This window comes from Chiloscyllium plagiosum, unplaced genomic scaffold, assembly GCF_037043375.1.
Source record: "Chiloscyllium plagiosum isolate Xiang-an unplaced genomic scaffold, Cpla_swu_hap1 HiC_scaffold_17, whole genome shotgun sequence".
NCBI classification, from domain to species: Eukaryota; Metazoa; Chordata; class Chondrichthyes; order Orectolobiformes; family Hemiscylliidae; genus Chiloscyllium; species Chiloscyllium plagiosum.
In genome coordinates, this window is record NW_028270155.1 from 21,154,497 (window position 1) to 21,442,854 (window position 288,358).

Below are 288,358 nucleotides of genomic sequence, written 5' to 3' on the forward strand. Positions count from 1 at the left end.
TTGATCTTGATGGTTCTTTTTTTTAAGGGGGAGGTGTCACAAAGCTGGTCCCTTTTTCTAAAAGTTATTCCTTATCTAAAGGATACTGTGTCCTTGGTGTTTTTTAGAGGGGTCATAAATCCCTCCTGGCTCTGAAGTGACTAGTTTGGTATAGAGATGAAAAGGATTTTGAGAGGCCTCTTGTTTATATATAAACAAATGAGACTTCAGGCCAAAGTGGTCAAGATTTAGAAGTGACCTGTATAATGAAAGGGGAGAGGTCACCTCTCTAGCTGAGCAGTTCAGTCCAGAACTAGTGAGCAGTTCAACTGTGTGGAAGCAACCTCTCTCTCTCTCTCTCGCTCTCTTTCTTTCTGCACTTCTCACTTCAACCATTTGTTCCATTTTTTATATTTTTAAGGAGATTTGTTTATTGAGGCTGTTGTGTACATTCAGAACAACATAATTAAATCTAGTTTGGATAAATTGAGTTCTGTAGGGGTTCTTTATTCTATTCTTTGTGTTTCATTGTGTAATTTTGTGAATAATTTTTTGTCTATTTTAAAACCTGGTAATCAACTGAGCTAACTTACTCTGGGTAATTTTCATTGTACACTTGCCAAACAAGTTGCAAAGTTAGGTCTAGGGCTGCTTGCTTAAGAATGTTTTGAGTAGTCTGGCCTAGTCCATAACACTACCATCTCTGGAAGATTTTTTTTTTAACCTCCTCTAGCAGAATAATCTCTCTTTAAAGTCTCAAAGTTCCTAACTATTTTTAAAGCATGTGTCCATCGATAAAAATGACTATGTTTAATTATTTCAAGCTCAACATAAGTCTAACCTGATTCCTTCTTTGTGTTTCTGAACCACTGTCTATATGCTTCTGGTACCAATTCATAAGCACTTAAAATAGCCTGTTTAACCTCTTCATAATCTCTTGACCCTTCATCTGACAGTGCAGCAAAGACCTCATTTGTTCTGCCTACCAGTGTAGTCTGAACTAGCATCAACCATAAATCCTCAGACCACTCAATCTGCCTAGTCAATTTTTTGAATGAAATAAAGAAGGCCTCAACATCTTTCTCATCAAAATATGACAGAATTTTGACATATTTGTACATGTTAACAATCTGTTAACTTGAATTGCTGACTAAGTCGCAACTTCTGAACTTCAAATTCTCTCTCTTTTTGCTCAGTTAAGAACCTTCTCTCTCTTCCTTTTTCCTCTCTCTCTCTTTCTCTCTCTTGTCTCTTCATTTCCCTTTCCTTTTCTTCTCTCTCTCTTTGCTCAACCAAGAACCTCCTCTCTCTCTTTATTTATCTTCTAACTCCATTTTCCTCAATTGTAACTGAAGTATTTCTACCTTTACTGCACTTGTCTGTTTCACTGACACACCTGAGTGTTTGAGTAACTCCCTTACAATTTCAGCTTCACTTTTGACCTTGGTTAAACCCAAATCCATCTCATTTGCTAATTCTAAAAGTATGGCCTTTTTCTTTCCTTCTAAACTTTCTTGGCAAATTTGAGAATCATCTTCAAATTCCAGAATCTCTTTAGCAATTTTAAGAGCCATTTCTCTCAGTTTTAGTTTAAACAAACACAAGTGACCAAAAGTCAATAAATTACATCACCTATGTTTCATTTAAAGATCTTGGACACTAACCTGGAAGTGTTTATATCTGCTGGGATGTTTTACCCCTAAATCTACTCAAATCTGTCTAAACTAATCCAAAAGCCCAAACAGTTCAAATCACAGACGAAAGCCCCATAAACAGTTCAAATCCCAGCAATGAGCCCCCAGACTGTTATGACACGGGTAAACCCTGCTGCTTAATTTAAACCAGCAACATAGAAAAGATTTATCCCATGAATTAATCTGTGAAAATTTGAGAGGCCAAGAACTAGTTAAAATAAAAATTAACAACTTTTAACACACTAACTTTTAATTTGGCATAAACCTGAAACATCAACTCTCCTGTTACTCAGATACTGCCTGACCTACTGTGCTTTTCCAGCACCACCCTTTTCATCATTACACTGACATGTCTTGCCACAGATTGGCTTGCAGGGTCTGGGGCTATAGCCTCAAACGGTGGTTATGAGGAAAGCTAATGGCCCTCCTCTCCATCTATGGAGGAGGGCTCTAGGTCCCTCTCAGCAAATTGGTGTACCAACCTGGAGCAATTCTTCCCACAATGCAACTGTAAAAGCCAGTTCCTGGCATGTAGCAATTGAACTGGTGTACAGCTGGGCTTTAAACATTTAAATAGCAGCAGAAATCCAAAAAGAATGAATACTTACACCGCTCATTAGGCACAAGACCACATGAGACCAGCATCATCACACTTGTCATGAGATACGCAATGGAGAATTGTATGAGTTAACTCGCAGATTTCTCACAGTGAGAAACTCTCCATGAAACAGACATATAGCTGACTTTTGGGAAAATTCAAGTGAGACAACGACTGGCTGTGCTGGATTTGTTTTCCTTGGAGCAGAGGAGGCTGAGGGGGGATCTGATTGAGGTATCCAAAATTATGAGAGGCACAGACAGGGTAGATTGTGAGAAACTCTTTCTCATGGAATACGTGTCCACAATCACAGGGCATAATTTTGAGGTGACGAGCAAGTGGTTTAGAGATTTAGATTTAGATTTTATTGTCATGTGTACTCAAGTACAAAAGTACAGTGAAAAGTGTATGATGTTGACATACATGACACCATCTCAGGTCAAAGGTACCTAGGTATAACAAACTTAGGTACAGAGTAGTATGAGAAACAGAGTTAAGAATTTAAGCACTACCTTCAGAGAACAAGTAGAAAAATAAAGAAATATGGTAACAGGAGATTTGAGAAAAGAAATTGCCCAGAGGGTGATAGAAATATGGAATGTTTGGCTTCAGAGGTTGGGGGAGGCAGGAACTCTCACAACATTTAAGTAGCATCTGGATGAGCAATTAAGATGCCAGGGCACAGTCGGCTATAGACCACGTACCGGCTCATAGAATCATAGAGTCATACAGCACAGAAACAGCGTCTCTCGTCCCACTTGTCCATGCCAACCAGATATCCAAAACTGATCTAGTCTCATTTGCCCGTGTTTAGGGATAATCCAACAAAGTTATATGGCCAGTCTAGCAAGGTTCCTCATGGTAGTTAGCAAGGTTAAATCACACTGAATACAGGGAAAACTAGCAATTTGGATATAGATATCGAACTAGCTCAAAGGTAGAAGACAGAGGATGGTGGTGGAGGGTTGATTTTTAGACTGGAGGCGTGTGACCAGCGATGTACCATAAAGGTTGGTGCTTCATCCATTGCTTTTCATCATTTATATAAATGATTTGGATGTGAACATGGAGGTATGATTAGTAATTTTGGAGATTACATTAAAATTGGAGGTGTAGGGGGCGGTGAATGAGGTTACCTCAGAGTACAACAAGATCTTGACCAAATGGACCATGAAGCCTGGGAGTGGCAGATGGAGTTTAATTTAGATAAATGCGAGGTACTGCATTTTAGAAAGGCAAATCAGGGCAGGACTTATACACCTAATGGTAAGGTCCTGGGGAGTGTTGCAGAACAAAGAGACCTTGGGGTGCAGGTTCATAGTTCCTTGAAAGTGGAGTCACATGTAGATAGGATAGTGAAGAAGGTGGTTGGTAGGCTTGCCTCTATTGGTCAGTGCATTGAGTATAGTAATTAGGAAGTCATGTTGCAACTGTACAGGACATTGTTAGTCCAGTATTGGAATATTATGCGCAGTTCTGGTCTCCCTGCAATAGAACAGATATTGTGAAACTTGAAAGGGTTCAGAAAAGATTTACGAGGGTGTTGCCAGGGTTGGAAGGTTTGAGCTATAGGGAGAGGTTGAATAGATTTGGGCTATTTTCCTTGGAACATCAGAGGCTGAGGGGTGACCTTATAGAAGTTTATAAAATCATGAGGGGCATGGATAATTGAAAGGTCTTTTCCCCAGGGACGGGGAGTCTAGAACTAGAGGTCATAGGTTTAAGGTGAGAGGGGAAGCTATTAAAGGGATCCCAGGGGCAACTTTTTCACGCAGAGGGTGGTGTGCAAATGGAATGAGTTGGCAGAGGAGTGGTGGAGATTGGTACAATTACAACATTTAAAAGGCATCCGGATGGGTATATGGATAGGAAAGGGTTAGAGTAATGTGGGATAAATGCTGGCAAATGGGACTATATTTATTTAGTATATCTGGTTGGCATGGATGAGTTAGACTGCAGGGTCTGTTTCCATGCCGTATATCTCTCTGTCTCTATGATTCTAACTGAGAAATATGAAGGGTATGCCCACCTTAATGAGGTTGTACAATTACCCCCTCTTCCCTCCCTCCTTCCCCCCGCCCACCACACACACACACACACACACACACCGTGGTCAGCAGGAAATTGGGGAGCAAATGTGTAAGGAGCTCTCAGCTATCTGTAGGAATAATAGGGGTTGTACTGGTAGCGGATCTTAACTTTCCAAACATAGACTTGGACTGCCTTGGTGCAAAGGGCTTAATAGACAGGAACTTGTTGAGTGCTTACAAGAAAATGTTCTTATTTAATGTGTGCACGTACCAAGTGCTGGTAAATGGGATTAGTGTATTTCAGTGTTTAATGATTAGAAAGACATGGTGGGCTGAAGGACCTGTTCCTGTGCAATATGACTCTCTGACTATATAAGCTCTATTAAAATGAAATCTGTGAATAAAAGTGACCATTAAAGCTGTTGGAATATTGTAACATCAAGAACAGAAGCACAAATGTCCTTCCAGGAAGAAATGTGTTTCTCTTGTCCACTGATCACTGCAATTTCTGGGAAGATATTTTATTCATTCCAGTGCACTGATAGAATTGATTATGATACATGGAATGGATAGAATATTACTTTAGATGAGTCATGCAAGTGAGATAAGAGGAGCATAAATTGCACATTGCAAAAACTAAACTGAAAACAGATTTTATTTGAAAAAGTCATATTTTCTTTTCAGTTCACCGAATCAAGAGCTTTCTTGGTGAAACAGTTGGTGACAAATTCTTGGAAAAGACATTCACCATTTGTTGTCAATTAAAATTGTTGGTCTGTGACTTCCAGCCTCAGATAGTCAATCTCTCAGTGATACTGCCAAGTTGACTAATTACCCAGGAGGTTTAAATTTCTGACAGACAATTACGCATGCCTGGAATCCTTTGGAAATGCCCTCAATGCTGAATTAGACTCAGGAACTTTGGAGGGTTCCAACTTTATTTCATTTGCTCCTGAGAGGACTGACTGGACCAGCATTTATTGTGCATCTCTACTTGCCCTTGAGAAGATGGTGGTGAGCTGCCTTCCTGAACCATAGCCATTCATTATGCTGTAGGTAAAGTCACTATGCCATTAGGGAGATCCAAGATTTTGACAACAAGGTTTAAGTCAGGAAGGTGAAAAACTTATCTACTTACCCAAAAACAGAGGAACTAAAATCTGCTACAACTTCTGGCTAACCAGAAGCTGAAGACCGAAATGCTAACATCCCTTCCACCTCCAACCTCCCATACACACACTAAACACCTGATCCCACATCCCCCATCCTGCTGCTCCACAGTGAACTGACCCCCCCATGACTCTCGAGCACACAACTCCTCAATGCTCTTAACCCTGGACTCCTGAAGTATCCCATCCCCAACAAGCTTCAAATTGGACACAAGAGGAGGAATTTCAGTCATTCAGATAAAGAACAATAGCTAAAGTAAGATTTCCTCCAAGCATTAACTGTGCAACTCCACAGGTCAGGTGGAATACAATTTAGAATCAAAGGCCAAATGACAACTGCACTTCAACACAAAGGAAGAGAAACCTTGCATATGATCCAAAACCAAGATATTTCATTGTTAAGTCAAAGAGCTATTACAACTTACCTGTAAAGTGGGAGAATTGGGAATGGTAAAAAACTGAGTGAACTGAAGAGAGAATTTCCAAAAATAATTTAGAGCTTTTGGGAATTTAACTCTGCTAAATGTGAGCTGATGCATTTTGGAAGAAGTGACAAGATATGGGTTGAACTCTTTAGAAGGGTCATTGAACTTAACATATATGAATACTGTTCCTCTCTCTTCACAAATACTGTCAGACCTGCCGAGTTTGTCTAGCAATTTCTGTTTTTGCTTGTTTCAGATCTCCAGTATTCGCAGTTCTTTCATTTCCCAAAGCTAAATGTGTCTCTATGAATCTGTACAGACCTCACATAGTCAATCAAAGGTACTGAAAGGGATACTTATTCAGTGGTACCTGTGGATGAACATCCAAACTGCAGCCAATATTCTTCACACAATTGGTTGATACAGTAATAATCAAATTTTTAAAACATACCTATAAAATTTTACAGCAAAACAGCAAATGCTCATTTAATGAAATGAAAAACCATTGTTGAAATAGTTATTTCGAGTCTATGGTGAAAGTGGTAGAGACAAATGGTAATAAGGTAGATAAACATAGTTCTGAGGGCTAAAGAGATCAAAGTGTGTGAGGCAAAAGCAGGAGCATGATGGGCTGATCAGCCATTATCATATTAAATGGTGGAGCAGAGTCAAAGGGCCGAATGGCCTACTCCTACTCCTATTTGTGATGTTTCTAAAATAGCAGAATGTGACTCAGGCAAAAACACCTGAAAATTTATTTTGACAAATTTTGTGCAATCTATCTCAAAACAACCCTCCTTCCATCAGTTTACATTGATATGAAGCTAAGACTATTGCTTTGCTATAAAATATGATCATAGATGGTTGTGTGAACTTAATATGGTGTTACTTAAGTAACAGATGTTGGTAAATTGTGCAGTTGCATTTAACAAGAGGATGGACTAAAGAGGGATTGATGAGATGGAATACTGCTAGATGTGGGGAAGGTAAAATCAGGAAGGGATGTTGGAACTGGGCAGCGGAAAAAATTAGCATCAGAAAATTGGAAGAAATTAGAAATGAAAGATGAGTGATGTTAGAAGATAGAGATATGCTTGCAGAAGCTATGATGAGTTCGGGAGATTGAGAATGGAGGAGGAGAGCCAAGGTTTCAGATCCCAACATGAAATGTTTCCTCTCCTGCCCCTCTGATGCTTCATGACTTGTAGTGCTTTATCCAGCTCCACACTTTATCAATTCTGACTTTACAACATTTGCAGTCCTCACAATTACCAGATTGGTAATGGAGATTTGCAAGGATGCAAAGGGGAAATTTTCTGAAAATGTTGGTCCAAAGATCTGATGTGGAGAAGGTAACTTCATAAGATAAGAGACAAGAGTACAGACAGAGCTGAGTGAACAGGAATAGAACATGGCAATTGAACACACAAAGTGGAGATAGACATATTGATGAGAAAGTTTACATTTGTACATACCATTCTTTATCTTTCTCACTGTTCATCAAACTCTTTCTTTCTAGTTCAACTTACTTTTCTTCTCTTTCCTCACATTTTATGAGTAGTATTTGGATGCTTTTAATTCCTTTTGTACCATGTGTTATGACACGGGGTAAACCCTCCTGATTAAGTTAAACCAGCAAGTCAGAAAAGATTTATCCTGAGCAGTAATCTGTGAAAATTCAAGAGGCCGAGAATGATTTAAGATGAAAATTAACAACATTATTTCTTAAAGTATAACAGAGAATAATTAACTAACAACTATTTACAACTCCTTCCTTTAACCTATCTGTTACTTTCCCCTTCTACAATACTAGTCTGATAAAAGCTCCCGATTAAGATTTACCAAAAGTTCATGTTTTGAAAACCAGCCAGCTGTTGAATCTTCTATGTGGATCTTCCTTGGTCTTCTTTCCTTCTTCTTGTGGATTTCTGTATCATAGGTCACTGATTGAGAAAGGTGCCCTTAAGAGAGCTATTTTTGGGGCAGTCTCTACATGCTGGTGGCGTGGCAGTTCTCCTCCCAATTGTTCAATTTTCCTCGGTCTTATACCCCCAAAGCATCAGATTGTGTCATTGGCTTTTAAGATTTTCAATATACTACATTCAAACTGGACTGAAGTTTTTTGTGGGTATAATTTAAACTGATTGGCCTAATTTGAATCTGTTTCTGTCCATAGGCAACCAGCTACCCTCGCTACCCCAGCTTCTGAACCACTCGTTACGTTGTATCTTATTCAGAACATTTGGTGCTGTCAGGTCTGCTTGCTTTTAACTCTCTTGAAGGTTCAGTACACTCGCAGCTTCATAACACATGCACAACCAAGACAATCAGTTTACATATGTCACTCCAGGGCTTGGCCCAAATTAGCTCTTCATGATTTTACCTCTTTTTGTTTTGATTGCCTGCCTGAGCTGAGATGCTTATTCTGAGAAAAATTGATCTGACTGGCAAAAGAAATATCACTGACATGTGTAACATTGCTTCATGTAGTGATTGGTTGGGATCTGGGATGCACTACCTGAGATAGTGGTGGGAGTAGATTCAATCAAGGCTTTCCACAGAGATGTGGATCATTACCTGAGGAGTAAACAATTGCATGGCTTCAGGGAAAAGACAGGAGGATGGCACTGGTTGAATTGCTTGTGCAGAGAAATGGCACAGCAGCAATGGTGTGTAGAAATGGCCTCTTTATATGCTATGACTATTCTGTGATTGAATCTACATCCCATAGTATAAAATGTTAGTCTATCAAACTATTATGTCTGTTACTGTAAATGGACCCTTAACCTGGAGTAGAAATTAATAGAGGCACAGAACATGCGTCATCGGTACTTACTCCTTTCATAAAATGAACAAGTTGTAGTGAGGTGTTTACTTTTGGTATCTATTTATGAGATGCCAAGAGAAGAATGAAGTGCTTCCCAAAACAGACCTTAGAGGTCAGGGTCGTGTGTTGTTTTTCCTGGACTGAGATTGACAGCCATGTTCGCATTTTAGGCTGTTTCTCACTGTCAACTCATCGGGAAGTGATGAGGATTGACGGTGTGGTCTCCCTTTAAGTGTTTACTCATTGTTAACCAAAGTCATCAATGAAGTAATTGTAACTTGGAAACTGTTTCTGTGATCTGAAAAGTATAAAAGTATCCAACTTTGGTGTCATTAAAATTGAGGCAGAAATATGTCAACCCCCTTTAGCAAAAAGACCAAGTGGGTGATCCTCAACGAGCTGTATAAATACAGTGACTACAAGAGCACCCAAGGAACTTGGAACCCTGCAGTGAATAACTCACCTCCTGACACCCACAACCTGTCCACTATCTATAAGGCAGAAGTTAGGAGTGTGATGGAATATTCTCCACTTTTTTAGATGGGTGCAGCTCCAATAACATTCAAAGAGCTCAACTTTATCCAAGACAAAGTAGCCCATTTGACTGGCATTCCATCCACCTCTGTTTAATATTCAATACCTGATGCACAGTGTATACCATCTGCAAGATGCCATGCAGTAACTTACCAAACTTGCTTCAATAGCACCTTCTAAACTCACAACCATTATCTCCTGGAAGGACAAGGTAGAAGATGGAACATCATATGTCAAAGGTTCTCCTTGGTGCCACATCCTGACTGGGGCTACATCACTGTTGCTGGGTCAAAATCCTGGACTCCCTCACTAACAGTACTGTGCATGTGCCTATGGTGCAGCGACAGCTTTCTCAAGGGCAATTCAGGATAGCCAGCTTGCATCCTACAAAAAGAATAAAAATAAAGCACCAGAATGGTCCAGTTAAATTCATTTGCAACCTGCATCATGATTTCACATGATGATGCCTGACTTTGACTTGTTGGCAGTATTTTCTCTGGTTTGTGAGATGCTAAGGTTGGGAAGAAATGGCCATTTCAAGTCTGTTGCCAGCAAGGTGGGCTCATCAGTTCTGTGTGAGGCAACTTCCAAGCTCTTGTCCAATCAATGAAAGAGAGCTCTCGATGCTGCTGCTCCAATCAGCTGGCCCACTGCTCTTGGGTCTTGTCAACTGCGCCAGGAGAGGTGGGTGCAGCCAGGGAAAGTTCAGTCCTGCTGTGGTACTTCGACTTGAGATGCCCTTATCTGGTTTGCACTGTAGTGAACAAATGACCAGAATCTATGGCAGGTAAATACTTAAGAATAAAACAAAATCCCTCCATTGAACTTTGCTGTGATTGTAGGTCTTTTGTTCTCCCTTCCTGAGGCACCCCAGCTGGCCACAAGGAACCCACCTTCAAGGAGCTGGAGTGCTGCCCACACGGAGGTAGGTGCAGCCTTAATTGTCATCATTGATGGCTTGTCTCTGTGGAAAGGATTAACCGATCCTCTTGTCCAGGTGTAGCTCAAATGGCAGATTCGTACTGGTGAGCCATCTCAAATTGACTCCCCCTTAATTTCCTGACCCACTTCTTCAAATTTACCACCATGAAGTCAGGAACATTCCACACCTTGCATATAAAATCACAAGAGATAAAATAGAAATAGTATCAATTCACCACAATACAGAGAGACAGGTAACATCTAAATGGTGTTAAGATCTAAGCTGATATTATTACCGCTCAATTCAGATCCCAGATGGAAATGCTGCTTGATAGATCATATTTTATTTTGTTTTTTTTCTTGCTTTTAACAAGGTGGCCTTGTAAACAAATGCAAACAAATGCAAATTCGGGTTTGATAATAATACAGGATTTTATTACGCACAAGAAATGAAGATGAAACAGAATAAATTGGATCATCGTTCGCCCATGTACAATATTCATGAAGATTGATTTATAACATGTTGGTACTAAACAAAACATTGTGGATGCTGGAAATCTAATATATAAACAGAAAGTTTGGAAAACACTCGACAGTCAGGCAGAATCTATGCAGAGGGAAACAAATGTAATATTTTAGGTCCATTTATCCTTACAAAAGTTTTGGGCCATCACTTGATTAACCAGTATTTATTTCCTATCTTTAGTTACCCTTGAGAAGATGATGATGAGCTGTCTTCTTGAACTATTAGACCGTAAGAAATAGGAATAGGCCATTCAGTCCCTCGAGCCTGCTCCGCCATTCAATGCTATCATAATTTGAACCTCTGCAATAACTTTGATGTAGGGACATTGATGTGCTGTCCATAAGGCAGTTTCAGGATTTTGAGCCACTGGCCATGCAGGAATGGTGATATTGGTCCAAATCAGGATTGTGTGTGTCTTGGAGGGGAGCTTGCAGGTAATGATGTTCCCATTTATCTGCTATCTTAGTCCTTTTCTGTGGCAAAGAAGATATTTAGAAGGTATTGTTGAAGGAGACTTGGTGATTTTCTGTGATGCAGCTTGTTTGATGTGGAGGAAGTGAACGAGGTGGTAGATGAGGTGCAAATGAAATGGGTAATTGGAAAAGGTTCAGAAAAAAATTACAAAGATGTTACTGGGACTGGAGGGTTTGAGTTATAAGGAGAGGCTGGATAGGCTGGGATTTCTTTTCTCCATGCAGCAGAGGAGGTTGAAGGATGACCTTAGAGAGGTCTATAAAATTATGAGGGGCATAGACAAGGTGAACAGCAAAGGTCTTTTCCCTAGGATAGGGGAATTCAAAACTAGAGGGCATAGGTTTCAGGTGAGAGGGGAAAGATTTAACAGGGACCTGAGCGGCAAGATTTTCACACAGGGGGTGGTGTGTATATGTAATGTATTGCCTGAGGAAGCGACTGATGCAGGTATAGTTACAACACTTGAAAGACATTTAGATAGGTATATGAGTAGGAAAGGTTTAAAGGGATATGGGCCAAACACAGGCAAATGGGACTAGTTTAGTTTGAGAAACATGGTCAGCATGGACAAGTTGGGCTGAAGGGTCTGTTTCCATGCTATGTAATGCTATGACTCTATCGGTAGCCTTTTGCTGGATGACTAGGCAAAAGTGGGTACTGCAGATGCTGGAGATCAGAGTCAAGATTAAGAGTGGTGCTGGAAAAGCACAGCAGGTCAGGCAGCATCCGAGGAGCAGGAAAATCGACGTTTCGGGCAGGAGCTCTTCATCAGGAATGCTGGATGATGTCAAACTTCTTGAGTGTCAAGTACTCTTCACTCACACACGCTGTATTCCAGCACACTCCAAACTTGTGTCCTGCAGATGGTTGACATGCTTGGGGAAGACAGGAGCTGAGTTACTTACCTCACAGTTCTCATCCTCTGACCTGCTTTTGTAGCCACAGTATTTATATAGCTGGTCCTGTCCAGATTCTAGCAAATGGTATTACCCAGGGTGCTGAGTGGGGGGGGGGGATTCAGCAGGAGCTGTGCCATTGGTGTCAAGGGCAGATAGTTCGATTCTCTCTTTTTGGAGAAGGTCATCACCTGGGACTTGTGTGGCCTGAATTTTATTTGCCGTTTTACAGCCTAAGGCTTTCTGCATTTCGAATACGGACTGCTGCAAAATTTAACGTCTCAAGGATATTTTTAAAGATTGTGCAGCCCTCTATGATTACCCACAGGTCATTGATGAAGCAGCTTGGGCCAAGGACTCTCCCTGGAGAAACTCCTCTTTGGCATTGTACCACAGCTGAGATGGTTTCATCAACAATACAGCAATGTATTAACTTTGCTCCTCATTTTGGGGTCACCAATTCTGTCAGGCCTCTGAGCGGTACCTACAAACGTCTACCATTAGATGGAGCTCTAGCACAACTCTTTTAGCCACTTAGGTTCACTGTCTCCACAATTTGTAGGCTTAACCAAAATTCTTCATTTCTCTCTCCCTAATAAATGTTCAGGAGTCCATTTTTTATGCTATTTTCTGCTACTCTTATTTCACTTTTCTTGTGTTGAAAGCAATAATTTTATTTCTGCAACATTGTCACGTAATTTTTTCAGATTTTATTGTCCATCTGGGCAAGTCCAGTGTAGTTCTGAGGAAGGGTGGCTGGACCCAAAACGTTAACTCTAGGATTTTTCTCCACAGATTCTGCCAGACCTGCTGAGCATTTATAGCAATTTCTGTTTTTGTTGCCCCAAAGTAGTTTCTTGTTGTAAAAAAAAACCTTCTCTTTTGATACCCTGTGAAAATATTTTTTTCTGCTGGAAAACTAATCCTGATGCAAGCCTTAATCTTTATTCTGTTCCCGCTCTTCCTCCATCTTTAAGATGGGTTTCTAGGATCCCCTACACATTCTAATCACTTCCAAAAACAGTGCTGGAGCTGCCAAACCTGACAATTTCCTTTCAGGTTGTGCTGGTCTGTTACCAGTGTAAATCTGTTTAAGTTTAGCAAAAACTCCTTCCAAGTGGTAGCTTGGAGGGAATCATCAGCTCTGTCTGTCCAGCATGGTTGGCTGCAGTCAAAGGAAATATTATCTTTCACCCATGAAGCACTGGTTTAGGTTTTGCAGTACTACGATCTGTTAGTATTCATCACCGCTACTCGTCTAAAACTACCAGCTGCTTCTGAAGTCGGGACTTGTACATTACATGAGGAAATCCAAAGGTCACTGTCAGTAATCCTCCACAGTGAATGTTCACTCCCTCCAGACTGTAGTCAATTGCAAATCATCGAACGGGTGTTAGCTTTAGTCATGCTGTTAGTTGTGCTGCAAAAGCATTGAAAACTTTATTCTTTGTTGAATAACATGTAGCTGGGTTTTTAAGAGTACACTGAGTTCACAATACTGCTGATCAGTCTCACTGGCCCTGGAAGTGCAATGTTATATTTTTTGAAAGCCAAATGCTTCCACTATGATAAGAAATTCTACATTTCTTTAAAACAGTAATGTTTTTTGTTTGTAGAAATGGTATGTTAGCCTCTATTTTAATTCCATGTACATTGCTCAACCATCTACTTCATCTTGTGTAAAATGCAAAAATGAAAGTTGAGAACTTCAGTGGTTTTTACTTCTTGGCTTTCTATTTGTAATAGTATGGCAATGGGTTTGGCTGCTAAATCATTGCTGGTGCTGGATGCCTGGGGATCCTCTTGAGTTCACCCCATCAGAATCAAATTAACCTCAGGAATAAAGAACTGTCTGTCACAGATCCATCCAGTTTGCAATCTAATGGGAAGAGCAGGTCAGATGCTAGGAATCCAGCAGTGAGTAACTAACCTCCTGACTCCCCACAGCCTATCCACTATCTACAAGGTACAAGTCAGGAGTATGATGGAATATTCCCCACTTACTGAATGACACCACATTCACAAACATCCACTCGCTCCACCACCAACACTCAGTAACAGCAGTGTGTTCTCCTCATATTCCGTGAGATCTAACCTGACTAATCAGTCTCCCATGAGAACCTTGTCGAACGCCTTACTGAAGTCCATATAGATCGCATCTACCGCTCTGCCCTTATCAATCCTCTTTGTTACTTCTTCCAAAAACTCAATCAAGTTTGTGACACATGATTTCCCATGCACAAAGCCATGTTGACTATCCCTAATCAATCCTTGCCTTTCTAAGTACATGTACATCCTGTCCCTCAGGATTCCCTCCAACAACTTGCCCACTACTGATATCAGGCTCACTGGTCTATAGTTCCCTGGCTTGTCCTTACCACCCTTCTTAAACAGTGGCACCACGTTAGCCAACCTCCAGTCTTCTGGCACCTCACCTGTGACTATCGATGATACAAATATCTCAGCAAGAGACCCAGCAATCACTTCTCTAGCTTCCCATGGAGTTCTAGGGTACACCTGAACAGGTCCTGGGATTTATCCACCTTTATGCATTTCAAGACATCCAGCACTTTCTCCTCTGTAATCTGGACATTTTGCAAGATGTCACCATCTATTTCCTACCATCTATATCTTCCATATCCTTTTCCACAGTAAACACTGATGCAAAGTACTTATTTAGTATCTCCCACGTTTTCTACGGCTCCACACAAAGGCCACCTTGCTGATGTTTGAGGGGTGAAAATGTGTTGCTGGAAAAGCGCAGCAGGTCAGGCAGCATCCAAGGAGCAGGAGAATCGACGTTTCGGGCATGAGCCCTTCTTCAGGAATGAGGAAAGTGTGTCCAGCAGGCTAAGATAAAAGGTAGGGAGGAGGGACTTCGGGGAGGGGCGTTGGAAATGCGATAGGTGGAAGAAGGTCAAGGTGAGGGTGATAAGCCGGAGTGGGGTGGGGGCGGACAGGTCAGGAAGAAGATTGCAGGTTAGGAAAGTGGTGCTGAGTTCGAGGGATTTGACTGAGACAAGGTGGGGGGAGGGGAAATGAGGAAACTGGAGAAATCTGAGTTCATCCCTTGTGGTTGGAGGGTTCCTAGGCGGAAGATGAGGCGCTCTTCCTCCAACCGTCGTGTTGCTATGGTCTGGCGATGGAGGACTCCTTGGTGGAGTGGGAGGGGGAGTTGAAGTGTTGAGCCACGGGGTGGTTGGGTTGGTTGGTCCAGGTGTCCCAGAGGTGTTCTCTGAAACGTTCCACAAGTAGACGGCCTGTCTCCCCAATATAGAGGAGGCCACATCGGGTGCAGCGGATGCAATAGATGATGTGTGTGGAGGTGCAGGTGAATTTGTGGCGGATATGGAAGTATCCCTTGGGGCCTTGGAGGGAAGTAAGGGAGGAGGTGTGGGCGCAAGTTTTGCATTTCTTGCGGTTGCAGGGGAGGTTGGGTTGGTGGGGGGTGTGGACCTGACGAGGGAGTCACGGAGGGAGTGGTCTTTTTGGAACGCTAATAGGGAAGGGGAGGGAAATATATCCCTGGTGGTGGGGTCTGTTTGGAGGTGGCGGAAATGACGGCGGATGATACGCTGTACATAGGGGCACTATTCTCTCCCGAGTTACCCTTTTGTTCTTAATGTATTTGTAAAAACTCTTTGGATTCTCCTTAATTCTATTTGCCAAAGCTATTTCATGTCCCCTTTTTGCCCTCCTGATTTCCCTCTTACGTATACTCCTACTGTCTTTATACTCTTCTAAGGATTCACTCGATCTATCCTGTCTGTACCTGACTTTTGCTTTCTTCTTTTTCTTAACCAAACCCTCAATTTCTTTAGTCATCCAGCATTCCCGATACCTACCAGCCTTCCCTTTCACCCTGACAGAAATATACTTTCCTGGATTCTCGTCATCTCATTTCTGAAGGCTTCCCATTTTCCAGCTGTCCCTTTACCTGTGAATACCTGCCCCCAATCAGCTTTCGAAAGTTCTTGCCTAATACTGTCAAAATTGGCCTTTTTCCAATTTAGAACTTCAACTTTTAGATCTGGTCTATCCTTTTCCATCATTATTTTAAATCTAATAGAATTATGGTCGCTGGCCCCAAAGTGCTCCCCCACTAACACCTCAGTTACCAGCCCTGCCTTATTTTCCAAGAGTAGGTCAAACTTTGCACCTTCTCCAGTAGGTACATCTACATACTGAATCAGAAAATTGTCTTGTACACACTTAACAAATTCCCCTCCATCTAAACCCTTAACACTATGGCAGTCCCAGTTGATGTTTGGAAAGTTAAAATCCCCTACCATTACCACCCTATTAATCTTACAGATAGCTGAGATCTCCTTACAAATTTGTTTCTCAATTTCCCTCTGTTAGGGAGTCTATAATACAATCCCAATAAGGTTATCATCCCTTTCTTATTTCTCAGTTCCATCCAAATAACTTCCCTGGATGTATTTCCAGGAATATCCTCCCTCAGCACAGCTGTTGTGCTATCCCTTATCAAAAATGCCACTCCCCCTCCTCTCTTGCCTCCCTTTCTATCCTTCCTATAGCATTTGTATCCTGGAACATTAAGCTGCCAGTCCTGCCCATCCCTGAGCCATGTTTCCGTAATTGCTATGATATCCCAGTCCCATATTCCTAACCATGCCCTGAGTTCATCCGCCTTCACTGTTAGGCCCCTTGCACTGAAATAAATGCATTTATTAGTCCTACCTTGTCCCTGCTTGCCCTGACTGTTTGACCCGCTTCTGTTCTCAGCTATACCCGTCTCAGATTGATCTCTTTCCTCACTGTCTCCCTGGGTCCCCCCCCCACCCCACCCTATCAGTTTAAATCCTCCCGAGCAGCTCCAGCAAATTTCCCTGCCAGTACATTAGTCCCCTTCCAATTTAGGTGCAATCCGTCCTTCTTGTACAGGTCACTTCTACCCCAGAAGAGATTCCAATGATCCAAAGATGTGAATCCTTCTCCCATACACCAGCTCCTCAGCCATGCATTCATCTGCTCTATCCTCCTAATCCTGCCCTCACTAGCTTGTAGCACCGGGAGCAATCCAGGTATTACTACTCTCGAGGACCTTCCTTTTAAATTACTGCCTGACTCTCTTCAGAATCTCAATCTTTTCCCTTCCTATGTTGTTGGTTCCAATGTTGACAATGACCTCTTGCTGGCCCCTCTCCCCTGTGAGAACATTCTGCACCTTCTCTGAGACATCCTTGATCATGGCACCAGGGAAGCAACCACCATTCTGCTTTTTTGGCCCATCCTCCATCTTGGATTACCCAGAATCCACTGAGTTAAATGATTTTCTTATATTCCGAGGTTTCCATGTTCCTATATTCTTAGCACATTTATGTCATATTTTGAGTATTAAGCATATGAATTGTTGCTGTCAATGTAATTAGATCCCACGATTAGGGTGCTTCTTGTACAACCATTACCTCCTAAATCAGAATATGTACAGTGAAATAGCTGAGGTTCTGTAGTTAGTTGCTGTGAAGCAAGTCAGTAAAGCCCTTCTACATTTTAGTGGTCATATTTTAACTTGATTGCTTTGACACAAATGCAGGCTCTTCATGAAACAAACAAACTAAGTTTTTTCTTACAGATATTTCATATTTACAAATATACTGTAAACAGACATACTTGTTTCATACTAACTTAGTGTTGTAATCGTTTGCAATCTCTGCAAAAGAGAAATGATTATCATCTGGGACAAGTTGCACTATGGTTTTGGAAACACCCAGTACTTTGTAAAAATAAGGGTAGTTCACAGTTAGCAGATCGCCAGTTGGAAAAGTACACAACCAAGAGTTTCAGTACTAAAAAAACAATGCCACGAGGATATCTTCGTCATATTTGTGGCAGTCTCTTCATTTTCAACAGTTAATCTTGATTATCTTGCTGTCTGTCATTCACTGCTTGCAGGTTCACCCAATTGCAAAACAAAATGCTTCCCTTTTTATAATTCACATTCATATCCTGCCTTTCCAGGTAGTTTTAAGGTCCGAATGTTTCCAGGCTCATCATCGTTCAACTGACTATGTTCACAATCTTGCATTTTACTTCGAGATGGGACGTAGAGAAAATGAATCCAAAACATAGGGTAAGATATCAGTGAAAAACCCAGTGTGTCTGGGTGTCTGTTAACAGAGTGAAACATAGCAAAGGAAATCAAGGGGGAAAGGGGGAAATAGTGCCTCATTTTAAATTTGGGGAGGACCTTCAGAGGAGGAATCAACTTAAGGGTCAGCAATATCCACAACCCCAATATTCATTGTGCTAATGTAGTTGTGGGTATGTTCACTGAGCTGGGAAGCTGACTTGCAAATGTTTCGTCCCCTGTACAGGTGGCATCTTCAGTGCATCGGAGCCTCCTGTGAAGCACTGCTCTACTGTGTCTTCTTGAATTTATGTGGTTCTGTTTCTGCTGCTTCTAGTTGCCGGCTCCACTGTTCATTGTAGTGGCCGAAATATTGTGTTTAGGTTAATGTGTTTGTTGATGGAGTCCATGGATGAGTGTCATGCTTCTAGAAATTCTCTGGCTGTCCTCTGTTTAGCTTGTCCTATGATTGTTGTGGGTACAAGTAGAATTTGTGGTCCTTGTCATGTGTGTGTGTGGCTACTACGGACAGCTGGTCATGGCATTTAATGGTGTTCAAGTTGGTGTTCATGGATTCGGATTGCCAGTTGTCTGCCTGTTTGTCCTATATAGTACAGTCTTTGCATAAAATCTTGTAAAATACATTTGTCTTGCACAACTGTGGCAGGTTGCTTATGGTAGCGTTTTGGTTTCCTTGTCTTAGCACATTGATTTGCATAAAGATTTGTAGTTTGGTGCCAGTTATCGTAGTTGTGGGTGTGTTCACTGAGCTGGGAAGTTGATTCACAGTTGTTTCGTCCCCTGTCAAGGTGAAATCTTCGGTGCTTTGGAACCTCCTGTGAAGCGCTGCTGTATTGTGCCTTGCACATGATGGGTGTAATTGTTGTCTGAACGTGGCTGTCTGTTTATGGGCTGTCATGAATCCGAGTGGTCAGAGAAGTCTGGCTGTCAGTTCCGAGACATACAAGATTCCATGCAAAGACTGCACAAAACTTTATGTAGAACAATGAGGCAGACAACTAGCAATCTGCATCCATGAACACCAACTAGCCACTAAACACCATGATTGTCTGTCCCTAGTAGCCACACATACAGATGATAAGGACCACAAATTCGACTGGGACAACATTACAATCACAGGACAAGCTACATAGGACAAGCTAAATAGAGGACAGCCAGAGAATTTCTAGACACATGGCACTCATCCACAGCCTCCACCAACAAACACATTAACCTAGACCCAATATACCGGCCACTACAACGAACAACTGGATCCAGCAACCGGAACTAGCAGGAACAGAACCAAACAAAGACACAGTACAGCAACGCTTCACAGGAGGCTCCAATGCATTGGAATTGTCACCAAGACAGGGATGAAATGTCTGCAAATCAACTTCCCAGCTCAGTGAACATACCCACAACAATGGCAACCGGCATCCGAGCTACAAACCTTTACGCAAATCAATGTGCTAAGACAAGGAAAGCAAAGCTCTACCACAAGTATACTGCCTCAGTTGTCATGCCCCAGGAAAAGGATGCGTAGACAGTCTGGAGAAAAGGTGGCACTGAAATCTGTGCTAATTCTGCCGTCCAATGAACGACTGTTCAGCGTGAGACATAATGTAATGTTCTCCGAAGATTGACAATAGTAAGTTAAGATATTTACACTTGTGGAAATGGTCAGATAATGCTGCAAGTGAGCCTCACTTCTGCAGCATTCTGCACCCCTTAGGCTAAAGGAAGAATGAAGGAATGATTCCCCCAAATGAACACCATTGTTTGCAGTATTGCAGAGGTCCAGAGATTACAACACTGTCTGTACTCAGTAAGCCCATGTCCAGATGAATATTTTCATACACTTGGGCAGACAGTTAAAGGTCTGGATGTTTTACAATCTTGCATTTGTACCTTCAGCATTGTTTGCCTGAAATCGGCCAGACCAGTGCAAAAGATGCAAGAGTTTTAAGCATAAATTCCATCCAATGCAGATTGAGTTTCTGGAGTCTTTATTTGCAATTGTTTAAAAAGCATTATACTACATGCTTGCCTCATCCACAAAACTCACTCTACCACCAGATCAAATTAATCACTGTTGTTTTCACTAATTGCATTTACACGTTGTTGAGGAGGATTTTAAAAATTAAGCTTTCTTGTTATACAGAAGGGCACTAACACCCCTCATTTGAAAATATTTAATTTGTGAAGAATTTGATTACAGTAATCAAATGCCAGTGCAAAAGATAAGAGCGAAACATTTTCAATCATTTTCACCAGACATGCCAAGTAGATTTTTCATCGCGGCCTCCACTTCAGTTCCTCATCATCACAGATTTTGTTTATTGGCCCTTCCAGTTCATTCCACATATCATTAAGAACTGGTCCAGTCATCCCCCTCATTATAGTGCTAAAGACTTGTACTACAAAGGTAGCTATGCCCCTTGCCAAGCTGTTCTGAGTTACAAGTTTGGTATCTATCCAATAACGTGGAGGTATTTCCTGATAGTTCCTGTTGGAATTAAGACAAAATTCCAATTCAGCTAATCACTGCCTCACTTCTTAATCATTGATGAAATGATGGAAGGTGTTGTTGACAGTGCTCTCAAGCAGCACTTGCTCATCAATACCTTGATCACTGATGCATATTGTAAGTAACATTAACACCTTATCACTGTTCATCAGTCATTGTTTATCAAAATAATTCTCTTGGCAGAGCTGGTTTACATAAAGCATAATTCATTGAACTGTTGATGGCTAATTTCATATTGTATAACTTTATTGACACAATTAAAATGATAGAATAATCTGTTACAGTTACATATATAGCCTCAAAAAACATTGTTTGGTTTTTAAGAATGAAACTTTAAATTAAACTCATATGTTAGACATTTTGAATGTTTATACCTATTGACTTTACATAAAATATCACACGGCTCTGAGACCGAACTTTTTATCAATACATATTCACCTTTTCTTCATAGATTGGTCAGCTATTCATTTTTATAACCTGCTCTGCTCTTTCAAAACCTACACAACAACTGCAGATTCGGCTCCAAGTCACACATTGCCCTGAACGGAACTGCCATTCTATCACTCTCACCGGCTCAAAATCCTGGAAAGACCCCTCATCTCCCATTGCCCTCCCCAATTCCACCCACTGCCTTCCCTACCACAGCAATGTGGGTGTACCGACACCACATGGACAGCAGAGTTTCAAAAAGGCATTGGACATTAGAGATCATGGATTTAATGATGATTTGTAAAAGGAGCATTGGAAACATCAGGAGAAATGTTTTTGTGCAGTGAGTGGGATCTAGAATGTGCTGCCTCTGAGTGTGGAAAGGGCAGGCTCAATTGAGTCACTCATGAATGAATTGAACTATTATCTAAAAAGGAAGATTATGCCAGAGTTTGGGAGAAAGGGACGAGGTGCACTCATTGGGCCAGCTAGCATAGATATGGCTGGCTGAATGGCCTCCTTGTGGGCTGTAACAATCTTGTGGTTCTGTGATTTGCAACAGGATTGGAGGCCAGTCAAAGCAGCATAAGAGGCACAGTTAGTAAGTTTGCAGATGACACTAAAATTGGAGGTGTAGTGGACAGCGAAGAGGATTACCTCAGATTACAACAGGATCTTGACCAGATGGGCCAATGGGCTGAGAAGTGGCAGATGGAGTTTAATTCAGATAAATGCGAGATGCTGCACTTTGGGAAAGCAAATCTTAGCAGGACATTGGTTAGGCCACTGTTGGAATATTGTGTGCAATTCCGGTCTCCTTCCTATAGGAAGGATGCTGTGAAACTTGAGAGGGGTTCAGAAAAGATTCACAAGGATTTTGCCAGGGTTGGAGGATTTGAGTTATAGGGAGAGGCTGAACAGACTGGGGCTGTTTCCCCTGGAGCTTCGGAGGCTGAGGGGTGATCTTACAGAGGTTTACAATATTATGAGGGGCATGGATAGGATAAATAGGCAAAGTCTTTTCCCTGAGGTCAGGGAGTGCAGAACTAGAGAGGGCATAGGTTTAGGGTGAGAGGGGAAAGATATAAAAGAGACCTAAGGGGCAACCTTTTCACACAGAGGGTGATATGTATGGAATGAGCTGGCAGAGGAAGTGGTAGAAGCTGGTACAATTGCAACATTTAAGAGGCATTTAGATGGGTATATGAATAGGAAGGGTTTGGAGGGATATGGGCCGGGTGCTGGCAGGTGGGACTAGACTGGATTGGGATATCTAGTCAGTATGGACGGGTGGGACCGAAGGGTCTGTTTCCATGCTGTACATCTCTATGACTCTGTGAGATGAGGGTTGTGACAACTTGGATGTTAGAGGTCATGGTCCAGAGGATGGTAGTAGTTGATGCCAGAGTGCTGGTACTCAGCCTGTGCTGGGGCAAGATCCAAATGCCAGATAGGTGTGCTCCCCTTGTCAGCAGGATTTGATAGCAGCGTTCAGTGACATAGAAATAAAAAGCAAAGTACTGCGATGTTGAAGTTTTGAAAAAAGAACCCTGCTGGAGAAACTCTGTAGGCCTGCTATCATTGGTGCACTGAGAAACAGTTAATGTTTCAAGTAGGGAAAAAGTGTCATATTGGACACAAAAGGTTAACTCCACTTCTCTTTCCACACTTTTCCGTTTCTTTGGTACTTTCTGCTCTCATTAGGAAACACAGGGCTGTACATTCAGAGGGAGAAGTTTCCAGTCAGTAGGGGAGCAGAAAGATTGAGACAGCCAATGTCAAATAAATAGGTCTTAGTATCAAGACCAAGCAAGGGTGAGAGGCTAGAGTGTGGTTGTTGAGTTAGGTTCAAAACTGATAATCACTAAGGCAGTTCAGTAAGTGTTAGCTGTTAAGGATTAATTGGACGTGGCAATAACAAATCAAAGGAAAATACATGAAAACATGCTTAATGTAAAAGTAGCCTGTTTTGGCTGGAAGGTGACAACAATAACCTTCCCCTGCAATTGGGAGCAGTCTGTTTTGCAGCAACACCTGGATTTGTTTGTGACCTTCAAGCAGAGGAATGCCTGGGAAAAGTACTCAGAGATGGCAATACAGCATAATATCATTTTTAGAACAGTATTGATATTGGGGACATTTTCCCAAGGTCTTGAGGACCTTTCCCCATCGGACTGGGGTTCACAGACTGGTCCCATGAAAACTGAGATAGATCTCCAAGAGACAGTGTCACCTAAGTCCCTGATGGCAGAAGCCAGTGAGACTCGCTTGTTGAATATATCCAAAGTAGTTTAAGCTAACAGATTTACTTTATTACAAAGAGCACATGTCTTCTTGAATTCATTTTAATCAAACCTTAAAGAACCCTAACAACCCAGATGGAAGTAGAATTCAGAAGAATGCAAATGACTGGGTTCACATGGTGGCTCAGTGGTTAGCACTGCTGCCTCACAGCACCATGGACTCTGGTTCGATTCTACTCTCGGATGACTGTCTGTGAGGACTTTGCACATTCAATCTGTTTAGGGTGTAGGTTTGATATCCAGATGTTTCATTACCTGGCTAGGTAACATCATCAGTGGCGACCTCCAAGTGAAGCGAAACTGTTGTCTCCTGCTTTCTATTTATATCTTTCTCCTGGATGAGGTCCTAGGGTTTGTGGTGATGTCATTTCCTGTTCGTTTTTTGAGGGGTTGATAAATGGCATCTAGATCTATGTGTTTGTTTATGGCATTGTGGTTGGAGTGCCAGGCCTCTAGGAATTCTCTGGCATGTCTTTGCTTAGCCTGTCCCAGGATAGATGTGTTGTCCCAGTCGAAATGGTGTTTTTTTTTCATCCATGTGTAGGACTACGAGGGAGAGAGGGTGTGTCTTTTTGTGGCTAGCTCGTGTTCGTGTATCCTTGTGGCTAACTTTCTTCCTGTTTGTCCTATATCTATGTATAAAAATAGATATATATATTTAGCACTTCACTGTGTGATTAGTTATATTTAACTTAAAACTGCAGTCTTAGAAACTTGAAAACAAAGGTGACTTTGTCTTATCAATACATTCAAATTTTCAGTTTTCTTCAACTTTTTGCACAAATCCGTGTCTCCCATTGAGAATCACTGAATCACCTGTGGAGGGGAAAAACAAATATATGTTTATTCAAATGATATATAGTCTTCATTTGTTCACATATTGCCATTTTCACAGGCAAAGCCAGTGTTTGTGTGCCTCCCAATATAAGTGAGGGAGTTGCTAGTCTATTTCAGAAGACAGTATAGAGCTAATTACATTTGATATAGGTTTTCCAGGTTAGGTGTAAATAGTAGATTGCTTCCTGCAAAGTACATCTCTAAAGGAAGAGATATACGTTGACCTGCAACACGCAGTACTGCATTTGAACTATATACATTTTGAAAATGACTTTATTTCTCAGTGTTACATGAAAATTTTTATAGATGCTAAAACTCCTGATGGATCTAAACTGCCAGTGAAATATTTGTATTCATAGTGCAAGTTCCTTGAAAGTGGAGTCACAGGTAGATAGGATCATGAAGAAGGCATTGATATGCTTGCCTATATTGGTCAGAGCATTGACTTTGGGGGTTGGGAGGTCATGTTGCAGCTGTACATGACGTTGGTTAGGCCACTTTTGGAATACTGCATACAATTCTGGTCTCCCTGCTTTTGGAAGGATGTTGTGAAATTTGAAAGGGTTCAGAAATGATTTACGAGGATGTTGCCAGGGTTGGAATGTTTGAGCTATCAGGAGAAGCTGATTAGATTGGGGCTGTTTTACCTGGAGTGTCGGAGGCTGAGAGGTGACCTTATAGAGGATTATAAAATCATGAGGGGCATGGATAGGATAAATAGACAAGGTGTTTTCCCTGAGGTGGAGGAGTCCAGAACTAAAGGGCATAGGCTTAAAGTGAGAGGGGAAAGATTTAAAAGGGACCTAAGGGGCAACTTTTTCATGCAGAGGTACATGTATGGAATGAGCTGCCAAAGGAAGTGGTACAATCACAACATTTAAAAGGCATCTGGATGGGTATATAAATCAGAAGGGTTTAGAGGGATATGGGCCAAGTGCTGGCAAATGGGACTAGATTAATTTAAAATATCTGGTCTTCATGGATGACTTGGACCAAATGGTCAGTTTCCATCCTGTGTATCTCTATGACTCTATGTCTCTGTATGGCATCATCTCACCAACACACTTCAAAATAATCCACATGGTGAGATTGACCATTGGACCATTTACATACTGACAATCACATGTGTCAGCAAAATACCTACAGAGATTTACAAAGTTTTGTGGTAAATCCACAGTTTAACACAAACACCAATTTCTGCCTTTCCCTTCTAAATACTTGCCTGTACACAAGCCAGCTCCCCCATTGGGTAGAACACTGCTCTTTTGTTCAATTATATTAAATAACAAACATTGCTCTTGAGGGAAAGTGTGACAATAACTAAAAAGCAAAAACCAAAGAAGGAAAAACAAACAGGGTCTAAATCAAAATGTTGTTTGAACAGAAGTTATGCAACTTAGGCACCACAAGGATTCAAGTGTACTGATGGGAGAACCCAGCTCTTAAAGGGACCAGCTGTCATAAAACTAACATTAGGTATAATTTTATCTTTGGCTCAGCATTCCTGCCTCTGAGTCAGAAAGTTGTGGATTCAAGGACGATTCCAGACATTTGATTGTAACATCCAGACTGACATTGCAATATTATCCTGCTGTTGGAAGTTTCATCTTTTAGATGACATCTTAAAATCTAGTTTCTCAGGTGGGCCCATACGATCCAATGGCTCTATTTGAAGAAGAGCTGAAAAATTATTCTAGTGCTTTTTTCACTACTTAGCCCAATGCTGGCCTCACTAAAACAGATGGCTGGTCATTATCTGCTGCATGGAATGGGATGGCTGTATTTCCCTGTGTAATATTAGTGAGTACTCTTAATGTCTGGTAAAAGAGTACAGAGGGAACTCTTTTACTTCAAATCTACAACATACTGATCTAATTTGACATGAAGCATGGTACTGGGAATCGTACAGTTAGAAGGACCATGGTTGGTGTTGCACATCTGTACATTTATACTTTCTCAAGTAAGTTAAACAGGTTACACCAAGACAGAAGTGGTGCAAGTCACTAACCAGTGATCTATGAAGTCAAGCGTAATAACATTAATTTACAGAATATGGGAACATGAGGTGGGTTGAGCAGTTCAAGTGCACAAATCAAAGAATCCCTACAGTGTGGAAACAGGCCATTCTACCCATCAAGCCCACATACCACCGAGACCCACCACATCCTTGTAACCCCGTATTTTCTATGGCCAATCCACCTAACCTGCACATTTCCCATGGACAATCCACCTAACCTACACATCTTTGGTCTGTGGGAGGGAAGCCATGCAGACACTGGGAGTACTTGCCAACTCCACACAGACAGTTACCCAAAGGTGCAATCAAGCCCAGGTCCCTGGTGCTGTGAGGCACCACTCAGTCAATATGTTGCCCCAATCCTTCAATGAATATTTCACAGTGAGGATTTTACAAAAGTTGATTTTTTTTCCCTTAAGCCAACTTTCCTTTGCCTTGGGCTTGGGAAATTTCCTGAGCACTAGGGTAGTGAAAAGGAATGGTGACAAAGATTGATTATCTTATAGCCTTTTAGCACTACGCTACGATTGGTAAGGTCCTCCAAGACAGTGGCTTGGAACTGAAGTGAGAAGAACAGACTTTGAAATGGCCTCTTACTGTGCTTACCTGATTTGAATAGGTTTGTCGCATTTTTGCAACTCACAATACAAGGTAACCCATGTTCACGTGCAACTACGGCACCTATTGAGAACAGAGAGCATATAAATAGTTAGAGGTGGAAATGATCTTACAAATCCTTTAGTTCCTTTTCATCATTGTAAACTAATGCATTGAGCATTCATGTTCTTTGTATTCTCATCAGTTAGAAGGGCAGGGTAAAAATGTATAAACTCACTGATCAAAAGTAGTAAACACCCAATCCAGTACTAAAAGTAACAAACTTTATCACCACATATGAGTGAGTAGAGTTTCAAGCAACAATTGGCTTTGAAACGATGAGATAATTTGTCTCTCAAGATTTCAATTACAGATGACCAATGGCCAATGCTTACATTTGAAACTAGAGATAATACGACAGATCATTAAATGTGTTCTTTAAAAGCTGTTGATATTTGTGATTTGGAGATGCTGGTGTTGGACCAGGGTGTACAAAGTTAAAAATCACACAACACCAGGTTATAGTCTAACAGGCTTAATTGGAAGCATTAGCTTTTGGAGAGCTGCTCCTTCAGCAGGTGGTTGTGGAGTATAAGATTGTAAGACACAGAATTTATAGCGAACATTTACAGTGTGATGTAACTGAAATTATATACTGAAAAAGACCTGGATTGTTTGTTAAGTCTCTCATCATTTAGAATGAACATATTGGTTTCAGTTCTTTCATATGTGAATCGCATAACTTTTTTAAAAAAAAGTTACATTCTCAAGTGAACTTTAACAATTGGTATCTGTCAGCCCAGATAATGTATTGAAGGTGTGAGTTTCCCTGTGTGAGGCTGTCTGTGCCACAATGTTTAGACTGATTCTAACCTAAACAAAAATGAATTTGCAGAATCTTACATGGATTCATGCAGTTTTTGAGTGAAGTAAAATGTAACTACAAGTACAAATTCACCACACAAACTTTTATGTAAGTGTATGTGTGTGTGTGAGAGAGTGGGTGCATGAGTGTGAGTACAAATGGGTATAAGTCTGAGAGGGGGCATGTGTATGTATGTATGTGCGTCTGTGTGTGTGTAGCAGTGTGTGTGTGTGTGTGTGTAGAGCGTTGTGTGGTTACGTGCGTGCATGTAGAAGTGTTTGTGTGTTGTTGTTTATGTTTATGTGTGTGTAGACTATCTAATACACTGCAGGCAAGGATGCCCTGAGGCATGGTACACTGGAGAGACCGAACAGAGGCTACGGCAATGGATGAATGGGCACTGCACAACAATCAACAGACAGGAGGGTTCCCTCCCTGTCGGGGAACACTTCAACAGTCCGGGACATTCAAACTCGGACCTTCGGGTGACCATCCTCCAAGGCGGACTTTGGGACAGGTAGCAACGAAAAGTGACCAAGCAGAGACTGATAGCCAAGTTGGGTACCCATAGGGAGGGCCTCAACCGAGACCTTGGTCTCATGTCACACTACAGGTAACCCCATTGCACTACACACACACACACCCTCTCACAGACTTATACCCATTTAAACTCACACTCACACACATGCACCCACTCTCTTGCAAGCACTCAACCACGCCCGCGCCCCCCCCACCCACCCCAACATGCACACTTACATTAATACACTTTTCTGTCCTTTCCCTCTATCTATTTATTCCCTACATATCAAGAATCTATCTATCTCAGCCTTAAATATACACAAGGACTCTGTGCCAAAGACTTCTAAAGTTCCAAACACTCACAAACCTCTGAGAGAACAAATTCCTCCTCATCCAAGTCTTAAATTGGCACCCCTTTATCTTGACACTCTATCCTCTGGTCCTAGACTCAGCATATACCCTGTTAAGTTCCTTAAGAATCCCATATGTTGTATGAGATCACCTCTCCTTCACCTAAATTCCGAAGAGTCAAGTCCAACCTGGTTTCTGTAATCACAAGATTACAGCTAAAGATGTGAACTGATATGAATGAGTATTATAATCATGTAGATTCATTTGAATATAATTAGAAAACATAGTTGTATGAATCATTTTGAACATGATTGAGTAATGTAGTCATGTGTATTAACCTGGAAATTAAATTGTGCAAATGCTGTTGGGTGGAGATATGGATGAGTATGTGTATAATCCTTTGATTGGAAATTATTATCAGGAGGAAATGTCTATTGGAAGTTTGTTTTCTGAGCAAAATCTGTTATTGTAATGTAGATTTGAGCTATATGTCATTTTTTTGAAGTGCATATTTCCCATGCTTGCATGAATAAACATCTTAACTCTTGGTTGGTCTTAGAAGAAATGAAGGGTTAACTCACCATAACTAAAGACACAAACAGAGTAACTGATTATAATTGAATTGCTGTTACAGAAGCATGGCTGCAAACTGACCGGGACTGGGAATATTTAAAGAGGACAAACATGCAGGAAATGAAGGTGGAGTTGTGCTGATAATATTAGATGGAAGGAAGGATCTCAGATCTGAAGAATAGAGTGTGGAATATATTTGGTTGGAACGAGAAACAATGAAGGGCAGCAAACACTGTTTGGAGTAATTTATAGGCCACTAAATAATAAGTCAAAAAATGTGCAAAGTTTGTAGCATGGACAAGGCAGTAATCTTGGTTAAGCTCAATCTGAAAATAATTGAAACAGAAGTTAACTATCTTCACTGATTGCAATCTGTGGATCAGAAAGCTGAGGATCCAGTTGCAGGAGCTGAACCAAGACCAATGGTATTTCTGAGGGTCACCAAACCTGAAACATTAACTCTGATTTCACTTCACAGATGCTGCCAGACCTGCTGCACTTTTCCAGCAACTCCTGTTTTTGTTTCTGATTTACAGTTAAACACCAAGGCCATGGAGAACTAGTTTCGAGAGTACCTCACAGAGCTATATTGGGAAAATATATTAAAAAGCATGACTTTATATAGGCATTGGACAGTCTTTAAAGGACTATTACAAAGCTTACATTTCTTCTCTGTATAAAACCTCAAAAATTGGTGATTAACCATGGCTGACAAAGGAAGTTAAGGATTGTAAAAGTTTAATAGAAAAAGCTTATGAAGTGGCCGAGAACAGTAATAAATCTGAGGAATAGAATGCTTTTAAGAATATAGCAAAGGAGGACCAAAAAACAGATCAGGAAATTTAAAATATATATGAATGTAATTGAACAAAAAAACATAACAATGGACTGTAAAGTCTTCTTCAGGTACATGAAAGGGAACTAAAACAAAGACAAAAACAAAGATGCTGCAGTTCTAAAACAAAAACATACATTGCTGGAGAACGTCAGCAGACCTGGCAGCATGTAAGGAGAAAATGGCGAGGTAACATTTTGAGTCCGGTAGCTCTGATAAAGAGTTAACTCTGCTTTCTCGTCATGTAAAAAGGAAATATTTGGCTTAAAAGAATGCAGAGGCAAAGTCAGGTGAATTTATAATGACGGGACTACAAAAATAGTGGCAATGCTAAATGATTATTATATGTCTGTTTTCACTGAGGAAGAATTAAGAAATTTCCCAAAATTAAAGATGCAAGTGCCTAGGGAGAATGGGAAGCTAAAGGAAATCAGTATTTGTATTAAGACTATATGGGAAAATTCATGAGGCTAAAAATTGATATGTCCCCAGGATCAGAGAGTTTACATCCCAAAGTGATGAAGGAGATGGATATGGAGATAGTCAACACATTGGTGATCATCTTTCAATGTTCCATAGATTCCTGAATGATTCCTGCAAATTGGAATCTTGAAAATGTCAGAAAAATGCTAAAATCTATTATAAAAGATTTAATAAATAGCCACAGAGAAAAACAATTTCAACAGGCATATTCGGCATGGATTTGTGGATGGAAAAATATGTTTAAGTTTACTAAGGAAGTTACTAACAAAATTGATAAAGGGGAGTCAATGGATGGATATATTTGGAATTTCAGAAGACTTTTGATAAGGTCCCCCACAAAAGATTGGTTAGCAAAATGAAATCACATTGTAATGTACCAACATGGATTAAAGATTGACTTAAATTAGATTCCCTACAGTGTGGAAACAGGCCCTTCGGCCCAACTAGTCCACACCGACCTGTTTCCCTCTGACTAATACTATGGGCAATTTAGCATGGCCAATTCACCTGATCTGCACATCTTTGGATTGTGGGAGGAAACCCACGCAGACACAGGGAGAATTTGCAAACTCCACACAGACCGTCGCCCAAGGATGGAATCGAACCTGGGTCCCTGGTGCTGTGAGGCAGCAGTGCTAACTACTGAGCCACCGTGCCACCCTAAAGAAAATGGCTGGAGTGAGAACAGTGAGAACTCTGACCCTGGGTGGTTTCAAACCACCAACCTTTTGGTTAACAGCCAAATGCACTGACCAATTACACCACAGAGTCAGGTAGAAATTGAGCTGCTGTGAACCTGAAGTGATTTGAACGCACCATCTTTTGATCTGGAGTCAGACATGCTTCTGTTGTGCCACAAGCCCACAGCCAGAAATGAGGGCTCATCCGGGACTTACAAGCAGAAAACAAACGTGGGAATGAATTGGTCATTCTCGCATTAGCAAGCTGTTACTAGCTTATCCATTTCAGTAGGAGGAATAGATGTTCAGAGTATTTCTTAAATGGTGAGAGGTTGCAAGTGTAGATGTGATAATGGGTGTTCCTGTCATGAGTCACTGAAAGCCATTGTAGCAAGTGCAGCAAGCTATTATGAAGCCTAAAGTCAAAATATTATTTCTACATCAACTGCCTAGCTACTGGGGAAGATGAGGAAGGATAAAGTGATTAATTCTCAAAGTTTCTTTCTTCTCCTCTTGCCATTGAGGGAGCAGCACCTGCTCTTTAATGGGCAGCTTGCATGCTACAGTAGTTGTCATGAAGCACTTAGAGCGAGAATGCTAGTCTAATGTGCTTCAATTTGTGATTTCATCACCAATAATGATATTTTATTCAAGAAATATGTTTGAACCCAAGGGCTTAATTACAACATAACATAGTTTTAGAAGGTTTCAAGTACTTAAAAGATGCATGAGCTAACCAAAACACACATTTATGTCTGCTTCCACAGATTGCATTTTCTGGAACAGGTTAGCAACTTCAAGCTAGAGGTTAGAAATAATTTGAAAGATGCCAAACCCCATAAAAGCAGATCCGTAGGTGCTAGTAATGCTGTCACAGGCATTTTGGAAGGAATTACAAGATAATAATCAATTTGTTTTATTGTATTGTGAATATACTTTGCATCATCATCAAGTCAGTAAAAAGGGCTCAAACCCAGAGCTTCTGACTCTGAGACAGGGACCTTACAAACAGTGCCATAAAATGTCAAGTGCAGTGTAACATACACCACAAAAATCATATAAGGGTTAAGTGATCAGATTAATAATATGTAACAACTGTATAGTTGCAACAAAACAATTCAGCTGCTAACAGGAAAGTAATGAATGCGATATTATAAGAAGGATAAAGTTTAATTATGATCATATTACAAGTGCAAATCAGAAGTATCTTAAACATCATTCACTTTTTTACTTTGTTTCATTAATTTAGCAAATGTTCTTCATAAATCGATGGTTTTTGGGCCTGTCACTGTGAAAACAAAATTTCTTAACACTGCTCACCATGTGAAAGCAATCCTCCGATCTCAGTGACCAGTCCTCTTAGTAGAGGGAAGTATGGGCTCCATCCAATGTCTGTACTTGTCACAATTAAAATATCCCCCTGCTGGATGCACTCAGCATCCAGAATGGCTTTCACAACACGTGCTGTTCCCTTCACAGTCCCCTGGCTTACTGTCATACCTGTAACAAAGGACACACCTGTCTTTTATATTCTTGACTTTCCTACTTAGACAGAAACAGCTACAAGATACTTCACCAAAATTAACTCTTTGGATTAGAAAAGACCTCGAGAGAGATTCCCCTGATCAATGGAAGTGTGGCAGAATGGGACTTCTGCTCATTAGTGTAGCCCGATCCCATCTCAAAGATCTCTGTCATTTACATAATGGAGGTGCTTGCCTGTACTATTTAACTTTGAAAGTTTGATAATTGGGTAGCTCGGTCTCTCTCTCTCCTACGTTGAATTGATGTTGAGATGCCGGAGTTGGACTGGTTGGACAAAGTCAAAAATCACTTAACACCATGTTATAGTATATAGTGTCATGTGATTTTTGACTTTAGTTGTATTAAGAAGGGTATAAATGGTGCAGTATTGAGCAGCTATCTGAGTAATGTGCAAACCTGATCTGACAAAGACAGTGGCAATCTAAGCTGGCGCACACAAACAGGTTCTCTCAGGAGAAATGAGCTTCAGGCCTTCAGTCAACAATCAACATTTCTCCAATGCCATTGAGGGAAGGGGAGAAGTTCAGCATCGAAGTTAAAGAAAGATCTAGGCTGGAGATCCTAGTAAGTGGCTTATGTGTATGTCAGGGAGAGATGCCTTCAAAGACCATTGTTAACAGCTAACCCAAGAATGCAACCTTTTAAAAAAAAGGTTTTGTGATTTACACATGAAAGAAGTGAAACTATCACTGTATTCTAACAGATGAAAGGCTTAACAGACAATCAATTTTTCCAATGTATAATTTCAGTTACATCACACTGTAAATTCTTGCTATAAATTCTGTGTTAGGAATTAGCCCTACATTATCACCTGATGAAGGAGTGTCGCTCCGAAAGCTAGTGTGCTTCCAATTAAACCTGTTGGACTATAACCTGGTGTTGTGTGATTTTTAGCAAAATATGTGGTAATTCAGAGGAGGATTTAAGCATGTAAGTATTATGGCAGTTAAGGATGCTCTTAAAGGCTGTGCAACCAACTGGCTATAGACTCAAAATGCTGAAAGATTGGTTGAGTTCCATTTTCTGACTGGGTTTCCAAATCTTATGTTTAATATGATTATAGAAATAAGACACTGCTCACTACAGATAATTAGTTTCCGTATACAGAGGAATCTCAATTATCCGAAGGACCTGAGTGGGGAGTATTTCACTCGGTTCATCTAATTCTGGATAATTAAATGCCAGATAACATTGCTGGAAATGTGTTGCTGGAAAAGCGCAGCAGGTCAGGCAGCATCCAGGGAACAGGAGAATCGACGTTTCGGGCATAAGCCCTTCTTCAGGAATGGGGAAAGTTTGTCCAGCAGGCTAAGATAAAAGGTAGGGAGGAGGGACTTGGGGGAGGGGCGTCGGAAATGTGATAGGTGGAAAGAGGTCAAGGTGAGGGTGATAGGTCAGACTGGGGTGGGGGCGGAGAGGTCGGGAAGAAGATCTCAGGTTCGGAAGGCGGTGCTGAATTTGATGGATTTGACTGAGACAGGGTGGGGGGAGGAGAAATGAGGAAACTGGTGAAATCCGAGTTCATCCCTTGTGGTTGGAGGGTTCCTAGCCGGAAGATGAGGCGTTCTTCCTCCAAACGTCATTTTGTTGTGGTCTGACGATGGAGGAGTCCAAAGACCTGCATATCCTTGGTGGAGTGGGAGGGGGAATTGAAATGTTGAGCTACAGGGTGGTTGGGTTGGTTGGTCCGGGTGTCCCAGAGGTGTTCTCTGAAACGCTCCGCAAGTAGCCGGCCTGTCTCCCCAATATAGAGGAGGCCACATCGGGTGCAGAGGATGCAATAGATGATATGTGTGGAGGTGCAGGTGAATCTGTGGCGGATATGGAAGTTTCCTTTGGGGCCTTGGAGGGAGGTGAGGGGGGAGGTGTGGGCGCAAGTCTTGCACCTCCTGCGGTTGCAAGGGAAGGTGCCGGGAGTGGAGGTTGGGTTGGTGGGGGGTGTGGATCTGACGAGGGAGTCACGGAGGGAGTGGTCTTTACGGAATGCTGATAGGGGAGGGGAGGGAAATATACCCTTGGTGGTGGGGTCCGTTTGGAGGTAGCGGAAATGACGGCGGATGATGCGCTGTACATGGAGATTGGTGGAGTGGTAGGTGAGGACCAGTGGGGTTCTGTCCTGGTGGCGGTTGGAGGGGCGGGGTTCAAGGGCGGAGGAGCGGGAAGTGGAAGAGATGCGGTGGAGGGCATCGTCGACCACGTCGGGGGGGAAATTGCGGTCCTTGAAGAAGGAGGCCATCTGGGTTGTGCGTTTTTGGAACTGGTCCTCCTGGGAGCAGATGCTGCGGAGTCGAAGGAATTGGGAGAATGGGATGGCGTTTTTACAGGGGGCAGGATGGGAGGAGGTGTAGTCCAGGTAGCTGTGGGAGTCGGTCGGTTTGTAGTAAATGTCCGTGTTGATTCGGTCGCCTGAGATAGAAATAGAAAGGTCGAGGAAGGGGAGGGAGAAATCTGAGACTGTCCAGGTGAATTTGAGGTCGGGGTGGAAGGTGTTGGTGAAGTGGATGAACTGTTCAACTTCCTCGTGGGAGCACGAGGCGGCGCGATACAGTCATCGATGTAGCGGAGGAAAAGGTGGGGGGTGGGGCCAGTGTAGTTGCGGAAGATGGATTGTTCCACATATCCTACGAAGAGGCAGGCATAGCTGGGGCCCATGCGGGTGCCCATGGCTACTCCTTTCGTTTGGAGGAAGTGGGAGGATTGGAAAGAGAAGTTGTTCAGGGTGAGGACCAGTTCAGTCAGTCGAAGGAGGGTGTCAGTGGAAGGGTACTGGTCGGTACGGCGGGAAAGAAAGATAACATTGCCACATCTCCTGCCAGATAACATTGTTTAGCCAAGTATTGGAACTTTGTGATCTTGCTGGATAATCTGATATTCGGATAATCGAATGCAGAATAATCAAGGTTCCTCTGTATAGCCATGTGCGTGTATTGATAACACTGATAGTATTTGCAGTGAAGACTGTGGGCTTAAGAAAATAGTGAAAACTCAAGTTAAAATAAAAGAGACTGCCTGATTATTGAAAAAAAATGCTGCTTTTGTTTCAGAAAGTAACAAACAAAAAGATCACAGTGCAATATTTATGCATTGCTATTCCAGAAACATATAAAACTATGAGGGGCATAAGTAGGGTAGACACAAATAATCTTTTCCCTTGATGGAAGGATTAATGACCAGGGGTCTTAGATTTAAGTTAAGGGGCATGAGGTTTAAGGGGATGTGAGGAAAAATATTTACACCCAGAGAATGGCAGGAATCTGGAATTCACTGTCTGTAATTGTGGTAGACGCAGAGACCTTCATAACATTTAAATATTTGGAAGTATACTTGCAATACCAAAACATTTACAATGGTTAGGTGGTTGTTTTTGACTGGCACAGAGTCAGTGGGTTGAAGGGCCTTTTTCTGTGCTGTAACTCTATGACAGATACACACAACAGGAATGCACATTAGAGACCAAAATCACCACAGGCCCCTCCACCTTCTACCCAATGCTTAAACAAATGACTAAAGAAATAAGCTATGTGACCAAAGTGTTAAATATTAATATTTAGCAACAAACATTGCACCAAAACTGATAAGCAAGACATTCAGTTTCAGGCCTTAATAATGTTGCATTCACATCAATATTAAAATATGTACCTCTCAGAGTTATTTTTCTTCCAGTTTCCTCACCCTGATATTGGTCAATTGGCACAGGTTTACCAATGTTCATTTCTTTAAATTGCAGACCCATTTGCCTTTCCAGTAACCTTCTCCGTCGCTGGGCTCTGCATCAAGGTGATAATGTCTGTATCAGTTCACTATAAATAGAGCACTGACTGGCTGTCTTTTTCAGAACTAGAACTATGTTTAAAGATGAACATCAGAACAAATACCAAATCTAGCTAAATTTATGCCGCAACATTTTAACTAACTTCCCAAATAAGGCAGCTACATACTTTGAGATGATGTTTGCTGATTTCAGCTGAAGAACTTGTCCAATTTCTGAATGAGTTAGGAAGAAGAGCAAGTCCTCATCTGGTAAGTAACCCTAAAATAATAAAAAAAAAGGTTAAATCCTCCATATTACTGTGTACGCTGGGGCAAATGAAGCTTTCTTTGATTAAATAAATCCCAACCCTTAGTTTCCTAACTGGCCTCAAAAGAAAGCATTAAGTTGCACCCGTTTAGTCTCATCGATCTTTAGGTACTGCTGATGTTTTCTAGCATTTTTTTTGTTTTTTTAAGCTTTTGTTTGAAGTTTATCTTTCCGGTAATTGATAAAACTCTTCACTAATACATTGTTGGTCACTGGTCTGTTTTCTTTCACAAGTTTCTTGTCTTACATGGGCAAATGAAGTAACATTTTTCATGAGTACAAATTGGTCGATGCTGTTGAGCAATCTTCACAGTCAAAAATATTTGTTCCTTCAGTCATACACTGGCTCACCAGTCACATTGTGCATTCTCCATTGAGTTGTATGTTATTGATGCTGGAAGTGGTGCTGATCAGGGACTTGATTCTTCTATTTGTCAAAGCACATGATTTTTACCCCACCTAACCACCATAGTTTGTGTTCCTGTTCTCTCAGCCAGATCATTTTTCAATCTCTGCACCGAGGTTGTTAAAAAAATTAAATAAGAACTTCTGTTAGAAAAACATGAGACACTGCATCTATTTAGGGACAGATGCCAGACTGCAATATCAGACAAATAATTTCCTTGGTTGTCTCCTGAGCCGTATGCAGTGTCCCTTTAAAAGAGTCTGATACTCCATGCCTGGAATGAATAGGCAGAGTGCATATGGCAACACACATCAGCCATTGGTATCTTAAAATCATATCAGGATTCTGTGCACATCAAAGATGGCACAAAGGATTTCACAACTAATTAATTGTTTTTGAAGTGCCATGAAGAGTCACTAACGAGTAGGAATCACTTTCTGTTTAGCTGTCCCTCAATGACAGGGCAGGCATGGAGTCCAGGAACCTACATCTGAAGTCTATTAACAGTGGGAAGCTGTTACGCTGCAGTTACTTCATGACTGTGACTGACCAGGAAATTCTCTCACTTTTCCTTCCTACCATAGGCCTACCAGAAGGTGATAACCAACCTGTTGGCCATGTTATCACAGGCACCTTCCATGGCCATCAAGTCTGGGGTGGGACACAAAACTGAGCACTCTGAATGTTTGACTCAGAGGTAGGGACCATAGTGCACCACAGACCTCCCTACACAATCACCGATGGTATGCTTTACCTCCCTGCTTATGTTATTCAAATTTTCACACTTACATTTCTATTGTATTCAACTGGTCAAATATAGCTGGCTTACCAAGTGTTTAACTTGGCAGTCATGGAGGATTAACAGTACAACAGTGATGGTGTTGTACTTAATGGCCCCTCCTGGTACACCACTCACCATTTTCCCTGGCATCACAACAGTACACTTGCCTGTTTCAGTTACATATTAATCAAGGCCCTACCGTGTACAGAGGATCTAATTGTAATCTTGGAGCTCCAAACAGGCAGATTATCTGTTGCACATGCTCTGCACATTGCAGTAGCCTCACCAATATGATTTAAAGGAACTTCCAGAAAAAGCACAGGTCAGTCTGTTCAAGAATTTCTCTGGAGCTCAACAGCAGCATGAGTATGTCTTCTAGTCCATCAAACAGCTTCTACTCTGTCATTGGCCAAACCACATACTCCTCACTAACTCCACCCTCCCCCATTTAAGGCACAACTTGCAGTTTGGGGAGCTACAAGAATTCCCAACAGTACATGGCCACTGTTGATATATTTCATGTGTATTTGACCATGCAAGAATATATCTTTAAGGGAGGAAAGTGATGTAAATAGTGTGATGTCATGCTATGTGATATTCCTGTATAAAGGTATCAACTCCACCTGGAATAGCCACTGTCGTACCTCATCTATCAGGACAGCCAGTCAATCAAACAGACTATTAAATGATATAGCCTAGACTGTAGCAATGTCTGTGTTAAAGCTGTAATGTATTTATTTACTCTCTAAATAAATCTTCTAATACTTGTTCTCAATAAGAGGACTGCAGATGCTGGAGATCAGAGCTGAAAATGTGTTGCTGGAAAAGTGCAGCAGGTCAGGCAGCATCCAAGGAACAGGAGAATCGACGTTTCGGGCATAAGCCCTTCTTCAGGAAGAGCCCAGTCACTAAGAGGCCAGTCTCAGTGTTCATATTACAAGAATTAACACTATAGTAAAGTCCAACTGAGGTCCTTAGATGAAAAAGGTTCAACCCTCACAGCAAGTGTTTGTGACAAACAGATCAGCCCGTTTCTTTGGCTCACTCCCAAAATCAAAATCTGCCTGATGCATTTTCACTGTAATTTCAATTGACATGAAATTCTCAATCCATCACATTTTCTGTTTTTCTGCCAGTTTTGGTTTTATTCTCTTTGTTGGCCTTTTCCATATATAGGCTTGTGTCCAATGATGGCCAAATTGCACTCTTCAAATCAGTGACAGGATGAGCAAGAAGATTAATTCATTCTCGGATTTCTGTTCCTGTGTTCAGTGGTCTGACTTTCACCTGTACCCACCCTGTGCTATAGCTGAGATAGGAATTATTGGTTTCAACCAGTGAGAGAATATTTTGTATCACTAATTGGTTGTGCTACTGTACAAATCAGGATGCAATTTCATACTTCAATTAATATATTTATTGAAGCAAGCTCTGGCATGAGATTCAGTGATTCAATTGCTATGTATTGATCTGACCAGGATTTCATGGATTCAAGTGTGACAATGTCTTCTTATCCAAAGCTCACAATCAACATGAATATGACATGGAAATCATTCTAATTTCACTGAGTGCACAGTTCTGTAGTGTCAATGAATAAATGACAATGGGTACTCACCTCCAGAACCATCAGTTTAGCTAGTTTCCAATAAGCAGTCTTAAAAACATCATTCATTCTTATTGCCTCTGCTTTAAACAATTCTCTATCAGAAATAGCTTTTCTTGCCTCAGGTAAGATCAAGCGCACGATATACCTACAATAAAGATTTGCATTTATATAGTGATTTTCATACAACATCAGAATTGTAAAATAATGATTATTCTGTACAATTACCCACCCAATTTTGAACAATTTCATTATATTTACTGTTCAGAATCATCACACACAAAGCGTACAACGGAATTTGTCAGGACTGGAAGGTTTTTGTTATGAGGTAAGATTGGATAGGCAAGAGGGTTTGTTTTCTTTGTAACACAATGTAATGGAAAATTAGCGAAATTAACATTTACTCTGAAATCCATTTACTCTGAAATCTGAAAGACAATGCTTTACTAAACTTTCTGACACTTTGTTGAAGTCTGGAGTCGAGGGACAGCTTGTCTCTGCGGAACTTTGTAAACATTCAACAAGAGAAAAATATAAGAACAGTACGTCCACAACAAGGGAATGAAACGAATAACAACTCAAATCTTCACAGCCTTTGTTCTTCAGAGCGTGATAAGAAACAGTATAAAACAAGTATATGAATTATGCTCAGGGCCCTTGCACAAGGCATTGTTTTTCAAGTGCAGGTTGCCCCTCTGCAATACAGAGGTTAAAAAAAATGAATAAAGCTCTTTTTGATTGCTCTTGCTAATAATTGAGTCAAGTCAATTTAATTTCCACAACACACAGCAAGCTGAGGGGAAATGTCATTGCACAATAACGTTATGAGGAGTCTAAATGCAGAGGATAGGAAAGATTTGTTTCCCTTAGATGAAAAGCTCAATAAGCAGACGCATAGATTTCAAGTAACTAATCAAAGGAGTGGGGAGAAGTTGTGGGAAAATGTTTTCACTGAAGGGGTCGTGGGATCTAGACTTCACTACTTCAAATGATGCTACAGGCCTCATTATATTTGAAAAAATAATTGGATTTCCACTAGAAGCAAAAACTGGGCTGTGGTTTAGACTGAATCATGCTTTTCTTAGACAGCACAGACATGATGAACTGACTGTGGACTCCTTCTGTGCTATAAATTTCTTTGGTGGTAGAAAAGTTGTGTGTAAAACCTGCCTTTAACAGAATTCACTTTTAAACCGTCCATGCTCTGGGTGTATACAATGTTACAACTCAGCCTGCAGGCTATTCTGCTGTGAGTTTGTAAACTACACATTGAAATCAGCTGGTTTGTTGGAACGTCTGCTTCATAACTTACGACTTGCTTTACTGCTTTAAATATACTAACCCCACAGTGTTAATCAATTGCCGTTGAGAAATTGATGATTAGATCATTAACATAAAAGCCAAAATCTGATTCACAGAAGAAATAACAGGGCTACTGACCAAAAGCTTGGTTTTATGGTGTACCACACCACAGAAGTTAATCATTAAGGTCTACCATCAAGAGCTATCATGTTCCAATCATATACCAATTGCACGTACTTTCTGATCCATGAGATTGATGAACTTATGGAAGCAATAGCTTCCTCCGGAGACAGTACGACTTTATCAACAATCACTTTTCCACTCTGCAAAGCTCTCTGGATTGCTGGGAGTAGCTTTACTGGATGACTCATCCATGACTTTTCATGGAATTCAGCCTGTCAAAGAAAGTCAGACTATAATCATCGATGAACATATTTCAGGCTTATCATCATGACCTTTTGAAAGATAATGAACTGAGAGCGATTACCATGTGGAACCTGCCACCACAAGGAGTGACTGAGATAATCCATGCAGATGCACTTATGAGAAGACATTAGATAAATCCATAAGTAGGAAGGGACATGGAGAGAAGGTAAGATTTTATAAAGACAGGGGGAAGCCCTGTAGGGGCTGCAGACTGGCATTGCTCTGTTCGGTTGACCAGCCTATTTCTACACTGTAATTTTCTGTGTCATTATTTTGCCAATGGAAATCCATATCTGAATCACGGATGCCAGATGAAATAATGGTTTAGATGCAACTATTACAATTCATAACTTGAATGAGTTTTTTTAAAATATTTAATCAAATCTGGGATCTGAAATTCCCACTTACATTTGGTCAGTTAAATATCAGCTGTAACTCAATTAAGACAGCATAGATTGCCACGTGTCATTAAATGATTCTGATGAAATTTTCAAAATGCAATGACATAATTTGTATAATTTGTTCTTTATTTAAAATAGTAGAGGGTTTTTTACCCAATATTGGGTGCATTCATTTCATCGAAGGGTGGCTCAGTGGTTAGCATTGCAGATTCTCAGTACCAGGGACCTGGGTTCGATTCCAGCCTTGAGAGACTCTCTGCATGGAGTTTGCACATTCTCCCTGTGTCTGTGTTGGTTTCCTCCCACAGTGCAAATATGTGCAGGTTAGGTGGATTAGCCATGGGAAATGCAGGGTTACAGAGGTGGGTTTGTGTAGAATGCTCCCCAAAGGGTTAGTGTGGGCAGAATGGCACGCTGCCATACTGTAGGGATTCTATGATTCACCTTTGGTGGGTTTTAACTATTGTGGATGGCATTTGCAGTCGATGCCATGTAACATCCAGTATTCCTCTCTGTTGGGTGAGCTGACAATGGGATTATGAATAACTCTGGCAGTTCGCCTATCCCATGTGAAGCAACCAAAATGTGTAGCACTGTATTACAGTACAAGAAGTACAAGACAGCAAGAACAAAGAATGTTCATACACACACAAGAAACTGTAGAATCGGAATTTGCCAAGTTCCAATCTTGACAGATGAAGGTTAGCAGCCTCACCTTCACAGTTGCTGTCTGTGTGATCTGCAAACTTTCATCCAGCAAGTAACCCACTGAGCCATTTAATACAGACTTATACTGAATTTACAGGACAAAACGGGATCTTACATTCCAATGAGTCAATGCAGATGTTAATGCTCTGCACAAGCTTCCTCACAGTCAGTAACATTTACATTTGTGGCAGTCTAAAGTTTGTGCTGTGGAAATCATACAGTTTTTTTAAACAAAAATGATACAATTGGACACAAGACAGAATTCTACAAAATCAAAGTGTTGCACAATGTGTGAGATAAAAACATCAAATGCTGGAAATAATCAGCAGCACGTCTGGCACCATTTTTAAAAGAAGATAAAGTCAAAGACAGAGCTGGTACAGGCGAAAAAGGTTGGAGTGGGAAGTGGGGTTCAGGAAGAAAGTCAATAGTCGATTGATAGGTGTGGATGGAGCTTATCCTTCAGCTATAATGCACTGTGGCTGGCCTAAATTTGGTTTAAAAAGGACATCTTTGCCCCCTCAGTGGGAGAGGCTCCATCTTTGGAACTGACAGTATCTTCAGCAGCCCACCAGCACCAGACTTTCATAGTGGGCACTTGGAACTGCAATGAGTCTGAGAAAAGATGACCGAGTGGAGTCCTGGTTCCAGGCAAGTTGGGAGCTGTGAGGCATTGTCCTCCTGGTGTAGGAAGTGCTGGGAATGGGGGTGGATATTAACATATGTGTGGAAAGGAAGTAAGGTACTATTCCTGAGCAAATGCCTCCAACACACAGAAGGAACATTCTGACAATAATATCCTTCCCTCCCTTCCTGTATTTATAAAAGCTTGTTTTAAAAAAAGAGCTCCTGCCCATCCAACTTTATGATGGCATGGGTAGAATAATATTGGGGTCTACTCGAGTTCTTAACAAGTTTCCATATAGTGCACCACCAATGCTCCAAATTATGGGGGTGAGCTCAGGGGTGGATGTGAAGGTGGTGGGACAGACACCCACCTTTTAATACGTATCACCCCATCAAGAACACAACCAGTGGGAGTACGTCAAATCCAGCCCAGTATTTCGGTCTGTGTCCTTTCATTAGAACATCTGAATTTGGTTCAGATGAAAGGTCACTGACTCGAAATGGTTCTCTCTCTACAGATTATGACAGACCTACAGAGTACTTTCAACATTTTCTGAAAGCTATTTGTTAACTTTCTGGTTATTTTTGTTAACATACTATTTTTGTGAACAATCTTATGTCCAGTACTTACATCAAGACATTTACACCATCTGGTCAGTACTATGGGCTTACCTCTCTGAGGCAGCGAAAGCCATGTTTCTTTAAGAAGTTTTGGAATTTCCAACCAGCATCTCCACTTTCCTGGGACAGAAGCCAAGATACTGCAGTCTAGTTAGAGAGAAGTTAAAACAATTTGACCCAGATTCTTTCAAAGTAGTTAATGTTTTAAATGATTAATTGCATTTCTGACAAGCATTCTAGTAATCGTCTCCAAATGCAGTCACATGGAACTTTGAAAGGAGCTGAGGTAAAAGAACAGAATTACATTTTGGCTAAAGTTGCTTTCTAGAAAAACTGCAGCACAACTTAACACCCTCCAGTCTCACTAAATAATCATTTAAAGTATAACGTAGGATGCCCTGCATGTTCAATTCCTAATTTATGATATCATGAATGAGAAAAGAATACATCTTTGGAGATATACTTTAATGGACAACATGAGCAGATAGGTTTATTGCTCTGATGTGCCCTTAAAACCTGACAAGTTTATTGAAGATATTATTGACTAACTGTACGCAACTATTACAAGACACGTCTTCACAATAACTGAATCTTAGAAATGAAGTTTTACACCATTCCATCTCAATGTAAGTTTTATTTTATTCTCCATGTTTAATATAAGAGTTTTTCATTACCATACATTTCCTTTAAGTGGTATCGACATAGTGGCCAGGGTCTCCTTTGTTTATCTGGACGCCTATCAATAATTAATATCATGATTCGACAGGAGATACACTTGAGTGAATTCATGCTTTTCACTCCTCTCCTGACTTGCTACTTGGAGGTGTAGAGGACAGTGAACAAGGTCACCTCAGATTACAACAGGATCTTGATCAGATGGACCAATGGGTTGAGATGTGTCAGATGGAGTTGAATTTAGATAAATGCGAGGTGATGCATTTTGGGAAAGCAAATCTTAGCAGGACTTATACACTTAATTGTAAGGTCCTAGGGAGTGTTGCTGAACAAGCTACAGGTTCATAGCTCTTTGAAAGTAGAGTCACAGGTAGATAGGATAGTGAAGAAGGCAGTTAGTATGCCTTCCTTTATTGGTTAGATGGGAGATCATGTTGTGGCTGTACAGGATGTTGATCAGGCCACTGTTGGAATATTGCATGCAATTCTGGTCTCTTTCCTATCAGAAGGATGTTGTGAAACTTAAAAGCGTTCAGAAAAGATTTACAAGGATGTTGCCAGTGTTGGAGGAATTGAGCTATATGGAAAGGCTGAATAGGCTGGGGCTGTTTTCCCTGAAGTGTTGGAGGCTGAGGGGTGACCTTATAGAGGTTTATAAAATCATGAGGGGCATGAATAGGATAAATAGACAAAGTCTTTTCCCTGGTGTGGGGGAGTTCAGAACTAGAGGGCATAGATTTAAGGTGAGAAGGAAAAGATATGGAAGAGGCCTAAGGGGCAACATTTTCACACCAAAGGTGGTATATGTATGAATGAGCTGCCAGAGGAAGTGGTGGAGGCTGGTACAATTGCAGCATTTAAAAGGCATCTGGATGGGTATATGAATAGGAAGGGTTTGGAGGGATATGGGCTGGATGCTGGCAGGGGGGACTAGATTGGTTTGGGATATCTGGTCGGCATGGATGAGTTGGACCGAAGGGTCTGTTTCTATGCTGTATATCTCTATGACTCTATGACAGATTCCTGGGCTGTAACAAGAGCCTGTACGCCCTTTCATGTGATCAATGGTACAAGGACAATGCAATTTTTAGTGGCAGGCTCAGTATATTCACAAATGGGGAGTAAGGTTGGATCTACTGGCTCCTCTGTGAAGGCAATACAGAAGCAATAGGTTCAGAAAGTGTTTGGAATGTGGGCCAGGAGGAGCTCATTGGATATGAGATCCCTGATTGGGGTTGTTAACCTGGGCCAATCACTGAGACCTGGCTGACAGATATAAACAGGAGATTCAGAGAGTCTCCTCATTCGAGGGACTGACTCTGAGCTGGATGGTCAGAGCCTATGTCCTGTTCACATGTAAACAAACAGTAATTTAGTGACAGGATGCCAGCCTCTCTGCAGTTATTTCGGGAAGATAAGAACTGACAGAGCCTGGGGAAATATGGAAACAGATTGCCTTGTAGCAGAATCTTTTGAGGGTCTGCAGACAGCATTTGTGTTCTTTCTGATCCAAAAATGAAATTGGAAAAATACAGTTATCTAATATCTCAGTCATTTACAATGGTCCCTTTAAGAGCTGTTACTTCAGCTGCTATATCCTTGGCAATAATCTTGAGAATGTCCGACTCACATTAAAAAGCCTTTTATGATTATCCTTGGGAATGGCACTCATCTCCTTTTGTGGAGGGTATTTTTTCGTGTCAGATATGGCATGTGACTGCACCAGCAAAAGCAAAATAGGTCCTTTGCACTTTTTCCACTTTTCCAGGACTAAAGTTCAGGCTCGAGCTCTATATCCCTCCTGTTATCAACACAGCCTGTGATTTCCATGTTACCTGTTATGCATCCCAACTGTTATTCTGCATCTGTTCTAAACCTCATTATGTATTTGTTCTATACCCCACCTGTCATACACATCACCTTTTTATATACATCGCCCATCACATATTCTCAATGTTATATATTATACATCTGCCCATTCTACAATAAATTTAATTTTTTCAAGCAGCCTTTATGGCTTTAAATTGAAGTATCTAAAATTCAATTCTTACTGTTATTACTTTTGTTTATTCTTTGTTGGGATGTGGCCTCACTGGCTAAGCTAGCATTTACTGCGTATCCTGTGTTGTCCTTGAAAAGGTGGTGGTGAGCTGCCTTCTTGAACCGCTGCAGTCTCTGTGTTATAGGTAGACCCACAATGCTGTTAGGGAAGGAACTGTAGGATTTTGACCCAATGATACTGATGGAACAATGATACAATTCCAAGTCAGGATGGTGAGTGGCTCGGTGGGGATCTTGTAGGTGTACCATGTATCTGCTGCTTTTGTTCTTCTGTCTAAGGAGCTCCTGCCTAAAGAGCCTTGGAGATTTTCTGCAGGTGTGTCTTGTAGATGGTATACACTGCTGATGCTGAGCATCAGTGATAAAGGGAGAGAATGCTTGTGGATATGATGCCAATCAATCAGGTTGCTTTGTCCTGACTGATGTCAAGCTTCTTGAGTGTTGGAGCTGCCCTTATCCCGACAAGTGGGAACCGTTCCATCACACTCATAACTTCTGCCTTGTAGATGGTGGACAGGCTTTGGAGAATCAGGAAGTAAGTTATTCGCTGCAGCATACCTTGCCTCTGACCTGCTCTTGGAGCCACTGTGTTTATGTGGCTGATATAGTTCAGTTACTTATCAGTGATGACCCTCAGGATTATGTGGAGGTGCCGGTATTGAACTGGGGTGGACAAGATCAGAAGTCACGTGACACTAATTTATAGTCCAACAGGTTTATTTAAAATCACAGGCTCTCAGAACACAGCTCCTTTGTCAGGTGAAGTGTTGACCATGTGGAATGCAGTGATGTTAATACCATTGAATGTCAAGGGGTGATATTTAAATTCTTCCTGGTGGACATGGTTGCTGCCTGGCACTTTTGTAGCACAAAGGTCAATTGCTGTTTGTCAACCTGAAGCTGAATATTGTTCGGGTGTTGCTACTTTGGCCATAGACTGCTTCAGTATTTGGGAGGTTGTGAATAATGCTCAATCATCAGCAAACATCTCCACCTGAAGATGGAGACAAAGTAATTGACAACACAACTGAGGATGGTTTCACCTATGACAACCTTGTAGAATGCCTGTAGATATGATTGACTGCTAACAACCACAATCATCTTCTTTTGTAATTCAAGCCAGTAGAGAGTCTTCCTTCTATTTTGTATTGACTCTATGTTTGTTCAGGCTTCTTGATGCCACGTTTGGCCTTGATGTCAAGGGCAGTCACTTTCACATTATCACTTGAAGTTAGCTCTTTTGTCCATGTTTGAACCATGGCTATAATGAGTGATATTGACAGAACCCAAACTGAGTGTCAGTGAGAAGGTTATTGCAAAGCAAGTGTGACTTGATAGCACTATTGGTGGCCCCACTTTACTAATGATCACATTCCCATGTTATCTGTTATTGCACACTGTTCTTTACCTCTGCATCCAGTTTTAGAAATTCAGAACGCTTGCCCTGAGTTTGGATTGCCTCAGCGATCGCCTAAAGTAAAAGTTAAAAGTGAGTATTATAACAAAACACAAGAAAATAAATAAAAGTGAATCTATTAAAAAACAAACAATCTGGGAGTAATTTTTACCTTTTTCCATTCTGCTGCTAACTGACAGAGCATTGCCTATGCAGTGAAAACGAAGATCATGTTGATTTTATATCGTCAAGGCTATCCATAGAGCCAGCTTATCCCCTAACAGTGAATGGGAAAGTTACCTCATTCTGGCTTCATGTTCAATGTTTGAAGCTGAGCAAATAATTTTTAAAACATGAAAGGGAAAGCAGGATATTGCATTTGGTACATTCAGTGTAATCCTGAACCTTTAATGTTTTGATATTAATACTTTAATTAAAAAAATGAATAGTTTCAAATGACAACATTGTCAGTACTACCAGGGAGGACCAGATGAAAGGAAATTAAGCTTTAAAAAAGTGGACCTCTTTCTTTCCTGTGATCTCGAGGAGGTCAGTAATAATTACACCTTCAAAAAAAAATCAGAGCGGAAATTACATGTCAAGTTCCCTGCAGTCTTTATGTTATTGTATTGTCATTAAAACGACATTGTAAGGTACAACATTGTGCAACTGAAGAATACAGAGAAGATGTGTCCCTTTTTTGAGTTGGCTCAGACTTAGTTCACATTTAAAACTATATTCTGAGAGGGAAAAGCTCCACTTCACAGAAATTAAAACAGCCATGGACAACTAGAGAGAGAAGGGGCAGCGTAAAACTAGAATGGTTTACAAAAATGCATAAAAACTGAATAGATCTTGCTGTATAAGAAAGATACAAAGACTAACAAAGGGTTACAAAGCAGAGCTATTAAAAGGGATGATAAAAGCAAACATGTCAGGAATATCAAAATCAAGAAGTAATCTTATAGTTACATAAAGGGAAAGAGTGGTCAGGAGCAATGTTGACCCACTAAAGACTGAAAGTCAGGATATTGTCAGTAACTATGGAAAAGTAGCAGACATGTTGAATGATTTCTTTGCCTCAATATTTACAGTAAAAAAGTAGGATATCTTGCAAAGTCCTCAGGAAATTAATAATGGATTGGGAATGGGAACTGAATAAAATTAACAAAGTAAAATGTCGGTCGAGAGAAGCTAATGGAATTAAAGAGTAACAAATTTCCAGGACCTGATTGTTTCCATCTGAAGTTGCTAATAGAAGTAGAGGAGCACATCATACATGCATGAAGTATAAACTTTCAGAATTCCTTAGATACAGGAGTCATGCTTTTGGATTAGAAAAATTGCACATGTCAGTCGCTTTTTAAGAAGGGCGAAAGAAAAAAACCAAGGAATTACAAACCAGTTAACCTAACATGTGTGTTGGAATCTATTGTCAAGGGTAGCGTAACTGAACACCTTGAAAGTTTTTCAGTTAATCAGGGAGAGTCAGCATGGATTCATGACAGGCCTGACAAACCTCACTGAATATTTTGAAGAGGTGACTAAGGTAGTGGATAGGGAAATGTGGTTGATATGGATTTCCTAAAAGGAATTTTATGAAGTCACACATAAGAGACTGTTAACTAAGGCAGAAGCCCATGGAATCAAGATCACGTTACTGGCATGTCTGGGAAATGGCAGGTGACAGAAAGTAGTGATAATGGACAATTACTTAAATTGGCAGGATGTGTCCAGTGGCATTCCACCAGAACCTGGGTGAGGGCTTCAGTCATTCACATTATTTATTAACGATTTGGGTAATAGCAAGTAAGTGATTTACCTAACTTTGCAGATGACACAAAGTTAGACGAGGTTGTAGTCAGTGTAGACGATAGCATAAAATTCCAAAGGGATATTGCTAAACTGTGACAGATGGGGTTCAATATAAGCAACTAGGAGGTAAGCCATCTTGGACTAAAAAAAGGCACGTCAGGGTACTTTTTAGATGGCAAGAAATTAAATATAGTTGATGCCAAAGAGAATGGGAGTTCAGGTGCACATATATTTGAAGTGCTATGGACAGTTGCAGAAATAGGGGAACAAGTGAAACAGAACTTTACTTAAACAAATATTTTTAATAAGTCCTCCGTTTTGATTACACCCCTTCCTGCTACCATCTTTTGCTCTCAACCGAGCTAATTTATTTTCTGCTGTTGATATCTACCATTAACACCTATTCTTCAGCAATATCATTCCTCTATTACCATTAGCATTCCCTTTGCCTGTTGCTGTTGGCACACTCACCATCAGTTCCACTTGCACCCTCTCCATCTTTGTAAATATTAAAAAGACCATCATTATCCTGCCCATTCAATTCTGAAGAAGAGTATTTACAATACTCTGAATTGATAGATTTTTGTTTGGGAAGAGGGTCTAGGGATATGGAACAAAGATAGGGTAAATAATATGAGTCAGCCTCATGTAATTAAAAGGCAGAATTTTCTCAAGGGGCTTAATGACCTACTCACACTCATACAATTTAAGGTTATAACTTAATTTTACAATATTTGATGCTGTTTTTTAATTAAATTTCTCAGTATAATTTGACATATGATTCATCTATCAAATCACCAAGGTTTAGAGCCCAGAATATATAGTTAGAGCTGCTCACAGTAAAACATTCCTTCATCTGCTGTTTCTACAGCAAAGTCAATTGACCAAGACAAGTTCCTAGGCTTGGGAGTGTATAGGATGGTGACCAAAAGGAGAGCAAACCTTGACAGGTCGCTGTCCACAGTACTTCATAGATCGAGAAGGGGCAAGAGGTGTCTCCTTTGACCTATAGAAAACTGGAAATAAAATATCTTTGCTTTCATTTGTCAGTAATCTTCAATTGTCCCTTTAAGGGCACCAGGTTAGGGATGCTCAGCACCTAGGTGAAGCATATACCTTCCTAATTTTTTTACCCAATCAACAATTGGGTTTAAGTTGCCTGTTAAAGACACCAACTGTCTCTTCCATGTGGAATCTCCTGTTTTTTAGGGCACTTCCTGAAACTGGTCTTCTCATCCTTAATTTTATTCTCAAACAGTAGCACAATATTATTCTGTCCTGGAGCTTCCATTGGACATTCATCAAATTCATTACATTCTCAGAGAGTTCCAATAAATTTGTGAGCTATAATCTGCTCCTTGTGAAAATATTGTGTTGGAGTATTACAGTTCACTCAGGAAGTTGATTGGTTGTGAAAATATGTATGCTGTAGCCTGGAGTAATGGAGAGTGACGTGAGAGGCTATTCTTTCTTTCCATCACACGGTTGATCAGGAATCACTCTGCCCTTATTGGCTGCATCAGTGTGGATAAGACTAATTCACTACACAACCTATTTGCTGATATTATGATGCAATCTCCTTGTCCCTGAACTGGAATTAAAGCTGTAGCTTCTGGCTTGGAGGCAAGGACAAAAAACAGTGAACCACGTGGTATAGGTTTTGCTAAATCCATATGAATTGACAACTTTACAGTGGGCTTTGGGATTTCTTCTGAGAAGAGTTTTAACTCCTATTCCCTCCACCACATCCTCCCTTTGGAAACAACAGCAATTTGCTACTTTTCAATGGTTTCTATTTCAATTTGTCACAAACTAAACCTTCCACAATTCCTACTTAGACTCAGAGTCTTAGAGATGTACAGCATGGAAACAGTGCCTTCGGTCCAACCCGTCCATGCCAACCAGATATCACAACCCAGTCTAGTCCCATCTGCCATCACCCGGCCAATATCCCTCCAAATCCTTCCTATTCATTTACCCATCCAAAAGCCTCTTAAATGTTGCACTTGTACCAGCCGCCACCACTTCCTCTGGCAGCTCATTCCATACATGTACCACCCTCTGCGTGAAAAAGCTGCTCCTTAGGTCTCTTTTATATCTTTCCCCTCTCACCCTAAACCTATGCCCTCTAGTTCTGGACTCCCCGATCCCAGGGAAAAGACTTTGTTTATTTACCCTATCCATGCCCCTCATAATTTTGTAAACCTCTGGAAGGTCACCCCTCAGCCTCTGACACCCCAGGGAAAACAGCCCAGACTATTCGGCCTCTCCATATAGCTCAAATCCTCCAACCCTGGCAACATCCTTGTCAATCTTTTCTGAACCCTTTCAAGTTTCACAACATCTCTCTGATAGGAAGGAGACCAGAATTGCATGCAGTATTCCAACAGTGGCCTAACCAATGCCCTGTACAGCTGCAACATGACCTCCCAACTCCTGTACTCAATACTCTGACCAATAAAAGAAAGCATACCAAATGCCTTCTTCACTATCTATCTACCTGCGACTCCACTTTCAAGGAGCTATGAACCTGCACTTCAAAGTCTCTTTGTTCAGCAACACTCCCTAGGACCTTACCATTAAGTATATAAGTCCTGCTAAGATTTGTTTTCCCAAAATGCAGCACCTCGCATTTATCTGAATTAAACTCCATCTGCCACTTCTCAGCCCATTGGCCCATCTGATCAAGATCCTGTTGTAATCTGAGGTAACCTTCTTCGCTGTCCACTACAACTCCAACTTTGGTGTCATCTGTAAAATTAACTGTACCTCTTATGCTCGCATCCAAATCATATATGTAAATGACAAAAAGTAGAGGACCCAGCACCGATCCTTGTGGCACTCCACTGGTCACAGGCCTCCAGTCTGAAAAACAACCCTCCACCACGTCCCTCTGTCTTCTACCTTTGAGCCAGTTCTGTATCCAAATGGAGAAAGTGAGGTCTGCAGATGCTGGAGATCAGAGCTGAAAATGTGTTGCTGGAAAAGCGCAGCAGGTCAGGCAGCATCCAGGGAACAGGAGAATCGACGTTTCGGGCATAAGCCCTTCTTCAGGACCGAAACGTCGATTCTCCTGTTCCCTGGATGCTGCCTGACCTGCTGCGCTTTTCCAGCAACACATTTTCAGCTCGGTATCCAAATGGCTAGTTCTCCCTGTATTCGTGAGATCTAACCTTGCTAACCAGTCTCCCATGGAGAACCTTGTTGAACGCTTTACTGAAGTCCGAATAGGTCACATATACCGCTCTGCCCTCATCAATCCTCTTTGTTACTTCTTCAAAAAACTCAAATCAGGTTTGTGAGACATGATTTCCCACGCACAAAGCGATGTTGACTATCCCTAATCAGTCCTTGCCTTTCTAAATACATGCCCATCCTGTCCCTCAGGATTCCTTCCAACAACTTGCCCACCAACCACATGCTCACTGGTCTATAGTTCCCTGGCTTGTCCTTACCACCCTTCTTAAACAGTGGCACCACGTTAGCCAATCTCCAGTCTTCCGGCACCTCATCTCATCTGTGACTATCAATGATGTAAATGTCTCAGCAAGAGTCCCAGCAATCACTTCTCTAGCTTCCCTCAGAGTTCTCAAGTACACCTGATCAGGTCCTGCTCTTGCCCCAACGTCCTATCATACACTTCCATCTTTGAATTTATTTTGTCTCTTTTTTTTTAGTAGGAAGAAATTAATAGAAATTTTGCTCACCTCTACAGATGCTGGAATATCAGCAGATACAACATCTGTACATGTGCTATACAACACTGCAACATCTGCCATTAGTTCAGGGGTCCATTCTGGAAAATTAATTTTATGAATGATTTAGGTGATTTCTAAGTTATTTAAGAAAAGGTATCATCATCATCACCATATCACTTTACTTTTACACGCTTAATACCACGAGACCATGAGGGGACAAGATTAGGTCCAGTACAAATCCCCTTTTCCAAATCTAAAGTGAAGCAGCCACTTTAACAGCCACATCATAACAGGTATGGCTAACAAATAAAAATCTGTGTTACTAATTGGGCACAGTGGTCACAATTTGGAACATGTCTGCCTACCAAGTTCCGGTGTAGTTATTTTAATTAACCTTTTTGGAGATCATATGACACACCTCCAGGGGGAGGTGGGATTTGAACCCAGACTTTCTGGCCTAGAGGTAGTGACACTGGGCTCATTCTATGCTGAGCAGGGGGCCCAAAGGCATTGTGCTGATAGCATGTGGTGCAGCCAGCCTTTTATTCTTAAAGTCAGTCTTTCCTTCTTAAAAGGAAGCTAAACTAAATGTTACAGTCTATGTTTGAATATTGTTACTGCAGTTGTATAGAAGCAAACAGAGCAGAGAGGGGAATCAAGGACTCTGGTTGTAAAAACGTCGAAACAGTGACAGTTCAGTTGAGGGCCATGCAGAGATCTTTCATGGAAGCTAGCAGACATTGGCCAATTCCCATTATCTGGTCCCAACTTTCAGGCAGGCAATGCCAAAAGATGTATGATAACTTCACACAGTGAACCCATCTTCATACGACATCTCTTTTTCACTACATGCTGCCGTATTCACCAAGCTCCATTGCTCACCAGGACTCAAGCCTTACATCCAGATAATGTAACTGAACGGGCCTTAGGCAGTTATAGAGATGGGATCAATACATGGTGTATCATTGGGTATGAGTAGACAGCAGCCAACTGAGGGGGAAAGATTCGTTCATGTGCAGTTCATCAGAAAGTGAGGTTGCAGACCAGTTTGCCACGGAGAAATTGGATGAGGAGTGGCAATGCCTTGTGCATTGGTAAGCTTGCCAAACAGCCTCCTGACACTGTCCAGCAGTATGAGACAGAACAGTTCCAATGTGACAAAAGGCATGATGCAGAGCTTTCTCTCTCCACAGCCTCTGCCCATAGTCAAATCCAGAATCACAGTGACCGCAGCCCCATATCTGTTGCAGCCTCTGTGTGGATAAGTCACCTGCTCCCTTGTCTGCCCTGAAAGGATGGGGCAACACACTGCAGCAAATGCAGGAACTCACCACAATACCTTCAATATCAATCCAGGGTACTTTCAGAGACTCTCCCATGATGGAAGCTGTTCAAAATCATATTGCCTGCTAGCTAAATGCATGGCCCTTTAAGCAGTGATGACGCAGTCCAATGCTACATTCACTGCACATTCCAAACCAACATGTCCGGTAGCAATTCAACCACAAGGATTAATTGCTTCCTACACACGCAGCAGGTGCTTGTCTGAGAGGCCTTTGTAAGGCCGTGCAGCCTGCTAGCTCAATATGTGTACCCAAGAACATGTAAGGATTGCATCGCGTAGCTATGGAAACCACATTTATGCCCCTGATCTCAAAACTGACAATTAAGTTCCTCTTCAAGATTCCAGACAGCATTGGGTAATACACCATCTTGTAACTCCAGGCTAATTACTATCTAAATTGCACATAAAATTATTTTATACACTTAATAACATATTTAAACAACACCTAACAATTACAGAACCATGAGATTGCATGTCAGATTTAGAAGAATGTTTTGTGACCTCGACTCAATTAAATGCAAAAGTGATATTTTCAAACACTTCAGACATACTTGCTTTTCCATTCGACAAAAGTGATACCAGAACTGCATTCCACGTTCCAGAGCTACAAGATTTTGACAGTGATATGCACCAAGCCTAAAAGAAATAAATAAAATAAAACAAAGAGTTGATACCACAGCTAGATGCACTGTATGCACTTAGGAAGGATGACAGCACAGAAATAAAAAAATTATATTTCAACCATTCTTAAATTATGTAGTCATTTTCTTTCTTAATTGTACATAGTTCAGCATCAGACAAGGTGCACTTTCAAAATATCATATCTTGTTAAAAATAGGAGAGGTTGGTGCTGCATTATAGATTAAAGAAACAATCACAGCATGAGGAGAGATTATATTCCAGAAGTGCCATCGAATTAAGTCACATGGGTTCTGCTGACGAACAAAGAAAGAGCAATCAGATTGCTGAGTGAGTAATACATTTCCCCCCAAAGTGTCAGAAGAAAGAACAGCAAAGATATTTTCAAATTTCTGAGAAATGCAGAAACAATATAGCTAGGAATTTCAACTACCTAAGTGCAACTGATAGAAAGCAAAGAGCAGTGGATGTTGGAAATCTGAAACTGCTGGAGAAACTCACCAGGTCTGGCAACATTGGGGGACAGCAAGCAGAGTTAACATTTCGAGTCGGGTGACCCTTCTTCAAAACTGGGTTAAGTTCAGTGCAGAAGGCTGGAGGGCATGGATTTCTTCAAATACATTCAGGAAAGCTTTGAGTCCAGCAAAAGCGGTTTTGGTTTGGCTTTTGGGAATGACACTCAGTCGATGAAATGTGTATGAGTGGAAGTGGTCATAATTCAGTTAGATTTAATGCCATTATGAAAAAGGATCAGAGTAATCCAAGAACAAAGTTTAAATTGGAGAAAAGCCAATGTTTTGAACTGAAATATGACATGGCACTTATGGACAAGAAACAGCTGTTGATGATAAGTCAATGTCAGAGGGTTGGAAGGCATTCAAGAAAAAGCTAAAGATGTTTCAGAACAAATATTGGAAAAATTGGGTGTGCCTCACTTGAAACCCTCTTGAAAGAGCATACTGAGAAAAACAAGACAAATGGAAGTTCAATTAAGGTACAGAAGTAGCACAGTTAAGTGGAAATCCTAGACATGTATGAAATGCACAGAGGAAATTATAAAGGAAATTAAGAAAACAAAGGGAGGGCATGAGAAAATATTATCAAATAAAATCAAGGAAAACCTAACATGTTTCATAATAAATAGAAAAGATAACTAGCAAAAAGGATATCTAAGAGTAGTTTTATTTTTATACGCTAATGGGATGCAGGGGTTGCTGGGCAGGCTAGCATTTATTGCCCATCACTGCCCAGAGACTATATTGTGTGTTTGGAGTCAATTGCAAATTAGACCAGATAGAAACAGTCGATTTGCTTCCCAAAAGGTTATTAGAGAACTAGATGAGTTTTAAGACAATTTGCAATAGTGATATGGTTGCCATTTTTGAATTGTTATTGAATCGAAATTTTAACATCAGCCATGGTGCACCTGGAATGTCTGTCCCCAGAATGTTTGCCTGGGGTTGTAGATTACCAGCATAGTTACAAAAAGGTTACTCTGTGATCCAAGGTACCAGAAAGCTCGCAATGTTTCTACATCACTGGCTTCTATGTCAAGCAGCCGTAATGAAAATGGGTCACCCACCTCAAAATACTCTGGCAATTGCCGATCTATATTGAAGTAAAATTTCAGTGCTTGGTTTGCAGGTTGAATCTGATAAGTCTTCATCTTCTCCATTAATTTTTTTATCCTTGACTCCGCAGTGAGCATATACTGGAAATGATTCAAATACAGTTAAATATGCGGTAATAAGTGATATCAAGAGCAACAAGAGCTAGTTTGTGTAAGAGGATGATAACAATCACTTGAGAAACAACATGCACAGAACCCAGACCTTCTGACTCAGAGGTTGGGACACCACACTATTACAAGAGCTCATACTATCAAAACATAGCTGATATACGATTCCATCGCCAGCACTATAAGCACTGTTTCTAAAGCGTGATTTTTCTATAATGCGGAGTTGCACAAGAACACAACCATCATGTTATAGGCAAACACTCTGTAAAGATAGGTCAAACAAATAAAATCCTTTATACACTAATTAATAAAGATGTATTACTGTCACTCCATTGTCGTTGTGCTATACTGGACAAAGAGGAGAAATGGTTAACGAAATGGACCTTGTTCTTTGTCATCAAGCAATTCCAGTGTGCCTATGCTCTTCAAATGCCTGAACAAAGATTGGCAGAATATTGCAAAAAGTCACTTTTAGTTCCAGTAAGCTTAAAAAAGATGCTGTTTGATAGTAACTCATAACACATTCACATCAAACTGCCTTGTTCTTTATCCTTAATTCATGCTAATCCATAATCTGGGACAATGAACAAACCTCTGTACTCACCTCCCAATCCAGATGCAGAACTCTGCCAAGAGGGTAATTTTGCCGAGAAACATACCAATCCATGCAATTCACAATGGAGGAATCCCAATAGCAAGTTACAGTCATAGATATGTACAGCAAAGAAACAGAGCCTTCGATCCAACTCGTCCATGCCGACCAGATAACCTAACCTAATCTAATATCATTTTACAGCACTTGGCCCATATCCCTCAAAACCCTTCCTTTTCATATACCCATCCAGATGTCTTTTAAATGCTGTAATTGTACCAGCCTCCACCACTTCCCTTGGCAGCTCATTGCACATAGGTACCATTCTTTGTGTGAAGAAGTTGCCCCTTAGGTCCCTTTTATATCTTTCACCTCTCACCCTAAACCGATGCCCTCAAGTTCTGAACTCCCTCATCTCAGGGAAAGACTTTGTTTATTTATCCTATCCATTCCCCTCATGATCTTACAAACCTCTGTGAGGTCACCCCTCAGCCTCCAATACTCCAGCCTCTCCCTATAGCTCAAATCCTCCAACCCTGGCAACATTCTTGTCAATTGTTTCTGAACCCTTTCAAGTTTCACAACATCTTTCCAATAGGAAGGAGACCAGAATTGCATGCAATATTCCAACAGTGGCCTAACCAATGTCCTGTACAGCCGCAACATGACCTCACAACTCCTGTACTCAATACTCTGACCAATAAAGGAAAGCATGCCAAACGCCTTCTTCACTACCCTATCTACCTGCGACTCCACTTTCAAGGAACTATGAACTTGCACTCCAAGGTCTCTTTGTTCAGTAATACTCCCCAGGGACATTACCATTAAGTGTATAAGGCCTGCTCAGATTTGTTTTTCCAAAATGCAGCACCTCGCATTTATCTGAATTAAACTCCATCCGTCACTCCTCAGCCCATTGGCCCATTGGCCCATCTGATCAAGATCCCGTTGTAATCTGGAGTAACCTTCTTCACTGTTCACCATGCCTCCAATTTTGGTGTCATCTGCAAACTTACTAACTATACCTCCTATGTTTAACGTCTCCACAACAGGAGAATTTGACATTATGAAAGAATGCTACCATTCACCTTAATGTCTCATCAATATATAGGGCATATTTGCCTTACAATACTGTTTGCAACTGCTCTATTAGTGGCAACCAAAGTGATTGCACACCATGACTGTTACAACTCCACACATTCTTGTCTACCAGAAGGTACATTATTTTGTTAATAGTTATCACTCAAAGACAAAATATCTCATTATAATGTTGCTGTTTAAGGGAGGTTGGTGTGCGCAAACTAGCCACTACACTTCCAACAATGCAACAGTGATGAAACTTCAACTGTACTTCAGTGGTTGTAAAGCGCTTTAGGACATGCTGAGATCATGAAGAGTGCTATACAAATGGAATTATTTCTTTCTTTTAGTGCAACATTAACCACGGAGCTGCCAGGTACATATTCAGTGGGCAATCTTCAGGAAAGATGGCATAATTGCATCCACCTCCCCCTCCCAACTAGTAGGGTCAGTGCTGCAGCCAATAATAAATCTTCAAAATCACCATCTAAACTCCCTCTGGGTGAAAGTATCTCATCTCTTGATAAAGAACAAGCCAGTGATGCCGATGAAATAACCTGGGGGAGGGCTATGGGTTAGTATGTGGTGAGCCAGGCTGGAATGGCTCTCTCAGGTTTCTATGAAACTACATCCATGTCGTATGAATTGTCGTCAAAAGATGCACCCAGGATGTCCTCCTCCCATTCTTCCTGTGCCTCTGGGGCATTGTGGGATCTGCAGTAAGAAGCAATGAACTTGAAACTCTCAACATGAAGAGGTTAAGAAAATTTGTGTACATACAGTTACGGTTTCTAAGATGACCTAATAGGTGTTGCCTTGCAGACTGCTACCTCTGTATTTTGAGGTGTTGGATCAATCTCTTAAACTCAAGAACATTGTGCAGACTTCCATCTCAGGTGTAGCCATGGTGACAAGTCTGTATCAAGGTCTTTTACTTCTCCTCATGGATGGATAAGGATTACATTGCTGGGGTGCCTTAACTAATGACCATATATCGACCAAAGTGAGGACTGCAGACGCCGGAGATTAGAATCGAGAGTGTGGTGCTGGAAAAGCACAGCAGGCCAGGCAGCATCCGAGGAGCAGGGAAATTGAAATTTCGGGCAAAAGCCCTTCATCAGGAATGAGGTTGGGAGCCTCGGGGATGGAGAGATGAATGGGAAGGGGCTGGGGCTGGGGGGAAGGTAGCTGAGAGCGCAGTAGGTAGATGGAGGTGGGGGTAAAGGTGATAGGCCAGAGGGGAGGGTGGAGTGGACAGGTGGGAAGGAAGATAGACAGGTGGGACAGGTCATGAGGGCAGTGCTTTGCTTGAGGTTGAAACTAGGATAAGGATGGGGGAGGGGAAAGTGAGAGGGCAGTGTGAGAGAGACTCACTGAGTTCAGCACCACACATGACCTGTCCCACCTGTCCATCTTCCTTCTCACCTATCCACTCCACCTTTTAAAGACTTAAATCCTTTCCCTTTCACGTTCCTGCTGAAACCTCATCTCTCCAACTATCTTTCATCTCCTGTGATCTGAGCAACTTTTCCTTCTTTATCCTGCAATGATACTGCTGCTAGTTGCGTAAATCTTGCATTCACTTCCAGAAATTATGATTGTGGCCCATATCACTCTATCCCCACCCCAAACTGATAGCTAACACCATAAACCCAAAGGTGATCCATACCTTCTGGTCAAAAATATGCTGAATTGCACATCACAATGTTTCCATTCTGCCACTTAATATTCTTGAGCATTAGTTACCTCTAGCACCAACCATCCTTCTCCATTTTCACCTAAATCCCCCCACCTTTGGCTGGACACTTCCCCAACCAATACCAAGCAACCACCTCCACAAATACTCCCCTCCCTGGTGTCCCATTCACCAGATACCACTTGGAAGATGATGAGAGCACAATGAAGTTGGAGACGAAAGAAGGAACAGGACAAACTAAGGAAAATAAGTCCAAAAGAGAAAGTGAAAAGTGGGAAAGAAAGGGACAGCAAACTGAAAAAAAAACCCGATGAAGAGTGGTTAATGAGAAAATCTACAATACAGAGACAAGGAGGTATTCCCTCAGAATTATCATAAACCAAGGTGCAAGAGATTCAGTGGAGGGATATTGGAATTGCTTGATGAATTGCTTGAATTGCTTTGCTCCATCTCATGATATAATGGCATACAACTAATCATAATGTTGGAAATGTTAAAGAGTTAATGGTTAACCATTAATGGCACAGTGGTTAGCACTGCTGTCTCACAGCGCCAGAGACCCGGGTTCAATTCACACCTCGGGCAACTGTCTGTGTGGAGTTTGCACATTTTCCCTGTGTCTGTGTGGGTTTCCTCCCACAGTCCAAAAATGTGCAGGTTAGGTGAACTGGCCATGCTAAATTACCTGTAGTGTTAGGTGAAGGGGTAAATGTAGGGGAATTGGTCTGGATGGGTTGCTCGGAGGGTCGGTGTGGACTTGTTGGGCCGAAGGGCCTGTTTCCACACTGTAAGTAAATAATCTAATCTAATCATAACATGCATAATGAACTGCAGTAAGTGAGATAGCTGCTGAGTCAAAGAACCACCTGGGAAAGATAATGAAGGGTAAAACATGGAATATAAACAAATGAGTTATCTTCTCTCTCTCTCTCTATTATATCTCTATATATTTGGTTAATGACTGGAACCCAAGGAATGTTGGCTAGACCTCGGGTGATTAATGAGTGACTATAGTCCATTCTATAGAAGCTTGGAAATGATCAATGAGTGATATCATAATCTGCAATTATTTCATATTACAGAAGAATTTGGCAATCAAAGGTCTGTCTGTACTTGAAATAGTAATTTGTCATAAAGAAAACTTTATAGAATGAGATAAGACATTGCAGGGCTAATTCAGGAACCAGGATCATGAAATACACAAATCATTGCATTGTTTGATCATCAGTGCTGAATGAATCGAGTCTGTATTCAAGAGGCAGCTAGAAATGAATGGGGTCCAAGTTTATGGGGTGAAAGCAGGATTAGGCTATTAAGGTGGACAATCAGCTATAGACAATAGACAATAGGTGCAGGAGGAGGCCATTCTGCCCTTCGAGCCTGCACCACCATTCATTATGATCATGGCTGATCATCCTCAATCAGTATCCTGTTCCTGCCTTATGACGGGGGAATGACAGCCAACCATCTGTATAAATTGGCTTAAACATGGATTGAGTGGCCTCAAGACATCAAGACACCATTCCTGATGAAGGCTTATGCTGTAAACATCGATTCTCTTGCTCCTCGGATGCTGCCTGACCTGCTGTGCTTTTCCAGCACCGCCCTCTCGTTTCTTCTTTCAGATAGAAGCAAGGAAGGGCACATCTTTTCTCTGTCAAAGATAAGAGAGCAGTTGCATCACTGAGCAGAGTGGAAAGTAATAATCCAAGGGGCAGCACTGAGGGACTAACATAACATCAGCATGTGCCATGATTGAAAGCTTGAGCTTTGGTATCGATAAGATTATGTGGCATAGCTGAGAAACTTTGTACCATTCAGGCATGAATCTTTCCAGGTATTCTTGATCATAAACAAAACGGAATAATGCGTTGTAAGAATTTAACCTACTATCTAAGGATTGCAGAGTGGAGAAAAGGAGCCAGACTTTACACCCACCAGCAGGTGAGCTTGAAGAAGGTTGAATATAAGAATCAGCAAAAGACTTTCCCTCTGCCTATCTGCCCATGAATTATTTTTCAACCAGCATTGATGCTACACAAACACTGAACATATACTTTGCTTAAATAAAGGCCATTAATCCAATTAAACTAAAATAAATCAGTTTACGTCTTGAGTTATTGGATTCTACTCGAAGCACGTAATGTTTTTGACAGGAACAGCATAACTTAGAAGACATGTTACTGAGTTTAATTGCAAAATAGGAGCAGCAGCAATCTGAAAATTCAAATACCAGTAATTAAAAATTATCTATGGGCATGGCATAAAAAAAAACAGTTAATACAATAACATTCAAAAAACTCTACCTGTAGGTATCGAAACATATTGAAAATTCGCTTCCACAAAGGTGATTTGCCATGAATCAAAATAACATCATGTAATGATAGTTCATTCAATACCTGGGCAATAAAAGAATTCATTACATTCAACATCAATTCATTATTGTACGCATAAACTATTCCAGAAATTTTCTTTGTTGAAATATTTTTTTTTAAACAAGGCAAATACAAATGACATGCAGAGACTGCAGCTGAGGTTTGCTGATTTTACATTTGCCAGTGCATTCGATGCATTTGTATCGATATGCTGTAATCCAGAGCTGCATGTTCAGCCAGCAGTGCAAGGTAGATGGTGTCCTCCAAGAAAAACCTAAAGAGTTCTAATGTTCTCTCGGGCATTTGTTCCAAAAACTGGAGTGCACTGCTTCAGATTAGAATCACATTAATGAGTCACTGCCGGGTTCAGAGGTGATTACAGTGCACAAAGGTCCACATGTGTGTCCTCAGTTCAATGGAAAGCATGTTTGGTAAACTTTCAGTATGAGTAAGGAACTATCTGGCGGTTAGCATGAAAGGGCTATCAGTGACAGAAATCCTTCCTGGAATGAGGTAGAAGGAAATGCGTAATTCATTGGGTTTCTCAAGTATTAGTGTTGGGACCAGCACTGTTTAAGTTACACTAAATTAGGAGAGTATAAGTCAGACAAAGTTATAGACAAATTGTATGATACTATGGTAAACTGCACCAACAATAACACTTAATTTTAGAAATAAAGATATTTTGCAGTAACATAAGCAATCAATGCTTTACGTGACCAAGCTTTTGGTCACCTTCACTAATATTTACGGACAAACATTACTCAAGTAAATAGGTTTTAAAGAGTGTCTTAAAGGAAGGCAAAAGTTCGATAGACAGAGTCCTATGAAGAGGGAACTCCAGAACTTAGGGCTTTGTAGCTGAAGGTCCTTTCACAATGGTGGCAGCAATTAAAATTAGGGATAATCAAAGGGGCAAAATCAGAGGAGTGCAGATTTTCTCAATGGAAGGAGATTGCAAAATTACAGAGGGACAACACCATGGAAGACTTAAAACTGAGCCATTATTTAACTCAAAGTTAATGCAGATCAGTAAGAATTGGGGTGATGGGGGATGGCTTTGTGTGACTAAGAAATGGGCACTAGAGATTCTGGAATGACTTCAAGTTTACTGAAGTTAGAATTTAGGAAGCCAGTCAGACATGCAAAGGCACAGTCATGTCGAAAGGTAGCAAAGACATGAATGACGGTTTCGACTGCAGACAAGCTGAGGTAAAAACGAAGTAAGGCAATGCTAGTTTAGGGCAGCACAGTGGCTCAGTGGTTAGCACTGCTGCCTCACAGCACTAGGGACCTGGGTTTGATTCCAGCCTTGGGCAACTGTCTATGTGGTGTTTGAACATTCTCACAGTGTCTGCATGGGTTTCCTCCGGACGCTCAGGTTTCCTCCCACATTCCAAAAGATGTTCAGGCCAAGTGAATTGGCCTTGCTAATTTTCCCATAGTGTTAGGTGCATTAGTCAAGGGTAAATGTAAGGAAATGAGTTTGGGTCGGTTACTTTTCAGAGGGTCAGTGTGGACTTGTTGGACTGAAGGGCCTGTTTCCACACTGTAGGGAATCTAATCTAATCTGATCGGGCATGTATCGAACATAACAAATTCCACGTGACAAGACTCAAACAAAATAGTTAAGCTCCAGAGACATTCTAAAGCCACACCACAAAGATGATCTCATATAGATTCATACAGTATGGAAACAGACCCTTCAGTCCAACTAGTCTAAGCCAACCATATTCCAAAACTAAACTACTCCCACTGCCTTCCTTGACCAATATCCCTCTAAACATTTCTTTTACATTAACTTATCCAAATGTCTTTTAAATACTGTAATTGAACCTACACCCACCGCTTTCTTCGGCAGTTCATTCGGCACGCTAACCACTCTCTGTGTAAAACAAGTCACCCCTCATGTCCTTTGTAAATCTTTCTTCCCTCACTTTAAAAATATGTCCCCTAGTTTTGAACTCACCTACCTGAGGAAAAAGACCTTTGCTATTCATCTTATGTACAAATCTCATGATTTTATAAACATCTGTAAGATTTCCCCAAAACCTCTACACTGGGAAAAAGGTCCCAGCCTTTCCAGTCTATTTTTATATCCCAAACCCTCCAATCCCAGCAATATCCTGGTAAATCTGTTCTGAACCTTCTCCAACTTAACAATATCCTTCCTATAAGGGGGCAACTAGAACTCCAGAAGAGGCCTCACTAATGTCCTTTACAACCTCAACATGACATCCCAACTCCTATATTCAAAGATCATTGAAAGCAAGCATACTAAATGCCTTCTTAACGACCCTATCCACCTATGTTGCAAATTTCAAATAATTATGTGCTTGAACCCTTAGGTTTCTCAGTTCTATAAAATTATCCAGGGCCCTACCATTAATTGTACATTATTTGCATTACCAAAATGCAGCACCTCACAATTATCCAAATTAAACTCCATCTGCGACTCCTCAGCCTATTGATCAAGATCGCTTTACATTCTTAGATAGCCTTCTTCACTGTCCACTATACCACCAATTTTGGTGTATCTTTACAAATCTGATACTCTTTGTTTTTTTTTCAATCTGTCAAGGTAAATGTTGTGTGCAAAATTAACAAAGCATTGTCCCATAAAGTATTTCTTGACTATTTTCAATTGATTCTGTTATGATAGTTGTAAGAAGAGAGTTGAAATCAGTTCTTCAAATAGTGACATGGCTCTGAGTTCATTCAAACAGGCCAGTATCGTATTTCTTTAACATAGCATCTGAAAGGAACTAATCTGACAATGTAACACTCCCTCAATCATCCACTGGAGTAGATTTGTACATGAGTTCTGCAAAGAAACCTGAATCCAAGCTCATCACAATCATGGGAAATAATGTAATTCATTGAATATGCTTTTTGCAATATACAAGGTATTGTTAAAAAGTACCCGTCCAAGCAGTTCAAAGTCATTCATTTTCTTCTGGGTAATGATGTTACTCTGTTCCATGTTGGCATTCAAGCTCTGGAAAACAAATTAAACTGATTAAACGTACAATTTTGAAAAACAAATTATGTCCACGCTCTTTTCAAGTGAAAAGTTCAGAATCCATAATACCAAAACTACCACATCAGATGAGAATGTTTGAAATAACCTCATCCTGCAAACAGATGTTTCAGTCATTATTAACTCCTGGCAAGATAAGCACCACTAAATTATTCCGATAGTCAACTAACAAGATAAATGCCTTGTTAGGTTCTCGAGACTTAGCCCTGATACTGATGGATTGTGTAATGAGCAAAGGCTAAACAGGTTGGGACTCTACTCATTGGAGTTTAGAAGAATGAGAGGTGATCTCATTCAAACAAATAAGATTCTTGACAAGGTAAATGCTCGGAGGATGGGAGAGTGGAGGGTATTGTCTCAGAATAAAGGGGTACCAATTTAAGACTAGAGTGAGGAGGAATTTCTTCTCTCTGGAATTCCTTACCACAGGCAGCTGTCAGGGCAGAGTCCTTCTGCATGTGAAAAGCTGAGATAGATAGTTTCTTTATCAGTAGGAGAAAGGGCAGGAAAGTTGACATGAGGAATATCAGATCAGTCATAATCCTATTGAATGGTGGACCATGCTTGAGGGGCCAAATGACCTACCCCTGTTCCTATTTCTTATAGCTTTAAACGATACAGATATTAACACTCTTTGAAATAAATGATATCTTTAAGACATGGTCAGAACTTTACCAAATTTAATATAACATAATAGCAACCTTGGTCTAACCATCTTCAGCTGCTTCATCAAGAATCTCCCTCTGTCAAAGGGTCAGAATTAGGGATGTTTGCTGATGATTGCACAATGTTCAGCACTATTTGTGACTCATTGAAATAGTCCATGCCCAAATGCAGCAAGTTTGTGCTGGCAAGTGGAAAATAACATCCATGTCACACAAGTGCCAAGAAAAGACCATCTCCAATAAGGCAGAATTTAACCATCACCGCTTGAAATTCAATGGCATTACCATCATAGAATCCCACATTATCACCATGCTGGGGGTTACTATTGGCCTGAAACTGAACTGAACTAGCCATATAAATGCTGCTTGTTGAGAAGTGGAGTAGAATTTTGCAGACTTCTGATATTTTACATCAGATATGAAACAGAAAAACTGTTTGTTGATATATCAGATATAAATACTGTGGCTACGAAAGCCAGTCAGAGGCTAAGAATCCTGCAGGGAGTAACTCACCTCCTGACTCTCCAAAGATTGTGGACCATCTACAAGAATACTCCTCACTTGCCTGGACAAGTGCAACTCTAACAACATTTCGTTCTGTGACCTCAACCCTTGACAACTTACATATGTCATTTGGATGAAGGGACTGAAGGTATGTAGATAGATTTGCTGACGACACAAAGACAGGTAGGAAAGTGACATAGGAAGCCTACAAAGGGATTTGGATAGGTTAAGTGAGTGAGCAAAGATCTGATAAGTAAAGTGTAATGTATAAAATTGTCTGTTTGACATAAAATATAAAAAAAGTTAGGGAAATGGGGAGAGGTTGCAGAGCTCTGAGATGCAGAGAGATCTGGGTGTCCGAGTGCATGCAGGTACAGCTAGTAAACAGGAAACGCAGGAAGAAGGGCTAGGTCTGTACCCTTTGGAGTTTAGAAGAGTCAGAGATGACTTAATAGAAACATATAAGATCCTGAGGGGACTTAACCAGGTGGATATTGAAAGGATGCTTCCTTTTGTAGGAGATTCTAAAACTAGGGTCACAGTTTCAAACCCTGCACCACCCGGTTCTAACTCTATCCAAGATCTACAAGCCTGACTACCAACCGACCAATCATCTCAGCCTGCTGCTGCCCCATTGAATTCATCTCCACATCCTTCGATACTGTCCTATTTCCCCACCCGGTCCAGGAACTCCTCATATGCATTCGGGACACACCCAGCCCTCCATCTTCTCAGAGACTTCAGTTTCCCTGGCCCCCAACACCTCATCTTCACCATGGACATCTAGGCCCTCTACACCTCCATCCGCCATCACCCGGGCCTCCAAGCTCTTCATTTCTTCCTCTCCCGATGTCTCCACCAGTACCCTTCCACTGATACTCTTATTCGTTTGGCTGAACTGGTCCTCACCCTCAACAATTTCTCCTCTGAATCCTCCCACTTCCTCCAGACGAAAAGGGTAGCCATGAGCACCCACATGGGCCCCAGCTATGCCTGTCTGTTTGTCGGCTATGTGGGACAGTCTATCTTCCACAGCTACACTGGCATCACTCCCCACCTTTTCCTCCATTACATTGATGACTACATCAGCACCACCTCATGCTCCCACAGGGAGGTTGAACAGTTCATCAACTTCATCAATACATACCACCCTGACCTTAAATTCACCTGGACCATTTCTGACACCTCTCTCCCCTTCCTGGACCTCTCCACCTCCATCAATGGTGACCGACTCAACACTGACATTTTCTACAAACCCACCAACTCCCATAGCTACCTGGATTACACCTGCTCCCACCCTGCCTCCTGCAAAAATGCTATCCCTTAGTCCCAATTCCTCCGCATCCACTGCATCTGCTCCCAGGAGGACCAGTTCCACCACAGAACACACGAGATGGCCTCCTTCTTTAAAGACCACAATTTCCCCTCCCACATGGTTGATGATGCCCTCCAGTGCATCTCATCCACTTCCCGTATCTCTACCCTTGAACCCCACCCCTTCAACTGCAACAAGAACCCCCCTCACCCCGGTCCTTACCTTCCACCCCACCAACCTCCATATACATCGCGTCATCCTCCGCCATTTCTGTCACCTAAAAATGGACCCCACAACTAGAGGTATATTTACCCCCACCCCATCCACTTTCCGTAAAGACCATTCTCTCCGTGACTACCTCATCAGGTCCATGCCCCCACCAGCCCACCCTCCCCTTCCGGCCATCGCAGGAATTGCAAAACCTGCATCCACACCTTCCCCCTCACCTTCGTCCAAGGTCCCAAAGGAGCCTTCCACATCCATCAAAATATCACCTGCACTTCCACACATGTCATTTATTGTATCTGTTGCTCCCGATGCGGTCTCCTCTACACTGGGGAAACAGGACGCCTATTTGCTGAGTGCTTCAGAGAACATCACTGGGGCATCCGCACCAATCAGCCCCACCGCCCCATGGCTGAACACTTCAACTCCCTCTCCCACTCTGCTGAGGACATGCAGGTCCTGGGCCTCCTCCATTGCTACTCCCTAACCACCCACCACCTGGAGGAAGAACACCTCCTTCCGCCTTGGGACCCTCCAACCCCAGTGCATCAATGTGGACTTCACCAGTTTCATCACTTCCCTTCCCCCAAACTTACCACAGCTGCATCCTTCCAACTCAGCACCGCCCTCATGACCTGTCCCACCTGTCCATCTTCTTTCCCACTTATCTGCTCCACCCTCCCTTCTGACCTCTCACCTTTACCCCATCTCCATCCACCTATTGCACTATCAGCTACCTTCTCCCCAGCCTCACCTCCCCCCTCCCTCCCATTTATCTCTCCAGCCCAGAGGCTCCCAGCCTCATTCTTAATGAAGAGCTTTTACCCGAATCATCGATTTTCCTGCTCCTCGAATGCTGCCTGACCTGCTGTGTTTTTCCAGCACTACACTTTTGACTCACAATTTAAAAATAAGGAGTCACTCATTTAGGAGAGAGATGAGGAAATAAATTTTTTTGCAGAAAGTTTCGGAATTTCCTTCCTCAAAAGGCAGTGGGAGACAGATCTGCATGTCAGTCTTGTATTTGAGGATCAATTTCATGATCATTTATTCCAAGTTAGGATAGTCAGTGGCTTGGGGGGGGGCTTACAGTTGCTGGTATTTTTGCTGCACCAGTTATCCTGTAAAATTGTTACATATTTTTAATGCAGAGGCATATGGATTCTTGATTACCAAGAGGATGAAAGATTCTTGGGGGTATAGAAAGATAAAGCTGAGGTTAAAATCAGATCAACTGTGATCTTACTGAATTTCAGAGTAAATGGCTATCTACGAATATTCGGATGCACCATCAGGAAAAAGCAGCCCGTTTGATTGGCACCACATCACACACATTCATTTGCTCTATCACTGGCTCATAACAGCAGCAGTATGTACCATCTACAAGATTGTACTACAGAAATGCACCAACGCTTTCAGATAACACCCCACAAACACACAGCTGAAAGGACAAGGACAGCAGATACATGAGGAAACTGTTAGCCTCACCATTATGACTTGAAAGTTCCTTCACCGTTTCAGGGTCAAAATCCTGGAACTCCCCCCACCACCCAATACCATTGTTGGTGTACCTACAGTACATGGGTAGCAATGATTGTCTGGCATGAGTCTGATATATGGAGATGTGGGTTTCATATTAAGGGAAGAGATCATGGAATTGATCTTCATCTTTCTGCTCAAATATAACACTGACATTGCATACCTGTAATAAAACAAAGAATTGCAGATGCTGGAGATGTAAAATAAAAAGCGAAATTGCTCATTAAACTCAGCAGATCTGGCAGCATCTGTGGGGAGAAAGCAAAATTTACATTTTGAGTTCCGTGACATGTCTTCAGATCTATTTTCTCTCCACAGATGCTACCAGACATCCTGAGCTTTGCCAGCAGATCTGGCCCTCACTATAGTAACTGCCAGATTTTCATTGCTATAAATATCAATTAATATGAAAACAAAGTGGTTTCTATGATGGATTACCAAATCAGGAACGCCAGTTAATTGCCGAAGGGGTAATTTAAAAATGTACCCCCGAAAATCATGGACATAATCACAAAAAAAATTAGTAAATGGTCATCCCATTCAAAACTTTTAAGGTCATATGGAAACTTGAGCAATGAAAACTTTGATATCAATTAATGAAATGGTATGTCTTACTGATTTATTACTGCATCAATTTTGTACACTTCACAGATAAATGGACTTTGTACACTTCACAGATAAAGGAAATAAGTACAAGAAACTCTACTGTGTAGCATTTGGATTTTCCTAAGTGCCTTGACAAAAATTGTTACTTTGAATATCTTCTCTGACTTTTCTAGTTTTAGGGTGATTGTCCTTCATTCATCTTTCTGCAGTAAAAGAACTTGGACTGCAGATTGAACAGTCATATCATGTCACATGATCTGACTCACTTTTATGCAGTTTAGGACAACTGATTCCAGGTTTTATTTACAATTGTGTTTCCACAATTTAAGAAAGAATCCCTCTCATCAGACCTATGGTATCTAGCTAATACTCTGTCTCAGTCTGAATAATAATAATTAATAATAATAATGCACATTATCAGGTAAGATAAGCAGAAATCATAATTCATACTCATTCAGTGTGATAGAATTGTTATAAATGATTTTTTAAAAATGTTAATCATTTGGGCTTGGAATTCTCAAAGGGACTCAGGCAGAGAAGGGAGTGGATCTGACTTGGAACAGAACTTTTCCTTTCCCGTATCCAGTCCCCTACTACCATCAGTTGTCATATTATATTAATACATATTAGTACAGATTGTTCACTGTCAGTGCATGGCAAATCTATATCAAGCAATTTCAGGGCATTCAAGTCTAAAATGTATGCATTAATGCTCCATTAGATTTAATTTCTGTCACAGTAAATTTAATTGCAATAAAGATATGCAACAAATGCTTGTACCTTAAAGATATTTTTTAAATAAGAACTCACCATCAGATTCAGAAACAAATGCGAACAGCAGATGCCTAAGTATTTGTGGGTATAGGGTGAAAAGCAAGGGTTTCCTCCAGCTTTCATTGACAATTCCTAATGAAATGACATTGATGAAATATGTAACATTATTCAAGAACAAACAAAAGAACTGCCTCCAAATATTTGTATGAATCTCTCTCATGGCTACCATATGCTTTTGGGACAGACTCGTCATATCGGTTGCCCTGGATATCTGCTCAAACTCCTTTCAAAAGGTGGTCTTTGAGAGTCCACTTTCATCAAGGAAACAGGACCATTCTCCATCTATGAATGTAGGTGCACTCTCTTTTTCTAAGTGCTCCTTCCTAAAGCCTGTGCCAGTAAAAGGGGCCAGTAATAGCTGAAGGCAACTCTCTTTTCAGAGGAGCAGACTACCTTTACATTGATAAGGCTATATCCACAATGTGCTATCAGCAAACACTCTATAACCCTCTGCTGACTTCTCCAACAGCTAGTTCTCCTGACTTGGCTTGGACCAAGCCAATAGTCAAGTTATCTTCTGTGCTTTCTGTCTCAATAAACAATTGCTGTGGGCAGGTTCTGAACCACAGAGCTGGGTTATAATGAATCTTTAGCCCAAGTTGAATAAATTCCACACCGCAGTCTTGAATCAAAGACATTGCCACGAGAACATTTTTTAATGTAACATTGTTATTCCAAAAACCTTATACACCCTCATCACTTTCTAGCCCATTCTAGAATGCACAGCCTGGTTAATCATAGAATCCCTACAGGGAAGAGTCCATTCAGCCCATCGCGTCCACACAGACTCTCTGAAGAGCATCTCACCCAGACCCAACTCCCTACCCCATCACGCTGCATTTACCATGGCTGGCTAACCTAGCTTGCACATCTCTGGGCACAGACAATTTAGCGTGGCCAATCCACCTAACTTGCACATCTCTGGACTGAGAGAGGAAACTGGAGCACCTTGAGGAAGCCCACACAGACACTGGGAGAATGTGCAAACTCCACAGTGACAGTGGACCGAGACTGGAGTCAAACTTGGGTCCCTGGCACGGTGAGGCAGTAGGGCTAACCATTTAGACATCGTGCAACCCTTGTTGAAACAGGAAACATCACAACTTTTAAAAGGTACTTGGATGAGCACTTTTGAAATGTCATAATTTGATGCTCTGGGCAAAGCACTAGAAATTGGGGCTAGTGTAGACTTAGGTCATTTTTTTATTCAGTGCTGAGATGATGGGCAGATGGGCCTCTTCTGTACTACATGATTCTATGATGCAACAGTGGCCAATAATGAATCCAGTCAATTTCAGTAAAATGAAATTGCAAGCGTGCTCAAAAAGCTCAAGTTCCTTTTGGAAACCCTGGTTATCCATTTGCAGAATGACCAACCCCATCAGTTGCCAATACCTTCAGGATTTGCTGTGAATCAAACAATATATGCAGCAACATTCTCTTTCAAGCCACTCATTCACCATTATTTTGAAAGAAGAATGCAGAAGTAAGAACCCATTAGAAGCCTCAGGGGTTTGAATTTGCGCTTTATCAGGAGTTTATTTTGGCTAGCTGTGCTTGAACAGCTGTGCAATATCATCACTCATGGTGCTAGGCATAAGAGAAGATAATATAGTTAATCTTTTCAGACAGGAGCCATGAGGGATGTGAAGGAGGATACTCTGGGCTAGGGCATCTTGCAGGATTCAATGCAAGATGAAATATAGAGAAATATAAATTGACAGTTCTGATCTGCAGACTACTCTCAGACAGAAGTTCTTCCAGAACAATATTCCTGCCTATATCCAAGAAATTCAAAAATTCTAATTTGGGATATAGTCAAAATGAACCACAAGCTTTGTGATTTCAGAAAATTCTGGCAGGGATACTTAATTTGCTGTATTTCAGGGCTGATTTCAGGACAAGAGCTGAAAATGTGTTGCTGGAAAAGCGCAGCAGGTCAGGCAGCATCCAAGGAGCAGGAGAATCGACGTTTCGGGCATGAGCCCTTCTTCAGAATTGAGGAAAGTGTGTCCAGCAGGCTAAGATAAAAGGTAGGGAGGAGGGGCTTGGGGGAGGGGTGTTGGAAATGCGATAGGTGGAATGAGGTCAAGGTGAGGGTGATAGGCCGGAGTGGGGGTGGGGGCGGAGAGGTCAGGAAGAAGATTGCAGGTTAGGAAGGTGGTGCTGAGTTCGAGGGTTGGGACTGAGACAAGGTGGGGGGAGGGGAAATGAGGAAACTGGAGAAATCGGAGTTCATCCCTTGTGGTTGGAGGGTTCCTAGGCGGAAGATGAGGCACTCTTCCTCCAGCCGTCGTGTTGCTATGGTCTGGCGATGGAGGAGTCCAAGGACCTGCATGTCCTTGGTGGAGTGGGAGGGGGAGTTGAAGTGTTGAGCCATGGGGTGGTTGGTCCGGGTGTCCCAGAGGTGTTCTCTGAAACGTTCCGCAAATAGGCAATGCTTGCTGCATATAATTTGCAGCCTGCCCACACTCACGCTGTTGCTCTCCTTATAAAGGTGATGGACATGGTTCCAGAGTCAGTACAAATATCTTCCAGAACACAGGGAATAGAGAGTATAATATTATAACAATGCAATTAAAGTCTTCACCGAATGTATTTATCTTACTGTAACTCACCTGTAAAGCATATTCAATGGCTCTCACAAAGATGCTTGATGTTAGAGGTGTCACAGCTCCAGGCATCATTTCACTGCAACATTCAATATAGAACTTTATACGTTGCTTTGAAAGCAACAGCCTATAATGGCTTCTCTAGAGTTATTGATTTTGACAATGGAGGAAATGTTTTCCTGTGTAAGACAGCATAATAACAGGAAACAACTGGAGACAGCATAAACATAGGGAAAAGAGCTCACAGGTATGAGCACAGTGACTTACAGCTGTGTATGAGGTAGCAAATACAAAACACCAAAAGGCTGGAAATTCTCAGCACATCAAAGTTGTGTCAGTAGCGAGCAAGACAGTATTAACTTTTTATGCTGACGATGTTAAGTCACTTCTGCATTTTTTTCAAGCTTCTTGTCATCTTTGGACTTGTCATGAGGCAGTACATTGTTACTGAGGGAACTCCCTCCTGAAACAGAGGAAGATACCTCTGCAATTGCAGGAATGAATATCTTTCTGCACAAACTTGTAACGTCATTCACAGCTGGATTTATGTGAACATATTGACAGCTTTACGAGGAAGAGAACAGGTAAAAAGTGTGCATACCCAACGTTTGAGGTTGTCATCCATTCGTAGTCTGTGGACAAGGCAGAATCAAACTCATGCATCAGCTCAAACTCAGATTCAGTGTTGAATGTAGTTATTGGTCTGGCCTGAAAGATGAAAGATGATAACTGCAAATGCACTGCTTAAAGAATTGGTTATTTGAATTGTCCTGGTGTTTTTATTTCCCTGTCACAACAGTCAGTATTGAACATAAGTCTCCTCTGAAACTTTAATGCATGATAGCACCAGATATTTTAGACTACATTGTATTTCAAAACCCAATATCCTTGCAGTTCAACTTGTTGTTTTGGCAAGTTTTTTATTGTACAGTTACAAATGCACTTCAATTTAATGGATAAATAATAAAGGATAAACTGAATCATAGAATCCCTACAGTGTGGAAACAGGCCATCTGGCCCAACAAGTCCACACCGACCCTCCGAAGAGTATCCCACCCAGATTCATTCCCCTACCATATTACTTTACATTTCCCCTGACTGATGCACCTAGCCTACAGATTCCTGAACACTATGGGCAATTTAGCACAGCCAATTCACCTAACCTGCACATCTTTGGACTGTGGGAGGAAACTGGAGCACTCAGAGGAACCCACACAGACACGGGCAGAGTGTGCAAACTCAACACAAACAGTTGCCAGGTCCCTGCCGCTATGAGGCAGCAGTGTTAACCACTGAGCCACCATGCTGCCACAAAAACTGTACTTTTTCTTTGGATGCATTATCTTGTACATTAGAGATGTTAATACATTCCTCAAGACTCACTTTTGCAGTATGTGCAGTACAATATTACAGCAATTCTGATAATGGGTTAGTCACTCAAAGAGTATGAACTGAAAATTTTCACATCGGTTAGGAAGCTAACTTCAGGACCATTTGCAAATTCTGAGTCTTTGTTTCTTGGTTATGTGCAAGTTTAAGGGAATTCAGTTACCTATTTAACACCTTCTTGTTTCCCACCCATTTCAAGTCGACAGGCAGAACAGGTAGTCAATGAGAGGGCCTGAAGAAATTACTTCCGGGCAACCTCATTGAGAAAGGTGAATGCTGCTTAGGCAGAGGAAGACCCCACGGTGGTGGCTCAACATGGAGGTACTCACAGAATGAACCAGAGGGAGTAATATTTAAAAAAAAAACAAGATCCTGGATATCTGTGGTCTGTCAGGGTGAAGCAAGAGATCAGGGTGAGGGGAGGATGAATTGATGGATGCAATCCCAGAAAAGTCGCATCGTTCAGAAAATAGAGCTTTACTGAGGCCAGAACTACTTTGATTGGCTGCCCTTCTCCATCAAGCAGGCTGCTGGTGTTAGTCAATAAAATGTGGAGCTAGAAAAGCACAGCAGGTCAGACAGCATCAGAGAAGCAGAAAAGTCGACATTTCGGATCAGGATACATCATCAGGATTACTTTTAGATTCACAGCATCCAGATTTTAAAAATGCATGAAGAGTAATGTGAGCTCTCTTATCCTCTAATGTAATACCGTTCTTCAAGATGTTGCAATCTTTCCATCATCAGTCTCTGTTTAGTCCAACAAGTAAACACAGAATGGTTGCGAAATCAATTTGAATCCCACAGAACTAATATTTGGAAATCAGAATGGAAACCTCATTCTGAGGCTCCCCGCAGAAAGACATTTTTTTTAAAATTATCTGTTGCGGTTCTTAAAAGGATAAGTTTCCATTCAATCTTAATGACTAACTTTTCCATTTTCCCATTTCTTAATACTTGCCCATTTGTTACAACACAATTGGAAATTTTAACACAAGGTATCCCAAACTGCATATCAATGGTGAGCTGAAAATGTGTTGCTGGAAAAGCGCAGCAGGTCAGGCAGCATCCAGGGAACAGGAGAATCGACGTTTCGGGCATAAGCCCTTCTTCCTGAAGAAGGGCTTATGCCCGAAACGTCGATTCTCCTGTTCCCTGGATGCTGCCTGACCTGCTGCGCTTTTCCAGCAACACATTTTCAGCTCTGATCTCCAGCATCTGCAGACCTCACTTTCTCCTGCATATCAATGGTGCATGCTGAATGATATAGCAAAATTTCTTAAGCAAATAACACAGGATATGTCAGAACCACATTGTGACAATTGTTTGCAGGCAATATGTAGTCAGGAATTCTAAATAAATTACAATCCACAGCAGCTATTCTGCCTTGCACTTTGCTAAATCGGTTGCTTTAAAACACAGATATTTTCTTATCATCGGTATTCTGGTAATCTAATCTGTAAAGCTGTCGGGTTTGATCAGTATGTAAATTAGAAAATAGCATCTCATCTAGCAAAGTAGTGGAAAGGAACATGTCCAAGATTGCTGTGCAATACACCTTGCTAGCATGCACCATTTTCTGAATAAGCTGCTGTGGCTATGTCAAAAATAACTTTGCTTTCCCCCAAATCCTGTGGAGTAGTACAACAATGCAAGTTGCAAGAGAGAAGGGCTGAGGTAACTGAAGACACAGCTAACTACGGTTGAATAGTTAAAATCAGGGGTGTGCAACACGGTGAATATCAAATAAGCACAGATATCTCAGAAGCTTGTGTGATTGGAGGAGATAATAGAGATCCAGGTGGTATCTTCAAGTCCTTAAAGAGTTGTGGTAAAAAAGCAAGAAGGCCAGTTAGTTAGGTGGGGTGGGGTGGGGGGGGTGGGAAGGAATACCTGACCCCTGATGCTTTCTCACTGCTACCAAGATTAAATTCTGTGCAGCAAGGTCCAGGGCCCTAATGCTAATTGGGACCTTAAAGTAACCAATTGTTGACCACTCAACGACTTCAGCCTACCACTGCTGCGAATAATCCAGCTGTAAACAGGCATGTCAATGAGCAATCTTCCTGCAAGGAGAAGCAGTGTAAGCTGCTAGTCAGCTAATGGTGTAGGAGTCATGCAACAAATTTCTAACATGTTGAACTTCTTCACATCCTCGACCAAACCAAGACTTAAATCCACTTGTCTTGTTCATGAGAATTAAGCCCATTTGTTTTGTGACATCCACACGTTAGCACTTGTAGAGAAAGTCACCAAATAGTGACCAGGCTGATCATATATCCTGTAACCCATTGGCACTATAGCAAACTGAACTATGATTCCTGAGTTTGTAGCCATGATCTATTGTATCAGTCTCGACCAGGAATGAAACCGATGGATCACTGTATGCCACACGCTGTGGAAATCCTATGGAACCACTGGAACCAAATTATAAATGGAGACAATTGGGAGTGGCGAAATTTCTCAAATAATCTGAATAATCAATTTTGGGGTAACAGAAAAATAAATTGCTCAGTGTCAGGGTGGTGAGGATTGATGGGTAATCGTGGGCCAATACATTAGGTTACAGCCAGATTTTAGCTCTGTACATGTGATGTATGAGGCTCCGCATAGACAGCACTAAAGATTGAACCTTGCCTTACTAAATAAGAAATGGAGTATTTCCTTCAGTTGGTTTATTTTACAATAAATGGCCTCACCTGCAGCAAATAAATCTTTGTTCCTTTGATTGCCCACTCAATGTCTCTTGGATCTCCATATGTTTTTCCGACCTGGTGGACAAACACATTAAAAGAATTAATGATTACCCCCGACAACAAGAACTTTGCTGTCTCTCCAAATGACTGACATGACTATTACAACACGTATCTGGCTAGCCAACCACATTTCAACCCCCACCATGAAACCTTCAGCTGCTAGATTGTAAGCCCCAGAAATTTCTTCCCTCAATTTGCCTCCTCATCTTTTTTCTTTTTGTTTTCTCTTTCAGAAGAGGTACTTTAAACCTATTTCATTTACAAAACTTTTCGCGCAGTGGAAAATATTTCTCGATTCCCATGAAAAGCCTTGGGGAAAAATTAAGCCCAAGACCTGACAATTAAATCTCGACATCTGCTGACTCTCATGTCCATTATTGCTAAAGCCCTTCCCAAACACAAATAATTTTAAAATATTCTGAGAGTTCTTTTCACTATTACTTTTTATGGATAAATCAGATTCAAATCTACAGTTTTAAATATGCTGAATAAGATAATAGAGACCTGAAAAGCAACTTGTCCTAATCTCAGAATGACATCGTCAGAGATACAGCACTTTGCAGCATCAGAAATTAAAGTATCTTCATATTTAATTCCACCTTCATCTGCAATTTAAAAAGTAAAATTCTGTTAACTTTTCTAAACAAAATGAAATTGCTGCTAACTTTAGAATCAACAGATAAAGTGAAATGGAGCAACTGTCATGACAGACCTCTCTCTTCAAACTCAGTTCAGACTCATGACCCCACATTTTATGTGGCAGTGACTACCAGAGTGAAAGATAGTATGGCAGCCTGGGGCCATTTGCCATGGATTATAGTGGGGCAAAGATATGGTAATTGTGGCAGGAGCGGTGTCAGGATTAGTGTGGAAGTATAGCCATTGGCGAAAGCGCAAGTGAAGAGGGGTACATTTACAAAGTAACTTTGTTGGGCCTGGAAGAAATATTGCTGCACTTCCTGGACCCACAAGTAGGATCATAAATACACTTACTTTATGGATCAAATCTTTCTCATTTGCTTCTACCTGTCGAATTTCCAAAGATTTGAAAAAGCTAAGAGGACAGCAGGATAATGAAAGAAACCTTGATAAAAGGAAAGTTTCATAGCCCCACTAGATGCAATGACGGACCACCTCCTACCGCTCCAAGGAAGCAGATTGGTCACACAGTTCCCACCCTGTCTCCATTAAGACAGAAATGGCCAGTTTTGAGGTCCATTGAGTTCAGGTTTGAAATGTTAATATAGTAATATTTTACCAGACACTGTTTTAGAAGGCTGATATTACCATCCCAATTTGTGAATTTCAATATGCTCTAACCTCTCCTTACCACTTACCATTTTCGAGGCACTGTTGCTTCTTTACTCCAATTTCCTTCTTAATAATCTGACATTTCCCTTTCAGATTGTGCGAGAGGGTGACGGTGTCAGGCTCTGAATGACCACTCACCACAGACTGAAATAAAATATGAAAAATACATAAATTATGGAAAATGTCTCTGTCAATGTTTCTTCAGCAAGCTACTTCAGCTGTAGATGAATAGATGTGACAAAGTCTGGCTATTTAGCAGAAGCAACTGCTTTAACTAGTAAGTATTCATAATCTTGACCTCCACAATGTTGTTTCTCGGATTCCAGCTTCAAAATTCTCAGATAAATGGGTCTCTATTGGAATCAATTGCCTCAGTTATTTTCCATTAAATAAATGCCATCAATTTAGTTTAACCATTGAACTGAATTAATAGTCAATAAATCAACAATGCTTTTAAAAAAACCTTAGGAACTTCTGTTCTTATCTCAAATGGAGATTCAATAAAAAATTATAATTCCTGTCATAGATTCTTGTAAAGCGGTGTGGGACCATTCGCCACAGCAGATTCGCTGCCTACAATTAGCCACTGCCCTTTGACCACCGAGGACGCTTAGCCACCGCCCATTGGCCACTGAAGACGATTCGCCACAGCAAGTACGTCGTATATTTTGAATATTGGCGGTATAAAAAATTGTCGTTATATTGGTTAAGGTAGTGTTTGCATTGTTTCAGTAACCACTTATTTTCATTACAGGAGAGTTTTTTAAGCTTGTGTTTTGGAACGGGAATTTTTAGTATGGAAACAGAAATTATTAGTAGACGTGGAAATAAGTAGTTTTACCACGATGGTTTTATATATATTTTTGATAAACTATCCAAGAGTGTTTCAAGTATTAAGTTTTGGTGATGTGAACAAAGGGGCCACCACAAATAAAGCTAAAAGAAATCGAGGCGCAGACGATAGAATTAAAAAAATTGTTCTTGAATACGGCGAAAGAGAGTGTTACGAATATCTTAGAGGAATAGCACATAACTATCAAATGAACTGAAATTTCATTGTTTAATATTAATGTGAGATTTTACTGCCATTATAAAGATTTTTAAAATATATTTCCTTTTTCTGGTTAAAGTTTGTAACTCATTTTTATATATAAACCAATAAAATGATATTTATTTTACCTCCTTTTTTTAAATCAATATGTAGTTGTATAAATAAAGGGGACTGAGAAGTATGAAAGGACAGGTGGGAGGGAAAACAATCACTACATATATATATATTTCCGGTGGCAAATAGTCTTCAGAGGTCAAACGACCCCAGTGGAGAAATGCTGGTTGCGAACCAGCAGTGGCTAATCATCGGCAGCAAATCTGCCGTGGAGAATCGTCACCAACCCCTTGTAAAGGCAGCAACTAAAATTCCACAAACAAGCAGAGAGCAAACTATTATATTAATGCATGAGTAATTTTGTTTCTTAACTGTACTTTCTAGTCACTTTACCAAAACAGTTGTTTCCAACATATAACCTCTTTCCCTTTTTGCCCATCTCTTACACAACAGGTGGTTCACCCCCTTTAAATTATTTCTTCATTCAACTACACCATTTGCTCTTGTTATCTATTGTAATAACCTTAACTAAAGAAAATCAGTCTTGAAAATTTCCACCCATCAGTTTGAGATTTCCAAAAGAACTGTGGGTGGTGGAAGCCAAAAACAAAAAACAGAAATGCTGGAAAATTCAACTGATCTGGCATCAGCTGTGGAAAGAAAGCAAAGCTAACGTTTCAGGTCCAGTGACACTTCTTCAGAAGTAATAGCAAATAGGAAAAAGATCTTTTTTCATAAAGATAGGATCAGGGGAGGGGTTAAGGGGTAAATGATAGATGGAGATAGAGCCCAAAGAGAGAGAGAGAGAGAGAGAAACAATTGGACAGACAAAGGAGTGTTTTTGTCTTTGAGTTTGCGATTTCTGTTGCTCTTTATGGGAATAAATGCTTCTTACTCTGTCTTCTGTGTTCTGCTTTACATTAATAATTGACTCCAAATGACTGCTACCCACTTCCAAGAAATGTGCGTTCTTTACTTTGTTCTCCTCTTTTTAACAATAATCTATCTCATTACGTTCCTTAGCAAAACACCAGTGTTGTTTGTTAGTCTCATTGTTTTACTTTATTTTGATGAAATGATTTCCTCCTCTGCTCCAAGTGACTTTGAGTTATTTACTGGTTCATTTCACCTTGACATGGATTCATCAACATCTGACAAAACATTTTTATGTTGTCCTATCAATCTTTGGTCTACTGTGCTCCCAACCTCAGAAAACTAGTTCAAATTTGCTTCTTGCCAGATGGTCATAAATTTATTCTATCTTGCTTTTATTTTCATGGTTCGACTTCTGAGTTAGTAGTTCTCTCCTGACTATGTGTTTCAGCTGTACCCTCCTAATGTGTACATGTTGTGTTTTATTGCCTTTGCCCTTCAGGTCTGACTCCACTCGATAGTAACTCCTTCCCAACTGTTCCTGTCCAGTGTAACTATCAGGATGCCGAATGATACCAGTGTAAGGTTTGAACAACCCCTTCTTTATTATAGAGTACTTTCATAAGTCTTACAATTTCCACAGTTGTAAAACATGAGATGGCCTTAAGGACAGTGAGTTTCACCCTAAAGTATTTAAGAACACACATGAAAAAAATCTCACATGACTTTGAGTTCATGAATCAGAATCAGCAGCATTAAGAAGTTACAAATCAATTGGTACCTGTTGTTGGAGGATATTGAATTCAGACAAGTGGCAACTCCATTGTTATGCCATTATTTGGGGATTCACCCTCCGTGGACACTGCCTGACCTGCAGATACTGGCTTTCTTTTTTGCTTTTATCTCAGATTTCCAGCAAATAATTAGTTTGATTTTGTATTTGGGAGTTTATGCTTGAAAAAGGACTTGAGTGCCATTCAGTGAGCACTTACATTAGATTAGTTTAGATTTTATTGTCACGTGCAAGGGTACAGTGGAAAGTGTAGAGTCACTGTCTTAGAACCCCATAGTTAGAATTGAAAACAAGGAGCAGAAATTAAAGAAACAGAAACTGAAGGAAAAGAAAATGTCCAGATCATCCACGATGCCTCCGTGAGTCTTGACTGGGCTCACCAATGCCACCTTGCATTGGACACACCAATGCTGCAACCTTCATCGTCAATGCCACTGCCTCAAGTCCTGCCACCCACACCAGACCCACTATCGAAGTTGCCACGCTGCAACACCATCACTTGCCATTGCATCCACTTCACTGATGCCACCGCCATCTTGGAATCAACTAAGTATCAGAGTCCACAACCCTCCTGCACAAATGTGAGAGTGAAACCCTTTGAACCAGCAGTGACATCAGAGCTGCTACCATCACCTTGAGTCCACCAACATCGTCCGGCGCCACCTCTTCCTGCTAGGCCTGCATTTGCTACTGCTGCCAATGCCATCAGTTCCACTGCAGCTGAGCTCCCACAGGTCAAAAAGCAAGGGAGAACTGCAGAGAAAAGAAAAGCGGAAAGAAAAAGAAGAAAAGAAAGGAATTGACAATTGTGTGGAAGAAAGTAGCAGACAAGCAGGAGTCAAATGCTGCTACCCCATTGCCACCATCTTTCAATATGTGTCTGTATCTGACAGAGAGACCAACCACATCTTCCTCTTCTAAAGCCATTCTACTTTGTCCTATTGGCTGGGATTGCACTCTCCAGTTTCATTTTTCTCTCCCTAATGACAGTCAGAGACATGTGTGCCATGGAATGCCTCCATGCTCTCACATCATTGTCTCTTGTGTGCCGTGAGGAACAAATCTTAGCAATCATCTACATGTAGCCACACACCAGAAGACAAGTCCCCACCCACATACCCTCTACCAACAGATTCAATTCTATTTGGTAGGGGAAAGGGAGCAGGGGGTCAGTATCCACACAGGAGGGAAAATGAATCCCACAGTGCACATACCATGTTGGCTGCTGCTAAGGTCTTAATTAGCAATGATATGGAGGCATCAGTCTTGGATTAGGGTAGATGAAGTCAGAAATCATACAACACCAGGTTATAGTCCAACAGGTTTATTTGAAATCACAAGCTTTCAGGGCGTAGCCCCTTCATCACATGAAGTGAGAGAGAACCACGCAGACATATAATTTATAGGCAGAGATCTCAAAGATCATAGAAATGGTATGAGTGGAATGTCAAATATTAAGGTTCTTCAGGTGATCAAAAGTGTCAATAATTGAATAACAAGCGAAGGGATGACTTATAATCTGATTAAAATAGGCAGAGAGATAATTATAATAAAAAATATAGGGTAGTGCTGGGGACAAACCAAATGATGAGAATACCACGATAGGTATAAGAGTCACAACGTAAGTACTGGGTGACAAAGGATACTCTATTGGTCATATCCTGTGCATGTCTTCTGAGGAGGTCATTGTGGTTTTTCATTGTGGCACATCGGAACTGACAATCGATGAGTTGAGCATCATATCCCATTTTTATGAAGGCATCCTTCAAAGTTTTCAGGTGTCTGTCGCGTTCCTCCTCATCTGAACAGATTCAGAGTATATATAGGTTTTGTCTTTAGGGGATGGTTTGTTTAATATGTTTAGAGTGGAATCTAGAGAAGTGCAGCATCATGAGGTTATCTGTGGACTGACAGCAGAATGAGGTACTGAGGTGTCTGCTCTTGGTGGAGACACATGTTTCCAAGAATGAGACTGATTCTGAAGAGAAGTCTATGGTAAGTCTGAATGTGAGACGAAACTTGTTGGGATCAGTTTGTAGTTGTTTCAGTGATTCCTCACCATCAGCCCAGCTTCCTTCCCTGGAGAGGCAAGACTACGCCATGTTCTTCACAGCCTTCAACATGTCATCAACCATCTCACTAAGATCTTCCCTATGGTTCCACTTCTTACCTTAAACACATAATCTCTCGCAGCAAACTACCCAGCCTTCAGGGCAACATTGACGACAACACCACACAACCCTGGTAAAAACAATGACTGCAGATGCTGGAAACCAGATTCTGGATCAGTGGTGCTGGAAGAGCACAGCAATTCAGGCAGCATCCGAGGACAGGCAAAATCGACGTTTTGGGCAAAAGCCCTTCATCAGGAATAAAGGCAGAGAGCCTGAAGCGTGGAGAGATAAGCTAGAGGAGGGTGGGGGTGGGGATAGAGTAGCATAGAGTACAATAGGTCAGTGGGGAAGGAGATGAAGGTGATAGGTCAGGGAGGAGAGCGTGGAGTGGATAGGTGGAAAAGGAGCTGGGCAGGTCGGACAAGTCCGGACAAGTCAGGGGATCGTGTTGCCCAAGGTTAGAAACCAGGATGAGGTGGGGGAAGGGGAAATGAGGAAACTGTTGAAATCCACATTGATGCCCTGGGGTTGAAGTGTTCCGAGGCGGAAGATGAGGTGTTCTTCTTCCATGCGTCTGGTGGTGAGGGAGCGGCGGTGGAGGAGGCCCAGCACCTCCATGTCCTCGGCAGAGTGGGAGGGGGAGTTGAAATGTTGAGCCACGGGGCGATTTGGTTGATTGGTGCGGGTGTCTCGGAGATGTTCCCTAAAGCGCTCTGCTAGGAGGCGCCCAGTCTCCCCAATGTAGAGGAGACCGCATCGGGAGCAACGGATACAATAAATGATATTAGTGGATGTGCAGGTAAAACTTTGATGGATGTGGAAGGCTCCTTTAGGGCCTTGGATGGAGGTGAGGGAGGAGGTGTGGGCACAGGTTTTACAGTTCCTGCGGTGGCAGGGGAAAGTGCCAGGATGGGAGGGTGGGTCGTAGGGGGGCGTGGACCTGACCAGGTAGTCACGGAGGGAACGGTCTTTGCGGAAGGCGGAGAGGGGTGGGGAGGGAAATATATCCCTGGTGGTGGGGTCTGTTTGGAGGTGGCGGAAATGTCGGCGGATGATTTGGTTTATGCGAAGGTTGGTAGGGTGGAAGGTGAGCACCAGGGGCGTTCTGTCCTTGTTGCGGTTGGAGGGGTTGGGTCTGAGGGCGGAGGTGCGGGATGTGGACGAGATGCGTTGGAGGGCATCTTTAACCACGTGGGAAGGGAAATTGCGGTCTCTAAAGAAGGAGGCCATCTGGTGTGTTCTATGGTGGAACTGCTCCTCCTGGGAGCAGATACGGCGGAGGCGGAGGAATTGGGAATACGGGATGGCATTTTTGCGAGAGGTAGGGTGGGAAGAGGTGTAATCCAGGTAGCTGTGGGAGTCGGTGGGTTTGTAGAAAATGTCAGTGTCAAGTCGGTCGTCACTGATGGAGATGGAGAGGTCCAGGAAGGGGAGGGAGGTGTCAGAGATGGTCCAGGTAAATTTAAGGTCAGGGTGGAATGTGTTGGTGAAGTTGATGAATTGCTCAACCTCCTCGCGGGAGCACGAGGTGGCGCCAATGCAGTCATCAATGTAGCGGAGGAAGAGGTGGGGAGTGGTGCCGGTGTAATTACGGAAGATCAACTGCTCTACGTAGCCAACAAAGAGACAGGCATAGCTGGGGCCCATACGTGTGCCCATGGCTACCCCTTTGGTCTGGAGGAAGTGGGAGGATTCAAAGGAGAAATTGTAAAGGGTGAGGACCAGTTCGGCCAAACCAATGAGAGTGTCGGTGGAGGGGTACTGTTGGGAACGTCTGGAGAGGAAAAAACGGAGGGCTTGGAGGCCCTGGTCATGGGGGATGGAGGTGTAGAGGGATTGGATATCCATGGTGAAGATGAGGCATTGGGGGCCGGGGAAACGGAAGTCTTGGAGGAGGTGGAGGGCGTGGGTTGTGTCTCGAACGTATGTGGGGAGTTCCTGGACTAGGGGGGAATAGGACAGTGTCGAGGTAGGTAGAGATGAGTTCAGTGGGGCAGGAGCATGCTGAGACAATGGGTCGGTCAGGGTGGTCAGGCTTGTGGATCTTGGGAAGGAGGTAGAACCGGGCAGTGCCAGGGCAACCTCCGCAAGACATGTCAGATCATCTACATGGACACTATCATCACATGTTGGAATACCACCCATCAGGTACATGACAGATATTCATGTGACTCGCCCAATGTTGTCTATCTCATACGTTGCGGGTAAGGATGCCCTGAGGCATGGTACATTGGCAAAACAAAGCAGACGCTATGATAATGGATGAATGGACACCATACAACAATTGCCAGACAGGAATGTTCACTCCCAGTCGGGTAACACTTCAGAGGTCAAGGACATTCAGCTTCTGATCTTTGGTAAGAGTCCTCCAAGACGGCCTTTGAGATACACAACAATGCAGAAATGCCGAGCAAAAACCAATAGCCAAGTATGGTACCCATTAAGATGGCCTCAACCATGATCTTGGGTTCATATCATGTTACATGTGAATTCACCACACCGTTCTGCATCTGTAAAATCTTCCTTACGGTTTTGACATCATCGCCTCAATAAATTGTTATGATCTCTCAACCTTTTTCCAGTTTTGGATTACTGATTACTTTGGTTAGACCCTCGGCATGCAACTCTTATACCTAACATGTTATTCCAGTCATTTGGTTTGTCTCTGGCACCACCTTATTTTTAATTTATTGTAATTATTGCTCTGCCTCATTTAATCAGATTATAGGTCATCCCTTCACTTGTTATTCAGCTGTCGACACTTTATTCACCCCATCCAACACTCACCCCATCCAAATGTCCTTTACCTCTGATGCTTACCCAAAGATCAGAAACTGAAACTCCTTGACCTCTGAAGTGTTACCCGACTGGGAGTGAACATTCCTGTCTGGCAATTGTGCGGTGTCCATTCATCCGTTGCTGTAGCATCTGCTTTGTCTCGACAATCACCTGCAGATACTTATTATCAGACATGCCACTCACACCATTTGTATGATCCTTTGATCTCTCTGCCCTTGATCTCTATGCCTTGTAGATTCTGGGTCTGTCTGCTTCTCTCTCACTTCACCTGATGAAGGGGCTATGATCTGAAAGCATGTGATTTCAAATAAACCTGCCAGACTATTACCTGGTGTTGTGTGACTTCTGACTTAAATAGCAGTGTGTGAGAGAAAAAGAGTGATACTAGACTCAAAACATTAATCTGTTTCTCTCTCTACAGTTGCTCCCCGACCTGCAGAGCTTCTCCAACACGTTCTCTTTTTATCTCAGCTCGCCAGCATTTTAATTTTATTTTATTAATCAAGCATCTCTAAAGTTTAAAAAAAAAATGCAGATGGCACTTTCGAGTTTGGAACTAGAAAAACAGATGTCCAGAAACTGACTCATAAGTTCAGAAAAGAGATTAATGCTTAAACACTACAGCACTTAAACATCTTGAGATGATGGCATTGAGCAGATCTTATCCATCCTTCATAAGCTTTTACATCTAATTCAACAGTCTGTCACGACTACACTGTTAAGAGTCCTGCAAGCAGTTCTGCTTGTTTTATTATAGAAAGCATGGGTATTGGAGATGGTGCAGAGAATATTTCCAAGTATAATACCAGCAATGCATATCATAAAAGAACTGACTTGGTAGATCTCTTTCCTTCTGAGAGAAAAGAATGTTCAGGGTGATCTAATTAAGGTCATTAAAGCTATGAAAGCTTCCAACAGAGTGGATACAAAGAGAATGTTTCCTAGCTGGAAGAGTGCCATTAGATGTCACCAAAATGGGATAGCTACTAAGAAATTCCACAGGAAATTCAGGGAGAAAACAACTTAACCTAATGAGTGGATAAAGGAGAAACAAAACAAGCATTTGGAGGAGATGGGAAAAAATAGTTATGATGCTGATTTGGATGAGCAAAGATAGAAAAAGACTCAAGTGGAGCAAGAGCTGTCAGTGCCAAGTTTCTGTTTATACTTCTTTCACCATCCTATGTAAACGTTAAGAACCAATAAACAGAAGCATTTAATTCCCTAAAAAAAAACTCTCAGGATATTACACTTGAATTGCAAGCAGCAGTTACTAAGTGATTAATCTTTAAATCCAGACAACCTCAAGTCATTTCAACATGATCGGTGAACTGAAGTGGGAACAGAGTGAGACAAACTTCCAAGATGAGAATTTGTCTGCAGCAACCAATCTAGAGTGGAAAGGGAAGGGACAACTTGAGTCATTCAATTTAAATTGAACTAGATAAGAATATAAGTTTAGTTTGTATTTATATTAAACAAGTAATAACAGGAACATATGAGCAGGCGACATTGAAAGATGCTTCCTTCAGTTTGAATTAACTTGGACAAAGATATCTGCAGAAGTGCCACCAACTGTAATGACTTAAATTCAAGGTCTGGGAACTGGACTTTGATTTATCAGAGAGTGCATAAGTTTTTTGGAATTAGAATTTGAAGAGTAAATGTTGTATTGTTTCATGAGAATCAGACATTGCTAAAAACAGAAATGCTAACTGTTCAAGAATTCAGAACAACATGAAAGGACATACTATCGAAGAAATGTCTGAAGCAAATTATCCTCTCCAAGGCAGAAGTATTGCTTTTAAGGAAAGAAAGCATGATATTTAACTTGCTTCACTGCAACAAAACTGAATCTCAGGTGGCTGTATAACAGATGACAGATATACTGGAGATTTTACACCATTGCCCAACATGAATTTCGAATCCTAGGATTCTTGGCTGGATCACTAAATCATTCACATTTGTATTTATTTTATTTGTCCTCCAAGCGAGTATTGCTGGAAAAACCAGCATTCATACCAAATCCTAATTGTCCTTGAGGATGTGATGGCAATGGTGAGTTGTCTACGCCAAATGCCTGAGTCGCTGTTTATCTGGAAACACATATAGGTCAGACGAGATAAAGGTCGCAGATTTCCACTGAGAAGGGCATTTGCAAACTAGATGGGTTCTTACAAAAAAAAAAGTGGTTTCGTGGAACATTATAAAGAGTCTACTGTACTCCAGACTAAATAATGGTATAGTAGGTTTGAATTCATGTCAACCAGAACATTAATCTGAGCCCTTGGATTATTGCTCCAGAAATACTACTGTTATACTACTTTCTGCGTATATTAAAAATGTGAATTGGATGATGAATTACCAATTCAGATCAATGCAGCAATAACACGGAAGTTGATAAAGGATTGCTCACATCCTTTCCTGTTCTGATTAAAGGTCAGACATGATTTGTTTTCTCACAAGTGCAAGACAGGAAAGTAAGTTAAGGGTCTTTCTGTGGTATGTGGCAATCTCGCGGCCTGGCATGGCCTCGGTGTGGACTTCCTGTCTCTAGATGATTCATCAAAGCATGGTCCCACTGTGGCTAAGCACTTAAGAAAGACTGACATATCTGAATTTTCAGCTTTACTTCTTTATTTCCTACTTAGAATGAAGAGAGTCTGCAATGTGTAACTTTTAACCTTTATTTGTATGTTTCACGCTATACTATAATCACTGCATTGTTTAACTTTTAATTCTGTTCTATCTTTCCACCTTGTACTTAAGATTCTGTACCTAGGAACTTATGCCTATGATGGCACTTTGTGCAGTGGCATTATGCACATTTCACTGTACTCCTGTACTTTTTTACTTGAGTACACGAGACCATAAAATGAAATCATAACAAAAAGGCAGAAACAATCAGGTGGCCAGATGTTCAAAAGCAAAACTTCAGCAAGGGGAGTTTCCATAATTGTGAAGTGGTTTTCACAGATTTAAATGTTGGTTAAATCCAGATTGTATACCCAACCAGAGGAGTGAATCAGAAAGGATTATAAAGCCCAGGAAGAGACCAAAGGGCAGATATCAGGGAGATGATCTATGCATTGTCGAAAACTGGGAGCTCTTTAAGGCAATATCTAAACAGAACAAAATTAACGAACTGGATTCTTGGAAAAGGATGATGAAGGAAATAATGTAGGAGAAGGATTAGTTACAAAGAACTGCAGCAAATAAGATCAGTTAAAATGAGAAAGTGTACAAATTATTAATTTAAAAATGATACCATACAAAAAATGTTGGTTAAAGAAGGAAGAAGCAGTAAAACTGGTGAAATGAAACATATTAGTCCCAGTTATCATTCTTACTTAAAAATGGAGACTAGTATAAGCAGTATGTCCACTTCCAAGTATTACCTTTCTACTATATTTCATTTCTGTATAATTTGCAAGCAGGAAAAAAATGTTTTTTTTCATCTGTGCAAAAGTCTAAGATTATATATGATGTGTATATGTATGTTTGTGTAAATCTGCCTGGAAATAAATGTACAAGTGTATGCTTCTTTATAGTTATGCCTAAGTACTTCTTTGGAAAATCCAGATAGGGCAATTAATATGTTCACATTTCAGGAGCAAAACTTTCCAAACTCACCTCTCCGAGTCCATAATTTGCATTGATAATCATCCTGCCCGAGTGCCCTGTGACAGGATTGCATGTAAACAACACACCTGCAATGTCATTAATGGAAATAATATTAGAAATAAACATAGTGCATGTTAAACTTTAATCTTGTTGTTAGATTCTTCTCTCTCTCTCTTGTTTTAAAGTTTTACACCTCCGCATTCCATGAAGAAAAAAGCACATATGTGTAAATCCTCTAAATAAAACAACATTTGCTCATGTCTAAATGGAATGCATATATTATCAATGGGTAATGATTTTCACCAGTTGCTTTGTTTGTGTCATTGAAAATAGTGAGAGTTTCTCCTTTGCTTTTCCCAGAGAAGTAGCAAAAAGTGTATAGCTATTAAGGGCGAGGAGATAAAAGCTTCATGATTAATGAATGATAGTGCTAATGCATAGAGACCTGAGAATCTCTCTCCTTCCATATCTTAATATTCATTCCCATCATTGAAACTGAATGGTGGATCACTTTGGGCAGTTAGGAAGTGTGTTACACATCTCAGAATTCTTAGCATCTGACCTGCTCATGTAGCCAAAGCATTTATAGGGCTGGTTCAGTTGAGTCTCTGGACAATGATAAGTCCAAGAATGATGGTCTTCTGGGATTCAGCAATGATAATACCATTGACTATCAAGGAGAGACGATTCTCTCTCTTGTTGGAATTGATCATTTCCTGGTACTTGTGTGGCACGAATGTAACTCGCTATCGATCAGCTGATCCTGGTGATCACTACATTTAGACATGGAGTGCTTCAATATCTGAGGAGTTGTGAATGGTGCTGAACATTGCACAATCATCAGTGAACAACCCCACTTATGATCTTATGGTGAAGGGAAGCTCATTGATGAAGCAGCTGAAAATGGTTGGGCACCATCCCCAGGAACTCCTGTAAAAGTATTATGCATCTGAGGTGACTGATTTCCAACAACCATAACCATTTTCTTTTGTGTCAGGTATTACTCCAAACAGTGGAAATTCTACCTCCCTCCTTGCCTCCATTCCCTATGATTCTAATTTTGCTCAGGCTCCTTAATGCCACACTCGGTCAAATGCTCCTCTGATGCCAAATACAGTCACTCTCAGCCCCCCTCAGCTGTTTTGTCCTTGTTTGATCCACGGCTGTAATGAGGTCAGGAGCTGACTGGCTTTGACAGAACTCAAACTGAGTGGCAACAAACCAATTACTGGTGAGCAATTATTGCACACATGCAATACACAAAATCATTTCTAGCATATAAACAAATGATCTGTATTAAGCTGAGAATCATTGTTCAAACAGCAGAAGCAGTACCCAGGGAAGGATCCTAAGTTTACATGGTCAAATATAGAAGTGAATGTGAAAATATTGAGCACTATGTTACTGTATTCTAAAAAAAAAGTAAGTGTTTAAGTTCATTTGGAAGTGTCGGACATAGCCTTGCAGTGAGATGTCACTACTTTGCAGAAAGAGGGTCAGGCTAAATTCATCTTGTTATCTTATGTTGTTCAGACTGAATAGCTTGCTGGCTAGCATTTGATACAGTAAGGTGCATTTAGACAGATGAAGACCTCGTGTAAAAGAAGCACATTTTCTTTCCACAGGATAGAAAGGGGAAACCTCACCTGCTGCCTGGGCTGGCACCATCTGTTGGATCACCACCCCCATGCCCGATGCCACTGGTTGCCCCCTTTGATGGCGATACTGAACAGCTTGGAAGGAATAAAGGGAGGCCCAGCATTTCTGAACAGCATCACAAACCTGGGGAAATGAAAAGAAATCACATAAATCATTTAACAAATGGCACAAATATATTGGTGATGTAATAATTGTTCAGCGATGCAATTTACAAAGCTAGACCATATTTTACATATTTTAAAAGTGAAAAATCTAAGTCAAGGTCTCATGCAGTAGACCATAATTAAGGAATGAAAGAGGTGGTGGAAACTGTGCTAAAATCCTTTAAAAGTACTTTACACTTGCAAAAGATTACTTCATAAAACCCAATAGGTTATTATGAAGTACAATCGCTGTTATACTGAAATAACAAGAACAGTATACTTCACACAATCAGGAACGGGAGGTCATATCTGGAGTGAGACAGCCTGAGTCATTCCAGCTGTGCAATCCTGTATCAGCAAAAGTCAAGAGGGATAAAAGTTTTTTTTAATCAGGTTGACCTGACACCAGCGAAGTTCTACAGGGATCAGTGCAGGGACCACAGCAGTTTACAATATGCATGAATGACTTGGAGGAAGGAAGTGAATGCACTGTGGCTAAATATGCAGATGGCATAAAGGTTGGTGGCAAGACAAGTTGCAAGAGCGTAGCTGTAGTGATTGTAGCGAGGTCGGCCTGGTAGAGCTCAGTGAATAGGAGTTCCCTGATTGTGATTGTTAACCTGATCCAATCAGGGAACCCTGGCTGACAGATTTAAACAGGAGTGTCAGACATTCTGTTCACTCTGAGAGCTGGCTCTGAGGAAACCGGACCAGTGTCAAGTACCATGCACGTGTAAATTGGTGATGGGATACTAGCCTCTATGGAGCTATTTCAGTAGCTACATCCATGGTGCTGCTGAGAAGAGAGTTCCAAGATTTTAGCCCACATTGATGCCCTGGGGTTGAAGTGTTCCGAGGCGGAAGATGAGGCATTCTTCCTCCAGGCGTCGGGTGGTGAGGGAGCGGCGGTGAAGGAGGCCCATCAGAGTTTTACCCGCACATCCACCAATATCATTTATTGTATCCGTTGCTCCCGATGCGGTCTCCTCTACATTGGGGAGACTGGACGCCTCCTAGCAGAGCGCTTTAGGGAACATCTCTGGGACACCCGCACCAATCAACCACACCGCCCTGTGGCCCAACATTTCAACTCCCCTCTCACTCTGCTGAAGACATGGAGGTCCTGGGCCTCCTTCACCGCCGCTCCCTCACCACCCGACACCTGGAGGAAGAACGCCTCATCTTCTGCCTCGGAACACTTCAACCCCAGGGCATCAATGTGGACTTCAACAGTTTCCTCATTTCCCCTTCTCCCACCTCACCCCAGTTCCAAACTTCCAGCTCAACATTGTCCCCATGACCTGTCCTATCTACCTATCTTCTTTTCCACCTACCCACTCCACCCTCCTCCCTAACCTATCACCTTCATCCCCTCCCCCACTCACCTATTGTACTCTATGCTACTTTCTCCTCACCCCCACCCTCCTCTCATTTATCTCTCCACCCTTCAGGTACTCTGCCAATATTCCTGATGAAGGGTTTTTGCCGCAACCTCGATTTTACTGCTCCTTGGATGCTGCCTGAACTGCTGTGCTTTTCCAGCACCACTAATCCAGAATCTGGTTTTCAGCATCTCAGTCATTGTTTTTACCGAGTTCTAAGATGTTAACCCAGCAACGTTAAAGGAATAGCGATAATACTTCCAAGTCAGGACGGTGTGTGGCTTGGATGAGAATTTGTAGATGATGTTATTCCCATCCATCTTCTGACACTATCCTTCCACTGGAAGTGGTCACTGATTTGGAAGGTGCTATTAAATGAGCCTTGATGAGTTACTGTAGAGCATCTTGTAGATGAAACACATGGCTGCTATAGTGCACCGGTGATGGAGGGAGTGAATGTTTAACGTGACAGACAGAGTGAAAAGTCAGTGAGTTGCTTTGTCCTGGATGGTATCAAGCTGTCTTCAGAGTTGGTGAAGAAGTATTTAAAAGGTTTGCTGAGTTCTGGTGAATAGTAATTTTAAGAAATGCTGGTGGGATTCTGGGATGCTATTGCCATTGAATGCCATGGGGAGGTGATTAAAATTCTCTCTTGATGGAGATGGTCATTGCCTGGCACTCTGTGGCACAAGTATTGCTTGTGACTTCTCAGGCCAAGCCCGAGCATCATCTTGTTGCACACAGACATGCTTCAGCAACCAGGAATCACAAATGATGCTGAGCATTCTGCAATCACCATGGAGTAGAAATCCTCACTTCTGAGTGTGAGAGAAATACAAAGCTATTGATGAAGCAGCTGAAGATGGTTGGGCCTGGGATACTAGCTTAAGGAAAACATGCAGTGATGTGCTAGAACTGAGGTGACTGACCTTCACCAACCACAGCTACCATACTTTGTGTTAAGTATGACTCCAACCAATGGAAAGTATTCCCTGATTTCTATTAACTCCAGTTATTCTAATGCTCCTTGATGGCATTCTCAACATAAAGCTGTGTTGATGATTTGGGCTTATTGTCACCTCAACCCTGTGGTTCAGACCTTTTGACAATGTTTGGACAGCAGTTATAATGAGATCACATGCTACGTAGCCTGTTAGAACCCATACTAAGCATTAGTGAGTAGCCTATTGTTGCTAAGTGGAGAAAGTGAGGGCTGCAGATGCTGGAGATCAGCATCTGATTCCTGAAGAAGGGCTTATGCCTGAAACGTCGATTCTCCTGTTCCTTGGATGCTGCCTGACCTGCTGCGCTTTTCCAGCAACACATTTTCAGCTATTGTTGCTAAGTACCACTTGCTAGTACTGCTGGCAACATCTTCTATCCCACAGCTGATGATCAGAATACGGCAATCATTGGATTGAGTCAATAGATGGCTTCCAGCATCTCTAAGCAATCAATGGATTAATTTGACTTGTATTGCTTTTTTGTGGGCAGAACATATTGAGGTATTTTTTTCACATTGATGGGGAGGTACCACTGTCGTAACCATTCTGGAAAGGTTTGCCTACAGGGGCATTTAGCTCTGGAGCACATGCCTTCACGATTAATGCCAGATTGTTGTCAGGACTTTCTAGCCTTTGCTGTATGTCATGTTTTCAGCTGTTTCTCATATCACATGGAGGGAACAGAATTGGTTGAAGACTGATATCTGTGATGCTTGGGTGTTCGGGAGGAAGCAAAGATGGTTCATCCATTTGGCATTTTTGATTAAAAATGGTTGTGAAAGCTTTAGCCTTGTCTATTGTTCTGATGTGCAGGACCACCCCATCTTTAGATACGGTGACATTACTGCAGCCTCTTCCTCCAGTGAGTTGTTTATCTGTCCACTACCATTCATGACTGGCTGTGACAGGACTGCAGAGTTTAGATCTGATTCATTATTAATGAGATCACTTTGTCCCATCACACGCTGCTTCTACTGGTTGGCTTGCAAATAGTCCTGTGTTGTGACTTCACCGCCAGATTAACTGCCAAATTAACACCGTTGCAATGTTATTTCTCATCAATTCAAATGATTGAGGCAAGTCTGAATCATAAATTAACTGCAAAATGTAATTCTTTTTCATACTTATTGTTACTCTGTTAGGTATTTGCCAGCCATTTTCTCATTCTTTGTACCTCTTCAAAGCCTTTAACTCCCAGTTCAGTGCTGAGTTGCCCAGCAGCAGATGTGCCCTCTGTGTCCTCCCCAATTGCACTGGACCTGATGGCCAACCGCTCCTCTGCTTCAAGCAACCTCAGCTCCGTCAGCTGTTCACGAATGGCACATTCTATCTCTGGAGACAGTTCAGTTCTCTTGAACAATTCAACACATCTGAGTAAAAATTAAAAGGCAGGTTCATATGCCGAAAACTAAACTCAACTTATAGTGTTTTGTTCAGTTGACAAAAGAAAAGGTGTAAGATTTTCTTTTTTTAAAAAAATAAGCCTCCACATTAATCAATTTCCCTTGTAGAACTTTGGAAATTTGTTTTCCACTTTGTATTTGATTCTGGCTGCTTACCCTCATTAATTGACTTGTCATGCTGCAACATTCCACAACAACATTAGGAAAAGTGATTGCTAGTCTTTAGGGGAACTAAGCCCTGACTTTATTCTGAGGATACCATCCATCATGTTGTGTGACAATATCACCATTCTAAATGGGACAAAGTACAAATAAATCTAGCAGCTCAAAATGAAGCATCCATGAGGTACTACGGACTGTCAGTTGGGACAGAATTGTATTCTATACAATCAATAACCTCATGATCTGACATACTGATACTTTATTTTTACAACAAACCACGTAGTCAACCCTCGGTCAATGGAAGTACAGGACAACATGCACCAGTTATGCCTAAATATGAGGTGCCAATCTGGTGAAGTTGCAATAAATAGTAGGTGAAGTCACCACAATCCCAGAGAATTGTTCTCTCACCAGTGAGAGACAACTAACAATGTGTGTAATCTGAGGGTCACCTCACAGCAGGTGAAATTGAGAAGGTAAGACCTTCATGGTGATGTCAGCCAGTCGCAGGAATTGAACTTGTTGGTATTGCTCTACACTCTACTGCTGGCAGCACCTTCCCACAAATTTTGAGGCAGATCAAGGTTTGGCTCATCACGGCTGTGTCAAAGCCAATAGATTCTTGCCTTGTCACTGACACCCACATCCCGTTGAATGATAAATAAAACTACTTACCTTAATCGTTGTGTAGGTTATTTGTAAGGGGGTTACCATAATTTGACCACTGAATTGGAATTTCAGAACGATCAAAGCTGATGAATGTCATTGAAGAGATATTAACTTCTACAGGAATTTCTGATGGAACTTGATTAAAGGGCTGTGTCTCCTGTGCATGCCAGTCAAAAATATGGCAGTGCCAAAGCAAGCACAATAAATATGAGGCAAACAGTGTGGTGCTGGAAAAGCACAGCAGGTCAGGCAGCATCCAAGGATGCAGGAGAGTAAGCATAAGCCCTTCATCAGGAATAAGCTAAAGGGACAGGATGACGTCACTGGCCAGGGTTTCGATTATCAAGGGGATGACGATTAACGGAAATGTGCAGAAATGTAGAGTTGAAGTTAAAATCAGATCTGCAATGAGCTTATTGGCCAAGAGACGAAGGACACAGTGCACTACCAGTTGGGCAGCATCCAAGGAGCAGGAGAATCGATATTTTGGGCATAAGCCCTGCATCAGGAAACGTCGATTCTCCTGCTCCTCGAATGCTGCCTGAGTTGCTGTGCTTTTCCAGCATCACACTCTCGCCTCTGATGTCCAGCATCTGCAGTTGTCACTTTCTCCTCGAAGGACTGAGTGGCCTACTCTTGTTTCTTACTCACATGCGCATTTTGTACATGTGCACTGCTAATGTTTTCAGCGAGTCAGCAGACAGTTTCTTGAAGAAACAAGAGCTGAGTGCACAACTTTAAATGTGAGTAGATTCAAATATTTCCCAACATTTATCCCTAGTCCACCTTAAAAATAGGCTTGGTCTTTGGGTGACAGCACAGGTGGTCAGCTGGCACTATATTAAAAATCTTGCATACGTGGGTATTTTCTATCAATCTTTTTTATTGTCTTTAATTCTAATGGGAACTGCCTATGTAACACAGTCATCAGTGATAAAGACAGATTGCTTTAGGTTTGCTAAAGATGCAGCCTGAAAAGTTTATACAAGTCATCACTCTATAACTGTGGACTTAGGATTTATGTGGAATTGTGAAACTGTGTCTGCCTTATCAGCTGCTGGTTGTATAGGATTGTGGACAACCAATCCTGTTTAATCCTGAGCAAATTTTCCATCTCCATCACAAAACTTATATGTCAGCCCAGGACCTGCTTGGACCGTCACATCTGTCTCTTTGTTAGATTTAAACTTAATTATTCTCCTGCATTTTAAGTTGGCACTGCATCCTTCACCCTTATTAAAGTAAGCTCATCCAAAGCAGTACTCCCTGCCTCCTTACCCTCACAAAGTCCAACTGACCCATATGTATGTAGTCAGTCACCTACATTAGTTCCCATCTAAACAGCTCCTTACATTTGAAGCATTAATCATTACATTTTCATGGCTTCTTCTAATCTTTATAACCTACAAACATTTGATCTGGAGACCATCACAACACTAAGACGACACTGGTCTCCTTCACAATGCTGTCACATCTCTGTACTTTTCCCACTGCTGATATATCAGACTCACTTTATTCATAATGGCTCTGTTCTTATAAAATCTGCAAATTACAAATACAATATCATAGTAAATGAGTTGTTATATGATAAATTCTGTCAGAGGAAAGTATTTTTAATTGAGATTACCTTTCACACAGTTCATGAAGGTTTCCATTCTTATTTCCATTGCTAAAATTCAGAAAGAGCATCATTAAAAATAAGGAAGTGATCACAGCTGACAGAATTCTAACATGTTGCAAATCAATGTGTGGTTGATTCTAAAGTGCAATTAGAATTGCATCAATCTAATGCTGAAACTGAAGTTGGATTTTTCCAATCAGATTATATTGCTTCAAGTAACAGAATGACAGTACCAGACTGCGTAGTTCAGCTCTGCTACTGCTTGCTGAAGGCAGTTGTTCTTTTTCATGTGATGTTCCAGGGCTGCAATTGTGACACAGAGTCCTATAGGCACAAAAAACTGACAGACAAATAAAAAGCAGGATATTAACTTATTGGGAATGAAATAATATTATTTATCACTTTAATTCAATTACATTATTGTTCCTATTGCAGCTATTTGTACAACATAAAGATATAGCTGTTCTTGTTGACCTTGGCTGCACTCTAACACTACGAAAGAGCACAAAGGCATTCAAGCTGTGCAATTCGGTCCTTTAGTTATATCTACCTATGCCAAATAGACAAAAGGACAAAGGCTAAATAGCAATTATACTTGGAATGGATCCAGGAAGTTCTCTCACCAATTTGGGATAAGGATTTTAACTTCCTGGAATATGAGTTGCAATACAAAGTGCCCTGTCATCAGGGTCTCCAGTATCACAAGGTGTCTGGAGATTGTACATTGTGTTCCAAAGTTCACCAGCGGATTTGCACTAATTAGCCAGATAAAATGGCTCAACACACACTGTTTATTCATTTATATCCCAGAGAAATTCTACTGGCAAGTTCAAGATTACTTGGCTCTTTCAGAGTCAGCACTGAGAACACAGGATTACCACAAGTATAAGTTTTTAGCTTTGCATACATGCATTATTATTTTGACATCTTCATGGATTGTTCAGGATTGATGAACTAGTGTTACAACGAAGTTGTGTTCTTCCAATTTATTTCTCTGAAATGTTGCCATTTAGAGTAAGTTTGTTAATCTACTAAAGTTAATTACCCCAGTGGGTGGAATCTGCCAACATAAGTTGAAGCTCATAAAGTTGAAATTTCAAACCCTATTCCAGAAACTTGAGTACCAAATTCTAAGCTGATTCTACAGTGCGGTGCAGTGCTAAGGGAGGTGCAGTGTCAGAGTTACCATCTTTTGTGCATGATTTGGAGGTGCCAATGTTGGACTGGGGTGTACAAAGTTAAAATTCACACATCAGGTTCTCGTCCAACAGGTTTATTTGGAAGCACTAGCTTTCAGAGCACTGCTCCTTCATCAGGTCGTTGTGAAGTATAAGATAGTAAGACACCAAACTTATAGTAAAGCTTTTGCTATAAATCCTGTGTCTTACAATCTTATACTCCACAACCACCTGATGAAAGAGCAGTGTTCAGAAAGCTAGTGCTTCCAAATAAACCTGTTGGACTATAACCTGGTGTTGTGTGATTTTTATTTTTTGTGCAGGAATTATTAAAAAGGCACAGTCTGCTCTCTCAGGTAAAACGTCTCATAGTATTATTTGAAGGAAGGTATGCGTTAACCAAGATGTCTTGGTCAATGTCTCTCCCTCAATTCACAGCATAAGAATGGATTATCTCATCAGTAACACATTATGTTTGTGTTGTGTTATGTTTTAAAGTTAGTACTCCATTAATGGACATGCTCATGATATTATCACTGCGTCATAACACGTGTCATGCGAGTATACACTGCTTAAATTCCACCTTAATTTGGTAATGTTAGTGTAAGTATGCTCCTCTGTGATGGAAATGTGTTGCTGGAGAAGCGCAGCAGGTCAGGCAGCATCTAGGGAACAGGAGAATCGACGTTTCGGGCATTAGCCCTTCTTCAGGACTAATATGCTCCTTCTTCTATGCTCCTCTGTGGCCAAATAGGTTAACATAAGCACAGACACTAAAGTGCCTATGATGGGAATGTTTTTACATAACAGGAGATACAATTTAACAGGAGATGCAATAGATATTTAAGTCTTTCTTACAATAAGGCAAAGAATGATTGATCCAATATCAAAGCATTAAATTTTTATGAGCCAACTTAACACCTAATGGTGACAAAAATGCTTCAAGCAGAAAAATCATGAAGGCACAATACTGTACATGGTCAAAAGCATACAGATTCACTATTCAATATAGAGACAATTATACCTAAACATTTCTTTAAAGTCAGGGAACTAATTTTTCTTCACTACTTTGAGACAATATAGCAAAAATTGTACTCACATATACTAGTTGCATGCACAAAATAGACATGTGCTCTATAGTGTCTATAAATATACTGACCAAAGGTTAACATGATAGGTTACATATTACATACTATGCTGCTGAGTTTATATGTCAAGTGCCATTGCAACAGGGTATCCCCATGAAAGCTTTTGCTTTCTAAAGAACTATAGTATTGCTGTGCAGCAGATATTCACTTGATTTTTTTAAAATTGCATAGAAAATCAAAAAAACTGAGAAGTATACAAAGGAATCAACTATTTCAGATTAGTTAGCAGATCTATCTATCTCCTGAAACACTGAAGGTGGAGAGACAGGTGAGGATGAACACAATGACATATCCTCTTATCTCTCTCTCACACTGCAGCAAGGATTAAGTTAAGATTGGGAAATGCTTTCTACAGTGAAATCTGCTCATTGAAGATTGTCAAAGAAATGCAAGCCAAATTCAGGACCTACTACAACTGAAAGAGGACCATAATTGGTAACAAGCATAGTTTTGTGTGGGCATCCTTTGGATAAGCAGTCCATCTGACATTTAGAGTCTCAAGATATGTGATTAGCAAAGCACTTGAACACCATCTCTGCAAATCACACATCTTGCAGCCTTGAAAACATGTCACCAAGTGTTGCTAAGTCAAAGTATTAGAATGTCACAACTAATAGGATTGTAGGTGTACGTACGCCACAAGGACTAAAGCGGTTCAGGATGGCAACCCACCATCACCTTCTCAAGGGCAATAATGGATGGACACAAATATTGGTCTTTCTAGTGATCTCATGAACATTTTTTAAAATTGATCTAGAAGATCAGCAAATGCTGCCAAAAGGGAGGAAAGCATCAGGCATGTATGGAAGGGTAGCTCATTCAAAATTCAAATAGCCAGCACCTGTTAAAGTACCTCAGGAATTCACCAGCTTTATTTTACACCAAGTTAAGTCCCTCCATTCTGAAGCATATTCAAGGTATCCTTTTCAAATATTTGAAAATCCTTTATAATCCACAACTGGCCTTTCACGGTCAAATTCACAAGATAGAAAAATAATGTGGGAGCCAAGTAATGTTAACATTAAAGATATAAAGAACCATGTGCAGGAGGTTAATAGTAAATTAATAGAAATATTGGCAATGTACGTGCACACCATAATTTCATTTCTGAATGCTAGCTTAATTAAAAATGGGCAGATCTGGTTAAGTTCTTGTAGCTGATGAAGGTCAGTAAATGACATGAACTGCACCAACTTCTATTCATTTTCCAGATGTACAGAGTACGCGGCACAAATGGAAATGACATCAAGAAAACTACTTCTGATGAATTCTCGTCATGAGTAGCCTCCTACCTTTTCAACAAAACATTTGAGAACGGATTTTGTAATGTTAACAATGAGGCTTTTGTGGTAACCCAGCATTATTGAACAAGCAAAAGTATAATTCCCAAGAATTTCCATACGCTCAAAGTAATAAGTAGAAAAACATAGTCAGTTTGTCCATGAGTTTCTGATTTGCACATTCAGACCTAGAAAATTAGCCAAGTAAGTTATTCTGACAGAATCTCCATAAGTGCTCACTGACTAATTAACATATGTAGACTCCTGCTTTGCAAAACTTCCAATTATTATAACTATTTAAAAGGTGTATCATTCCTGACAATCTCTGCTAGTCAGCATTGCAAAACGCAGCTCCTAACATTTTAACTTGGGTCAAACAGCTATTGTATTTACACACACTGACAAAAAGTACAGACAATACCCGAGACACGGCATGTTTGCTTTCTTTCAACCCACCTGGTTCCTATAGCAGTTCTGCATTTGCATTAGCTGTGCCAACTGGGCTCCTTTACTGCCCACCACTGCAGCACATTGGCATGTCTTATCAGAGAGTGCCAACACCAGCTTGGAGCATGTTGGTACTACAGGTTCCTGTAATCTTCTAAATGGTATAAAGTCTGGAGCCTGCCGACCACTCTCATTTCTAAACAAAGGGAAAGGAAATCCATTATTTTCTTAACATTAAAAGAAAATATTTTGGTAACTATATTGATTAGCATTTCACAAAAAAAATCTACCTGTAATGAAATTCCATTATGCCCCAGCCACGAACTGTTAAATTCAGACGGTAATATGCCATGCACTCATGGATTCTACTTTCCCAAGTTAGTCCCCCATACATCACAGGGGAGGCATCCTTATCAATTGATATTTGCAGGTGAAATAACTGGCCTTCTATAGTGGGAATAATTGCAAACATTATAAACCTGATGATACCCGAAACACACATATATATTCTAATAAAAAGCATCAATCAAAATTTGTAACCATTGAAGAGGGAGAAAGGTTGCAACAGCTTCTCATCTTTATCTTTCATCAGAACAAACTCAAGAATGACAAACATCAAATCAATAACAACTTATAGAGTCAGAGACATACAGCATGGAAACAGACCCTTCAATCCAATTTATCCAGGCTAACCAGATATCCTAAATTAATCTAATCCCATTTGCCAACATTTGGCCCATATCCCTCTAAATCCTTTCTATTCATATACCCATCCAGATGCCTTTTAAATGTTGTAATTGTACTAGCCTCTGTCACTTCCTCTGGCAGCTCATTCCATACATGCACCACCTTCTGTGTGAAAATGTTGCCCCTTAGGTCTTTTTTAAATCTTTCCCCTCTCACCCTAAACTAATGACCTCTAGTTTTGGACTCCCCTACCCCACGAAAAAAAGACCTTAGCTATTAACCCTATTTATGCCATTTAAAATTTTTTAAATCTCTATAAGGTCACCCTCAACCTCTGACACTCTCGGGAAAATATCCCCAGCCTGTTTAACCTCTCCCAATAACTCAAACCCTTCAACCGTGGCAGCATCCTTGTAAACTTTTTTTGAATTCTTGCAAGTTTCACAATATTCTTCCTATAGCAGGGAGACCAGAATTGAATACAGTATTCTCACAAAAGAATAAGACATTGGTTGTTGGGCAAGTCAACTCTGATTGACCAAGGCAGTGCAAAGGAGAGACCATTGGGGAACCTTGGGAAATTAAAAAATATGAAGGACTTGAACATATTCATTTACCGAGAATAGGTTCCTGCAAATGAATTATGTCACTTGCAGAAATTATAAAAAGAACCAGATGATTAACATGAATGATTATTTCAAATGGATTGTGAGCACTGTTATTAGCACACCTGGGACTGATCCATAAATCTTTCCCAATCAAGCAAGAGACACTGTGCTTTGGGTTTGCAAGTGGTTGATGATGATCTGACTATTGTTAGATACAAAGCCCAATTGAATTTACTAGTTGATATGTTCCATTAACTCACCTGCTGTAAAGCTGACTCTGTACAGGTCAGCAATGATCCCATCATCAGCAATGTCAGCTAAAGAGGCATCAGACCAGTCAATCCCAACCTTCTTCCCATTTGGAAACATCACATAACCTATATTCATACTGAAAGAACACAATGAAATAGTTAGAAAATTGAACAAGTTTAAGTTCCTGCTAATGCTTTTTGATATTAAAGGAACTATACAAATTGAACTATTTTTATTATGCTGATCTTTATGTTGTTGAAGGAACAGACAAAGGAATTTCATAACTGGAACCATATAATCCCTATCATGCAAATACAGGCTGTTGAGTGCATCAAGTGTGCATCCCACCCAAACCTGACATTTACCCAGTTAGCCTGCACAACACAGGGCAATTTAGCATGGCCAATCCACCCATCCTGAACATCTTTGGATTGTGGGAGGAAACCCACACAAACACAGGAAGAATGTACAAACTCCACACAGTCACTAGAGACTGGAATCAAATTTGGGTCCCTTGCACTGTGAGGCAGCAATGCTAACCACTGAGCCACTGTGCCGCTCCAGATGAAGAAGGGTTCAGCTGGGATTTAAATGTTGATTACTACTTTAGTTAAAAATCTCACAACACCAGGTTATAGGCCAAAAGCTCTATTTGGAAGCACTAGCTTTCAGAGCATTGCTCCTTCATCAGGTGGTTTGGTGTATAAGATAGTAGGACAAAGAATTTATAGCAAAAGTTTACAGTGTAATGTAACTGAAATTATATATTGAAAAAATATCTGGATTGTTTGTTAAGTCTCTCATCTTTTAGAATGGGCAGGTTGGTTTCAGTTCTTTGATATATAAATTCCAGAACTTTCTTAAAGTTACATTCTCAAGTGAACTTTAACAATAGGTGCCATGTTGACCCAGATAATGCATTGAAGAAGTGAGGTGCCTTGTGTGAGGCTGTCTGTGCCCCAATGTTTAGATTGATTCTAATCTAAAAAAGGGATTTAGAGAATCTTACATGGATTCATGCAGTTTTTGAGCAAAATAAAATGTAATTCTGTAAGTTCAAATTCACCCCACAAACTTATATGTGTGCGTGTGCGCGTATGTGTGTGTGTGTGTGTGTGCAGGGGGTTTGAGTGCCGGTGAGTGTGTGCATGTATGTAAGTGTGAGTGTAAAGGGGTATAAGTCTGTGAGAGGGTGCGTGTGTGTGTGAATGTAAGAGGATATGTGTGAGGGTATGAGAGAGGGTCTGCGTGAGTGTATGGGTCTGTAGGAGAGTGTATATTTAGAACATAGGACATTACAGCACAGTACAGGCCCTTCGGTCCTCGATGTTGCGCCGCCCTGTCATACTAATCTGAAGCCCATTCCACCTACACTATTCCATGTACTTCCATATGCCTGTCCAATGACAACTTAAATGCACTTAAACTTGGCGATTCTACTACCGTTGCAGGCAAAGCATTCCATACCCTTACTACGCTCTGAGTAAAGAAACTACCTCTGACATCTGTCTTATACCTATCTCCTCTCACTGTAAAGTTGTGTCCCTTCGTGTGTGCCATCCCCATATTTGGAAAAAGTCTCTCCCTGTCCCCCTATCTAACCCTCTGATTAACCAGTATGTCTCTATGAAGTCACCTCTCAATTTTCTTCTCTCTAACGAGAACAGCCTCAAGGCCCTCAGCCTTTTCTCGTAAGACATTCCTACCATACCAGGCAACATCCTAGTAAATCTTCTCTGCACCTTTTCCAAAGCTTCCACATCCTTCTTATAATGCGGTGACCAGAACTGTACACAATACTCCAAGTGTGGCCGTATCAGAGCTTTGTACAGCTGTAGCATAACCTCCTGATTCCGGAACTCAACCCTCTCAATCTGGTTGGCAACTTTCAGAGATCTGTCTACTTGGACACCGAGATCTCTCTGCTCGCCTGCACTCCCAAGAATCTTACCATTAGCCCAGTACTTTGCATTCCGATTACTCCGGCCAAAGTGTATCACCTCACACTTGTCCACATTAAACTCCATTACATGTGGGAACGCTTCCCATCATGTACGTGGTAGGTGCTCTTGTGACTCGGCTAATGTTGTCTATCTCATATGCTGTAGGCAAGGATGCCCTGAGGCACGGTACATTGGTGAGACCGAGCAGAGGTTATGGCAACGGATGAATGGACACCGCACGACAATCAACAGACAGGAGTGTTCCCTCCCAGTTGGAGAACACTTCAGCAGTCTGGGACATTCGATCTCGAACCTTCAGGTGACCATCCTCCAAGCAGGACTACGGGACAGGCAACAACGCAAAGTGACTTAGCAGAGGCTGATAGCCAAGTTCAGTACCTATTGAGAATGCCCTCAACCGTGACCTTGGATTCATGTCACAGTACAAGTGACCCCACTACACTACACACATGCACGCACGTACACACATACACAAACTCCTAAAGACCCTTATACTCATGCAGACCTTTTTGCATATACAAGCTCTCTCTCATACGACCAGATATACATTTCCACACTCACACATGCACCCTCTCACAGACTTATACCCCTTTACACTCACATTCACCTACATACACATACAAACACTCTCTCACAGGCACTCATAACCCGCATGCACACACCCCACATGCACACATATATAAGTTTGTGGGGTGAATTGTACTTGCAGAATTACATTTTATTTTGCTCAAAAACTGCATGAATCCATGTAAGATTCTGTAAATTTTTTTTTTAGATTTGAATCAGTCTGAACACTGGGGCAAAGACAACCTCACACAGGGCACGTCAGACCTTCAATGTATTATCTGGGCCAACATAGCAACTATTGTTAAAGTTCACTTGAGAATGTAGTTTTAAGAAAGTTCTAGAATTTACATATGAAAGAACTGAAACCAACACGCCCATTCTAAAAGATGACAGACTTAACAAACAATCCAGATCTTTTTCTATGTGTAATTTCAGTTACATCACACTGTAAACTTTTGCTAGAAATTTTGTATCCTACTATCTTATAATCCACAACTCCCTGATGAAGGAGCAGCGCTCTGAAAGCTAGTACTTCCAAATAAACCTGTTGGACTATAACCTGGTGTTGCGATTTTTAACTTTGTACACCTCAGTCCAACATCTGCACCTCCAAATCTTAATTACTACTGTTATCAAATGCGGGTTGCCAATTGATGTGGCATTGAAAGACATGAAGGATCTGAAATTACACATACTAAAGATAGTTCCAGCCTTCAAAATTATGGAATAATGTATTGTGAAAGTCCACTGTCTGCTACTCTGTTCTCTGTGCTATGTTAACACTCTCCAGAAAGACTGGAGTGTCCTCTCCAAGGTGCAAGACTAGACAAAATGTCAGACATACTTCTTGACCTCCCCATTTAATGCCAAAAAATGCAAAGGTCAGTCCTCACAGGAACAGACTATTTGGCCCACTATGTGAATAGGTGGATTAACTACATTAGCAATCAGCATTGGATCAAATGCATAAATTCTCTCACCTTCAGATAAAATTTTGAATTAATCACAAACCTTATCAGAACATACCAACACACATTACTTACTTTGTGGTGGTTGCAGAAATGGAGAGAATTATTAAATTTACCGATAATCCATTCTAAAAGAAATAAGAGAAAGTATCTATAAGCCTATTTTCCAAGCAGCATTAAACAATCCCAATTATATAAACAATTTAGGCTGGATTCAACTCACTCCAATGAATGTGTAGGCAATTGTTTTCATTTTTTCACAGGAAGGGGGTGTGGGCGGAACAAGTGCAGAACACTGTTGCCTGTCTTTCAGTTACAGGCTTACAAGACTATGTCAAAGGCCAGGGACATTCAACTACATTACTGTGGGTGTGGAGTCACATCTAGGCCAGACCAGGTATTTCTGTAAAGGTGACCAGATGGGTTTTTAGGGCAAGGATAGATAGATAGAATAGTAAAGGAATTTGGGGTCATGGCAAGCGGGCAGATGAGTGGAGCTGAGTCCATGAGAAAATCAGCTATGATCTTATTGAATGGTGGAACAGGCTCGATGGGCCAGATGCCCTACTCCTGTTCCTATTTCTTCTGTCCTGGTGTTCTTACAATAAGTTTCGTGGTCACCATTATTGAGTCTAGCTTTCACTCCAAATTTGTTTTATTAATGAGATTTAAATCCCACAAAGTGCCAAGGTGTGAGGTCAACTCACATCCTGGAGAATTCACTTGGCTCTCTGATTACTCTTCCAATCAAATTACACTAAGGAACAATCTGTGCATTGCAAAATGCTTCCAAGAAATATATTGTAGGGTGTAATTTGCATAGATTAAATCATTTTCTTTGGCAAAAATAAAACCAAGTGAGAGAAACATTTGTTGTAAATGCAAACAGATTGTTTAACTAGGACAAAAAGAGAAATTGCTGAAAAACTTCAACCCTGTCTGAAGAAGGGTCACTAGACCCGAAACATAAACTCTACCTTCTCTCCACAGATGCTGCCACACCTGCTGAGTTTCTCCAGCAATTTCTGTTTTTATTTCATGTTTCGAGCCTCCGTAGTTCTTTGTTTTGCTTTATCCAATTGTTTGCTTGGCTACAAGCTGAAAATTAACAAGCCTCCAACCAAGACTTAAAAGTAGGATACCATGTGGTAAATCTTCCAACTGAAGCTTTGAAGCTGCACTGTTAACACCATTACTGATCTATTTCATTCAGCAAGGCACAGACGGAACTATGGTCCTAATCAGAAAAATGGAATAAAAAACTTTTTTTTAATTTGGTAGCACTGCTGCCTCATAGCGCCAGGGACCAATGACTGTCTGTGTGGAGTCTGCACATTCTCCCTGTGATTGCGTTGGCTACATCCAGGTGCTCTGGTTTCTTCCCACAGTCCAAAAATGTGCAGGCTAGGTGGATTGGACATGCTAATTTGCCCTGTAGTGTCCAGAGATGTGCAGGCTAGGTGAGTTCATGGTAAATGCAGGGATGGGGTGGTGGGGTTTGAATGGGATGCTCTTTGGAACATTGGTCAGACTCGATTAGGCCAAATTGCCTCCATGTGCACTGTAGAGATTCTATGATTCTATTCTTTCACTGGATATAGGTGTGGTTGGCTAAGCCAGCATTTATTGCCCATCCCACAGGCCCTTGAAAAGCTCATGATGGGCTGCCTTCTTGATCTACTGACATCCATGGTATGGAGAGTCAACCACAGTGCTGTTAGGGAGGGAGCTCCAGATTTTTGACTGAGCAACAGTGAACGCATATCAATAGCTTGAGTGGGAACCTTCAGTTTTCATGTAGCTGCTGCTCTTGAGGAGCAGCAGATCATAGGTTTGGAAAGTGCTGGCAAAAGATCCATGATAAGTTGTGACAGTGCATCTTGTAGATGATACGCAATTGTTGACACAGTGCCATTATGCAGGGAATGCAGAGTGAATCTGATAAATGGGATACCAACGAAGTGGACTGTTGTGGCCTGGGTGGTGTTGAGCTTCTTGAGTGTTGGAGCTGCAGCCATCCGGGCAAGTGGAGATTATTCCATTACATTCCTGGCTTGTACATTATAGATGGTGGTGAAGGTCTGGAGAGTCAGGAGGAAAGTTACTTGCTGCAGCATTTCCAGCCTCTGACCAACTCTTGCATATTTAGAAATATCAAATCAAGCTAAGCAAACTGTAAATAATAAATTGTACAAAATATAAAACTAAGACACTGCTTCTGTAGCTCTTCATTTTGAAAGTACAGTGATATACTTTCCCACTTAGGTCTTTCACATGGAGAATTTCATTTCTTCCTTCTGATCTAATCTTAGTACAGTAACTACAAGCATTAAAGGTAACAACACTCTTGCGATCTTTCGTAAAGAATTGCATATATTTAATATTAGCTGAGAGTATTAAATATCAAATAATTGTAAAGAAATTTGAGATAGCGTTTGGACTCACTTAAACATTCCTATCACACTGTTAATGCATATGGAACGCACCTTTATGCTACAATTAATTATCTACAGTACCTACAGCATTATAGAAGCTTGAGGACTTACAAAATATGCTATTGAAATAAATTATGAAACTCTAAATGTACCTGAATAGTTATTTGAAATACAAGTATGGACTGGTTGCATTATGATCCGTTGGAAAGTTAACATAATTACCTCAAAGTGTGCCAAGAGCAAAACATAGCGATGCATATGAGCCCAATTTCTGATACCTATGGATAAATGTTAACATTATCAGGATCATCATTCATTTGAAAATCTTGTAATTTGTGTAACGTTATATTAAATAACTACCACCCTAAACATTCCATGAACCTTCTTCTTGGGGCATCTTTGCCCTTTCTTAAAAAATCTGGGGTTTTGCCTCTCTAGGAAGTTACATGGTGAGGTGGGGAATATCTGTATAATGTACAACACCACAATCAAACAGATAAAAAGACCAGTGTGTTTTTTACTGTCCGCAAGTTTTTGTACATTGGAGTGCAATTATAGAAAGTCAAATAATTCTAAGTTTATAAACATTTGTTATTGCTCAAGTAAAACTTTTTTCTTCGCTTAATTATGTTAGAAAGAACATTTCCTGCAGTCATATGGCAGCATACACCTTGAGTATTGTTGAAAAATTATGCATTTTGTTGGAGCTTTTCATCTTGTACTCTTCAGGATAATTCACAAGAAATATTAATGTAAAAGGAAAACACCATTTATACTGCAGGAGAGGGGAGTTCATAGACAAATGGACTATGCTTGGTAGAGGCATTGCCATGGAGAATGTACCTGTTAATTGTAAACAATGTATCTTTTTTGGAAATTTTCTTTATTTCTGAGTTTGGATTGAATTAGGAAAGTAACTATTTTACAACCCATGGTTGATACCAAATTTCTACATTTTTCAAAAGCAAGTCACTGAAACTCATTGCAGGTTGTATTTACACTGATGTTTTATTCAACTTGTTTGTAGATTGGTTGGCACTAGTGACTGTGTACAGGTTGCTGATTGGTCTGTGGAATTGCAACTATGTTGTGGATATCAAAGGTCATCAGCCTGACAACATCTCACTGATTGATTCCTAACTTGTAGGTGTGAACAATGCAGAGACAGTAAAAACATCTGACATGTGAAGAAAGCTAATTATTTTCTCCATCTAAATGCTGCACAGGGTGGGCTTTAATGCGTAACTATGAGACCTTTCAGTTATTGATCAATTGTCTGTGCCTCATGCAAGACCTACAGAAAGAAAGAGAAGAACAGAAAATCTTAGCAAGCAAAATGATCATTGCAGCAAACCCTAAGGACTGGGATAATTGAACTGATATTCCAATTTTCCCCCTCTACCATAACACCAATTCCTTTGTGACTGCCTGTATATTTGTGTAAACAGGTTTTAGAAGGGGCCTATAGTTTTAACAGGTAGAGCTCCTGTTCGTAGTTCATAGTTAGATTAGATTCCCTATTGTATGAAAACAGGCCCTTCGGCCCAACAAGTCCACACAGACCCTCCAAAGAGTAACCTAGCCAGACGCATTCCCCAACTCTGACTAATACACCTAACATTATGGGCAACTTGGCATGGCTAATTCACCTAACCTGGACATCTTTGGATTGTGGGAGAAAACTGGAGCACCAAGAGGAAACCCACGCAGACACGGGGAGAATGTGCAAACTCCACACAGACAGTCACCCAAGGCTGGAATCAAACCCAGGTCCCTGGTACTGTGAGGCAGCAGTGCTAACCACTGAGCTACCATGCTGCCCCAAACAGTTATTTAACTGTGGTTAGAATCTATTTGTAAAACGTAGGTGTTATGAGATACAGATGTCTGGATCATGTTTTCTATTAAACTGGGTCTATCTAACAGGTGAATTGGGGACTTTACATACACTGATAAAACTTTTAACTTTTGTGATGCTTCTAGGTACTGCAGAATTTGATTTCCAATGGCTACATCAGTGAGGTGCAATATAGTGATGATTGATAGTTAACTGCCAAGTTAAATATGGCATATTGACTCTGTTTGGCTCCGAGCAATGAACCAGAGAATTTTGTTTTGTTCTACTGAAACAGGCTCAGTGTGTGTACATGTTCTTTCTGTCTGCAAAGAACAACTTGTGAAATTGCAAAAGAAAACATAAACATGGTATATGTTATGCAATATTAATAATAGAAGAGGATTTTTGCAGCAGAGAATGGTGGATGCTGGGCGAAAGTGAAGTCGGAGCGCAAAGCCGGCCGGGAAGGTAAGTGATAGTTATTTAAGAACTTACCTCGACGCCAACGGTCTTTTTGCAGCAGAGAACGGCAGGTGCTGGGCGGAAGTGAAGTCGAAGCACAAAGCCGGTTGGGAAGGTAAGTGATTGTTATTTGAGTGGGTATGTTCTAGACCCCAGGTCCTACAAAGTAGGGCCTCCTCTAACCTAAATTAAAAGTCCACAGACTTGCCCCAAAAAGAGGGTCCAAGGAAGTTCCTGTTGAGAGAAGAGAGAGTCTTTAGCTCAGGAGTCTTTGACAAAGAGGTTGAGTGAAGTGATTCCGCCAAAGTTGAAGAGGGTGAAGACATGACTGCCAAGCTGGTTCAGTGCGCTACGTGCTTGATGTGGGAGGTCAACGACTCTGGTGGGTCTGGCTCATATAAGTGTGGAAAGTGTGTGCACGTTCAGCTACTGACAGAGCATATTGCAGCACTGATGAGGACCTTAGGCTCATCCGAGAGAACGAGATCTTTCTGGACAAGACCTTCAGCGAGGTTATTACACCGACCATACCAGAAGAGAGCCGACGATGAGGAAGGCAGAGAGGAGACAGGTGCAAGAGACCCCGGGGGAAGTACCTGTCAGGAACAAGTTGAATCTTTTGGAAACAGTAGAGACAGATGACACTGCCAGTCCGCGAGGCGGTCAGGTCTGTCAATCAAAAGCTGGCGTGGAGGCAGAGTCGAGGAGTCAGGCATCGCACAGGGCCGTGGTAATAGGGGACTCCATAGTGAGAGAAACTGACCGGGGTTTTTGTGGCAGCAGGCGGGATGTAAGGATGGTGTGTGTTGCCTTCCTGATGCCAGGTTAAAGACATCACAGACAGAGTGCAGCAAATCCTCAAGGACGAAGATGAAGAGCCAGAGGTTGTGGTACATGCCGGCACAAATGATGACAGGAAGAAGAGGAGGAATATACTATAGCTGGACTTCAGAGAACTAGGAAGAAGGCTGAAAAGCAGGACGTCCAGGGTGGTTATCTCCGGTTTGCTTCCAGTTTCTCGGGCTGGTGAGGCCAGAAACAGGGAGATAATGGACTTGAACGTGTGGCTGGGGAACTGGTGCAGGAAGCAAGGATTTAAATTCTTGGATCACTGGGGTATGTTTTGTAGGAAGCATAAATTATACAAGAGAGACGGTTTGCACCTTAATAGGTTGGGGACCAGCATTCTGGCAGGTAGGTTTGCTACTGCAACACAGCTACGTTTAAACTAAGTAGCGGGGGGGAGGGGACAAACTGGATGTTTAAGAAGGAAATTGAAGGGAAAGTTAGAACAAGGGAAGTCAAGAAGGACAACTGTATCAATGAGGCAGAAAACTCAAAAAGAGATCATGCTGTAAGGTTGAGTGAAATAGGAGTTGATAGGAAGGGTGAGGGCAGTAACAAATTAAAAATACTATATACGAATGCACAAAGCAGGAGAAATAAGATGGATGAGTTTGAGGCTCTTTTGGAAATTGGCAGATACGATATTGTGGGGATAACTGAGATGTGGCTTCAAGTGGACAGGGCCTGGGAAATGAATATTCAAGGCTACACGAGCTATCGTAAGGACAGACTGACAGGCAGAGGAGGTGGGGTGGCCATGTTGGTAAGGGATGATATTCAGTCCCTTGCGCGAGGGGACCTAGAATCAGGGGATGTAGAGTCAGTATGGATAGACCTGAGAAATTCTAAGGGTAAATAGACCCTCTTGGGAGTTACTACAGGCCCCCAAACAGTAGTCTGGATGTAGTGTGTAAGTTGAATAAGGAGCTGAAATTGGCCTGTCGCAAAGATGTTACTACAGTTGTTATGGGGGATTTCAACATATAGGTAGACTGGGAGAATCAGGATGGTATTGGACCTCAAGAAAGAGACTTTGTGGAGTGCCTCCAAGATGGATTCTTTGAAAAGCTGGTGCTGGAGCCGACCAGGGAGAAGGCAATTCTGATCTGATATTGTGCAACGAACCAGAATTGGTCAGGGACCTCGAAGTGAAGGAGCCATTGGGAAGTAGTGACCATAATACAATAAGCTTCAATCTGCAATTTGAGGGGAAAAGGGTACCATCGGAAGTGACAATATTTCAGTTGAATAAAGGGAACTATGGAGCTATGAGGGAGGAGCTGGCCAAAGTTAAGTGGTGCAATACCTTAGCAGGGATGACAGTGGAGGAACAATGGCAGATATTTCTGTGTATAATGCAGAAGATGCAGGATCAGTTCATTCCAAAAAGGAAGAAAGATCCTAGGAGGAGGCATGGGTGGCCATGGCTGACGAGGGAACTTAAGAAACATATAAAGTTAAAAGAGAAAAAGTATAACATAGCAAAGATAAGTGGGAAAACGGAGGACTGGGAAGCTTTTAAAGAACAACAGAGGATTACTAAGAACGAAATACGCAGAGAAAAACTGAGGTACGAAGGTAGACTGGCCAAAAATATAAAGGAGGATAGTAAAAGCTTTTTTAGGTATGTGAAAGGCAAAAAAATGGTTAAGCCTAAAATTGGGCCCTTGAGACAGAAACCGGGCAATATATTACGGGGAACAAAGAAATGGCAGAAGACTTGAATTGGTACTTCAGATCTGTGTTCACTGGGGAAGACACAAGCAATCTCCCTGAGGTAACAGTGGCTGAAGGACCTGAACTTAAGGGAATTTATATTTGCCAGGAATTGGTGTTGGAGAGAATGTTAGGTCTGAAGGTTGATCAGACCCCGGGGCCTGATGGTCTACATCCCAGGGTACTGAAGGAGGTGGTTCGAAAAATCGTGGATGCGTTGGTGATTATTTTCCAGAGTTCGTTGGATTCGGGATCAGTTCCTGCGGATTGGAGGGTGGCTAATCTTGTACCACTTATTAAGAAAGGTGGGAGAGAGAAAGCAGGAAATTATAGACCAGTTAGTCTGACTTCAGTGGTGGGAAAGATGCTGGAGTCAATTATAAAGGATGAAATTACGACACATCTGGATAGTAGTAACAGGATAGGTCAGAGTCAGCATGGATTTATGAAGGGGAAATCATGCTTGACTAATCTTCTAGAATTTTTTGAGGATGTAACTCTGAAGATGGACGAGGGAGATCCAGTAGATGTAGTGTACCTGGACTTTCAGAAAGCCTTTGATAAAGTCCCACATAGGAGGTTAGTGAGCACAATTAGGGAGCATGGTATTGGGGGCAAAGTACTAACTTGGATTGAAAGTTGGTTGGCTGACAGGAAACAAAGAGTAGTGATAAACGGCTCCATTTCAATGGCAGGTAGTGACCAGTGGGGGACCGCAGGGATCAGTGCTGGGACCGCAGCTTTTTACAATATATATTAATGATATAGAAGATGGTATTAGTAATAACATTTGCAAATTTGTTGATGATACTAAGCTGGGTGGCAGGGTGAAATGTGAGGAGGATGTTAGGAGATTACAGGGTGACCTGGACAGGTCAGATGCATGGCAGATACAGTTTAATGTGGATAAATGTATGGATATCCACTTTGGTGGCAAGAACAGGAAGACAGATTACTACCTAAATGGAATCAATTTAGGTAAAGGGGAGGTACAAAGAGATCTGTACACCAGTCAATGAAGGTAAGCATGCAGGTACAGCAGATAGTGAAGAAAGCTAATAGCATGCTGGCCTTCATAACAAGAGGGATTGAGTATATGTGGGAGATAAGAAATGTTTTTGCAGGTGGGGTGGGGTGGGGTGTTAATTCTTGTGGCATGTAGCATGTAGAATACTTAAGACTAAGATTTTAATGAATATAGAGGGTCTTTTAAAGAAAATAGTTTTAAGCTAGGAAATAACTTTAAAGGGTTGTAGCTGACCACAAAAAGAAGCAGCAAGGGCATTTCACAATAAAGCTTATAGTATGATAAGAGAAACTGGATAAAAGAACAAGCTGTAACAAACAAGGAACAAAGAATGCAGACAAGGACAGCAGGATGGCCAGATAAGAAAATAACTAACAAGTGAGGTAATCGGCTTATGATAGGATGGGAAAAGGGAGGTGTGATTCCGCAAATTGTAAATTAAATAAGAATGCTAACAGGCTCTGTTTTCGCGCGCATTTCTGCTTGATCGCAGAAGTGTCCGGTCCTTGCAAGGCTGTAATAAATTGTTCTCGTTTCCAAGGCTTTGACTCAGGCTGATTTGTGAGTGAGTTCTGTTTCTCACAATATAGAAGCAAAGAGGTTCTTCTGCAGCTGTACAGGGATCTGGTGAGACCACACCTGGAGTATTGTGTGCAGTCTGGTCTCCAAATTTGAGGAAAGACATTCTGGATATTGAGGGAGTGCAGCATAGGTTCACGAGGTAAATTCCTGGAATGGCAGGACTACCTTACGCTGAAAGACTGGAGCGACTGGGCTTGTATACCCTTGAGTTTAGAAGACTGAGGGGGGATCTGATTGAGACATATAAGATTATTAAAGGATTGGACACTCTGGAGGCAGGAAACATGTTCCCACTGATGGGTGAGTGCCGAAGCAGAGGACACAGCTTAAAAATACAGGGTCGACCATTTAGGACAGAGATGAGGAGAAACTTCCTCACCCAGAGAGTGGTGTCTGTGTGGAATGCTCTGCCCAGAGGGCAGTGGAGGCCCAGTCTCTGGATTCATTTAAGAAACAGTTGGATAGAGCTCTCAAGAATAGTGGAATCAAGGGTTATGGAGATAAGGAAGAAACGGGATACTGATTAAGGATGATCAGCCATGATCATATTGAATGGTGGTGCAGGCTCGAAGGGCAGAATGGTCTACTCCTGCACCTATTGTCTACTGTCTATAATTATTGCAATTCCAATTAAAAGATAATACTGTGCATAATTGCTTAATTTGATTTAAGTCTACAATCTTTAGTTTCATGCTACAACTGGACTAAAATAATCTTTAACAAATGTTACTATACATGGGCCACACAATGGGTCTGACTGAAAATTGTAAATAAGTTGCCAAAACATTCAAAATTATCAGTAAATGTTACTATCCATGAAATTACTGTGTTTTGAATGTTGTGAGTATGGGCTGATGGATATGGTAAAGTAGCTATTGTTCTAATGGATAATATGGCTGCTCTCTGATTACAGAGACATGACTGGGTCATTATGCCTCAGGTGAGGGGAGAGATTGAGAAGGAGAGTCCTTCATGGTAACCTCAGCCATTGCAGAAATAAAGTCCATGCTGTTGGTGTTACTCTGCATCACAAACCAGCTATCTAACCAACTGAGCCAATAACCCCTGGCTGAATATTGCAAACAGATGAAGTTATACGTGTTTGTTATGATCGACCCCCACCTTTTTGGAATATATGGTCGTTATGCCAAGTTTCACTGCAATCTCACTGCAGACAGAAAGAACACACACACATATTGTGCTTTTATACCTCAACTAAACATCTCGGGATGAACCCTTTGGTTAAATGGAGCAAGCCTACATAATTTACACAAAGCCTGGAGCTAACTATCATCTGTTTTGGGCATTCTTCATGGCAACTTCACTATCATTCAGAATCCAGTTGCCAACAAGTCAGCACGTTCCTCTAATATAACAGAAAATGGTGTTTCCCTTTGATATTTCTTGCTCATTGCCCTGATGAGCGCAAGACACAAAGCTTTGACAAAGTGGATCATTTTCAGCAGTACTCAAATTGTAGCAGTGCTGAAATTCAAAAGCAAATTTATGGTAGATAATGGATTCAATCCGTCTCATACTAAAGCAGTCATTCTACCTGTTCCTGCACTTCTACCATCAAAGGCGTTCATAGCACAAAAAGAAATGCTTTTCCTCAACAGAAATTAAACCACAGTGCAGTATAGTAGGGTAGCACAGTGGCTAAGTGGTTAGCACTGTTGCCTTGCAGCACCAGGGACCCAGGTTTGATTCTAGCCTCGGGTTTGCACATTCTCCCCATGTCTGAGTGGGATTCCTCCGGGTGCTCCAGTTTCCTCCCACAGTCCAAAGTCATGCAAGTTAGGTAAATTGGCCATGCTTACTTGCCCACAGTGTACAGGGATGTGTAGGCTAGGTGGATTAGTCAAGGGAACTGTAGATTAATAGGGCAGGGGAATGGGTTTGGGTGGGATAGTCTTTGGAGGATCAGTGTGGACTTGTTGGGCCAAAATGGCCTGTTTCCACACTGTGGGGATTCCATGATTCTCTCTGAAAATAATTATTTACAGTTACTAACTAACTGGTTACTGAAGCAAAATAGATCAGATATGTATTAACCAGATCACAAGGATGAAGTAATGGCAAGAGCGAATATTGCTCTACTATTTATGCTGCCCTTAAACTCATCTGACATTTGAGGATTAGTGTGAGTTAACAGACAGCATTGGATTATAAAGACCCTTTGCACCAACTTTCTCTCCTGGGAGTTCTAAGTGCACATCCTTTTGATTTGAATATTGGATGGAAGCAATTATCCTGTTGATTCCTGAATAGCATTAAACCCAGTATGTAGCCTTGACGAACTTGCACAACTTTACATTGCAACATTTGTTAAAGATTACTGTCGTCTGGCTCCAGTTGCAGCATGAAACCAATGGTTGCAGTCCTAAATTTAGCAATTATATGCATTATTACCTTTCAATTGGAATTACAATAATTATAATTAAAAGCATCCTCTCCCATTAAAATTGCAAAACTCATACTGTGTTAACTTTATCTTTTACATGTCTACAAGGCAATATAAGTTTGTAGCTTTTGTCACCTGGAGATGCTTTCAAGTGAAAAAGAACAGAAAAAGTGCATCAGATGATTGCAGTTACTCTGTACGTTTTGAATCTCTGAAGCTGGGACCACTTGACAATGACACAAGATGTGCAGTACAATTGCTCGTTCGATCTTAATGTTGGAAAATGAATGACACTCCCATCAGACACAGCAAAACATGAACATGCATGATATTGCTATGACATTTCATACTCATCTATTGTAATTTTACAAATGAATTTTAGGTGATAAATAGCTATATACGTTTTCTTTAGAAACTTTTCCTGTAACCCGTCTCCCTAACATCATTCATTGCTGTAAACTGTGCGCATCGTTGAAGAGACATGACAAACAATGAAGTTGTAAGCTTTTTATAATCTGGCAAGTATTACAGGTACCATCACTGTGAGGCACTCCCTCCAGAAAAATGGTAGTCCTTACAAATGAACAATACTCCTGTTCTGCCAAAAGACAAAGTGCCAATCTGCAAAGCCACGTCTACAGAGGTTAACAAAATTGAGCATTTGGAGACAACACAAAATGTGTTCTCGTCAGGTCATCTATCCACACTCACCATCAATCCACTTCCTGGCAACAGTCTGCAAACTCCAGGAGAAGTAAGCAGGGCAGTGACAGACCCATGGTACGTGATGTTGTATAGGGGTTCTGAAAAGGTTAATGCTAGGAATGCCTTGAGAACCCTCCACTCTGAAGATGTCATTATGGGCTTCTTGGAAAAAAACTGCTTTAGACGTCGTCTGAGTAAGATTTACATTCTGAGTTTATTGCATAAACTCCGTAATAATGTCCAATATGTATATAATTAAAGAAAAAACAATTTTGTTACCATAAGAATGATCTCTTAATCCACGAAGAAGCAGCTCATTTCTCTCATGTCCCTCAATCTCAATTTCTCCAACATATTGACCCCACTGCTCATAATGTGTCTGCTGCTGATTGTACCTGAGAAACACAACATAAATGGGCATTGTAAAACATACACCAATAAAAGTGACACAATTAATCTCAGTGCTTTGAGGGACCAGGTTTTCAATTGCAGAGGTGCACCCACAATTTTATTTGGAGGCAGAATTATGCAGAGTGAGTGCTTTTTGACAGACAAGGGAAGTAAATAGTTATCGAAGCCAAATAGCCAAGTGGAACTGAGATGACAATCAGATCAGCCACGATCTCATGAACTGTGCAGCAGCTGCAAAGGACTGAATGTTCCTTCCTGCTCCAAAGTCCTATTTTCCTCTGCCAACTCCATAAATCTTTCTGCTGTGCTGCTTCTGAAGGCAATATGTTAATTAACAGAAGTAAAAATGTAAACAATTGATGTTGGAAATCTAATGTCATGCCCTAGAGGGTATGAAGATACAACTGCCTTGTTTTCAAAATGGATGCTGATGAACTGTTATATGATGGCTGCTAAAAGGACTTGTGCAACTTCTACAAAAGCTATCAAACTTCTGGTAAGTTCTGAATTGAATCACAATGGACAGAGTTCTCCTCTTTGAACGAACATGCTTAACCAGTAGTCCATTGTGGAATTTACTACTGTCATTTTAAATACCAGAATCAATGGACTCCTATACACTATCTCCAGATTTTCATTGTAATTAAAGAAAGTTGATGAGACCATAAGTGTGAAAGACATTTACCTCCTATTGAATAATCATGGGTCATTGACTATTTGATTGAAACTGGTCTCCTGGTACGGAAATCCTATCTTTCTAAACGTCGGAAAAGATCTGGAACAGTCTACAGATAAAGTCACCAGACTGCAGACTGTTGTCTCATTACAGAGAGAGAATTGGTGGTAGTTTAACCTGAGGGTCACAAAGCCTCAGGCAATGGAAGAGGTTGAGAAGGTGAGTGCTTCACAGTAATTTCAGTTGGTGTTGGAAATAAGACCATGCTGTCGGAGTCACTCTCCATCCAGCCAACGGAGCTAACTGCCCCCCATCTCCAGAATAAAACCAACAGTTGCAGAGAAAGTTAAAAATCACACAACACCAGGTTATAGTCCAACAGACAACAGATTTAATTGGAAGCACACTAGCTTTCGGAGCGCTGCTTCTTCATCAGGTGGTTGTGAAAAAGTGGCGCTCCGAAAGCTAGTGTGTTTCCAATTAAACCTGTTGCCTGTTGGACTATAACCTGGTGTTGTGCGATTTTTAACTTTGTACAACCCAGTCCAACACTGACATCTCCAAATCGTTGCAAAGAAAGGCTGTGCTACTTACTTCTTTCAAGAAATGAAAGGCTTCAATGTCTTTTTAAAAGCCTCCCTTCCTGATTCCAAAGCTCTGAGCTCATCTGTAAAGAGGTTCAACTTCCTTATATCACAGCCATGACTGCCTATCGATGCGACCTGTTGAACAGTCTTCTTTTGGAAGCAACCCTGCAGTTTATGTGGAAATCCAAATGTAACTATCTCAACTTACTGGAAAGGGCAAGTGTAGAAAAATATTTCTTTTTTTTTACTGAATCTGCAAAAATACTCGAACTGTTTACTACATTTTTTAACACTTACAAAGTTGTACTACTGTTTTTGGCTGCATTTTTCCTGAGTGTTTGTTAGATGGCTAAAGCAGCTCACAGATGTTTTTGGGATGAATGAGTGATTACATTATTGTCTTTGATTAAACACATAAAAATCCACTGTTTCTTTTGCTTTACACTAACCACACTCTAACTGGGATTTAGAAACACACACATTTGTCTTTTAAAAAATATACCACACTGATTACAGATCAAACAGGAAGGAATTGGGGATTTCAGTTTATCTTCCCTCCTCTGTCTAACATTAAACTAAGGACTCAAAGTATTGCAAATCTTCTATGTTGGATGCATGCATGTACAAACCATACTGGAAGGGATAATACATATCTGCATATTCAGTTGTTTGAGAAATAAGAACATGTAGGTGCATGTATGTTGTATGTTAACTGGTTCTCAATTAAGAGGATCAATTGGTGGTGAGACAGGAAGGTTGAGCTTGGGCCTGCCCACCCAGAAATTACATTGGGTGGAGGTGAAAAGATTTCAGGGTTCTGACACACCACCATCTTGCCTAATGATATTTCCTTCCCAAATTCAGGCCTCAAAAACATTCCACCCAAAGGACTCCGCAGCTTGAAATGATCAAACCGGACAAGGAAAAAAATAAGTCAAGTCTCAGCCATTTTTACTGTTGATGTGTTTCCATTAAAAACTGGAAAAATGCATTTCTACACTAGAATAAAGAACTAATTGTTTCATTACGATTGGATGCAATCACAGTGCATGTTGGCAGTACAGTTCAGAAACCAGTGACCTGTGGTAACCTCACAATATCTCAGAGGCACTATTTGTTATTGGTCTTGCTTGAGAGATTGCTTGGTCCAGATCCCTCACTTCCTTCAATTATTACATCGTCAGGAGTCACATGACACCAGGTTATAGTCCAACAGGTTTATTTGAAATCACACAAGCTATTGAAGTACAGACCCTTCTTTAGGTGCAGTGTTTAATTACAGTGCAGAATTAGATAATGTGTGTAAGGTCACAGCTTAATATCTCGCACCAATGATAGCAGGAACAGCTTGACCCTGCTTATTCAACAGGAACCACGCTTCTGGATCAGGCATTACTTTTAATACTTAGAATCATAGAACCCTATAGTGCGGAAACAGGCTATTCAGCCCATCAAGTCCACACTGACCTGCCGAAGATCATCCTACCTAGACACACCCTACCTCTGTAACGCTACATTTTGTCATGGCTAATCCATCTAGCCTACACATTCCAGGACACTACGGGCAATTTAACATGACCAATCCACCTAACCTAAGCAGTCAAAAAGGAGATGTGACTGAAATTGACCAAGTCCTTCTTTAAATGCATAACATGTGCTCCAATGACATCCTCAGAGCTAACTGCTGTTTGGATTTAAAGATGGAGCTATTAAAGAGCTTTAAAAGCAAACAAAAATACCTTAGAAACAACAATGAAATCGTACTAAATGTATCTAGGAATCGGATTTGCATCCAGCCAATTAAAACACAGATGTGAGAAAATTAGTGTGAAAGTATGCCAACTGTAAACTAGTGAAAGATTGTCGTTAAGAAATATGTAAAAAAAAATTCTCTTTGTCTGGACTAGAGAAAGTTACAGGGAAGTGGATTTTTAAAAAAAATAAGGATTTTTGGCAAGGCAAACATATCAAGGCTATTTTAGTGGCAGATTTAGAATCATGAACAGAAAAACAACAGCAAGTATAAGAATATTGGAAACACAAATAAATTAACAGAGTTCCTTGATATTGCCAACCATCTCAGTCCACTGCTATGCTGCTCATTTTGTTGAGTGTGTGGCATCCTTTGCTAAATTTCAAACTCCTAAACTTCAACCAGTGAGCAGCATCTGTTAGCTTCACTGTAAAGTAAATGAGGTCAGGGAGAGAAGAAGACCTCCCACTCCTCAAAACAGAATGGGAATTGGAAGGGTTTATGGGTACTTGTGCAATGTTAAAACCGGCTGCTCATTTTGCAAAAAAAAACAAGTTATCACTCTATCATGTATACATAGAAGAACCTGAAGAATTGCTGGCAGTATCTGTAGAGAGAGAAACAGAGCTAATGTGTTGAGTCCAACAACTTATTTGGAACTCGCATATTCCTTCAAGCATTCCGAAGCTAGACTCCAAAGTTCTTCATCTGACCGCATCATAATTTCATCCTATTCCTTTCTCTCTCATCTCAGCTCTGGTTCAGTTGTTAACACTTTTCCTTCTAAATTGTATGGTCAGGTTCAAGTCTCACTGCAAAAACTAAGAGAAACTGAGAATTGTAGACGCTGGAGATCAGAGTTCAGAGTGTGGTGCTGGAACAGCACAGCAGATCAGGCAGTAGCCGAGGAGCAGGAAAATCGATGCTTTGGGTATAAGCCCTTCATCAGGAATGAGGTTTGTGAGCTGAGGGGGTGGAGAGATAAATGGGAGAGGAGTGGGGCTGGAGGGGAGATAGCTGAGAGTACGATAGATTGATGGAGGTAGGAACAATGGTGATAAGTTGGAGAGGAGGGTGGAGTGGATAGGTGGGAAGGAAGTTGGACAGGTAGGACAGGTCATGAGGGTTGAGCCAAGTTGGAAGATTGGAACTGGGATAAGGTGGGGGGAGGAAAAATGAAAACCTGGTGAAGCCCACATTGATGCTGTGTGGTTGGAGGGTCCTGAGGCAGAAGATGAGGCGTTCTTCCTCCAGGCGTCACTCAGGTGGTTAGGGAGGGGCAATAAAGGAGGCCCAGGACCTGCATATCCTTGGTGGAGTGGGAGCGGGAGTTGAAATGTTTGGTCACAGGACGGTGGGGTAGGTTGGTGCGGGTGGCCTGGAGATGTTCTCTGAAGTGCTCTGCAAGTAGGTGTCCTGTCTCCCCAGTGTAAAGGAGCACCAGGAGCAACAGATACAGTAAATGATATGTGTGGAAGTGCAAGTAAAACTCTGATGAATGTGGAAGGCTCCTTTGGGGCTTTGGACAGAGGTGAGGGCAAAAATTAACACTAACCCTGCAGTGCAGTACTGAGGAAGCCCTGTTGAGGATAAATTGGCTGCCACATTTCTTACACTAAAGACTGAATACAATTCAAAAAGTATTTCATTGACTGTAAAGAACGGGGGGGGGGGGTATTGGTGGTAATGTTACTGGACTAGTAATGCAGAATCTCAGGGTAATATTCTGGGAATACCGGTTTGAATCCCAACATGGCAGATGGTGAAATTTGAAATCCAATAAAAAGCAAGCTGAAAAAGGACGCCATAAGTATTATAAGAAGTTGGTCAATTGAGTCTGCTCTGCCATTCAATAGGCATACCAGGGCATCAATTGAAGATAAGAGGCACAAGGTTTAGAGGGAATTAAAGGAGAATCTTTTTTATTCAGAGGGAGGTGAATATCTGGAACTTAATGCCTGAAAGGGTGGTAGTGGCAGAAACTGTTACAAGTAGCATGATCCAAGCGCTGGGAAATAGGATCTGGATTTGATAACCAGCCAAAGTGCATCTTCCAGTGATGTAATTCCCAAAGTGATCATGATTGATTTCATAATCCTCAGCTCGACCTTCCTGTCATACCCTCATGACATTTGTTAAATTTTAAATATGGTATATTGACTCTGATTGGCTCAGAGCAATCAACCAGAGGAACTTGTTTTGTTAAACTGAAACAGGCACAGTGTGTGTACATGTTCTTTCTGATGCAAAGAACAACTTGCAAGATTGCAAAAGAAAACATAAACATGGTTCAGGTTATGTAATATTAATAATAGAAGAGGATTCATAGAATCATAGAGTGAGAGAGATATACAGCATGGAAACAGACCCTTCGGTCTGACTCGTCCATGCCGACCAGATATCCCAACCCAATCGAGTCCCACCTGCCAGCACCCGGCCCATATTCCTCCAAACCCTTCCTATTCATATACCCATCCAAATGCCACTTAAATGTTGCAATTGCACTAGCCTCCACCACTTCCTCTGGCAGCCCATTCGACACAGTCACCATCCTCTGCGTGAAAAGGTTGCCTCTTAGGTCTCTTTTATATCTTTCCTCCCTCACCATAAACCTATGCCCTCTAGTTCTGGACTCCCCCACCCCAGGGAAAAGACTTTGTCTATTTATCCTATCTATGCCCCTCATAACTTTGTAAACCTCTATAAGATCACCCTCAGTCTCCGACGCTCCAGGGAAAACAACCCCAGCCTATTCAACTTCTCCCTATAGCTCAAATCCTCCAACCCTGGCAACATCCTTGTAAATCTTTTCCGAACCTATTCAAGATTCACAACATCCTTCCGATAGGAAGGAGACCAGAAATGCACACAGTATTCCAACAGTGGCCTAACCAATGTCCTGTACAGCCGCAACATGACCTCCCAACTCCTGTACTAAAAATTCTGACCAATAAAGGAAAGCATACCAAACGCCTTCTTCACTATCCTATCTACCTGCATACAAGGAGCTCTGAACCTGCACTCCAAGATCTCTTTGATCAGCAACACTCCCTAGGACCTTACCATTAGGTATATAAGTCCTGCTAAGGTTTGCTTTCCCAAAATGCAGCACCTTGCATTTATGTAAATTAGACACCACCTGCCACTCCTCAGCCCATTGGCTCATCTGATCAAGATCCCATTGTAAAGCGAGGTAACCTTTTTTGTTGTCCACTACACCTCCAATTTTGGTGTCATCTGCAAACGTACTAACTATACCTCTTATGCTCACATCTAAATCATTTATATAAATGAAGAAAAGTAGTGGACTCAGCACCAATCCTTGTAGCAAGCCACTGGTCACAGGCCTCCAGTCTGAAAAACAATCCTCCACCACCACCCTCTGCCTTCTACCTTTGAGCCAGTTCTGTATCCAAATGGCTAGTTCTCCATGTATTCCATGAGATCTCACCTTGCTCACAAGTCTCCCATGGGGAACCTTGTCGAACGCCTTACTGAAGTCCATATAGATCACATCTACTGCTCTTCCCTCATCAATCCTCTTTGTTACTTCTTCAAAAAACTCAATCAAGTTTGTGAGACATGATTTCCCATGCACAAAGCCATGTTGACTATCCCGAATCAGTCCTTGCCTTTCCAAATACATGTACATCCTGTCCCTCAGGATTCCCTCCAACAACTTTGTCCACCACCAATATCAGGCTCACTGGCCTATAGTTTCCTAGCTTGTACTTACCACCTTTCTTAAACAGTGGCACCACGTTAGCCAACCTTCAGTCTTTCAGCGCCTCGCCTGTGACTATCGATGATACAAATATCTCACCAAGAGGCCCAGCAATCACTTCCCTAGTTTCCCACAGAGTTCTAGGCTACACCTGATCAGGTCCTAGGGATTTATCCACTTTTATGCATTTCAAGACATTCAGCACTTCCTCCTCCGTAATATGGACATTTTTCAAGATGTCACCATCTATTTCCTTATATTCTATATCTTCCACAGTAAACACTGATGCAAAATACTCAGTTAGCATCTCTACCAACTCCTGCAGCTCCACACAAATGCTACCATGCTGATCTTTGAGGGACCCTATTCTCTCCTTAATTACCCTTTTGTCCTTAATGTATTTGTAAAAGCCCTTTGGATTCTCCTTAACTCAATTTGCCAAAGCTATCTCATGCCCTGTTTTTGCCCTCCTGATTTCTCTCTTAAGTATACTTCTACTGCCTTTATACTCTTCGAAGGATTCACTTGATCTATCCTGTCTATACTTGACATATGCTTCCTTCTTTTTCTTAACCAAACCCTCAGTTTCTTTAGTCTTCCAGCATTCCCTATACCTACGAGCCTTTCCTTTCACCCAAACAGGAATATACGGTCTCTGGACCCTGATTATCTCATTTTTGAAGCTGTCCCTTTACCTGTGAACATCTGTCTCCCAATCAGCTTCTTGTCTAATACTGTCAAAATTGACCTTTCTCCAATTTAGAACTTCAATTTTTAGATCTGGTCTATCCTTTTCCATCACTACTTTAAAACTAATAAAATTATGGTTGGCCCCAAAGTGGTCACCCGCTGACACCTCAAACACCTGCCCTGCCTTATTTCCCAAAAGTAGGTCAAGTTTTGCACCTTCTCTAGTAGGTACTGAATCAGAATATTTTCTTGGACACACTTAACAAATTCCTCTCCATCTAAACCCTAAACACTATGACAGGCCCAGTCTATGTTTGGAAAGTTAAAATCCTCTATCATAACCACCTTATTATTCTTATAGATAACTGAGATCTCCTTACAAATTTATTTCTCAATTCCCCTTTGACTACTAGGGGGTCAATAATACAGTCCCAATAAGGTGATCATCCCTTTCTTATTTCTAAGTTCCACCCAAAAAACTTATCTGGATGTATTTCCAGGAATATCCTCCCTGTAATGCTATCCCTTATCAAAAACACCACACCCTCTCCTCTCTTGCCTCCCTTTCTGTCCTTCCTGTAACATTTGTATCCTGGAACATTAAGCTACCAGTCCTGTACATCCCTGAGCTATGTTTCTATAATTGCTATGATATCCCAGTCTCATGTTCCTAACTATGCCCTAAGTTCATCTGCCTTCCCCGTGAGGCCCCTTGCATTGAAATAAATGCAGTTTAATTTATCAGTTCTACCTTGTTCTCTGCTTTGTCCCTGCCCGCATTGACTGTTTGACCCGCTTCTTTTCTCAATTGTACCAGTATCAGATTGATCTCTTTCCTCACTATCTCCCTGGATCCCCCCCCCCCCCCCCCCCCCATCCCCAACTTACCAGTTTAAATCCTCCTGCGCAGCGCTAGCAAGTCTCCTGTCAGTATATTAGTCCCCTTTCAATTTCGGTGCAATCTGTCCTTCTTGTACAGGTTACCTCTACCCCAAAAGAGGTTCCAATGATCCAAAAATGTGAATCCCTCTCCCATTCACCAGCTCCTCAGCCATCCATTCATCTGCTCTATCCTCCTATTCCTGCCCTCATTAGCTCGTAGCACCTGGAGTAATCCAGATATTAGTACTCTCGAGGACCTCCTTTTTAAATTCTTGCCTAACTCTCTGTAATCTCCCTTCAGAATCTCAACCTTTTCCCTTCCTATGCCGTTGGTTCCAATGTGGACAATGACCTCTTGCTGGCCCCTCTCCCCCTTGAGAACATTCTGCACCCTCTTTGAGACATCCTTGATCCTGGCACCAGGGAAGCAACACACCATTCTGATTTTTCACTGCTGTCCACAGTCTGTACTTCGGACTAGAGAATCCCCCAACACAATCGATCCCTTAGAACCTGAAGTACTCCTCATTGCATTAGAGCCAGTCTCAATCCCAGAAAGCCGGCTGTTCATGCTACATTCCTCTGAGAATCCATCACCTCTTACATTTTCCAAAACAGCATACTTGTTTCAAATGGGGATAGCCACAGAAGACTCCTTCACTACCTTGTCTACTTCTCTTACTTTGCCTCAAGTTAACCCATCTATGTGACTGTATTTGTGACTTTTCTCCCTTCCTATAACTGCCATCCATCACACCCCTTTGCTCTTGTAAATTCCTCATTGCCTCTGTCGCTCCAACCGTTCGATCAGATAGAATTCGCAATCAATGGCATTTATTGCAGAAATAATCCCCAATAACATGTAAACTCTCCCTAAACTCCCACATCCAACAAGAGCATATCACTCTACTAAGGGCCATTTTTGCTTCTTCCAATCTGCAGACCCAGAAAATAGCATCGTCTTATTCCTCTACAAAACACTGCTTTAGGCTAACTTAATACTTATGGCTTATATTTTTAAGTTGAATCAAGAGATGTACCTCAATAAAACACATAATCAAGGAACAATCCACTCTATTCACTACTGCAGACTTACGGCAAGGCCCCAAGGCCACATTTAAAACTAATAATTTAATTGTCTCTGTGCTGTGACCTTTCCAAAACAGGTTACTGCAACATCAGTTGTGAATTTCACAGTTTGTTAATTTTCCTTGATGCACTCCAATGTCCAGCGATACATGAATTCAACAGCAAAGGGAGTAACTGCGCAGGTTCACTGCTCTATCAGTTAGCAGATTGGGTTTCTTTCTCTCTCACACTCCTGCACTGACCTCACCATGTGCTGCCTTTGTCTGTTCCTCTCCCTTTTAAAAGATTCTTCTAATTATAATTATTGCAATTCCAATTAAAAGATAATACTGTGCATAATTGCTTAATTTGATTTATGTCTACAACCTGTAGTTTCATGCTACAACTGGACTAAAGTAATCTTTAACAAATGTTACTATACATGGGCCACACAGTGAGTCTGACTGAAAATTGTAAATAAGTTGCCAAAACATTCAAAATTATCAGTAAATGTTACTATCCATGAAATTACTGTGTTTTGAATGTTGTGAGCATGGGCTGATGGATATGGTAAAGTAGCTATTGTTCTAATGGATAATATGGCTGCTCTCTGATTACAGAGACATGACTGGGTCATTATGCCTCAGGTGAGGGGAGAGATTGAGGAGGAGTGTCCTTCATGGTAACCTCAGCCATTGCAGAAATAAAGTCCATGCTGTTGGTGTTACTCTGCATCACAAACCAGCTATCCAACCAACTGAGCCAATAACCCCTGGCTGAATATTGCAAACAGATGAAGTTATACGTGTTTGTTATAATCGACCCCCATTTTTTTGGAATATATGGTCATTATGCCAAGTTTCACCCCAATCTCACTGCAGACAGAAAGAACATACACTTTTATACCTCAACTAAACATCTCGGGATGAACCCTTTGGTTAAATGGAGTAAGCCTACATAATTTACACAAAGCCTGGAGCTAACTATCATCTATTTTGGGCATTCTTCATGGCAACTTCACTATCATTCAGAATCCAGTTGCCAACAAGTCAGCACGTTCCTCTAATATAACAGAAAATGGTGTTTCCCTTTGATATTTCTTGCTCATTGCCCTGATGAGCGCATGACACAAAGCTTTGACAAAGTGGATCATTTTCAGCAGTACTCAAATTGTAGCAGTGCTGAAATTCAAAAGCAAATTTATGGTAGATAATGAATTCAATCCGTCTCATACTAAAGCAGTCATTCTACCTGTTCCTGCACTTTTACCATCAAAGGTGTTCATAGCACAAAAAGAAGTGCTTTTCCTCAACAGAAATTAAACCACAGTGCAGTATAGTAGGGTAGCACAGTGGCTAAGTGGTTAGCACTGTTACCTCACAGCACCAGGGACCCGGGTTTGATTCCAGCCTCGGGTGACTGTCTTTTTGGAGTTTGCACATTCTCCCGGAGTCTGAGTGGGTTTCCTCCAAGAATGATAGATTGATGGAGTTGGAGGTAATGGTAATAGGTTGGAGAGGAGGGTGGAGTGGATACTTGGGAAGGAGGTTGGTCAGGTAGGACAGGTCGTGAGGGTGGTGCCAAGTTGGAAGATTGGACCTGGAAAAACATCGAGGGAGGGGAAATAAGGAAACTGGTGAAGTGCACATTGATGCTGCATGGTTGGATAGTCCCAAGGCAGAAGATGAGGTGTTCTTTCTCCAGGCGTCGGTTGGTTAGGAAGTAGCATGGAAGATGCCCAGGACCTGCATGTCCTTGGTGGAGTGGGAGGTGGAGTTGAAGTGTTTGGCCACGGGGCGGTGGGGTAGGTTGATGTGGGTGCCCTGGAGATTTTCTCTGAAGTGCTCTGCAAGTAGGCATCCTGTCTCCCCAATGTAAAGGAGACCACACCGGGAGCAATGGATACAGTAAATGAAATGTGTGGAAGTGCAAGTAAAACTCTGATGGATGTGGAAGGCTCCTTTGGGGCTTTGGACGGAGGTGAGGGCAAAAATTAAGACTGACCCTGCAGTGCAGTACTGAGGAAGCCCTGCTGAGGATAAATTGGCTGCCATATTTCTTACGCTAATGACTGAATACAATTCAAAAAGTATTTCATTGACTTAAAGATCAGGGCAGGTTTTGGTGGTAATGTTACTGGATGAGTAATGCAGAATCTTAGGGTAACATTCTGGGAATATAGGTTTGAATCCCAACATGGCAGATGGTGAAATTTGAAATTCATGAGAAAGCGAACTGAATAAAGCCATCACAAGTATTAGCATAAGTTGGTCAATTGAGTCTGCTCTACCATTCAATGGGCATACCTGGGCATCAATACCTGGGAAGATAAGAGGCACGAGGTTTAGATAGTATTAAAGGAGATTTTGTTTTCATTCAGAGGGAGGTGAATATCTGGAACTTAATGCCTGAAAAGGTGGTAGAGGCAGAACCTGTTACAACCTTTAAGTAGCATGGTCCAAGCGCTAGGAAATAGAATTACAGCAAATCTGTAATTGATAACCAGCATGGACTTGATGAGCCAAAGGTCCTCTTCCAGCATTGTTATTCCTGAAGAGAACCTGACTGATTTAATAATCCTCAACATGACCTTCCTCCCTTATCCTCATGACCCTTGTGACCCATGCACAAGGACCCTCAAATCCCTCTGTGCTGCATCTTTCTGCAATCCTTCTCTGTTTAAATAATTTCCAGCTCTTGTGTTTTCATTGCCAAAGTACAAGAGCACATATTTTCCACATTGGATTCCACCTGTCAAGTTTTAGATCAATAACAACCTGTCAACATATCTCTATAAACTCCTTGCATCATAGGAACATATCGGAATATAGGAACAGGTGTAGGCCATTCAGCCCCTCAAGTCTGCTCTGCCATTCAATAAGACCATGGCAATCCGTGGCCTAACTCCATAAGTCTCCTTCAGGCCCATTTCCCTTGCTTCGTAAAAACTTGTCTAGCTCAGATTTAAACATAACCATCTCAGGAACAGAGTTCCAAACCTCCTCTACTCTTTGTGTGTTGAAGTACTTTCTAACATCTCTGCTGAATGGCCTGGCCCAAATTCTTAGACTCTGCACTGTTTAAAGCATTTTCAACCAGTTGAAATAGTTTATCTTTTTAAGCCTGTGATTCCCTATTAATATCCTGAAGACCTCAATCATATTGCTGCTTAACCTTCCAAATTCTGGAGAATAAAGGCCTAATTTGTCTAATCTCTCCTCATAACAACCCCTGACATCCAGGTTGTAAATGTGCACTGAACTCCCTTCATGGTCAAAGCATCCTTCCTCCTGTGTGATGTCCAGATTTGTTCGCAATACTTTAAGTGCAATGTATCTCAGGTTTTGTAGAACTGCACCAAAATGTCTGCATCCTTACATTGCAGCCCTTTAGTTACGAAGGCCAACAGTCCATTAGCCTTCCTGACTATTTCATGGCATTTTAAAGAGTTATGCATCTAAACCCTGAATCGCACTAGACAGCCAATATATTTAACTGTGTACCTTCGAAAAAAAAATTCTGATCTATCCTTTCTTAGTTTCATATGGATAAACTTGCTCACAGCTTTCCCATTCACTTAATCGATCAATATCCCATTGTAATTTTATGCTGTCCTCAACATTGTCTATAATGCTACCCAATTTTGTGCCATTTGGAAATTTGACTTTTTATGCCAATATCCAAGTCATTAATGAGCATCAAAAATAACTGAGGACCTACAATGGTCAGACTGATTCTAATCTAAACAAAGGCTTTACAAAATCTTACATGGATTGATGCAGTTTTTGAGCGAAGTAAAATGTAATTCTGCAAGTACAAATGCACCCCATAAACTTGTATGTGTATGTGTGTCTTTTATATCAGACTCCAGCATTTCTCAATGACAGATGTTAAGTTAACTGGCCTATCGTTACCCATTTTGTGTTTCTCTGCCTTTTTGAATGAGGGAATTACATTAATAGTTTTCCAAACATCTAAGACTATTCCAGAATCTAAAGATTCTTTGAAGATTACGAGCAGTGCATCTATCTCTCTAGCTACTAGCTGCAAGTAGCGACATACAAAGTTTTCACTGTACTCATTGAGTGTCTGTGACAATAATGGCTAATTCTAGTAATTCTACTTCCTCTAAAATCCTAGCAAGCAACTTATCAAGTCCAAGGGACCTATTAGACTTTAGTCACAGTAGTTGCCTTCATGCTTCCTCTCAAGTGACAGTTATTTATGTGCATTATTTTCAGTTTGATAATATCCTTGACGTTCCTGGTTAACCATGGTTGGTTTATCCCCTTCCTTGGATCTTTCTTCCTCATTGGGATAAATCATTCTGTAAGTCATGATCTATTTTCTGGAATGTCTTCCATTGTTTCTCAACCATTTTTCTAATATATTCCTTTCTCAGCCAACTCTGCTCGCATTCGTATGTAATTATCCTTATTTAAATTTAGCACAGTTATTTCCAACCCAGGTTCTCACCCTTAAATGCTAAATGCTACCATATTGCTGTCACTGTTCCCTAAAGGATCATTTACTCTGACACAGAGTCATAAAGATGTACAGCATGGAAACAGACCCTTCGGTCCAACCTGTGCATGCCGGCCAACCTAATCTAGTCCCACTTGCCAGCACCTGGCCCATATCCCTCCAAACCTTACCTGCTTATATACCCATCTAGAAACCATTTAAATGCTGTGATTGTACCAGCCTCTGCCACTTCCTCTGGCAGCTCATTCCATACATACACCACCCTGTGTGAAAAAGTTGCCCCTTAGGTCCCTTTTAAATCTTTCCCCTCTCACCCTAAACCTATGCCCTCTAGTTCTGGACTCCCCACCCCAGGGAAAATACTTTGTCTATTTACCCTATCCATGCCCCTCATAATTTTACAAACCTCTGTAGGTCACCCCTCAGCCTCTGACGCTCCAGGGACAACAGCCTCAGCCTATTCAACCTCTCCTCACAGCTCAAATTCTCCAATCTCGATAATATCCTTGTAAATCTTTTCTTGACATCATTTGTTAATCTGCCTCATTACACCTTACCAGATCTAAAATGACAGAATCTCTGCTTGGATCCATGACATATTATTCTAGGAAACCATTCTGAATATATTCTATAAATTGTTCCTCGTGGCTTTCTCCATCAGACTGATTTTGCCAATATACATGAGGATTAACGGCGACCTTGTAACTGCTACTGATGGCCATAAAAATCCACCAGGTTCACTAATGTCCTCCAGGGAAGCAAACGTGCCATCCTTACCCAGTCGGGTCTATATGTAATTCCAGACCCACAATAATGCAGCTGACCACTGACAATAAATACTACCCTCATCTTATGAACAAATAGGAGAGGAAAAAGGTTGGCTGTGAATAATGTGACATAAATACAAGTCTTTCGTACTGTTCTGTATTTATCCTGCTTACACTGAAACATATCCCTTCATGTACCTCCACTCATGAGTTACACATTCTAACCACCTTCTAGGTCAAAAAGCTTGTTCTGAATTTCCGAATGGATCAATTAATAATTGTCTCATATTGATGACTCCTGGTTCTGGTCTTGTTCCTATATGCTGTGATTTTATGAAGTGAAACTCTCATAGTCCATGAAAGAAGGATACCATCGCAATCAGAAATCCAGTTTGAATCTAAGTCACAATCTTAAATTTGGACCTGGAAGTGGCCCTGTCAAACTCCGGTCACATTCTTCCTGAAGGTGGTTAATTAAGAAGTTGTCTCTGGGACTAAGGACATTGGAAGTGGGAGGTCCAATGGGAGAGAAATGTTGGGCCAACAATCCCAGTTGGAGGCTTTGGCACTGCTGAGTTAGGCAGGAGATTGCAAGAGAGTCACAAACTAAAACTACTCTGCAGTGAACGTATGTCATGTATGACCACAGTTGTCAGGTCATCACTGGGGAGAGGGAAAATCTCCAGTTCACCTCCAATTTCCAATTATTTGAATGGCTCTAACTTTAGTGGGTGGAGGGACTGGGGAGGGGCATCTGAAATTGGCAAGATGCGGTACTGCCATCAACTTTCCCCAAATGGCCAATCAGTGTACACTGTTGGCAAAATACCTCTGCAGGTTGACCTTGGATCTGGCATGATTGTGCCACTTCCAAGCATTCAGCCGTGTGGGCCAACTCTGGAAACATGTGAAATATTAGCTCTTAGAAATGGTTCCACAGCTACTTTAAAGTCTGATTACTACCCAGAGTTCAGACAAGGAGATGTTGTTTTAATCTTTAACATTGGCCGTGGGGTTTCCTTCTATACAATTTTCTTCTATTCTTTGTTATGTTTAATTTGGCTATTAGAAAGTATGCTATAGCTTAGAATCATACAGTCGTACAGCATAGAAACAGACCCTTCAGTCCAACTTATGGCATGCCAATCAAACTAGGTCAATTTGCCTGCATTTGAGCCCTATCTCTCTTAATCTTTTCTATTCATGTACCTGCGCTGAAAATGTGTTGCTAGAAAAGCGCAGCAGGTCAGGCAGCATCCAAGGAGCAGGAGAATCGACGTTTCGGGCATGAGCCCTTCTTCAGGAATGAGGAGAGTGTACCAAGCAGGCTAAGATAAAAGGTAGGGAGGAGGGACTTGGGGGAGGGGCGTTGGAAATGCGATAGGTGGAAGGAGGTTAAGGTGAGGGTGATAGGCCGGAGTGGGGGTGGGGGCGGAGACGTCAGAAAGAAGCTTGCAGGTTAGGAAGGTGGTGCTGAGTTCGTGGTTGGGTTGGTTGGTCCAGGTGTCCCAGAGGTGTTCTCTGAAACGTTCCGCAAGTCGGCAGCCTGTCTCCCCAATATAGAGGAGGCCACATCGGGTGCAGTGGATGCAGTAAATGATGTGTGTGGAGGTGCAGATGAATTTGTGGCAGATATGGAAGGATCCATTGGGGCCTTGGAGGGAAGTGAGGGGGGAGATGTGGGCGCAAGTTTTGCATTTCTTGTGGTTACGGGGGAAGGTGCCGGGAGTGAAGGTTGGGTTGGTGGAGGGTGTGGACCTGACAAGGGAGTCACGGAGGGAGTGATCTTTTCGGAATGCTGATAGGGGAGGGGAGGGAAATATATCCCTGGTGGTGGGGTCCGTTTGGAGGTGGCGGAAATGACGACAGATGATATGATGTATATGGAGGTTGGTGGGGTGTTACTGGTCCTCACCTACCACCCCACCAACCTCCATATACATCATATCATCTGTCGTCATTTCCGCCACCTCCAAACGGACCCCACCACCAGGGATATATTTCCCTCCCCTCCCCTATCAGCATTCCGAAAAGACCACTCCCTCCGTGACTCCCACGTCAGGTCCACACCCCCCACCAACCCAACCTCCACTCCCGGCACATTCCCCTGCAACCACAAGAAATGCAAAACTTGCGCACACACCTCCCCCCTCACTTCCCTCCAAGGCCCTAATGGATCCTTCCATATCCGCCACAAATTCACCTGCACCTCCACACACATCATTTACTGCATCCGCTGCACCCGATGTGGCCTCCTCTATATTGGGGAGACAGGCCGCCGACTTGTGGAACGTTTCAGAGAACACCTCTGGGACACCCGGACCAACCGACCCAACCACCCCATGGCTCAACACTTCAACTCCCTCTCCCACTCCACCAAGAACACGCAGGTCCTTGGACTCCTCCATCGCCAGACCATAGCAACATGACGGTTGGAGGAAGAGCGCCTCATCTTCCGCCTAGGAACCCTCCAACCACAAGGGATGAACTCAGATTTCTGCAGTTTCCTCATTTCCCCTCCCCTCCCTATCTTCCCCTCCCCCCACCTTGTCTCAGTCAAATCCCTCGAACTCAGCACCACCTTCCTAACCTTCAATCTTCTTCCTGACCTCTCTGCCCCCACCCCTACTCCAGCCTATCACCCTCACCTTAACCTCCTTCCACCTATCACATTTCCAACGCCCCTCCCCCAAGTCCCTCCTCCCTATCTTTTATCTTAGCCTGCTTGGCACACAGTCCTCATTCCTGAAGAAGGGCTCATGCCTGAAACGTCGATACTCCTGCTCCTTGGATGCTGCCTGACCTGCTGCGCTTTTCCAGCAACACATTTTTAGCTCTGATCTCCAGCATCTGCAGTCCTCACTTTCTCCTATTCATGTACCTGTTCAAATGTCTTTTAAATGTTGAAACTGTACCTGCATCTATCACTTCCTCTGATAGTTCATTCCACAAATAAACCACCCTCTGCGTGAAAACATTGCTCCTCAGATCCCTTTGAAATTTTTCTCCTCTCACCTTAAAAATATGCCCTCTAGTTCTGAACTCCCCTCTCCTAGAGAAAAGATCTTTTCTATTCACCAAGAGAGATTTGATAGGTACCAAAACAATAGCTGTAGTCTTCTCAACATTTAACTGAACAAAATTTAAGGTCATCTAGGACTGAATGTTGAACAGGTAACGTGACAATGGACAGACCAACAGAGATAGGGTTCATCTCTGTGACATCTTGACACTGTCCCTGAATGTATACAAAAAATGATAGATGATTCAGGCAAGCAATAGGTCATAGCCAAAGAACCACTGGCATATGGGCGGCACGGTGGCACCGTGGTTAGCACTGCTGCCTCACAGCGCCAGAGACCCGGGTTCAATTCCCGCCTCAGGCGACTGACTGTGTGGAGTTTGCACATTCTCCCCGTGTCTGCGTGGGTTTCCTCCGGGTGCTCCGGTTTCCTCCCACAGTCCATAGATATGCAGGTCAGGCGAATTGGCCATGCTAAATTGCCCGTAGTGTTAGGTAAGGGGTAAATGTAGGGGTATGGGTGGGTTGCGCTTCGGCGGGTCGGTGTGGACTTGTTGGGCCGAAGGGCCTGTTTCCACACTGTAATCTAATCTAATATATCCTCAGTAGAGACAGACGTACATTTATGTAGCTTAATGGACATTGTTCCAAATCAAGTGTGGGACAGGGATTGAAAGAACATCCTCCATGAACTGGGACATAGATTAAATCTGCCTTGTCAGCATTATTCTACACCACACTATCCCTCAGACCTATCAACTGCAGGTTAGACAATCTGTAAGAAGGTTGGCTGGTGGATTTCAGCTTCAATCATATTTGTGATTACTCTTTCTTACGGGGTGGCACACATGGAACCAACTAAGCTGAACAAAGTGACCCAATGGCTAATTAAAAAAGAAATTTCCCAGTCCTAATCTGAGCTCTGTTGAAGCTATATTTTCTTTATTCATATGTCTATAGGTGTTTTATTCTGATATTTATGATACTTCAAGCATCTTTTCTAACAGCATGCAGGCAAACGGTTAAAACTTATAATTTTTTCAAATCTGTTAAAATGACATGGGAATTGAACATCATGCATAGTTTCCAAAGAAGTACAGATCCCATCTCAATTAAGCAGGGAGTGATACAAAGTACAGTAACATCCTTCCAAATTACCAAAGTAATTGTGAATTAACCATAAAAATTTATGCCATTCTGTTTTCTTTAAAATAAATGACTCTGAAATTGCCAAGGCTTCGGTTCTGCCAAATTGTGGAGATGGTGACATCATGCAATGTTGGCAGTCTGCCTTAAACAGGAACTCCAGCAATCCTCGTTTCCTTACCAGCAGATTCCCCAGCTCCAGCTCACCATTAAAAATTTAGGATGGTAGTTAAACAGAAAACTTAACAGCTTGTTCTCCCCCCTGCTCTTTCAATTCTGCAATTGTATTGCCCATTATCTGTTTGGGAAAAAAATACAAACAGTACTAAAAACATTCAAGATTCGGTATTAATGATTGTTAATCTTACAGATAAACATGAAACCAACATAACAGAACTATCACCAACAGCTATCTCAAAAGGCACAGAAGCAACTATTGCATTTTGGCATCATGCCTGATTCTGTTCCAAAAGGTAAAAACAAATTTTGTTACTCATGACAATGACATGTGCAAAGGAAAATGTATTAGACCAGACAATATTCAAGAATCAGCAACAGCAGAACGTATCTTGGATAAACACGCGAGACTCACCCAGGATCTAAAAACTACTAAACAGTGAAGTTTGAAAGAAGTATAAACAGGGATAAAATGCTCCTCGATTAAATTACAGAAACTATATCATGATAGGATCGAGTTCAATTAATGAGAATCAGGTGTACAAGTGATTAAAATTCAGGCAAATTAGTTACTTCACTCATTTGCTTTTTCCAAGCACATCTGCTGCAAAGACAAGCTTCCAGGAACTGGACTGTTTATATATGTAAGAATATTGCCCCACTGAGAAACCAGTTCTACTTACTTTGTCAGCTTATCAAAGAAAGCTTTACTCCATTTCTCTTGAGCAATGCCTTGAGCAATTGCACTGGCATGAAGATCTGTGTCAAAGTTAAACACTGTGGAAAAGGCTGTCCAGCTGAGGAGAAAGAAACAAAGAAGGAACAATTTGGTCACGTTTGCTGAGTTGATAGAAATGTTTGCTTTCACAGATTCACGGACCTCTATGAATAACTGAACAAATAAATAGACCGTTTGGTTCACTTCTAACAAGCTTACTGGTAAATAAGAAGAAATGGGTTCAAACCACATTCCAGGACTTGAGGACACAGTCAAAACTAATACTACAGACTGGTGCTGAGTGACAGGTATGCTTTTGGAGGATCAGTCATTTAATGATGATTTAAGCACAATTTCATTTGACAGTTCCAGGAGTTTGTGGACACTAAAAAGCAGAAGGTTCTCTTGGTTCTGAGTGACATACCACCCTCAGATAACAGCCAAAAGGAAAATCCTCTCTTGGGTCTCACAGGGTCTATGTACAAAATGACTGTTATTTCTAAAAGATGCTGCAAGTGCAAGTGTTTCAACAGAATTTAGAGAGGAAATTAGACATAACATCTTTCTGGTTAAGTTGGCTTAATTCTGAGGATTTTACAAGACACAGAAACATGCCATGATCAAAGTTTGAGAAGATTTGTAGCTCGGGTGCTCGTTGTTGTGGTTCTGTTCGCCGAGCTGGGAATTTGTGTTGCAGATGTTTCGTCCCCTGTCTAGGTGACCTCCTGAGTGCTTGGGAGTCTCCTGTGAAGCGCTTCTGTGTTGTTTCCTCCGCCATTTATAGTGGTTTGTCTCTGCCGCTTCCGGTTGTCAGTTCCAGCTGTCCGCTGCAGTGGCCGGTATATTGGGTCCAGGTCGCTGTATTTGTTCATAGAATCTGTGGATAAGTGCCATACCTCTAGGAATTCCCTGGCTGTTCTCTGTTTGGCTTGTCCTATAATAGTAATGTTGTCCCAGTCGAACTCATGTTGCTTGTCACCTGTGTGTGTGGCTACTAAGGATAGCTGGTCGTGTCGTTTCGTGGCTAGTTGGTGTTCATGGATATAGATCATTAGCTGTCTTCCTGTTTGTCCTATGTAGTGTTTTGTGCAGTCCTTGCATGGGATTTTGTACACTACGTTGGTTTTGCTCATGCTGGGTATCGGGTCCTTTGTCCTGGTGAGTTGTTGTCTGAGTGTGGCTGTTGGTTTGTGTGCTGTTATGAGTCCTAGTGGTCGTAGTTGACTGGCTGTCAGTTCAGAACTGTTCTTGATATATGGTAACGTGGCTAGTCCTCTGGATTGTGGCAAGTCCTCATTCCGTTGTAAGGTGGGGCAGGACCCAAAGAGATATTGAGAAAATAGATATGTCTGAGGGTGGAACGGTTGAGAAGAGGAACAAGTCGAATAGTCAAGGCGGGCAAGAACATTGCAGAGAACAAGGCAAGACTGATAAATTAAACTGCATTTATTCCAATGCCAGAGGCCTAACAGATAAAGCATGGTGAACTCAGGGCATGGTTGGGAATATGGAACTCAGATATCAAAGCAATTACAGAAATGTGGCTTAGGGAAGGGCAGGATTGCCAACGTAATATTCCAGGGTAGGAAGGATAGAAAGGAGGTGAGGGGGGGGGCAAGAGAGAAGGGGAAGTGATGCTTTTGCTTAGGGAAAGCATTACAGCCGAACCTAGCAAGGATATTCCTGGGAATAAGTCCAATAACGTTATTTGGGTAGAAATGAGAAATAAGAAAGGGGTGATCACCTTATTGAGCTTGTACTATAGAACCCTGCCAAATAGTCAGTGAGAATTTAAGAAGCAAACGTGTAAGGCGATCTCGGATGTCTGTACGAATGATAGCATTGCGGATGACACTAAGGTCAGTAGAGTTGTTTGCAGATGACACTAAGATCTAGTGTTGTGGATAGTGATGAACCAAATTGTAGGTTACAGAGGGACAGAGATAAGCTGCAGAGCTAGGCTGAGAGGTGGCAAATGGAGTTTAATGCGGACAAATGTGAGGTGATTCAATTTGGAAGGAGTAACAGGAATGCAGAGTACTGGGCTAATGGTAAAAATCTTAGTAGTGTAGAAGAGCAGAGGAATCTCGATGTCCAGGTACATAAGTATCCTGAAAGTTACCACCCAGGTTGATAGGGTTCAGAAGGCCTATGGTATGTTAGCTTTTATTGGTAGAGGGATTGAGTTTTGGAACCATGAGGTCATGCCGCAGTTGTACAAAACTCTGGTGCAGCCACACGTGGGTGTACTGCGTACTGTTCTGGTCACCACATTATGGGAAGGATGTGGGAGCTTGTAAGAGGGTTCAGAGGAAATTCACTAGGATGTTGCCTGGTATGGAGGGAAGGTCTTACGAGGAAAGGCTGAGGGATTTGAGGCTATTTTTGTTAGAGAGAAGGAGGTTGAGAGGTGACTTAATTGAGACATATAAGATAATCCAAAGGGTTAGATAGGGTGGACAGGGAGAGCCTTTTTCCTCAGATGGCGATGGCAAGCACGAGGGGATATAACTTTAAATTGAGAGTGATAGATATAGGACAGATATCAGAGGTAGTTCCTTTACTGAGAGGGTAGTAGGAGCATGGACTAGTACTACCTGCAACAATAGTAGACTCGCCAACTTTATGGGCGTTTAAATGGTCATTGGATAGGCATATGGACGGGAGTGGAAAAGTGTAGGTTAGATGGGCTTCAGATTGGTTTCACAGGTCAGCGCAACATCGCGGGCCAAAGGGCCCATATGTGCTGTAATGTGCTCTGTTCTATGTTTATTAAAATGGTAGGGGATTTTAACTTTCCAAACATAGTCTGAGACTGTCATAGTAGTATGGGCTTAGATAAAGAGGAATTTGTTAAGGGTATACAAGAAAATGTTCTAATTCAGAATGTGGTCTGAAAGTTAAAGTACTAAATTGGAGTAAGGCCAACTTTGATGGTATTAGCAAGAACTGGAAAACGTTGATTGGGAGAGGCTATTTACAGATAAAGGGACAGTTTGAAAATAGGAGGCCTTCAAATATGAGATAGCGAGAGTCCAGAGACAGCATGTTCCTACTAGTGTGAAGGGCAAGGCTGGTAAATATAGGGAATGCTGGATGACTAGTGTAATTGAGACTCTCATTAAGAAAAAAAAAGGAGGCATATGGCAGGTATAGACTACAGTGTTCGAGTGAATCCCTTGAGGAGTATAAGGATAATAGGAGTATCTTCAAAAGGGACATCAGGATAGGAAAAAGGAGACATGAGATAGGTTTGGCAAATATGTTAAAAGGAATCTAAATAGAGATTCTAGAAACACATTTAAGGGCAAAAGTATAAATAGGGAGAGAGTAGGGCCCCCGAAAGATCAAGAAGGCCCCATCTATGTGTGGAACCACAGGAAATGGGAGAGATACTAAACACCATTTGTGACACCACATCTGCAATATGAAGAGCTAGGCTCCTGGCCAGAATGTGCTCAATGGGGGCAAACCCTGTGTAAGGACTGTATGTTCCCAAAAAGTCATCGTGGGCTACCTCTCCAATGTGAGCTGGAGCTGGTCATTGCTCAGGCTGCAGATTATCAAAAGGAGCTCTGTGTTCTCATACCCTCACAGTGAAGGAAAGCAATTCATTTTTCTGACAGGCCAACCAAGCAATCCCCATTTTTTTGTTTTGACAGTGATGCCCTTCAGCAGTAACAGCAAATGACAGAGGCTGGCCATTTCCATTTGCAGCTTCCATTTTGGAGCCTCCCAATTCAATGTGCTGTGTAGAGGTTAACGTCATGTCCATGCTGAAAGACTGCCAACCTGGTGAGAGGCCACTCTGCCATTGACCAAATGCTGATGGTTCAAGAAAGTGGCCCTAAACAGGGCATTTCATTGGCCTAATTGGCCACTGCTTCAAGTCACGATATGGCTGAGCTACTATCCTAACACTGGTGCTCCCAGCAACTTATCAAGGTCCCCACTCTACATCCTAGCTCACCACTCGGAGAATAGTAAAATCTTACTCTGAGTATTAACTGCATATCTTCTGGACCTTCTGTGTACATGTCTCGTGGGTATCGAGGTTTTACTTACTCCCTTCCACCTCCTCAACCATGACCTCATGAGCTCCCATCATTATAACCTAAATACTGTTGCACGCTTTTGCCCAATGACCCCTACCCTGACTGAGTTGTACCACTTATTCAGTATTTTTCTGCATTGGAGTGAGTTATACAAGGATCTCCATAACTGCTCCAGCCACTATGCATCTTCACTTTAAAAGGTGCAGGCTGGATTTAAATTGTTCATTTCTTCATTGCAAAGCCAGCATTTGCTGCCCATATCTAACTGTTCTTCGACTGAAAGATTTGCTTGGCTATTTTAGAGGGGAGCTAAGAGTCAAACACATTGCTGTGGGTTTTGAGTCACATGTAGTCACACAGGCCAGTTAATGTGGCAGATTTCCTTTTGCACAGGGCATAAGCAATTCTATCGTTCGCTTGTGTTAGCCTCTCTCAACTTTTGTCACTCCTTCTGAACATTTAACTCTCAACAGCTTAGCCAATGCTGGCTGCATATAATTTTTATTTTTATTTTTATTCATTTGTGGGACTTGGGTGTTGCTGGCTGTCCAGCATTGCTAGCCCTTCCCTATTTGCCCTTAAGAAGGTGGTGGTGAGCTGCCTTCTTGAACCACTGCACTCCGCTTGCTGTGGGTTGACCCACAATGTTGGTAGGGAGGGAATTCCAGGATTTTGACCCAATGACTGTGAGAAAATGGCAGTATATTTCCAAGTCAGGGTAGTGAGTGGCTTGGAGGGGAACTTGCAGGTGGTGTTCCCAAGTACCTGCTGTATCATTCTAATGGGCAAGCTGCATAAAGTCGGCATACGTTCTGAATCACATTGCGTTACATTCTTTATCCAGCACAAACCTTGTTTATGGAAGCAAAACAATTTAGCCTCTTTTGTGATTTTTTTTGTCATATGCAATCAATTCCCTGTTCTGAAAGGGAGAAACTCAACCTGTAGTATCCTTTTTCCTTGGCCAGTTGAATGAGTTTTAATTTTCGGTATCTTAGAAAGGGATAAACATTGTGAGTTCCAAGGACGTTCTATTATTCCAGATTTGCCACTAAGTGGTTTGGGTACGTAAAAACTAGCTGTTTTTGATTTGACAACTGTTTTTAATTATTTGATACTATGACATAAAGTAATACAAAGCACAATTTTCCATGGTTATGCATCACTGTTTACTTTCTCTGCAAGCTTATTTCTCGGAAATCTCCAAAGCCAGTGCAGCTTTCTTATTCTCTTGCTATTTGTTTTCTGCCAGTTTATGTCCCCCCTCTCATTCAAAAAAAGTACATAAGAAGGATCAAGGATAGAATTCACAGTCACATGTTGCAGCCAACCTGGGTTTATTGAGGAAAGATTGTCTTTAACTAACTTATCGGAGTTTTGCTGAAAAAGGTAACACAGAGGGTCATGTTGCACTTGGACTTCTAAAAGGCATTTTACACAGGGCCACACAACTTGAAAGTAAACTTAAAGCTCTTGGAATGAAAGAGACAGCATGTAAAAGAGACAACAACACGCGTGCAATAATGGCTGAGACAGGGAAACAGGCAGTGATGGTTAATGGAGATTTTTTTGGTCTGGAGGAGCAGGGTTGGGAGTCTTGCTTTTCCTGATATACAGGGGACAATTTCAAAGGTCGTGGATGAATCAAAACTTGGATATTTGAGAGGAGGACAGTGTAGAATTTCAAAAGGCCATTAACAAGTTGGTGTAATGGACAATCAGTGACAGATGAAATTCAATGTGGAAAATGTGGGTTGATATATTTTGGCAAGAAAAGCATGGAGTGACAGAATTAAATAAACGGTAAAGTGTATGCAGAAACAGAAAGATAAGTATGTATGTGCGACAGGATCACTGGAAGTGCCAGGACAGGTACCGAGAGCAAATCATAAAGAAGCAGTATCCTAGGCTTTATTAGTAGGAGCATAGAGTACAAGAGGAAGGAGGTTATGTGGAACTTGTATAAGAAACTAGTCAGACCTCATCTCGAGTCTTGTGTAGAATTCTGGGTGCCACACTGCAGGAAGGAAGCAAATACACTGGAGTTTTACCAAAATGGTTTCAGGGATGAGTAACTGCAGTTAGGAAGACTGACTGACTTGCGAAGTTGGAACTGCTTTCCATGAACAGGAGAAAACTGAAACAAAATGTGCTAAAGTTTACAGAACCATGAGTGAAACTGTTTGCACTTGTAAAAGGACCAAGAATAAGAAGGCACAGATTTGAAGTAATTTGCAAAAGAATCAGTTGCAATGTGAGAAAATAAGTATTTCACTCTGCGAGGCTTGAATGCACTGCCTGGAAGTGTGTTGGGGAGAGGTTCAATCACAGCATTCAAGAGGGCATTCGTTAATGATTTGAACAAAAACAATATGCAGAGTTACCAGGAAAATGCAGGAGAATGGCACTAATTCCTAATTCGCATCAGAGAGACAGTGCAAACATAGAATCATAGAATACTTATAGTGTGGAAGCAAGCCATTTTATCCATCAAATCCACACCGACCCTCTAAAGATCATCCCACCCTCCACCCTAATCCTGTAACGTTGCATTTTCCATGGCTAACCCACCCAGCCTGCATATCCCTGGATACTAAGGAGCATGATGGGTTAAATAGCCTCTTTCAATACAATAACAATTCTGTGATTTTTTGAGAAGGCCAGTAACTATAAACTAGTCATTTTAACCTCAGTGGTGGGAAAGCTTTCAGGAATGGCTTCTCTGGGACTAGATTAACAGCCCAGTAATTAAGGAAAGTCAGTGAGGATTGGTTACGGTTATGTTCCCCTAACCTGATTGAGTTTTTTTAAGGTGACTGAGAGAGCTGATGGTGATTACATAGTGGTTGTAATGTAGATGGATTTCCAAACTATGTTTTACACAGTGCCACTTGCAAAATTAAAGTCCATGCAATAAAAGGGAGAACAGCAACAGGATATAAAATTGGCTGATTGACAGGAAACAGGGAGTAGAGATGAATTGATAACATTGTACCAGAGCACAGTATAGGCCGGGTTCCTCAGGGTTTTGCACTTCTTTTCTTGATATATATCAATGACCTAGATGTGGGTGTACAGGGCTCAATTGCAAAATTTGGAGGTGGCAGAGAACTTGGGAAGTATTGTTAACGGAGAGAAGGACAGTGATAGACATCAAGGTGGCATGGACAGGCTGATAGAATGGAGAGATATGAGGCAGATGAACTTTAATGCAGCAAAGTATGAAAAGATCTCGCATGTGGTTGGAAGAACAAGGAAAGACACTATAAGATGCAATACAACGCTAAGTGGGTGCAAGAGCAGTGGAACCAATGGGTAAATGTGCACAACCAATAACTGTAATGATGAAGGTTGAGAAATTGGTTATGCTCACTCCTCATTCTCCATTGATTCACTACCTGCCATGGATCCACACACTTGCAAAGTTGGCCGTGGACCCACTTTTCTCAGGATTCTCAGGTTTATAAATAGAAGCAAAGAGTACAAAAGCAAGCAGTTTATGGTGATAAAGGCAAAATATTGTGTATGCCAGAGATAGGCAATAAAACCAAAGTGCTGGAAAAACTCAGCAAGTCTTGCAGCATTGGTAGAGAGAGAAATAGAATTAATGTTTTGAGTCCAATATGGGTCTTCTTCAAAATTCTTGACTTTGATGGTTCAACCTCAACTGGCACACCCTTGTCTAATTTTGAGCATGACAATGAGGATACAGCAACCATTTTATGAGTACGTTGTCAGGAATGAGGAACTTCAGTTCAATGGATGATTTGAAGAAACAAGGATTGCTTTTCTTAGAAAGAAAGCAGAGAAGAGATTTGCAAATGTTCAAAATCATGGGAGTTCTGGACAGACTGAAGTAGGAGAAACTGTTCCAATAGTATAAGGCTGGAAAACTGACAGCACCGATTTACAGTGAATGACAAAGCAGCTAAATGTTACAAGAAGAAAAACATTTTTTTAATATCATTAAGATCTGGAGTACACCGCCTGAGTGTGTGCTGCAGGCAAATTTATTTATGGCTTTAAAATGCATGTGATAATTACCGAAGAGAAGAATTTTACAGGTCAATGGGGCAACAGAAAGGGAGAGGGTCAGGAGGAGCTTCTCTTGCAGAGAACAAGTACAGATAAGATAAACCAAAATAATTCTGAATGTAATTATTTGATGATTTTATTTTAAGATTCCATGAAAAGGCATTGGTTTATTTATGTGGGTTAGTTCAATGACCATTAATCTGATTCCAAATGTGGAACTCCCTTTGTTATTATTAACTCGGTTTAATGTTGGCTGTTCTTGTGAAGGGTTGTGGCATGCAATTGCTGCACTTACTTCATGCAAATATTTCCACTTAGAATCATTTGTTAGTCATTAGGAACAAGTTGCCTGCTGCTCCCTCTCTCACCCACCAGAACTATAGTAAGAACAGCACTGGACTAGAAACTCAATTCACACCAAGAGTCAAATCTGAAACTTCTGAGCAAGGATTTTTCAACTACCTGCTGCATAAATTCCAAGAGATTAGAGAAGGCACTGCAAACATGTCATTGGGCTCAAGCCCTGAACTGCACATGTCAAAGTCATTTCAGGAATGTCAAATGTCTTTCAAACCAACCTGTCTGTTAATTTCCACAACTTACATAAAAGTAAACTTGACGTGCAGAAGCTCCTCTTCCTCATCAGTCCACTTATCTTTGTATGGACCCCTTCTAAAGAATGGAAATATAAAATGAGATAAGTCAATTCAAGACAGTGCTTGTGATTTATCACATAGAAAAACAGAAATTGTCGGAGAAACTCAGCAGGTTTGCTAACATCTGTGGAGAGGAAATAGTTATTTTTTTCAAGTCCAGTAACCCTTCTTCAGAACTTGTTACTAATAATTGTTTCACAAGTATCTCTAATAGAAAGACTGCAACAAGGTGAACTTTCAGTAAGGGTTAATCAAGATCAGTCTCACCAATAGCAAGATGATTTGCAAACAATTCAAGTCTGTGCTCTCATACTAATGCAGAAGCAATAATCAAACAAGCAGATATCATATTTTATATCTTACTCACTCAATGCTGGGAACACAATGATTTCAATTTCAGGAAAAAAAATTGTTTTCAAATCCAAATTAGCATTACACTAATGCTCTAAGTCAAAATACTTTGTCTTGTTGCTTGTAAAACATTTGCATAATGTGCTTAAAATTACAAAACTTCCCACGGTGTAACTCAAGAACATAATCAAACATAATAATTACAAGTGATCAAAGGAAATAGTTGTTCAAAAGAATTGTTAAACAAAGGTAGAGAGGTTTCCAGTGAATCATCCATGACTCATGCAGCTAAAAGAATGTTAGTCAGTGCTCATATGATTAGCACTGAGATGTATAAGACACTAGAACTGGAGGAGTTCAGCAATTACAGAGGGATACATATAGAATACAGAAATAGGAAGGGCACTGTACTGACGATCACATTCAGAGAGTGTCATGTATGTTAGCAATGTAAACACTTGTTGGCGTGACTTATGATGAACTCTTCATTGAATTTAAAAAGAACTTTGTTTCTCAATCTAACAGAATATTTTTAAAATATAACCTTAAAGCACTTCAATGAGAATTCTGAAGAAAGTAATCCTTTCATTTCTGATTACAGGAGTTACATTAGACTGTATCAGCCCCATCCAGCCAACTAAGTCATGAATTAGTTTCTGACATGCAGGCAGATATTTCCAATGGATCGTATGTCAACACCCTAATCCACTTTCTAGTTACATGCCTTTCTTAGCCCTGCACAACTAAACGCAACATTAAATGAAATGAAGGACTCTGTGAAAGGCCTCTTTGGTGCAGCAGTAATGCCTATCTCTGAGATAAAAGGCCTGGGTTCAAGTCCCTCCTGCTCCAGAGTGTGTAATAACATCTTACAGCAGATGATTGGAGACAATATTTATGCAAAGTGTAGGAATGTATTCTCCAGTATTACAAAACCTTCGATGGACTTTAACTGAAAGTTGGGTCACTGTCCCTCAGGAATTATGTATTCGTACCTGCAGCAGTGGATGTAACTATAGGATGGGGCAGTTCTCAGGTTCACAGCCTTGCTGTTTATTCCATGAATCATGTACATAGCTGTTGCAGTTGCACCCCATTTTAATTATTGAAAATTCTTTTATGCTTCTGGTTGCACTTCAGCCCTGATCTTTGGACATCTGCTGTGGAGTGGTGTGGTCAAATCAGAGGACTTCCCCATGGGTCTGTTCCTGGTTCGAAAAGTGTGGTGCTGGAAAAGCACAGCAGGTCAAACTGCGTCTGAGGAGCAGAAGAATCAATGTTCGGGCATAAGCACTTCATCAGGAATACTCCTGGGCCAGGCCAAGATCTTCATTAGAAGAGGAGAAAGTGAGGACTGCAGATGCTGGAGATTAGAGTCAAAAAGTGTGGTGCTGGAAAAGCACAGTCGGTCAGTCAGCATCTGAGGAGCAGCAGAGTCGATGTTTCAGGCATAATGTCATTCCTGATGAAAAGCTTTTGCTCAAAACATCAACTCTCCTGCTCCTCTGATGCTGCCTGACCATCTGCTTTGCCAGCACCACACTTTTGGACTCTGGCCATTAATAGATCCAGGCAGTGGAGGGTTTCGGAATTACCAATTGTTTATCCGCAGCTATGTTTGTGTCTGGATGTCCTTTGAGAAGGAGCAAGCAGTGTCCTTCAATACTCTCCATGTTTTTGAAAAAGATTGAGCACTACAGAGGGGGCAGGATGCCTTGTCTCCTAACTCTATTTTGATTGGGACCCTTCTCCTCTCCCTCATCTTTACTGGTCTGCATTGACCTTATCAGCCATTGCACATGATATGATTTATTGGAAAACACGTGTGATTTAGTGGTAGTAGATAATAGGTTAAAAAGTACCACAGGCAGTTTGGTGGTGGGAAAAACAAAAACAGCTGTTGAGTTATTTGTGATAACACATGTAGATTAAAAATAAATAAAAATGAAAGGAAGAGCTTTCCTGTTGCAATGACAGTGTCTGTATCTCTCGACCAGGATGTCTGAGGTCAAGTCGCATCTGCAACAGACATGTGTAATAACATCTCTGAAAAGGCTGATTGTTTAAGACAATATAGAGCTCCCTGCAAGCACTTTTTCAAAAGGTATCATAAAGCATTCAAATGAATCCTTTGTGGTCATCGGTGTCTTTTAGACTTTGCATGTTTGTTACCTGTCGCATATTATTTGAGTTTAGATTAATTGGAGGATTATTTCTCCAGGTTCTCTCTGCAATTAGACAAATGTTTGGAGTTTTTTTTTGCAGGTTTCCCATACTTGATTCTTTTGCCTGTTCAAATGTTCTTCGGTCTATTTCAGTATAGATTCCAATCACAGTGGGGACTTCCCCTAGTGCGCATCTGCAATTGGCTGAATTAAGGCTGCATTTAAGTAAACATCACAATGCAGTTCTCCTGCAGCAAAACAAAGCGTGGGTAACAACTTCTCTATATGGTAATCTTGTAAAATAATGGGCATTACAAATTCAATGAATGGCCATGAGTTAGCAACATACCACAACCCACACATCTTTTCTCAATAGTTGACCAGTTGAACTCTCTATCGTACTTAGAGGCACTTCGAGATTTGAAAGTCTTTTAAATCCAAAAGAAATGACAATGTAGTTTAGTCACATCCAAATGAAAATAACAGCATATGTTAGAAACATATTAGTTCATTTGAAACAAAAACAGAAATTGCTGGAAAAGCTCATGGGGTCTGGCAGCATCCGTGGAGACAAAGCAGAATTAACATTTCGCGTCCAATGACCCTTCTTCATATACCTCTGAGATTCTGAGGAAGGATTACTGGACTCAGAATGTTAACTCTTCATTCTCTCCACAGATGCTGCCAGATCTCCTGAGCTTTTCCAGCAATTTCTGCTTTTGTTCCTGATTTCCAGCATCTGTAGTTCTTTAATTTATTTGAATATATTTAATTATCCTTATTAGTGCGATATCATAGTAACTGAACACACTGTGTAATCACATGCTAATCCATGGCACCCCACTAAGAGGGACAAGCATGCCATGTAACCCAGATGATTCCATCTATCAGATGTCTTGACACAATGGAAATACTAAAGAAGTTGAGGTTATTTACTTTGAGAGGAACTGGAGGAGATATTATGCTGACTTATAGAACATAAAACTGAATCAAATCATTTAAATACCAAAGCACAGAGGAAAGATAAAGGAATTAGCAGTCAGACAGGAAATCAGGCAAAATATTTTACACAGGTGAAGATAGACTTGTGAGCCAGTGATGAAATTCAAGAGGCAATTAAATTGTTTCTGGCACAGAATTCAAGCTGAAAGATTTTTTCCACAGAATAACTATAGCTCATCACGCCTCCACCAACTCTACTATCAGGTGTCAACTGCTTGCCCTTTTCTCATACCCCTGTCCATCATTACCATCTAAACAAAAATCCAATGCTGCCTTCACTGGCTTATTGAACCTGTCTATATCACATTTCCAGGCAGTGCCTTCCATATCCTAACACTCTGTGTTAAAAAAATATTTTCTCATATCACTCTTGCACCTTACTTTAAATACATTTGGTGTAACCATTTCTATTTTCAATAATGTCTAATGAAAAAGTCTTACAAATCAGGTCATCCATTAAAAGAATTTTAATCGATTACAAAAATACATGGGGGTGTAATTACCTATGTCTAAATTCAAGATGAGTAATGCAATTAACCAGAGGATTATTTTATAAAACTATATTCAGTGGAATCCAAGAGATAAGCATCTTTCTCAGATATGATGGCCATAAGTGGAATATTTACTGAATAGACAGTCTAGAAGCTGGCACTCCAGTTTGTCCGCATGCTCGAGAATTTTAACTTTTATATCATTGGGCGGGACAGGTTCTCCACCCAGAAGGCAGTCTGTCTGACTCTGTTTAGCCAGTTTATTTTCCTGTTAGGCAGGCTGAAGGTTAGAAGAGGCTGAACAATCAATAACATCCAAACCCCAACCCAGGACGAAGAATGTGTTAATCCCCCATCCCAATTCTGAGGCTGTGGGGTTGAGTGATGTGGAAAATTCCTGTTCCTTACTGGGCCGCAGGTGCAGTGTTGGCACTGGCTTTGTCTCTAAGAATATCTGGGTCTTGTTGAATATAAGCCAGAAAAACGGCTATATTTAGACCTCAGTTAAAATTCCAGCTGACTTCCTGGGAGGGGATTGGCTGCCTCACCTCCAAAACGAGCGAAAATTTACCAGGTTGAACACAGATTCCTGATGCACATGGAACTGTTGCTCACTTAATAACCCACCCTTTTACCTTTGATACTCGATGTTTCACTATTTAGTATTGTAATAAGCTGTATGTTAATGGATATAGCCTACTGCTGTTGAAGCGAGGACCCATTGGTTTAATGAGAGAAGTAAAATTACACCCTGATATGTCAAATCTTCACCATTTAATTCTTTATTACTGACCTGAGAAGTCCGCTAAAGGTGATTCGCCATCGCCGATGTGGCTCGAGACACTCCATCTTCAGACCACCTCCACTCCATGAGTTCTTACTGTCCACAGAACTGATGGTATCAGGATGGATTGGATGCTGAAAGGAGCAGTTTTGCCAAAACATTGAAAAGAACACTTAAGCTGACTGTCTTGCCCTTAAATGCATCAATGCTATTTGACTCAACACATGCTAATTTCTCACTTGATAAAGATGTGAATGAAATGTATTTTAATGCATTTCAGTGATCTTGATTATATATTTCCAGTCAAAGTTGGCCTGACTTCTTTCTGAAAATGTTGTCGGATTCTTGCTTTTTCCCTCTGTTGACTGTTCATTTCACAGAATCTGCACATGAACAGAAAGTGTGCTCCCTGCACCACTCCCAACCACTTAGCTGTCTCTGTTCACATTTCGGTAGACTATCCTTAAAAAGTTGCGTTTTGCGTCTCCTCATGTTCAGTGATCAAGCACGTCAAAATATTCTAGAGCTGAGCTTTGAAGCAAGGCACTCTAGGAAAGGACCATGTGTGGAAGGGAGTTGGATGCACAGCAAACAGTGAGAAAAGGGCAGAAGCATAAAATTAGTACACAAGCCTGAGAATTCTCAACCACGCATAATTGATGTTCCCATGATGGGACTAAATATTCAGACTTCAACCAACCTTTTACGTATTTTCCTTTCCTATCACTTTATGTCAAACGTAACAAAATCAAATTGCACAGCTTTAAAATTGCAAACACCCCATATCAAATATCCGTTATGGACATTGCATTTCTTTCACATTATGAATAGTAAGACCATGGTTTCATGTGGTAGATGCAAAGGAGAGCAAGTCTGGACAATACTCAATGCTCTTCGAAGTTCTACAATCTCTAACGCAATGTTTCTCAATCATATACACAGTTTTTTGGACGGGGTTTGATCTGGAATTAATGAATGCATCAACATTGTGGAAGTTCTAAACTTACCAAATTCCCAAACAAAATGCAAATAAATCATAGCTTAATGAAAGCTTTGGCACAAATCCTATCCAATGGGAAAATTAATTGCTTAATAATTTTTCTAAGATTATAACCAGTTGAACGTTTGGATGATCTTCCTCTCACTTCTCACTTTCAGCTGTCCTAGAATTAATGACAGAGTTGATAACTACTATTGGGATGTACTTAGGATGGCCAGGGTGACATCACATGACCAGCAGTCATGATAAGTCTATGCAGCAACATAACAGACTAAGGGTGGAAATCTCAATCGCTCTGACTTTTTGTACTAGGAATACAAAAACTATGACATGGCACAACTCCTGAGAAAGTGAGGACTGCAGATGCTGGAGACCAGAGTTGAAAAATGTGGTGCTGGAAAAACACAGCAGGCCAGGCAGCATCCCAGGATCAGGAGAATCGACATTTTGGGCATAAGCCCTTCTTCAGGAATGAGGCTGGTGTGCCAGGCGGGCTGAGATAAAAGGTAGGAGGAAGGGAATTTGGGGGAGGGGCGCTGGGAATACGATAGGTGGAAGGAGGTGAGGGTGAGGGTGATAGGCCAGAGAGGGGGTGGGGCGGAGAGGTCAGGAAGAAGATTGCAGGTCAAGAGGGTGGTGCTAAATCCGGGGGTTGGGACTGAGTTGGGACTGAGATAAGGTGGGGAGAGGGGAAATGAGGAAGCTGGAGAAATCTACATTCATCCCGTGTGGTTGGAGGGTTCCTAGGTGGAAGATGAGGCACTCTTCCTCCAGGCGTCGTGTGGTCAAGGTTTGGCGATGGAGGAGGCCAAGGACCTGCATGTCATTGGCGGAGTGGGAGTGGGAGTTAAAGTGTTCAGCCACGGGGCGGTTGGGTTGGTTGATGCGGGTGTCCCAGAGGTGTTCCCTGAAACGTTCCGCAAGTAGGTTGCCTGTCTCCCCAATGTAGAGGAGACCACATCGGGTGCAGTGGATACAGTAAATGATGTGTGTGGAGGCTTATGCCCGAAACATCGACTCTCCTGCTCCTCGGATGCTGTGTTTTTCCAGCACCACATTTTTCAACTCCTGAGAAGTCAACTTCACTGACCAAGGATGCAATGGAGGAACCAAAGAGAGCTCAAAGTGACAGTTGTGATTGTGGCAGCAGTGGAGGTCCAGAGCCTGTTACTGATAACCAGGAACCTGTTACTGATAACCAGGAACCTGTTACTGAGAACCAGGACAATGTCAAACAGCGAATGGAAGAGGAGGAGGAATAAAAACATCAACACTGTTGCAGTGAAATCGTGCATTATGTTCAGATGGTGCCAGAGCTTTGCAACACTTTGCACATAACACGCGATAAAACACTCTAGACTGTATTTATTATATACATGCGATAATAAATTTAAATCTGTTGGTTTGGCTGGATTTACATTAAGTTCCAACTCTCATGTTTTCGCAAACTAAAAAGACCACCATGACAAATAACATTTCTTTTCAATCTTTTGAAGAAAATTTAATCCAGAATTAGAGTTCAGTATAAAATAGAACAAGGTTAGTTTAGTAGAGCTGCTCTGTTTATCCCCTTTCGTTATCTTTAGTTGACTGCCATATCATTTTTAGTAATGACGAAACATGTATATTGCAAACTTTTCAGTGTGTTTATTAGATAGTGAGGTTTTTTTTTCTGAAAGATAAAGGAACAGTTTGATCCTGAATTTGACCCCAACTAAATGTTCTCACACAACAGGAGATTTTGTGCTCAGGAACAGAACTCCCGGAAGGCATGTTGCCTCCCTGGTGTCAGGGTCCGGGATGTCACTGATCGGGTTTACAAGATTCTGAAGGGGAGGGTGAGCAGCCAGAAATCGTAGTACATATTGGCACCAATGATATAACCAAGAAAGGGATTGAGGATATGAAAAATGATAACAGAGGGTTTGGTTGGAAGCTGAAGAGCAGGACAAGTAGAGTAGTGATCTCAGGTTTGCTACTGGTGCCACGAGATAGTGAGATGAGGAACAATCAGCGAATGCAGCTTAACACGTGCCTGCGAGGCTGGTGTAGGAGGGAGGGCTTCAGATACCTCGACCATTGGGATACCTTCTGGGGAAGGTGGGACCTGTACATGAAGGACAGGTTGAACCTGAACTGGAGGGGCACAAATGTCCTGGGTGAGAGATTTGCTCATGTGATTCGGGAGGGTTTAAACTAGTTTGGCAGGGGGGGTGGGAATCAGAACCACATGTCTGAGAGGGGGTCAGTTGCAGACGGGGCAGTGACAGGATGTATTGAATCTATCAGGAAGGTTTCTCATGGGATGAAACAAAGGGATCGGTTAAAGTGTGTCTGTTTTAAAGCAAGGAGTGTCTGAAATAAGAGTGATGAACTTAGAGCAGGGATCAGTACTTGGGGCTACGATGTTGTGGCCATAACGGAGTCGTGGGTTTCACGGGGGCAGGAATGGTTGCTTGATGTTCCAGGGTTTAGAACATTTAAAAATAACAGGGAGAGTGAAAAAGAGGAGGGGTGTAGCATTGCTAATCAGAGAGTACATCACAGCTACAGAAACGAAGGTTGTTGAGGAAGGTTTGTCTACTGAGTCAGTATGGGTGGAAGTTAGGAACAGCCACCACATTGAGGATTTTCTACAGACCACCAAATAGCAGTAGAGAGATTGAAGATCTCATAGGCGGGCAGATTCTGGAAAAATGCAGAAGTAGTAGGGTTGTTGTTATGGGTGATTTCAACTTTCTCAATATCGACTGGAACCTCCTAAGTGCAGATGATTTGGATGGAGCCATTTTTGTCAGGTGTATTCACGAAGGGTTCCTTACTCAGGATGTAGACAGACCGAGAAGGGGAGAGGGCATTTTGGATTTGGTGCTCGGCAACGAGCCAGGACAGGTGTCAAATCTCACGTTGGGAGAGCACTTTGGTGACAGTGATCACAACTGCCTCACATTTAGCATAACCTTGGAGTGGGAAAGGAGCAATTACTGAGGGAAGATATTTAATTGGGGAAAAGGAAATTATGAAGCTATCAGACGGGGGTTGGGAAGTACAGACTGGGAGCAATTGTTTCACAGAAATGGCACAGCAGACATATGGAGACTATTTAAGGAGCAGTTGTTGCGAGTGATGCACAAATTTGTTCCTCTGAGGCAGGTAAGAAGGGATAAGATTAAGGAAACTTGAATGATGAGAACAGAGGAACTTATCATCAAAAGGAAGAAGGCAGCTTACGTAAGGTGGAGGAAGCAAGGATCTAACACAGCTTTAGAGGATTACAGGCTTGCTGGAAAGGAGCTCAGAAATGGACTGAGGAGAGCCATGAGGGGACACAAAAAAAGCTTGGCAAGAAGGATTTGGGAGAACCCAAAGGCATTTTAGTGAGGAATAAGAGAATGATCAGGGAGAAGGTAGAGCTGATCAGGGATAGCGGAGGGAACTTGTGTGTGGAGTCTGACCAGATAGGGGAAGCCCTAAATGAGTTTTTTGCTTCAGTTTTCACCAAGGAAAGGGAACTTGTTGTAATTGAAATCTTCTAGGAGCTGGGATACAGTCTTGTCCAGATCAAGATTGATGAAGTTAATGTGCTAGAAATTTTGGAAAACAGTAAGATTGATAAGTCCCAGGGTCCGACCAGATTTATCCTAGGCTGCTCCGGGAAGCGAGAAAGGAGATTGCTAAGCCGCTGGTGAGGATATTGGCCTCCTCACTCTCTACAGGAGTCATACCGGAGGATTAGAAGGAGGTGAATGTTGTTCCTCTTTTCAAGAAGGGTAATTGGGAAATCCCTGGCAATTACAGACCAGTCAGTCTTACGTTTGTGGTCAGCAAAGTTTTGGAAAGAATTCTGAGGGATAGGATTTATGACTATTTGGCAAAGTATAGTGTGATTAAAGGCAGTCAGCATGGCTTTGTGAGGGGCAGGTCATGCCTCACAAATCTTATTGAGTTCTTTGAGGAGGTGTCAAGACAGGTCGACGACGGTCGAGCAGTGGATGTGGTGTATATGGACTTCAGCAAGACTTTTGATAGGGTTCCCCATGGTAGGCTCATTCATAAAGTCAGGAAGTATGGGTACAGGGAGATTTGGCTACCTGGACTCAGAATACTCTGGCTGACAGAAGGCAGAGAGTGGTTGTAGATGGAAAGTATTCTGCCTGGTGGATTAAACCTCGGCACAACATCGTGGATCAAAGGGCCTGTTCTGTGCTGTACTTTTCTATGTTCCATGTTCTAACAAACTATAACGCACGTTTAGGCTGACATTCTCCTCCCCGATAACTCAAAAGTATAGAAAATTTTACAACGCCTACTCTGGCAGAAACCAGCTAACTGAATACAAATTGAACCAGACTGTAGGGCTCTCTAGTATGTAACTTCACTACATGGCAACTTTAGCAAGTGCACCCATTGTATCCATTCTTTAACCCTTAACTGCTTGAGATATGTATTTATCTCCTTAAATAAAAGAAAAAATAAGCACAGTTTTAACTGTTCTTGTGGAGAAACAACGTTCTAGAAAAATAAATTTTATCATGGAAAAAGCTGCAAATGGGGCTTACCTCAAAATATCCAATTCCATCAACTCGAAGCAACACCCATATTTCACATAAGTCATTGGGTTTCCGGCAAATACGAACAATAAAGTAGGTCTTATCCACTTCTGTGAATCCCATAAAATAAACTGAGTCAATAGCCTGTAAAAAGTGCAGAAAGTAATCAGGTCTAATCAATGATTGTTGATACAGTAAAATAAGCACTGCTTCAAAATGCACTGCAAGACATATACAATGAAGTTTCCCATGTATTGTGTAATGTGTGCAAGTTGAAATAATGTTGACAATTTTAATATTTTCAGATATGCAATATTCCAAAAGCCAGTCTTGCCACAGAACAGCTGATAAAGTAACATCCGTAATATGCTTTACATAGACTGACTTGTTCTTAGTGAAATGGTTCTGTGAAACCCATGTGGCGATCCATATTCGGAATTTTTTGTTTTAAACTGCAGACAGTTTGAAGATTTACAAAAACACACACACACACACACACACACACACACACACACACACACACACACACACACACACACACACACACACACACACACACACACACACACACACACACACACACACAATAAGAAACAACATGTTGTGTGGTGATATTCTCTATCTCCAGGGTGAGCTATGTAGCCAGTCTGATGTGAAGAAAGTGAGGACTGCAGATGCTGGAGATCAAAGCTGAAAAATGTGTTGCTGGAAAAGCGCAGCAGGTCAGGCAGCATCCAAGGAGCAGGAGAATTGACGTTTCGGGCCCTTCACCAGGACAAAGGACCCGATACCCAGCATGAGCAAAACCAACGTAGTGTACAAAATCCCACGCAAGGACTGCACAAAACACTACATAGGACAAACAAGAAGACAGCTAACGATCCGCATCCATGAACACCAACTAGCCACGAAACAACACGACCAGCTATCCTTAGTAGCCACACACGCAGACGGCAAGCAACATGAGTTCGAGCAACATGAAGAAGGGCTTATGCCTGAAACGCCGATTCTCCTGCTCCTTGAATGCTGCCTGACCTGCTGCGCTTTTCCAGCATCACATTTTTCAGCCAGTCTGATGTAACAACACTGTACATATATTTATAAAGACAAGTCTCAATATTATTGTGGTTCTGTTCACCGAGCTGGGAATTTGTGTTGCAGACGTTTCGTCCCCTGTCTAGGTGACATCCTGAGTGCTTGGGAGCTTCCTGTGAAGCACTTCTGTGTTGTTTCCTCCGGCATTTATAGTGGTTTGATTAGATTAGATTACTTTACAGTGTGGAAACAGGCCCTTCGGCCCAACAAGTCCACACCGACCCGCCGAAGCGCAAACCACCCATACCCCTACATTTACCCCTTACCTAACACTACGGACAATTTAACATGGCCAATTCACCTAACCTGCACATCTTTGGACTGTGGGAGGAAACCGGAGCACCCGGAGGAAACCCACGCAGACACGGGGAGAATGTGCAAACTCCACACAGTCAGTCGCCTGAGGTGGGAATTGAACCCGGGTCTCTGGCGCTGCGAGGCAGCAGTGCTAACCACTGGGCCACCGTGCCGCCCGTGTCTGCCGCTTCCGGTTGTCAGTTCCAGCTGTCCGCTGCAGTGGCCGGTATATTGGGTCCAGGTCGATGTGTTTGTTCACAGAATCTGTGGATGAGTGCCATTCCTCTAGGAATTCCCTGGCTGTTCTCTGTTTGGCTTGTCCTATAATAGTAGTGTTGTCCCAGTCGAACTCATGTTGCTTGTCATCTGTGTGTGGCTACTACTAAAAAAAGGTCGTGTTGTTTCGTGGCTAGTTGGTGTTCATGGATATAGATCGTTAGCTGTCTTCCTGTTTGTCCTATGTAGTGTTTTGTGCAGTCCTTGCATGGGATTTTGTACACTACGTTGGTTTTGCTCATGCTGGGTATCGGGTCCTTTGTCCTGGTGAGTTGTTGTCTGAGAGTGGCTGTTGGTTTGTGTGCTGTTATGAGTCCTATTGGTTGCAGTAGTCTGGCTGTCAGTTCGGAAATGTTCTTGATATATGGTAACGTAGCTAGTCCTTTGGGTTGTGGCATGTCCTCATTCCGTTGTCTTTCCCTTAGGCATCTATTGATGAAATTGTGGGGGTATCCATTTTTGGCGAATACATTGTATAGGTGTTCTTCTTCCCCTTTTTGCAGTTCAGCTGTGCTGCAGTGTGTTGTGGCCCTTTTGAACAGTGTCTTGATGCAACTTCTTTTGTGTGTGTTGGCGTGGTTGCTTTCGTAGTTCAGGACTTGGTCTGTGTGTGTGGCTTTCCTGTATACCTTTGTGGTGAATTCTCCATTAGGTGTTCTCTGTACCATCACGTCTAGGAATGGGAGTTGGTTGTCCTTTTCTTCCTCTCTAGTGAATCTGATTCCTGTGAGTGTAGCGTTGATGATCCGGTGTGTGTTCTCTATTTCTGTGTTTTTAAATGATTACAAAGGTGTCATCCACATATCAACCCAGAGTTTGGGTTGAATTTTTTGGGGTTGAAATTCAACACAGAATCATAGAACATAGAACATAGAACAATACAGCACAGAACAGGCCCTTCGGCCCACGATGTTGTGCCGAACATTTGTCCTAGCTTAAGCACCCATCCATGTACCTATCCAATTGCCGCTTAAAGGTCACCAAAGATTCTGACTCTACCACTCCCACAGGCAGCGCATTCCATGCCCCCACCACTCTCTGGGTAAAGAACCCACCCCTGACATCTCCCCTATACCTTCCACCCTTCACCTTAAATTTATGTCCCCTTGTAACACTCTGTTGCACCCGGGGAAAAAGTTTCTGACTGTCTACTCTATCTATTCCTCTGATCATCTTATAAACCTCTATCAAGTCACCCTTCATCCTTCGCCGTTCCAATGAGAAAAGGTCTAGCACTCTCAAACTATCCTCATACGACCTATTCTCCATTCCAGGCAACATCCTGGTAAATCTTCTCTGCACCCTCTCCAAAGCTTCCACATCTTTTCTAAAGTGAGGCGACCAGAACTGCACACAGTACTCCAAATGTGGCCTAATCAAAGTCCTTTGCAACATCACTTCACTACTTTTGAATTCAATCCCTCTGCTAATGAACGCTAATACACCATAGGTCTTCTTACAAGCTCTATCCACCTGAGTGGCAACTTTCAAAGATCTATGAACATAGACCCCAAGATCCCTCTGTTCCTCCACCTCACTAAGAACCCTACCGTTAACCCTGTATTCCGCATTCTTATTTGTCTTTCCAAAATGGACAACCTCACACTTGGCAGGGTTGAATTCCATCTGCCACTCCTCAGCCCAGCTCTGCATCATATCTAAGTCTCTTTGCAGCCAACAACAGCCCTCCTCACTATCCACAACTCCACCAATCTTCGTATCATCTGCAAATTTACTGACCCACCCTTCGACTCCCTCATCCAAGTCATTAATTAAAAATTACAAACAGCAGAGGACCCAGAACTGATCCCTGCGGAATCGCTTCACAGGAGACTCCCAAGCACTGAGGATGTCACCTAGACAGGGGTTAAAATGTCTGCAACACCAATTCCCACCTCGGCAAACAGAACCACAACAACGAGCACCCGAGCTACAAATCTTCTCACAAACTTTCAATATTATGTTTGGAAGATTAAAATGAAGGATAAAGGACAGGGCTCCTCAGCCAACATTTGCTAAGAGAACATTAGCAGCTCACAGTTGCTATTGTTATTCAAAGCCATTAACATGATTTGGGGTTTCAATACTAGATTGTTACAATTGTGATTCTATGTTAGATTGTGCATGTACAAATAAAACGTTTTTCAGTTTCTGAAATAATATCAACTAGGTACAACTAAGTCTAAATCATAAAAAATGTTGTGTGGGACATAGCATATTTTCTGAACCATTTTTGGATTTGCTCTTTAAAGCAAGTTTTAATTTGCAGGTTAAGTGTCCGGTTCAAAAATGTTTTTCCTTTGATTTTTTTTTTCCAGTGGATCCACACAATAATACAAATAATATGAAATGGGAGGATGGAGGCAGAGGATACTGTGACTGGGCTGGGCTGGATGTTTTACCTGAGGTAACAGACGAGAAGAATAGGCAGGTTCATCAATGAGCAGCAGATACAACTTTCACATTTGATATCACTAAGGAAGTACCTACTTTTTTAAAAACATTGAACTGGATTTTGTGGTCACAGCAAAGCCATGCCCTTAATAATTGTGTGTGTAGAAAGCTGTCCAAAAGATTATTTTGATATCTTCAGTGACAGCTTTCTCATTCAGAAAGCTATTTTAAATTGAGCACGAGATAAATGGAATCTCAGGCATGCAGCATCGGTGATAACAGACAACACAGTAAGCAGCCAGTCACATAAACAAGAAACCAGGAAGTACAAACCTTTGGTTTTCTTGAAGTCAAAAGCACGACACCAGAACATTAATTTAAAACATATACCAAGAAATCCAACAAAGAATTCAGAAGAGGCACATTGATCCAAAGAAAAATGAGACAATGGAACAAGATAATACACAGCTTGTATGAAGCGAATAATATAGATAAACTTAGGAAATTAGACAAACATATGATAGAGAAGGTTGTTTATAATAGTTAATTCAGATAAGAATAGGAGGAGATACAACTAAATTAGATTAGATTAGATTAGATCCCCTACAGTGTGGAAACAGGCCCTTCGGCCCAACAAGTCGACACCAACCCTCCGAAGAGCAACCCACCCAGACCTATTCCCCTACACCTAACACTATGGACAATTTAGCCTGGCCAATTCACCTGACCTGCACATCTTTGGACTGTGGGAGGAAACCAGAGCACTCGGAGGAAACCCACACAGGCATGGGGTGAACGTGCAAACTCCACTCAGGCAACCGTCTGTGTGGAGTTTGCACATTCTGTTTGGGGACTACTTTGGGGGAAATGACCCCTTTCCGTATCATATCAAAATAAATTAAATTAGATTACATTACAGTGTGGAAACAGGACCTTTGGCCCAACAAGTCCACACCGACCCGCCGAAGCGCAACCCACCCATACCCCTACATTTACCCCTTACCTAACACTACGGACAATTTAGCATGGCCAATTCACCTGACCTGCACATGTTTGGACTGTGGGAGGAAACCGGAGCACCCGGAGGAAACCCACGCAGACAAAGGAAGAACATGCAAACTCCACACAGTCAGTCGCCTGAGGCGGGAATTGAACCCGGGTCTCAGGTGCTGTGAGGCAGCAGTGCTAACCACTGTGCCACCGTGCCGCCCACCTTCCTTCATTTCTAGTTTTCCTTCATTTCTAGTTTAATATCTAAAATAATGTTTATTAATCATAATGAAAAATAAAATCAGCATTTCAGAAATGCAAATTTAGTTTCTCAGGACCAGCAAAGATGTTTGCTTCTAATTAAAATGTTAGCATGTCAGTATAACAAAATGGCACCTCATTCCTCACGGTGTAAATGTTTCCAATACCTTCACTGTGAGGCGATAATGGTGGCGGCAGGGTAAGAAGTATTCAGGCTGCTATCGTCATGTGCTCCCGTATACCTGGCCAGCCTCATTCATCTTTGCTTTTTCTTTTTGGTTTCTTTGTTTATCTTTTCATCAAAGTTCACCTGTTCTTATTTTCGGCGGCTACAATAGAGGAAGGCAGTTGCAATGGCCAGCTGTGGCAGTGTGTTGGATCTGGATGTCCGTTCCTCATCGCCAAAGTGGCTGCAGCTTCAGCGATGGTTCCATCGGCAACGACTCAGTTGGTTTCGGCCCGTTCTTCCTGGTGGGGGGTGTCAGCTAATGTTTCACTGTAAATGGGTCTGGCCTGTTCCTCCTGGTGGGAGGTGTCAGTTACTGTTTCACTGTCGGTGGGTCTGGCCTGTTCCTCCTGGTGGGGTGTGTCAGTTACTGTTTCACTGTTGGTGGGTCTGGCCTGTTCCTCCTGGTGGGGGGGTGTTAGTTACTGTTTCACTGCCAGTGGGTCTGATCCATTCTTCCTGATGGGGGTGTCAGTTACTGTTTCACCTGTCGGTGGGTCTGACCCATTCCTCCTGGTGGGGGTTTCAGTTACTGCTGTACTTTGTTTTATTTAATGTTAAAAACAAACCTTTGCTGCTAAATCATTCAAGGGCAGTAGCTATTAAAACTATTTTCAATTCAGGAAGTCACTTTCAGTGGAATTCTAACCTGCTTAGAAAGTTATTTGGTTTTAAACTGATAGGGTGTCATCCATGTTGCTTGTTGCTCTGGGGAAGAAGGGACTAATGAACCCAAATACTTCTCTCATAAAAGACAACTGACAGCTCAATCCTTTCTTCATGTGCACATCAGGACAACTGTAAGAATGCCACATTTCAAACAATCACAACAATTCATGCTACAGGAGAAAGGATGATGATTGGTCAGGCATTGCCACAGTGAAAGCAGCAGAGAACTAAAAGCTTCTCAAGCTCTGTGTAATTCATAAAAGGCGGCTGCAGAAGAGGCCACACATTGGTTCCAGTTCATTCCTCGTGGCTATGGCAGTGAAGTAGTGGCTTCAGCAGCAACTAAAGTAGGAAGAGCTTGTGTGACGCCTTCAGCGTTGTCGTTTGGTGGGTCTGGTCTGTCTCTCCTGGTTATAGCCGGGATGAGGGAGGGAGCAATTCGGCAATTTCAGTGGAGACAGTGTGGTGGGTCCCATTCAGTAATCCTTGCTTCGATGCTGTCAGGAGCAGCTTCAGTAGCAGCGTCCCATAGCCACTCCCTAAACCCAGGAACCATGGAGAGACCAAGAGATGAACTTTGTCTTCGCTTGGGCTCAATTAGTTCTTTTTATAATTTGTGTAACTAAAATGGTGCTGATTATGGCCACTTATACACTTTTCACTATGTTTTCATAAATGCAAGTGACTATGAATTACTATTCTATTCTATCGGGGTAAAAGTGAACATCTGTTTCATTTTACTGATGCAGAACTTTAACAGTAGCCTTTGGTTTAGTATAAACTCACTGTCAGCACCATCTGTATTTTCTCACCTCCTCTTCCTTACTCAGCTAAAAGGTCAGTGGGACCCAATCAGAGGAAGAATGGCCAATTGACCATATGACTCACAGAACCTCCCCTCACCGCCCAACCCCACATATGCTCGAGTCTGCAGGCTCTGTCCAACAGCTCGCTGAGGCAATCAAATGGGCAGCAGACCAATGCTTTCAGCTATATCAGTGACCATTGTTCAGACAACAGACACTCCCCAAGGCCAAGGGTAAGTAGGTCCACCACTTACCAACTGCATTTTATGTCCAAGTTATGAGGCATGAGGCAACAAATCGGAGCAGCGAGAGCCAGGAGGAGGTGACATTGGTGCGAGGTGATTGTCGGGAAGGCCAGTAAGTATATTTAGACTTCTTACCTTCAGGCTAGTGAGGGAGGAGCGAGCAAAGGACTTCTGGGAAGGATAAATAGAACAGGTTATATTTGCGTGGTTGCGTTACCCAAGACACTACTCGGGTAGTGTCTCCCATCCATCCTCCTCCTCTAACCTAAAAATAAAGTTGTGGGAGCCAGATTGAGAAAGTAAGGTAAGTAGTTAATTTCCTAATTTTTTTTTTAGTAGTCACTTCGGGAGTTAGAACAGTGGGAATGGAGTGTAGGGCAGTGAAATGTTCCTCCTGCAGAATGTGGGAAGTAAGGGTCACCACTAGCATCCCTGCTGACTACATCTGTGGGAAGTACACCCAACTCCAGCTCCTCGAAAACCGCGTTAGGGAACTGGAGCTGGAGTTGGATGAACTTCAGATCATTCGGGAGGCAGAGGGGGTTATTGACAGGACTTACAGAGAGGTAATCACTCCCCAGATAAAAGAAAAAGACAGATGGGTGACAGTTAGGGGACGGAAAGGGAACCGGCAGGCAGTGCAGGGATCCCCTGTGGCCATTCCCCTCAACAACAAGTATACCATTTTGGATACTGTTGGGGGGGGATGACTTACCAGGGGAAAGCAGTGGAGTACCTGCTGCTCAGAAGGGAAGGGGGAAGAAGAGCAGAGCAGTAGTCATTGGGGACTCGATAGTTAGGGGGACAGATAGGAGGTTCTGTGGGGACGAGAGACACTCACGGTTGATGTGTTGCCTCCCGGATGCCAGGGTCCGTGATGTCTCTGATCGTGTTTTTGGGATCCTTCGGGGGGAGGGAGAGCAGCCCCAAGTCCTGGTCCACATAGGCACCAACGAGATAGGTCGGAAGAGAGATGGGGACTTGAGGCAGAAATTCAGGGAGCTAGGATGGAAGCTTAGAGCTAGGACAAACAGAGTTGTTTTCTCTGGTTTGCTGCCCGTGCCACGTGCTAGTGAGGTGAGGAATAGGGAGAGAAAGGAGTTGAACACGTGGCTACAGGGATGGTGCAGGAGGGAGGGTTTCGGGTTTTTGGATAATTGGAGCTCTTTCTGGACCTCTACAAGCAAGATGGTCTTCATCTAAACCAGAGGGGTACCAATATCCTGGGGGGGGAAATTCGCTAAAGCTATTAAGGTGGAATTAAACTAATACAGCAGGGAGATGGGAACCAAAATTGTAGGACAGGTACAGAAGAGGATGAGAGTGGGGAGTTCCAAAATCAAGTATCTGACACTGGAAAGCGAGAACCTGGATTGAAGTGTGTGTACTTCAACGCAAGGAGCATCCGAAATAAAGTGGATGAACTGGCAGCATGGGTTGGTACCTGGGACTTCGATGTTGTGGCCATTACAGAGACATGAATAGAGCAGGGACAAGAATGGCTGTTGCAGGTTCCGGGATTCAGATGTTTCAGTAAGAACAGAGAAGATGGTAAAAGAGGGGGAGGTGTGGCATTGTTGATCAGGGACAATATTACAGTTGTAGAAAGGATGTTTGGGGACTCGTTAACTGAGGTAGTATGGGCTGAGGTTAGAAACAGGAAAGGAGAAGTCACCATGCTGGGAGTTTTCTATAAGCCTCCGAATAGTCCCAGAGATGTTGAGGAAAGGATAGCAAAGATGATTCTCGATAGGAGTGACAGAGGCAGGGTAGTTGTCATGGGGGACTTCAACTATCCAAATATTGACTGGGATCACTACAGTACAAGTACTGTAGATGGGTCAGTTTTTGTCCAGTGTGTGCAGGAGGGCTTCCTGACACAGTATGTAGACAGGTCTACAAGGGGCGAAGCCATTTTAGATTTAGTACTAGATAACGTGCCTGGCCAGGTGTTAGATTTGGAAGTAGGTGCCTGCATCGGTAGTAGATTCACCAAGTTTAAGTGCATTTAAGTCTTCATTGGGCAGGCAAATGGACGTACATGGAATAGTGTAGGTGGGATGGACAGTATGACAGGGAGGCGCAACATCGAGGGCCGAAGAGCCTGTACTGCGCTGTAATGTTCTATGTTCTATGTTCTCTAAATCAATGTAACAAACTGGAAAAGGATCAGGGCAGGATGAATAGATGAGAGCTGTCAGGCACTTTGAAAATAGCTATCCTATAATAAAAGTTCACAGGGTGAGAGGGAACGAATGAAACAAAAACTAAACTCTGGAGAGTTTTTAATAATTCGTATTTCCAAAATAGATTTTAATTGCACTCAATAATTTTAACTGCACAAGTTTGTGTTTCATAATTGGATTCTTTTTTTGGAGATTGTGGAAGGGAAGTGTATCTGGTAGAATTACATGTTTTAATGAAAGTAATTAACACTTGTACAGTGTGACAAAGCTACTAAGAAGTTTCACATTCCAAGTGCAGGCAACCAGAAAGGGACTTCACCTTTTAAGATTGCTTGGCAGAACACTGGCAGACATGCCTGTTCTGCAGGCAAAATTCATGATAACATTTCCAGAATGAAATGAAGGATGATAATTAGAGTGGAACAGTGTTTGTGTTTTTAGTGTTTTGGAAATTTAATGTAGGACTGAAGTGTCTTTAATTACTGTAAATCTTGATGGAAATTAGAAAATCTGTATTAAAAGAACTCACGATTGCAGGAAACCTCTATATCACCTCAGTGGCTGATATGTTAAAAAAAAAAGCAGATAAACTCAGCAGATATGGCAGCATTCGAGCTGAAAAAGCAGATTCAATGTTTTGCCTCCAGTGAAAAGTCATCGAACACAAAAGATTAACTCCACTTTCTCCCCGCCCTTTGTAGCCAGATTTCCAGAATTTCACGAGCAATTTCTGTTTTTGTTTTAGATCTCCAGCATCACTGTACTGAATTGAATTGAATTTATTGTCATGTGTACCGAGGCACAGTGAAAAGCTTTGTATTGCGAGCAATGCAGGCAGATCACAGAGTTGAGTAGGATAGATAGTAAATAATAGGTAAACAGCAGCAAAAATACAGCTACAGGTGAATGTTAAGTGTCTGTGAGTCCATTCAGTATTCTAACAACAGTAGGGTAGAAACTGTTTCGCATCTGGCTGGTGCATGTGTTCAGCTTCTGTACTTTCTCCCTGATGGTTGAGGTTGTAGAAAAACATTGCCAGGGTGGAATGGATGTTTGAGAATGCTGGCGGCTTTTCCTTGACAGTGGGCCTGGTAGATGGATTCTATAGATGGGAGGTTGGCCTCTGTGATTGTCCAGGCCGAGTTCACTACTCTCTGTAACCGCCTCTGATCTTGAATGTTGCCATACCAGGTAGTGATACATCCAGACAGAATGCTGTCAATGGTGCACCTAAAGAAGTTGGCAAGGGTATTTGCCATCATGCCAAATTTCCTCAGCTGCCTGAGCTTGAAGAGACGTTGTTGGGCCTTTGTAACCAGTGCGTCCAAATGAAGAGTTCAAGAAAGCTTGTTGTGGATGACCACTTCCAGGAGCTTGAATTCTCCACTCATTCCACCTCTGTGCTGTTAATGTGTGTTTGTTGGGGGGGCATGAGTAACATCCCGCCAAAAGTCAATAATGAGGTCTTCCATCTCCTGGCTGTAGTCTGTTTCGTCACCATCTGAGATTCGACCCACTGTGGTGGCGTCATCAATGAACTTGTAAGTGGCATTGGTCTGATATTTGGTGGTGCAGTCATGAGTATACAGCGAGTACAGTAGGGGGCTGAGTAGGCACCCCGGGGGGGTCCAGTGTTGAGTGTTTGTCAGGATGAAATATTGTGCCCAATCTTCACTGATTGTGGCCTGTGGGTCAGGAAACTGAGGATCCAGTTGCAGAAAGTGGGTCTTAGTCCGAGATCACTAAGTTTAGTATTCAGAACTTTGTTTTATTTAATGCTAAAACCAATCCTTTGCTGCTAAATCATTCGAGAGCAGTAACCATTAAAAGGCCATCTGATTTCAGTTCAATAAGTCACTTTCAATGGAATTTGAATCTGCTGAGAAAGTTATTTGGTTTGAAACTGATAGGGTGTCATTCATGTTGCTTGTTGCTCTGGGAAGGAGGGACTAAAGAACCCAAATGCTTCTCTCATAAAAGATAACTGACAGATCAAACCTTTCCTCATGTGCATATCAGGACAACTGCAAGAATGCCACATTTCAAACAATTACAACAATTCATGCTACAGGAGAGAACTTAAAGCTCCCCAAGCTCTGAGTAATTCATAAAAGGTGCAAGCCTTGATCATATTCCTTCATTTTGCACAGAATGGCTCCTTGTGAATGCCTGTCAGTTCCAACAAGAGTAAGTGAGACATGGTGCAATCTTAGCTGATTATCAGTACATAAGCCGGTGATTATGTTGCAAACTAGTGGAAGGTTCCATGGTAATGTTCTTCACTTTACAATAACATAAACAGGAATGACAAAATTTGGGGAAGATATTAGTGTCTTTCAGGCTCAATAGTAAAGATTACCTTTGCCACAGAAGCATTATATATTACAGATAGACTGTAAAACAATTACATGCATGTGAAAAGAAAACAAAATTATCTCGAAGTATCTGAATGAGTTAAAATATCATGACCATATTCATCGTCTCCGGTGTTCACTGAGGTTCCAGTGGATGTCTAGGTGACTGCTCTGGCTGATCCAAACCCAGGAGTTCTGCAGCAACTAGAACATGACACCACACATGACCTGAGCTTTGGATGAGTGTCATTCTGGCCACTTAACCAGTCCAACTCAGTTGTGATTCTCTCAATATGATATCATTGCTTGGTATATTAGCAAGAGTGAGCATCTCCGTGTGTATTAATTCATCCTGCTAACTGATTATCAGAAGCTCCCAAAGGCAGCTAAAGTGAAAGAGGTTAAATATCTTGGCTTGACACTGGTACAGAGCCCAGATCTTAAATACATAAAGCAGAGTGGGTGGGTCCATCGGTCTTGAACTTTCGGTTTGGTAGGTAGACTTGCTCCTTTTCATTGCCAGACTGAGGTTCCAAGTCTACCCAAGGCTATGCTTACTTTAGTAATTCTTTCCTGTCTCGAGCATGAGCCCTTCTTCAGGAATGAGGGAAGTGAGCCAAGCAGGTTTATCTTAGCCTGCTTGGCACACTTTCCTCATTCCTGAAGAAGGGCTCATGCCCGAAACTTCGATTCTCCTGCTCCTTGGATGCTGCCTGACCTGCTGCGCTTTTCCAGCAACACATTTTCAGCTCTGATCTCCAGCATCTGCAGTCCTCACTTTCTCCTAATTCTTTCATGTGTCCAGTTGTCAATATAGACCGAATGTGCCGAAATAAGTGAATTTACTATAGTTGACAGGTTTTGGCCATGGAATAAACCTTGGGCTAAAAATAGGGCTTTCATGGAGAAGACTGATACATGACATCAGTTTTCCTTGAATTGATTGTAGGTTGACACTGTTGCTTGCATTGGAGGAGGAATCTGTGATACATTGCTTTGAAATAAAAGCTAGTGCATAGTCATCAGCAAACAGGAAATGGCAAGGTATATCCTTTGGCCGGAGTCGACTCAGATTGAGCAACTTCTCAACCAATGTGATATTTGATTTTGCTGACACAACCACCATCATGGAAGGCATCAGAGCCTATGATAGAGAGAAAAAAAAACACATCAAAGAGGTTTGGTGCTAGCATGCACCAAACTCCATTAGAAGCTAGGAAAGTATTCAAAAATTCACCCATCATGAACACACACAGTCATAGCATCCTGGAATTGTTGAACCAGTTGCGTGTCAGAGTGCAAGTTAGCTGACAGTTGTCTAGCGACAGCTGAAAGAGTAGGATGTGTGATTGCTACCTGGTGACTTCTTTATGTCATCATAATGGGGTGGCATGGTAGCTCAGTGGTTAGCACTGCTGCCTCACAGCGCCAGAGCCCCAGGTTTGATTCCAGCCTCAGGTGACTGTTTGTGTGGAGTTTGCACATTCTCCCTATGTCTGTGTGTGTTTCCTCCAGGTGCTACAGTTTCCTCCCACAATCAAAAAAAATATGCAGGTTAGGTGAATTGGTCATACTAAATTGCCCATAGTATTAGGTGCATTAGTCAGAGGGAATTGGGTCTGGGTGGATTGCTCTTCAGAGGGTCGGTGTGGACTGGTTGCGCAGAAAGGCCTGTTTCCACACTGCAGGGAGTCTAATCTAATGGACCCCAAGATAGCAACAGGAAATCAGACAACTGGACCAAGATGATTATTTATGTATCTGGATGATAAACAAGTCAATATCTGAATGTTTTATTATTTTACCTGATTTCTGGTGCTCTTTTTCACAATAATCACAACAAAATGAATCACCAAATGGTATAGAAGACTAAAGGTAAAAACAATGACTGCAGATGCTGGAAACCAGATTCTGGATTAGTGGTGCTGGAAGAGCACAGCAGTTCAGGCAGCATCCGACGAGCAATAAAATTGACGTTTCGGGCAAAAGCCCTTCATCAGGAATAAAGGCAGAGAGCCTGAAGGGTGGAGAGATAAGTGAGAGGAGGGTGGGGTGGGGAGAGAGTAGCATAGAGTACAATAGGTGAGTGGGGGAGGGGATGAAGGTGATGGCTCAGGGAGGAGGGTGGAGTGGATAGGTGGAAAAGGAGATAGATAGGTAGGACAAGTCATGGGGCAGTGCTGAGCTGGAAGTTTGGAACTAGGGTGAGGTGGGGGAAGGGGAAATGAGGAAACTGTTGAAGTCCACATTGATGCCCTGGGTTGAAGTGTTCCGAGGTGGAAGATGAGGCGTTCTTCCTCCAGGCGTCTGGTGGTGAGGGAGCGGCGGTGAAGGAGGCCCAAGACCTCCATGTCCTCGGCAGAGAGGGAGGGGAAGTTGAAATGTTGGGTCACAGGGTGATGTGGTTGATTGGTGCGAGTGTCCTGGAGATGTTCCCTAAAGCGCTCTGCTAGGAGGCATCCAGTCTCCCCAAAGTAGAGGAGACCGCATCGGGAGCAACAAATACAATAAATGATATTGGTGGATGTGCAGATAAAACTTTGATGGATGTGGAAGGCTCCTTTAGGGCCTTGGGTGGAGGTGAGGGAGGAGGTGTGGGCGCAGGTTTTGCCATTCCTGCGGTGGCAGGGGAAGGTGCCAGGATGGGAGGGTGGGTTGTGGGGGGGCGTGGACCTGACCAGGTATGCATGGAGGGAACAGTCTTTGCGAAAGGCAGAAAGGGGTGGGGAGGGAAATATATCCCTGGTGGTGGGGTCAGTTTGGAGGTGGCGGAAATGTCGGCGGATGATTTGGTTTATGCGAAGGTTGGTAGGGTGGAAGGTGAGCACCAGGGGCGTTCTGTCCTTGTTGCGGTTGGAGGGGTGTGGTCTGAGGGCGTAGGTGCAGGATGTGGACAAGATGCATTGGAGGGCATCTTTAACCACGTGGGAAGGGAAATTGCGGTCTCTAAAGAAGGAGGCCATCTGGTGTGTTCTGTGGTGGAACTGGTCCTCCTGGGAGCAGATATGGCGGAGGCGGAGGAATTGGGAATATGGGATGGCATTTTTGCAAGAGGTAGGGTGGGAAGAGATGTAATTCGGGTAGCTGTGGGAGTCGGTGGGTTTGTAAAAAATGTCAGCGTCAAGTCAGTCATCATTAATGGAGATGGAGAGGTCCAGGAAGGGGAGGGAGGTGTCAGAGATGGTCCCGGTAAATTTAAGGTCAGAGTGGAATATGTTGGTGAAGGTGATGATTTGCTCAACCTCCTCGCGGGAGCACGAGCTGGCGCCAATGCAGTCATCAATGTAGCGGAGGAAGAAGTGGGGAGTGGTGCTGGTGTAATTACGGAAGATCGACTGTTCTACGTAGCCAACAAATAGACAGGCATAGCTGGGACCCATACATGTGCCCATGGCTACCCTTTGGTCTGGAGGAAGTGGGAGGATTCAAAGGGTAATTGTTAAGGGTGAGGACCAGTTCGGCCAAACGAATGAGAGTGTCGGTGGAAGGGTACTGTTGGGGACGTCGGGAGAAGAAAACAACGGAGGGCTTGGAGGCCCTGGTCATGGCGGATGGAGGTGTAGAGGGATTGGATATCCATGGTGACGCTGAGGCATTAGGGGCCGGGGAAACGGAAGTATTGGAGGAGGTGGAGGGCGTGGGTGGTGTCTCGAACATATGTGGGGAATTCCTGGACTAGGGGGGATAGGACAGTGTCGAGGTAGGTAGAAATGAGTTCAGTGGGGCAGGAGCATGCTGAGACAATGGGTCGGCCAGGGTGGTCAGGCTTGTGGATCTTGGGAAGGAGGTAGAACCGGGCAGTGCGGGGTTCCTGGACTATGAGGTTGGAAGTTGTTGGTGGGAGATCTCCTGAGGTGATGAGGTTCTGTATGGTCTGGGAGATGATGGTTTGGTGATGGGGGATGGGGTCATGGTTGAGGGGGAGGTAGGAAGAGATGGCCTCGAGTGGCATTTGGCTTCAGCCATGTAGAGGTCAGACTAAAGGTCAATAAAGACCATTTGGAGCAACATGCCTGTGTTGGTTCCTTGAAACAGCAGCCATGCTTAGTCCCTCTATTTATAAATCCAAGTAAACCATATGTGTTATTTTAGTAACCTTAGTAACTTGCCTTGCTGTCCTTCAGCCATGCAGTTAACTGGAAACAACAGACTTAATGTAGCCTCTAGAAGGACATTAGGTCAGTTTGTAAGGGCATTGGAAGAAGTGAGCAGAAATGAAAACTTCAGCTGGCAGAGATAAGGGCTCATCCATCCATGCATATTGGAATCTACTGTCTTCTACAGAAACAGAGGTGGCTGAGACAGCAGGGGTTCCTAAGGTGACACACCAGGCAACACTTAACACAGCGGTACCAGCCACAGTGCATAAGAATGTCTGCCTACATATATCTATACATTCAGGCCAAAACTGTAAGGGGTCCTGAAATCCATCTGTCCTGACAGCACCAAAACTAAGCATGAGTGAGCAAGTCATTGCTAAATAAGGGCTGTATGAACACACAGCTTGGGACAGTGTTTAGCTGATGGTTGGGACAAAGGTCGAGAGCATAGTCATCAATGACAAGGCCAGCATTTATTAACCATTTTTTGAGAAGGTGTTAATGAGCTGCCTTCGTGAAATTCAGTGGTGTAGATAACACCCAGCGTTGTTATTGAGGGAGTCCCAGCATTTTGACCCAACAACATTGAAGGCATAGCAAAGTACAGTAATTCCAAGTCAGGCCAGTTTGTGGCTGGGAGGGGAACTTGGAGATACTGGTATCCCCAGGCATTTGCTGCCCTTGCCCTTCAAGGTGCTGGGGTGGATCAGTTCTACTGTATCCTGTGAGAAAGACTCCTGGACAAAAACAAATTGACTCTGCTTTTGAATTGTGCAAAAGTTCCATTATTTTCAGCATCAAATATTTCAGCTGAGAGCATTGCAGAAATGAGGTGGCAACAAAGTGACATTAACAGAGTAAAAATAGAATATCTAAATAAGAAGCAAATTACTGAGAAAATGAAAAGAAGGAAAGGAACTGTTGGAAACACTCAGCACGTTATGCATCACCCCTTTGGAAAGACAGCACTGCTTTCCAGAACTGGTGGAAATGACATCCAACAGAGTATCATATCAACACTGACAATAGTAGTAAGATTAATGTTTATAATTTACTTTGGATATGTACTTAGTTCCTGGGGCCCTGTCTGCTCTCACAGGTGGGCCTAAAACCTCCTGTGACACTACCTTGATAAAGAGGTGAGTATTTATTGATATGCTGGTAAATATTTATCTCTTAATTAACAGCACAAACACAGACTGGTCGCATCCACATTACAGTTTGTGAGAGCTTACCATGTAAACATTTGTTGTCACATTTCCTACATTGCAACGGTAACTTTGCTGGCTGTAAAACACTTTGGGACATCTATGGTTGTGAACGGTGCTGTGCAAATGTAAGTCTTGTTTTAGAAGTTAATTAGTCAATTGTGTGACTGTGTTAATAGGACAACTGACGAGGTTGGAGTAAAGTAGATGTAAAAATCAAACCAGTTTGAAAAGACAGCAAATGACTGGCAAAGACGTGAGGTAGGAAGATGGTAATAGCAGCACAATTGGAACAGAAGTTCAATTATTATAGAAACCAGAAGCAAAGGCAGAGCAGAGAAGTGCAATTGAAATTGAAGTGGATAAAGAATATGAATTTAACTATAAAGTTCTAAGTTACAGCTACAATGTCAAAACAGGAAAGGACAGTAATGCCTGGTTCCTATAGCATCAATGGGTTTTCAACGGCAGATGTTCACATGGGCAAACACCTGCAGGAAATTGTTTGCGAAAAGGACAACAAGACCAGAATTGGGGAAACCAACATGTCTGGGAGGAAGCTAGGTTCCAGGAGCAACAGCTGTAAAGGGTGGATCTCCTGTTGAGAGATCAGATTCTAATAGTAATAGAGCAAGGGGTTCTGACCATCCAGAATAGGAAGGAAAGACAAGCCCAGAGTAATTTACCTTTTCCAGTTTATGTGGCTGGCTTCCCGTGAGGAGATTATAAATTATCGTTGAATGATTACAGTAGACCCAAAAACCTTGAAGTGCTTCTCAACAGATTATTGTAATTGACAGTAACTGCCTACACCCATCAGTGTAATATTGCCAAACCTCTCCCCTGCCTCAGAATATGTGGCGTTGAAAACCTCATTCATGTCTTTGTTATTTCCTGTAAAATGAACTGTTCCTATGTGCTCCTTGCCTTGCTCCAATCTTCTACTGTCCATAAACCTGGGATCCTTCCAAATTCATCTTATATCACTCAATGCCTAATTTTGCCTCATGCAACTCACCATGACGTATTTTATTACTTTAAAACTGCTACATAAATATAAGTTCTTATTGAGTAACGATAATTAAAGTAAGTTAAATTTACGCTACATGTTGCAGCTCAGACTGAAATTCACAGATGTTTTGATATCTGCCAAGTGGAAATTATGAACATCTTCATTTCAATTGAGGGATCTAAAAAAAACTGAAATATTTGAAAATAAGCCAACATATAAGTGTTTTCAAGGTTAACTGTTGCCGGATTGTACCCTACACCCTTTCACCCACAACTGAGTGTTGGAATAGGAAGAGTACAAAATTAAGAGAGATTAATAAATGACAGGGGCAGTGTCAGAAAGAGGATTCAACAAAGAATTAAAGTGGCAGCTGCCCTCCAACGCCTGGGTGCAGCTGAACAGGAAGAAAGCTACTAAATTGCCAACACTGACAAACAGGAAAGTTGTTTAAATGAGAAAGGAAGTGGAAGGAGCAAAAATCAAAATCATCAATAGAAAGAAGTGGAGTAATCAAATGATAAAAAGTAAACACGATGTGTTTTTTTTCTAAAAAAAAGCAACTAGAAGACAGAAAATGGAATCTATCAGCTATACTCAAAGACTAAGATAAATAAACTCATGATGTTTTCTTCATTTGCATTTCATTACTAAACTTTCTTTCATTCTTTTGTCCACACATGAGGTGTTACTTAGATAGAAGATTAATAGGTGCCATATTGAAATGCAAATAAAAAATAGTCAAGTGCATTTATTGAAAAGCTAGAGTTTGCAATTATGTAACAGCAAAGCATTGTCTTAATAGCAAAAGAAACTTGGTTGCCAACAGAAATGGAAAGTAAAATGTATCAGATCAAAGGAATTTCATAACATGCTCATAAATGGTAACTTACAAGATAGGAGCTTCTGAATGGTGGGGGGGTGGTGATGTGTAATATATTACCTTGGAAGAACACAACCTAACTAACAAAAACAAAGAGCAATTTCAGATAAATGGCTCAATTTCAGGATGGCAAACTGGAATGCCAAAGAGTTCTGTACTGGGTCTCAACTATTGACAATCTATATTACTGACTTAGTAGAATGAACCAACTGTATTGGAGGCAAACTTTGTGTTGATACAAAAGGTATGTGAGAAAGTAAGCTGTGAGGAGGATACAAAGAGTTTGCAAAGATATCAATAGATTAAATGAGTGGAAAACATTGGCAGGTGGAATGTAAAGTAGGGAAAAAGTGAGGTTGTCTCTTTTGGTAGGAAGATTGGAAGGTACAATATTACTCAAATGGAGACAAACTATAGAATGCTGAAGTATAGGGGATCAGGATGTTGTACATGAATCACAAAATATCATGGTGCAGGTATCTCATCAATTAGGAAAGCAAACAGAATAGGTGAAGTCACACCTACAGTATTATGTATAGTTTTGGTCTCCTTACTTAAAGAGGAACTATCTTGCATTAGACATAGTTGAGAGAAGGTTCACTACACTTTTTCCCTATGAAAAAAAGATTTCCCTATGAGGAAAGCTTGAATAGGTTATGCTAAACTCAGTATGGTTTCAAAGAATGAGAGGTGATCAGATTGAAACAAATAACATAATGAAACAAAAGAAGACTTCATAGGCTAGATAAATGAGAGAATGTTTCCTTTCATGGTGAAGTCTACAATTAAGTGGCAGAATATTAAAATAAAAGATTTTATTTAAGATGGATATGAGCAGAAATGTTTTGCCTCAGAAGGTTGTTACTATTTGGAATTCTCTTCATCACTGGACATTGAAGGCTAGTTTATTAAATATATTCAAGGTTGAGTTAGACAGGTTTTTAATAGAAAATGGAGTCTAGAGTTATAGGGGCAGAAAGGGAATGGATGTTGAGGCCAACATAAGCTCAGCCATAATGTTACAGAATGGCAGAGTAGACTACAGGGGCTAAATGGTTTGCTCACATTCTATTGTTTCTGTGCCTTGACAAAGGCCAAAAGGGCTAAGAATGGAGACAACGCCAATTGTAGACATGAATCTTTTTCAGGCAATAGTAGTTTGTTAATTAGAACAAAGAAAATTGGAACCATTATTTTGAATGAACCTTCAAGCTTTCTTTGCTGTTCAATGAGATCATGGCTGAACTTCCCTTGATCAAAGGCAACATGATTACCGTAAAGTGGAATTTTAGTGAGAGAACAGTCTGAGATTAAATCTATCAATAGATCGGGAAGATGTACTGAAGTAACAAATTTCATAGAATATACAGTGTAGAATTAAGCTATTAGCCGCAACTTGCTTGTTCTCCATAGGAGTCTCCTCTCATTTGATCTGCACCATCTGGCTTTATTTTGAAAGCATCAGTAGTGATTGTAACAAGAATCAGATGATCTAATTGAATATGAGCTCCCTGATTGGGGCTGTTAACCTGCATCAATCAATGAGTCCTGGCTAACAGCTATAAGCAGGAATCTTGGAGATTCCACACACTCCATGGTCAAGCTCTGAGCTGGCTGCACAGAGTCAATGTACAGTGCATGTGTAATAAGCGTATCTTGGTGACAGGATACCAGCCTCCGTGAAGTTATTTCAGCATTTAAGCTATTTACCTCAAGCATGTCGTGTGGTTTATAATCTCATATTCTAATCATACTCACATTTCCTGATTAAACATATTTTGCCCTCACTTTCATATTGGATTGAGTAATTACTATTTTGATTTGGATGCTTCTTGATTTGGATTCTTCAAGAATGAAATCATTCCCTCCACCCCCCACCCGTCCTGTCCTTTCAGGATTTTAAAAACCTGTATCCTTTGATCCTCTCATCTTATTTAAAGAAAGTTATAATCCATTCAAGCAGTTTTTCCAAAAACTTTAATCTCTTAATTCTGGTCACATACTTGTTATAACTTTTGTGCTTTCTCCAGTGTATTTCTGCTTACTTTCATGGTATAGAAATCAGATCCATTAGCACTTGAAATGCAGCCTGACCAGGTCTTACACAAATTTAACTTAACTTCACGAGTTGAAATTCTTTGCCTCCAGAAAAAAAAAATCCAAGTGCACTGCTAGCACTTTTTTTATTACATTGCTCACCTATCATGCTCCCTTTAATAATTTCATTTCAGCCCTTAGAACCCCTTGCCCCAAATCACCATTCAGCTTATTTTTCTGCAAGCGGAGGTGATGTGCCTATTTTTGCTAACTCACGTCCCTCACATTTGTCTAGTTAAAATGCACTTCCTACTTAACTGAACGGTCTGCAAGTTTCGATTGTCATCCGGTATAACGTATCATTCTAGCTCAAAGACGCCTGCACTCAGTAGCACAAGAATATGTTGGAATATAAAAGCACTGTTGTGCTACTGAGACTTTATAAAGCTCTGGTTAGGCCCCATTTGGAGTACTGTGTCCAGTTTTGGTCCCCACACCTCAGGAAGGACATACTGGCACTGGAGCGTGTCCAGCGGAGATTCACACGGATGATCCCTGGAATGGTAGGTCTAACATACGAGGAACGGCTGAGGATCCTGGGATTGTATTCATTGGAGTTTAGAAGATTAAGGGGAGATCTAATAGAAACTTACAAGATAATACATGGCTTGGAAAGGGTGGATGCTAGGAAATTGTTTCCGTTAGGCGAGGAGACTAGGACCCGTGGACACAGCCTTAGAATTAGAGGGGGTAAATTCAGAACAGAAATGCGGAGACATTTCTTCAGCCAGAGAGTGGTGGGCCTGTGGAATTCATTGCCACAGAGTGCAGTGGAGGCTGGGACACTAAATGTCTTCAAGGCAGAAATTGATAAATTCTTGATGTCACAAGGAATTAAGGGCTACGGGGAGAATGCAGGTAAGTGGAGTTGAAATGCCCATCAGCCATGATTGAATGGCGGAGTGGACTCGATGGGCCAAATGGCCTTACTTCCGCTCCTATGTCTTATGGTCTTATGGTCTCTGTCTTCAAGTTTTGATATTGAGCCACTTGTTGCTGAGTTCCAAACTGTGACAGCAAATTCTTGTGTTTCCCAGTGTCCCCATGGGAGATAATCAGAAACTGCTGGAGAAACTCAGGAGGCTGAGCAGCATCAGCAGAGAGAGAAAAACAAAGCCAATACTTCAAATCTAACAGCTCTTCTTCAGAACTGCAGAGTTCCAGAACCGGTGTTCTGAACATGAGTCATTTGACTTTAAATAATACATCTGTTTCCCTTCCACAGATGCTGCCAGACCTGCTGCGTTTCACCATCATTCTCTGTATTTGTTTCAGATTTTTAGTACCAACAGTAGTTTATTTGATCTTGAGAACTATTGATTGTAAACAGTAGTTTATTTGATCTTGAGAACTATTGATTGTAAACTTCATCTAATCTAAATAAATAGTTGTTAACAGGGATTTTAAGTTATTAATTCATTTATTTCAACAAAATCAGAAACAGCAAAAAGGGGACAGAATTTTTTAAATCGCAGAGGACTTAGGCCGTGTGCAATAAAAATCGCCAAGTTACAAAATGCCAAGTTCTGGAATTCCTTCTACGAATATAGAAACTGGAAACAAATGTAATTTGAAGAGGTGACATGAAGTCACTAATTACAATAAAATATTGAGAGAATACAAGAAAATTCAGAAAGAATCATCAGCAATTGTTCTGAAGTGGGGTCACCGGATTCAAAGCATTAATACTGATTTCTCTCCACAGATGCTGCCAGACCTGTTCCAGCAGTAGTTTCTAGTTTTTCCAACAATGGATTAGCAACAACTCTGAGAAATAGCACAAACCGTAACTCATGCTTTTTCTTTCGAAGCTCCTGACAAAGTGACGTAAGGACATGAGGAGAATCCCACTGACATAATGCTCCTATATTTGAAATTTTATTGAAAGGGAGGACTAGACAATGGCCATTGTGATGATCAAGGAGAAAACCAACTTTGGTTGGTGCAGATCAATAAGTTTAACATCTTCTGTTAGTAACATTGTGGAATTGTTAAAAGTGAATAGCTGAATATTGAGATGAAACAAATTGAATCAGAAACAATCAACAGGGTGGCATTGTGGCTCAGTGGTTAGCACCGTTACCTCACAGTGCCAGGAACCCGGCTTCGATTCCAGCCTCGGGTGACTGTATGTGTGGAGTTTGCACGCTCTACCCATGTCTGTGTGGATTTCCTCCAGGTGCTCTGATTTCCTCCCACAATCCAAAGATGTGCAGGTCAGGTGAATTGGCCATGCTAAATTGTCCCATAGAGTTAGGTGCATTAGCCAGGGGTAAATATAGGGTAGGGGAATGGGTCTGGGTGGGTTTCTCTTTGAAGGGTCGAAGGGCCTGTTTCCATTCTGTAGATAATCTAAAATTTCAGAATGGAAGATCACACTCAACAACTTTGCTGCAAGTTTTATGAGAATGTTCATAAAGCCATTGACAAAGTATTTCATGACTAAGTGTTAGAGAACCCTGAGGAAACTGGGAAGAGGAAAAAGGGAAAATTGGATTAAGAACAAATTAAATGGTTTGAAGCAAAAGAGCAATCGTCAGAATGGTACTTTGTTCACAGTGTACACTAATGATTTGTAGATAAAGTTAAAAATCACACAACACCAGGTTAAAGGCCAACAGGTTTAATTGGAAGCATACAAGCTTTCAGAGCATCGCTCCTTCATCAGGTGGTAGTGGAGGGCTCAATCCTAACACACAGAACTTATAGCAAAAATTTACAGTGTGATGTAACTGAAATTATACATTGAAAAATTTATTGTCTGTTAAGCCTTTCATCTGTTAGAATACCGTGATAGTTTCACTTCTTTCATGTGTAAATCACAAAACCTTCTTTTTAGAAAGTTGCATTCTCAGGTTAGCTGTTAACAATGGTGATAGCTAGACAATATATTGAAGGTGTTGGCCCCCTGTGTTCTCTGTCTATGCCATGATGACTGTTCCCTCCCAGTTGGGGAACACTTCAGTGGTCCAGGACTTTCAGCCTCGGACCTTCGAGTGACCATCCTCCAAGGTGGACTTCAGGATAGGCAGCAGAGAAAAGTGGCCGAGCAGAGGCTGATAGTTAAGTTCAGTACCCATAGGGAGGGCCTCAACCGGGACCTTGGGCTAATGTCAAATTACAGGTGACCACCATTGCACTATACACACACACAGATACTCCTACACACACACACACACACACACACACACACACACACACACACACACACACACACACACACACACACACACACACACACACACACACATATACATACACACCCACCCACACACACCCTTACAGACACACACACTCCCACATGCACCCCCTCACAGACTCAAGACACTCTGCACTCACTACATACACATACACTTTCTCACACTCACAACCCCCAACCCAGACAGACACACAAACACAGACAGACAAAGACCCACATGCACACATATATTTTGTGGGGTGAATTTGTCCTTTCAGGGTTACATTGTGCTTTGCTCAAAAATTGCATACATTCATGTAGAACTCTGAGCTCAAAAACTGCATGAATTCATGTAAAACTCTGTTATCTCACTTTTTAGATTAGAATCAATCTAAACATCAGGTCATAGACAGAGAACACAGGGGACCAACACCTTCAATATATTGTCTAGCTATCACCATTGTTAACAGCTAACCTGAGACGCAACTTTTTTTAAAAAGAAGGTTTTGTGATTTACACATGAAAGAAGAGAAACTATCACGGTATTCTAACAGATGAAAGGCTTAACAGACAATCAATTTTTCAATGTATAATTTCAGTTACATCACACTGTAAATTTTTGCTATAAATTCTGTGTGTTAGGATTGAGTTCTCCAATACCACCTGATGAAGGAGCGATGCTCCGAAAGCTAGTATGCTTCCAATTAAACCTGTTGGACTATAACCTGGTGTTGTGTGATTTTTAACTTTGTACACCCCAGTCCAACACCAGCATCTCCAAATCATGACTTGTAGATAGGTCGAGAAGTGATGCTGTTCAAAGTTGAAAGTATAAATGAAAGAAGACATAGCCAAAAATGAAGACCAAAAGAAGCTGCAAAGACACTTTAATAAGATGATGGCAGGGAGTGGTGAATGTCTGTGAATGTGTCATATTTTATTTAAACTAATTACGCTTTAGGAGAGGTTGGGTAATGTGGAAGGACAGAGGGATTTGGAGGTTGAAGGTCAAAATATATTAATAGTGGATAAGGCCCTAAAGCAGACTTCTCTAGGATTTCCAAGTTCGTGGCAATGAGCTCATAGTATTTTCTATGTGTTATGAAATGTTTGCCATGTTAAAGAAACAAATGCAAAATTTTATGAATGTAGCTTTGAGGTTTTAAATACTCAGCAATTAACACTGATATAGTCACCGTCAGAGTGAGGTGAGCAACTCAAAAGGACCTTTAATTCTGTATATCCTCAAAAGAAGGCAACAACCTGTTTCTGATAGAGTGCTACAGCTTTTCTTTAATTCTTCAATAACAAACTGTCACTATTTTATCAGAATTGGTCTATTAGAAAACTTACCGAGCAAAAAGAATTCATAAATATCGTAATACTGACTTCTGTGCTCTGATTCTTGGCTTGCTTATGTTCTGTCATTTCCAAACACGTTATCCAAACACCTTACAATGTCTGCCCCCATGCTAACAGTGGCCTATTCTTTTTACTCACTTCAGCAGAACAATGAGGCTGAAGGTTGAACACATTTGGAATGTTGTTGCAGAATGCCAGCTTGCTACAATTTCATGTTTCAACCCTTAATGTCAGCCATGCAGTACTGTCACCTCACTCTGTTGTGAAAACTACCAGTTAAACAAACCAATTCATATCCCTGTATCACCAGATTTCCCAGGAAAATTTCAGAAGCAATCAGACTGTTGTCCAACTGAGGGATGTTCTTGCCTCATAGCCCTTCATCATGTCATCCCACAGATCTAAATATATCAAACGTTCAAGGGACACAAAGGTAGATAAAAGCAGAGAAAGTAATAAATGGGGGACTGCATTTCTTCTTTCACTGAGTCAGTGGCTCTTCAGCTTGCAAATCATTAGGAACTCAGATCAACAGTTCTTCACGCTGAATAAGATAGTCAATGTGTCACAATATGTGATTGCTGTTGAAAAGCAATGTAGTTAATTCTCCCTTGTTTAATTCAGGACAGGTGACAAATAGTCTAATGAGTGAGATCCACACTCAAACCCACCCATTGAGCTTACAAACAAATTGACATAAAAATAGGCAAAACAAAGAATCCAGTGATCAGGAACGAAGACATATATTGCTGGAGAAACTCATCAGGTCTGACAGCATCTGTGGGGGATAACAAAGTTAACATTCCCGGTCTCTTCATCAGAAGAATCTGAGTTCTGATAGAGAGTCACTGAACTCAAAATGTTAACTCTGCTTTCTCCCCATAGATACTGCCAGACCTGCTGTGTTTCTCCAGCAATTTCTGTTTTTGTTTCAGAGAGTATAAACAACTCAACACTGATATCTAGAATACAAGTGCAGGATGCAATATGGTCAGACCACATATTGAGTATTGTGAGCAAATTGGGCCCCATACCCAAAAAGATGTGCTGCCTTGGAACAGATCTAGACAAGGTTGAAAGGAAAGACCCCAGGAATGAAAGGCTTGTCATATCAGCAGTGGTTGAGGACTCTTGGACCATACATGAAATTCAGAAAGTTGGGAGTGGGGTTGGGAGTCTGATTAAAACTTACAGAATGTGTGGAGTTTGCACATTCTCCCCGTGTCTGTGTGAGTTTCCTCCAGGTGCTCCAGTTTCCTCCCACAGTCCCAAGATGTGTAAGTTAGGTGGATTGGCCACGTTAAATTGCCCAGTGTGTTCAGGGGTGTATAGGTTAGCTGCATTAGTCAGGGGAGATCTGGAGTAATAGGGTTGGGGAATGGGTCTGGGTGGGTTACTCTTCGGAGGGTCGGTGTGGACTGTTTCCACATTATAGGGATTCTATTAATAATGAGAGGCTTGGATACAGTGGTTAGTAAAAGGATTCGGGATTAGTAAGAGGATTAATGGTTATGGGGAGAAGGTAGGGGAATATGATGGGAAACATATCAGCCATGATCAAATGGCAGAGCAGACTCGATGGCCTAATTTTGCTTCTGGACTTTGTAGCGCTATGGTCTAAAGATATAGCATTAAAAATGAAAAGAGCCAAGTCTCCAATTGTTGCCCAAGAAATGACCTATTTGGATATTAGCTTTTTAGACAATGATCATATAAAAATTAAGATCAAGTTGATTTGAACAAACCTCAAATCATAGTAAGAGCTAATGTGGAGTCGAATTCAGTCATTCATGCTAAGTCTTTCATCTTTTAGAGTGAGTTGCAGGTCAGCAGTCTAAGTTTGTTCAATATGTCATTTTGATTGCATGACACAGTGATCTTTTGCTATAAATTCTGTATCTTATGATCTTGCCCCACATTTACCTGAAGGAGCAGCGCTTTGAAAGCTAGTGCTTGGTGTTGTTTAACTTTTAACTTTGTCCACCCCAGTCCACATCATACAAGATTTAGGACAGAGAGCTGAAGATACTCTTCCTGAGGCATAGGATTATGGAATGTATGTAGAGAGCTCATTGTTAAAAGTAATACCATACCAAGATTAGACATTGGAAGTTTCAGAAAGAAAATACACAGTAGCAGATTAGAAATATAGTATTACGATGAATGCTTATTTGTTGGATAAAAATCAACATGAACTGTTTGGATTTTGAGAAAAGAATGGTCCTTATTCCAGTTTGTGACCACATAGCGGCATTTGGATATGGTAGGAATTTACTTATTCTGTATCTATTAAACTAAGATCTTAATGAGATATAATTCCACCTGGCACTTGCAATCCAGTAAGTCCACCAATAAAGTAAATGATTTCTGTTTATTACTGCAATGCTCCCTCACCCGTGTGCAATCTCCAGCTACCTCCAACTGATGTTTATACACACAAGTCTGTCAAGGTACTGCTACCCTGATCCTCTGTTGTGGATTCAATGGGTCAAACATTTCAGGTTGATTACTTTTAATCAGAGCTTCTGCATTGGGCTCTTTTCTTCTTATTATGATGTATCAAGTATCTTTTGGAAACACTTTGGATGAAAGGTTACCTCAACCTGAAGTACTAGTTACATTTCTCTTCCAAAGTGTGACTTTATCTGTTGAGATTCCAGTACTTTGGTTCTTATTTTGTTTATTACTAAATAACTCTGGCACTTCTCTGAAATGTTGGGAGACTCAATGTTGAGTCACTACAGACTTAAAATCTAGTCATTGCTGACTAACCTGAACAACTCTGACAAGAAAACAACCTTAGTCTTCCTCTGATCTCTTTTTAATAACACATAATATCATTAAGCAGAGTCAGCATCGATTCATGAAGGGGATACCATGCCTGATAAATTTGTTAGAATTCTTTGAGAAAACAAGCAGGTTAAATAAAGGGGAACCAATAGATGTAACATATTTGAATTTTCAAAAGGCACTTTGAAAAGGTGCCAAACACTAGGCTACTTAATGAGAAAAGAGCCCATGGTGTTGGCGGTTGTATGCTCGCATAGGTAGAAGATTGGGAAACTAACAGCAAACAGACAGTTGAGGTAAAGGACTTTTTTTTAAGATGACATCTTGGAACTAGTACAGTGCTACAGAGATCAGTGTTGAGGCCAGAATTATTTCTAATACATATAGATGACTTGGATGAGGGAAGTGAATGGACTATCACCAGGATGCAGATGACACAAAAATCAATGGGACAGCAAGCGGTGAAGATGACACAAAAAGTCTATCAAGGGTTGAGTGAGAGGATAAAAACCTGGCAGATAGAATGTAATGAGGGACATTTTGAGTTTATGCAGTCTGATAGGAATAATGGAAAATCAGAATATTATATAAATGGAGAGAGACCTCAGAAAGCTGCAGTACCTTTAGTTTTAGAAGTCATGCAAAAAACTAGTATACAAATTCAGTGACTAAGAGGAAAGGGAAAGGATATCTAATATGAAAACAAAGAAGTCTTGTTCAAGAAGGGGAGTAGAGACAACCCTGGTAATTATAGACCAGTGAACATTACTTCAGTTGTGGATAAAGTGTTGGCAAAAGTTATAATCATCTAGAAAGGAATAAGCTAATTAGAGCTAGTCAACATGATTTTGTGAAGGGTAGGTCGTGCCTCACAAATCTTATTGAGTTCTTTGAGAAGGTGACCAAACAGGTGGATGAGGGTAAAGTGATTGATGTGGTGTATATGGATTTCAATAAGGTGTTTGATAAGGTCCTCCATGGTAGGCTAGGGATTGAGATTGATTTAGCGGTTTGGATCAGAAATTGGTTAGCTGAAAGAAGACAGACGGTAGTGGCTGATGGGAAATGTTCATCCTGATGTTCAGTTACTTGTGGTGTACTGCAAGGATCTGTTTTGGGTTCACTGCTGTTTGCCATTTTTATAAATTACCTGGATGAGGGCGTAGAACGATAGGTGAGTAATCTGCAGATGACACAAAGGTCAGTAGAGTTGTGAAGAGTGCAGAAGGATGTTGTAGGTTAGAGAGGGACAGAGATAAGCTGCAGAGCTCAGCTAAGAGGTGGCAAATGGAGTTTAATACGGAAAAGTATGGGGTGATTCACTTTGGAAGGTTCAACAAGAATGCAGAGTACTGGACTCATGGTAAGATTCTTGGTAGTGTAGATGAGCAGAGGGATCTTGGTGTTAATGTACAGAGGAACCTCGATTATCCGAATACCAATTATCCGAAAATCGGATTATCCGAAGGAGATCTCGAGGTCCCGATAGAAACATTACATCAACAGTCATCGTGTCTTTTGTTTCCAGTGATTAAACAGGCACCGTCTCCAAATGACTGACCTCCCGCCCTCTCTCTCTCTTCCCACACCCCTGGAGTTCTACAGAGGGGTGTACCCTAAACACCCCCTTCCCCAGATAATCTCTCCAACGTTGTCCTGTACAGGGCAAACGTGGAACCTGTCAGTACAAAGTTGTGTGTGTGGCTGTGTGTGTGCGTGCTATTTGGAGACTCACCCAAAAGACAACAGCAGCAGTCTTATTGTTGGTGTACAGTCCGGCTGACCTGGAGAGGGGGGGGGAACAGACAACATTGGCGGGAGGGGAGGGGGGGGGCGTAAGACGGGGGTTGGGGCGGGGTTGGATGAGGTTGGGGGACGGAGGCAGGCAGGGGCGGTGTTGGATAGGGTTGTGGGAGGGGGCGTGTTGGATGAGGTTGGAGCGGGGGCAGGCGGGGGCGGTATTGGATGGGGTTGGGGGGGGTGTGGAGAGACTTATCAAACACCTTATTGAGATCCATATACACCACATCAATCACTTTGGGGAGCGGGGTGGGCAGTGTTGGACAGGGTTGGGGGTGGGGGCAGGGTTGGACGGGTTGGTAGGTGCAGGTAGGTTGTGGCGGTGTTGGATGGGTTTGGGGGGGCGGTGTTGGGCAGGGGGTGGCGTTGGATGAGGTTGGGGATGTGAGGGGGGCGGTGTTATGCTGGAGGCGGTGTTGGATTAGGTTGGGGGCATGGGGGCGGTCTTGGATGAGGTTGGGGGTGGGGGCAGGCAGGGTCAGTGTTGGATGGGGTTGTGGGGGGGGGGCGTGTTGGATGAGGTTGGAGCGGGGGCAGTATTGGATGGGGTTGGGGAGGTGTGGAGAGACTTATCAAACACCTTATTGAGATCCATATACACCACATCAATCACTTTGGGGGGCGGGGTGGGCAGTGTAGGATGGGTTTGGGGGTGGGGTGGGCAGTGTTGGATGGAATTGGGGGGGTGGGGTGGGCAGAGTAGGATGGGTTTAGGGGGTGGGGTGGGCAGTGTTGGATGGGATTGGGGGACGGGGCAGGCAGTGTTGGATGGGATTGGGGGTGGGGCGGGCAGTGTTGGATGGAATTGGGGGGCGGTGCAGGCAGTGTTGAATGGGACTGGGGGCGCGGGCAGCGTTGGATGGGATTGGGGCATGGGGCAGGCAGTGTTGGATGGGATTGGGGGTGGGGCGGGCAGTGTTGGATGGGATTGGGGCGGGGCAAGCAGTGTTGGATGGGTTTGGGGGCAGGGCGGGTAGTGTTGGATGGGATTGGGGCTGTGGGCAGTGTTGGATAGGTTTGGCGGGCGGGGCAGGCAGTGTTGGATGGGATTGGGGGTGAGGTGGGCAGTGTTGGATGGGATTGGGGGATGGGGCGGGCAGTGTTGGATGGGATTGGGGGTTGGGGCGGGCAGTGTTGGCTGAGATTGGGGGGTGGGGTGGGCAGTGTTTGGATGGGATTGGGTGTGAGGGGCAGACTGTGTTGGATGGAATTGGGGGGGCGGTGCAGACAGTGTTGAATGGGTTTGGGGGGCGTGGCGGGCAGTGTTGGATGGGATTGGAGGGGCGGGCAGTTTTGGATGGGATTGGGGGATGGGGCAGGCAGTGTTGGATGGGATTGGGGGTTGGGGCGGGCAGTTTTGGATGAGATTGGGGGGTGGTGCGGACTGAGTTGGATTGGATTGGGGTGTGTGGCGGGCAGTGTTTGGATGGGATTGGGGACTGTGGTGGGTAGTGTTTGGATGGGATTAGGGACGGGGCGGACAGTGTTGGATGGGATTGGGGGCGGGGTGGGCAGTGTTGGATGGGTTTGGGGGCGGGTAGTGTTGGATGGGATTAGGGGTGCGGACAGTGATGGATTGGTTTAGGGGATGGGGCAGGCAGTTTTTGATGGGATTGGGGGTGGGGCAGGCAGTGTTGGATGGGATTGGGGGATGGGGTGGGCAGTGTTGGGTGGGATTGCGGGTTGGGGCAGGCAGTGTTGGATGAGATTGGGGGGTGGGCTGGGTAGTGTTTGGATGGTATTGGGTGTGCGGGGCGGACCTGTGTTGGATGGGTTTGGGGTGTGTGGCGGGCAGTGTTTGGATGGGATTGGGGGGGCGGGGCAGACTGTGTTGGATGGGATTGGGGGTGTGTAGCGGGCAGTGTTTGGATGGGATTGGGGGCTGTGGCGGGCAGTATTTGGATGGGATTGGGGGTGGGGAGGACTGTATTGGATGGGTGTGGGGTTGGCAGTGTTGGATGGGATTGGGGGTAGGGCAGGCAGTGTTGGATGAGATGGGGGCGGGGCAGGCAGTGTTGGATGGGATTGGAGATTGGGGCGGGCAAAGTTGGATGGGATTGGGGGTGGGGTGGGCAGTGTTGTATTTGATTGGGAGTGTGGCGGGCAGTGTTGGATGGGATTGGGGGCAGGGTGGACAGTGTTGGGTGGGCTTGGGGGCGGGGCGGGCAGTGTTGAATTGGATTGGGGGTGGAGCAGGTAGTGTTGGATTGGTTTGGGGGGCGGGGTGGAGAGTGTTGGATGGGATTGGGGCGGGGCTGGCAGTGTTGGATGGGATTGGTGGTGGGGTGGGCAGTGTTGGATGGGATTGGGGGTGTGGGGTGGGCTGTGTTGGATGGGATTGGGGGTAGGGCAGGCAGTGTTGGATGGGATGGGAGGCGGGGCGGGCAGTGTTGGATGGGATTGAAGGATGGGGCGGGCAAAGCTGGATGGGATTGGGGGGGTGGGGCGGGCAGTGTTGGATGGGATTGGGGTTGTGGCGGGCAGTGTTGGATGGGATTGGGGGGGCAGGGCGGACAGTGTTGGGTGGGTTTGGGGGCAGGTCGGGCAGTGTTGAATGGGATTGTGGGCGGAGCAGGAAGTGTTGGATGAGTTTGGGGGCGGGGCGGAGAGTGTTGGATGGGATTGGGGGTGGGAAGGGCATTGTTGGATGGGTTTGGGGGTGGGGTGGGCAGTGTTGGATGGGATTGGGGGTGTGGGGTGGGCTGTGTTGGATGGGATTGGGGGGGCGGAGCAGACAGTGTTGGACGGGATTGGGGGACGGTGCGGGTACTGCTGGATGGATTTGGGAGCGGTGCAGGCGGTGTTGCATAGAATTGGGAGGTGGGCGGGCAGTTTTGGATGGGATTAGGGGATAGTGTGGGCAGTGTTGGATGGGATTGGGGTGTGAGGTGGGCCGTGTTGGATGGAATTGGGGGGTGGGGCGGGTGGTGTTGGATGGGATTGGGGGTGGGGCGGTTGCGGGCAGTGTTGGATTGGATTGGGGGGTGGGGCAGGCAGTGTTGGATGGGATGGGGGCGGGGCGGGTAGTGTTGGATGGGATTGGGAGGTGGGGCGGGCAGTGTTGGATGGGATTGGGGTGTGGGGTGGGCTGTGTTGGATGTGTTTGGGGGGCGGGGCAGGCTGTAATGGATGGGATTGGAGAGTGGGCCGGGCAGTGTTGGATGGGATTGGGGGGCGGGGTGGGCAGTGTTGGATGGGATTGGGGGTGCAGCAGGCAGTGTTTGGATGGGATTGTGGGGTCGGGACAGACAGTGATGGATAGGATTGGGGACGGTGCGGGTAGTGTTGGATGGGTTTGGGGGCGAGGCGGGCAGTGTTGAATGGGATTGGGGGGGGCAGGGCGGGCAGTGTTGGATGGGATTGGGGGGTGTGGTGGGCAGTGTTGGATGGGATTGGGGGCGTGGTGGGCAGTGTTGAATGGGATTGGGGGGTGGGATGGGCAGTGTTGGATGAGATTGGGAGCAGGGCAGGCAGTGTTGAATGGGATTGGGGGGTGGGGTGGGGTGGGCAGTGTTGGATGAGATTGGGAGCAGGACAGGCAGTGTTGGATGGGATTGGGGGGTGGGACGGACAGTGTTGGTTGGGATTGGGGGCGGGGCGGGCAGTGTTGGGTGGAATTGGGGGTGGGGCGGGCAGTGTTGGATGGGATTGGGGGTGGGCGGGCAGTGTTGGATGGGATTGGGGGTGGGCGGACAGTGTTGGATGGGTTTGGGGGCGGGGCAGGCAGTGTTGGTTGAGTTTCGGGGGTGGTGCGGGCAGTGTTCGATGGGTTTTGGGTGCAGGGCGGGCAGTGTTGGATTGGATTGGTGGCGGGCGGGCAGTTTTGGATGGGATTGGGGGTGGGCTGGGCAGTGTTGTTTGGGATTGGGGGCGAGGCGGGCAGTGTTGAATGGGATTAGGGGGGTGGGACGGACAGTGTTGGTTGGGATTGGGGGCGGGGCGGGCAGTGTTGGGTGGAATTGGGGGTGGGGCGGGCAGTGTTGGGTGGGATTGGGGGTGGGCGGACAGTGTTGGATGGGTTTGGGGGTGGGGCGGGCAGTGTTGGTTGAGTTTCGGGGGTGGTGCGGGCAGTGTTCGATGGGTTTTGGGTGCGGGGCGGGCAGTGTTGGATTGGATTGGTGGCGGGCGGGCAGTGTTGGATGGGATTGGGGGTGGGTTGGGCAGTGTTGTTTGGGATTGGGGGCGAGGTGGGCAGTGTTGAATGGGATTGGGGGGTGGGGCAGGAGGCAGTGATGGCTGGGATTGGGGCTTGGGGCGTGCAGTGTTGGATGGGATTGGGGGTGGGGTGGGCAGTATTGGATGGGATTGGGGGTGGGGCGGGCAGTGTTGGATGGGATTAGGGGGATGGTGTGGGCAGTGTTGGATGGGTTTTGGGAGCGGGGCGGGCAGTGTTGGATGGGATTGGGGGGTGGGGAGGTCAGTGATGGATGGGACTTGGGGGGTGGTGCGGGCAGTGTTGGATGGGTTTTGGGGGTGGGGCGGGCAGTGTTGGATGGGATTGGGGGGTGGGGTGGGCAGTGTTGGTTGGGATTGGGGGTGGGGCGGGCAATGTTTGGATGGAATTGGTGGTGGGGCAGGCAGTGTTGGATGAGATTGGGGGGCTGGGCGGGCAGTGTTGGGTGGAATTGGGGGTGGGGCGGGCAGTGTTGGATGGGATTGGGGTGTGGGGTGGACAGTGTTGGATGGGATTGGGGGTGGAGCGGGCAGTGTTGGATGGGATTGAGTGGTGGGGTGGTCAGTGTTAGATGGGATTGGGTGCGGGGCAGGCAGTGTTGGATGGCATTGGGGGGTGGGGCGGGCAGTGTTGGATAGGATTGGGGGGGCGGGTAGTGTTGGATGGGATTGGGGGGTGGGGCGGTCAGTGATGGATGGGACTTGGGGGTTGGTGCGGGCAGTGTTGAATGGGTTTTGGGGGTGGGGCGGGCAGTGTTGGATGGGATTGGGTGGTGGGACGGGCAGTGTTGGACGGGATTGGGGATGGGGTGGGTAGTGTTGGATGGGATGGGGGAGGCGGGGTGGGCAGTGTTGGATGGGATTGGGGGGTGGTGCGGGTAGTGTTGGATGGGTTTGGGGGCGGGGCAGGCAGTGCTGGATGGAATTGGGGGCAGTGCGGGTAGTGTTGGATGGGTTTGGGGGCAGAGTGGACAGTCTTGAATGGGTTTGGGCGAAGGGCGTCAGTGTTGGATGGGTTTAGGCGGTGGGGCGGGCAGTGTTGGATGGGATTGGAGGGTGGGGCTTGCAGTTTTGGATGGGATTTGGGGTGTGGGGCAGGCAGTGTTGGATGGGATTTGGGGATCTGGCGGGCATTGTTGGATGGGATTGGGGGCGGGGCGGACAGTGTTGAATTGGATTGGGGGTGGTGCGGGCAGTGTTGGATCAGATTGGGGGACGATGCGGACAGTGTTGGATGGGTTTGGGGTGCGGCGGGCAGTGTTGGATGGGTTTGGGGGCGGGGCAGACAGTGTTGGATGGGATTGGGGGTGATGCGGGCAGTGTTGGATGGGTTTGGGGGCAGGGCAGGCCGTGTTGGATGGGATTGGGGGTGAGGTGGGCAGTGTTGGTTCGGTTTGGGGGCGGGGCAGGCAGTGTTGGATGCGATTGGGGGCGATGCGGGCAGTGTTGGATGGGTTTGGGAGCGGGGCAGGCCGTGTTGGATGGGATTGGGGGTGAGGTGGGCAGTGTTGGTTCAGTTTGGGGGTTGGGGCGGGCAGTGTTGGATGGGATTGGGGGGTGGAGCAGGCAGTGTTAGATGTGTTTGGGGGGTGGGGCGGGCAGTGTTGCATGGATTTGGGGGCTGGGCCGGGCAGTGTTGGATGGGAATGGGAGGTTAGGGCGGGCGGTGTTGGATGGGATTGGGGGCGGGGTAGGCAGTGTTTGATGGGTTTGGGGGTGGGGCGGGCAGTGTTGGATGGGTTTGGGGGGTGGGGCGGGCAGTTTTGGATGGGATTGGGGGTGGGGCAGGCATTCTTCGATGGGTTTGGGGGGTGGGGCGGGCAGTGTTGGATGGGAGTGGGGATGGGGCGGACAGTATTTGATGGGTTTGGGGGAAGGGGCGGTGTTTGATGGGTTTGTGGGGTGGGGCGGGTGGCGTTGGTTGGAATTGGGGGCTGGGCAGGCAGTGTTCGATGGGTTTGGGGGGTGGGGCGGGCAGTGTTGGATGGGTTGCGGGGGTAGGGGACGGTGTTGGACCAGGTTGGGGGTATGGGTGGTGGGGCAGGCGGTGTTGGGGGCTCGCGCACTGAGTGTTGCAGCTAGTCTCCTTAACGGGAAGCAGACTTTAAAAACTCTGAGATCCAGAGGAAAGGCATTGAATCAATTAACCGAATGGGAATGGGGGTGGGGTGGACAGTGTTGGATGGGATTGGGGGGTGGCGCGGGCAGTGTTGGATGGGATTGGGAGCAGGGCAGGCAGTGTTGGATGGGATTGGGGCAGGGCGTGCAGTGTTGGATGGGATTGGGGTGGGGTGGGCAGTGTTGGATGGGATTGGGGGCGGGGCAGGCAGTGCTGGATGCGATTGGGGGCGATGCGGGCAGTGTTGGATGGGTTTGGGGGCAGGGCAGGCCGTGTTGGATGGGATTGGGGGTGAGGTGGGCAGTGTTGGTTCGGTTTGGGGGCGGGGCAGGCAGTGTTGGATGCGAATGGGGTCGATGCGGGCAGTGTTGGATGGGTTTGGGAGCGGGGCAGGCCGTGTTGGATGGGATTGGGGGTGTGGTGGGCAGTGTTGGTTCGGTTTGGGGGTTGGGGCGGGCAGTGTTGGATGGGATTGGGGGGTGGAGCAGGCAGTGTTGGATGTGTTTGGGGGGTGGGGCGGGCAGTGTTGCATGGATTTGGGGCTGGGCCGGGCAGTGTTGGATGGGATTGGGGGGGTTGGGGCGGACGGTGTTGGATGGGATTGGGGGCGGAGTAGGCAGTGTTTGATGGGTTTGGGGGTGGGGCGGGCAGTGTTGGATGGGTTTGGGGGGTGGGGCGGGCAGTGTTGGATAGGATTGGGGGTGGGGCAGGCATTCTTCGATGGGTTTGGGGGGTGGGGCGGGCAGTGTTGGATGGTAGTGGGGGTGGGGCGGACAGTATTTGATGGGTTTGGGGGGGTGGGGCGGTGTTTGATGGGTTTGTGGGGTGGGGCGGGCAGCGTTGGTTGGGATTGGGGGCTGGGCAGGCAGTGTTCGATGGGTTTGGGGGGGTGGGGCGGGCAGTGTTGGATGGGTTGCGGGGGTGGGGGACGGTGTTGGACCGGGTTGGGGGTCTGGGTGCTGGGGCAGGCGGTGTTGGGGGCTCGCGCACTGAGTGTTGCAGCTAGTCTCCTTAACGGGAAGCAGACTTTAAAAACTCTGAGATCCAGAGGAAAGGCATTGAATCAATTAACCGAATGGGAATGGGGGTGGGGTGGACAGTGTTGGATGGGATTGGGGGGGTGTGGCAGGCAGTGTTGGATGGGATTGGGAGCAGGGCAGGCAGTGTTGGATGGGATTGGGGGTGGGGTGGGCAGTATTGGATGAGATTGGGGATGGGGCGTCAGTGTTGGATGGTATTGAGGTCAGGGCAGGCAGTGTTGGATGGGATTGGGGGGGGTGGGGCGGGCAGTGTTGGATGGGATTGGGAGCAGGGCAGGCAGTGTTGGATGGGATTGGGGCAGGGCGTGCAGTGTTGGATGGGATTGGGGTGGGGTGGGCAGTGTTGGATGGGATTGGGGGCGGGGCAGGCAGTGTTGGATGCGATTGGGGGCGATGCGGGCAGTGTTGGATGGGTTTGGGGGCAGGGCAGGCCGTGTTGGATGGGATTGGGGTTGAGGTGGGCAGTGTTGGTTCAGTTTGGGGGCGGGGCAGGCAGTGTTGGATGCGAATGGGGGCGATGCGGGCAGTGTTGGATGGGTTTGGGAGCGGGGCAGGCCGTGTTGGATGGGATTGGGGGTGAGGTGGGCAGTGTTGGTTCGGTTTGGGGGTTGGGGCGGGCAGTGTTGGATGGGATTGGGGGGTGGAGCAGGCAGTGTTGGATGTGTTTGGCGGGTGGGGCGGGCAGTGTTGCATGGATTTGGGGGCTGGGCCGGGCAGTGTTGGATGGGTTTGGGGGGTTGGGGCGGGCGGTGTTGGATGGGATTGGGGGCGGGGTAGGCAGTGTTTGATGGGTTTGGTGGTGGGGCGGGCAGTGTTGGATGGGTTTGGGGGGTGGGTCGGGCAGTGTTGGATGGGATTGGGGGTGGGGCAGGCATTCTTCGATGGGTTTGGGGGGTGGGGCGGGCAGTGTTGGATGGGAGTGGGGGTGGGGCGGACAGTATTTGATGGGTTTGGGGGATGGGGCGGTGTTTGATGGGTTTGTGGGGTGGGGCGGGCGGCGTTGTTTGGGATTGGGGGCTGGGCGGGCAGTGTTCGATGGGTTTGGGGTGGGGCGGGCAGTGTTGGATGGGTTTTGGGGCGGCTGTGTGGGCAGTGTTGGATGGGCTTGTGGGGTGGGGTGGGCAGTGTTGGATGGGTTTGGGTGTGGTGCGGGCAGTGTTGGATGGGATTGGGGGCAGGGCAGGCAGTGTTGGATGTGTTTGGAGGGTGGGGTGGGCAGTGTTGGATGGGTTTGGGGGGTGGGGTGGGAAGTGTTGGATGGGATTGGGGGGTGGGGTGGGCAGTGTTGGTTGGGATTGGGGGTGGGGCGGGCAATGTTTGGATGGAATTGGTGGTGGGGCAGGCAGTGTTGGATGGGATTGGGGTGGGGTGGGCAGTGTTGGATGGGATTGGGGTGCTGGGCGGGCAGTGTTGGATGAGATTGGGGGGCTGGGCGGGCAGTGTTGGGTGGAATTGGGGGTGGGGCGGGCAGTGTTGGATGGGATTGGGGTGTGGGGTGGGCAGTGTTGGATGGGATTGGGGGTGGAGCGGGCAGTGTTGGATGGGATTGAGTGGTGGGGTGGTCAGTGTTAGATGGGATTGGGTGTGGGGCAGGCAGTGTTGGAAGGCATTGGGGGGTGGGGCGGGCAGTGTTGGATAGGATTGGGGGGGCGGGTAGTGTTGGATGGGATTGGGGGGTGCGGCGGTCAGTGATGGATGGGACTTGGGGGTTGGTGCGGGCAGTGTTGAATGGGTTTTGGGGGTGGGGCGGGCAGTGTTGGATGGGATTGGGTGGTGGGACGGGCAGTGTTGGACGGGATTGGGGATGGGGTGGGTAGTGTTGGATGGGATGGGGGAGGCGGGGTGGGCAGTGTTGGATGGGATTGGGGGGTGGTGCGGGTAGTGTTGGATGGGTTTGGGGGCGGGGCAGGCAGTGCTGGATGAAATTGGGGGCAGTGCGGGTAGTGTTGGATGGGTTTGGGGGCAGAGTGGACAGTCTTGAATGGGTTTGGGCGTAGGGCGGCAGTGTTGGATGGGATTAGGCGGTGGGGCGGGCAGTGTTGGATGGGATTGGGGGGTGGGGCTTGCAGTTTTGGATGGGATTTGGGGTGTGGGGCAGGCAGTGTTGGATGGGATTTGGGGATCTGGCGGGCATTGTTGGATGGGATTGGGGGCGGGGCAGACAGTGTTGAATTGGATTGGGGGTGGTGCGGGCAGTGTTGGATGAGATTGGGGGACGATGCGGACAGTGTTGGATGGGTTTGGGGGTGCGGCGGGCAGTGTTGGATGGGTTTGGGGGCGGGGCAGACAGTGTTGGATGGGATTGGGGGTGATGCGGGCAGTGTTGGATGGGTTTGGGGGCAGGGCAGGCCGTGTTGGATGGGATTGGGGGTGAGGTGGGCAGTGTTGGTTCGGTTTGGGGGCGGGGCAGGCAGTGTTGGATGCGATTGGGGGCGATGCGGGCAGTGTTGGATGGGTTTGGGAGCGGGGCAGGCCATGTTGGATGGGATTGGGGGTGAGGTGGGCAGTGTTGGTTCAGTTTGGGGGTTGGGGCGGGCAGTGTTGGATGGGATTGGGGGGTGGAGCAGGCAGTGTTAGATGTGTTTGGGGGGTGGGGCGGGCAGTGTTGCATGGATTTGGGGGCTGGGCCGGGCAGTGTTGGATGGGATTGGGGGGTTAGGGCGGGCGGTGTTGGATGGGATTGGGGGCAGGGTTGGCAGTGTTTGATGGGTTTGGGAGTGGGGCGGGCAGTGTTGGATGGGTTTGGGGGGTGGGGCGGGCAGTTTTGGATGGGATTGGGGGTGGGGCAGGCATTCTTCGATGGGTTTGGGGGGTGGGGCGGGCAGTGTTGGATGGGAGTGGGGATGGGGCGGACAGTATTTGTTGGGTTTGGGGGAAGGGGCGGTGTTTGATGGGTTTGTGGGGTGGGGCGGGCGGCGTTGGTTGGGATTGGGGGCTGGGCAGGCAGTGTTCGATGGGTTTGGGGGGTGGGGCGGGCAGTGTTGGATGGGTTGCGGGGGTAGGGGACGGTGTTGGACCGGGTTGGGGGTATGGGTGGTGGGGCAGGCGGTGTTGGGGGCTCGCGCACTGAGTGTTGCAGCTAGTCTCCTTAACGGGAAGCAGACTTTAAAAACTCTGAGATCCAGAGGAAAGGCATTGAATCAATTAACCGAATGGGAATAAGGGTGGGGTGGACAGTGTTGGATGGGATTGGGGGGGTGGGGCAGGCAGTGTTGGATGGGATTGGGAGCAGGGCAGGCAGTGTTGGATGGGATTGGGGGTGGGGTGGGCAGTATTGGATGAGATTGGGGATGGGGCGTCAGTGTTGGATGGGATTGAGGTCAGGGCAGGCAGTGTTGAATGGGATTGGGGTGCGGGGCGGGCAGTGTTGGATGGGAGTGGGGATGGGGCGGACAGTATTTGTTGGGTTTGGGGGAAGGGGCGGTGTTTGATGGGTTTGTGGGGTGGGGCGGGCGGCGTTGGTTGGGATTGGGGGCTGGGCAGGCAGTGTTCGATGGGTTTGGGGGGTGGGGCGGGCAGTGTTGGATGGGTTGCGGGGGTAGGGGACGGTGTTGGACCAGGTTGGGGGTATGGGTGGTGGGGCAGGCGGTGTTGGGGGCTCGCGCACTGAGTGTTGCAGCTAGTCTCCTTAACGGGAAGCAGACTTTAAAAACTCTGAGATCCAGAGGAAAGGCATTGGATCAATTAACCGAATGGGAATAAGGGTGGGGTGGACAGTGTTGGATGGGATTGGGGGGGTGGGGCAGGCAGTGTTGGATGGGATTGGGAGCAGGGCAGGCAGTGTTGGATGGGATTGGGGGTGGGGTGGGCAGTATTGGATGAGATTGGGGATGGGGCGTCAGTGTTGGATGGGATTGAGGTCAGGGCAGGCAGTGTTGGATGGGATTGGGGTGCGGGGCGGGCAGTGTTGGATGGAATTGGGGTGGGGCGGGCAGTGTTGAATGGGTTTGGGGCGGCGGTGTGGGCAGTGTTGGATGGGCTTGTGGGGTGGGGTGGGCAGTGTTGGATGGGTTTGGGTGTGGTGCGGGCAGTGTTGGATGGGATTGGAGGCGGGGCAGGCAGTGTTGGATGTGTTTGGAGGGTGGGGTGGGCAGTGTTGGATGGGTTTGGGGGGTGGGGTGGGAAGTGTTGGATAGGATTGGGGGCTGGGGCAGGCAGTGTTGGATGGCTTTGGGGGGTGGGGCGGGCAGTGTTGGATGGGTTGCGGGAATGGGGCGGACGGTGTTGGACCGGGTTGGGGGTGTGGATGGTGGGGCTGGCAGTGTTGGGGGCTCGCACGCTGAGTGTTGCAGCTAGTCTCCTGAACGGGAAGCAGACTTTAAAAACTCTGATATCCAGAGGAATGGCATGGAATCAATTAACCGAATAATTGATTATCTAAACGAATTCGTGCCCCCCCATCCCGTTCGGATAATCGAGGTTACCCTGTACATAGATCCCTGAAAGTTGTCACCCAGTTTGATAGGGTTGTTAAGAAGGCATACAGTGTATTAGCTTCTATTAGTACAGAGATTGAGTTTCAGAACCAAGAGGTCATGCAGTAGCTGTACAAAACTCTGGTGTGCCGCACTTGGAGTATTGCATGCAGTTCTGGTCACGACATTACAGGAAGGATGTGGAAGCTTGGTAAGGGTTCAGAGGAGATTCACTAGGATGTTGCCTGGTATGGAGGGAAGGTCTTACGAGGAAAGGCTGAGGGACTTGAGGCTGTTTTCATTAGAGAGAAGGTTGACCGGTGACTTAATTGAGACATATAAGATAATCAGAGGGTTCGATTAGGGATACAGTGAGAGCCTTTTTCCTCAGATGGTGATGGCTCGCACAAGGGGGCATGAATTTAAATTGAGGGTGATAGATATAGGACAGATGTCAGATGTAGTTTCTTTGCTCAGAGAGTAGTCGGGATATGGAAGACACTGCCTGCAACACTTGTAGACTCACCAACTTTAAGGGCATTTAAATGGTTGTTGGATAAACATATGAATGCAAATGGAAAAATAGGTTAGATGGGCTTCAGATTGTTGCACCGATCTGTGAAACCATCGAGGGCCGAAAGGCCTGTGCTGTTATGTTCTATGTTCAATGTCTTGCTAAAACTACACAAGATACTAGTTAGACCACAACTAGAACACCGAGAATAGTTTTGCTCTTCTTATCTAAGGAAACAGCATTCAATAAGTTAGTTCACAGAAAGCTCTCGAGGTAAATTCCAGGGATGGAGAGGTTGAGCCGGTTTGGTCTGTATTCACTGGAGTTTAGAAGAATGAGAGGAGACCTTATGAACAAATGTGAGATTTTTGGTGGGTGCAGGGTGCAGTGTAGATGGAGTAGCAGTGGAGAGGCTGTTTCCCCTTGTGGGAGAGTCTAGGACTAGAAGACACAAATCTTGAAGTAAGAGATCGTCCAGTTACAGGAGAAACGAAGAAGACTTCTTTTTTCCTCTCAGTGGATAGTGAATGTATGATTTCCAGATCACAAAAATCCTTTAGCATTTTACCAAAGGGTTGTTGAGGCTGGATCATTTAGTGTTTTCAAGGTTGATATAGATGGATTTTTAATCAGTAAGGGACTCCAGGGTTATGGGGTAAAGTGGAGTTGAAGTTTATCAGAACAGCCAAGATCTCTGTGAATGGCAGAGTAGACTCAATGGGCTGAGTGGCCTACTTCTGTCCCTTCTGGTCCAACTACTAAACCTACCAGCGTTACTGTCAAGCAAGCTTCAACACAAGTCAAAAATCATGTTAAATGTCCCCTAAATTTAATGTTATAGTTTCAAAATGTAATATTCTTAGAAAACCAAAAGATGTCCTAAAGCATAATAAACCTCACAACTGTAATTACAACCAGGAACAAATCCACGGCAATTGGAGAACTGGTTCTACGATAAAACAAAAATACCAGAAATTGTTGGCAAAACTTAAGCAGAGAGTCTGGCAGCATCTGTGTGGGGAAAGCAGAGTTAACGTTTGGAGTGCAGTGCCTCCTCGTGGTTACTAGTTCTATAGCCTGCTCACGAACCCCCTGATTACTGCGGTGCAATGAGCCCTCCAAATACGCACTGAGGCATCATTTCCCCAGCTCTCCCTCGCACAAAGTTAACGCTTTGGTATTATTCCCTGAGCCGCTCACGTCACACTGTGTACACCACTCTACATACTTGCGACAGGGATAACTTCAGCTTCAAACCAGATTGGAGATGAACGCTCGTTTCATTTTCTGGCTGGGATGTTTGCATTTCCTCACTGTGGTTGACAAGTGTTACTCTTCAATGATTCTTGAACCCGTAATCTTTCACATCATGCTTTGATTTGCTAATTTAAGATTGCGGGTACCCTAAAAAAAATTCACATCTGCATTTGCAAACAGTTGAAGAACTAATAACTGTTTGTACACGCTATACACAGAAAAAATCCACAGCCCTTGACACAAAAACTAATGACAGCCAAGAAAAATCACATGGATACAAGAAATAGAGAGAGAGATGTAAACATACCAAAACAATTCAGAACGAGTCGAAAAGATAGTGAAACACAAACGAGAGTTTGTGGGGCAGAACAATATCTTACAGACACAGAAGCAGAATCAGAGAATTGTGTCAATGGCAGGAACAAAATGTACTTTGCTACGAACATATTGCAGAGTGAACATCGGTAACTTACATGACAGTCGTCCACTAACTCCTGCACGCATTCCATTTCTTCCACATAAGATCTGTAGCTTATCCCCAGACCCCCTCCACCTTTCCGTTCACTGGGTTGGGACTGAAGCTCCTCTTTCCTGCGCCCCAGTCCCATCTTCAGCCTGTTCGCATCATTCTCGGTGCCTGTGCCCTTCCCCTGCCTGAACAGGCGGTAACGGTAAACACAGATGACCAGCAACTTTTTCAGCGTGTAAAAGCGCCCTGGCACCGAGTACCTGCCGTTGACGGGCTCGGGCTGCGCCTGCAGCAGGTTGCTCACGATGTAGATGCACAGTAAAGCCACAAGGATCGAGGCGACACCCAGCATTCTGCAGAGTTTCTCTGCGAGCTGTTACTCCGGGAGACCGCACGCCCCAAATGCACTGTCACATTTGTTGTACGGCTCCAAAGACAGAGCCAGCGACCAACCAGCAGGTGGGAAGCGAAAGGGAGTTCCCTTTCGATACATTTTCCGTGCATTGCACTGTAATGTGTCTCAGCTCCCATTGGAGAGACGCGTGACCACAACTGGCGAGTTCCCAGGAGCTGATGGACGGATTAGCAAGTCCCCTCCCGTCCCTTCAACATTCAACACAACTCATTCCTCCATTTCCTTCCCTGACCGTCCGACACCCCGGACACTCCAATCCTCCCCCTCCTTCCCTGACTCTCCAACACACCCGACACCCAATCCTCCCCCTCATTCCCTGACCCTCCTACATCCCAGTCCTGCCCCTCCTTCCCTGACGCTCCAACTTTTCCAACATCCCAGTCCTTCCCTTCGTTCCCTGATCCTCCAACATCCCAGTCCTGCCCTTCCTTCGCTGACTCTCCAACATCCCCAAAGCCCCTGTCATCTGGCTTCTTCCCTGACCCTCCAACACCACTATCCACAAAACACAATTTGCCCCAAACACTCCCATCACAGGACCCAAACAGATCAAACAAAAAGAAAAATTGCTGGAGACACTTATGCTGCCAGACCTGCTGAATTTCTCCCACAATCTCTGGTTTTGTTTCAGGTTTCCAGGGAATGCACTTTTTTGGCTTTTTTGTCCAACCAAATCAAATCTTGCCAGCTCACCAACTACTGCTTTGTATCTTCTACAACTGCTATTCTCCACCCATCATCCTGCTAACTTATTGCCCAACTCCCTGCCACCTTATCCCCTATCACCCTGCCACACTATCATCTGCCACCCTATTCCCTGTCACCCTACCACTCTCCACCGTTCATCCTGCCAGTTTGCCCAGCTGCCTCCCTATGTACTTACTCCACCCACATTCTACCCAGACACACCTTCATATTCACCCACTCACTCACACTAACACACTGACAGATTCTAAGATATTTAAATTGCAACTCATCAAAATATGGTAACCAGTGCAAAAGAATGTGCTTGCTGTGCAGATTCTATCAAAGGATTGTGGAACTAGCACGGATCCAGTATCAGAAGATTGGCCAGAAAACCAGAGGCAGCTATGTCAGTAATTGGTTGGCTGGTCAGTATGGACTCCAGTAAAATCCTACTTCTGGGTTCCAGAAGCATTTCAATTTAAGGGGGGCACAGTATGGGTTACATTGGGCTCAGGAACATTCAGATTACTGATGCTACAGCAACTGCAGGAATGGAAAAGCAACCTCAGGCGATTGCTTCCTGGCTCACTCACTCATAGATGGAGAGCTTGCACCAGAATCAAAGGGCTTGCAGTGCAGTAACCTCTCCCAATGACATAGGAAAGAGGACAGCCTTACCAACCAAGCAGGCAGCAGCAGAAATACGGTGTCGATAATCTTGAGAGGTTTTGTTGTAGGGATCCATGGCTTCAATACTTAGGAAGCATGCTCCCTCACAGTTCCATTCATTCTTCTAAGTTCAGGCCAGTCGCATTGACATTTGTGCTGCTAAAATTCATATGCCCTCCACCTATAGTCCTCTCACATTCAGGCCTCATATTCAACCTCCCAGATCATGTCCAGCCCTTATCTCCACACAAGCTTTCAGTAGTGAGATGCTGGCAGGGCAGCCAAAAGGTGCCCGGAATATTGCACGCAGAATGAGCCGTGATTATTTTCATTATTGAACCAACATCTCCCTGGGGTTTCCCACTTGCCATCAATCCCCCCAGATGAAGACGGGATTCCATTCCATGGGCACTGATAGGGGATTTAATTTTCAGTATGCACCCAAGTCTACTACCCCTTGCATGGGACAACTCCATCCCAGGGAAGGGGGCTCTTAAAGCACAAACTGAGAAAGAAGAGGGATCAAGTGGCCAGAGAGGTCACCCACAGGACTCGGACCTCAAGAACATGGCAAGTAAAAAGTTCAATACCTGACATGGTCAGTCAAGATCGGTGAATGCACCTTCGAATGTCATATTCTACCTACTAGACAACCAATCTCTCATGATGCTAAATGCAATGCCATCCTTGCTTCACCCATCAACAGTTAGAAGTGGTGAGCCAGTGAAATTCTCTGCCACAGGCCGCAGTTGAGGCAAAACATTGAATGTTTTAAGGATTTGCGTATTGTTCTTAGCAATAAAGCGATCCAAGGGGATAAAGGCAGGAACAGGATATTGAGTTAGATGATCAGTCCTGAACATATTGAATGGTGGATCAGACTTGAAGAGCTGTTTGATCCAACCCTGTTCCTATTTTTATGTTTTTACATGACTCAAGTCATGACATCCAAAGACAGTGAGACCATTTTAGACAATAGTGAGTTTTCACCTTAAGCTCCTTCTCAACACCTCAGTGAAAGCTGCAAATGGTATAAACGTGAACCTGGCTTTTGTCCCCAAAGCTTTCCCTCATGTGAAATTTCCTCTTCCATTTTGGTGCTTTCAGACACCCAAGAACTGCTATCTTGCCAGCTAGTGCAATCTCATCATAAAAGGTGAGATCTGCACCCCACTTTGAAGGAACACCATCACTTGATCTGACAATTACAACCAACAGCTCAGATACTGGCACTGTGTAAGCATTACAATGTAGTACAGAAATGTAATCAGCATGGGATGTGTCATTACATGTGAGTAGGTTGCAGCCAGGACTAAGGGTAAAGTTAGTACATGTGTCAGCTCAGCAGCCAGCAAGTTCTGCTGCACTAAACTCACTTCAGGACAAAGTACAGGAGAACACTGATGGCAATGCAGACAGATATTAGTTGCAGTTTCAGGCCTGCTGCAAAACCTCTTGTCTATTCAAGGGGTTTAAAAGAGTCTGGCTCCAGTTGGGCCTGAGACTTCATACAGGGCATAGAGCCCGTTCTTTCAGTATGGAAATGGTGGCCAATTCCAAGAGAGCACTGTTGGGCCTAACCATGATGCAGCATTTAATTTCCACTACAGCACAAATGGAATCATAGAATCCCTACAGTGTGAAAAGAAATTATTCAGCCCATTGAGTCCGCACTGACCCTCCAAACAACATCCCACCCAATCCTAGTCTCCGACCCTCTCCTTAAAACCCACATTTACAATTCTAACCAATCTAGCTTGCACATCCCTGGCCACTACAAGCAATTTTATCGTGGCCAATCCACCTAACCTATACATCTTTGGACTGAGAGGAAACTGGAGCACCCAGTGGAAACACACACAGATACAGGGAGAATGCAAACTCTACAAAGACAAGTCACCCAGGGATGGAATCGAACCCGGGTCCCTGGTACTGTGAGGCAGCTGTGCTAACCACTGAGCCACCCAACATCTTAAAACAGCAGTAGAAGCTCAAATGGAGATCATGACTGTCTGTTTATGTGTGCGTGCAGGCGTGAGACAAGGCTGCAATTTCTTACATGCTCCCATTGCTGCCATTGGTCTGACTAGATTAGATTAGATTGCTTACAGTGAGGAAACAGGCCCTTCGGCCCAACCGACCCACCGAAGCGAAACCCACCCAGACCCCTACATTTACCCCCTTCACCTAATACTACGGGCAATTTAGCATGGCCAATTCACTTGACCTGCACATCTTTGGACTGTGGAAGGAAACCGGAGCACCCAGAGGAAATCCACGCAGACACGGGGAGAACGTGCAAACTCCACACAGTCAGTCGCCTGAGGCGGGAATTGAACCCAGGTCTCTGGCGCTGTGAGGCAGCAGTGCTAACCACTGTGCCATCGTGCCACCCACTGTTCCCTTTCAGCCAGCAAATCGAACTGCTGCCACCCTGCAAAGGTGCAATAGTTAAGAACCAGTCTCTCAAGGTTCACAGCTGCTCAAGCATACGCTACAAAACCACCAGTATAACTCAACAATCTTCTACAGGCCACACTAGAGCAAATGGTATAGTACTGTGTTGGAGCTCTAGGACAGGCAAAGACATTAAAGGAATGCACTCCAAGAATAGTTCAATACATTATTGGATCTTTTCTTGATGTATTTTCTTTCAGGATGTTAGTGGAGAATACTATGATCATACTTAGTGAAAATAGAAAGGTGACGAATATGGAGAAACTGAATGACTTCTCAGTTTGGGTATTCTCTCACATATCTTATTTAGAGCCAAAATCGCAGATAACCCTTTGTCCTTCAGTTCTTTTTCTGACGATTGCTACTGAGGTTCTGATTACAAGGGTTAAACTTCTTAATATCAACCTTGTGGAGGATTTTGTGATATGATCAGCATACATATTTAAGAAGGTATATCTTAAACCACTGTCAATCACAAGCTATCTCAAAAGGACATGGTGCATCAGTCCCATGACCTTACGGGTGATCTGAAGCAGCAATGATAAGGGTAAGATGTATTATATTCAGCCTCTAGTTTAACATCATCTGTACATGGTCTTATTTTCAAATAAAGAACCTAGATTATTGTTTCTCCAATCTTTCTATGTGATTGGTACATTTTCATCTAAAAAAGGAGAATGTAACAGAGGACGGCAAACTTGGAGACACTTTGTGGTGGGTAATGGAGGGTTCCACTCTCTTGGTGGTTTAGGCAGCTGAATGATTATTTCAGCATATTAACTGTTAGTTGCAATGCACTGAGATTACAGTATGGCTCTCAATGTAGGCATGATTGAATGGTGGAGAGGAATCATGAGCTATGTATAGATGGATTTATTTTATAATCCAGTTCTTTACAGTATGCCAAACATGTTGGATATAGCTGACTGGTGCAGATTGATTGTGGAATGGCAGCTGCCAGGATTGTAAACATTCTCTGATAATCATTCAGCACACAACTGGAGTGATAGCGGAGGAATGGGATTGTGGAAGATATGGCAGTTTGGGTTAGTAATTGGCTTGCTGAAAGAAGACAGAGGGTGGTAGTTGATGGGAAATGTTCATCCTGGAGTCCAGTTACCAATCGTGTACCACAAGGGTCAGTGTTGGGTCCACTGCTGTTCGTCATTTTTATAAACAAACCTGGATGAGGGCGTAGAAGGGTGGGTTAGTAAATTTGCAGACAACACTAAGGTCGGTGGAGTTGTGGATAGTGACGAAGGAAGTTGTAGGTTACAGAGAGACATAGATAAGCTGCAGAGCTGGGCTGAGAGGTGGCAAATGGAGTTTAATGCGGACAAGTGTGAGGTGATTTACTTTGGTCGGAGTAACCGGAATGCAAAGTACTGGGCTAATGGTAAGATTCTTGGTAGTGTAAACGAGCAGAGAGATCTCGGTGTCCAGGTACACAGATCCTTGAAAGTTGCCACCCAGCTCAACAGGATTTTTAAGAACGAGGTAAAAACAATGACTGCAGATGCTGGAAACCAGACTCTGGATTAGCGGTGCTGGAAGAGCACAGGAGTTCAGGCAGCATCCAAGGAGCTTCGAAATTGACGTTTCGGGCAAAGGCCCTTCATCAGGGTTGTTAAGAAGGCATACAGTGTTTTAGCTTTTATTAATAGAGGGATCGAGTTCCGGAACTATGAGGTTATGCTACAGCTGTACAAAATTCAGGTGCGGCCGCACTTGCAGTATTGTGTACAATTCTGGTCACCGCATTATAAGAAGGATGTGGAAGCTTTGGAAAGGTTGCAGAGGAGATTTACTAGGATGTTGTCTGGTATGGAGGGGAGGTCTTATGAGGAAAGGCTGAGGGACTTTAGGCTGTTTTCGTTAGAGAGAAGAAGGTTGAGAGGTGACTTAATAGAGACATATAAGATCATCAAAGGGTTAGATAGGGTGGCCAGGGAGAGCCTTTTTCCAAGAATGGTGACGGCGAGCACAAGGGGGCATAGCTTTATATTGAGGGGTGATAGATATAGGACAGATGTCAGAGGTAGTCTTTTTACTCAGAGAGTAGTAAGGGTATGGAATGCTTTGCCTGCAACGGTAATAGATTTACCAACTTAAAGTACATTTAAGTCGTCATTGGACAAGTATATGGACGTAAATGGAATAGTGTAGGTTAGATGGGCTTCAGATTGGTATGACAGGTCGGTGCAACATCGAGGGCCGAAGGGCCTGTACTGCGCTGTAAGGTTCTATGTTCTATAGCCTATTTTGTACTGGTGGAGTTTCCCATTAATATGTAGGTTTCATAACACTACATGCATGCAGTCAATAGCACTCTACATCATTAAGAGTCTTGCTAGCCTGGCAAAGCGACAAAATTAGGGTTAAGGTTAGGGTTACCCATTGCTCATGTTTCGTATGGTGAGTTGGAAAGTGATTAATTCTGCGCCCTCCTGTGGCACTGATATAGTGATGGATATCAAACTTGTTAATATTGTGGACTCACATCTAGAAGGATCTACCAATTGAGAAATTTAGGAGCAATGTGTATTGTTGCAAGTCAGAGATGATTCAGTTCACTCACCATATCCATTGTGAATCATAAGCGCAGACACTGCTGATGGATAACATGGAGGTAAGATATGGATTCCCTCATGAATATGACCTTGTATACAGAGCCTAGCTCCTTCCTTCTCAATGCATAGCTTCCCCTCTCCGCTGTCAGTTGCAAGTCATGGCAATCCAACAGGAACTGAAACGACAGTCCTCATGACTGAGGTAGACATTTTTTTCATAGAAAGTCAAAAAGTGACTCTAAGTTAAAAGGAAAGCAAAGTGCTTGCAAAACCCAGCAGGTCTGGCAGCAACTGGGTTGGGAGAAACCGAATTAAGGTTTTGAGTCTAATGATGCTTCTTCAAAATTCTCTTCTTCAGAGTGATTGAACTTGAAACATTAGCAGTGTTTCTCTCGCCATTGGTGCTGTCAGACCTGCTGAATTTCGCCAACACTTTCTAGTTTTTTTTCATTTCAGACCTCTAGCATTTGCAGTATTTTGCTTTGTATTCAATCTGACCCTCTTGATGAGATCCAGAGCCACCATTCACTTGTATTTGCAAATGATTTGTAAAATGTACCTAACAATATCAAACCACAGAAAGTCAAAAACGCCTCAGCAGAGGGGGGGGAGGGGGAAATGACATGCCCTTCAATGAATGCTCAACCTGAACAGATGAAAATGCTTCTGCCCTTTGCATGACACATCCTATTAGTGCTCTGACAGGTCAGGAAAGCTTTACAACTAGCATTATTTGCAACTTTGAGCTTCCAACAGAGCACAAAAGTTTTGTCAGGCAATATGTCAATTGGACTGCAGAAATGATTTTGTGTAAGAGAAAAATCATTGAAATTTCACTCATACGTTTTAGTAATCTGAATCCTACATTTTATGCCAATAATCTTGTGCTGTGTGCAAAAAACTAAAACATTCCACAATAAATTAATCCAAAATGCTTCAGCCTGCGGTGAGATTTATGTAATAATAATAAATAAGCTAAAGTTTAGCCCTGTGTGAAAACCAGGGAGCATCAATTCTCTAAAATAAAATGCAAATAACAAGTAGCTTGGCTGTTGATTGTTGTAGATGCAAGGCTGTAGAGTTTTGGTGATGGACTGGTTATAAGAAGGCCTGGAGTTTAATTTATATACATCCCAGATGTTAGACTTTGGAAGTGAGCCAAATTCTATTTCGTCCATGTCAAATTCATCTCGTATTCCATCCAATCATTAAGGGTTCCATTAACTCCACTGGTGCCTGTGACCTCAGTGCTCAACAATCTCTCTTCTCACTCAATTGACCTGAAGTCAGGATGCTGAAAAGCAGGCACACTCTTGCAAATTGACTGTGAGAAATATAATTACTCAGCCAAATTCAGTTGTGAAGAGGGCTTTAAAGATAGTTTTAAATTGTCCATCTCCACTTGCACGATGTACAAGACAGCACATCAGAATAAAATCAGTCATATGAGTGTATGCATCTAAATTCCAGAGTGCAGCTGGAGAGGAAACTCAAAGTGGGGCCAGACAAAAGACATCACTTTGCCAAACCTAACAATTGAGAGTCACTGAACTACTACAGTGCAGAAAGAGGCCATTTGGTTCATCATATGTGCGTCAGTTCTTCAAATGATCATTTTGATATGGGGATATTCCCGTACTCTTTCCACCTGATTCTGGATATTATTTCTATTTAAGCAATCAACTAATGTCCTCTTGAATGCCTCAATTGAACCTGCCATTACCACTCTCTCAGGCCATGTATTTCAGAACAAATCCAATCACTGTGTGAAAAAGTTTGTGTTTCTCACATCACATATAATTTCTTTGCAAATTACTTTAATTCCCATTCATAATCCTTTTCCAAACAGGAGCAGTTTCTCCCTGTCCTCACCGATTGGACTCCCTCATCGTTTTGGAAACTTCTCTAAATTTTCATTTATCTTTTTCTTTGCCAAGAGAAAAACAATCCAAATATGTCTCAATAAGTCAAACCTGTCTTCATTCATGAAGATTTGCATTTTTGGAGGTATTCTCATAAGCCTCTTCTGCACTTTGTCCAATGCATTCCCATCCTTCCTAAAGTGTCATGCTCAGGACTGTCCATAATACTCCAGCTGAGATCTATGAAGTATTTTACATGTGTTCAGAGTAACAGCTTTCCTGCTGTTTTACACAATGCCACTTTTAATGAAGCCTTGGATACTCTGTTTGGTTAAATGCCAGTCACCTTTAATGATTTGTGCACATTTACATCCAGGTTTCCTGCTCGCCCTTTAGATTAGTATGCATTATTTTATACTATTTCTCCATGCGCATTCCACTTTATGCTTCTTTGCATTGAATTTCATCTGCCATCTGTGTAAGCCATTCCACTAATTCCTAGTTGAAGTTTTACACTGTCTTCGTCACAGTTTACAATGCTTCTAAGTTTGGTATCATTCACAAATTCTAAAATTATCTCCCGCACTCCAAAATCTAGACCATGGATATAAATCAGCAAAGACAAAGGTTTTAATATTGACCCTGGGGAAACCTTCCTTCAGCCTGCAAATTATTCATTAACCATTATTTTCAGTTTCGATTGCTCACCTAATTTGTTGCCGGCATTAGTACCTTCTCTGTTGTTCCATGAACTATAATGTATCTCATAATTCTGTTGTGTGGCATTACATTGAATGCTTTTTCAAAACACACCAACTGCATTGTCCTCATTTACATCTCTGTTACCTCTTCAAAGAACTCCAGTAAGATATTTAAAGATGCTTTTCCTTTAGGAAACCCACGCCAGTGGTTTCAAATTTACTCACAATTATTCAAAGTGAGAAGAGACAGGCCTAAAGTGAGATGGAGAGACCCTACTGTTAGACATTAACTCATACACCCTCCATTACAAGGTGAGGTACCTCATGTGGCAAAGTTTATGCTATCTCTCACAATATATGAAAGTAGGTATACATAACCACCCCCCCCCCCCATCCCCCCCCACCCACACACCTCGGTCTCTGTGTGTAAAGAGTTATCATGCTAGTGTGCTTGGTTGTGGTTCAGGTTCTACTGTGCAGAAGTATACTGCTGATCTGATCCAAGTCATTATATTGATGTGTGTTGTGAGTTTGCTGTAATGCTTCATGGAAACATTGTACAGATGGGACTGGAGAACCAATGTATCAGATCTGTTAACATGCAACAGGGTAGCAGGAGTCAAGCTCTCTTTTGAGAGGCTCAGATGTCTGCTCTTAAGGCTTCAACTGACTAATGAGGCCACGATGAATCAGATGAGGGTGTGGGTAGTATTTACATCAGCTGTCAGTCTGCTGATGGGGCTTCAAACCAGCACCACATGGAAAGGCTGATGATGGAATCCAAGTGCTTGCTACGGCCACCTCTCTGGACAGAAGCAAGCAGCCGTCTGCCTTCTAGCAGTTGGGGTGATGGCACTTGTGCAAGACAGCTCTGTATTTCCCTCCTCGAATATAGACAGTAAAATGTGGCCAATAGCTTGGACTGATAGAAGACTCATGATTCATTGGCCTGGGACTTTCCCAGAATGCATCAATTTTCCACTATCCTGTCAAGTTCAGGACACTACAGGGATTGAAAGAATCAGTAATAATTCTTTCTGGAACAAATTGTTTCCTGTGATAAAAGGGACAAGGAGAAACTGTTGAAAAGGAATGAAAAGCAATATGCCAATTAACCATTCCGAGGAAGGAAAAGTCAAAGCAACAGAAAAAAACCTGTTTCCTAGGAGAGAGGAAGTAGCAACTCTTTGATAATTTGCCACCTTGAGACAAATTAAGGTCACCTGCACAAGGAATGTCTTGAGGTGATGGGATTAATGACAGGACAGTCTGTGTTTTGAGCAGACTGTGAACACAGAATGTAATAAGAAACAGAGAAGCTACTCCTAATAAGGAGGCAAGCTACAGACTTGATGACTGCAGAAGTGTAATCAATATTGTGGATGAATGTATCTAAAAGATCCTCAATAATGTCACATCAGAAACTTCATAGGACAAAAAATCCGATAAGCGTTCAATTTCAGGAATCTTTAGCAGCAGAACTTCAAAGAATACTGCCTTTGCTATTTGAATTCATGTGTTGCTGGACATGGGAGTGTGTCTAGGAAAACTTAACAAACAGCGAAATTCACAACTAATCTTGGAGGAACCTGTTTGGGAGAGGTCACGGCACAGAAATGGATAAGTGAACAGTTTTAAGTAAGCCTTGCTGTAAATCTAGATTAGTGAGTAGAGTGGGTCCTTTCTTGATTATATGTTTTTATTGGGATCTGTCTCTTGAATAATTTTTAAAAATATAAGCTATAAGTATTAAGATAGCCTGGAGCAGTGTTTTGTAGAGCAATAAGACAGTGTCATTTTCTGGATCTGTAGATTGGAAGGAGGAAAATGGCCTTTAGTAGAGTGACATGTTCTTCTTGTCAGATGTGAGAGTTTTGAGAGAGTTTAAGGGTTATTGAGGATTATATCTGCAATAAATGTTGTTGATTGTGAATCCTGTCAGATCAATTGGATCGGTTGGTGTGACAGTCAGAGACAAAGAGGAATTTACAAGAGGTAGGGGGTGTGATGGCAGTTATAGGAAGGGGAAAAACCTGCAGATACACTCAAGTAGATGGGGTAACTCCAAGAAAAATAGAAGAAGTAGGCAGGTAGTACAGGAGTCTTCTGTGGCTATCCCCTTTTCAAACAAGCAGCCTGTTTGGAAAATGTCAGGGATGATGAACTTTCAGGGGAATGTAGCACAAACAGCCAAATTTCTGGCATCAAGACTGGCTCTAATGTAAGGAGGGGTACATCGGGTTCCAAGCAACCAATTGTTTTAGGGGACTCTGTAGTCAGGGGCACAGACAGACACTTCTATGGCCAGCAGCGAAAAATCAGAATGGTGTGTTGCCTCCCTGGTGCCAGAATCAAGGATATCTCAGAGAGGGTGCAGAATGTTCTCAAAGGGGAGAGGTACCAGCAGGAGGTCATTGTACACATTGGTACCAATGACACAGGAAGGGAAAAGGATAAGATTCTGAAGGGAGAATATAGAAAGTTAGGCAGGAATTTAAAAAAAGAGGTCCTCAAGGGTGGTAATATCTGGATTACTCCCGGTGCTACGAGCTAGTGAGGGGAGGAATAGAAGGATAGAGCAGACGAATGCATGGCTGAGAAGCCGGTGAATGGGAGAAGGATACACATTTTTGGATCATTGGAAGGTCTTTTGGGGTAGAAGTGATCTGTGCAAGAAGGATGGATTGTGGCTGAATTGAAAGGGGACTAATATACTGGCAGGGAGATTTGCTAGAACTACTTAGGAGGATTTAAACCATTAAGATCAGGGGTAGGATCCAGGGAGATAGCGAGGAAAGAGATCAATCTGAGACTGATACAATTGAGAAAAGAAGTGAGTCAAACAGTCAGGGCAGGCAGGGGCAAAGTGGAGAACAAGGTAGAACTGATAAATTAAACTGCATTTACTTCAATGCAAGCGGCCTTCTGGGGAAAGCAGATGAACTCTGGGTGTGGTTCAGAACATGGGACTAAGGTATCATAGCAGTTATAGAAACGTGGATCAGGGATGGACAGGAATGCCAGCTTAATGTTCCAGGATACAAATGCTATTAGAAGGATAGAAAGGGAGGCAAGAGAGGAGGGAATGTGGCATTTTTGATAAGGGGTAGCATTATAGTTGTAATTAGGGAGGATATTCCCAGAAATACATCCAGGGAAATTATTTGGGTGGAGCTGAGAAATAAGAAAGGGATGATCACCTTATTGGGATTGTATTATAGATCACATAAGAGCCAGCAGGAAATTGAGAAACAAATTTGTAAGGAGATCTCAGTTATCTGTCAGAATAATAGGATGGTTATGGTAGGGGATTTTAACTTTCCAAACATAGACTGGGACTGCCATAGATGGAGAGGAATTTGTTAAAAGTGTACAAGAAACTTTTCTGATTCAGTATGTGGATGTACCTACTAGAGAAGGTGCAAAACCTGACCTACTCTTGGGATGTACGGCAAGGCAGGTGACTGAGGTGTCAGTGGGGAATCACTTTGGGAGCACAGCGACCATAATTCTATTAGTCTTAAAATAGTGATGGAAAAGGATAGGCTAGATCTAACAGTTGAAGTTCTAAATTGGAGGAAGACTAATTTTGATGGTATTAGGCAAGAATTTTCAAAAGCTGACTGGGGGCAGATGTTTGCGGGTAAAGGGAATGACTGCAAAATGGGAAGCCTTCAGAAATGAGTTAATGAGAGTTCAGAGAGGGTATATTCCTGGTAGCGTGAAAGAAAAGGCTGGTAGGTATAGGGAATGCTGGATGACTGGAGAAACTGAGAGTTCGGTTAAGAAAAAGAAGGAAACAAGTGTCAGGTATAGACAGGATAGATCGAGTGAATCCTGAGAAGTGTATAAGGGCAGTAGGAGTATACTTAAGAGGGAAATTGGGAGGGCAAAAAAAGGGGACATGAGATAGCTTTGGAAAATAGGGTTAAGGAGAATCCAAACGGTTTTTATAAATACATTAAGGAAAAAGGGGCAATAGGGAGTGAATAGGGCCCCTCAAAAATCAGCAAGGCAGCCTTTGTGTGGAGATGCAGGAGATGAGGCAGATACTAATCGAGTATCTTGCATCAGTGTTTACTGTGGAGAAGGATATGGAAGATATAGAATGTAGAGAAATAGGCTGTAACATCTTGAAAAATGTCCATATTAGAGAGGAGGAAGTGCTGGATGTCTTGAAACGCATAAAGGTGGATAAATTCCCAGGACATGATCAGGTGTACCCTAGAGCTTTGTGGGAAGCAAGAGAAGTAGTTGCTGGGCCCCTTGCTAAGATATTTGTATTATTGATAGTCACAGGTGAGGTGCCGGAAGTTGGCTAATGTGGTACCATTATTTAAGAAAGGTGTTAAGGACAAGCCAGGGAACTTTCGACCAGTGAACTTGACGTCAGTGGTGGATAGGTTGTTGGAGGGAATCCTGAGGTACAGAATTTACATGTATTTGGAAAGGCAAGGACTGATTAGGGATAGTCAACATGGCTTTGTGCATGGGAAATCATGTCTCACAATTTTGACTGACTTTTTCTGAAAAAGTAACAAAGAGGATTGATAAGGGCAAAGCGGTTAATATGATCTATATGAACTTCAGTAAGGTGTTCAACAAGGTTCCCCGTGGGAGAGTGGTTAGCAAGGTTAGATCTCATAGAATACAGGGAGCACTCACCATTTAGATACAGAACTGGCTCAAAGGTAGAAAGCAGAGGGTGGTGGTGGAGGGTTGTTTTTCAGACTGGAGGCCTGTGACCAGTAGAGTCCCACAAGGATCGGTGCTGGGTCCACTACTTTTCATCATTTTTATAAATGATTTTGATATGAACATAGGAGGTATAGTTAGTAAGTTTGCAGATGACACCAAAATTGGAGGTGTAATAGACAGCGATGAAGGTTACCTCAGATTACAACAGGATCTTGATCAGATGGGCCAATGGGCTGAGAAGTGGCAGATGGAGTTTAATTTAGATAAATGCGAGGTGATGCATTTTGGGAAATCAAATCTTAGCAGGACTTATACATTTAATGGTAAGATCCTGGGAGTATTACTCAACAAAGAGACCTTAGAGTGCAGGTTCATAGCTCCTTGAAAGTGGAATCACAGGGAGATAGGATAGTGAATAAGTCATTTGGTATGTTTTCCTTTATTAGTCAGAGCATTGAGTATGGAAGTTGTGAGGTCATGTTGCAGCTGTACAGAATGTTGGTTCAGCCACTTTTGGAATATTGCATGCAATTCTGGATCCTTCCTATCGGAAGGATGTTGTGAAACTTGAAAGGGTTCAGAAAGGATTGACAAGGATATTGCCAGGATTGGAGGATTTGAGCTGTAGGGAGAGATTGAATAAGCTGGGAATGTTTTCCCTGGAGCGTCAGAGGCTGAGGGGCGACCTCATAGTGGTTTATAAACTCATGAGGGACACGGATAGGATAAATAGACAAATTCTTTTCCCTGGGGTGAGGGAGTCCAGAACTAGAGGGCATAGATTTCGGTTGAGAGAGAAAAGATATAAAAGGGATCTAAAGGGCAACGTTTTCACGCAGAGGGTGGTATGAATATGGAATGAGCTGCCAGAGGAAGTGGTGGAAGCTGATACAATTTCAATATTTAAAAGACATTTGGATGGGTATGTGAATAGGAAGGGTTTAGAGGGATATGCGCCAAGTGCTGGCAAATGGGAGTAGATTAGGTTGGATATCTGGTTAGCATGGACAAGTTGGACCGACGGGTCTGTTTCCGTGCTGTACATTTCTATTATTCTATGACTCTCACTCCACACTGCACAAGGATCAAACCCTGGACATCCAGAGACAGACATTGTTTGTTGGCTTTGTAGCTAAATTCCACCATTAATCAGGGAATATCTAAGTTCTGAAGCTTAATTTGCTTACTTGAGGGGTATTATTTTGGTTGTTGCATAAAATGAAGTTAAATAATTGTTTCAGTATTTGATTAACTGCAAGATTTTTTAATATGTAGCTGAATTGAAGTTGACTTGTGATAATTTATGCACAACAATCCATCCTAGAAGAGGCCACAGGGTGACAGTTGACTGAAAGCTCATTCTGAAACCAGCACAACCTGAGGGAATGAGGGAGTGGAACAAAATTTGACCCTAATGCTTCTTTTTCTCATCCCTTTTTCATATATGAACTACCTGACTGCTTTTATTCATTCACGGAATGAGTGTGTCAATGGCTAGGCCAGCATTTAGTGCCCATCTCTAATTGCCCAGAGAGCAGTTAAGGGTCAACCACATTGCTCTGGGTCTGGAATCACATGTAGGCCAGACCAGGTAAGGGATGGCAGATTTCCTTCCCCAAGGGATATTAGTGAACCAGATGAGTTATTTAAACAATTGACAATGGATTCATGGTCATCATTAATTCAACATTTTTGTCATATTTAAATTCCAGCATCTGCCATGGCAGGATTCAAACTTGAGTCCCCAGAGCATTTCTTGGGTCTCTGGATTAACAATCCAGTGGTAGTACGACTAGGCCATCGCCTTCCCACATTTTAACCATGGTGTATCCCCATCATGTTCCACATTTGAATGCAATAATGCTGCAAATTCAAATCATTGCTTATCTGGAAAGTTAGGTATTGAGTTAAAGGTTTCAGGTTATATAAAAAAAAGGCCTCCTACTGACCTCGTCTCCATACAATGTGTACACAAATCAGAAGGCTTTAGATTCAGGCAATGCTTTCACTGAGTACATAATGCAGTCTTCAGAGTGCTTCTGTCTCATGAAATTTGCTGATCTTTGCTTTTACAACTGTGGGAAGATGGTTTCTTCATTGGCAGGAGTCCAACTTTCATTTCAAATAATCCCTGATCCAGAGAAATAAGTTGAGTTGGATTAAACTTGATAGGCATGTTTATGCAGCAGAGGAAGGGGAGGAGAAGTGCAGTTGGGTGATTGATCTGTCCAATTGGAACAATGAGTAAGATACCAGCACATGTGTTTCTCTGTAGCTGGGCTGAGAGCTAGTTGCTTTGATAAATTTGCTATTCAAGGAGTTAGCTTGCAGGTTGTTTAATAAACTTCATAAGTGCTCAACAGAGACCCTCTAGTTAACCATCTTCTACTGTTTAGAAAATAAATAATGGCATGCAATGAACTGGGACAATTTAAAGGGAGAGAAAAGAACGTTCACATGATTACTCAAGTGCATATTTGATATGAGTCAATGCATCTCATTGCCACGGGTTCAATTGGTTTTACCAGTAACAATGTTTTGAAAACAGATTGTTTCACTTTGATTCATCTCTTCTGACCCTCTTCATATACAGCATTTACCAATGAGCATAAATTACAGCTAATATTTTAAATGTCTTAATAATATTGTGCCAAGAACTTGGGGTATGGAAATTCCAGAATGCGACCCGAAATGGTCCAATTATTTGCCAATGGCTTTCCATGCAAATAAAGAAGAAAAGGTTAGAATTAGTCATACCCAAAGTCATTTCTTGGCAAAGTAAATGTAAACCCCAAAATGTGACTGTAGGCATGGTCTTGCCACATAATTTTCAGAATGAGGAAAATCCCAAAACACTGAAGGCGTGAGTCAAAGGAAGCAACTCTACTGCTAGAAGTCTCTACATGCTTATTAATTTTGCAAACACTTTGCAAACACTTGGTAAACAGTCAAAAACACAAGTAAATGCCAGACAAATAATGGCCTTGCTGAGACCAGTGTGTGACATCATGTTGGGTAAGTTACAAACTGTAAAATTCTATGTGATGAACTGATGATTCTCAGCTTCTAGAGCTGTGGCTGAAGTAGAGGAGATTAAACCTTGCCTGAATGCTTATGAAAGTCACCAAATAACATTTTGCCAGAGGAAAGGAAAAAGGAGGTTGAAAACTGATGCTAACAAGTGACTCACTCAGAAACCCATGCAAGATAAGAATTTTGGACTGCAGCCCACTTGTTTCCATATCTAAAGGAGTTGAAAAGAATGACTATGCTTGTGTTTTAATGATGGGCTTTGGCCTGTAATTTCACTCTTATAACACTAAGCAGTACTGTCTATCCATACCCGGGCTACTTGGTGCCAGAGAGACCAAACCAAATAAATTCTTAAGCCCTTTTCACAGATTTCTTCAACCACTGAAGCCACCCAAACAAATGCAGAAAAACTTAAGAGACTGAGCACATTTAGATTCTGATCCCTCTAACTAAATTCACAAATGTCAAACTTCTGCCAGAACTCCACACTGTAAAAATGTGAGGCTCTGGATGTAGGTTTACACGCTGGAAGGTTCATTTCTAGATGTTTCATTACCCTACGAGGTAACATCTTCAGTGGGCCTCAAGCGAAGCAATGCTGAAGTCTTCTCAAACTCACTAATGTGAGGCCCTGTTTTTTCATATGTGATGATTCTTTTTTTAACCAGGCAAATTTAAAAAGGACTGTCTTTTGCTGCAAAATTGAGATACAGCAATGTATAAAGTAATGAGGGACATAGACAGGACAGACAGGAAGGAACATTACCCCTTGGTGGAGGAAGCAATAATCAGGATGCACAGGTTTAACATAAGGGACAGGAGGTTTCAATGGGATGAGCAGAGACTTGTTTCATGCAGAGGATGGTAGGAATCTGGAATTCATTGGCTGTAACGGTGGTAAAGGAAGAAAGCATCATAACATTTAAGAAGAATTTAGACATGCATGTGTAAGATACACAAAAGCAGGATTGCTAGAAAATGGGATTAGAATAGTTAGATGGGTGCTTTTCACCAGTGCAGACTTGGAAAAGGGACTTTCTCTGTGTTTTAGATGCCTTTGACTCTATAGCAAATGCCTCGAGTCAGAAAGTAATTTCAAGATAAAAATTACCCGTTTTTGTCTGTGTTCTTCTTTGTAAATAAGATTGTTGAAGGGAAACTGTATGCATTTAGTGATTAGTAAATGTTGCTACTTAACGGAAGCAAAATTGGGCACCTCATTCCAGAAGTATATAAACGTGTTTGATCCTGCTGATCTCATAACCAAATCTCTCCAGTCAGCATTGTAACTGTTAGGTTTTTTTTGCATTTCCTCATGGCATGTGGACATCCACTGGTAAGGCCAATATTTATTGCCCACCTCCAACTGCCCTTGAGAAGGTGATAGTGACTGTTTCCTTGAACCACTGTGATTGTGGGTGAGGAAAGAGTTGGGATGGAGATTAGATACACTAACACTGATGTTAATAAAGGAGTTGCAGGGTTTTGAGACCCAGCACCAATGAAGGAGAGTGTGTGGCTTGGAGGTGAAACTGATTGGTTACATGTGAAGTTTCATTTTTTTAAACTCTCAGAAACATATGTTTAGGAGTCCTAAAGAGAGCTCATCCTTGAGTGACTGTCCTTTGTTTATTTTTACATCTGCTAGATATAGATGAGATGGAACAAACAACTGCACAAGGTTTTCTTGTGGACTCTCGACTCTGCCACCATGATATCGATGTAAGGGGGAGTTTCAGCTGCACTTTCAAGAAATGACAGCAAAGCATTGTGAGAGCTCCTGAGGTTTGTCTGCATATGTTTTACTCTCTCATTTTGATCATGTTAAGATGCCTGACATGATTTTTCTATGGTCCAATTATGAGACCCAGAAGTTCAAAACATACTCTGGACTGAATTTTCAGTACCTTCTAATGTTAAGAATGGAGGTAAAGACAATGGGGGTGAGGCCACTCCTAGTAGTCTGCTGGAGAAACAACCAAGGACTACCCTGTAGAAATGTTAACAATACCCCCCTTCCTGATAGTGGTGGCCTGGGTGTTTTTACTGTCAGTGGTTGACAGCAGTAAACATGATTTGGAGATGCCGGTGTTGGACTGGGGTGTACAAAGTTAAAAATCACACAACACCAGGTTAAAGTCCAACAGATTGGAAGCACTAGCTTTCTGAGCACCACTCCTTCACAACCACCTGATGAAGGAGCAGCACTCCAAAAGCTAGTGCTTCCAATTAAACCTGTTGGACTAAAACCTGGTGTTGTGTAAGCAGTAAACAAGACATCCCTTTGATTGACCACAATTGGCAGCATAATGATCAGGTTCAAACAGCCAGCACTTGCAAACCTCATGTTCAACATGAGATGTGATTCTTCAATTGGGCAACATTTACAAAATAATCACAAGTGCGTGAAGTATTACATTGGCAACCAATATAAGATTATCTTTTGGGTTCACAGATTAATTCATTTTGGTGTGCTAGAAGTTACACACTTTCACAAACAAGATCCTTTATCTCTGTCTCAGAATATTTTCACAGATAAAGATTTTAGGGAGGTTGGATTATTTGGTATCAGGGTTTTGGTGGTTAATGAGGCCAATATATGACCAGTAGGTTCTCCCGTAGCTGAAGGCATGGTCACAGTTGGGAACAAGTGGGTCTATCATCCTCATCTCTTCCTTCGGTTGGTCAGTCTCAAAGTTATTTTGGCTCTCCTGATGGAGAATCTCCAGGCATCATTGTCAATGGTATATTTTCTCCACTTGAGATATTCAAAGTGTCAGACAGAGATGGGCTTCTTCGGGGAGTTCCTGAAATGTTTACATGGAATCCTTCAGTTTACCAGTGTTCAGCTCCTTATACAACAAATCTTTGTCCAGCAACTTTCATCCAACCAGGCAACAAGTCTCACCCAACACAGTTGGCTTTGCAGGAGGCTGGCATTCATGTTGGTGATGTTGGTGAACTCAGCAGGGGGATGGAAACCTGTGTTGTAGTTCCAGTACACAGGAGGATGAGAGTAGGGAGAACTTGGACAGGATTTCATGGTCACAGGAGTGTGTGGCAGACAGCAAGCTGGTTTGAAGTGTGTCAACTTCAACGCCAGGAGTATCTGGAATAAGATAGGTGAGTTTGCAGCATGGATAGGTACCTGAGACTTTGATGTTGTGGCAATTTCGGAGACATGCATAGAGCAAGGTCAGGAATGGATGTTGCAAGCTCCAGGGTTTAGATATTTCATTAAGATCAGGGAAGGTGGTAAAAGAAGGGGAGGTTTGTTAGTCAATGACGGTGTAACAGTGGCTGAAAGAACTTTTGACGAGGACTCATCCATTGAGGTGGTATGGGCTGAGGTTAGAAACAGGAGAGGAGAGGCCACACTGCTGGGAGTTTTTTTATAGGCCTCTGCAGAGTTCCAGGGATGTGGAGGAGAGGATCGGCAAATTGATTCTGGGTAGGAGTGAAAGGAACAAGGTGGTCATTATGGGAGACTTTAACTTCCCCAACATTGACTGGAAATACTGTAACTCTAGTACATTGGATGGATCAGTTTTTGTCCAATTGTGCAGATGATTTCCTGACACAGTATGTCGAAGGGCTGACAAGAGGGGAGGCCACACTGGATCTGGTGCTTGGTAATGAACCAGGTTAGGTTTGATTTAGTGGTAGGTGAGCACTTTGGAGAGAGCGACCACAATTTGGTTATGTTTAGTTTTGCGATGGAAAGGGATAGGTACATGCGATAGGGCAAGAATTATTGATGTGGGAAGGGCAATTATAATATTAGGCAGGACTTAGGAGGCATAGAATGGGGCAGCAAAATGCAGGGGATGGGAACAATCGAAATGTGGAGCTGGTGTATGGAACAGATATTGCGTGTCTTTGATAAGTATGTCCCCGAAAGGCAGGGAGGAAGTGATAAGGCAAGAGAACTGTGGTTTACTAAAGAAATTGAATGTCTTGTTAAGCAGAAGAGGGAGGCTTATGTGTCAATGTCAACGCCAGGAGTATCTGGAATAAGATAGGTGAGTTTTCAGCATGGATAGGTACCTGGGACTTTGATGTTGTGGCAATTTCGGAGACATGCATAGAGGCAAGATGGTTCAGGTAAAGCAATGGAGACTTACAGAGTAGCTAGGAAGGATTGAAAGAGAGAGTTAAGAAGAGCAAGGAGGGGACATGAGCAGTCTTTAGCAGGCAGGATAAAGGAGAACCATAAAGCTTTCTATTGGTATGTGGTGAATAAATGGGTGACTAGGATAGGAAAACGGTCTGTCAAAGACAGAAGTGGGAAGTTGTGTGTGGACCCTGTGGAGATCGGAGAGGTGCTAAACGAATATTTTTCATCTGTTTTCACTCAGGAAAAGGAGAATATTGTAGAAGAGAAGACTGAGATACGGGCTATTAGACTTGAAAGGATTGAGGTTAGTATGGAGGAGGTGTTATCAATTCTCGAAGGTGTGAAAGTAGATAAATCCTTTGGGCCAGGTGGGATTTATCTGAGAAGCTAGGGAGGAGATGGCGGAAACGTTAGCCTTGATCTTTGATTCGTCATTGTCTACAGGTTTAGTACCAGAGGACTGGAGGATTGCAAATGTTGTGCCCTTGTTCAAGAAGGGCAGGAGAGATGATCCAGGCCTTACGTCTTTTATAGGAAAAGTTTTGGAAAGGATTATAAGAGATAGGATTTATAATCATCTGGCAAGCAACAATTCAATTGCAGATAGTCAACACGGATTCATCAAGGGCAGTCCGTGTCTCACAAACCTCATTGAGTTTTTTGAGAAGGTGACCAAGCATGTGGACGAGTGTAGAGAAGTTGGTGTGGTGTACATGGATTTCAGTAAAGCCTTTGATAAGGTTCCACATGGTAGGCTATTGGAGAAAATGTGGAGGCATGGGATTGAGGGTGATTTAGTAGTTTGGATTAGAAACTAGCTTTCTGTAAGAAGGCAGCGAGTGGTGGTTGATAGAAAATATTCAGCTTGCAGTCCAGTGGTGTGCCACAAGGATCTGTTTTGGGAGCACTGCTGTCAGTCATTTTTATAAATGACTTAGACACAGGCATAGGTGGATGGGTTTGTAAGTTTGCAGATGACACTAAAGTCAATGGAGTGGTGAACAGTGGGGAAGAATGTTGCAGGTTGCAGGGGAACTTGGATAAACTGCAGAATTGGGCTGAGAGGTGGTAAATGGAGTTCAATGCAGATAAATGTGAGGTGATTCACTTTGGGAAGAATAACAGGAAGGCAGAATACTGGGTCAATGGAAAGATTCTTGGTAGTGTGGATGTGCAAAGGAATCTTGGAGTCCATGTACATAGATCCCTGAAAGTTGCCACCCAGGTTGATAGTGCTGTTAAGAAGTGTGTTAGGTTTTATTCATAGAGGGATTGAGTTCTGGAGCTGTGATGTCATGCTGCAACTGTACAAAACACTGGTGCAGCCTCACTTGGAGTATTGTGTACAGTTCTGGTCGCCCCATTACAGTAAGGATGTGGAAGCATTGGAAAAGGTGCAGAAGAGATTTACCAGGATGTTGTCTGGTCTGGAGGGAAGGTCTTATTGAGGAAAGACTGAGAGACCTGGGTCTGTTCTCATTGGAATGAAGAAGGCTAAGAGGGGATTTAGTAGAGACATGCAAGATGATCAGAGGATTAGATAGGGTGGACAGTGAGAGCCTTTTTCCTAGGATGATGATGTCAGCTTGTACGAGGGTGTGTAGCTACAAATTAAGAGGTGATAGATTTAAGACAGATGTCAGAGGCAAGTTCTTTACTCAGAGACTGGTAAGGGTGTGGAATGCCCTGCCTGCTAATGTAGTTAACTACATTAGGGGCATCTAAACAGTCCTTGGATAAGCATATGGATGATGATGGGATAGTGTATGGTGATGGGCTTAGATTAGTTCTCAGGTTGGTGCAACATCGAGGGATGTTCTGCGCTGTATTTTGCTATGTTCTGTGTTGGCTGTTTCCAGGACTTCAAGATCTGAGATGTGATCTTATCAGCAGATCTTGATAATGCTGCAGAAGGAGATCTGATAAAAGTGCTCCAGAAGGCATACATGTCCACAGCAAAGGACCCATGATACAGAAGGTTGGTAGAGACACAGCTTTGTAGACTTTGAGATTAGTCTGAGCTCAAAGGCTGTGGTTGCCCTGGACTCATTTGTAATCTGCTGATTAAGCTGTTTAGTTTAGAAAGCTCATTCTCCATGTCCTTCGGTGTAATGGCATCCACAATACGATGTAACCCATAACAAGAAATTGCTTGAAAGCATTCAGTTTGGTTCCCTTGATGCCAATGCTCAGTAGTCTATATTCTTCTTGAAGTGCAGGCAGACCTCATTCATGTTTAGTCCAAAGAATTATGCTACCTCAGAAAAGAAAATATCATTGCACATTGTAGATCTGACTGTGGTCCATTCCTGATGAAGGGCTTTTGCCCGAAATGTTGACTCTCCTGCTCTTCGGATGCTGCCGGACCTGCTGTGTTTTTCCAGCACCACGTTAGCACAGTCATCATTGAAAAAAGTTCATAGATCAGTTTTCTCGATGTCTTTGTGAGCTTAAAGATTCTAGAGACTGACAAAAATAAAACTCGCCGTCAGACTGAAAATGCTGTAAGCTTCCTCCTTGGGTTTTCTGCTGCCTACAGTAGACCAAACCGACAATCAGAGCTGACGGGAAACAGACAAAATTTCAAGTCAACAACTTGCAAATCTAATCTTGCAGAGTTAGAGATCAAACCACATGACAGACCTGAGGGAAACACCCTGATCCCACAACTGATTCCACTTAAGAACTCACGGAAGCATACTGAAGAAGATATGAATAAGGTCAAGGACAGCACACACCCTTGCTTCATCCCACTGTACATTCAGAAGCAATTTGCAAGGTCATTGTTGTACTTGCTTTTCAAGTGCTCTGACCAACAATCATAGAAACATAAAAAAAAGGAGCAGACATAGACCATTCAGCCCTTCGAGACGGCAACACCATTCCATACGATCATAGCAGATCATGCAATCCCAAACCTTTTGATCCCTTTAGCCGCAAGGGCCATGCCCAGATCCCCCTTGAAAATATGTAATGAACTAGCCTCCACAGCCTTTTTTGGTAAAGAATTTCACAAGTTCGCAACTCTCTGAGTGAAGAAACTCTTCCGCATCTCACTCCTGAGTGGATTACCCAATATTCAGCGACTGTTTGATCATGACACTCATTACACCTCACCTTTTCCTAAACTGTTGCCATTCAGATCATAATCTGCCTTCCTGTTTTTGTTACCAAATTGGATAACCTCACATTTGCCCACACTATTTCATTTGCCATGTATTTGCCCACTCAGCTGGTCTGTCCAAGTCATCCTGAAGCCTCTTAGAATCCTCCTCAGAGCACACACTGCCACCCAGCTTAGTGTCAGCTGCAAATTTGGAGATTTGGCATTCAATTCCTTCGTCCAAATTGTTAATCTATATTGTGAACAGCTGGGGTCCAGCACTGAACCCTGCAGCACCCCACTCATCACAGCCTGCCACTCTAACTTTCTGCTTCCTGTCTGCCATCCAGCTCTCTATCCACATCAGTACATTACCTCCGATACCATAAGCTTTAATTTTCCTGACTAATCTCTTGTGTGGAACCTTGTCAAGAGCCTTTTGCAAGTCCAGACACACAACATCTATTGATTCACCTTTGTCCACTCTACTGGTCACATCCTCAAAAAATTCCAGAAGATTTGTCAAGCATGATTAGGGTAGACAGAGAAAGACCTTTTCCTAGGATGATGACGTCAGCTTGCATAACTACAAATTGAGGGGTGATAGATTTAAGACTGATGTCAGAGGCAAGTTCTTTACACAGAGAGTGGTAAGGGCATGGAATGCCCTACCTGCTAAGGTAGTCAACTCAGCCACATTAGGGAGATTTAAACAATCCTTACACAAGGTCATGGATGATTTTGGGATAGTGTAGGGGGACGAGCTGAGAAAAGTCCACAGGTCGGCACAATATCAAGGGCCGAAGGGCCTGTTCTGCGCAGTATTGTTCTTTGTTCTATGATTTCCCTTGAATGAATCCATACTGACTGGGACCAATCTGTCACCACTGTCCAGGGTTGACTCCTTCTCAGTGTGTTATACCTTACCATCAGCGCTCCTCATAGATTTTTTTTGTTTGATATGCCGGTCCACAAGCAGAATCTAACGCTTCATGCCTCTTGTCTTGCCAGTATCAAAGTAGCTGAGCTTTTTCAGCAACTGCTATCCACCAGTCATTTTGGATGTTTCTCAGTTTATGCTGAGGGTTGCTGTCTGCCTGACAGTATGGTATCTTTATCTCTTGGCTGGCCGAGCAAAGTGAACCTGAGGCTCTAGCCTTTTTTATTCTGAGCAGATGTTGATTTTCTTGTTATTTCCGTATGACCAGTATCTGATGTTGCAGCTTTGACGTGTTGACAGTGGACTCAGCTGTGGGATCAGGATCTTTCCCTCTGGTCTGTCACATTGCTTGATGTCGAGATCTGCAAGGTCAGATTTGCAAACTGCTGACTCAAAATTCCCAGTACTTGCCATCAGCTCTGATCTTGGATTTAGCCTGAAAATGTAACTTTGAGTAAACAAGGTACTGATTTGTATGACAGTCAGCACTGGGCATCACTGTAGCAGGTAGTATGTCCTTTAAGTCATAATAACACACAAAGACATAATCTATCTACTTCCAGTATTTACAACCTGAATGCATGCGTGAATCCTTGAAGCAATCTTTTTTGTTGGAAGACGGTACTGGCTGTGGAGAGTCACTTTTCTGCACAGAGTTCCAAGAGCAAATGCTTGCAATCATTGCAGTTTCCAACTCTATGGTTTGTGAATGCTCCCTTCCATCCCTGGCTGTCATGGCCAACTCTGACACTGAAATCGCTGAAGACGACAATTGTGTGCTAGGAAGGAACTTTCTGAATGAGTGAATCAAAATCTGTGTAAAATATATCCTAAACAACAAAAACAAATCAAAGAACTATGGCTGCTGGAAATCTGAAACAAATTGGAAATTGCCAGAGAAACTCAGCATGTCTGGCAGTATCTGTGGAGAGAAAGCAAAGTTAATTTTTGGGAATTGATTGTAACTGGGAAAGCTGAAGGCGGGATGGGGGGAGAGGGTAGGAGTAAACATACATGGAGATGGAGCCTAGAGAGAGAAAACAGTGATTAGGCAAAGGAATGGGTAAAGGTCAGCAAAGGAGAATCAATTGCTGCTAGTGGGAACCATGAGGAGCTGACAATGGGCTGGTTGTCATAGCAGCCCATGTGCTAACAAGGTCCGATGTGTGGGGATTGGGGTAAGGACACAGAAGAAGGTGCTTAGGCCCTAAAATAATTGAACTCAATATTCAATCCTGAAGGTTAGAGGGTCCCCAGGTGGAAAATGAGATGTTGTTCTTCCAGCTTGTGCAGGGAACACAGTGATGTGATGAAGTGGCAGGCAACAGGAAACGCAGGGTAATTTTTGCAAACAGAATGCAGGTGTTCTGCAAAGTGGTCACCCAGTCTGCACTTCATCTCCTCAATGGAGAGGAGACCACATTTGTGAGTAGTGAGTGCAGTGGACTAGATTGAGTGAAGTGCAGATAAATTACAGTTTCACCCAGAAGGTGTGTCTAGATTCTTGGATGGTGAGGAGAAAGGAAGTAAATGGGCAGGTTTTATACCTTCTGCAAATGCATGGGAAGCTGATGTGGGGGTGTGGGGAGTTGTTGGAAGAAGAAGAAGAGAGGACCAAGGTGTCCCCGCAAAATGCTGACAAGGAAGGAGAATATGTGAATGGTCGTGGTGTCCTGCTGAAGGTAGCAAAAATAGACAGGCAGGAGGCTGGAACAACACAGCAAACCAGGCAGCATCAGGAGCTTATGATCCTTTGAATGTAGAGGTTGGTGGGGTAGAAAGTGAGGACTGGGGGATACAATCAGTGTTGTGGGAGTGAAGAGAAGGAGTGAGGGCAAACTTTGGGAGATGGATCAGATATAGCTAAGTGCCCTACTGGTGGAGAATCCTCAGGTGAGGGAAAAGGGAGACATTTCTGAGGAGGGTAGTATTGTCTGAACAGCTACAATGTTGACCAAAAAACTGGGAGAATGGAATGGATTCCTTACAGGAAGCAGGGACATGATACATTCAAACTGCTCAATCAGTAGACTTGAGGTTTAATGGTGAGTTTTCTTCAGCATAAAGCTGACACTAAAACAGTTATATTCACCTCTAGCTGACCAATAGTGCATATACCCAGCATTGTGTTCGAAAAGGCTGCTCCACTCTAAGAGCTCATACAGAGCCACTAGTTCGATTTGTGGTCTGGCTAAATCATGGGTGACCGGGGCTATGCATCACTCAGGGCAACTATTATCACTAAAGCTGAGCATGGCCATTATGTTACAGCAGGAAAGTTTCAGAATTTTTCCCACTTTTCCAGATTTTGAAGTGACATTAAGAATTTGCCAGCTTTTCTTTCCCTGCTGCAGTTTGGCTGTGTTAGCTGATACCCACTGACCCTAGAGAGCCAGCTGGATGCACAGGAGATGACCATTTGTTTAGACCATCTCTTCTTGGTCCCCCTCCCAATCATTGCTATCATTCATAAAGACTGCTTTGTGCTATTTTCAAAATTAACCAAAATCCTGAGCAATGCAGGATAGTGTGGAGGTGCTGCTGTTGAACTGGGGCGTACAAGGTCAGAAGTCACACGACACCAGGTTATAATCTAACAGGTTTATTTGAAATCACAAGCTTTCGAAGCACTGCTCCTTCAAGCACAATCCTGAGCACAAAAAGTGAGAATGTTGAAAAGTTTTTCCCCATGTATATCTAAGGGAGGTAAATCAGCAGACCCAGAAGCAGACAGACTGGGTCCACCTCGACTTCAGTTCCCAAAACCCTCTCTATTACTCCTGCCACAGCGCTCCAATATGCACGGAGCCTGTGGCAGGACCATAGACAATGAGTGAGGGTACCCATTTTTATTTTACCTTTGGGGCACATTAAAGTTGCTCCCTGCTCAAAGTTCACAAGACCATCTGGGGCTAGATGAGCCCAATGAAGAATCTTTAACTACATGGCATGGTTCAATTATGTATCGAAATCCTCTTCACATTCTCATAAACATCCTCCCACATTTCCAAAGTGATCCAACCATGTCAACACTGCAGCCCCACAGGCCCAGTCACAAAAGATAGGAGGGAGCTCAGTTCATATCTTCTAATGTCCAGGAAGTCCATTCCAACCAATCCCTGGGGTGATTGCAGTTTCTCAAGCTTAATAAGGGGTCTCTTATAGCACCAAATGAAAGAATTAAACCAGCCATTCAATTTCTGAAATATTTGCCTAGGAAAGTGCAAAGGGAGCATTCGTAAAGGGTACAATAAGTGAGGAAGACCATTCATTTTGATAAGAGTGACTCGACCCAACCATGATATTGGAAGGGCCCCCCTATCTTTGAAAGTCTTGTTTATTCTTGTCAAACAAATGAACAAAATTAGCCTTGAATAACTGATCAAAGCTAGGGGTAACAGGAAGGCCCAAGTAAAGAAAACCTATCTGCGTCCACTTAAAGAGAAACCCACCTTCCACATCAGGTATTCCCTTTAGACCCCATTGGCAGAGACTCCAACTTTGAAAAATTGATCTTGCAACCTGAGAAAGAACCAAATGAATTAATACATTGGATCAAATAGGGCACAGAGACTGCCGGGTTTGAGAGAAAAATAAGAACATTATCCGCATATAGTGTAATCTTATGCACATTCGACCCTACCTTTGGGGCAGCTATATTGGGGTCCTCCACCAAGGCTCAATGGCCAATGTGAAAAGCAAAGGTGAAAGGGGACAGCCTTGCCGACTGCTCCTACTAACATTAAAATTGTCAGACCTTATACCATTGGTGAGAACCGCCACCAGAGGATCACTGTAAAGGACCCTTACCCATAGAGTAAACATTCCACCTAGGCCAAACCACTCCAGAGTATACCAGAGATGCAGCAACTCCACCAAATCAAATGCTTTCTCCACATCCAAAGAGTCCGCCAACCTTGGAAGCAATGGCTGCTAGCACATTTGAATCACGTTAAGCAACCTCTTAACATTATTAGAGGATCTGCAACCCTTTATAAAGCCCATCTGATCTTCTTTAACAATAGAAGGCAACGCCCTTCCAACCTCAATACTAAAGTTTTAGACAAAATTTTAAAAGCAGAGTTTAAGAGTGAGGTAGGTCTATAAGAAGCACAGTGCTCCACTTGAGGGTAACAGAGATATCTTTCAAGGATGGTGGGAGGCAATCCCTACTATATGAATAGTTATGCATGTCTAGCATCGGCCCTGACAGTATGTTTACAAATTCTTTACAAAACTCAGGGCCATCAGGGCTGGGTGTCTTTCACTTTGAGGTTCTCTCACTGCCTCCTGTATCTCTTGTGCTGTTAATGGAGCACTAAGGAGCGATGCCTGCTCAGCAGATACCCCAGGAAGATCCAAGTTCCTAAAAACGATTCCATTTTATCCCATCTATCCTCACAACATTCAGACTGCAAATGTTCAGAATACAACCTCCGAAATGCTGCATTGATCTTTTTAGCATTACAAGTGTTGTGAAGATGTGAGTGTACTGTACCTTTAAGAGAGTTAAAAGCTGGTAGAGCTACCTGACAGTACCAAGTGTTCTCAATAAGGTAACAATGTAACACTTGGTCAAAACCTAAATTAGCTGGTTGCCTGGAAACGACAAAACAGATTCAAATTAGGCCAATCAGTTTAAATTATACCCCCAAAAATACCAAACTCCAATCCAGTTTGAATTAAGTATCTTGACTGGGGAATACTGAAAAGTTGAGAGGAGAACTGCCAAGCCAATGATAGCCACACATTGTCCAGAAAAATAGCTCTTTTAAAAGGTACCTTTATTGATCAGTAACCTGTGAAGCAGAAATCCCTAAGAAGAAGGAAAGAAGACAGGAATACAGAGAAAACGATAGCTGCCTGGTTTTGAGTTAAGAAGTTTTGTTTTGTAAATCATAATCAGGAGTTTTATTGGACGAGTATTAAGGAAGGGAAGGTAACAGATTAGAGTATGAAATTAAAAATAGTTGTCAGTTATATTATTCTTAGTTATACTTTAAGAAATAAAGTTGTTAATTTTTACCTGAAATAGTTCTTGGCCACTTGAGTTTTTACAGATTACTGCACGAGATAAATCTTTTCTGTGTTGCTGGTTTTAAATTAAGCAGGAGGGCTTACCCTGTGTCATAACAGTTTGGGGGCTCATCATCAGAATTTGAATTGGTTTAGGCAGATTGGAATAGATTTGGGGGTACGAAAAATCCCAGTAGATTTAAACGCTTGCAGGTTAGTGTCCTAGATCTTTAAATAAAATGTAGGTGATACAATTTTTTTAAGTTCGGTAACTTGTGGTTGATTACATTAAAAGTGAGAGAAATGCCTCTTAAAATTGCTAAAAAGGTTCTGGGATTTGAAGATGATTCTCAAATTTGCCAAGACAGTTTTGAAGGAAAGAAAAAGGCCATTTTGGAATTAGCAAATAAGTTAGATTTGGGTTTAAGGACAAAAGTGAAGCTGAAATTGTAAGGGAGTTATTTAAACAATTAGGTGTATCAGAGAAACAGAGAAGTGCAGTAGAGGTAGAAACTCTTAAATTTCAATCAAGGAAAATGCAGTTAGAAGATAAACAAAGAGAAGGAGGAAGAGAGAGAGGAAAAAGAGGGAGGAAAAAGAGAGGGAAAAAGAGAGAAGGTTCTTAGCTGAGCAAGGAGAGAGGGAAGAAAGGGAGAGACAAAAAGAGAGAGAATTTGAACTTGAGAAGTTGTGAATTAGTCAGCAATGTCAAGTTAACAGGATGGAAATTAAAAGAGAAAGTAGTGATATATACAAATATATCAAAACTCTGCCACATTTTGATGAGAAAGATGTTGAAGCCTTCTTTATTTCATTTCAAAAATTGGCTAGGCAGATGGAGTGGTCAGAGGATTTATGGATAATGCTAGTTCAGACTAAACTGGTAGGCAGAGCTAATGAGGTATTTACTGCACTGTCAGATGAGGGGTCAAGAGATTATGAAGAGGGGAATCAGGTTAGTTTAAGTGCTTATGAAGTGGTACCAGAAGCATATAGACAACGGTTCAGAAACACAAAGAAAGAACAAGGTCACACTCATGTTGAGTTCGAAAGAATTAAACATAGTCATTTTGATCGATGGGTATGTGCTTTGAAAATAGATATGAATTTTAAGGCACTAAGAGAGGTTGTTCTGCTGGAGGAGTTTAAAAACTCACTTCCAGAGATGGGAAGGATTCACATGGAGGAACAGGAAGTTCAGGAAGTGAGAAGGGCAGCAGAATTAGCAGATGAGTACATGCTGGTGCATAATTCTGGCCAGAATTTCATCCTGTGAGGGATAAACGTTGGGAGATGTGGAGATCCTACACTACAAAACCAAGAGTAGAGAGCACTGGTATGAATTTACCACAGGATAAAAAAGAAGCCCAAGAGGGTGGACAGGAGGTGAAAGGCCTCAGGTGTTTCCACTGTAATGGTGTAGGACACAGAAAATTACACTGCCAGTGGTTTCAGAAGGGCATTGGGAAAAGGTGTTTTCACTGCCAGGAGGTGGGACATGTAAAGTCACAGTGCAAGTCATTAAAGAAAGGCACCATGGGAAAAGATGTGGTAAAAGAAGCTAAGCCAGTGGCATTAGTGAAGGTAGTAAAGGAGACCCCAAGAAGAGCTAAGGAGCTGCAAGAGAGTGCACAGCCTAGGCAGGGACTGGGTATGGAGTTAGTACCTGATCTCTACAAAGAATCTGCCTCTGTGGGTAAAATGTACTCAGAAAGAACAGGGGGAGAAGAACAAGAAATTATAATTTTGAGAGATACAGGATCTAACCAGTCACTGACAGTAAGGGATGAATGAATATGCACTCTTTCTGATCTGTTACCCGAGAGTGTGTTAATTTGTGGGATAAATGGACAGAAATTTAGCATTCCCCAATGTAAGATCAGGTTGGAGTGCCAACTCAAGACTGGGAAAGTTACAATGGGAGTGATTAACAGATTGTCAATTCCAGGAATTCAGTTTGTTTTTGGGAATGATTTGGCAGGATCCAAGGTGGGAGTGACACCCCATATTGTGGAGAAACCCAAGGAAGACCAAGAAACTGAGGAGTGAAAACAGAAATATCCTGGTATTTTCCTGGACTGTGTGGTAGCCAGATCCCACCATCATAAGTCACAACATAAAGTGCAAAGTAAAGAGAAAAATGAAGGTGTTGAGTAGCTGATACCCTGTCTGACGTAATGGTGCAGGAAAAACCTGAACAGGCAGACGGTCAGTCAGAAGTGCTTACTCCTGAAAGACTAAGAGACCTGCAACAGCAATACAAAATGATGAAAGATATATATGTGGAAGCGTACTCTGAAAAGGAGGCAGAGAATATTCCAGAGGGTTATTATCTGAAAGATAGAATCCTAGGGTGGAAATGGAGACCAGGGCAGGTTAGTGCAGAGGAGAAGTGGGTCAAAGTCCACTAGATTGTGTTGCCGGTAGCATACAGACAGGAGGTTTTACAGGTAGCGCATTAACTACCTGTAGGAAGTCACCTACGGGTATGAAAGACACAAGCTAAGGTACAAAAACATTTTTATTGGTCTGGAATGCACAAGGATCTGGTTAACTTTTGCCAAATGTGTCATTCATGTCAAATAGTAGATAATTCACAGGCGGTAATTAAACCAGCACCTTTGTTGCCAATTCCCACATTTGAAGGACCTTTCACATGGGTTATAATTGATTGTATACGTCCCCTCCGGAGAACTAAAACTGGGAACCAGTACTTGTTAACCATTACGGATGTGTCTACCAGATTTCCGGAGGCAATTCCATTACGGAGTATCAAGGCAAAAAAGAGTAGCAGAGGAGTTAGTAGCTTTCTGCACACGGTATGGTCTACCCAGAGAAATTCACTCGGACCAAGGGTCACATTTTACTGCTAGGCTGTTGAGGAGGTTATGGATAGCTTAGGTATACAGCACTTTAAACCCAGTGCATACCTGAATCCCATCGAGACCATACTCTCAGAACTACCTGATTGATTGGTATAAAGATATCCCATTCATGTTGTTTGCCATGAGAGATGCCCCAAATGAATCTATTCAATTCACTCCCTTTGAGTTAATATTGTCATGAAGTGAGAAGCCCTTTGAAATTAATTAAAGAAAAATTGTCAAGACAAAAGTTGAAGATCTCACACCTAAATTATGTATTGGAGGTGAGGGAGAGATTAAATCGAGTAGGTGGCTGAGCTAAACAGCATCTAAAGAGGGCACAATATAGAATGAAGTAGGTGGCAGATAAAAGCTCTGAGACTTGGACGTTTTCCCGAGGGGATGATGTGTTAGTAGTGTTACCAGTGGTAGAAGATACCTTCAAAGCCAGGTTTAGTGGTCCCTATTAAATTGAGAAAAAGTTGAGTCAGGTGAACTATCTAGTAAAGATGCCAGATAGGAAAAAAAGGTATCGAGTATGTCATGTGAACATGTTGAAACCATATTATACTAGAGAGAATGAACTGGAGAAACAGGTGTGTGTTACTGCCCCACAGAGTGAGGAATTAAATCCAGATGATGTGGATTTTGATGTGCAGCAAAATAGATTAAGAAATGAAGAAGCCCTTGTGGAGTGGGATAGGTTAGTAAGCTATCTGTCTCAGGAACATAGAACGCAGTTGAAAGATTTGTTACAGCAGTATAAGGATATATGTAAGAATCAGATGGGGAGGACTAATGCTACTGTACATGAAGTAGACATAGGGAATACTGTGCCGATAAAACTCCTATTGGCTTAATCCTTTCAAAACCAGACAGGTCCAGGAGGAGGTGAGGACATGCTTGACAAGGGCATCATCGAACCAAGCCAGAGCGAGTGGAGTTCACCAATTATCTTAGTTCCCAAACTGGACAGGACTCAATGATTCTGCGTGTGTTATTGGAAGGTCAACGGCATTACAAAATTGGACTCATATCCAATTTCTAGATTGGAGGACTGTATCGAGAAAGTCGGATAAGCCAGTTACACCACCAAGTTGGATTTAATGCGAGATTACTGGCGGGTACCTTTATCAAAGACAGCGGAAGAATGTTCTGCGTTTGTAACCCCAATTGGCCGAATCAGTTTAAAGTGATGCCCTTTGGAATGAAGAACACCCCCGCCACATTCCAGAGACTCATGAACAGAGTTGTGGCTGGGTTAATAATCTGTGCAGTCTATTTGGATGATGTAGTGATCTTTAGTAAGTCCTGGAAAGATCACATGGTACAGTTGGCAGAGCTTTTTGAATGACTACGAGAAGCAAAACTGGTGATAAACCTAAATAAAATGGAATTCGCGAAAGCAGATTTGACGTTCTTGGGACATAAACATAGGTCATGGAAGGTTGACCTCAAGAAACTCAAAGATGAAGGCCATTGAGGAATTTCCATGACCAACCTTGAAGAAAAGGTGCTTCAATTCTTAGGACTCAGCGGATTCTATCGGAAGTTTGTTCCAAACTTTAGCAGTGTAGTGACACTGTTAACCGATTTGCTGAAGAACACAAAGTTTCGGTGGACAGAACAATGCCAGGAGGCATTCAACCATTTGAAAGCCATATTAACCACTAAACCAGTTTTAGCTCAACCAAACTTTTCAAAACGTTTTAAAGTTGCCATCAATGCTAGTGACGTTGGAGTTGGAGCTGTACTCCAACAGGAAGGTAATGATGAGATGGAACTGCCAGGTAGTTACTTTTTGAAGAAAGTCAACATCCACCAGAGAAAATACTCCATGACCAAAAAAGAAATATCGAGTTTGGTACTGGCCTTACAACATTTTAAAGTGCACATCATGAACAATTTTGGAGATGGTTGTGTACACAGATCACAATCTGCTTACATTCTTAGAATGCTTTAAGACAAGAATATGAGACTATTTCATTGGAGTCTTAGGTTACAGACTTTTAATTTTAAAATCATGTTGCAGGTTGGAAGAATGTAATTGCAGATGTGTTATCATGGATTTAATTGATAGTGTTTTATTTGTCTTTATTTAATATTATATCTATACAGGTGTATGGAAAGAAGTTAAGGTGAACTTATATTAAAATTATTGGTGTAATAGGGTAATGTGTTTAAAAAGTAAAGAAGAAAAATGAAGGAATCTTTTCATTATGATGATTGACTTTTTTCTTAAAGGGGGAGGTGTTATGAAGATATGGGTGTACTGTACCTTTAAGAGAGTTAAAAGCTGTTTGAGCTACCTGACAACACAAGTGTTCTCAATAAGGTAATAATGTAACACTTGGTCAAAAGCTACATTAGCTGGTTGCCTGGAAACAACAAAACAGATTCAAATTAGGCCAATCAGTTTAAATTATACTCCGAATAATGCCAAACTCCAATTCAGTTTGAAATGAGTATATTGACAATCTTAAAAGCCGATGATGCAATCTGATGCTTTGAGGGTATAAGACCAGGGAAGATTGAACAGTTGAGAGGACTACTGCCAAGCCAATGACAACTGCACACTGCCCAGAAAAATAGCTCTCTTAAAAGGTACCTTTATTGATAAGTAACCTGTGAAGCAGAGATCCCTAAGAAGAAAAGAAGACTGGAATTCAGAGAAAATGTAGGTTGCTCGCTGAGCTGGAAGGCTCATTTTCAGATGTTTCTTCATCATACTAGGTAACATCGTCAGAGTCTCCAGATGACGCACTAGTGGTATAGCCTGCTTTCTATTTATGTGATGTTATTTCCTGTGGTGACATCATTTCCTATGGTGATATCATTTCCTGTTATTTTTCTCAATGGGTGGTAAATGGATCCTAGTCAATGTGCTTGTTGATAGAGTTCCAGTTGGAATGCCATGCTTCTAGGAATTCTTGTGTGTGTCTCTGTTTGGCTTGCCCAAGGATGGATGTGTTGTCCCAGTCGAATTAGTGTCCTTTCCCATCCATATGTAAGGTTATTAGTGAGAGTGGTTCATGTCTGTTTTTTCCCATAACATCAACTAGCCACAAAAAGCTAGGAAAAGAACATAAAGTTGCTGCCTATAGGGCAGATGTCTCCAAATGTCTACCAATCCTAGTTCAACTCATAGATCTGTTTAGATTGTGGAGAAAGCTTTGCGGGAGCCTTGGAGATTCTATCCGGCAGGGGATTCTATCCAGCACAGGATCCATAAGGCAACTAAAGTCCCCCCCCATAATAATATGCTGTTGCACAAAGGCCATCAGCTTACATAGTGCAGCAGCCCCCAGAAATTTAGAGGATTAGGCTGGAAAACAATACCATATTCCTTGCCATGCATTAGGACCTTAAAGATAACAAACTGACCGTATTCATCTTAAACACAATCTATTCAATTAAATGGAAGTTTCTTCCGGACGAGTATGGCCACCTTCCCCGCCCTTAGTGTTAAAGAACAAGAAAAACACCCAATCAAACCCGCTGCTGTAACTTCAAGTGTTCCTTGTCATTAAGGTGAGTCTCCTGCAACAGGGCAACATGCACACTCTCCTTTTTAAGGTTAGACAACATCTTTTTTCTTTTTACTACCAAATGGATCCCTCTCATATTCCAGGTGCACCAGTGAAGAACACTGCTAGCCATGATCCTTTACAATCACCTTTGATCTGCCGAGAGGAAGAAAATTCAACTTATAGCATGCTGAGCATATACAAAAGAAGCCTCATGGAGTCCATTTATGAGAAACCAAAAAGCTAAACTAACTAAAAAACACAAAAGGCATTTAATGGGGAAATCTACCCTCTGCCCATTGAGGGCATTTACACTTCCCATACACATCTCCATTCCCCCATCCAGCTCGAGCCACACCCCAGACCCAAGCAATTGAATGAAACAGACAAAATAGTGAGGACTCCGCAAACCCCCAACTATATATCAACATCAATCCTAATCAGAGAAAAAAAAACACGCCAACAGCAGCTTCTTTAAGAAAAGAGTAACATTATAAGAAACATAGCAAGAGAAAAGAAAACCAAACATTGTTGTCCATGTATATAAATCCATCTGAATTATTTTAAAGTGTCCAAGAAATATCTCACTTGTTCCGAGGAGTCAAATGACCGCGCTGTCTCCTTGTGAGTAATATGAAGCATTGCTGGGTATCTCATCAAATATTGAATATCAAGGTCCCTTAATTTTCTCTTGATCTCATCAAACAATTTCCTTTTATGGCAGAAAAGTCCTGGAAAAACATTATCTTAGTTCCCTGATAAGGCCTGTGGATCTTTCCCCATCCTTCTAGAAGATTCCAGGACTCCCTGCCTGTCCCTGCAGCTTTGAAATTGTGCCAGGACCAGACAGGGGCACACCACAACCCAGTGAGCTCTGACAACCTTCACCCAGTCTGCTTTGGCATTCCTGCCAAGAAACTGTGGTAGCCAGTCTTACAAAAAGCTTGCAAGCTGCCGACCTTCCAGCAGCCCCACGACCAGATATTTTTCCTCCTACCTTGATTTTCCAGGTCATTGACCTGTTCAGTCAAGGCCCAGATGTGTTTTTCGTTGGCCTGGATCTGCCCCGCCGAGGACTCAACCTCGGTTTCCTACACCACAGTCCAACACTCAAACTCTTCAACTCACTTGCCGAGCCCTTCCAATTCCTTTTCATGTTTTCATAGCATGACCGAAATCAGCTCCAGCTGAGAACGATTGCTTTCCATCGACTATTTGATCATCCCTCGGATTGCCACGAGTTCTTCAGTGATGTTCTGCTGTGCAGGTACCTCTTTCTCGGTTGCAGAGGGAGCTGCAGCTGCATCCACTGTCACAGTCGTGGGCCCGCACGATGCTTTCAGCGAGTGTCCCATGTGCTGGGATTTCACTGTATGTTTTCCTGTCGTCATCTTCATTCGCTCAAAAAAAGATTTGCAGTAGAACCTCAACTATCCAAACATCAACCATCCGAATCCCAGACCATCCAAAGAAGATCACAAGACCCTGCAAAAATGGCACCAAGCAACCAGCATTCAGTTATCAATTAAACGGCATTATGGCATGCATTGCCAGATAACCGAGAGATGTTCGACAACCAGCACTCAAACTACCACTACCACTACGTTAGATCAGCTATTGGCTAAACGGGCATTATGGCGTGCATTGCCGGATAATCGAGAGTTGCTCAAACAACCAGCACTCAGAGATTACCGCATGTTTCAGGCCACCGGAACGATCAATCATCCAAACAGAATACTCCCCGCCCATCTCGTTCAGACAATCGAGGCTCCACTGTAAATGGATTTAAATGGTTTCACAACTGTTTAACATTAATTTTCTCCAAAAAAGAAGGTACGTTTGGTGGTGGGGGGGTGTAAAAATATCACTACTGCTGGGCTGGGATGCAGCGCTCAGCAAAGCAGATATATTCAGATCGCCGCCATCTTGGATTCCCTTACCTTACTATTTTATTCATAGCTGGTAAATTATGGTCTGTGAATCACAAAAGGTTAGTATGCAAGTACAGCATTTAATTAAGAAAGATAATTGAATGTTATGGCTTATTACAAGGGGAATTGTATACAAGAGTATGGAGGTTGTGCTTCAGTTATATAGGGCATTGGTGAGAGTGCATCTGGAATATGTGAACAATGTCTGTCACCATACTTACAAAAAGATATTAATGAGGTGAAAGCAGTCCAGAGAAGGTTTACTACACTAATACCCAGAATGGATGGATTGTCTGATGAGGAAAGGCTAGATAGCAGAGGTGGGTATCCTCTGGAGATTAGAAGAGTTAAAGATGACTTAACTGAAACATAACATCCTGAGGGTACTTGAATGGGTGGATGTGAAAAGAATGTTCCTCTTGTGGGAGAATCTAGAACTAGGAGTCATAGTTTAAGTATAAGGGGGCACTCATTTAGAACAAAGATCAGAAACATTTTTTCTCTAAGGATTATGAGTGATTGGAATTTCCTTTCTCAAAAGGAAGTGGGTGCAGCAGCTTTAAATATTTTTAAGGCAGATTACTGATTCTTGAAAACCATGGGGAATGAAATATTATCTGAAATATGCATGAATGTAGAGTTGAGGTTAAAATCAGAACAGCCATGATCTTATGGAATGGTGGAGCAAGCTTGATGGAATGCGTTTTGTGGTTTTGTTCCTAGCTCGTCTATTCATATCTATGTAATACCGCGTGCCCACTTTTTGCCCAGAACTTAATCACTTTGGACATTTTGCCCATTTGGAATCCTTCCACTCCAGTCATTAATTTTAACAAGAAAGCCAACTGACCAGGTGGTGTCCTGTCCATCATTCCTCCCCTTGCTAAATTTTGCCAATCAGCTTTGATGGTGTATCCTTGGAGTCAGCAGTGAGAGTTGGGCATAGCTGCAGACTGCTGCATTCTCTGTGCCATTGCTCTGACCAAGCAGAGTATATCTTCTAGGCCTGAATTTAATTAGCTATCGAAGGATAATAGTTCAAAGTTCTTGCTGTTCCAACCATTCAGCACCCTCCTCTCGTTATATTAATTTATGTTCCTTTACCAGATAAATCTTTTCATGTCAAGTTTATAAACAGTACAAGAAAGAACATTTCCATGACCTCCTTCTAACATTGTTGACATTCTGAACTAACATGACTGATGCAATCTTCCTGTTCAGTAACATACCTTGCTTTGCAATTGGGAGCACCATAAAAGCTGGAAGGTCTCAGATTGGTCCTCTGGTATTAAGAGCTCAACTGTTGCCTTTAATTGAATGGTCAAGAAAACAAACCCAGCTCCTGTGACCTGCTTCCATTGCAAATAATCAACCTTCACTTTCGGGCATTTTTTTGATTGTTGAAGAAAAATAGACTACATTTTCAAGACCACCTTCTAGACATGTCTAGAAAGCCTCCCAATTGATAACTATGGAGGTAATCGGTTCCACTTACTGTGAAGGTATTAATATAACTAAGAGGCAGAAAGAGGCCTTTCTGGATTTTCACTTTGTTTTAAATTTAGTTTAAATTTCACAAAATATGGGCATTACTCATTGTTGCCAATTCCTAATTGCCCTTGACAGCAGTTAACAGTCAATCCAAAGATGTGCAGCTCAGGTGAATTGGCCATGTTATATTGCCCACAGTGTTACGTGCATTAGTCACAGGGAAATGGGTCTGGGTGGATGACTCTTCAGAGGATCGGTGTGGACTGGTTGGGCCAAAGGGCCTGTTTCCACACTGTAGGGAATCTAATGTAAACTAAACGCATTGCTGTGACTCCAAAATTGCATGTAGGTCAGGCCAAGTAAGAATAGATTTCCTTCCCTAAAAGTATATTTGCGCACCAGGTGACATTTTATGAGAATAGACAGTTTCATGGTCACTATTACTGAGATTAGCTATCAACTTCAGATTGTGCTAATGGATGTCTGAATTACACCAGATGCAGTGGTGGGATTTGGATCCTGATCATTTAGACAACTAGCCCAATGATATTACCACTACCATAGCCCTCAAAAAAACACATACATCTTAGATGATGAAGGAGACTGTAGCAAATAAAATGACAGTAAAGTGTATCATTGAAATACCACATGAGAAACAAAAAGACAATAAGCCAGTTCAAGAGCAAAGTGCAATTGTCATGTTCAAGAACAGTTGTTACTCCCATGATAAATGGTGAGAAAATAGATGTACCATCATCCATTTAGCTGGGAAGAGACATTTTGCTTTCTTCGTTTCCTCATGTGAAACAACTTATTTCAATTTGTAAAGGGAGATTTATTTTTATTCATTCACAGGATGAGGGTGTGGCCAACTAGACCAGTATTTATTGCCCATCCCTAACTGCTCAGAGGGCAGGGAAGAATCAACTATATTGCTTGGGTCTGGAGTCACGTGTAGGGCAGACCAGGTAAGGATGGCAGTTTTCTTTCTTAAAGAACTTTAGTAAACCAGACAGATTTTTCTGACAATCACCAATGGGTTCATGTTCATTGTTAGATTCTTAATCCCAGATTTTTGTTGAATTCAAATTCCACCATCTGAACCTGGGACCCCATAAATTTACCTGGGCCTCTGGATTAATAGTCCATTGATAATACCATTAGGCCACCACCTCCCTCTGCTTGATAAATCTAACCAAGAACATCTTAGAACTAGATGAACATGATGAAATACTTAGCTTTTACAATAGATAAGGGAGATAACTAAGTTCGTAGGTCTTCTCGATGTCTCTATACATGAAATATATGACCATACATCCTTAAGACATGGGAGCAAAACTAGGCCATTTGGCTCATCAAGTTTTCTCCGCCATTCAATCATGTCTGATATATTTCCCAGCTCCATTCTTCTTCCTTCTCCCCCTTACCCTTGACTCCCTTACTAATCAGGAATCTATTTATCTCTGTCTTAAACATGCTCAATGACCTGGCCTCCATAGCCCTCTGCAGCAACGAGTTCCACATGTTCACCACTCTCTGACTGAAGAAATTCCTCCACCTCTCAGCTCTAAAGTGTTGTCCCTTCAACCAAGGCTGTGCCCTCAAATCCTTGTCTGTCCTATTGGTGGAAGCATCTTCTCCAACTTCATTGTATCCAACCCTGTCAGAATTCTGTAAGTTCCGATTAGATCGCCCCTCCAAACCCCCTTTGTTTTTCTAAATTCTACCGTGTACAGATCAGAGACCTCATATGACAAATCCTTCATCATTCTTGAAAACCTCCAATGGACCATCTCCAATGCCAGCACATCCTTCCTTAGATACAGGGACCACAACTGCCCACAATATTCCAAATGCAGTCTGATACAGACTTGTACAGCATCAACAGTATGTCTCTGCTCTTGTAACCCACTTGAAATGAAAGCTAACATTGCATATGCCTTCTTAACTGCTAACTGAAACGCACATAATAACCTGAAGAGATCCTGAACTAGGAGTCCCAGATCCCTTGCTGCTTCAGATTTCCAAAGCCTTTCCCCATTTAGAATGTAGTCAAGGCTTCTATTCTTCCAACCAAAGTGCTTAAACTCACATGTTCACTCATTACGTTTTATTTGACACTGCTTTGCCCACACCCCTGGCCTGACTAAGACCTTCTACAGCGTCCCTGCTTCCTCAACACATATTACTCTTCCCCCTTTTTTGTGTCGTTTTTCAAAATTACACAATAAAGCCCTCAGTTCCTTTGTCCAGATTGCTAACATGTAAGGTGAATAATTGTTGCCCCAACTGACCCCAGTGGAATTCCACTAGTCAGTGGCTGCCTCGGTGGCTCAGTGGTTAGCACTGCTCCCTCACAGCACCAGGCACCTGGGTTCAATTCCAGCCCCAGGCGACTGTCTGTATGGAGTTTGCACATTCTCCTCGTGTCTGCGTGTGCTTCCTCCAGGTACTCCTGTTTCATCCCACAATGCAAAAGATGTGCAGGTTAGGTGAATTGGCTATGCTAAATTACCCATAAACATGTAGGTTAGGTGCATTAGTCAGGGGTAAGTGTAGAGTAATTAGGGTAGGGGAATGGGTCTGGGTGGGAGATCAGTGTGGACTTGGGCTAAATGGCCTGTTTCCACACTGTAGGGCCTCTATGATCTCCACTCTCTGCCTTCTGCTAGTCAGCCAATCCTCTATCCATGCCAGTACCTGGGATCCTCGCTGACTCCAATGCATCCTGAAAGATCACCACCAATGCCTCGACAATCTACATAACTATCTCCTTCAGAGCTCTAGTATGTAGTTCATCTGATCTGGGTGACTTATCCACCTTCAGGACTTTCAGCTTCCCCTTAGTGATAGCCATTACACATACCTCTGCCCCTGATGCTCTTGAAGTTCTAGTATGCTGCTACTGTATTCCCCTGCGAAAACTCATGCAAAGTACCTGTTCAGTTCCTCTGCCATTTCTGTGTTCCCATTACTACTTCTCCAGCCTCATTTTCTAATGGTCCAATGTCCAATCTTGTCTCTCTTTTACATTTTACATCTCTGAAACAAACTCATGCAATCATCTCTTATATCACTCTCATATTTCATCTTCTCCCTCTTTATTGTATATTTAGTTATCCTCAGCTGCTTTTTAAAGGCTTATCAATTCTCTGGTTTCCCATTAGTCTTCACCATATTGTATGCTTTTTCTTTTGATTTTACACTGTCCCTGACTTTCCTTGTCAGCCATGATTGCTTCATCCTCCCTACTGTGTCTTTCAAATTACCTCCCGAAACTCCTGCCATTGGTGCTCCACCATCTTCCCTGTCAGGCTCCCCTTCCAATCAACTCTGGCCAGCTCTCCTCTCATGACTTTGTATTTATTTTTACTCAACTGTAATACTGTTACATCTGATTCCAGCTTCTCCATCTCAAACTCAGGGTGAATTCTCTTATATTATGGTCACTGTTCGCATGGGGGTTCCTTCACATTAAGCTCACGAATCAAGTCGCCTCATGCCACATCACCTAATTCAGAATTGCCTGATCCCTAGTGAACTCGACCTCAAGCTGCTCCAGAAAACCCATCTCATAGATATTTGATGAATTCCTTTTCTTGAGATCTACTGTCACTTGATTTTCCCAGTCCACCTGCAGAGTGAAGTCCCTCATGTTTATTGTAATAGTGCTTTATTTGTATGCCTTTTTCAAACTCCTGATTTATTTTATATCCCCATCCTGTTACTGCTAGGAGGCCTGTACACCACTCCCATCAGGGTCGTTATTTCTTTACAATTCCTCAACTCTACCCACACAAATTCTCCATCTTCTGACTCCATATCAGTTTTTGCTGTTGATTTAATTTCATTTCTTACTGACAAGGCAACCCTTCTGCCCATCTGCCTGTCATTTCAATAGAATGTACATCCTTGGCATTTTGTAAACTTTGTATCTTTAGAGTGAATTCATCCTACTTAATAATAGGAAATCTCCTACTCTTCACGGCGTATTGTTTGTGAACTTCTAAAAAAAATTACTTTGATTGTATGATGTTATATTGTCCACTTCTAACACAAGTAATGTAGTATTTCCAGTTCACCAACAATCTATCCTCTCTAATTTCACCCCAATATCACATACCTGTGTCTGAATATCCCGCATGTCCCAATAGTAAATGACTCATGGTGAAACACCAGTTTAATCACTAAATTAAAAAGAATTACACATGAATGTGAAATAGGACCTTTATAATATCAATGGCTGATCCCTTGCAGCCACACATCTGTGATTCCCACAACATTTCTGATCCCCTGTACCTGCCAGTTTCAGTCTGTGCTTTCAGCTCATTGTTTTGTATATTGTCTGCATTTAACTACAACACCCTGAGTCCTGTGTTGTCTGCACACCCGCCACCGTTTCATAGTTGTTCCTGCTGAGCCCTCCACCCCTTTAAGTTTTTCTAACATTTTTCATATAACTTATCTCAGCAACACACACACACACACACATCCCTAACCCCAGATATGCGATTCGCCAGGACTCAAGTTCCAGAATGATTCACGTGTACCCATCTCTTCAGAATTGTTGCCTCCTTCCCCAGTACAGGTGCCAATGTCCCATGAATTCACATCTGTTTTTCCCACATCAATCTTTGAGCCATGCCTTTACCTCTTTAACCTTGCTGACTCTGTGCAAATTTGCTCACGGCTCAGATAGTAATTCGGAGATCATTACCTTTTTGGTTTTGCTTTTCATTTAGCCCTTAACTGCTGATATTCCTTCAGAAGAACCTTGTTCCTCATTCTACCTGTATCGTTTGTGCCTACATGGATCACAACAGCCAAGACTTTCCCCTTCTACTCTAAATTCCTCTTAAATGAACCTAGGCACCAGGTCAGCAATACAGCCTTTAGGATTTTAAATTCTGGCCACAGAGAACACTGTTTGTTCCCTGACTATACTAATCCCAATTAAACTACGTCTCTCTCTTTTCCCTCCCCTCTTCAATGGTTCCCTGTGCCACAGTGCTATGGTCAGTTAGCTCATTCTCCCTACAGTCCCCACTCTCATCTACACAAGAAGGAAGAATCTCAAGCCTGTTAGCCAAGGACTGAGGCTCCTTCACAGTATCTCCTGGATCTCTCTAGCTGCCTCATTTGAAGTCACATCCCCCCATCCTGACCACTGACTGAAATCAAGGTAATTCATCTGAGGGGTGTGAGTGCCTCCTGAACACAGCGTCCGGGTAACTCTCCCTCTCCATGTTGAGTCTGAAGCTCAGACTCCAGCTCATCAATTCTGAGCCGGGTTCCTCAAACAACCAACTCTTGCTACAAATGTGGACACTATGAACCACAGTGGAGTCTACCAAATCCCACATCCTGCAGCTGTAACATATCCCTTGACCAGCCATCTCTAATGTTTGTTCTAAATTTGGATTTTTAGGAGTTTTTTACTGGTCATTTAGTTTGTAGCTGGTAAATATTTCCTCTACTTACCTTCAATGAGAAAGTAACCTATAATTGATCGTCAAAATAGGAGCCATCACCACCCAATAAACTGACCTGTGATGTCACTCTTTTGCTCTGGGCCCTGATTCTGAGCTTCAATGGTTTCTGTTAAAAATAACTTACAAACTCTGAGCCAAAAAAACTGGCAAAATGCTTCTCTTCTTCTCTGTACCAAATTCTCACGCTGCCTTCAAATTCCCTAAATTATCTACTCACTGGGGCTGTGTCTCACTCTGGGTGTGATCTCTTCTTCCTAACCCTGTGAAACTTCAACATGTGTATTTTATATATTAAATTGACAGTAGACAATAGACAATAGGTGCAGGAGTAGGCCATTCTGCCCTTCAAGCCTGCACCACCATTCATTATGATCATGGCTGATCATCCTCAATCAGTATCCTGTTCCTGCCTTATCTCCATAACCCTTGATTCCACTATCCTTGAGAGCTATATCCAACTCCTTCTTAAACGAATCCAGAGACTGGGCCTCCACTGCCTTCTGGGCAGAGCATTCCACACAGCCACACTCTCTGGGTGAAGAAGTTTCTCTTCATCTCTGTCCTAAATAGCCTACCCCTTATTTTTAAGCTGTGTCCTCTGGTTCGGAACTCACCCATCAGCGGAAACATGTTTCCTGTCTCCAGAGTGTCCAATCCTTTAATAATCTTATATGTCTCAATCAGATCCCCTCTCAGTCTTCTAAACTCAAGGGTATACAAGCCCAGTCGCTCCAATCTTTCAACATAAGATAGTCCCGCCATTCCAGGAATCGACCTCGTGAACCTACATTGCACTCCCTCAATAGCCAGAATGTCTTTCCTCAAATTTGGAGACCAGAACTGCACACAATATTCCAGGTGCAGTCTCACCAGGGCCCTGTACAGCTGTAGAAGAACCTCTTTGCTTCTATATTCAATCCCTCTTGTTATGAAGGCCAGCATGCTATTAGCTTTCTTCACTACCTGTTGTACCTGCATGCTTGCCTTCATTGACTGGTGTACAAGAACACCCAGATCTCTTTGTACTGCCCCTTTACCTAACTTGACTCCATTTAGGTAGTAATCTGCCTTCCTGTTCTTGCCACAAAAGTGGATAACCATACATTTTTCCACATTAAACTGCATCTGCCATGCATCTGTCCACTCACCTAACCTGTCCAGGTCACCCTGTAATCTCCTAACATCCTCCCCACATTTCACCCTGCCACCCAGCTTTGCATTATCAGCAAATTTGCTAATATTACTATTAATACCATCTTCTATATCATTAATATATATTGTAAAAGCTGCAGTCCCAGCACTGATCCCTGCAGTACCCCACTGGTCACCGCCTGCCATTCTGAAAGGGAGCCGTTTATCACTACTCTTTGTTTCCTGTCAGCCAACCAATTTTCAATCCAATTCAGTACTTTGCCCCCAATACCATGTGCCCTAATTTTGCTCACTAACCTTCTATGTGGGACTTTCTGAAAGTCCAGGTACACTACATCCACTGGATATCCCTTGTCCATCTTCAGAGTTACATCCTCAAAAAATTCCAGAAGATTAGTCAAGTATGACTTCCCCTTCATAAATCCATGCTGACTCTGACCTATCCTGTTAGTGCTATCCAGATGTGTCGTAATTTCATCCTTTATAATTGACTCCAGCATCTTTCCCATCACTGAGGTCAGACTAACTGGTCAGTAATTTCCTGCTTTCTCCCTCGCTCCTTTCTTAAAAAAGTGGTACAGCATTAGCCACCCTCCAATCTGCAGGAACTGATCCCGAATCTATTGAACTCTGGAAAATAATCACCAACGCATCCACGATTTCTAGAGCCACCTCCTTCAGTCCCCTGGGGTGTAGATCATCAGGCCCCGGGGACTTATCAGCCTTTAGACCTAACAGTCTCTCCAACACCAATTCCTGGCAAATATAAATTCCCTTCAGTTCAGGTCCTTCAGCCACTGTTGTCTCTGAGAGATTGCTTGTGTCTTCCCCAGTGAACACAGATCTGAAGTACCAATTCAAGTCTTCTGCCATTTCTTTGTTCCCCATAATATATTCCCCTGTTTCTGTCTTCAAGGGCCTAATTTTAGTCTTAACCATTTTTTTGCCTTTCACATACCTAAAAAAAATCTTTTACTATCCTCCTTTATATTTTTGGCCAGTTTACCTTTGTACCTCATTTTTTCTCTGCATATTTCCTTCTTAGTAATCCTCTGTTGTTCTTTAAAAGTTTCCCAGTCTTCCGTTTTCCCACTCATCTTTGCTATGTTATATTTTTTCTATTTTAACTTTATATGTTTCTCAACTTCCCTCATCAGCCATGGCCACCCCTGCCTCCTCATAGGATCTTTCTTCCTTTTTGGAATGAACTGATCCTGCATCTCCTGCATTATACACAGAAATACCTGCCATTGTTCCTCCACTGTCATCCCTGCTAAGGTATTGCACCATTGAACTTTGGCCAGCTCCTCCCTCATAGCTCCATAGTTCCCTTTATTCAACTGAAATATTGTCACTTCCGATTGTACCCTCTCCCTCTCAAATTGCAGATTGAAGCTTATTGTATTATGGTCACTACTTCCCAATGGCTCCTTCACTTCGAGGTCCCTGATCAATTCTGGTTCGTTGCACAATACCAGATCCAGAATTGCCTTCTCCCTGGTAGGCTCCAGCACCAGCTGTTCTAAGAATCCATCTCGGAGGCACTCCACAAAGTCTCTTTCTTGAGGTCCAATACCATCCTGATTCTCCCAGTCTACCTGCATGTTGAAATCCCCCATAACAACTGTAGTAACATCTTTGCGACAGGCCAATTTCAGCTCCTTATTCAACTTACACCCTACATCCAGACTACTGTTTGGGAGCCTTTTGATAACTTCCAAGAGGTTCTTTCCATCCTTAGAATTTCTCAGCTCTATCCATACTGACTCTACATCATCTGATTCTAGGTCCCCCCGCACAAGGGACTAAATATCATCCCTTACCAACAGGGCCACCCCACTCCCTCTGCCCATCAGTCTGTCCTTACGATAGCACATATAGCCTTGAATATTCATTTCCCAGGCCTTGTCCACTGGAAGCCACGTCTCAGTTATCCCCACAATATCGTAGCTGCCAATTTCCAAAAGAGCCTCAAGCTCATCCATCTTATTTCTAATGCTTCGTGCATTCATATATAGTATTTTTAATTTGTTACTGCCCTCACCCTTCCCATCAACTCCTATCTCACTCAACCTTACGGCATGATCCCTTTTTGAGTTTTCTGCTTCATTGATACAGTTGTCTTTCTTGACTTCCCTTGTTCTAACTTGCCCTTCAATTTCCTTCTTAAACTTCCAGTTTGTCCCCTCCCCCCCGCTACTTAGTTTAAACGTAGCTGTGTTGCAGTAGCAAACCTGCCTGCCAGAATGCTGGTCCCTAACCTATTAAGGTGCAAACCATCTCTCTTGTATAATTTATGTTTACCACAAAACGTACCCCACTGATCCAAGAATTTAAACCCTTGCTTCCTGCACCAGTTCCCCAGCCACACATTCAAGTCCATTATCTCCCTGTTTCTGGCCTCTCCAGCCCGAGAAACTGGAAGCAAACTGGAAATAACCACCCTGGACGTCCTCCTTTTCAGCCTTCTTCCTCGTTCTCTGACGTCCTGCTGTAGTATGTTCCTCCTCTTCTTCCCAACATCACTTGTGACGACATGTATCACCACCTCTGGCTCTTCACCTTCGCCCTTGAGGATTTCCTGAACTGTCTGCGATGTCCTTAATCCTGGCACCAGGAAGGCAACACAGTGGTTAGCACTGCTGCCTCACAGCGCCAGAGACCCGGGTTCAATTCCCGCCTCAGGCGACTGACTGTGTGGAGTTTGCACGTTCTCCCCGTGTCGGCGTGGGTTTCCTCCGGGTGCTCCAGTTTCCTCCCACAGTCCAAAAGATGTGCAGGTCAGGTAAATTGGCCATACTAAATTGCCCGTAGTATTAGGTAAGGGGTAAATGCAGGGGTAGGGTGGGTTGCGCTTCGGCGGGGCGGTGTGGTCTTGTTGGGCCGAAGGGCCTGTTTCCACACTGTAAGTAATCTAAAAAAAAACACCATCCTTAAATCCCACCTGTTGCCACAGAAACCCCGTTCAGTTTCTCTCACTATGGAGTCCCCTATCACCACGGCTCTGTGCGATGTCTGACTCCTCGAATCTGCCTCCATGCCAATTTTTGATTGACAGACCTGACCGCCTCACGGACTGGCAGTGTCATCTGTCTCTACTGTTTCCAAAAAATTCAACTTGTTCCTGACAGGTACTTCCCCCATGGTCTCTTACACCTGTCTCCTCTCTGCCTTCCTCATCGTCTACTCTCTTCTGCTCTCTTCTGGTATGGTCAGTGTAATAACCTCGCTGGAGGTCCTGTCCAGAAAGATCTTGTTTTCTCGGATGAGCCTAAGGTCCTCGAGTTCTTTCTTCAGTGATATGCTCTGTCAGTAGCTGAACGTGCACGCACTTTCTACAGATATATGGGCCAGATACACCAGAGTCGTTGACCTCCCACATCATGCACGTAGCACACTGAACCAGCTGGGCAGTCATGTCTTCACCCTCTTCAACTGTGGCGTAATCACTTCACTCAACCTCCTTGTCGAAGACTCCTGAGCTAACAACTCTCTCTTCTCTTAACAGGAACTTCCCTGGACTCTCTTTTTGGGGCAAGTCTGTGGACTTTAAAGTTAGGTTAGAGGAGGAGGGTGGGAGGGAGGCCCTACTTTGTAGGACCTGGGGTCTAGAACACACCCACTCAAATAACTATCACTTACCTTCCCAACTGGCTCTGCGCTCCGACTTCACTTCCGCCCAGCTCCCGCCGCTCTCTGCTGCAAAAAGACCGTTGGCATTGAGGTAAGTTCTTAAATAACTATCACTTATCTTCCCAACTGGCTCTGCGCTCTGACTTCACTTCCACCCAGCTCCCGCTGCTCTCTGCTGCAAAACTGTGACCTACAGATGACCTTGGATGGCAATATGAGTTCTCAGCTCTTTGCTGCCTTCTTCAGGAAAATCCCACATTCAGTTCCACTTAACGCTCATAAAGCTAAGGTGAGAGAGCCACTGTTTTTCAAAGTTAAAAATCACACAACACCAGGTCTATTTGGAGACACTAGCTTTCAGAGCGCTACTTCTTCATCAGATGGTTGTGAAGCAGGATCGTAATTCACAGAATATTTAGCAAAAGATTACAGTGTCATGCAGCTGAAGTGATAAACCTAGATTAAGTCTTTCATCTTTTACAAGGGGTTTGTTCATTTTTGTTCTCTAATATGTAAATCCCAGAAATTTTTTAAAGTCACATTCTCAAGTTAACTTCAGGTTTTCTAACAAAAGGTGCCATCTCATCTCAGACAGTGCATTAAAGATGTGAGGTTAAAGTTTGTCTCTGACCCAATTATGAGTCAGACTGGTTCTATTTCTAAAATGAGGTTTATTGAATATTACTGGATTGATTGTAGGTTATGCATTTTTTGAGCAAAATATAATTCTGCAGATACCTGTCTATAATGAACCTGTTGGACTAGAACCTGTTATGTGATTTTTAACTTTGTCTCACCTCTGAGTCATTGTATTTCAAAATGGCTGGATTCCCATACAAGTGCTGGGTGCAATCAATGCCAGCCATTGATACTATAAAGGCCCTATTTCGCATTCATGTTAAGTTCTTGTTGACTTAGTAATTAAACTGGTGTTTCACCATGAGTCATTTATTATTAGGACTTGCAGAATATTCAATCACAGGAATGTGACTAGGTGACAATGGAGTGAAATTAGAGACGATGGATTGTTGGTTAACTGGAGTTGCTACATTACTAGTGTTGGGAGTGGACAATATACCGTCATACACTTTTTAGAAATGCAGAAACAATATGCCATGAAGAATAGGAGATTTCCTGCCATTAAGTAAGATAAATTCACTCTAAAGATACAAAGTTTGCAAAGTTCTTAAACAATGTTCAGGATAATGTTTTTCGCTGACACATAGCAAGTCCAAAAGGAGGAGTCATTCCAGGTTTGTGATTCAGACAGGTGAGCATTTTAATTCAAGAGCATTCTAGTTGTGTTGAATGTAATCCCATTAGATTTAGTTCATTTTTGGAAAAGGATAAAGACAGTTCAAGAGAATAAGATTTCTATTCTTGGAGAAAGGCCAATTTTAGTCCAGTGTGATGTATAAGGATAAAAGTTATTGGAAACAGCCATTTGAAGGCTAGTGGGAGATGTTCAAAGAAAAGCTAAAGAAGATTCAGAACAACATAGAAAAAGGGCTGGATTTTCACCTAAGTTTGGACTACATGGGAAGACTTTAAAAATAATAGTTTCAGCTGGATCCCAATGACTCATATCCCTATTTCTGTTTCCAATAGTTTCACTAACACAAAATATGGTTGTGGGCAATTAGTTCTCAACAAGATTCCTACCCACGCTTGTTCTACTGGGGGGTGGTGGGGAGGTATTTCAAAATCATTCACATGCCCATAATTGTTATATGATAAGGTTCCCTCAGTAAGTAAACCTGATTCACAGTCACTCAGAGGAGGCTTAAACCATGAACCTTAGTTCTAATTGAGGCACTAGAGCACATGTCATCAGTTCCTGACATTGTTTCATATTTTGAAATACATAGAAAAATTGCTTTCAGTTCTGGTAATGTGATGCTATTTTGTAAGTTTCATCTGTTTTACAGCAGTGACTGGGATATCTTATGTAATATTATAAGGAGATTTAGATGTCCAAAGTCCTTTAAAATGAGAAAAAAGGATTCACCATTAGTCAGTTAAAGCAAAGAAAGCTACTCGTATGTTCCTGGACTACTTTGATTGACAGGCCATCTAGTGTTGTAAAGATAAAGATCTATCTCTGTTTAATAAAACAAATCTGTATTTTGAAATTACAGCAGCTGCAGTGATTTATATAACTGCTTTGGCCATTAGAGTTTCAAAAGATCTTTCCTGTGTTAAAGCTACTTGGATACATTGATTGACAGTTTTAAAAAGATTAGTAGAGTTTGTTGGTGCTTAGTAAAACAAAAGGTTTATTTTTACAATAGATTGACCACTTAAGAGGGTCTAATTTGTTTTTGAATAACCTGTTTGAATGAGAGTTTTTTTTCCTACGCAATGCAGTCTGACCATAAATTTAGTTTATTAGAAACAAAAACAGAAATTGCTGGAACAGCCCTGCGAAGGAAAATCAGAGACCCTAGGACCCGAAACTTTAAGTCTGATTTCTCCAGCAATTGTTCCAGCAATTTCTGTATTTTTTTATTTCTGATTTATGCAGCTTCCGCAGTTCTTTTGGTTTGTTTTCTAAATTTTAAAAATTTCCAGGGATTGAAGAGGATATGGATCAAAGTGGACATGGGAGGGTGAGGGGTAAGGGTTTGAATGTCTGACATTCATCATAAAGATACTGACCAGTAAATGAAGACACTGGTCATCTACCTACCTCTGTTATCACTGGAATTCTCCCCTCAGAGGTGCAGGCCTGACTTCATTCTATTCCCACCAACCCAACATGAAATTATGGTGGGTGAGGGGGGGGAGGTTCCCATTTCAAAAGAGATGGGCCTTCACCCAGGAAATTTCTCAGGTTGATCTTCCTACCTCCTCCAGGAAAATCTGGTCCAAAGGGGATGACTCTGTCACCACCTACTTGGGAAAACACTTGAGTCCGTCTATTCATTGGTTTTTCACAGAAGTTAAATCTTAATTCAAAGAATTTAAGGTTCCCCAATTACTTGTCTGACAGAGTCAGGTTAACGGAAAACATTGAACAGGTCTCTGGACATCACAGAACGACTGCTATTTATTGCGAATAAATTAATTCTGACAGCAAAATTATGAATTATCAACATACACCTCTACCAGCTGAAAAATCTAATGCCCTCACACACACACACACACACACAAACACCCAAACATGGGTGTTCTGAGCGGAGGGAAAAATTACTGAGGAAACCCAGTTAAGTGGTACCAGTCGACAGTTTTCGATGCCTGCAAAGTGGGGCACCAAATTTCCCTTGTCTGTCTCATGGCTAAGGCAGATGACAGAAGCCATGTTTGGCAGCTTTGGATTGACAGTGGCTATCCAAGTACAAAAAGGCATTTTAAAAATGGCACCTCACCAGGAATTCCAGGCAATTCAAAGCATAACTATTCAGGTTTAAGTGATATGTGGCCCAGGCTGTTAAAAGAAGCAAGGAAAGAAATACTGGAGTTGAGACTGTGTTGCTGGAAAAGCACAGCAGGTCAGGCAGCATCTGAGGAGCAGGATAATCAATATTTCAGACATCAGCCATTCATCAGGAATTGTAGAAAGAGGAGGAGAACATCTTCAAGGTAGCCTTGGAAGAGGCTTCGCAGTTAAGGTTAAAATAGACTCATAGAGTCATAGAGATGTACAACATGGAAACAGACCCTTCAGTCCAACTCGTCCATGCTGACCAGATATCCCAACCTAATCTAGTCCCACCTGCCAGCACCCGGCCCATATCCCTCCAAACCCTTCCTATTCATATACCCATTTAGATGCCTCTTAAACGTTGCAATTGTACTAGCCTCCACCACTTTCACTGGCAGCTCATTCCATACACGCGCCACTCTCTGAGTGAAAATGATGCCCTTCGGTCTCTTTTATATTTTTCCCCTCTCACCATAAACGTATGCCCTCTAGTTCTGGACACCCCCACCCCAGGGAAAAGTCTTTGTCTATTTATCCTATGCCCCTCATGATTTTATAAACCCTGTAAGGTCACCCCGAGCCTCCGACGGTCCAGGGAAAACAACCCTAGCCTATTCAACCTCTCCCTAAATTTCAAATCCTCCAACCCTGGCAACATCCTTGTCAATCTTTTCTGAACCCTTTCAAGTCTCATAACAACTTTCCGATAGGAAGGAGACCAGAATTGCATGCAATATTCCAAAAGTGGCCTAACAAATGTCCTGTACAGTCACAACATGACCTCCCAATCCTGTACTCAATACTCTGGCCAATAAAGGAAAGCATACCAAACGCCTTCTTCACTATCCTGTCACCTGTGACTCCACTTTCAAGGGGCTATGAACCTGCACTCTAAGGTCTCTTTGTTCAGCAACACTCCTGAGGACCTTACCATTAAGTGCATAAGTCCTGCTAACTTTTGCTTTCCCAAAATGCAATACCTCACATTTGTCTAAATTAAACTCTGTCTGCCACTTCTCAGCCTGTTGGCCCATCTAATCAAGATCCCGTTGTAATCTGAGGTAACCATCCAGGAGAAAGTGAGGACTGCAGATGCTAGAGATCAGAGTCAAGTTCTCCTGCTCCTTGGATGCTGCCTGACTTGCTGTACTTATCCAGCACCACACTCTCGACTCTGATCTCCAGCATCTGCAGTCCTCAATTTCTCTAAGAAATACTAGAGGTAGAAACCATAATTTTCCAATCCTCTCTGGCTGCAGGCATGATGCCAGTAGAGTGGAGGATTGGTAACATTGTATCATCTGGATGTAAGTTTGCTCGCTGAGCTAGAAGATTCATTTTCAGATGTTTAATCACCATTTAGGTAACATCTTCAGTGAGCCTTCGGTGTTAGTGACCCGCTTTCTATTAATGTGTTTAGGTTTCCTTGGGTTGGTGATGTCATTTGCTGTGGTGATGTCATTTCCTGTTCTTTTTCTTGGAGGTTGGTAAATGGGGTCCAAGTCAATATGTTTGTCGATAGAGTTCCGGTTGGAATGCCATGCTTCTTGGAATTCTTGTGTGCATCACTGTTTGGCTTGTCCTCGGATGGCTGTGTTGAAGTGGTGTCCTTCCTCATTTGTCCCAGTTGAAGAGGCACAAATTCATGACAGAAAGAATTGTTTCATTAAGCAAAGATCATGACTGACCATAACCATTCTGAAGAAGGATCACTAGACCTGAAACATTAACTCTGCTTTCTATCTGCAGATGCTGCCAGACTTGCTGAGTTTTTTTCCAGCAACTTGTATTTCTGACTTTCAGCGTCTGCAGGTTTCTGGTCTTTTTTTCTCATGTCTGAGTGATTAGATTGAATGTTTTTCAATAGTTAACTAGAACAACCAATACAGGTAGTACATTTTATATAGTTTTTGTAGATTTCAGCAAAGCTTTTGACAAGATCCTACATGGCAGATGCAGAATAATGTCGATAAATGTGAAGTTTTTTTTTAGATTAGATTAGATTAGATTACAGTGTGGAAACAGGCCCTTCGGCCCAACAAGTCCACACCGACCCGCCGAAGCGAAACCCACCCATACCCCTACATTTACCCCTTACCTAACACTATGGGCAATTTAGTATGGCCAATTCACCTGACCCTGCACATCTTTGGACTGTGGGAGGAAACCGGAGCACTCAGAGGAAACCTACGCAGACACGGGGAGACTCCACACAGTCAGTCGCCTGAGGCGGGAATTGAACCCGGGTCTCTGGCGCTGTGAGGCAGCAGTGCTAACCACTGTGCCACCGTGCCGCCCACGCGGCACAAGTTTACAAAAACAAGCTGGCAGGTTATTTTCTGAAGCGATAAATTGGGAAATGGGGAGGTTCAACAATACCCGAATCTTCTTGTATACCAAAAGTGTGCAGATGCAACAGTCAGCAAAGAAGACAAGTTGTACACTGGTGTTCAGCATGAAAAATGTTCAAGTACAGGAGCAGGGATGTTTTGTTATGGTTGTGAAGGGCATTGATAAGAGCACGAGGGGTGTGGTGCTGGAAAAGCACAGCAGGTCAGGCAGCATCCAAGGAGCAGGAGAATCGACGTTTCGGGCATAAGCCCTTCATCAGGAATTCCGAGGAGCAGGAGAATCAACGTTTCAGGCATCAGCCCTTCATCAAGAATTCCAAGGAGCCGGAGAATCGACGTTTCGGGCATAAGCCCTTCATCAGATATCACAGCTTTGATCTCCTTATCTGAGGAAGGATGTTTTGACCATTGATTTATTGCAAAGAAGCTTTACCAGTCTGATTCCTGAGATGGTGACACTAATGTATGGGAGAGACTGAATCAGTTAGGACTTCATTCATTAGAGCTTAGAAAAATGAATGTTAGTCTCAAAACAACCTATAAAATCTTAATTAGATTATTATAGAATGTTCTCGATGACTAGGCAGTCCAGAACCAGAGGTTACGTCTAGCGATAAAGCATTTCAGGACAGAAATGAGGTGGAATTTCTTCACCTAAAGAGTGGTGAGCCTGTGGAATTCTCTGCCACTGCAAACTGTTGAGGCCAAAACATTGAATGTTTTATGAAGGAATTAGATATTGTTCTTGGGGTGAAAGGAATGGAAGGATATGGGGAGAAAGCAAGAATGGATGATCAGCCACAATTGTATTGAATGGTAAAGTACGCTCAGAGGGCTGACTGGCCTATTCCTTCTCCTATACTCTGTGCTTCTATAGCGGAATAGTTAGAAAATCTAAAGCTCATGGGAACCTGTTGAAAGTGGCAAAATGAAGCCAAGCTCAGTAACAGGAGGAAAAAGATTATAGTTGTGAGTCTTGTGTTTAAAAGGCTGTTTCCAGAGGAATTTCACACTGTTCAGTACTGTATCCCTTCCTGTTCATGGTACAGCTCAATGGTTCTGGTGTAGAAACTGCTCGTGTGGCCAGATAAGTGATGAATGAAAGTCAATCAGACTGGATAAATGTAAAGTATTGTATCTGGGGAAGGCATACAAGGCAGAGAAATATACAATAAATAGGAGAATTCTTAAAAAAAAAGTTAGAGGAACAGAATGGTAATTATAGTTACCAAAAATGGATAATGTGGTCAAGAAAGCATACTGATTTTCTTTTATTAGCCAAGATCTGGAATGTGAGATTAGGAAGGGCTGTGTTGGAACTGTACAAAACACTAATTAGGTCACAGCTAGCGTACTGTGTATCGTTCTGGCTATCCAATACAGGGAGTGTTGGCATATGGCTCCCTTGGGTATGTTATGAAGGTGTAGAAATGTACTGTACCTTTAAGAAAGTTAAAAGCTAGCAGAACTACCTGACAGCACCAAGTGACTTGAACAAGATATAATGTAACATGTGGATTAGTGGTGCTGGAAGAGCTGCCTGAACTGCTGTGCTCTTTCGGCACCACTAATCCAGAATCTGGTTTCCAGCATCTGTAGTCATTGTTTTTACCTATAATGTAACATGTGGTCCAGCAGCTAGTGTAGCTGGTTGCCTGGTGACAAAAACAAATTTTAATTAGGCCAATCAGTTTAAATTATACCCCCAAAAAGTATCAAACTCCAATCAAGTGTGAATTGAGTATATTGACAATATTAAAAACCAAAGACACAATCGGATGCTTTGGGGGTAAAAGACCAGGAAAATGTGAACAGCTGGGGTGAACTGTCAAAAGATTAACAGATGTAGGCTGCTAGTAAGAACTCTCTGAGAGATACCTATCTAGAGAAGGAGTTTGCACAGAGAGAAAAAAAACTATTGACATTGACCTGGCGAGCAAATCTACAGAGGAAAATATAAAGAGAAGATTTGAGAAGTGGCTGGTTTTGAAACTTGAATTTTTTGGTAAATCTTACTTGGAGGTTTTATCAGACCAGTATTACAGAAGGGGAAAGTAAAAGATAGGTTAGAGAAAGGAGTTTTAAATAGTTGTTAGTTAATTATTCTCTGTTAGACTTTAAAAACTAAAGGTGTTAATTTTTATTTTAAGTAGTGACTTTTGGGATAGTTCTTCGCTTCTCGAATTTTCACAGATCATCGCACGGGGTTAATCTTTCTATGTTACAGGCTTAAATTAGCGGGGGGAGGGGAGTGGGGGGGGGGGGGGGGGTGGTGGGGGTGTTCAGGAGGGGGCTGGGTTTTCCCCATATTGTAACAGATATGAACAGAAGCAGAAGCCTGGCTTCTAAATGACAGTTTAACAATAAGTACACTTCCACTGTACGAAATGGTAACACTACAGAATTGCATTTTCTGGGGTAAGTTGATCAACCATTTTAGCAGAACACTAACACAGGACTTTGAAGTCACAGCAATATTACAGCTCATGTCAGAGGTTAATTTACATATTGTCTGACCCTATCACTACAGAAAGGAGATGAACTTGGAAAAAGCACAGATGAGGTTTGTAAGAATATTGTTAGAAATAACTTTATGCCTTGATAAGTGTGAGGTGGTGCACTTTGGACAAACTATTAAGACAAGGTGGCACTAAATGAATAGCAGGATACTAAGAAGCTAGAGTGACCTTGGTGTGCTTGTCCATAGATCCCTGAAGATGGTAGGATGGATTAACAGGGTAGTTAAGAGGCATACAGGACACTTAGCTTTATGAGTCATGTCATTGAAACAAAGGAGGAGTGGGATAATCTGGGTTTGAGCAACGGTCTTAAAAGAGAAGATGGCAGCAGGGAAGCAGAGGATTCGAGAAAGGCAACTTTTGAGCTTAAGCCTCAGATATCTGACAGTTTGGTCTAAGTAGAGCAAGCAAGTGAGCTGGGAAAGCATGAGAGAACAAAGTCAGAGAAAATCTCCAATCGTATGTTGATCAATTCTAATGCAGCCTTAGGTAAAACGACACACGTGCACTAAATTAAATAATAATGAAATAGTGGCTTAAAAATTTGTCCACATTCAGAATTCATCTGCTAAGGATCAAGACCAAGATGTAGGAATACACCAATCATTTCTTTGAATATGAATCTACATTCACTCAATCATGACTGATCAGATAGTAGACTCTACTCCACTCCTGCTTTGCACCACCTGTGTAATCCTTGACTCGATCGGCTATCAAATTTAGCCTTGAATAATTTCAATGATCCAGCAATCACTGTGTTCTGAGGAAGAGAATTCCTCAGGTTAACTCCCCTCTGCAACAAAATAAAATTGTCCTACATGCTCAATTGACTGAACAGCCTTCTGTCCTGTAATAATTCTGTGATTATGTGATTTTATTTGTAAACTGTAATCCCAAGTACTAGTCTCTACCACAAGAGAAAACAATTTCCCGGTATTGATTCTATCAAGTGTAATCAACATCGTCACTAAGATCAGTGAAATTTAGACCTCTCATTCTTCTAAGCAGTAGTGCATAACAGTCCATTGTGTTCAAGTTTGCTTCATGAGACCATCAACACAGGAATCAATCAAGTCTATCTTCTCTAAACTGCCTATTATACAATTAAATCTTTTTTAAAATAAGGAGACTAAAGCTGGCCAAATTTGGCCTCGCCAAAGCTGTGTCCAGCCTTAATAAAATGTCTCTACTTTTATGTTCCATTCCCTCTTGCAAGAAAGTAAACAACATTCCATTTGCTTTCCTACTCTGTAGCTGTGCTTGCACACTAACATTTGTCAGAATATTTACATCCCTTGATACCACAAAGTTATGCAAACCATCACATTTAAACAGTACATTACTTTTCTACTCTTCCTGCCAAAATGGACAGGTTCACATTTTCCAAATTATATTCCAACTGTTAAATTTTGCCCAATTGTTTGACTTACCCATATCCCTTTTTTGTTTACCTCCTTTTGCTCAACTATCCTGATATGATTGTTGTACCTTCAGTCCCTCAATGTCATTGGTTGTAACTCATTGAGGTGACAAGACTGATCCCTGCGCCATGCCAATCATTGCAGCTTGCCAATGTGAGAAGAAATAAAAATCCCTACTCTCTACTTCCTGTTACCTAACTGATCCTTCGTCTATGTTAGTATGTGTTCTTATTTTATGTAGTATCCTGTGTTGTGGCACCTTATTATTCACCTTGAGGAAATACAAGTATCAACCACCTGTAGATTTTTTTTATCCATCTTGCTTGTTATTTCCTGAAAAATGTAATAACTTAGACAACTTTCTCTTTTGTGAAACTATATTGATCCTGTCTGTTCCCATTATGAGTTTCTAAATATTCTCTCATAAATTCTTCAACAATGGGTTCTAGTAATTTTCTAATGACAGTTAGTCCTCATTGCACATTACCAGACTCAGGATACCTGCTCCCTGTTCGCTGTTAGAATATTGCATGCGAAGGATTTTCTGAAATGACCTCTATGAATTCATTTTCCAGGATACCTTTGCCGATGTGACCCTCCCAATCTACATGTAGATTGGAGTCACCTCTGATTATTGCGGGTTTTTTTCTTACATCCTCCATTTATTTCTTCATGTATATGTTGTCGTATGGTGTAATTACAATTGGATGATTTATAAAATGTTCCACAAACAACCTATTAACTTTCTTGTTGTCTCTGTCTAAACTGAGTTAACGTCTTGCTCTTTTGAGCTAAGGACATCACACCACTATGTTAACGCCATCTTGCATCAACAGTGCTACTCCAGAATTTTTATTCCAGCTGCCAAGCTGTAAAATGTATATTGTTTACTTTTGCAAGTTGACTGAATGTTAAGCTTTGCTGTCCGAATTTTATAAATATTTAGAAACAGTGATCATCAATTCTTGTTATGCTACTTTGGTCATGACTATTTTTGAATTAAACTATGGAATAAACTGTAAGTTAAATTTATTGACAGAATTAGGCAATTCAGAGTTATTTTAATGAAAGTATTTCTGATATATGTCAAAAAGTGTAGTGCTGGAAAAGCACAGCTGGTTTGGCAGCATCTGAGGAGCAGGAGAGTGGACATCTTGAGCAAAAGCTCTTCAGCAGGAATGTCGGGATGGCCAAGGGGCCTGAGAGATTCCCCTTGCTGCCCCCTCCACACCCCCCACCCCTCACACACACACCCACCCCCAACATTCCTAATGAGGAACTTCTGCTTGACATGTCGACTCTCCTGCTTCTTGGATGCTGCCTGACCAGCTGTGCTTTTCCAGCACCACACTTTTTGACTCTGATCTCCAGCATCTGCAGTCATCACTTTCTCTCTGTTTCTGATATATACTGCTGATACAGACTCCACATGTCTTTTTTCTTTTAATTGTCCATATTTTGAAGGAAGCAACATAAAATCCAGCTAATTAGGAATTTGCTGCTTACATGTTTGAATTATCACACAATTTGAAGAAAGATTTCAGAACGTTGAGCAACAGATAATGCTGACGTTCAATTGAAGTAAATATTCGGAAAAACTGGATTATGGAAAAACGTCATCCATGTTTTGAATAATCTTCTGTTACAAACTGACCCTTGGTTGATGTCAAGCATCAGCATTGTAGGGATTGACTAGAGAGCAAAATATGAATGCATGCCTGAGGTTTGATCACACGGAATCAAGGCTGATGCTCCAACATGGTAGTGAGGGAGCGCTGCATTGTTTGAGACATCTTTTGGATGAGATGTAAAACCAGTCTGTCCTTTCAAGTGGATAATGAAGATTCCATGGTAATATTATGAGGAGAAAAGAGTTCTCCCTGGTGTCCTGACCAAAACTTAACCCTCGATCAACATATAAAACAGATTATCACACCATTTATTGCATTGCTATTTGTGTTAAAAAGTGTTACATTTCATTCACTACAACAGGGTGTGTACTTCAGTCATATTTCCCAGGGTGCCATGAACTTCGGGATAATCTGAGGTTGAAAAAAGGTGCTAAATAAACTCAAGTATTTCTTTGTCTGGACTTTTACCTGAAGAAATATTTTCTTCCTCTCTATGTTATCAAATCTTTTTGCTATCCTAAATGTCTCTTATCAGATCATAGCTCAAATGATTCTCAAGGAAATGCAACCTACATTCATGAAACTCTTCAGTAATTCTCTTGTAAATGACAGGGATGAACTTAATGCAGGGATTCTGCTTTTGCAGTTTGCAGAGACAATGTTGAAGTAGACTATTGTTCTGCTTTACTCACTGTAAAATACAATTAGAGACAGAAAAACTGCAGATGCTGGAATCCAAAGTCGACAAGCAGGAGGCTGGAAGAACACAGCAAGCCAGGCAGCATCAGGAGGTGGAGAAGAACCCTTCTGAAGAAGGGTTATAACCAGAATGGCAACTTCTCCACCTCTTGATGCTGCCTGACTTGCTGTGTTCTTCCAGCCTCTTGTTTGTGTACTGTAAAATATAAACTGCTTGCTCTAACTTGTGCTCATAGGGAATCCAGCTGTATCTCAACTCATTCACCGACACAATGCTCAGAGCATGAAATAAGCTCTTAAATCCCAACCTAATTCTGGAATGTCTGTATTGTACACCCTCCAAAGTCACTATTTCCTTCATGAGGTTTGACTGGAGTACAGCAGTCTAGATAGGAACTGATAAATTTATACCATGGAACCATTTTTGTCCTTTGTTTTCAACCTCCTTGAAGTAAAAGTTATCATTTGTTCACCTTTTGATTACTTTATCTACATATCCAATTGCCATTAGTGATTAATTTGTATGCATATTCATAACTCTCTTTGAGTCATAGAGTTATACAGCACAGAAACAGACCCTTTGATCTAACACGTCCATGGCAACTAAATTTCCCAAACTAAACTAGTCCCATTTGCCTGCATTTGACCCATATCCCTCTGAACCTTTGCTATTTATGTACTTATCCAAATGTCCTTTAAATGTCCTAACTGTACCCGAATCAATCACTTCCACTGGCAGTTCATTCCATATATGAACCACCCTCTGTGTGAAAAAGTTACCCCTCAGGTCCTTTTTAAATCTTTCTCCTCTGACCTTAAAAATATGGCCCCTAGTTTTGTTTCCCCACCCTAGAGAAAAGACCTTTGCTATTCATCTTATCTATGGTACCTTTCATTGTCCATTACTTCCCGGGAGCTGAGCGACTATGCCATGTTTTTAACAACTTTCGACACAGTATCAATGAGGATGAGCACCTCGCTAAGACCTTCCCCACGCCTCCACTTCTCGCCTTTAAACAATCATCAAACCTTAAACAGATCATGATTCATTGCAAACTGAGTAGCCTTCAGGACAACAACACTGTACTACCCTGTCACGGCGACCGCTGCAAGACATGTCAGAGTATCGATACAGATAACACCATTACACGTGGGGACACCTCCCACCATGGACACAGTAAGCACTCTTGTGACTCGGCCAACGTGGTTTATCTCATACACTGCAGGCAAGGATGCCCTGAGGCATGGTACCTTGGCAAGGCAAGCAGACGTTACGATAATGGATGAACGGACACCGCATAACAATCACCAGACAGGTAAAAACAATGACTGCAGATGTTGGAAACCAGATTCTGGATTAGTGGTGCTGGAAGAGCACAGCAGTTCAGGCAGGATCCAAGGAGCTTCGAAATCGACGTTTGGGGCAAAAGCCCTTCATCAGGAATAAAGGCAGTGAGCCTGGAGCGTGGAGAGATAAGTGAGAGGAGGGTGGGGGTGGGGAGAAAGTAGCATAGAGTACAATGGATGAATGGGGGAGGGGATGAAAGTGATAGGTCAGGGAGGAGAGGGTGGAGTGGATAGGTGGAAAAGGAGATAGGCAGGTAGAACAAGTCCAGACAAGTCATGGGGACAGTGCTGAGCTGGAAGTTTAGAACTAGGGTGAGGTGGGGGAATGGGAAATGAGGAAACTGTTGAAGTCCACATTGATGCCCTGGAGTTAAAGTGTTCCGAGGCGGAAGATGAGGCATTCTTCCTCCAGGCGTCTGGTGGTGAGGGAGCGGCGGTAAAGGAGGCCTGTTCCCTCCCAGTCAGGGAACACTTCAGCAGTCCGGGACATTTGGCTTCAGACCTTCCTCCAAGGCGGACTTTGGGACAGGCAACAACGCAAAGTGGCTGAGCAGAAGCTGATAGTAAAGTTCGATATCCATGAAAATAGCCTCAACCGGGACCTTGGGTTTATGTCACACTACAGGTGACCCCACTGCATAATTCACTCTCTCTCTCTCACACACACACACACATTCCTACATACTCACATGCCTCTCTCAAACACAAGTTCTTTTTCATGTGCACACACATACACCTTGCGAACTCAACCCGCACACGCACCCGCTCACAGACACATACCCCATCTCACTCATATACACATTTAACCAAGCTTTCAGACACACATATACACAGACACTCTATCATGTGCACTCACAACCACATGCACACACTGGCATGCGCACTCACTCTGTTGCTCCTATACATGCACACGTATATGTTTATGGGGTGAATTTGTTTTAGCAGAATTATGTTTTATTTGGTTGAAAACTGCACTGTTCCATGTAAAACTCTGTAAAACTGTACAGAGGGTTTGTCAGTCTGACATAGCATTGGGACACAGACAAACTTCGCAGCTATTGTTAGAAAAGGTGAGCTATCTGTAGCTTACAAGCTACAAGTCTTGTAATTTAAAAGCAGTTTTGGGATTTACATGTCCGAGAACAGAAACCAGCACAGCCATTCTAAAAAATGAGAGATTTGATCTAAAATTGTTTAATGTATCACATCTCCATGACACTGGACTCCTTTGGCTATAAACTCTGTGATCATGATCTTATTCTCCACAACCACCTGATGAAGTAGCAGCACTCCGAAAGGTAGTGCTTCCAAATAAACCTGTTGGATTATAACCTGGTGTTGTGTGATTTTTAACTTTGTCCACCACAGTCCAACACCGGCACTTCCATGTCACATGTCCCTCATGATTTCATAAACCTCTAAGAGGTCACCCCTCAACCTCCTATGCTTCAGTGAAAAAAGTCTTCTCTGTCATAATTGCTAGTTCTTCACTAACATGAAAATAATCTAGTTTGTCCTGCTTTGATCCAAAGTTGATAGCTTCATATTTAACTCCAGCAAACTTAATTTGCTCATTTATCAAATCCATCTTTGTCATTTCCCAGTCACATCGGTGAAATTTACTGTCCCTCCCAAAAAATGTCATTTGCAAACTTGGTTATGCATTTCTCTATTCCTTCATCAAGTTATCCATATGGTGAAAAGATTGATGCCAATATTGATCATTGGACCACACCATATGCTGCATGTGCCAGAGAATATTGCCTTTTTGTAACCCTCAACCTATTTTTTTTATTCATTGGTGGGATGTATACGTCGCTGGCTGACCAGCATTTATTGCCCATCCCTAGTTGTTCTTCAGAATTGGTAAGCTGTCTTCTTGAACTGCTGTAGCCCACCTGCTGTGGGTTAACCCAAAATGCCATTAGGGAGGGAATTCCTGGATTTTGACCCAGTAACAGTGAAGGATATATTTCCAAGTCAGGATGGTGAGTGGTTTGGAGGGGACCTTGAAGGCGGTGGTGATGCCATGTATCTTCTGTCTCCTAAACAGATTCCAAATTGATATCACTATAGTTCATCCAATTCTACTTCAGCTTTGCTATAAATACTTCTGTGGAACTTTTATCAGATGCCTTCTTAAAAACATAGTGACGATTCTTGAAAAAGTTCAACTTGATTACACAGATGAAATGTCTTCTTTTCAAATCTATGCTGATTTCCATTGATCAGCTTATAATCATCCAAGTACTCATTAACTTTATCCTTGCTGACACATCTCAGTAAATTTCCCATAAGTGTTTTGTTTTCTGACAGCTACGTAGTTAACCGGTTTCGCTATCCCTCATTTAAGTTACATATTGTTTAGCATTGCTTGCTATTGGAGACTGGTACATTTTCAGTTTCAGAATTACTGTTCTCCCCTTTCACTCAGCACTGAAGATATAATAGAAGTTATTCAGTTGATGTATCAATACCAGAGTCCATAACAACTGTATATTGTCATTCAAAACTTGCAGCACAATAATCTAATTTATGTGACTTTGAACTTGGCATTAAAAAGGTACGCTTCATTTCAAAACTGGCATTATTTATTGATGAGCTGGAAGTTATTGAGACTTTAATAGACTCTGGAAACAATATTGCAATGACTTCAAACAGCTTTGTCTGAGGGGTGTCACTGTACATTGCAAAACTCAAAGCTGGATCCAGCTTGTCTAGGAGAGGACTGTTGCAACATGCCCTAAACATAAGTTCTGCAGGCCTTTGTATAACATTAGACCAGAATTCCAGGTTATTGTTAAACAAGTTTATTGCTTGAATCCATACAGTATGGAAATAGGCCCTTCAGCCCACACCGACCACACCGACCCTTCGAAGAGTCATCCACCCAGACCCATTCCCCTTCATTTATCCCTGACTAATACACCTTACCTGGACATCCCTGAACACTATGGGCAATTTAGCATGGCCAATTCACCTAACATGCACATCTTTGGATTGTGGAGCACCTGGAGGAAACCCACACAGACACAAGGAGAATGTGCAAACGCCACACAGACATTCGCCCGAGGATGGAATCAAACCCCAGTTCCTGGCGCTGTGAAGCAGCAGTGCTAACCACTGAGCTGCTGTGCCGCCCACATAATGCACTCCACATAATAGTGAGGCTACACAGCAGCATGCAGTGTGCTGGCCAGAATCCAGCTAATTACCAGAACAGCAATGCCACAGCTAAATCACAGATTTCCTCAAAGATTTATCTGCAAACTTATTAAACCATATCTCTACATCTGGCCCCACACCCAAGAATGTTCTCAGATTAATAACTAAAACCACTTCCTTAACATTATTAATGTAAACATTTAACTAAAAGTATTTCCCTTCAGTCTGTAAGTATTTCCAACACCAACATCTCTCCCAAATATCTGTTGTTCACAAATGCAAGCCGTCTGGAGATTTTTCAATTCTTCCTCAGCTATCACATATTAGGGTAATGGCATGAAGACTGGTCTGGATCCGTACTTTCAGCAGCTGAAACAAAATGAATAGGATTAGGCACAGTATTCCAGATCATATCATTGAAAGGATTGAATGCCAGTGCTGTGTGTGCTGTCCTTTGTACCTTCTAAGTGCATAGGTTCTTTATGGGCTAACATAGGCTAGTATCTGTGAGGGTAGCCATCAGCTGCTCTAGTGTGAAGCCTTGTTCAGTTTATTGTATCACTGTAAGTATTTACGTGTTATAAGGATAGACTCCTTGGGCGGAATTATGAATGGGACTGAGTGATGTGGGCAATGGCAAGATGTGAGTCAGAATCAGGCAACAGTCTCAACGAGGCAGCAGTGAGATGCCAATTGACTGGGATTATCATTTGATAACCACCTTGTTAATGTCACAGCTTGGCTTGTTAATATTCAGCCTCCCATCTTACCACATTCGCCAACCATCAGGGAAGTTCAACATGAAAACCAGAGCAAGTCCCTGGTGCCTTCAGCTCACTGGTTGCACCAAATTAGATACCGCGCAGCAAAACGTCAGGGCAGACTCCATGGGTACCAGCACATGCAGCCCATGTACCCAGAAACTCGCATTTGATATGAGAACATGCCTCATGGCATATCCCCAATCCTTGTAGAGGATGCTTCTGCATTTCAATGCTGCACTTTGGGCTCAGTTGGCAACTATATAATATAATGCTGCAGCAAGAGCAGTGTACACTCAGAGACACACACCCAGCTCATAAACTGGAATTGCTTGCATCTCGCTCACTTACTGTGAACCTACCTGGATGTTCAGAGCATCCCGGCCTTGTCTTGCCATTTTGAGCTTTGCCTCCTCACCCAGAGATACCAGGTTCATATCATCATGTCTTACCATGCTGTCTAGTGCAGACACAAAGCCAGGAAGCTTGTCATAGCTGTCTACATTCAAGTCAAGACAAATAGCCTTCGCTCAGGTATAGTCAGTCAAAGTGTCTGATACCAGTCCTTGCTCTACTCACGGTTGGTCAGAGTCAGGATGTTCTCTTCATAAGGGGCGTGGTGCCAATTGATGGGCAACATGACACCTGTCCTGAATCCTCCTGCCTTATTCTGGGCTGTTTTCCTCTCTATAATGAGAGAGAGTCAGGCATTAAGGGAGATAGAAGTGGGCAAGCGCAATTATTGCTGGCGGTGCAAGTGGGTAGGAGTCCCAAGTTAGCGAGGAGGCAGTGCAGAGGCAATGCAGACTTAGTACTGTCCTAGGTAGGAGTGGGTGAGACAGTGAGTTGGGAGGGTATTGCAGACAATAAAGAGACTGGCAGAACATGACCCTGGATGGGAGGTGGGTACTGTTGCAGAGATAAAATGAGGCATAACAGAGAAGGTGGTGGAACATACCCTGGTGGAGTGGAGAAAGGCATTGACCATCTTTCTATAGTCTAGATTAGAGTGGTGCTGGAAAAGCATAGCAGGTCAGGCAGCATCTGAGGAGCAGGAAAATCGACATTTCAGGCAAAAGCCCTTCATCAGGAGTGAGGCTCTTGTTCGGATCCAGGCTGTGCTGCTTTGAATGTAGTCTGGAATCCATGTGGGAACAGTTGGTTGTGGAGGCAGGCACTGAGGAAGCAGATGTGGCTGTGGTAGCAAGTCTGATTCAGGACATGGTTGAAGAGCTTCAGGGCAGAGGAGATGACTGGGGTTGCAGTGAGAGAGAGGGACTCACTGAGATCCTTGTAGAGAGTGGAGGAGAATTTCTTCAAGGTAGGCACTCTTGCAAGAGGATTTGCAGTAAGGTTAAAATCAACTAGGCGAAAGTGAGGACTGTAGATGCTGGAGATCCGAGTCTAGATTAGAGTGGGGCTGGAAAAGCACAGCAGGTCAGGCAGCATCCGAGGAGCAGGAAAATCGAGCAAAAGCCCTTCATCAGGAGTGAGGCCATCTTTCTATAGTGCAGAGCTTTCCTCCAATTGGCTGAGAGTGCTTTAACCTGGATGGCAACCTTGGACCTGTTTGGCATGGTCAGGTAGCATGGTTTGCACTGTTGGTCCTTGGGTAAGGAGAAAATCCCAGGTCAGTACTACTCCTTCCAGCAGAACTTCCAGAACTCTACCCACAATGTTGGGCTCCGAATTCCCCTATCTGCCATGTCAGAGGCCAATGTCAGCAAATGTGCAGGATAGCTGTGGACTGGCAGCGCTTATCCGGGTGCACAATTTGCTTTTAAAGATGGCAGAGGTCCAAGAGGTGGCGGTGAATTCCAGCATATTCACTGAGTGTCAAGTTATTCCAGGAATGAAAAATATTTTTAAAACAGGAAACTGAACTTGAGAGACTTAGCTGAATTAGCAACTAATGAGGTGAGTTTGGTTAGATATGGGGAGAAATATCATTGGATGTTGCAGCATCAAACCTTCCAAAACATTTGATGCAACTCAGACTTAGTCAAAAAACATAAGATTCAGTTTGTTGTAATATTTTATAATTTGTGACGTGTTTCAGTGATAATAAATCCCTGAAGTGAAATTGATTCTTAGACCTTGACATATGTTTTCTGTGAGAAAACAGAACTTTGGAGGACCTTGGATTTACAGGGAGTGCGTGAGATGAACTGACTGTGCATTGTTATAGCGATGGATGGAAGGGTCAAGAGAGGTATAAAGGTAAAGTTGAGTAATGTAATAATCAACTAAAGTGAGGACTGCAGATGCTGGAGATCAGAGTCAAAAAGTGTGGTGCAGGAAAAGCACAGCCTGTCAGGCAGCATCTAGGGAGCAGGAAAGTCGACGTTTCGGGCATAAGCCCTTCATCAGGAATGCAATTAACCCAATGTAGAGGAGACCACATCGAGAGCAACGGACACAGTAGATGAGATGTTGGAGATGCAGGAAAATCTCTACCGGATGCGGAAGGATCCTTTGGGGCCTTGGATAGAGGTGAAGGGGGAGGTGTGGGCACATATTTTATACTTCTTACAGTAGCAAGGGAAGGTTGTGGGAGTGGAGGGTGTGTTGGCGGGGGGTGTGGACCTAACGAGGAAGTCGCTGAGGGAATGGTTTCTACGGAATGCTGAAAGTAGTAAAGTGGGACTGCAATCTTCCCTCCCATGTGGTCAATAATGCCCTCCAGCGTATCTCCTCCACTTCCCACACCTCTGCTCTGCACCAATCAACCACACCACCCTGTGGGCCGAACACTTCAACTTCTGCTCCCACTCCACCAAGGAATTGCAAGTCCTGGGCCTCCTCCACTGCCAAGTTCTAGTCAACCGACGCCTGGAGGAAGAACACCTCATCTTCCACCTTGGGACCCTCCAACACAAGGGATCAATGTCAATTTCACCAGTTTCCTGATATCCCTTCCCCCAACCTTATTCCAGAACCAACCCTCCAACTCAGCACTATCCTCTTGAACTGTCCTACCTGTCCACCTTCTTTCCCGCCCATCTACTTTACCCTCCACTCCAATCTATCATCATCACCCCCCACCTTCATCTACCTGTCACATTCCCAGGTACCTTACCTCCCAGCCCCATCCCCAACAATTTATCTCTCAGCCCCCTTGGCCCCACACTCCCACATTCCTGATGAAGAGCTTATGCTTGAAACATCAACTCTCCTACTCCTCGGATACTGCCTGACCAGCTGTGCTTTTCCAGCACCCCCAAATTTGACACTAAAGTTGAGCAACGTTGTACCAGATAAGTGGAAACTGATGTTCCATTTTTAGATATTGGTGAGTGTACAGATAAAAAATAGGACAGAGTCAATGATGGATCCTTGGGAAAGGATAAGGGGATTTGATCAATCATGAGATTGGTATGAAGGTGGAATATCAAGGGAGGGAGGCAGATTGGGGATTAGAGAGGGGTCAGGCAGAGAGGAAGAAGAGGATAAGAATCATGGAAAGAGGGAGGAAACAGTTAGAAATGCCAGGAACGCAAGGAAGGCAGGAAATAGGGAATGGAGGAGTGGGACAGGCATCTTGGTCAGGAAAGGCAGAAGAAAGTTAAGAGGTTAATGAGAGCGCAAGGAAGATAGCTTGTGATTTGGGGTGATTAGGTTCCCTACAGTGTGGAAACAGGCCCTTCGGTCCAAACAGTCCACACCGACCCTCCGAAGAGTAACCCACCCAGACCCATTTCCCTCTGACTAATGTACCTAACACTATGGGCAATGTAGCATGGCCAATTCACCTGATCTGCACATCTTTGGACTGTGGGAGGAAATCGGAGCACCTGGAGGAAACCCCACACAGACACGGGGAGAATGTGGGGGTGAAAGAAAATCAGGGAAAGGGATGGAGAGGCTAATTGAAAACAGAAATGAAACTGAGGAAAATAAGCTCAGTGAAAATGGGTACCGATTCATAAAGTTAAACAAACCTTACATTGAAAAAAAGGATTGGCAACACTCTAGGATTGGTCTGGAGTCACCACAAATTGAAACTCATTCCCTTGGACATTGCTCATACAATCCTGGAAAAGATTGATTTTCTTTGTCACTGGCTTTGCAAAATATGAACATGTTGAAAATGGGAGGAAGAAAGTTTGGTTGAAAGTCAAGCATTGTCCAATCAGATAGTGCGTCATTTTGTTTTCCAGTGACGCAGGAAGACCGTGTATCTCATGGAGGGTATGTTAGCTGATGGTAGTTTAATGTAACCTCCAGGAATAGATTCAATTACAGCTGGCAACCTCACACCAAATAAATAAAGAGCACTGGCAATGGTAGAATAAATTAGTTGAATATATTGGGGACAATTTTGATATGGCTAACTAAATAGGAGGCTTTATGTCAACAATGATATTTAAATAGAAAACTTTAGTCTGTAAAGCTAACTAAAGATTTGCATCTTATTGGAGCAAGTTAACTAAGTAAAGATAAGGACATTTAGAAGTTGATTGGAACCCATCAAATGTTAACGCTTTCTTTTAATATAAAAAAGGAAGTACTTGAAATACACAGAAGGCCTTGCAGCATTTGTGGAGAAAGAAACAGAATTAACTTTTCAAGTCAAATAAAGTTCTTCTCTTAGCTGGATTGGTCATGCTAAATTGTCCATAGAGTTAGGTGCATTAGTCAGGGGTAAATAGGGGGAATGGGTCTGGATGGGTTACTCTTCGGAGGGTCGGTGTGGACTAGTTGGGCCGAAAGGCCTGTTTCCACACTGTAGGGAATCTAATCTGACTGAACCTTTTCCCTCCTATTGAGTTCACAGTGCCATCTGTTGGTACTGTTGGGGCCAGTCACTATCGTTACAAAGGTATTTACATCACATCGAACAAAAGCAACCCAGTGAGTTTACAAATCTTTACAATGGCAGGGGTGGATTTGTTAGATTGAATAATCATATCATCAAAGCTTTCTTCATAATTCATTTCACACGAATGTCAGCAATAAGTTGTACTTATTTGTGCCGTTCGCATAATAAGGAAATGTGTCAGCAAGCCACAAAAGGAGGCAATGGTTTTATCAAAGGGGTATGAATCTAGAGCAATTTTAAAGGAGGAAAGTGAGATTTTGAAGAGTGGATTCCAGAGCCTGAGGCTCAGACAATTGAACGTACAACTATCGATGGTGCATCAATTAAAATTATGGATAGAGTTAGGGTTAGGAAATTAGGAATCTTCAGGAAATAGACCTGCTCAAGGTGAAACAGAAATGTGCAAACATCACAGATTACTGTAGTAATGTAGTGAAACACAGAGATGGAGTGAGGAATTTTAAATCGAGAACAAGAATTTTGAAGTTGAGATGTTGTTTACACTGGAAATATGTTTCTTTCGATTATTCATTCAGGGAATGTACCGTTATGAAAGTGATAACATACTGCCTTCCTGAACTGCTGCAGTCCATTTGGTGAAGGTGCACTCACAATGCCATTAGGGAGGGAATTCTAGGATTTTGACTCAGCAACAGTGAAAGAAAATATCTTCCCAGGTCTGAAAGGTGAGTGGCTTGGAGGGGAATTTGCAATGCCTAGGACACCATCCTGAGAAACTTCTCAAGCTATGTCCACGAGCTGTGATGGTTGACCTTCAACAATCATAACCAACCTTCTATGTGCCAGGTTTGATTCCAAATAGTGGAGCATATCCCACCCCCCACCCCCACCCCCACCCCCCCACCCCTCCAATTTCCCATTGATTGTGGTTTTGCTAGGGCTCCCTGATGCCACATTTGGTCACGTGCAATTTTGACTTCAAGGGTCGTCACTCTGACATCATCTCTAGGATTCAGCTCTTTTGCTCATGCTTGAACCAAGCCTATGGTAAGGTTGGTAGATGAATGGCTGGCAGACCCAAGCTGAGCATCAGTGAGCAGGTTATTGCTAAACAAGTGCAACCGGAACCGGACAGCACTTTCTTGATGGTCGAGGGTCATCTGATGGGGTGGTAATTGGCTAGGTCGGATTTGTTCTGCACTTTAGCCCATGTGAAATACCTGGGTAATTATCCACATTGTCTGATAGCTGGTGGTAGTTTTGCTGTACTAGAACAACTTGTCTAGGAACTTGAGTCTTCAGTCCTATTGGAAAAATATTGTAAGGATATATAGCTTTTGCTGTTCAGTGCTTTCAGTTATTTCTTGATATCACGTGGAGTGAAATAAATTGGCTGATGGCTGGTATCTGGATTTTAAGCACCTCCAGAGTTGGAAATTCATGCTGAACATTGTCACAAATACCTCAGTCTTGTATTTTTGTACTGGGTTCCTCATCATTGGCAATGCGAATATTTGTGGAGTCTCCTCTTGTGACTTGTTTAATTGTCCACCACCATTCATAGCTGGATGTGACGGGACTGCAGAGCTCGGACCGGTCTGTTGATTGTGAATTCACTTAGCTCTGTCTATGACTTGCAGTTTATGCTGTTTGCTATGCAAATCATCCTGTGCTGTAAATCCACCAAGTTGACACATAATTTTTGGATATGCCTGGAGCTTCTCATGGAATTCCCTCCTGGGGTCTTCAATGACCCATTGTACATTTACTAAAATTATCTTTAAAATGTATTTATTCCTGGAATTTAGGCAGTGCTGATAATCTCAGCATTTATTACCCATCCCTAATTGACCTTGAGAAGGTGTTGCTGAGCTATCTACTTGAGTTGCAACAATCCATGTGGGGTTGGTGCATCCACAATGTTAGGGAGAAGTTCCAGGAATTTGTCGCAGTGACCAGTGAAGATTGGCAATCGAGTAACCAGTCAGAGTAAATGTGGGGCTTAGAGAGAAACTTGCTGTTTCCCATATAAATGGTGTCCTCCCAGATGGTAGAATTTGCTTATTTGGAAGGCAGTGTTGAAGGATTCTTGGTAGCAATGCAGCCAAGTTTTGGATGACCTCAAATGCTCAGAGGTCAGAATGTGAACAGACAGTCAACATTGTATTGGAATAGTCGGGAGTATGGTGCTGGAAAAGCACAGCAGGTCAGGCAGCATCCGAGGAGCAGGAGAACTAACGTTTCGGGCCAGAGCCCTTCATCAAGATTCATTCCTGATGAAGGGCTCTTGCCCAAAACATCGAATCTCCTGCTCCTCAGATGCTGCCTGACCTGCTGTGCTTTTCCAGCACAACACCCTCAACTCTCATCTCCAGCATCTGCAGTCCTCACTTTCTTCTAATTGTATTGGAATATTCAGATGTTGAGATCACAAAGGCATGAACGAGGGTTGCAGCTTTCAGAGGTCCTCAGATAGGGTGATAGGTGATGTTATGCAGAAGAAAAGGGGTTGTTTAGTAGCAGTTCTAATGTGATTCCAAAGCTGATCTCAAGATCAGTTGTGGCACTGAGGTGGTGAATCGTCCAGTTTGATATCTGGCATTTGGAATGGACCTGGTGGTGAGGGATTCTGATTTGTGACAAAGACTTAAAGCAATGGTTTCAGTCTTCCCAATAATATTTAATGGGAAGTTTGAAGCATCTTCCACCACAAAAATCAATGCAAAATATCTGTTTAGCTCCTTTGCCATTTCATTGTTCCCCATGATCTGTTAAGTGAAAGATCTGATTTGGTGAGTTGTGGGTAGGGTTGAAAAATTTGTTATATAGTTTGATGCTTGCAGTTGGTAAGGATCACAATTGCAGGAGAAATCCCCATGGAATTTCACAGGGATCAGTGCTGGGACTGTTTACATTATATATTAATTACATGGAGGAAGGAAATGAGTGTACTTTAGCCACATTTGCAGATAACACAAAAAAGAAAAGATGGAAAGGCAGGTTGTGAGAGGGATGCAAACAATTTACAGAGAGATATTGATACTTTAAATAAGTGAGCAAAAAATTGGCATATGGAATATAACGTGTGAGATGTGAAGTTGCTCATTTTGGAAGGTACAGCAGGTAATAAGGAAAGCTAATAGAATGTTGGCCATTATTTCAAGGGGTTGCAGAATAAGAGTAGGGAAGTTTTACTACAACTGTGCAAGGTGCTGGTGAGACCACATCTGGAGTATTGTGAGTGGTTTTGGTCCCCGTATTTAGGAAAGGTATCATTTCATTGAAGGTAGTTCAGAGAAGGTTTATGAGGATGATCCCTGGTATGGAGACATTGTTTTATGAGCAAAGGCTAAAAGATTTGGACTCTACTCATTGGAATTTAGAAGAATGAGAGGTGAAACATATAGGATTCTTAAGGGACTTGACAGAGTAAATGCTGAAAGGATGCTTCCCCTCATGGGAGAGTCTGGTAGCAGAGGGTATAGTCTCAGAATAAAGGAGCACTGATTTAACATTGATGAAGAGGAATTTCATAACTCAAAGTGTGTGAGTCTTTGGAATCCTTTGCCACAGAGACGTGGGAGAACAGTCTTTGCACATATTTAAAGATGAGACAGATAAATACTTGATCGGTTAGGAACCAAGGGTAATTGGGAAAGGACAGGAAATTGGATGTGAGGAATGTCAAATCAACCATGATCTTATTGAGTGACAGAGCTGGTTTGAAGGGCCGAATGGTCTACTCCTGCTCCAATTTCTTGTGGTCTTATGGGATACATTTTGTGACTGTCTTCAAAAGTTACCCTATCCTCAACAGGGGAGATGCCGTAATATAATTAATGATGTTTTATACTGACACAATGTCACAGTGAAGACTATGATAATAGTACAGTTCTCAATCTTGTCCATCCTGATGCACTCATCCATGAGAAATATTGGACTGGGGGTGTTCTAAAACTGGCATGTCTTGAACCACATTGATGACAGCGAATTTCCTTTATTGGGCTGAACCTGGCAGAACTGGTTAAAACTGCAGCAAGTTTCAGTGGGATATTTTTGTCACAGTTATTGGTGAGATTCATTTAACTACGGTAATTGAAATGAGACCATTATCAATCATCTTTAAATGCATTTCCCACATGTGCCAATAAACGTTATGGTATAAACACAGAGAATGCTGGAAAACCAAGCAGTTCTGGCAGCAGCTGTGGAGAGAAATCGAATTAATACTTCGAGTTTGTATGACTTGTTCAGACCTGAAAAATGCTGAAGAGGCATACCAGTCTTGAAATGTCAATTCTACATCTCTCCACAGATACTGCCAGAACTGTTGTGTTTCACCAGAATTCTTGTGTTTGTTTCAGATTTCCAGCATCCACAGTATTTGGCTTTTGTCCAGTAGATTATTATGCAGTTCACTTCAGCACCTTCCTGAAGAGTGGTAACTATCTTCTTTAAACAGTAAATGCCAATGTGGAATTTAAAAAAAAGAAAACGTGTATGGTGCTTTTAAGATCCCTGGAACATAGAAAATGAAACATATTACGTTTGAGATGTAGAAATGTAGTCTTCTTTATTGTGTCGCCAAATAGAGAAGGCATTCTTTATGATCAGTTAATCTGTTTTGATGATTGAGAGGAAAATATTGGCTGAGACATTGGAAAAACTCCCCTGCTTTTCTTTGAGTGAATCTTTTACATCCAATTGAAAAGGCAGGCAGAATTTTTTTCATTGAGTCAAAACAACTTTAGAAACATCAATATAGTTTTGATATGATTAGCAGTAATTTACTTCAATTGGTTGGAATATAATACTGATACCAGGAATGTTAGGGGTTGTGTTCATCTGTATTTGTTCCTCATGCAATTTTATATTTTCATTGGGACCATGCAGATATGAATGGAGTGAAGAGGATGGAGAATTTCCCCATGTCAAGTTTGGATGCATGTATATTAAGAAAATCATGAAAAGTATCATTATAATTAACATTCTTTATTTCATAGAATCTCTACAGTGTGGAAGCAGGCCATTTGGCCCAACAAATCCACACTGATCCTCCGAAGACCCAGACCCATTCCCCAACAACACTGTACCTACCCTAACTCATACATTCCTGAACACTATGGGCAATTTAGCATGGCCAATTCACCTAATCTTCTAGGGGAAAGTGAGGACTGCAGATGCTGGAGATCAGAGCTGAAAATGTGTTGCTGGAAAAGCGCAGCAGGTCAGGCAGCATCCAAGGAACAGGAGAATCGATGTTTCAGGCATAAGCCCTTCTTCAGAAGAAGGGCTTATGCCCGAAACGTCGATTCTCCTGTTGCTTGGATGCTGCCTAACCTGCTGCGCTTTTCCAGCAACACATTTTCAGCAATTCACCTAATCTGCACATCTTTGGATTGTGGGAGGAAACCCAAAGCTTGAAGCCAGGTCTTCATGGGATTCTTTCAAGACAAATTTCCATCTTTATTAACAAATTCTCAGCAATAAATGTGCACAGGAAACTTTTCTTTTGAAAATTGATTCCTGAGTACTGCAGCTCTCAATTTGAATGCAAAGAAGCTGGATGGATATTGGCTTTGATGTCTGCTCTGTATGTCGGCACTATTTGAGTTATTGTCAAAGCGCAGTCTGGTCACTGAGTATGGGTTTCCAAGAGGAATCATAGTCAAATATGCAGAAGATAGGTCTGTAGTCACTAACTATTTGCTGTGTAGGAGCAAAGAGAGAGGAAGGTGGAGAGCTGGTACAATATAAGGCATTATCATCGCTGCTGGGATTGTGGGTACAAACCTGTTCACCATTTTGGTGAGCACATAATAGATTACTTAGACTTGGAAGTCTATACTTGGAAGATTCCCACACTGAGAGACGCATGTGGCAGGTGGAGCATGTGCTTGTGGTTGTTCTGTAACTGACCTTTCCTGGAACAGCCTGAAGGCAGAGGGCCACCACTGCACAGCAAACATGGCTCAAACATATGCTGAGGGCATATAAAAAGGATTCTCATGAGAGAATCTAATTGTTTGGGCAGGTCATGATGGCACCTTCTGTGGCCAACAAGCCCTTGAATGGGACTCAAATCTGAAGCATGTGGTTCAGAGGTAGGGACACTACACATGCACTATTCCAACAAGATAGTCAACTCAACTGATGACGGGCGCTGTTAATGAGACCCTGAATTTGGGCAAAGCTGTTTGAAGATGGTTATTGTTTCAGTATAGTTTGTGAGTTCATTGTACCATCTCCTCTTTCTCTGGGCAATGGGTGCCAACATGCTCACTATTCTTTAGGCTGCTGCTATTCTTTGTCTTTAGAATCTCTAAATCATCCTTATCCCAAGCTCTTTGTTGTGTTGTAAACCCTTTTGAGACACACAAATAGTTGTGTACATGTGCATTACTCTCTGGAGCTCTCTATGATCTCCTCTCTGGTTGGTTCAACATCAGAATAACATCATCAGGAACATCATCATTAACATATTCCTATCTTGTTACCCTAAAATAGACTATGGCTTAACAAGAGTGTGGTGATGGAAAAACACAGCAGGTCAGGCAGCGCCCGCGGAGCAGGAAAATCGATGTTTCAGGCAAAAGCCCTTCCTGATGAATGGCTTTTGCCTGAAATGTCGATTTGCCAGCTCCTCAGATGCTTCCTGACCTCCTGTGCTTTTTCAGCACCACACTGTTGACTCTAATCTCCAGCATCTGCAGTCCTCACTTTTGGCTATAGCTTAACAAGGACATTGCTTTCTTTTGCGGGGCAGAAACTGGCAACTTTAGGCTTGGTTTTGTCAAGGCCATAATTTGATACAATCATCCACGAGTGCAGTGAATCTTTGGCCATGAATCAGACTGTAGCTGAAGCTGAAAAACCAGCAAGGCCAGGGGTTCAATAAGGAACAGCAGCAGAGTTGAAAAATGTGGTGCTGGAAAAACACAGCAGGCCAGGCAGCATCCGAGGAGCAGGAGAATTGACGTTTCGGGCATAAGCCCTTCTTCAGAGCTTATGCCCGAAACATCAATTCTCCTGCTCCTCGGATACTGCCTGGCCTGCTGTGTTTTTCCAGCACCACATTTTTCAACTCTGGTACTCCAGCATCTGCAGTCCTCACTTTCTCCTAAAGGAACAGCAGCAGTAAGGGAAACGGTAAATTGAACTTAATTTAAACTTTAAACAACAGAGCAGTAGATCAAAGACACAGGAGCTAGTGTCATCGAGTAGCTTGTGATGTGTTCCAGTTTAGGAACATAATCCTGATGTCCAAAGAAGTTTAGCAATTTGGAGGACATATTTGGAAAAAAAACAGTGACCACTAGGATGGCAGAGAGCAGCAGAGGGCTTGAAAGTGGGTATCAATAGTTTAAACTTTGCTAGCAGTTAACTTGCAAGGTTAAAATGCAGGTACAGTCGGTTCTGATAGAACATGATAGTTTAGTTCTCATGCAATCTCGTGTTATAAGACAATCATGCAATAGTCGTGCCATCTAAACTAAAGGGGCCAGAGTTGTGTTATGGCCAATTCAGGAAAGGAAAGTTTGCGTTCTACAAATAACGGTCTAAATTCGTCAGTCGCGTTAAAGCCAATTCATGTTGAAGAAACACGTATTGTAGCAGAGCTGACTGTATTGTTAAAACTTGTGGAAGTTAAAGGTTGAGAGAGAGGAGATTGGTGGGCAATATGGCAATGGTTACAAGTAAATAGACGTCCCTCTGGAACTGCTGACCTCCCAAGAAACATCTTGAATTGTTTAAACCTCAGTGGAAATGAGCTTTTGACATGTACCACCCAGACTGAGGCTTAAGTAACTGGTGAATCAACCTGGGTCAAGGAAAAGGTCACGCTGTAACCTTTGTGGTGTAACTAGCCTCGAATTGGCAAGGATTAAATTACTATTTTCAAAATATGAGCTCACCACTTAAATCAAGGTCTGTCCAATAGGCAGAATGGCTAGTCATTCAGCAATAAGCCACTGAGTTAATTAAGTCAGCAATTAACCTCCACACAATTTTGCCCAATTCATTGTTTGCTTAAATCAAGGGTCACCCACAACAATGAGGTGATGAAATAGTTAAAAAAGGACAGTGATATTCACGGGAATGTAACATGATGTTTTCCTTATGATACTTTGAATAAAGCAGACATATACTGCAAAAATGCATCATCGCATCAGATTTTTCTTTTAAATTACACCTAAAAATTTTGTCAGTTAAAACCATCTGAGTTTTTCTTTCCATTATGCCTACATAAGATGTAGGCATCACCAGCAAACAAGTATTTAATGCCCATCTCTGACTGCCCTTGACTGGGTGGCTTGCTCCACCATTTTGACCCAATGACAGTGAAGGAACAGTGATATAAGTCTGGGTGGTGAGTGGCTTGAAGGAGAACCTGTAGGGGGTGGTGTTCCCATAAATCTGCTGCCCTTGTCCTTCTAGATGGGAAGTGTTTGTGTTTTTGGAAGGTGCTGTTTGAGGATCTTCAGTGAATTTCTGCAGTGCATCTTGTTGCTACTGAGCATTAATGATGGATATTTGCGGATATTGTGCCAATCAAGCAGGCTGCTTTGTCCTGGATGGTTTTAAACTTTTTAAGCAGTGTTGGAGGTGCCCTCATCCAGGCAAGCGAGGAGTATTCGATCACACTCCCGATTCTGATTTGTGCTTTGTAGACGGTGGACAGGCTTTGGAAAGTCAGGAGGGGAGTTGGTTACTGCAGTAACTCCTACAGTATTCCCAGCCTCTACTACTATTTTTAGTTTATAGAAGCCTTCAGTGTGGAAGTCCACACTGACCATTCAAAGAGCATCCCAACCAGATCCATCTCCCTACCCTATCCCTAAAACTCTACATTTCCCATGGCTAATGCACCTAAAGCAGACAGGGGGAGAACGTGCAAACTCCACACAGATAGTCTTGTGGGTGGAATGGAACGCAGGCCCCTGGTCCTGTGAGATAGCAGCACTAACCATTGAGCCACTGTGCCACATAGTCTTTGCAATATCCAATGTCTCTAGCTGCTTCTTAACCTCACTTTGGCTGAAGACTGGCATCTGTAATACTGGAGACTACTGGAGGAGGCAAAGATGGATCATCCACTTGGCACTTCTGGTTGAAAATTGCTGCAAAAATTATCGTTTGCGCTGATACGCTTGGCTCTTCCATCATTGATAACAGAAATGTTTGTGGAGTCTCCTCTTCCAGTGAATTGTTTAATTGTCCACCACCATTCATGACTGAATGTGGCAGGACAGCAGAGCTTAGATCAGATCCGTTGGGTGTGGGGTAATTTAGATCTGTTGATCACTTCCTGCTAAGGCTGTTTGGCATGCAAATAATCCAGTATGTTGGCTTCACCAGGTTGACATCTTATCTTCAGGTATCCCTGGTGCTGCTCATGGCATGCCGTCCTGAGGATGCTCAGAGCAAAAGTCAAAAGGAGAGACTAAGTTGTAAAATAGGTGTTAATGATAGGTTTGAATAGGAAAGAGTAGGTCTGCTGTGAGAAAAGCCACAAAACACAAACAAGATGCAGGAGTGAAATGGGGGTGGTGTGATCAAAATTTAGAACAGTGTTCATGCTCTGAAGTTGTTAACCTCAATGCTGAGTCCTGAAGTCTGTAAAATGCCAAAGCGGATTTGAAGTGCTATTTCTGAAGAAGGGTCACTGGACCCGAAATGTTAACTCTGTTTTGTCTCCACAGGTTCTGCCAGACCTGCTGGGTTTTTCAAGCAATTGCAGTTTATGTTGCTGTTCCTCCAGCTTGCATTAAATTGGGACACTGCATCAGGCCTAGAATAGAAATGTTAGCATGAGAGCAAGATGATTTATTGAAACAGTAAGCAACTGGATTGACTCTCTCTCTATCTCTCTCTCTCTTCCCCTTACCATTATTTATACTCTCTTGCTCTGAGAACCTTCACTATCGATTACACTTCCTCCACCTCTGTCTTTGTCAGCAACACAAAATGTAAAAAAAAGCCATTATTTTCCACTCCCTTTCCAATCCAATGAAGAGAGACTTTAGATTCAAAACATTAACATTGCTTTTGTTTTCAGAGAACTGCTGAGATTTTTCAGCATTTTCTGTCATTAAATCAAATAATTATGGTGACGATCATTACATGAATTAACCTAAGCAAAAGATGGATTCCTGAAGATTAATTTAAAAGTGATTTTAAAAGGAAAGGAGCATACATATCAAGACAAGACAATATTTCACAGCTGCAAGCAAATGATTAAGCTGATACAATGCTTTCAGTGTCACAATGCCGGTCCTTTTACAAGGTTACTATGTCCTTGAGGAGAAAGTGAGGACTGCAGATGCTGGAGATCAGAGCTGAAAATGTGTTGCTGGAAAAGCGCAGCAGGTCAGGCAGCATCCAGGGAACAGGAGAATCGACGTTTCGGGCATAAGCCCTTCTTCAGGAATGAGGAAAGTGTGTCCAGCAGGCTAAGATAAAAGGTAGGGAGGAGGGACTTGGGGGAAGGATGTTGGAAATGCGATAGGTGGAAGGAGGTCAAGGTGAGAGTGATAGGCCGGAGTGCGGTGGGGGCGGAGAAGTCAGGAAGAAGATTGCAGGTTAGGAAGGCAGTGCTGAGTTCGAGGGATTTGACTGAGACAAGGTGGGGGGAGGGGAAATGAGGAAATTGGAGAAATCTGAGTTCATCCCTTGTGGTTGGAGGGTTCCTAGGCAGAAGATGAGGCGCTCTTCCTCCAACCGTCGTGTTGCTATGGTCTGGCGATGGAGGAGTCCAAGGATCTGCATGTCCTTGGTGGAGTGGGAGGGGGAGTTGAAGTGTTGAGCCACGGGGTGGTTGGGTTGGTTGGTCCGGGTGTCCCAGAGGTGTTCTCTGAAACGTTCCGCAAGTAGGCGGCCTGTCTCCCCAATATAGAGGAGGCCACATCGTGTGCAGCGAATGCAGTAAATGATGTGTGTGGAGGTGCAGGTGAATTTATGGCGGATATGGAAGGATCCCTTGGGGCCTTGGAGGGAAGTAAGGGGGGAGGTGTGCGCGCAAGTTTTGCATTTCTTGCGGTTGCAGGGGAAGGTGCCGGCAGTGGAGGTTGGGTTGGTGGGGGGTGTGGACCTGACGAGGGAGTCACGGAGGGAGTGGTCTTTTCGGAACGCTGATAGGGGAGGGGAGGGAAATATATCCCTGGTGGTGTGATCTGTTTGGAGGGGGTGGAAATGACGGCGGATGATACGCTGTACATGGAGGTTGGTGGGGTGGTAGGTGAGGACCAGTGGGGTTCTGTCCTGGTGGTGGTTGGTGGGGCGCGGCTCAAGGGCGGAGGAGCGGGAAGTGGAAGAGATGCGGTGGAGGGCATCGTCGACCACGTCTGGGGGGAAATTGCGGTCTTTGAAGAAGGAGGCCATCTGGGTTGTACGGTTTTGGAACTGGCCCTCCTGGGAGCAGATGCGGCGGAGACGAAGGAATTGGGAATATGGGATGGCGTTTTTACAGGGGGCATGGTGGGAGGAGGTGTAGTGTAGGTAGCTGTGGGAGTCGGTCGGTTTATAGTAAATGTCCTTGTTGATTTGTTCGCCCAAGATAGAAATGGAAAGGTCTAGGAAGGGGAGGGAGGAGTCTGAGACGGTCCAGGTGAATTTGAGGTCGGGGTGGAAGGTGTTGGTAAAGTGGATGAACTGTTCAACCTCCTCGTGGGAGCACGAGGCAGCACCGATACAGTCATCGATGTAGCGGAGGAAAAGGTGGGGGGGGGGGTGCCAGTGTAGCTGCGGAAGATGGACTGTTCCACATATCCTACGAAGAGGCAGGCATAGCTGGGGCCCATGCGGGTGCCCATGGCTACTCCTTTTGTTTGGAGAAAGTGGGAGGATTGGAAAGAAAAGTTGTTCAGGGTGAGGACCAGTTCGGTCAGTCGAAGGAGGGTGTCAGTGGAAGGGTACTGGTTGGTACGGCGGGAAAGGAAGAAGCGGAGGGCTTTGAGTCCTTCGCGATGGGGGATGGAGGTGTACAGGGACTGGATGTCCATGGTGAAGATAAGGCATTGGGGACCGGGGAAGCGAAAATCATGGAGGAGGTGGAGGGCGTGGGTAGTGTCCTGAACGTAGGTGGGGAGTTCTTGGACTAAGGGGGACAGGACCATGTCGAGGTATGCAGAGATGAGTTTGGTGGGGCAGGAGCAGGCTGAGACAATGGGTCGGCCGGGGCAGTCAGGTTTGTGGATTTTGGGCAGGAGGTAGAAATGGGCGGTGCAGGGTTGTTGGACTATGAGGTTGGAGGCGGTGGATGGGAGATCCCCTGAGGTGATGAGGTTATGGATCGTCTGGGAGATGATGGTTTGGTGGTGGGAGGTAGGGTCATGGTCAAGGGGGCAGTAGGAGGAGGTGTCCGCGAGCTGGCGTTTAGCCTCAGCTATGTCCTTGAGTTTTTTGCAGAGAGGGGGTAATTGGCCAGGCTCCAACTAGGC

General features: G+C 42.8%; 1 protein-coding gene across 3 annotated transcripts; it reads right to left on the reverse strand.

Annotated features, from left to right (window-relative positions):
- Positions 1-20,918: 20,918 nt before the first annotated feature.
- LOC122558251 (uncharacterized) lies at positions 20,919-203,925 on the reverse strand. 3 transcript variants are annotated; one of them, XM_043706624.2, is made up of 37 exons: positions 203,464-203,925; positions 159,256-159,390; positions 153,706-153,830; positions 148,851-148,919; positions 140,123-140,236; positions 120,331-120,446; positions 110,695-110,750; positions 108,113-108,165; positions 104,547-104,674; positions 103,282-103,438; positions 103,001-103,187; positions 99,172-99,278; positions 98,945-98,986; positions 96,258-96,453; positions 92,542-92,677; positions 90,905-90,981; positions 79,614-79,731; positions 78,781-78,881; positions 78,220-78,291; positions 74,733-74,839; positions 74,138-74,210; positions 71,496-71,591; positions 65,715-65,789; positions 62,723-62,815; positions 56,893-57,021; positions 55,223-55,307; positions 53,336-53,424; positions 47,826-47,888; positions 43,733-43,828; positions 41,136-41,293; positions 39,609-39,744; positions 36,667-36,758; positions 36,368-36,495; positions 32,504-32,683; positions 26,887-26,961; positions 24,174-24,242; positions 20,919-24,058 (listed from the first exon to the last, which is right to left on the reverse strand). In XM_043706624.2, exons 1-36 carry the CDS (start codon positions 203,809-203,811, stop codon positions 24,184-24,186), a joined length of 4,071 nt encoding a protein of 1,356 aa, XP_043562559.2. In that variant the 5' UTR covers positions 203,812-203,925; the 3' UTR covers positions 20,919-24,058; positions 24,174-24,183. The 3 variants fall into 3 exon arrangements, with proteins under 3 accessions (XP_043562559.2, XP_087851860.1, XP_087851862.1); XM_087995734.1 differs by having other exon boundaries at positions 20,919-24,242; positions 203,464-203,924; XM_087995736.1 differs by lacking the exon at positions 71,496-71,591 and having other exon boundaries at positions 20,919-24,242.
- Between the last annotated feature and the right edge of the window lie 84,433 nt (positions 203,926-288,358).

Excerpts from the sequence above, each read along its gene's own strand:
- LOC122558251 (XM_043706624.2), bottom strand. The coding sequence starts at position 203,811 with ATGCTGGGTGTCGCCTCGATCCTTGTGGCTTTACTGTGCATCTACATC. Across the intron at positions 140,237-148,850 it reads CACGTCAAGTTTACTTTTAT|CTGGACAGCCTTTTCCACAG; the intron begins GTAAGTTGTGGA and ends CTTTCTCCTCAG. Across the intron at positions 53,425-55,222 it reads TTTGTCGAATGGAAAAGCAA|AATGGACCCCTGAACTAATG; the intron begins GTATGTCTGAAG and ends TTAATTTTCCAG.